This window comes from Salvelinus fontinalis, chromosome 1 (assembly GCF_029448725.1).
Source record: "Salvelinus fontinalis isolate EN_2023a chromosome 1, ASM2944872v1, whole genome shotgun sequence".
NCBI lineage: Eukaryota > Metazoa > Chordata > Actinopteri > Salmoniformes > Salmonidae > Salvelinus > Salvelinus fontinalis.
In genome coordinates, this window is record NC_074665.1 from 75,459,987 (window position 1) to 75,748,344 (window position 288,358).

General features: G+C 43.4%; 8 protein-coding genes, 1 long non-coding RNA gene and 3 pseudogenes across 19 annotated transcripts in view; 2 read left to right on the forward strand and 10 right to left on the reverse strand.

Annotated features, from left to right (window-relative positions):
• Positions 1-16,505: 16,505 nt before the first annotated feature.
• On the forward strand, positions 16,506-17,345 carry LOC129855165 (hemoglobin subunit beta-C-like). Its single transcript, XM_055922587.1, has 3 exons — positions 16,506-16,661; positions 16,778-17,000; positions 17,142-17,345. The coding sequence occupies exons 1-3, from the start codon at positions 16,570-16,572 to the stop codon at positions 17,268-17,270; spliced, it is 444 nt and encodes a 147-aa protein (XP_055778562.1). The 5' UTR covers positions 16,506-16,569; the 3' UTR covers positions 17,271-17,345.
• A 13,334-nt stretch (positions 17,346-30,679) lies between these two features.
• On the reverse strand, positions 30,680-42,816 carry LOC129859706 (aquaporin-8-like; annotated as a pseudogene).
• Positions 42,817-42,916: 100 nt separating this feature from the next.
• LOC129862003 (aquaporin-8-like) lies at positions 42,917-56,098 on the reverse strand. 2 transcript variants are annotated; one of them, XM_055933273.1, is made up of 6 exons: positions 55,715-56,098; positions 55,008-55,134; positions 49,925-49,996; positions 43,950-44,164; positions 43,525-43,659; positions 42,917-43,302 (listed from the first exon to the last, which is right to left on the reverse strand). In XM_055933273.1, the coding sequence occupies exons 1-6, from the start codon at positions 55,990-55,992 to the stop codon at positions 43,260-43,262; spliced, it is 870 nt and encodes a 289-aa protein (XP_055789248.1). In that variant the 5' UTR covers positions 55,993-56,098; the 3' UTR covers positions 42,917-43,259. The 2 variants fall into 2 exon arrangements, with proteins under 2 accessions (XP_055789248.1, XP_055789258.1); XM_055933283.1 differs by lacking the exon at positions 49,925-49,996 and having other exon boundaries at positions 55,715-56,094.
• Positions 56,099-60,975: 4,877 nt separating this feature from the next.
• On the reverse strand, positions 60,976-66,282 carry LOC129859786 (leucine carboxyl methyltransferase 1-like; annotated as a pseudogene).
• A 2,131-nt stretch (positions 66,283-68,413) lies between these two features.
• LOC129862012 (rho GTPase-activating protein 17-like) lies at positions 68,414-130,052 on the forward strand. 8 transcript variants are annotated; one of them, XM_055933326.1, is made up of 21 exons: positions 68,414-68,905; positions 96,797-96,836; positions 104,403-104,507; positions 105,094-105,170; positions 107,056-107,167; positions 107,335-107,411; positions 107,517-107,634; positions 108,326-108,394; positions 108,943-109,024; positions 116,207-116,334; positions 121,046-121,157; positions 121,279-121,360; positions 121,532-121,612; positions 121,748-121,861; positions 122,183-122,274; positions 122,459-122,609; positions 123,053-123,319; positions 124,167-124,339; positions 124,863-125,417; positions 126,817-126,839; positions 128,422-128,486. In XM_055933326.1, the coding sequence occupies exons 1-20, from the start codon at positions 68,841-68,843 to the stop codon at positions 126,819-126,821; spliced, it is 2,505 nt and encodes an 834-aa protein (XP_055789301.1). In that variant the 5' UTR covers positions 68,414-68,840; the 3' UTR covers positions 126,822-126,839; positions 128,422-128,486. The 8 variants fall into 8 exon arrangements, with proteins under 8 accessions (XP_055789301.1, XP_055789270.1, XP_055789312.1 ...); XM_055933295.1 differs by lacking the exon at positions 126,817-126,839 and having other exon boundaries at positions 68,437-68,905; positions 128,422-130,052; XM_055933305.1 differs by lacking the exons at positions 68,414-68,905; positions 126,817-126,839 and adding an exon at positions 75,242-76,055 and having other exon boundaries at positions 128,422-130,052.
• On the reverse strand, positions 71,708-75,111 carry LOC129862042 (uncharacterized). The gene is made up of 8 exons (XR_008760713.1): positions 73,815-75,111; positions 73,551-73,727; positions 73,399-73,460; positions 73,230-73,316; positions 72,861-73,142; positions 72,746-72,781; positions 72,093-72,647; positions 71,708-71,813 (listed from the first exon to the last, which is right to left on the reverse strand). It is a non-coding gene; the product is annotated as an uncharacterized LOC129862042 (long non-coding RNA).
• Positions 130,053-130,123: 71 nt separating the features above from the next.
• Positions 130,124-133,834, reverse strand: LOC129855232 (testis-expressed protein 47-like). The gene is made up of 6 exons (XM_055922698.1): positions 133,578-133,834; positions 133,392-133,495; positions 133,227-133,288; positions 132,945-133,143; positions 130,439-130,586; positions 130,124-130,215 (listed from the first exon to the last, which is right to left on the reverse strand). The coding sequence occupies exons 2-6, from the start codon at positions 133,395-133,397 to the stop codon at positions 130,178-130,180; spliced, it is 453 nt and encodes a 150-aa protein (XP_055778673.1). The 5' UTR covers positions 133,398-133,495; positions 133,578-133,834; the 3' UTR covers positions 130,124-130,177.
• A 204-nt stretch (positions 133,835-134,038) lies between these two features.
• Positions 134,039-204,440, reverse strand: LOC129862048 (delphilin-like). 2 transcript variants are annotated; one of them, XM_055933377.1, is made up of 24 exons: positions 203,837-204,440; positions 203,003-203,139; positions 202,674-202,790; positions 201,633-201,968; positions 201,214-201,368; positions 185,587-185,868; positions 171,532-171,635; positions 148,364-148,433; positions 147,349-147,672; positions 146,366-146,517; positions 145,797-145,931; positions 144,713-144,810; positions 144,193-144,370; positions 143,602-143,921; positions 141,317-142,195; positions 141,124-141,211; positions 140,507-140,596; positions 138,972-139,168; positions 138,102-138,257; positions 137,755-137,841; positions 137,495-137,624; positions 136,708-136,826; positions 136,266-136,430; positions 134,039-136,158 (listed from the first exon to the last, which is right to left on the reverse strand). In XM_055933377.1, exons 1-24 carry the CDS (start codon positions 203,925-203,927, stop codon positions 136,087-136,089), a joined length of 4,482 nt encoding a protein of 1,493 aa, XP_055789352.1. In that variant the 5' UTR covers positions 203,928-204,440; the 3' UTR covers positions 134,039-136,086. The 2 variants fall into 2 exon arrangements, with proteins under 2 accessions (XP_055789352.1, XP_055789360.1); XM_055933385.1 differs by lacking the exon at positions 185,587-185,868 and having other exon boundaries at positions 203,837-204,439.
• Positions 204,441-215,593: 11,153 nt separating this feature from the next.
• On the reverse strand, positions 215,594-226,523 carry LOC129862061 (uncharacterized; annotated as a pseudogene).
• A 4,400-nt stretch (positions 226,524-230,923) lies between these two features.
• LOC129862067 (membrane-associated progesterone receptor component 1-like) lies at positions 230,924-236,418 on the reverse strand. The gene is made up of 3 exons (XM_055933408.1): positions 236,023-236,418; positions 234,592-234,747; positions 230,924-234,108 (listed from the first exon to the last, which is right to left on the reverse strand). Exons 1-3 carry the CDS (start codon positions 236,315-236,317, stop codon positions 234,014-234,016), a joined length of 546 nt encoding a protein of 181 aa, XP_055789383.1. The 5' UTR covers positions 236,318-236,418; the 3' UTR covers positions 230,924-234,013.
• A 2,257-nt stretch (positions 236,419-238,675) lies between these two features.
• LOC129862073 (meiosis-specific with OB domain-containing protein-like) lies at positions 238,676-248,378 on the reverse strand. 2 transcript variants are annotated; one of them, XM_055933421.1, is made up of 14 exons: positions 246,419-248,378; positions 245,117-245,221; positions 244,849-244,906; positions 244,440-244,571; positions 244,251-244,323; positions 243,962-244,157; positions 243,654-243,754; positions 243,518-243,570; positions 243,318-243,413; positions 243,063-243,155; positions 241,691-241,835; positions 241,337-241,523; positions 241,149-241,235; positions 238,676-241,006 (listed from the first exon to the last, which is right to left on the reverse strand). In XM_055933421.1, exons 2-14 carry the CDS (start codon positions 245,183-245,185, stop codon positions 240,902-240,904), a joined length of 1,395 nt encoding a protein of 464 aa, XP_055789396.1. In that variant the 5' UTR covers positions 245,186-245,221; positions 246,419-248,378; the 3' UTR covers positions 238,676-240,901. The 2 variants fall into 2 exon arrangements, with proteins under 2 accessions (XP_055789396.1, XP_055789404.1); XM_055933429.1 differs by lacking the exon at positions 246,419-248,378 and having other exon boundaries at positions 245,117-246,402.
• Positions 248,379-277,105: 28,727 nt separating this feature from the next.
• LOC129862089 (heparan sulfate glucosamine 3-O-sulfotransferase 6-like) overlaps positions 277,106-288,358 on the reverse strand; it is a 26,225-nt gene continuing 14,972 nt past the window's right edge. The window contains exon 2 of the mRNA XM_055933440.1: positions 277,106-278,423. Within this exon, the coding sequence (XP_055789415.1) occupies positions 277,805-278,423 (619 nt within the window). The 3' untranslated portion in view covers positions 277,106-277,804. The remainder of the gene's footprint in view (positions 278,424-288,358) is intronic.

Genomic DNA, 288,358 nt, shown 5'->3' on the forward strand with positions numbered 1-288,358 from the left:
AAACTTTTATCACACATGTCTTCCAACATATGTCAGATAGACATAACTACTACTCACACGTCTTCCAACATATGTCAGATAGACATAACTACTACTCACACGTCTTCCAAACATATGTCAGATAGACATAACTACTACTCACACGTCTTCCAACATATGTCAGATAGACATAACTACTACTCACACGTCCTCCAGTATATGTCAGATAGACATAACTACTACTCACACGTCTTCCAACATATATCACATAGACATAACTACTACTCACACGTCTTCCAACATATGTCAGATAGACATAACTACTGCTCACACGTCCTACAGTATATGTCAGATAGACATAACTACTACTCACACGTCTTCCAGCATATGTCAGATAGACATAACTACTACTCACACGTCCTCCAGTATATGTCAGATAGACATAACTACTACTCACACGTCTTCCAACATATGTCAGATAGACATAACTACTACTCACACGTCTTCCAACATATGTCAGATAGACATAACTACTACTCACACGTCTTCCAACATATGTTAGAAAGACATAACTACTACTCACACGTCTTCCAACATATGTCAGATAGACATAACTACTACTCACACGTCTTCCAGCATATGTCAGATAGACATAACTACTACTCACACGTCTTCCAACATATGTCAGATAGACATAACTACTACTCACACGTCTTTCAGCATATGTCAGATAGACATAACTACTACTCACACGTCTTCCAACATATGTCAGATAGACATAACTACTACTCACACGTCTTCCAACATATGTCAGATAGACATAACTACTACTCACACGTCTTCCAACATATGTCAGATAGACATAACTACTACTCACACACTTTGTTTATATTGCATATTTGAAATATTGTCCTGAATTCCTGACCACTCCCACTAAAATTGTCACTACTGAAATATAGTGGAAAAGTTGCAGTAATGGGAGAACCAGGCACAGTAATGCTAATTTTGATTAACCTTCTATTAAAGATACATTTTACAAAACAATATGAAACATTTACAAATATAATCTCTATTTATCTTTGTAAAATTTTCTATTTGGTTTTATGAATCTGACACGTATTGATTGATTGAAGTACTTATGCATCTAATTAATTATGTTGTTATATGTTTAAATAGTCACTTTCCCTATTTTTTGTGGCAAAATATCAGTTGTTTCAGTAGTGACGTCATTGTTTTGGATGTTACCTGGAGTATACAGTGGGTATAGAAAGTCACCACCCCCTTTCAAAATGTTCACCTTTTGTTGCTTTACAGCCTGAAATGAAAACACATAAAATCAGACTTTTTCCGGCTTTATTTATACACAGTTGTCACACCCTAATCTGTTTCACCTGTCCTCGTTATTGTCTCCACCCCCTCCAGGTGTCGCTTGCTTTCCCCAGTGTATTTATCTCTGTGTTTCCTGTCTCTGTACCAGCTTGTCTTGTATGTTCCAAGTTAACCAGGATTGTTTTCCTGTTCTCCTGTTTTTTGCTATTCTCCTTTTTCTAGTCCTCCCGGTTTTGACCCTTGCCTGTTTCTGGACTCTGTACCCGCCTGCCTGACCATTCTGCCTGCCTTGACCACGAGCCTGTCTGTCACTGTACCTTGTGGACTCTGATCTGGTTTTGACCTTTTGCCTGTCCATGACCATTCTGTTGCCTACTCCTTTTGGATTATTACACATCTAAGACTCCAACCATCTGCCTCCTGTGTCTGCATCTGTGTCTCACCTTGTGCCTTGATACACAGTAACCCACAATATCCAAGTACATTTTTTTCTCTAAAAACCTCTGAAAATGTATTAACTTTAAGCAGTAAAATATCCTATTTGGATAAGTAATCACCCTCCTGAGTGAATACTTTGGTGGAAACACCTTTTGCTTGAATTACAGCCATGAGTCTCTTTGAATACTTCTCTACTAACTTTGCACACCTAGGCTGTGCAATATTTGCCCATTGCTCCTTGCAAAATTGTTCGAGCTCAGTCAAATTGCATGGTGACTGCACTCTTCAAGTCATTTTCCAGATTCTCGATGGGATTTAGGTTGTGGCTCTGACTAGGCCACTCAAGGACATTCACCTTGTCCTTCATCCACTGTATGATTGCTTTGGCGGTGTGCTTTGGGTCATTGTCATGTTGAAACGTGAACCATCTTCGCATTTTCAACTTCCTGGCAGAGGGCTGCAGGTTCTCCTCAAGAATCTGTCTCTATTTTACACTGTCCATGTTCCCTTCTATCCTGACAGGTGCTCCAGTCCCTGCTTAAGAGAAACACCCTCTCAAAAGGATACTGCCACCGCCGTGCTTTACTGTAGGCATGGTGTTCTTTACTGTAGGCATGGTGTTCTTTACTGTAGGCATGGTGTTCTTTACTGTAGCCATGGTGTTCTTTACTGTAGCCATGGTGTTCTTTACTGTAGCCATGGTGTTCTTTACTGTAGCCGTGGTGTTCTTTACTGTAGACATGGTGTTCTTTACTGTAGACATGGTGTTCTTTACTGTAGCCATGGTGTTCTTTACTGTAGCCATGGTGTTCTTTACTGTAGCCATGGTGTTCTTTTGGGTGGAAAGATGTATTGGGTTTTCGCCAGACATATCTTTTTGCGTTCAGGCCAAAAAGTTATATTTTGGTCTCATCTGAACACTGCACCTTTTGCCATTTTCAACTTCCTGGCAGAGGGCTGCAGGTTCTCCTCAAGAATCTGTCTCTATTTTACACTGTCCATGTTCCCTTCTATCCTGACAGGTGCTCCAGTCCCTGCTTAAGAGAAACACTCTCTCAAAAGGATACTGCCACCGCCGTGCTTTACTGTAGGCATGGTGTTCTTTACTGTAGGCATGGTGTTCTTTACTGTAGGCATGGTGTTCTTTACTTTTCTTTTCTTTGCAGTGGATTAACAATTGTGCCAATCATAGAGATATAACCCGTTTTACTTTGGACATTGCAATTGATGGATTCCATTTTAAAGGGGTATAGTTCAGTACAGTCAAGTAGAGTAGGTTATAGTTCAGTACAGTAGAGTAGGGTGCAGTACAGTACAGTGTCGTGTCTTTGCTATCGTTAAATTGAAGACTTATAGTTTTTATCATAGATTCCTGTAATTAGGGATTACGCTATCACTTGAGTAATAACGTAACTAATTAACTATGAATTCGAGGGCACCAGGGAAAGTTATTAGATTACAAAGTTATAATTTCCCAATATAACCTTTCAGATATTTTCATATCTGATCAATAGTCTTCTAATTAATGATTTATTTACTCTACCTCGTCAGTCTCATTCCAAACGTCGTAAATCGTTGATTATCTGCACGAACCCAGTCTTCACTATGAGTCATCCATACATCAATTGTCTTAAATCATTTATTTATTACTAACTAATTAATTCACAGAAATGCATAAACAAACACAACAAACTTAAAATAGTTACATGAAATGATGGGAGCAATATGCCCTAGTGGGCTGAACCGGCATGGCGGCTTGTTAGACAAAAGGGATGGATGGGGGGTCGATTCAGAAGTCACTACAGAGTATACTCTTTATAACAATTGACATGCTAATCCTTACACATGAACGCTCACTCATTCGGGAACAATTGCAATCAATATATATATATTTACGCTTATTGTTTGTGTCGTCTTGATCGTCGGAGAGAAGTTAGTTTTGTTGGAGCTCCTTCTGTCGTAGTTATTGTGGATTGTTCAGAGTGACATTCGTTATAGAACACTTGTTTCGGCGGTTGTCTTTCTTCGCGTTCAATGATACCGAATTCCTAGCTGCAGACTAGTAGTCAATATCAAAGACTTGTTCTCATTCGTATAAGAGTTTTAACAACGTGGTATGGTTAAAACTTCAGCAATGTTACATTCAACCTTCGTTCTCCCCATTGAGGATAAACATGGTCTAAATGGTAATTTCTTAAAGTGGGCTTTTATTCAGATAGCAGAGAGGGGTGGTTCCATGGTCTCTGACCCAACTGACTCAGGGGCGGTCCTTGGATTTAGTTCAAGTACAACAGGGAGTTGTATTTTTCTTCATTAAACAGTTCAAAATCACATTACACAATTATACAAACAGTATCATACTCACTCATTCATTTTATACAACACACAGATGTAAACCTCATATCTGAGGTTATTATATAAACAGCGGTATGGTAATGTAGTCCCACAGTCTCACATGAGTTTCCCACATGGGGACAAATGGACATGTCAATAGCTAGGATCTTCACCGATCTTTCCTACTTTGGCAGGAACATGAAATATGTTCGTACCTCAAGTTTTGTGAGGTGGAAGAGAATTCCTTTGTTCTGAAAGTTTACCCTCTCTCTTAATACTATTGGCCATGAGGAGATTCTCAGGAATTTACGACATCTCTCTGTGATCACCGCATGGGTTGTGGTAGGAAAGGGAGAGGCAGAGAGAGGGGGATGGGGTTTGAAGTACCCAAGCAGGCAACATCATGACAACAGTACAATGATTGATAGACCTCTATGTTTGGGCTCTTGGAGGGTTGAAGCCCCCTGCTGGCTATGCATCTCAATACACTTTTTAATTGAAGTGTGCACTTGTCAACTACCTACATGGTGGTCCTCTGTAGCTCAGTTGTTAGAGCATGGTGCTTGCGACTTTCAAATGGAGATAGCTCCATGCCATCACAGGCACTATAATGGCACAGATTCAAAGATGATACCTCTATATGTCTATGGTGTACATTTTTTCTGTTGTGGCTGTTTTAGACTTTCATGTATTCTCATAGCATTCTCATTCTCATATGGCTCACTAGCTTTCATTTGGACAGATGAACATCCCAGCAAACATATATTTTAGTCCCAAAACCATACTTTACATATAATTCTTGCAATATTAGATGTTCGGTAATGACACTTCTTAAACATACATGATTAACCAACTTGCTCACTCATCTTCTGCAAAATGTTTGCAGACAGACATGCAGCCATGCTGGAAAGGGGTGATATATGTAGGGGTGTGGCTTAAGGCAAAATCATTCTACAGTCTTTTAAATTGTGTGTTAGCGAGGTCGGGCACTGATGTTGGGAGATAAGGCATGGCTCGTAATCGGCGTTCAAATTCATCCCAAAGTTGTTTGATGGGGTTGACATCAGGGCTCTGTGCAGGCCACTCAAGTTCTTCCACACTGATCTCGACAAACCATTTCTGTATGGACCTTGCCTTGTGCACAGGGGCATTGTCATGCTGAAACAGGAAAGGGCCTTCCCCAAACTGTTGCCACAACGTTGGGAGCACAGAATCGTCTACAATATAATTGTATGCTGTAGCGTTAAGATTTCCCTTCACTGGAACTAAAGGGCCTTTCCCGAATCATGAAAAACAGCCGCAGACAGGTTCTACGGTTCTAGAAACATAAATCCCTCTACTTTCAAATCACATTCAAATAATTTCATAAATGCAAAATAAATACTTATTGTACACTGTTTTAACAGGTTTTAAGAGAGTTGCAGCTGACAGTATTTTTCACTGACGACATGTTTGTGGCATCTGTCTTCCTTTTACACACAGGTGTTAAGAGATGCCGATAGCTAATAAGCCCGGATAGTTGACTTTTTCCCCTTCTGTTTTCCTAAACATGCTGTGAGAGCCAGAAATCTTGCTTGTTTGTTATTGACCAAATACTTATTTTCCACCATAATTTGCAAATAAATTCATTAAAAATCCTACAATGTGATTTTCTGGATTTTTTTTCTCATTTTGTCTGTCATAGTTGAAGTGTACCTATGATGAAAATTACAGGCCTCTCTCATCTTTTTAAGTGGGAGAACTTGCACAATTGTTGGCTGACTAAATACTTTTTTGCCCCACTGTACTTTTGTACCCGTTTCCTCCAGCATCTTCACAAGGTCCTTTGCTGTTGTTCTGGGATTGATTTGCACTTTTCGCACCAAAGTCTGTTCATCTCCAGGAGACAGAACGCGTCTCCTTTCTGAGCGGTATGGTGGCTGCGTGGTCCCATGGCGATATACTTGCGTACTATTATTTGTACAGATAAACGTGGTACCTTCAGGCATTTGGAAATTGCTCCCACGGATGAACCAGACTTGTGGAGGTCTACAATTTTTTTTCTGAGGTCTTGGCTGATTTATTTTGATTTTCCCATGATGTCAAGCAAAGAGGCACTGGGTTTGAAGGTAGGCCTTGAAATACATCCACAGGTACACCTCCAATTGACTCAAATGATGTCAATTAGCCTATCACAACCTTATAAAGCCATCACTTAATTTTCTGGAATTTTCCAATCTGTTTAAAGGCACAGTCAACTTAGTGTATGTAAACTTCTGACCCACTGGAATTATATATAGTGATTTATAAGTGAAATAATCTGTCTGTAAACAATTGTTGGAAAAATTACTTGTGTCATGCACAAAGTAGATGTCCTAACTGACTTGCCAAAATTATAGATTGTTAACAAGAAATTTGTGGAGTGGTTGAAAAACAAGTTTTAATGACTCCAACCTAAGTGTATGTAACCTTCCGACTTCAACTGTTTGGTTAACCTGTTCCAATAATTTTGCAATTCAAATGGTTTCATGATCTATTTACCCAAACTTGGTGGGAATGAAGCTGACATCAGAGGTCTCTCTTGGACCTGCTGCACAATTCATAGATTTTTTATCGAAATTGCAATTATGACATGTGAAATATATCCATAGGCTATATCTCAATATGCTGCAATTTTTTTAAACGCCATATACACTGCTCAAAAAAATAAAGGGAACACTTAAACAACACAATGTAACTCCAAGTCAATCACACTTCTGTGAAATCAAACTGTCCACTTAGGAAGCAACACTGATTGACAATAGATTTCACATGCTGTTGTGCAAATGGAATAGACAAAAGGTGGAAATTATAGGCAATTAGTAAGACACCCCCAATAAAGGAATGGTTCTGCAGGTGGTGACCACAGACCACTTCTCAGTTCCTATGCTTCCTGGCTGATGTTTTGGTCACTTTTGAATGCTGGTGGTGCTCTCACTCTAGTGGTAGCATGAGACGGAGTCTACAACCCACACAAGTGGCTCAGGTAGTGCAGTTCATCCAGGATGGCACATCAATGCGAGCTGTGGCAAAAAGGTTTGCTGTGTCTGTCAGCGTAGTGTCCAGAGCATGGAGGCGCTACCAGGAGACAGGCCAGTACATCAGGAGACGTGGAGGAGGCCGTAGGAGGGCAACAACCCAGCAGCAGGACCGCTACCTCCGCCTTTGTGCAAGGAGGTGCACTGCCAGAGCCCTGCAAAATGACCTCCAGCAGAGTTTGTGAGTTCAAATTCCAGTACGGGTCATATTGAAAACTTCAGGACTAATTGATCATGTCAAATGTAATCATATTGTTATTGATTCAACATTTGTACACTATTTGAGCTGAACAGCATACCACTTACCTTAAAACCAACATACATACAATTTCAGTACTTCCCTTACAAAAAAATAACTGTTTTCACATGTTGAGCCAAAATGTTAATACGCAGCCCATAGCTCCTCCTCCTTCTTATAGCTCAATCACAGGCCTACATCATGCCGTTGGTTATTTGTTCCTTTGTGTTTTGTTATTTTTCGCACAGCTTCTTTGTCACTGTATTTTCGTGACTTTGGCGGCTCACATGGGTGATGAGTTCAGTCCTGTCGCGCACGTGTAACAGTATAACTTTAGTACGTCCCCTCGCCCCGACACGGGCGCGAACCAGGGACCCTCTGCACACATCAACAACTGACACCCACGAAGCGTCGTTACCCATCGCTCCACAAAAGCCGCGGCCCTTGCAGAGCAAGGGGCAACACTACATCTAGGTTTCAGAGCAAGTGACGTAACTGATTGAAACGCTACTAGCGCGTACCCGCTAACTAGCTAGCCATTTCACATCCGTTACACTCACCCCCCTTTCAACCTCCTCCTTTTTCCGCAGCAACCAGGAACCCTCTGCACACATCAACAACGGTCGCCCACGAAGCATCTTTACCCATCGCTCCACAAAGGCCACGGCCCTTGCAGAGCAAGGGGCAACACTACATCTAGGTTTCAGAGCAAGTGACGTAACTGATTGAAACGCTACTAGCGCGTACCCGCTAACTAGCTAGCCATTTCACATCCGTTACACATGCAGCCATGGACAAGTACCTCTTGGCCTTTGCAGCCGTCCTAGCAGAGAAATACAGATAAGGAGATTAATAGAAACCAAATGTTGCTGTTTCATTCATTTAGTATACATATTTTATTTGTGTGTTTTTAACTTGTAATAAAACATGACAAAAACCCTCATGATTTCTCTTGTGTGATTAACACTATAATGTGGAGGAAATCGTTACTTGTTCAGCTGTATTATGTTCTGTCGTTCAGTAGTGACAGAGTTGCCAACAATACTGATTTGATATAAACCAAACCGTCTGCTGGACCATACATTTCTAATTGACAACAGATGGATATCATTTTTTGTTGGCAAAATTAAGTATAAAGTGTATTAAAATGTATTTTAATTTGTTTTTTACTAAACAAGTCATTATTGACATCATTGTGGCACATGGGCACTCAATGCCCCAGGTAGAAAGTCAAATGGCACAGTGCGTAATGGCGACGTTTCAAAGTGGACTATCATTGCGTAATGTTTTGATTATCCTGCAGCTGCATACATTTGCTCTTTAATATATTTTAGCACCCTTGCACTTTACAATGTAGTGCAATGGACCATAATGTTCTGGGTGAATGGCTATTTTTACCCTATATGCCCCTGCAATTTACCACAGTGGAGAATTTATACAGTAAAGGAGAATCACCTAGTCCAGGCCATTTTTTTACTTGAAGTGAAAATCTCAATGGCAACTATTTTTTGTTGTTGTCCTGTGCTGTTGGAAATCAAACAAATACATACGTGAACACCAAAGTTTTTTCAACGTCAACTTATTTGAAAATAAATAGTGAATCGTGCAAGGGTGCCAATATATTATAGCGCAACTAGGCCTACGTGAGGCACATCGGGCCTATGTGAGGCCCATTACGTATGTAAACATATACCATCTGAAGCTGTAAATAACTATGTTATCATTTGTGTCTCCTTTTGGCAAATGTTTTATTCATCACTGATTTAAATTTAGATTATTGCCACATTTATTAAATTAATTTCCTTTCAGTTTAAAAAATGAACACGTAGGCATGTTTATCATGGCAAGAATGAAGTTCGAGAGTTCTTCTTTTTGAGCTTCATTTGGAGTCAATAATGGGTGGAGGTCTTACTGTTGGAGATAACACATATGCGTGTTTTTTTGCAGATAAAGGGATCTACAAAGAATACGCAAACGGAGCGAGAGAGCATATAGCGCAGTGTCACAATGTCATTTTTTTTCACAAAATGTTCTGCTCCTGTAGTGCGCTTCGAAATTCGACTTTTCCCGTGTCACATGAAAATTGTAAACTGTATCTTACCTTCCGTAGCGGTGGGGGCAGTGTTGTGCAGGCAATGAAGCTTGCTTTGTTCCTTGATCTGATCTATACGCTGTGCATCAAAGTCGCCTATTTTGCATTGATAAGCAAATATAATCTCAGCGAATGTTCAAACAATAAACCAAACAGCATTGTAGCCTTATTAGAATCCCTTCCGCAATGTAATTTGTTTATAAGTAATAATTAGTGATTCCAGGCTACTGGTAAAAACAGCTGCGAAATACAGTGCCTTGCAGAGGTATTCAGACCGCTTGGATTTTTTCACATTTTATTGTGTTACAAAGTGGGGTTAAACTTGATTTAATTTATACATTTTTGTCAACAATCTACACAAAATAATGTCAAAGTGTAATAAAAAAAACTATATGAAAAAATTATTCAAATGACATAACGAAAATATAGTCATTGCATAAATTCTCAGCTCCCTGAGTCAATACATGTTAGAAACACTTTTTGAATCGATTACAGCAGTGAGTTATCTTGGGTAAGTCTATAAGAGCTTTCCATACCTGGATTGTGCAATATTTACCCATTATTCGTTTCAACTCTGTCAAGATGTTGGGGATCATGACTAGACAGCGATTTTCAAGTCTTGCCATAGATTTTCAAGCAGATTTAAATCAAAGCCATAGATTTTCAAGCAGATTCAAATCAAAACTGTAACTTGGCCACTCGGGAAAATTAACTGTCTTAGTAAACAACTCCAGTGTAAATTTGGCCTTGTGTTTTAGGTTATTGTCCTTCTGAAATACCTTTCCCAGTCTCTGGTGGAAAACAGACAGAAGCAGGTTTTCCTCTGGGCTTTTGCCTGTGCAAATCCCATATATTTTTATACTGATAAACTCCCCAGTATTTGCCGGTGTCAAGCATAGCATACATACCATGATGCAGCCACCACCATGTTTAAAAATAAGGAAGCAGTTACTCAGTGGTGTTTTGTTGGATTTGCCCCAAACATAAGGCTTTGCATTAAGCCCAAAAAGTGTATTCCTTTGCTTTTTTTTGTTGCAGTATTACTTTACTGTCTTGTTGCATACAAGATGCAAGTTTTGGAGTATTTGTATTCTGTAAATGTGTATTCTTCTTTTCACTCTGTCGTTTAGGTCATTATTGTGTAGTCACTACAATGTTGTTGATCCATCCTTAGTGTTCTACCATCACAGACATTGAACTCTGTAGCTGTTTGAAAATCACCAATGGCCTCATGGTATGAGAAGTTTTATTCCTGTCCTGCACCTCAGTTCAGAAGGACAACTATATCTTTGATGTGTCTGGGTGGTTTAATATATAATCAACAGCATAATTATTAACTTGACCATGCTTAGTGAGATATTCAATGTCTGATTTGTTATTGTTACCCATCTCTGCCATTCTTTTTTATAAATTAAAAATGTAACTAAGCAAGTCAATTAAGAACAAACTCTTATTTACAGTGACGGCCTACCGGGGAACAGTGGGTTGTCAGCTCGGGGATTCAATCCATCAACCTCTAGGCCACCTGCCGCCCCACTAGGCTACCTGAAGCTTTCGAAAAAATCCCTGGTCTTTGTAGTTGAATCTGTGCTTGAAATTCAATACTTGACTGGGGGACCTTACAAATGTTATGTATGGGTGACAGAGGAAGGGTTAGTCATTCAAAAATCATGTCAATCCCTATATTTCACACTGAGTGAGTCCATGTAATTTATTATTGTCACGCCCTGGCCTTAGTATTCTTTGTTTTCTTTATGTTTTTTCGTTAGGTCAGGGTGTGACATGGGGAAGGTATGTGTGTTGTAATGTCTAGGGGTGTTGTATGTGGGCAGAGTTAGAGTAGTGATGTCTAGTTATGTCTATGGCTGCCTGGATTGGTTCTCAATCAGAGACAGCTGTCATTCATTGTCTCTGATTGGGAGCCATATTTAAGGCAGTCATAGGCAGTAGGCTTTTGTGGGGTGTTGTCTATGTTGAACGTTTGTTGCTTGTCTGTGCACTTACGTTATTTAGCTTCACGGTCGTTTGTTGTTTTGTTAGTTTGTGTATAGTGTTAGTTTTTGTGTTTTTCTCTCTTCCAAAATAAAGAGATGTATTTTGCACACGCTGCGCCTTGGTCCTCTCTCTCTCACGAAGACGATCGTGACAATTATGAGATTTGTTAAGCCAAATTGTACTCCTGAAATAATTTGGGCTTGCCTAAACAAAGGAGCTGAATACTTACGCAACGACTATATTTTAGTTATAAATAATTAAAAAATATATACTATTAAATAAATGTTAATCCCACTTTGTAACACAATAAAATGTGAAGAAATGTAAGTGGTCTGAATACTTTTGCAAGTTACTGTATATGCTTTCTCTCCATGACCAAAACAAAGATGACATTCTATTTTTAGCGAATATGGGAGCAATACATTGACGCAACATAACAAACTGGGATAGGTTGTTGTAGGTTACACCGGTAAGTATAAGAATATTTGCCAGGGCATATTATTTAATTATACATCTGATTATTTCACATGGTATGTGGGAAGCTAATCAACTTCACAAAATCAATTCAACATCCAAATTGCTGTCTTGGTTTAGCATGGCATTAAATAAGCAGCCTATATTGCATTAATAAACAAATCTAATCTCGGGGGCTGTTCTAACAATAAACCAAGCAACATTGTAGCCTTATAGAATCCCCCCCAAAATAATTTTGTTTAGAAGTGATAATGTTGTTATAGGCTAAAACAGATAGCCATGTGCTTTTTTTTCTCCCTGACTAAAATTATGACATTCTATTTTTAGCTGATATGGGAGCATTACATTGAAGCAGCATTTCAAATTATGATAATGTTGTAGGTTACACTAGGATAATGTTGTAGGATACACTAGGATAATGTTGTAGGTTATATTAGGATAATGTTGTAGGTTACACTGGCAAATATAAGAATATTTGCCAGGGCATATTATTTAAAAAAATAAATCTGATTATTTAATGTGAAAATGTCAGAAGCTAAAAGGCTAGCTTGCAGTGTTTAGCCAACTTGTTAGCAAGCGAAGACAAGACACCACTCTTCTTTTGCTTTCACAACAAATGAGAAGGCAACAACAAAACCCAAGAATCCACCCAAAAAGCTATTTTTTTTTTAGAGGTAATAACTAGTGATTGTAGGCTATAGTGAAATGGTAGCTGTAGCCAACTAGCTAGACATGTGCTTTCTTCTCCATGACGTTCTATTTTGAGCTGATATGGAAATGAATACACAAGCAGCATATCAAACTGGGATAATGTTTTAGGTTACGCCGGCAAGGAGAAGAATATTTGCCGGCTGATTATTTCACATGGAGGTTTGGGAAGCTAAAAAGGCTAGCTATAGCTTGCTATGTTTTTAGTCAGGCTACCAGCTAGCTACTACTACCAAGGGAAGGCGACTCTTCCTTGTTAACACAAAATGAAAATACAAAAATAAAAAAACTTTTGTTTAAGCTCCCTGTGAATGGGAGTGGGGCTGCCAGGATATTGTGTTACCAAAAGATGTCTGCTACTCCAAAAATCCCACTCCGCCTATGTGCACGCACGCACATAGATCAACGGAGTGGCGGTTGTAGTAACACTGTTCCATTAATTTATTATACATACAGTATTTTATTAATGTGCTTTTATTTTGTAATAAAACATGACAAAACCCTTAATGAGTTATCTTGTGTCATTAACACTATAATGTGGAGGAAATCGTTACTTGTTCAGCTGTATTAGCTGTAGTTCAGCTGTATTAGCTGTTGTTCTGTCGGACAGTAGTGACAGAACTGATAGAAACTAAACCGTCTGCCGTGGACCATACATTTCTAATTGGCAACTGATGGATATCATTTGTTGAAGCCACAATTAAGTATAAAGTGTATTAAAAATGTTTTTCAATTAGGTTTTTACTAAACAAGTCTGTCACTACTGACACGTCAGAGGATGGGAAACTTGGTCCCAATTTGAGGATTGTAACTAAAGGTTTGTTTGTAAATCTTTCAATAAATCTCAAACGATGGCATCAAATTGATCTGAAAGTACAGCCCATGCCCTTGACTAGATCAGTATACCAGATTAGCAACGCAAAATCATTCAAATGCAATTAAACATATTACATTATTCACAACCCCAAAATGATGGCGAAAGGAATGAAAAGTACATGAATAAATAGGCTATTGCGTATGGATATTTCGGAAAGAGGTGAAAATGTAGGCTTTAACCTCAGGGTTAACTCCTGGCAGAGAGCAATTGGCACTGTGCCTAAAGTAGGCGTTTTCAAGTTAACTATCATTGGTGGAGTGACGTTTTGATTTTCCTGCAATAGTAAGTCTATTTTTATGGGCTACTAAAGTATAAATAAACTTGTTATAATTTTGTGTCTCCAGCAAATATTTTCATTAACCAATGATTTAATATTGATGTAAATTTCATTTAAATTTGGATAAGACATTAATTGATTTAATGTCATCAATTTGGGGGGTAAATTAACACGCACGCATGTTTATCATGGCACGAATGACGATTGTTAATTATTTAACCACATACAGTGTATTTATGAAGAGGTCATCATTTCATGGAGTCTGAGTGTGTTGTGGTTCCAGGAGAACAAGCTCTCCCTCAAGGTGAGCAAGACAAAGGAGCTGATCGTGGACTACATGTAAAGGACGGCCGAACAAGCCCCCATTCACATCGAGTTTCAAGTTCCTTGGTGTACACATCACCAACAAACTATCATTGTCCAAACACACCAAGACAGTCGTGGATGGCACGACAATACTTTTTCCCCCTCAGGAGACTGAAAATATTTGGCATGGGTCCCCAGATCCTCAGAAGGTTCTACAGCTGCACCATCGAGAGCACCCTGACCGGTTGCATCAACGCCTGGTATGGCAACTGCTTGGCATCCGACAGTAAGGCGCTACAGAGTGTAATGCGTCCGGCCCAGTTCATCACTGGGGCCAAGCTTCATGCCATCCAGGAACTATATACTAGGCGGTGTCAGAGGAAGGCCCAAAAAATGGTCAAAGACTCCAGTCACCCAAATCATAGACTGGCAAGCGGTACCGAAGTGCCAAGTCTAGGTCCACAAGACTCTTTAACAGCTTCTACCCCCAAGCCATAAGATTGCTGAACAATGAATCAAATGGTCACCCGGACTATTTACATTGACAACCTGCTGCTACTCGCTGTTTATTGTCTAAGCACAGTCACTTTACCCCTACCTACATGTACCCCACACATTGACTCGGACCCGTTAGCTTGCCATTGGCTCAATCTTTGGCTCAACTTACCCCATGGCCATTGACTCAATTTACCCCAAGGCAAACATTTCAACTATATAGGGTCCCCTGTGGCTCAATTGGTAGAGCATGGTGCTTGCAACACCAGGGTTGTGAGTTTTATTCCAATGGGGGACCAGTACAGATAGAAAGTATGGAAATAGATATACTGACTTCTGTAACTCTCTCTGGATAACAGTGTCTATTAAAATGTTTCGTAGCCCACACAGCTACAAGGATGCACTATCATGCTAGGTTTAAGACCTCATGTTGAAGTTTATAGAGACCCCAATTGATATATAGAAAAATATTTACATTATCTAATTTGGTTTCGATACAAGCATCATGAAACCTCTAACACAATAAATGAATTGGACTTGTGCGAAAATAATTTTTTGGGACCTAACTTGCTTACCACTTTTTCGATGTGGTTTCTTCCTTCAAATCCAATTCAATTTCATTTGTCACATGCGCCGAATGCAACATCTGTAGACTTTACCGTGAAATGCTTACTTACAAGCCCTTATAGTTAATAAAACGTTTGCTAAATATACTGAAGTAAAACATGTAAATAAAAGTAAGACAATAAAAGAACAATAACGAGGCTATATATACAAGCTAAGCAAATGTAAGTGTTTTCTTCCAAGGCATAATGCAATACATGTTAAAAGCGGTTACAAAGTGTTTGTTAGGTGTTAAGCCTGTGTTAAAATATGCTTTAAATGATTCAAAGACAACAAAAAAGCTATTTTGATTGTCTTTGGAAAATAAAGATTTTTTAAAAGTTATTGGTAACATTTCATTCAGTACAGAAATTTGAAGGTGGCTTTATTAATCCTGTCCTATACCCGGGGTAAATTATGCCAATAAACCACTTTTTTGGACAAGCTATGTTTTAAAAACTGTAATGTTTACATGAATGCTGATTATTTCTAGGGATACACAACATGCTGAAAAATACGTAGATGTCTTTGTTAGTAATAAAACTATATTTCCCTTGATGGAGTGACGCTGATTGTGAAAAATGTCCCAATTTACCCCACTCCACCCTAAAGGAGCTTAATGCGGAGTCACTAATGGGTGGAGGGTCTTGCTGTAGGAGATTACACAGACGCGTGTTTGTTGCAGATAACATGTCAGAAGACGGGAAAACTTGGTTCCGATTTTTGGATTGTCACAAACATTTTATTTGTAACTCTTTTCATTTCATTAAAATGTTTACATTGTAGTAATTTAGTAGACGCTTTATCCAGAGCGACTTACGTTTTTATCCAGAGCGACTTAATTATAGCCCATGTCCTTGCTATTTATCAACTATGGAACAAGTGCACTATCAGGAGGCAGGGTTGCAATGAAACCAATGCCATGCCAATGTCATACATAATTTATTTTGCAATCATGAGAGACATCGTGACTTATTAATGATTATCAATGCGAACTCAATCAAATCCAATGACAATTATTCAAAATCCCCAAATTATGGCGAAATAGACTAATGGAGAGTAGTCCTGAATTACTAAATACGCTACTGCATATGTAAACCTTCAAAATTTTGATCTATTTTTGGTTTCCGAAATGTTTCGTTTTTTTGCAGTTTCACGGAAAACCACTTGATAGTAGGCCTATAGTCCTAAAGGAGAGCCCAGTGTTCAACGATGTCTAATCTAAAACATGGGTTATCTCCAACCAATCACATTCACTTCTTCGTCTTGGGGGCGGAGCGCAAAAATTCCATAAAAATAATGATTTTTCCAAATTTGTTCGCAATTCTGATTCTCACTAGAACCTAAGCTAAATCATCACGTGCAAACATGGTTGTGTGGACAGATGAAGAGCGCGCAGCCATCTCCGACATATTCTCCAAGCTAGACTATGACGTCGTTGGCCCAAAGTGCCTGTCAAGGTAAGACAATAAACTTAACTTGACTTTAATTTGGAGTGTTAGTCCCCTAAATCTTCATCTTCTTCGTCATGTTATGTTGTTGTTCAGCCTCACACTGTTCTCTCCGCTCCCCTCAGGTGTCTGATCGTTTACCCCTGGACCCAGAGGTACTTCGGGGCCTTCGGCAACCTATACAACGCAGAGGCCATCATGAACAACCCTCTGATCGCTAAGCACGGCACCACCGTGCTGCGCGGTCTGGAAAGAGCTCTGAAGAACATGGACGACATAAAGAACACCTACGCCGAGCTGAGCATTCTGCACTCCGAGAAACTGCGCGTGGATCCCGACAACTTCAAGGTAATATACAAAAGAACATTGAAGTGCACTTTTTATGTGCGTGCAAGGTATAGCATATTATGTCATTACACCACTCGATCAAGCTACCCCCAAAGACATTCAAAACGTGTCACTTCTGCTTTGGTTTGTTCTCTTTTACAGCTGTTGTCTGACTGTCTGACCATCGTCATCGCTGCGAAGATGGGTACCGCCTTCACCCCCGAGTATCAGGCCTCCTTCCAGAAGTTCTTGTCCGTGGTGGTGTCCGCTCTGGGCAGGCAGTACCACTAGAGTCAGTCCTCCATACCTGACAGAGGAGACATGTGTTTCACTCCTCAATTAAAAAATAAAAGAAGCATAGAAGCATCTGTTTGTTGATTTTGTATGTGTATTTTACTCGTGCGTGATTGTATCCATATGGGCCTAGACAAATTGCACTTTAATTAAGCATGGATAATAGACAACTTTAAAAGTGTCAATGTTTTCAATGGTTATTTCATATATAGATGTTAGATCTGCACATTATAAATAATACATTAGCCAAGATGAACAAGTTGGCGAATGGATGGATGCACATTGCCTACAAGTTTACAGATTTGGCCCGGCTGAATTGTATACTGTTGCTGGCTGTAAAACACGTGACAAACATGAATGTGTTTATTAACATATAAAAGGTACAAAAACAAAACTATGAAGTGACCACTGTATTTTTTTGAACTAATAAGAAAACGTGGACCATAAAACGAACACCAACGCATCATGGATGGAATGCGCAATTTCATTTTTTTTTTCACAATACTTTTTTTTCTTCATTATTGACTGTGCTGTAGCTGCTGTCATATTGATATCCGTCATGTAAAGCATAATTCCATAAATGCTTAATCCCCTTTTAAGATTGTTTCCCGTTTTGTTTGATACAATTGACCTACACTTGTACATAGAGAAAAAGCGAGTTTGTTTGGTGCAGCAAACTGCCCCATATTCATAAAAAAAGTTGGACATATTGGTCCCATTGTTTTATTATAAAGGGATGAGATTCAAGTTTCCTGTACCAGATCCCTACATGAGCTATATGATTGCGGTAGCCTACATGACACACAGCAACCTAGTCCATGCAGGCCCCTGCAGCAGCTGCCTTCAGCATAATACATCATTCAAGTCCTAGTCGGTACTAGGAAAATTACATTTCTGACTTGCTAACTGATTGAACGCGTTAAAGTAGCCTAAGTATATAACATGATTGACATGACCGTAATAATCATAACGGAAAGGCATTGGAAGTGCCATAAGTGTAAGCCAACATAATTCATTCTTTTACAATAACCTGTTTAACGTAATACATCCGTTATGAAGAAAATCGTGCACTGTTGCCTACACGAAAAAAAGAGCCTTTCTGATTACAAGTGCACCAGTATCCCAAAGTATTAAGCGAAATCAAGCATAGAAAACAGCATTGACATTAATAAAACAATTGTTCCCACGAATTAAGTCGCACGTAAATGTGTTTTTTTTTCTCACAAATTATGTTCAGCAAGTTTAAAACACGATATATTAGCATACAACTACACATTTTAAAACAGGGTTGAATAAAGACACAATTTCTGTATATTCATAACGTTGAATTAGCCATAAAGAAGAACAAAAATGAAATATAGGCTATCGTGTCTATGGTTGTTGCAAAGGCTTGTGTGTAGCCTACTGGTTAAATTTGTGTATTTCGCACGAATTAAGTAGCACATAAATTCGTGTCTTTTCTCACGAATGAAGCCGCACAAAAACGCACGAAATTTGCTGAAATGCATTATGTACATAATGCACGAATTGAATGTGAGATTGTGTTGGCAACACATAATCCAAAACACAACCAAAACAAACTGCAAATGTATCCAACACGTTTGTTTGTCACATTGGAATGTGGGAATATAGGAATATGGGACCAAACACTAAACTTTTGACTACTCTAAAATGTATGGCATTGGCATGGCATTAGTTTCATTCCAAAACTGTGCCGTAGTTGATGGGCTGTCATTTCAGATCAATTTGATGCCATCGTTTGAGATTTCCTTAGGCTTAATTCAAAGCGTGAGAAATAAACCTTTAGTTACAATCATAAAAATCGGGACCATGTTTTCCCACCCTCTGACGTGTTATCTGCAACAAACACGCATCTTTGTAATCTCCTACAAGACCCTCCACCCATTACTGACTCCACATGAAGCTCCTTTATATCTGGAAACTTCGTCATTCGTCATTCGTGTGGTGATAAACATGCCTGCGTGTTAATTTCTTTAATTGATACGACATTAATTCATTGAATGTGCCAAGAATCAACATTTAAATCAGTGGTGAATAAAAAATGAAATAAAACAAGGTGACACGAAAGGATTATAGGGTTATTGTCACGTTCTGACCATAGTTATTTTGTGTTTTCTTTGTTTTAGTGTTGGTCAGGACGTGAGCTGAGTGGGCATTCTATGTTGTGTGTCTAGTTTTCCTATTTCTATGTTTGGCCTGATATGGTTCTCAATCAGAGGCAGGTGTTAGTATTTGTCTCTGATTGGGAACCATATTTAGGTAGCCTGTTTTGTGTTGGGTTTTGTGGGTGGTTGTCTTCTGTCTTTGTGTCTATCCACCAGATAGGACTGTTTCGGTTTTTCACATTTTGCTGTTTTTGTATTTTGTAGTGTTTACGTTTTTTGTCATTATTAAACATAATGAACACTAATCACGCTGCGCTTTGGTCCGATCCCTGCTACACCTCCTCTTCAGCGGAAGAGGAAGAAAGCTGCCGTTACAGTTATTTATACATTTGTAGCCTGTATTACATGCCTGTCCAAAACAGTAATAATAATAATTTAGATTTTTCACTTCGAGGTAAAAAAATTATTCAAATTATTCAGAATTTGGTTGAAGGCTGTCACGATCGTCTTGTTGAGAGAGAGTGGACCAAGGCGCAGCGTGTGCAAAACACATTCTCTTTTATTTTAGAGAAAGGAAAAAACACGCAACGAACACTTTAACAAACTGAAACAAAACAACTGTGAAGCTATAGACGTAAGTGCACACACAAGCTACAAACGTATAACATAGACAATTACCCACATTAACCTAGTGCCTATGGCTGTCTTAAATTTGGCTCCCAATCAGAGACAATTAATGACATCTGTCTCTGATTGAGAACCATTCAGGCAACCATAGACACAGCTAGACACCAACACTAAACACAAACCCATCTACTCTACTTAACCCCCTAAACCATACAACCACCCTAGACAATACAAAAACACATACCTTCCCCATGTCACACCCTGACCTAACTAAAATAATAAAGGAAACAAAGAATACTAAGGCCAGGGCGTGACAAAGGCAGGTGATTCTTTTTTACTGTGTAATTTGGCTGTCACGGCCTGGCCATAGAGAGGATTTTATTCTCTATTTTGGTTAGGCCAGGGTGTGACTAGGGTGGGCATTCTAGTTTCTTTATTTCTATGTTTTCTGTTTCTATGTTTTGTCGGGTATGGTTCTCACTCAGGGACAGCTGTCTATCGTTGTCTCTGATTGGGGATCATACTTAGGCAGGCTGTTTTTCCACCTTAGTTGTGGGTAGTTGTCTGTGTTAGTGGCCTGTATAGCCCTAGTCAGCGTCACGTTCTTTTTTGTTGTTTGTTGATTTTGTTGGCGACATTGAAAATAAAAAGAAATGTACGCTTACGACGCTGCACCTTGGTGCGGTCATTTCCACCCTGATGACGATCGTGACATTGGCTCACGTGGGTAATTCTTGAATTGTGGTGGTAATGCTGTCCCTGGACTTTGGCACCATGTAAAACACTTAAAGTACAAAATAATATAGTGGCGAGAATGGGTTCATAGGATGACAGAAAGGACACAAGATCAGTTAGATAACAAAGCAAGCGTTCTATCATGTAGGAACTACACTATATATACAAAAGTATGTGGACTCCCCTTCAAATATGTGGATTTGTCTATTTCAGCCGCACCCGTTGTAGTCAATGAACAGCATTCTAACATACTGTAGGTGTTCCTTTTGTCAATGTGGGAAAGGGCAGAGGAGTGCGATTGAGATTGTGTCATCTGTGGATCTGTTAGGGCGGTAATGCGAATTGGAGTGGGCCTAGGGTTTCCGGGATGATGGTGTTGATGTGAGCCATGACCAGCCTTTTAAAGCACTTCATGGCTACCGATGTGAGTACTACGGGGCAGTGGACATTTAGGCAGGTTACCTTTGCTTTCTTGGGCACAGGGATTATGGTGGTCTGCTTGAAACATGTAGGTATTACAGACCCGGTCAGGGAAAGTTTGTAAATGTCAATGAAGACACTTGCCAGTGGGTCCGCGCATGTTCTTGGTACACGTCAATCCGTCTGGCCCCGCAGCCTTGTGAATGTTGACCTGTTTTAACCTCTTTGGGCTGCAGGGGCAGTATTGAGTAGCCTGGATAAAAGGTGCCCATTTCAAACGGCCTCGTACTCAATTCTTGCTCGTACAATATGCATATTATTATTACTATTGGATAGAAAACACTCTCTAGTTTCTAAAACCGTTTGAATTATATCTGTGAGTAAAACAGAACTCATTTTGCAGCAAACTTCCTGACAGGAAGTGGAAAATCTGAAATCGATGCTCTGTTCTAGGGCCTGCCTATAAATGTGCTTGATATGTATTAGTATACATGCACTTCATACGCCTTCCACTAGATGTCAACAGGCAGTGAGAGAAGAAATTGAGTGTATAACATGATCTGAGGTCGAATAAAAGCTCTTGGCATGACGTGACCCCAATTTCCTGTTTTCTGGAACGCGCGAGAAGGGAGAAGGGACCTGGTATTGCCTTCTGTAAAGCTGTCGTTATAGACGACTAATATCTCCGGCTTTGATTTTATTTGATAAATGTGACAATATCATCGTAAAGTATGTTTTTTCAATATAGTTTTATTAGATTATTGAACATTTTTCGGGACGTTAGGCGTGTTGCTTTGTCTGCGTTTGTTCACGAAGGAGAGCTTCGCGTCACTTTGCTAGCTTTCCGTGCTAATTGACTGGAGAAGAGGACATTCTAAAACCAAACAACGATTGTTCCCGACAAAGGACCCCTTGTACAACATTCTGATGGAAGATCATCAAAAGTAGGACCCATTTTATGATGCTATTTCATATATCTGTCGAACATGTGTACTAGTAGTTTGCGCCCAGATTTTGGGCACTCTCTCGCTATAACTAAGCTGGATGTCGTAATGAAGTAATTTTTTAGAATTCTAACACGGCGATTGCATTAAGAACTAGTGTATCTATCATTTCCTATACAACATGTATTTTTTAGTAACGTTTATGAATAGTTATTTGGTCAGAATAGTTGAGTGCCATAAAAATATCCGCACATTCTGGGAAAAAGATGCTACGTTAGCACAATGTATAACCACTGATTTCAGCTCTAAATATGCAAATTTTCGAACAAAACATAAGTGTATGTATAACCTGATGTTATAGGACTGTCATCTGATGAAGCTTATCAAGGTTAGTCAAAAATTATATATCTTTTGCTGGTTTGTTACGATCGCTAACTTTTGCTGCTGGTAAATGGCTTGTGTTTCTGTCTATTGTGGTAAGATAATATAATGCTATATTGTGTTTTTGCTGTAAAACACTTAAGAAATCGGAAATATTGGCTGGAATCACAAGATGCTTGTCTTTCATTTGCTGTACACCATGTATTTTTCAGAAATGTTTTATGATAGCCTCCCGGGTGGCGCAGTGGTCTAGGGCACTGCATCGCAGTGCTAACTGCGCCACCAGAGTCTCTGGGTTCGCGCCCAGGCTCTGTCGCAGCCGGCCGCGACCGGGAGGTCCGTGGGGCGACGCACTATTGGCATAGCGTCGTCCGGGGTAGGGAGGGTTTGGCCGGTAGGGATATCCTTGTCTCATCGCGCTCCAGCGACTCCTGTGGCGGGCCGGGCGCAGTGCGCGCCAGCCAAGGGGGGCCAGGTACACGGTGTTTCCTCCGACACATTGGTGCGGCTGGCTTCCGGGTTGGAGGCGCGCTGTGTTAAAGAAGCAGTACGGCTGGTTGGGTTGTGCTTCGGAGGACGCATGGCTTTCAACCTTCGTCTCTCCCGAGCCCGTACGGGAGTTGTAGCGATGAGACAAGGTAGTAATTACTAGCGATTGGATACCACGAAGATGGGATAAAATTTTAAAAAAAAAATGTTTTATGATGAGTATTTAGGTATTTCACGTTGGTTTCTAAAAAATATCTTTTGAATTTCGCGCCCTGCACTTGAAGTGGCTGTTGTCATATTGTGCCCGGCTTCGGGCTTGCAGCCCAAAGAAGTTAACACAGTGTCCAAAGAAGGGCCAGAAGTATACAGAATGGTGTCTTCTGCGTAGAGGTGGATCAGAGAATCACCAGCAGCAAGAACGACATCATTGATGTATACAGAGAAAAGAGTCGGCCCGAGGATTGAACCCTCTGGCACCCCCATGGAGACTGTCAGAGGTCCGGACAACAGGCCCTCCGATTTGACACACTGAACTCCATCAGAGAAGTAGTTGGTGAACCAGGCGAGGCAGTCATTTGAGAAACCAAGGCTGTTGAGTCTGCCCGATAAAAATGTGGTGATTAACCTGTTGGGGATGGGGGCGCTGTTTAGACTATTTATGCTAATGTGGCTAATTTTTTAAACGGCTTCCCACAAAATCCTTGATCGTACAATATGCATATTATTATTATTATTGGATAGAAAACAGTCTATAGTTTCTATAGGAGTTGAAATTTTGTCTCTAAGTGGAACAGAGCCCATTCTACAGCAATTTCCCTGACATGGAGTCAGATTTGAGAAACGTTGGCCACTTTTCTGAAGTCATTTAAACGGGCACTGTCGTTGCTATGACTATACGGACACTTCTTACGTCTTCCCCTGGATGCCTTTACGTGATGACGATTCCAACGGGCTCGATTGCTCGTTCACAGGCCCTACAAATGAAAAAAACCTTTAGCTAGCAAGTCTTTTCTTGCTGCGTAACGCGCGTGGAAGACACCGACCCTCTCCTGTTCCAAGCGTTAGTTTAGCCTGTTATATTTCTCCGGTCATCTTTTCACTCGTTATAGGAGTTACAAACATCACAAAGTAGTTAATTTAAAGCGTTTTATAGCAATTTATATCCGTTTAGTGCGATTTTGGGACATTTATTTTTGCAACGATGTGAAAAGTTGGTCACGCTTTTCAGTTCATCCCGAACGTAGTTGACATTTCCACATGGCAAGAGGACAGCTTTCCACCAAAAGACGATTTCTCCCAAGAAAGGATCCTTTGCCCAAGATACTGATGGAAGAACAGCTCAAGGTAGGACATTTTTATTATGATAAATCGTGTTTCTGTCGAAACATTTTAGTGGCTTAGGACGCCATGTTTTTTGACGTAGCTTCGCTTGGCGCAAACTGTATTGAAAAGTAAGGATAAATTAAAAAATGTAATAACGCAATTGTATTAAGAATTAAATTGTCTATCAATCCCTGTCCACCCTATATTTTTTAGTCACGTTTATGAGTATTTATGTATAAGAGTAGATCACTGTCTAAGTGGCGCAAGGACGTTTTCTTTACCAGCTTGTCTACATTTCACATTGTCTAACCATGATTTTGGTGGCTAAATATAAACATTTTCGATCAAACTGTATATGCATGTTGTAATGTGATGTTACAGGAGTGTCATCGGAAGAATTCTGAGAAGGTTAGTGAAAAAATTAATATCTTTTGGCGATGTTGACTTTTATCGCTCACTTTGGCTAGAATCAATGCTGGGCTGCTAATTGCTATGTGCTAAGCTAATATAACGATTTATTGTGTTTTCGCTGTAAGACACTTAGAAAATCTGAAATATTGTCTGTATTCACAGGATCTGTGTCTTTCGATTCGTGTATGCTGTGTATTTTTACGAAATGTTTGATGATTAGTAGTTAGGTAAACACGTTGCTCATTGTAATTATTCTAGTCCATTTGTGATGGTGGGTGCAATTGTAAACTATGCCATATACCTGAAATATGCACTTTTTTCTAACAAAACCTATCCCATACCATAAATATGTTATCAGACTGTCATCTAATGAGTTTTTTTGTTGGTTAGGGGCTATAAATATCTTAGTTTAGCCGAATTGGTGATGGCTACTGGTGTTGGTGGACAAATAAAAGATGGTGGAATATGCTAATGTGTTTTTTAGGTAATAGATGTACATCTTTACATATTGTGTCTTCCCTGTAAAACATTTTAAAAATCGGAAATGTTGACTGGATTCATAAGATCTGTGTCTTTCATTAGCTGTATTGGACTTTAATGTGTGAAAGTTAAATATTTTAAAAAAATATTTTTTTTGAATTTCGCGGCACTGGTTTTTCAGTGGGGGGGGGGGGGGAGTGCCGCTAGCGCCACGCTGATCCTAGACAGGTTAACAGAGTCGAAAGCCTTGGCCAGGTCGATGAATACAGTTGCACAGTATTGTCTTTTATCAATGGCGGTTATGATGTCGTTTAGGATCTTGAGCGTGGCTGAGGTGCACCCATGACCAGCTCGGAAACCAGATTGCATAGCGAATAAGGTACGGTGGGTGTCACGCTCGTCGTGGGTGGAAGAAGAGGAGGACCAATGCGCAGCGTGGTAAGTGTCCATATTGTTTTAAGTTTGAAATGGAGGAAAACTCGCCTCCCTGCGGACCTGGCATCCTTTCACTCCCTCCTCTCTACATTTTCCTCTTCTGTCTCTGCTGCTAAAGCCACTTTCTACCACTCTAAATTCCAAGCATCTGCCTCTAACCCTAGGAAGCTCTTTGCCACCTTCTCCTCCCTCCTGAATCCTCCTCCCCCTCCCCCCCCCTCCTCCCTCTCTGCAGACGACTTCGTCAACCATTTTGAAAAGAAGGTCGACGACATCCGATCCTCGTTTGCTAAGTCAAACGACACCGCTGGTTCTGCTCACACTGCCCTACCCTGTGCTTTGACCTCTTTCTCTCCCCTCTCTCCAGATGAAATCTCGCGTCTTGTGACGGCCGGCCGCCCAACAACCTGCCCGCTTGACCCTATCCCCTCCTCTCTTCTCCAGACCATTTCCGGAGACCTTCTCCCTTACCTCACCTCGCTCATCAACTCATCCCTGACCGCTGGCTACGTCCCTTCCGTCTTCAAGAGAGCGAGAGTTGCACCCCTTCTGAAAAAACCTACACTCGATCCCTCCGATGTCAACAACTACAGACCAGTATCCCTTCTTTCTTTTCTCTCCAAAACTCTTGAACGTGCCGTCCTTGGCCAGCTCTCCTGCTATCTCTCTCAGAATGACCTTCTTGATCCAAATCAGTCAGGTTTCAAGACTAGTCACTCAACTGAGACTGCTCTTCTCTGTATCACGGAGGCGCTCCGCACTGCTAAAGCTAACTCTCTTTCCTCTGCTCTCATCCTTCTAGACCTATCGGCTGCCTTCGATACTGTGAACCATCAGATCCTCCTCTCCACCCTCTCCGAGTTGGGCATCTCCGGCGCGGCCCACGCTTGGATTGCGTCCTACCTGACAGGTCGCTCCTACCAGGTGGCGTGGCGAGAATCTGTCTCCTCACCACGCGCTCTCACCACTGGTGTCCCCCAGGGCTCTGTTCTAGGCCCTCTCCTATTCTCGCTATACACCAAGTCACTTGGCTCTGTCATAACCTCACATGGTCTCTCCTATCATTGCTATGCAGACGACACACAACTAATCTTCTCCTTTCCCCCTTCTGATGACCAGGTGGCGAATCGCATCTCTGCATGTCTGGCAGACATATCAGTGTGGATGACGGATCACCACCTCAAGCTGAACCTCGGCAAGACGGAGCTGCTCTTCCTCCCGGGGAAGGACTGCCCGTTCCATGATCTCGCCATCACGGTTGACAACTCCATTGTGTCCTCCTCCCAGAGCGCTAAGAACCTTGGCGTGATCCTGGACAACACCCTGTCGTTCTCAACTAACATCAAGGCGGTGGCCCGTTCCTGTAGGTTCATGCTCTACAACATCCGCAGAGTACGACCCTGCCTCACACAGGAAGCGGCGCAGGTCCTAATCCAGGCACTTGTCATCTCCCGTCTGGATTACTGCAACTCGCTGTTGGCTGGGCTCCCTGCCTGTGCCATCAAACCCCTACAACTCATCCAGAACGCCGCAGCCCGTCTGGTGTTCAACCTTCCCAAGTTCTCTCACGTCACCCCGCTCCTCCGCTCCCTCCACTGGCTTCCAGTTGAAGCTCGCATCCGCTACAAGACCATGGTGCTTGCCTACGGAGCTGTGAGGGGAACGGCACCTCAGTACCTTCAGGCTCTGATCAGGCCCTACACCCAAACAAGGGCACTGCGTTCATCCACCTCTGGCCTGCTCGCCTCCCTACCACTGAGGAAGTACAGTTCCCGCTCAGCCCAATCAAAACTGTTCGCTGCTCTGGCACCCCAATGGTGGAACAAACTCCCTCACGACGCCAGGACAGCGGAGTCAATCACCACCTTCCGGAGACACCTGAAACCCCACCTCTTCAAGGAATACCTAGGATAGGATAAAGCAATCCTTCTGCCCCCCCCCCCCCCCCCTTAAAAGATGTAGATGCACTATTGTAAAGTGGCTGTTCCACTGGATGTCATTAGGTGAATGCACCAATTTGTAAGTCGCTCTGGATAAGAGCGTCTGCTAAATGACTTAAATGTAAATGTAAATGTAAAGTTTGGGTTGCAAGCTGAATATTGACAAAACTGGAAAATGTGTGCACATTTTCAAACAGCCTCCTAAGAAACTTTTTATTTTCCAATATGCATATATTTACTACTGTTGGATAGATAACAGTCTATAGTTTCTAAAAAGGTTTGAATTGTTTCTCTAAGTCGAACAGAAATATTTTTACAGCCATTTTCCCAGCCGAATTGAGATTTCCAAAATGCGATGTGTCTCTTTAAGACCTTCTCTATAAAAGGCCCTTTGACTTGGGACCATAGGAACACGTCACACGCCTTCGTCAGGCTGTAATGCGGAAGTGAGAATTGAAAGGAGTCGAATATCTCGTCCATGGACTGAATAACACACCTTCTTGTGAGACCTGCGCAGTTAAAAAAAAATTCCGGGCGCGAAGCATAATTTGGTCTCGGCTTCTGGAACAAGGTAAATAACGGTGAATATGATGTCTGACTACGATATTATTTGATACATGTCACAAAATCATCCTAAAGTATGTTTTTTCAATATACTTTAATTATATTATTGCAATTTATTCTGGACTTTAGATGTGATACGACGGAAGAATTTTTTGAAGAAACGCTGTGTAGCGCCGCAATGCTATTGTGCATGCTAACCAAAGAGGGAAATAATTCGTTCTGGAACCCAACTAAAGACTCTACTGGACATTGGACCCCGTTACAACATTCTGATGGAATATCAACAAAGATAAGACCCAATTTGGGATGCTTTTTCATATATCTGTTGAGCTGTGCTGTGCTAAGTGGGCTAACTGTGCTAGGCTAGCGCTTGACCAATGCTAGTGCTGACTTATGCTAGCTTATGTTGTTAGCTAATATAACGATATATTGTGTTTTCGCTGTAAAACACTTCAAAAATCGGAAATGTTGGCTTTATTCACACGATATCTGTCTTTCATTAGCTATCCACCATATGTTTTTCTGAAATGTTTTATGAGGTGTAATTAGTAGCCGACGTTGGTGTATGTATTTTCTCTGGCTACTCCCGTCTGGATTCAGACTCTAGCTATGTGTTAGCATTTTTGGGTAGCATCAATGTAAAACTGATTTATAGCTAAAATATGCACTTTTTATGAACAAAACATAGATTTATTGTGTAACATGTTAAATGACTGTCATCTGAGGTAGTTTTTTCTGGGCTCTTTAGGTTGGTTTTAGTTTATTTCGGTTGGCTTGTGCATGCTACTTGAACAATAATTCATACTTCATAATCATATCCATACGTGTCTGTCCACTTTTGTATTTGGTGGTGAGCTAACATAAATATATGTGGTGTTTTCTCTGTAAAACATTTAAAAAATCGGACATGTTGGCTGGATTGACAAGATGTTTATCTTTCAAATGCTGTATTGGACTTGTTAATGTGTAAAAGTTAAATATTTTTAAAAAATAGATTTTGAATTTCGCGCCCTGCAGCTGTTGTCATTGTCGTACCGAATTCGGGCTTGCAGCCCAAACAGGTTATTAATAAGAAACTGAACACTGAACAAAAACAATAAAACGACAAAACGAACAGTCCTGTACGGTGAAGCAAAACACAGAACAGAAAATAATCACCCACAAAACACAATGAAAAACAGGCTGCCTAAATATGGCTCCCAATAAGAGACAACGACTGACACCTGCGTCTGATTGAGAACCATACTAGGCCAAACACATAGAAATCTAACAACAGAACAAAACATAGAAAAACAACATAAAATGCCCACCCCAACTCACGCCCTGACCAAAATAAAATAAAGACATAAAAAAGGAACTAAGGTCAGGATTCGAAATGGTCGGTGATCTGTTTGTTAACGTGGCTTTCGAAGACCTTACAAAGGCAGGGTAGGATAGATATAGTTCTGTAGCAGTTTGGGGCTAGAGCGTCTTCCCCTTTGAAGAGGGGGATGACCACGGCAGCTTTCCAATCTTTAGGGATCTCAGACGATACGAAAGAGAGGTTGAACAAGCTAGAAATAATTTTGGCAGATAATTCTAGGAAGAGAGAGTCCAGATTGTCTAGCCCTGCTGATTTGCAGGGGTCCAGATTTTGCAGCTCTTTCAGAACATCAGCTATCTGAATTTGGGCGAAGGAGAAATCGGGGAGGCTTGGGCAAGTTGCAATGAGGGGTGCAGGGCTGTTGACCTGGGTAGGGGTAGCCAGGTGGAAAGCATGGCCAGCCGTAGAAAAATGCTTATTGAAATTCTCAATTATCGCGGATTTATCGGTGGTGACAATGTTTCCTAGACTCAGTGCAGCGGGCAGCTGGGAGGAGGTGCTCTTATTCTCCATGGACTTTACAGTGTCCCAGAACTTTTTGGAGTTAGTGCTGCAGGATTCAAATTTCTGTTTGTATAAGCTAGCCTTTGCTTTCCTATCTGCCTGTGTATATTGGTTCCTAACTTCCCTGAAAAGTTTCATATTGCGGGGGCTATTCAATGCTAATGCAGAACGCCACAGGATGTTTTTGTGCTGGTCAAGGGCAGTCAGGTTTGGAGTGAACCAAGGGCTATATCTGTTTCTGGTTCAATATTTTTTGAATGGGGCATGCTTATTTAAGATGGTGAGGAAAGCAATTTTAAAGAATAACCAGGCATCCTCTACTGACAAAATGAAGTCATTATCATTCCAGGATTCCCGGGCCAGGTCGATTAGAAAGGCCTGCTCGCTGAAGTGTTTTAGGGAGCGTTTGACAGTGATGAGGGGTGGTTGTTTGACCGCAGACCCATTATGGACGCAGGCAATGAGGCAGTGATCGCTGAGATCCTGGTTGAAGACAGCAGAGGTGTATTTGGAGGGCAGGTTGGTTAGGATGATATCTATGAGGGTGCCCGTGTTAACGGATTTGGGGTTGTACCTGGTGGGTTCATTGATCATTTGTGTGAGATTGAGAGCATCAAGCTTAGATTGTAGGATGTTCAGGGTGTTAAGCGTGTCCCAGTTTAGGTCACCTAAGCATGAGTTCTGAATGAGTTCTGAAGATAGATGGGGGGCAATCAATTTGCATATGGTGTCTAGGGCACAGCATAATTGCCCTTTTTGGACATTTGCCTTTTAGCAATGCTCTTTAGCCACCAGGCTACTGGCCTTGGCCTTGGCCTTTTAGCCTTTGGTGCTATTGGCTGCTGCATTTTTACATGACCACCTGTATCCAGAAAGCTCTGTATTAAACCTTTTACGTCTCCTCATTTACCTTAACACTGTCAACTTGCTAAATTCGGTCTTCAGTATACAGTATATCAACTACACTGTAGAGGGATCTATAGATGTTTGTAATACATTTGAACTTGTTACCTTCAAAATGGAATTTGATTAAAGAAAAAAAACACTTCAGTAGACCTCCTGCAATAGGACCAGCCCAGCAAACCCAATGGTAGGTCCAGTAGTTGGCCATCACTGCTGGCCCCAGAGCCCTGGCTGGCTTCAGACAGGTCCCAGACACATCCCTTCTGCACCAGCACACAGACTGGTTAACTGCTGCACACACTAATATCTAGGATAACAGTCTACACAGAGATGCTGTTTGGTAAAGGGGACATTATCAGGCACATGATACAAACTTGACAATGGTAATGAAACGGACTATTGGTAATTTCTGAGCATGTGGTTATTGTAATAGTCTAGCTAGGGCCAGTTTCAGAGACAGGGCTTAGATTAAGCCAAGAGTAGGCCTTAATGTGTACTAGTTAAACTAGGACATTTAAGTATCTTTCATGAACGTGGCTTAAATTTGGCTTAGTTAGTTGGAGACTATGGAGTCATGGAGTAATAAGGTAAGTAAGCCTAAATGAGAACACCTAGGTTAAGCATGATTAGGTTAAGTATGAGCACATACTGTTGGTCTAATGGTGCTCATAAAAACCCGGAATGGAATAGAAAACACCATTACTGGTGTGAATCTTGAGACAACACAATGGCAGAGGCAAAAATAATTAGTTAAAAAAACTTTAGTGAGTATGAAAAAACGATACTAAAACTAATTTTGTCAATCCATCCAGTTACTGAAGGTAAAAACCATACTGCTGCTACTGAGCAGAGGAAAAGGAGTGGTTGGGCTGCAATTTGCAGTGAATTCAATGCAAATGAAAATGTAACCATCAGAAGAGTACAACAACTTCAGGTGAGATATCTTCATTATTATCAGTATTTCACATTTCTCATATTCATATTTTTGTGACATCACTTATATTGAATGATATCTGCCTTTAAATACTCTGTGGAATGACATTAAACTGGCTTTAAAAAGAGAGAATGCAGAAATCAGAAGAGAGTGATTTACTACTGGTGGTGGACCACCAAAAAAAGACAAGACTGATGAATTGAGTGACTTTCTGTCTGGAATAATAGAGCACCAGCAACCTCCATGGTATACCAGACGATGACCATTTGGACAGTTCAGATGAAGAACTGAGCACAAATGGTACATATACCAAAGAAAGTAAATTGGTTACTTCCTTTGGTAAATATATTTCACTGTCTGTGTCAATCTTTATTCTTCGTTCATTCTAAGGACCATATGGGTTTATTTGTGCTTCTAACAGTGTTCTTTCTCCAGAGGAAAGCAATGTGAACAGGTTGGAAGAGCCAGTGCACAGTGAGTGTGTACCCTCCATCTGCTATAGCATCCCTGAGAGAAGATGCTGCACCCACCTTTCAGCAGAGAACAAAAAAGATGACCATACATGAAAAGTTAGCCAGAGAATTTCATGAGCATAAAATGACATATCTGAAGGAAGAACATGAAAGGAAAATTAGGAATCTACAGGTTGAATTGGATATGAAGTTGGAAGAGAGAGGTACGATCCAAAAAAGATACAGTAATGAGACAATTGTGGTACCAGCCATGGTGAACAATATGATATGTAAAAAAAAAAAAAAAGTTTTGTCATTTGAATATTCATGAGCGAGAGTATTTTAATCACCACAAACTACATTTTAAACCAGCCTGCACACTGTTTTAATTTGGTACAGAACAAACATTATCAAAGCAAAAATAAGCCATAATGAATACATTCCATATTTAAATGCATCAGCATACCACCCTGCATACCACTGCTGGCTTGCTTCTGAAGCTAAGCAGGGTTGGTCCTGGTCAGTCCCTGGATGGGAGACCAGATGCTGCTGGAAGTGGTGTTGGAGGGCCAGTAGGAGGCACTCCTTCCTCTGGTCTAAAAAATATCCCAATGCCCCAGGGCAGTGATTGGGGACACTGCCCTGTGTAGGGTGCCGTCTTTCGGATGGGACGTTAAACGGGTGTCCTGACTCTCTGAGGTCATTAAAGATCCCATGGCACTTATCGTAGGGGTGTTAACCCCGGTGTCCTGGCTAAATTCCCAATCTGGCCCTCAAACCATCATGGTCACCTAATAATCCCCAGTTTACAATTGGCTCATTCATCCCCCTCCTCTCCCCTGTAACTACTCCCCAGATCGTTGCTGCTAATGAGAACGTGTTCTCAGTCAACTTACCTGGTAAAATAACGGTAAAATAAAAAAATAAAAAATAAAAAATCTAGTTGACATGCTGCAATGTGAAAGCAACTCTGTGTGCAAGTCCTCGTTGGTCATTGCCTGCCTCAGCTATGGGCACATCTGCTTGATCCTGATCTTCCATTGGAGGACTTCAGGTAGTTGTGCCGCACAGCTGTAGCAATGATCACCTTGCAGCATCTTCTTGGCTTGAAACAAAGTGTATTGCGTAAACACTGGAATCGATTTTTCCATACTCCAAACATATGCTTGACCATCGCTCTCGTGCAGATATGAGCTCTGTTGTATCTTTGCTGCTCAGCCTTTGTGTGATTTATTTGTGGAGTGAATAAAAGTTACTCTGACCATATCCACTGTCACCAAGGAGTGGTCCACTACGTTGTCCTCTCTGAAACTGGGCAACAATGTTTGAAACTCTAAATTAGGAGTGCATTCACCCTGAACATTGATGGAAAACCAGTTCTTACGGTTCCTGTACTCTTCCGCATCAGGAGTTGATGGACACTTGATGGGAACATGACATCCATCTATACAGCCAATCACTCCTGGGAAGTGAACATATTCATAGAATTGCACTTTATAGTTGGCTTGGCCAGCAGCATCAGGAAACTTGATGTAAAGACTCCTCAGTTCAGGAGTCTTTACCATTCTACAAACAGTTGCTTCACTGGCACCACACAAATAACCAGATTCCAGATGCCAAAAACCTCAAAGCGATCAGAACTTGGGTGAAGACCTTCCTCTTTGAGACAGAGAGGAAGGTCTAGGGTCAAGCAAAGATACAGTTGAAGTCGGAAGCTTACATACACCTTAGCCAAATACATTTAAACTCCGTTTTCACAATTCCTGACATTTAATCCATGTACAAATTCCCTTTCTTAGGTCAGTTAGGATCACCACTTAATTTTAAGAATGTGAAATGTCAGAATAATAGTGAGAAAAATATTTCTTTCAGCTTTTATTTCTTTCATCACATTCTCAGTGGGCCAGAACTTTTCATACTGTAACGTTCGTCTTGTGGTGATTGAACGGACCAAGACGCAGCGGGTGATGAAGACCTACTGAATTTATTAAACAGACGAAACACTGACAAAACACTAGAACAAACTACAAAACAAGAAACGAAGGCAACAGACCTGGACTACGAACTTACACGTAACAAAGAACGAACGAACAAGTACTGACTACAAACAAAACGAACTCACGATACAGTCCTGTATGGTGCAACAAACACTGACACAGGAAACAACCACCCACAAACAAACAGTGTGAAAACACCTACCTTAATATGACTCTCAATCAGAGGAAACGCCAAACACCTGCCTCTAATTGAGAGCCATACCAGGCAACCCATTAACCCAACATAGAAAACACATAACATAGACTACCCACCCAAACTCACGCCCTGACCAATTAAACACATACCAAACAGAAAACAGGTCAGGAACGTGACACATACACTCAATTAGTATTTGGTAGCATTGCCTTTAAACTGTTCAACTTGAGTCAAACGTTTCGGGTAGCGTTCCACAAGCTTCCCACAATAAGTTGGGTGAATTTTGGCCCATTCCTCCTGACAGAGCTGGTGTAACTGAGTCAGGTTTGTAGGCCTCCTTGCTCACACATGCTTTTTCAGTTCTGCCCACACATTCTCTATAGGATTAAGGTCAGGGATTTGTGATGGCCACTCCAATACCTTGACTTTGTTATCCTTAAGCAATTTTGCCACAACTTTGGAAGTATGCTTTGGGTCATTGTCCATTTGGAAGATCCATTTACGACCAAGCTTTAACATTCTGACTGATGACTTGAGACGTTGCTTCAATATATCCACATCAATTTGCTACCTCATGATGCTATCTATTTTGTGAAGTGCACCAAGTCCCTCCTGCAGCAAAGCACCCCCACAACATGATGCTGCCACCCCCGTGCTTCAAGGTTGCGATGGTGTTCTTCGGCTTGCAAGCCTCCCCCTTTTTCCTCCAAACATAACGATGGTCATTATGGCCAAACAGTTCTATTTTTGTTTCATCAGACAAGAGGACATTTCTCAAAAAAGTATGATCTTTGTTCCCATGTGCAGTTGCAAACTGTAGACTGGCTTTTTTATGGCGGTTTTGGAGCAGTGGTTTCTTCCTTGCTGAGCGGCCTTTCAGGTTATGTCGATATAGGACTCGTTTTACTGTGGATACAGATACTTTTGTACCTGTTTCCTCCAGCATCTTCACAAGGTCCTTTGCTGTTGTTCTGGGATTGATTTGCACTTTTTGCACCAAAGTATGTTCATCTCTAGGAGACAGAACCCGTCTCCTTCCTGAGCGGTATGACGGCTGCGTGGTCCCATGGTGTTTATACTTGCGTACTATTGTTTGTACAGATGAACGTGGTACCTTCATTTGGCATTTGGAAATTGCTCCCAAGGATGAACCGGACTTGTGGAGGTCTACAGTTTTTTTTCTGAGGTCTTGGCTGATTTATTTTGATTTCCCCATGATGTCAAGCAAAGAGGCACTGAGTTAGAAGGTAGGCCTTGAAATACATCCATAGGTACACCTCCAATTGACTCAAACACCTCACTTGCTCATATTGTATATAGACTTATTTTTCACTGTATTATTGACTGTATGTTTGTTTTACTCCATGTGTAACTATGTGTTGTTGTATGTGTCGAACTGCTTTGCTTTATCTTGGCCAGGTCGCAATTGTAAATGAGAACGTGTTCTCAATTTGCCTACCTGGTTAAATAAAGGTGAAATAAAAAATAAAATAAAAAATGATGTCAATTAGCCTATCAGAAGCTTATAAAGCCATCACATCATTTTCTGGAATTTTCCAAGCTGTTTAAAGGCACAGTCAATTTAGTATAAACTTCTGACCCACTTGAATTGTGATACAGTGAATTATAAGTGAAATAATCTGTCTGTAAACAATTGTTGGAAAAATTACTTGTGTCATGCACAAAGTAGATGTCCTAACCGACTTGCCAAAACTATAGTTTGTTAACAAGAAATTTGTGGAGTGGTTGAAAAACGAGTTTTAATGACTCCCACCTAAGTGTATGTAAACTTAGGACTTCAACTGTATTATCTCCAATGCATTTTCTTTGTACATACGAAAGCGGTCTCGAAAAGCTATTCCATCAAAGTCATTTAATGGATTACTCCTATGCTCCCTCACAAACAAATCTAAGCAGAAGTTAAACCTGCCTCTTTGAAGGATTCATTTCCTCTTCAATTTAGTCCTGGAGTAGCTCTAATCCTCCCTCTTGCAATCGGCTTTGTTTAAGCCAGAACAGGCTAAATCTACAACTACTTTACGATAAGACTGTGCAAGTCGCTTTGAGTTAAGACAGCTCAAACAAGCATTTTAGTCTGGGACTAGGCTTAAGCCTTGTCTGTGATACCAGCCCTAGATTTAATAGGGCAGATGTAAAATGTAATGTTATATTCTTAAATATTGTAAAATTAAAATATTCTCTCAGCCCACCCTGCTAGAATGTTGATGATGACAGTACAGCCTACCAGGAAAGGCACCATGGGACTTTTGCTCTTTGAGTTAACTGCCTCTAGCAACACTACCATGGAAACCAGGCACGTAATGGCAATCTCTCCAAAGATTTGCCCCCGCCAGCTGGTCCTCTGATTGGAGGATGGTAAACGCTGCTCCAGTGGCGTTGGTGTAGTTCTCCTTTGATATCATCTGAAGGACAGTATACAATGTCAACTGCTGACCTACATGTTGCAGGTGCTAAGCACAGCAGGACACCACTTCACATTAGTGACAAATCTATTCATAAAAATTGCTAGGCCTACACATATAATGAATTGATTGATTTTCTTAACTTTATAAGCATGCCTTTCCTTAACCTTGTATCCAGGCTCAAAGAGAGCCGGCTGGTGGTAGAGAATGTCCTTTCCGCTATAGAATTATAATTTGTTCTCCATTTGTACCACTGTAACTGCTCATTAGAGGTTACCGCAGGTGAACATTAATAACTCAACTGACCTTTGACATGGCAGCTCCCCGCACCCCTCCTATTAACTGGCTGATAAGGAATGGGATGACCATGAACAGTTGCATGCCGCCACACAGTTGGATGGTGAAGGGAGGGTTGAAATGGGATCCATTTCATGGAAATGTTAGGTTCTAATTCTCAGAGTAAAAAACTAAACAGACCTTATAAAAGCTTAACCTGTCACACCCTGGCCTTTGTTATATTGATTTTCTTTATTAGTTTAGTTAGGTCAGGGTGTGACATGGGGGAGGTTTGTGTGTTTTGTCTAGTTTAGGGTGTGTGTATTGTTTAGGGGGTTTTGTAGTATGTATGGGGTTGTGTTCAGTGTAGGTGTTTAGGAAAGTCTATGGTTGCCTGATTTGGTTCTCAATCAGAGACAGCTGTTTATTGTTGTCTCTGATTGGGAGCCATATTTAAGGCAGCCATAGGCTTTAGGTGTTTGTGGGTAATTATCTATGTTTAACGTTTGTAGCTTGTGTATGCACTAACATTTGTAGCTTCACGGTCGTTTGTTTTGTTTTGTAAAAGTGTTCGTTTTCGTGTTTCGTCATCTCTATTAAAAGAAGATGTACTCATATCCCGCTGCGCCTTGGTCCGCTTATTATGACGATCATGACATAACCAAGTTTGTTCTGCCCAAAGGATCAATACAGCTGCATTCAGACAAAAAGTCAACACATTCCAAGCTTCCAAGGTACACACTATATACCTTCCTCCTATAACCCTTAACTTCTAGTGTAGACCCTCTAAACCTCAGCACTCCATTGTAACGACTGTCGTCGGTGGAAGAAGGTGAGGACCAAGGTGCAGCGTGGTAAGTGTTCATGATATTTAATGATAATCAAATAACTGAACACTGAATGACAAAACAACAAAGAAAAACCGAAACAGTTCTGTCTGGTGCAGACACACAAAGACTGAAAATAACCACCCACAAAACCCAACAGAAAACAGGCTACCTAAATATGGTTCCCAATCAGGGACAACGATTGACAGCTGCCTCTGATTGAGAACCATATCAGGCCAAACACAGAAATAGAAAATCATAGAAAAACTAACATAGACAACCCACCCAGCTCACGCCCTGACCATACTAAAACAAAAGACAAAACAAAGGAACTAAGGTCAGAACGTGACATCCATCAGTGACATGAATAAGTATATTTCATACTCTCAGAACCCAACAAAAATAAAAGCCTGAGCACTGATTTAGTTATTCAAATTAAATTATATTGAATTATTTCTGTCTATAACAAACAATTATTCATACATACATTTTATCTGAAAATTTAAATTCCAAAATATATTCCAATTTATATTTTGAGTGAACCAAAAATGGTTAACTGCACACATACTGCACACATATCTGCAACAAAAGCTTCAAGTTGCAAGAAAAAGCCAGGTGAGTTAAGATCACACAGGAAAGATCAACCAGGTCAGTACAGATGAGTCCTACCTGATCTGATCCATGCATGCCACCATGACGGCAACTGCCAGGCCATGGACCAGCGCCGGCTGTACCATGCCTGCAGACTCAACGTTCTCGATTACTGACACACACACGAAGAAGACGAAGAACATGGTGCCCACCACCTCTGACAGGCAAGGCTGGATAATGCGCTCAAACATGTTGGGAGGCCGAGCCTTGGGAGACTTGGTGCTACTCATCAGTCGAGTCTCCCTCATCCAGCTCCATTTTCTCTACTCCCATCGCGTCTGTCTGGTCTGACTGGACCTCAAGAGTCTGACTGAGTGTCTGGGATACAAGTGAACAACTTATGATAGTGTCTTGAAATTTATAATCACTGGTGATTTTGTCTTATTGCCCCACTGACAATAAACCTTGGATATTTTTGCCATATTCTAGTCAGCACTTTGATGTCTTTCTGACAGAGGCTGTTCATACTAGTTCAACAAAGGACCTCTTAGCCTGAAGTCAACTTCAATTGCTAAATTGGCAAAGCTAAGGCGAACAGAGTTTAGAAGTGTATTGATCAAGGTCATTTTAGCACTATCTCACAGTTAAATGGGAGGACATTGGCAAGGTTGTCTACTCACAATGTTTTCTATTTTGACATGCACTATATCTCATTACAAAATCATGGGCATTAATGTGGAGTTGGTCCCCCATTTGCTGCTAGGCTTTCCACTAGATGTTGAAATATTTGCTGCGGGGACTTGCTTCCATTAAGCCACAAAAGCATTCGGGAGGTTGGGCACAGATGTTGGGTGATTAGGCCTGGCTCGCAGTCGGCGTTCCAATTCATCCCAAAGGTATTCGATGGGGTTGACGTCAGGGCTCTGTGAAGTTCTTCCACACCATTCTCGACAAACCATTTCTGTAAGGACCTCGCTTTGTGTACGTTGGCATTGCCATGCTGAAACAGGAAAGTGCCTTCCCCAAACTGTTGCCACAAAGCTGGAAGCACAGAATTGTCTAGAATGTCATTGTATGCTATAGCGTTATCATTTCCCTTCACTGGAACTAAGGGGCCTAGCCCAAACCATGAAAATCCCCCTTAGACCATTATTCCTCCACCAAACTTTTCCGTTGGCACTATTCATTCGCTCAGGTAGCGTTCTACTGGCATCCGCCAAACCCAGATGGTGAAGCGTGATTCATCACTCCAGAGAATGGTCCAATGGTGGCGAGCTTTACACCACTCCAGCCAACGCTTGGCATTACACATGGTGATCTTAGGCTTGTGTACGGCTGCTCGACCATGGAAACACATTTTAATGAAGCTCCCGACAAACAGTTCTTGAGGCATGCGCAATGCTTCTTCAGATGCAGTTTGGAACTTGGTAGTAAATGCTGCAACCAACAACAGACTATTTTTACACGCTACGCACTTCAGCACTCAGTGGTCCAGTTCTGTGAGCTTGTGTGGCCTACCACTTCACGGCTGAGCCAATGCTGCTCCTAGACGTTTCCACTTCACAATAACAGCACTTACAGTTGAGCAGGGCAGCTCTAGCATGGCAGAAATTTGACAAACTGACTTGTTGGAAAGGTGGCATCCAATGACATTGCCACGTTGAAAGTCACTGACCTCTTCAGTAAGGCCATTCTACTGCCAATGTTTAGTCTATGGAGATTGCATGGCTGTGTGTGTCACGACTTCCACCAAAGGTGGCTCCTCTCCATGTTCGGGCGGCGCTCGGCGGTCGTCGTCGCCGGTCTACTAGCTGCCACCGATCCCTTGTCTGTTTCGTTTGGTTTTGTCTGTCGTGTTGTTTACCTGTGTCTAGTTTAGGTTAATCAGTGGGGTATTTCATTTCGCCCTACCCTCTAGGTTTTGTGAGGGATTGTTTTTGTATCTGTCATTGGTTTGGGTTGCGTTTTGTTTGTTCTGTTGAACAGGTGTTTTCACGGGACTGTTTTCCACACGTTAGTTTAGTCAGAGGAGCGTGTTCCTCCGTGTTCGACTGGACTGCGTTCCTGTTTTTTAGTGGCTGCTGTTGTGGTCCTGTGCCTGTTCTGTTGATGGACTTGTAATAAAAAGCCCTTCTTGCAATTCTTACTCTCCTGCGCCTGACTCCACACCCACCTCTCCTAGGGAGAATATGACGGTGTGCTCGATTTTATACACCTGTCAGCAACGGGTGTGACTGACATAGCTGAATCCACTAATTTAAAAGGGTGTCCACATATACAGTACCAGTCAATTTAGACACACCTACTCATTCAACTTTTTAAAAGTAAAAAAAAAAACTATTTTCTACATTGTATAATAATAGTGAAGACATCAACACTATGAAATAACACACATGGATTCATGTAGTAACCAAAAAAGTGTTAAACAAATGTTATATTTGACATTCTTCAAAGTAGCCACCCTTTGCCTTGATGATAGCTTTGCACACTCTTGGCATTCTCTCAACCAGTTTCATTTCAATTAACAGGTGTGCCTTGTTAAAAGTGAATTTATGGAATTTCTTTCCTTCTTAATGCGTTTGAGTCAATCAGTTGAGTTGTGATAAGGTAGGGTTGGTATACAGAAGATAGCCCTATTTGGTAAAAGACCAAGTCCATATTATGTCAAGAACAGCTCAAATAAGCAAAGAGAAACAACAGTCCATCATTACTTTAAGACACGAAGGTCAGTCATCCGGAAAATGTCAAGATCCATCAAGCACTATGATGAAACTGGCTCTAATGAGGACTGCCACAGGAAAGGAAGACCCAGAGTTACCTCTGCTGCAGAGGATAAGTTCATTAGTTACCAGCATCAGAAATGGGCAATTAACTGCACCTCAGATTGCATCCTAAATAAATGGTTCACAGAGTTCAAGTAACAAACACATCTCAACATCAACTGTTCAGAGGAGACTGCTTGAATCAGGTCTTCATGGTTGAATTGCTGCAAAGAAACCACTACTATTGGACACCAATAAGAAGAAGATACTTGCTTGGGCCAAAAAACACGAGCAATGGACATTAGACCGGTGTAAATCTGTTCTTTACTCTGATTATTCCAAATTTGAGATTTTTGGTTCCAACTGCAGTGTCTTTGTGAGACGCAGAGTAGGTGGACGGATGATCTCTACATGTGTGGTTCCCACCGTGAAGCATGGAGGAGGAGGTGTGATGGTGTGGGGGTGGGGGTGGCTTTGCTGGTGACACTGTCAGTGATTTATTTAGAATTCAAGACACACTTAACCAGCATGACAATCACAGCATTCTGCAGTGATACGCCATCCCATCTGGTTTGCGCTTAGTGGGGACCATAATTTGTTTATTAACAGGACAATGACTCAAAACACACCTCCATGCTGTGTAAGGGCTATTTGACCAGAAAGAAGAGTAACAGAGTGCTGCATCAGATGACCTGGCCTCCACAATCCCCCGACCTCAACCCAATTGAGATGGTATTGGATTAGTTGGACAGCAGAGTGAAGGAAAAGCAACCAACAAGTGCTCAGCATATGTAGGAACTCCTTCAAGACGGTTGGGAAAGCATTTCAGGTGACTACCTCATGAAGCTGGTTGAGAGAATGCCAAGAGTGTGCAAAGCTGTCATCAAGGCAAAGGGTGGCTACTTTGAAGAATCTCAAATATAAAATATATTTTGATTTGTTTAACACTTTTTTGGTTAGTACATGATTCAACATGTGTTATTTTATAGTGTATGTCTTCACCATTCTTCTACAATGTATAAAATAGTCAAAATAAAGAAAAACCCTTGAATGAATAGATGTGTCCAAACTTTTGACTGGTCCTGTGTATATAGTGTATTTTATGTTTGAGACAATGTTAATGTCAGAGATGCATGGCAAATGTGAAAACATTAAAAACATTTTTAGATATTGTCAATAAATCTTGTCAATTTCTGCTCTTTTGCACACCAGTATCACAACTTGCACATCATCATCTGCACATCTATCACTCCAGTGTTAATCTGCTAAATTGTAATAACTTTGCTACTGTGGCCTATTTATTGCCTTACCTCCTCACGCCATTTGCACACACTGTATATATACTTTTTTCCCCTATTGTGTTATTGACTGTACGCTTGTTTATTTCATGTGTAACTCTGTGTTGTTGTTTGTGTCACACTGCTTTGCTTTATCTTGGCCAGGTCGCAGTTGTAAATGAGAACTTGTTCTCAACTAGCTCACCTGGTTAAAGGTGAAATATATATATATATTTTAATAGAAAATCATATATGCATGCCAGTTGAAGTATGATTTTGAATTTATTTTATCAGTCAGTGAGTTCAATGCGTCTGTTGAGTTCAAAAAGTTATTACACCACCTATAGTGTAATAAAATAGTAAAAACGATTCATGTTTTCCATTAAAGAACTTTGAACCAAACATAAACAATGATTGACGGATTGAATGGCCAGACGTGACCATAGGTTTGAATGTACTGTACTTATGCAGATTGTTTTTGTTATACAGTACAGTTCAAAACAATATGACGTGTACGACAAGATGTGAAATACAAAAGTTCTGCAAGCTATAAAGGGAAGTACAATATTTTGGAAGACAATGCCCCATGTCTCCAAGATAACACTTTTACTTCAGAACAAGCCGTGTCTTCTGGTCTCCAAACAACAACCTGTGTACAAAAATAAGAATTCAATGATAGTAAACAATATATGAATTACAATGCGATGAAGAAATACTCTCCTACTGACTGTATAGAGTATGATGTATGACAGGCTGAAACAGTATGGAAATGCAGTGCCATTTTATTGCCTCTAAAGTCACAATCTATGGTAGAAGGGTAATACTATCTATAAATAGGTGAGTAATGAAGGCTGGGTGTGCTGTATCCTACCTGACCAAGCTGCCAGTGATAAGGGCCCCTGCAACCGGTCCCACCCAGTAGATCCAGTGGTACTCCCAGTAGTTAGCCATCACTGCAGGGCCAAACGCCCGCGCTGGGTTCATACACCCTCCAGATACTGACCCGCTAAAAGACCAATGGGACAAACACATCTGGTTTCTATATTGATCGAACAATGCATTACATCAGATCAATATACGTAGTTAGTAGAATTAATCGTTATCAGACAGGCAGTGATGTCATCAGGCAGGCAGTGATGTCAATGGCAATGTTCTCTTTATTCCTGCTGTGTCATTTCTTGTTATTGTCAATAATGGCAAAGCAGGAATAGTATTGAACTTGTTCTGCCATGAACCCTTGTCATTTCAATACACCATCTACCATGACAGGTCTCCATAGATTTGCTCAGCCCTTACCCAGCCAGTATGTTAGCAGTCACAGTGAGCCCAATGCAAAGTGGGGCCAGTGGGGTACGGGTCCTGCCGTTGACGGCCCCCATACAGACCACAAGGGACAGGAAGAGGGTCATGACCATCTCTGCTACAGCGGCACTGCCGATGTTGCCGCTGGTTTTAACCACGTTGAACGCTCCCCCTGCTGCACTGTCATAGTTGATGATGGAGTAAACTGCCTGTGGAATATCACAACATCTGTACGATTAGATTGGTATTAGATTGGGTTTTTATTGTTTTTTTTATTAGGATTAGATTGTGGTTTTATTGAGATTAGATTGGGAACAGATTGGGATTCTATTGGGATTAGACTGGGGTTTAATTGAGATTATATTGGGGTTTTATTGGAATTAAATGTGGGTTTTATTGGGATTAGATTGGGATTCTATTGGGATTAGATTGGGATTCTATTGGGATTAGACTGGGGTTTAATTGAGATTATTTGGGGGTTTTATTGGAATTAAATTAGGGTTTTATTGGGATTATATTGGGGTTTTATTGGTGTTTAATTGGGATTCTATTGGTATTCTATTGGGATTCAACTGGAGTTTTATTGAGATTATATTGCGGTTTTATTGGGGTTTTATTGGGGGTTTATTGGGATTATGTTGGGATTACATTGGGATTATATTGCCATTTATTAATGTTTTTTGGGGGGATCCAAATGCTTGTGAATGTTTTTTAGACCTATTTTAATATCCAAGCTATTGACATTTTGATATTAAGAAAACGGCATATGGAGACTGGCTCTCACACAAGTTTGTTTGCTATCATTCGAATCAGTTAGATTGTTTGTTACATTGCGTTATGGTAACTTGGTCCGGTTGGTTTCATATTGCCAAACGTCAAATTAACTCAAATGCGTAGACTACGCAAAACTATGTGTGATGCAAGTGATTTGTTTAATGAACAAACATTCTCACGTTAAATACATCTATGATAATATGAAGCATCACTTGTGTGTACCTATCGTCATATTGCACTTGCTTTGCAACATGCGGTAGGAAATAGCACAATAGCCGCTCTGTAATAACTGCAAGGTGCTGTTAAAAGGGGAGACTGGGGCTGGTTCTCTCATCATGGGTTGGTTGAAGTGGGGAGACTGGGGCTGGTTCTCTCATCATGGATTGGTTGAATACGGGAGACGGGCCTGGTTCTCTCATCATGGGTTGGTTGAAATGGGGAGACTGGGGCTGGTTCTCTCATCATGGGTTGTTTGAAGTAGGGAGACTGGGGCTGCTTCTCTCATCATGGGTTGGTTGAAGTAGGGAGAATGGGGCTGGTTCTCTCATCATGGGTTGGTTGAATAGAGGAGATTGGGCCTGGTTCTCTCATCATGGGTTGGTTGAAATGGGGAGACTGGGGCTGGTTCTCTCATCATGAGTTGGTTGAATTGTGGAGACTGGGCCTGGTTCTCTCATCATGAGTTGGTTGAATTGTGGAGACTGGGGCTGGTTCTCTCATCATGGGTTGGTTGAAATGGGGAGACTGGGGCTGGTTCTCTCATCATGGGTTGGTTGAAGTAGGGAGAATGGGGCTGGTTCTCTTATCATGGGTTGGTTGAATTGTGGAGACTGGGGCTGGTTCTCTCATCATGGGTTGTTTGAAGTAGGGAGACTGGGTCTGCTTCTCTCATCATGGGTTGGTTGAAGTAGGGAGAATGGGGCTGGTTCTCTCATCATGGGTTGGTTGAAGTAGGGAGAATGGGGCTGGTTCTCTTATCATGGGTTGGTTGAATAGGGGAGATTGGGCCTGGTTCTCTCATCATGAGTTGGTTGAATTGTGGAGACTGGGCCTGGTTCTCTCATCATGAGTTGGTTGAATTGTGGAGACTGGGGCTGGTTCTCTCATCATGGGTTGTTTGAAGTAGGGAGAGTGGGGCTGCTTCTCTCATCATGGGTTGTTTGAAGTGGGGAGACTGGGGCTGCTTCTCTCATCATGGGTTGGTTGAATAGGGGAGACTGGGGCTGGTTCTCTCATCATGAGTTGGTTGAATTGTGGAGACTGGGGCTGGTTCTCTCATCATGGGTTGTTTGAAGTAGGGAGACTGGGTCTGCTTCTCTCATCATGGGTTGTTTGAAGTAGGGAGACTGGGGCTGGTTCTCTCATCATGGGTTGTTTGAAGTGGGGAGACTGGGGCTGGTTCTCTCTTCACTGTTTGGTTGAAGTTAGGAGACTGGAGCTGGTTCTTTCATCATGGGTTGGTTGTCACAGTACTTAGCCTATTTCTCCCAATCTGGAGTGTGCTGTGTAGCCTAGTAATTTTAAGGTTAATATGTGCAACTTCTTTGCAAGAGGTCATCCATCTTGCCAATTTCTAGCAACATCTCTAAACATTGATCAGCAGGGGTTGTGTGTTTTGACATTGTAAAACCACGAGGATATGAACACATAACTAAACACTTTCCTGTAGGTAAAGTCCCCCCTTATCTCAGCTCCCTGGTCACCATGGCAGCACCCACCTGTAGCACGCATTCCAGCAGGAATATCTCTCTGGTCACCCTCAAAACCAATTCTTCCTTTGGCCGCCTCTCCTTTCAGTTCTCTGCTGCCAATGATTGGAATGAACTAAAAAAATCTCTGAAACTGGAAACACTTATCTCCCTCACTAGCTTTAGGCACCAGCTGTCAGAGCAGCTCACAGGTTACTGCACCTGTACATAGCCCATCTATAATTTAGCCCAAACAACTACCTCCCCCCTACTGTATTTATTTATTTATTTTGCTCCTTTGCACCATTATTTCTATTTCTATTTTGCACATTCTTCCACTGCAAATCTACCATTCCAGTGTTTTACTTGCTATATTGTATTTACTTCGCCACCATGGCCTTTTTTCTTTTGCCTTTACCTCCCTTATCTCACCTCATTTGCTCACATTGTATATAGACTTGTTTTTCTACTGTATTATTGACTGTATGTTTGTTTTACTCCATGTGTAACTCAGTGTTGTTGTATGTGTCGAACTGCCTCACTTTATCTTGGCCAGGTCGCAATTGTAAATGAGAACCTGTTCTCAACTTGCCTACCTGGTTAAATAAAGGTAAAATAAAACACCTTGTTATTGGATTTTCAACAATGCAGAACTTTTAAAAAAAAGTTTACAATTTTAATTGACAAAATAAAGACAAATGTACCTGGTTGCACAGCCGTTGGCCAAGATAACTACGGACAAACACTTTGTGTAGCCATCAATGAACTTACTGCACCATTCTACTGGCAATTTGTCCCACTCTTCAGCAGCAAAACGCTCTAATTCTTCAATGTTTAATGGGTGCCCTCCACCAATGTCTGTTTTCAGATCTCAACATAAGTTTTGGATGTGATTCAGATCTGGAATCTTCACTGGACACTCCAGAAGAATCCAGCATTTCTTCTTGAACCATTCCTTGGGGCTCCCGCGTGGTGCAGCAGTCTAAGGCACTGCATCTCAGTGCTAGAGGTGTCACTACAGACACCCTGGTTTGAATCCAGGCTGTATCACTGGCTGTAATTGGGAGTCCCATAGGGCGGCGCACAATTGGCCCAGCGTCGTCTGGGTATTTCTGGTGTAGGCCGCCATTGTAAATAAGAATTTGTTCTTAACTGATTTGCCTAGTTAAATAAAATATTATAATAATACTTATGATATGTGTTTGGGGCCTTGTCCTGCTGGAAGACCCACAACCTTCAATGGAGACCCAGTTTTTGGACACTGGGTTGAACATTGGACTACAAAAAACCTTCATAATCTGCTGATTTCATGATGCCTTGTGCACGTTTAAGGGAATATTTTTATTCTGTATAGGCTTCCTTCTTTTCACTCTGTCATTTAGGTTAGCCACAGTTGGACTCCAAGTTGTAGTGACGTCTCAAGGATGATCAAAGGAAATTGAAAGCACCTGAGCTTAATTTGGTGTGTCATAGCAAAGGGGTGTGAATACTTATGTAAATGGTTATTTCTGAATTTCATTTTCAATAAAATTGCCAAAATGTCTAAAACATGTTTTCACTTTGTCATAATAGGATATTGTGTGAGATGGGTGAGAAAACATATATATTTAATTGATTTTGAATTCAGGCTGTAACACAACCAAATGTGGAATCAGTCAAAGGCGTATGAATACTTTCTGAAGGCACTGTAGCCATTCTCCTGGTTTGAAACTGACTGGGAAATGCTGATTATCATGTTTATTCTTGCATTATAAACATCTGTGTTTAAGATGAGAACACTTCTTGGCAAATCTAAATGCCTAATGTTTAATTTTTGAACACTGATGTTTAGGTTATAAACACGTCATGTTTCATGGTTTTACAAGGTATATGAGGTGAAGATAAAACAAGTCTGGTATTTTCATTGTTTCAATTTTAGGAGTAGGCTATCTGTGAACAATGAATTGATATTGTTGAAAAGAGGAAAGGGAGAGCTGTAGTCTATTTCAAACTGATTTCTAAATTGTTTCTTGGACAAGACATGGAAATTAGGATCATAGGTAGGGGCACAACTATGGTTAAGGGGGGCATAACCTCGTGGGGGTTCTGTGTAGGACTTTTTTTGGCCATCTAAAGCTCATTTCCTGCATTTCTACGCAATCCAAAATGTTGTGTCTATTTAGAACAAAAAGTAAGCAACAATGCCCACAGTCATCAAGCTAGGTGAGAGATCATTATTAAACATGTTTGAGTGATTGATTGTCCATACTAAGACATCCTCTGATGAGGTGTATGTATGTCTGTAATAAAGCCCTACTGTAGGGAAAACCTCATTCTGATTGGCTGTGCTTGCGTCCCCAGTGAGTGGGCCTATGCCCTCCCAGGCCCACCTATGGCTGCGCCCCTGCCCAGTCATGTGAAATCCATAGATTACGGCCTAATGTATTTATTTCAATTAACGTATTTCCCTTCATGAACTGTAACTCAGCAAAATCTTTGAAATTGTTGAGTTTCTATTTTTGTTCAGTATAATTCATGTCATAGGCCTCATAGTACTGTAGAGCTTTTTTTACTTGGACACAGTATAGCTGGATAGCTCCGTCCTGTCCCTAAGGGTCCACCGCCCTGCAGCGCCCCAACCCAACACACCCCACTCAGCTTTAGGATCTTAGTGAAACATTCATTATTGGTTTTCGGGTGTGTTAGGCCAAGGCCAGAGTGACAACCCACAGGACGGCAGACCGCAAGTGCCAGGACTGAGCAGCCCAGCAGCTAGGGATTGCTTTAATAGATATCTCCTCTGACGTGGGCATGTTATCAAAACAGATTCCTTTTGTCGTACTGTATTCCATATAAGGCCACCAGACCTTATGAAAGTTGCCCAGTATACCATTAATCTAGTAATACATCAAATCTAGTGATACATAACTTGACATTTCTGCCATCCATTGTGACATTGTGGGAGGATAACCAACCTTCCAAATAATGGCAATGCATTTCTTAGCTGCTATAAATGCTTGATTACACTGTTTCTTCTGATAACAGTCTCATGTATCAACATTTCCAAGCAAACAAAAACAGGGAGAAGGGAGAATCTGTAGACATGCTGACATAAAATAACATATTCTTTGCCAGAATTCAGCCAGCCTTCACAAGACCATAACATATACAAATATGTCCCCTTTTGTGTTTTACCCCTCCAGTAGAGAAATTACATTTCTGAGTCCATGATATTCAGTTTCACTGGCATATAGTATGTTCTATAGATGGTCTTAAACCGCAGTAATTAATGTCTGAGATTATATGAACATGACATGGCATTCAAACATATCTGTATCCATTCATCATCAATTACTTATATCAGGTCTTTCTCACATTTTTGTTTTACATGTTTTGTGTCAAACAGTTTGGAAATCAACTTTTGGACGTTTGTCAGACTGCCTTAAAATAGTTTCAATCTTTGAAGCATCTGGCTTGTCCACAATTTCTGCACAAAGAGAATAAAGTGTTGCATCTGCAAAAATTCACCTCAGCTCCGTCACAGACTGGTCTTCCCTGGCTGCCTGACCCTGCTGAGACCCCCTTCACCACTTGATACTCCTAAGATGAGTCATGACAAAGAATTACCTTAGTGTAAATGTATACGTTATATTATCCAAGAATAGAATCAATGGTTCAATAATTGAAATTACTATTATTCCCAGATCCCAGACTGTAGCTTTAAGCTTAAACTGCTGTCCTGTAGCTACTGTAGGTATACCCATCAATTCAAGATGGAACTTTGATCATTCACTGAATATACTGCAAAATTCATCTGAGCTCTGTAGACTGGTCTTACTTGGCTGTCTGACACCTGCTCGGACATCTGTCACCATCTAATCCTGCCAAGACATGATGAGAATAGTGTTGTGTACTGACTGTTCACCATGACAGTGAAGCATGTAGAGCGGTTTATTACTGTGTTTATGTGAAAAGTAGGGGATTAGCTAGGGAAACTGACAGCTCAATAACGTTACATTGCTATACTGACTAATAAAAACTCACATTGCACTGAAAAAACATCAGAATATCGGTCTTCAATCGTTTAGCTGCTGGTTTCATCATTTGATTCAGGTCTAGTGTGATTGAGGCAAAAATAATAGCTAATGTTAGCCAATATTTGGCCAGCTCTCTCTCTAACGATACATCAACTGGTGAAAGCTAGCCAAGTTAATATACTTCTGTTGAAACAGGACAAAACAAAGGCTACAAAACATTTCCATACAAACAACATCTGTTAGATAATAATAGTAACCATCTCATATCGCTATCTGCAAGATAACTAGAGTCTAGAGCTGACCTGGTTGTGGTTAGTTAGCTACTAGCTAGCTAATTAATTCACCTCAGTCGAGAGGGGATGAAACATTATCTAACGTTACATGTCAGTTACACTAGTTAATAGCTCAGCACTGGGAATAACCACTAGTTAACTTTTTTTTCTATTAGGTTAAACAGCAGTTACATCAGTCAACTAAAGAGTAGACAGTTTCTGCTCTGCTTGCTTGCACAACTTGGAGAAAAAGCGCAACACACTGACAGCAGCTGCCTCTGTTCAACTCTCCTGTGCTGGTCTAGCCAGCCTTCCAGAGGCTTTGCCTTTCACAGATCCTGTCTGCCCGCTTTATGGTGTCTGCATGGTCCTAAATCCAACTGACTGAACTCCAAACAGCCTACCTGACCGCTCTGAGGTGTCCGCATAGGTCCTAAAGAATTGCCTTATTTGGTATCACATTGCAATGACAACTGGAGGGGGGCACAAAAGTGCAATTTCAGAATGTAGGGGGGACATGACCCCCCTGTCCAAAGTGAAAGTAGCCTTTATGCTAAATTGGGAAGGATTATATAACAAATTCTACCTACAAGGTTTAAGCTGTTGAATTGTGTTATGAATATTGTTCTATCAAAATCAATATGACTATTTCTAAGACTGTAGGCTAAATGTCTTCATTTCCAACAGACAGTGTGTTTAATGGATAATAACTCCAAAAGGGTGCACATTTTAACCCCAAGACCTAGCTGACCAATCTCCACTCCATGGTGAAGGAAGTTTCTGATGGACTCCACCTTTCTTAGTTAGCTGAAATCTATACTTTTTCCAAAAATGTTAAGGAAATACCACCGACTTGTTGACATTCAATTGGCACATGCTCATTTACGCTGAGTTGCCATTGTAGAGCAACAGCAATGAGCAAACAGTCGGTGGTTGTATTTGATTATTGTTTTTAGAAAAAGTATTAATTTCAGCAAACAAAGAAACACAACTACAGAGGACAAACAGAGGTACAAGGTAAACATTTCATAAGTAATTTTAAAAAAAAGTATTGACCTAGGGCGAAACGATGTAGTAGGAGCTGAATTCCACAAAGCCTGGTCTCTGCTCCATTCCATTGGTGGAGTTCATCATAAACTTCCTTCACCATGGAGTGGAGTTTAGTCAGCTACCCAAGACCCTGCTTTCTTGTTTAATAAGGCTAGGTGGCCCTATTTTTACGTCCGGATGAAAAGTGTGCCCAAAGTAAACTGCCTGCTACTCAGGCCCAGAAGCTAGGATATGCATATAATTGGTGGATTTGGATAGAAAACACTCTAAAGTTTCTAAAACTGTTAGAATTATATATGTGAGTATAACATAACTTATTTGGCAGGCAAAACCCCGAGGACCAACCTTCCAGGAATATTTTTCTTTGAGGTCACTCTCTTTTCAATGAGTTTTCTATGTGGATCTAGATTTCTAAGGCACTTTCTTGCAGTTCCTATCGCTTCCACTAGATGTCAACAGTCTTTAGAAATTGGTTGATGTATTTCCTTTGAGAAATGAAGAAGTAGGGCTGTTCAGAACAAGGGTTGAGTCTAATGTAAAGTCGTGGCCAAAAGTTTTGAGAATGACACAAATATTAATTTTCACAAAGTCTGCTGCCTCAGATTGGATGATGGTAATTTGCATATACTCCAGAATGTTATGAAGAGTGATCAGATGAATTGCAAATAATTGCAAAGTCCCTCTTTGCCATGCACATGAACTGAATCCACAAAAAAAAATTCCACTGCATTTCTGCAGAATGCTTCAGGGTGCCCAAGAAAGTCCAGCAAGCGCCAGGACCATCTCCTAAAGTTGATTCAGCTGCGGGATTGGGTCACCACCAGTACAGAGCTTGCTCAGGAATGGCAGCAGGCAGGTGTGAGTGCATCTGCAAGCACAGTGATACGAAGACTTTTGGAGGATGGCCTGGTGTCAAGAAGGGCAGCAAAGAAGCCACTTCTCTCCAGGAAAGACATCAGGGACAGACTGATAATCTGCAAAAGGTTCAGGGATTGGACTGCTGAGGACTGGGGTAAAGTCATTTTCTCTGATGAAACCCCTTTCCGATTGTTTGGGGCGTCCGGAAAAAAGATTGTCCCGAGAAGACAAGGTGAGCGCTGCCATCAGTCCTGTGTCATGCCAACAGTAATCATCCTGAGACCATTCATGTGTGGGGTTGCTTCTCAGCCAAGGGAGTGGGCTCACTCACAATTTTTTCTGAGTACACAACCATGAATAAAGAATGGTACCAACACATCCTCCAATAACAACTTCTCCCAACCATCCAGGAACAGTTTGGTGACGAACAATGCCTTTTCCAGCATGATTGAGCACCTTGCCATAAGGCAAAAGTGATAACTAAGTGGCTCGGGGAACAAAACATCGATATTTTGGGTCCATGGCCAGGAATCTCCCCAGACCTTAATCCCATTGAGAACTTGTGGTCAATCCTCAAGAGGCGGGTGGACAAACAAAAACCCACAAATTCTGACAAACTCCAAGCATTGATTATGCAAGAATGGGCTGCCATCAGTCAGGATGTGGCCCAGAAGTTAATTGACAGCATGCCAGGGCGGATTGCAGAGGTCTTGAAAAAGAAGGGTCAACACTGCAAATATTGACTCTGTCTCAACTTCATGTAATTGTCAATAAAATCCTTTGACGTTTATGAAATGCTTGTAATTATACTTCAGTATTCCATAGTAACATCTGACAAAAATATCTAAAGACACTGAAGCAGCAAACTTTGTGGAAATTAATATTTGTGTCATTCTCAAAACTTTTGGCCACGACTGTACTGTTGTGGTTGGGGCGCACGACCTGAAAGCTCGCTCCACTTTGTTTTCGTCTGGTATTGAACACAGTTTATCCCGTCGTAAAATTGTATCGATTATTTACGTTTAAAAATACCTAAAGTTGGATTAGGAAAGTTGTTTGAAATGTTTGGATCAAGTTTACAGGTAACTATATTAGATACTTTGTAGTCATGTTGCGCGAGTTGGAACCGGTGTTTTTCTGGATCAAACGCGCCAAATAAATTGACCTTTTGGAGATAGAAGGACAGAATTTATCGAACAAAAGAACCATTTGTGATGTTTAATGGACATATTGGAGTGCCAACAGAAGAAGATCTTCAAAGGTAAGGCATGAATTATATCGTTATTTCTGACTTTTGTGTCGCGCCTGGCTGTCACGTTCATCTTCCTCCTCTTCTGAGGAGGAGTAGTTGGAAGGATCGGAGGACCAATATGCAGCGTGGTAAGTGTTCATCTTGATATTTATTTCAAAAGAGAACACTGAACGATCTATACAAAAATGACAAACAACGAACGTGAAGCTATCAAATAATAGTGCTGACACAAAACACTACACATAGACAATCACCCACAACCCATAATGACAAAACAGGCTACCTAAATTTGGCTCCCAATCAGAAACAATGACAAAAACCTGCCTCTGATTGAGAACCATATCAGGCCAAACACATAGAAATAGACAAACTAGACATACAACATAGAATGCCCACTCAGATCACACCCTGACCAAACAAAATATAGAAACATACCAAGCAAACTATGGTCAGGGCGTGACACTGGCGGGTTGAAATGTGATTTTCATGTGTTTGTTTGATGGGGTGCAGTCCTCAGATAAAAGCATGGTTTGCTTTCGCTGTAAAGCCTTTCTGAAATCTGACACTGTGGCTGGATTAACAAGAAGTTCATCTTTAAACCGATGTATAACACTTGTATGATTCATGAAATATTATTATGAGTATTTCTGTTTTTGAATTTGGCTCGCTGCTATTTCACTGGGTGTTGTCAAATCAATCCCGTTAATTGGCGCGCGAAGGGATCACTAAGAAGTTTTAAAAGAGTCTCTTATGATATAGATCTACCGTTGTTGAGAAATATACACATTAAGAAATGTGACAACCAGTCCCAGTCTTCCCTGCAGCTCCACTGGATGTGCTCATAAATGCACTGCTACTCACAAAATGTTTCAGAGCTATCAAGTTTTGACATTGCGTCAAACAAACAACACTGCGGGCCTCTGGTTATTTTCCTCTGTTTGGTCCATACTGCATTCTCACCTGCAGTGAAGCATACAAATGGAATCAGACAGACTGTACTTTTGAGCGAACCATGTTGTTTGGTGTGCACTGAGTGCATTCATATTTACACCTGTCCACATTTTTTTTTTTTTAAGGGGTAATCACTCCTGAGTAAAAAAAATCCCCTGCTCTAAACAAACTTGATGTGAAAGCCCCCTTACCTTTGCCAAGCCAGCCCCAGTCACCCCCCCCACTATCTGTGAGAGTATATACGGCCCCAGTAGGATGACGTCCAGTCCTCCACTGACGCACACACTCACAGACACAGCTGGGTTGAAGTGGCCACCACTGGATTCAGACAGAATAACATGTTTAGTACTTGCTACTGAAACTCATGCATTAGGAAAGTCACACTGATAAGAGATTAATATACTTGTTATAACTAGAGCCCTACCGCTATGATTTTTGGGGTCCGATACTGATTCCGATTTTGTGGGGGGGACAAAACTTACTAATGCCGACATACTGTTTTACAGCAAGGAAATTAAAAAGTTTAATTTTCCACACTGAATTAGCATAAATTGGCATCCAAAAGAGTAATTGTCCAATAAATATGCTTCAAATGTTGATTTCATACATTGTAACAATAATGACACATCATAAGAATGGCACATGTTCAGATCAGCATGAGATTCCCTTTTCATCCTATTTATTGAATATCGGTTGTTGGTTGAGTTATTGCTGATACTGATATTGATAAAGCAGTAAAAGGGCCAATATCAGCCGATAATACCGATATATTGGTCAGACTCTAGTCATAGTAAATCTCAAGTCATGAGAACAAAATTATATTTAAATAATTAACAAAAACATAGTAAAACTTTCTGACCTCAGAGTGAGATGTTACCAGGTGCCAGCATGTCCTTACCTGATCTCTCCCAGTACAGCGATAACAATCGCCAGCGCCAGCCCATGAGCCAGAGCAGGCTGGATGCTCCCCGGAACGCCGGCATTCTCAATAACAGACCCGCATCCCACGAAGATGAAGAGAGTGCATCCTAACACCTCAGCTAAGCACGGCTGGATATATCTCTCAAAGGTGGTGACTATTTTCCTGGAGTTGACTACCCCTGAACCTGCCCCTGAGTCCCCAGTGTCAGTCCCAGCCACGGTGAAGAGCTCCGTCTTTGACTCTATCACAGACATATTGCTGACTACTGTTGCTCTCTGTGTCACTTACACCTGCTCTGTCAACTGTTCAGCCAGAGTGTGACACATGCACTGATAAGAGTGCAGACAGGACCGTCACATTACGGTGGTCTCAGGATATGCGTGGGAGTATCACCACAACGCCACCTCTCTTTGCTATGATAGCATGTTTTGGCACACATCCCCATATGTTCATAGTATTTAGCTGTAGCGGAAGTGGCTATTGTAGTGCATGACAGACTGATGATGGAATGCCTTACCAGTCGTACGTGCTATACAATGTGTGAAATACATTTTTTGGAGCTCCCTTGTCCCTATACTCCATAGTAGTTGCCACACCAGATTACCTTGTGATCCCAGATGGCAGGGCACCTTTAGGGAGATATGGTGTGAACTCAGGAAAAGTTGGATATAAATCTTTATTTTACACATTGTATAGCACGTACCAACTGGTAAGTAGGGTTGGATGGTATCCATATTTTTAAATCGTCATACCGTATTTACTCATACCGGGATTAATAGTATTATCATCTTAGTACACAAGGGGGACGCTAAAAACGCAAAAAGCCCATCGGGCGTCTATTACCAGAATACTAACAAAATGAGCACAAGTCATAGCGAATTGCCATAGAGGCTGCTAGCTAAATATGCTAATGAGCGCAAATGAAAATAAATGAATTGCAAGGTCAGGCAATCCAGCTGTGACAATGTGACAGGTGAAATGAAGAACACAATCTGCTTTATCTCCTAAGGTATTGCACAAGTTGACTGCAGGTATTTACTTAAAAAGTATCTACAAATATTAATATTTATTGAAAAACGTTTCCAAATACCCCTGTATACGGTATACTGCCCGAGCCTAATGATAAGGCCATTCCGGATTATAGATTTGCTTTCAGTGATGGGAAGATTTTAATCGGAAATAGATAAACCAGTGGGCTGGTATAAATTATTTTCAGGGTAAAGGATTTCACCAATAGCGTCATTGCGCAAAAGAGTACGCTACATCATCTGGATATGTATGCAACAAAAGTTCAACGTTCACCTTCTGCTGCCATTTCTGTCAGGCCATCTACGCATACAGTTTGACACATACAGTTTGACCCATTCGTTTGATAAATCCAACATACGCACCACACAGAACGCACTTTAAGACGACTGTACAACCATCAAGATGAATTGCCAGATCAAAAAGCAGATCCCTTTGTTTCTTGGTACCTAGAACTAGCAACTATGTTTTGTCCAGGTTTAAACGTAAACATTTGCCATCATCCACTTCCTTATGTCTGAAACACAGGCTTCCAGGGTAGGCAATTTTGGGCCTTCACCATGTTTCATCGAAATGTACAGATGTGTGTCGTCCACATAGCATTGAAAGTAGACATTGTGTTTCCGAATGACATCACCAAGAGGTAGAATATACAGTGTATAGTGAAAACAATAGTGGCCCTAAAACAGAACCTTGAGGAACAGATGTTAATACATGTTGCGAAACCTATCCTCCTAATGTTGATGCACATTATGTCTAGGGGTCTTATGTTTAGTTAACTGGTCTGTAACCTGATTTAAGGTGTGCATCAATGTGAAATATCAGCGTATGAGGACTGTGTTGAATGTACATGTGCCCAGGAAACAGCCAATTTACCAGGGTCCAGGGCCAGCTCCTTCTTGACCTCTTGGTCGGCCAGCCAAGCGGATTATTATTTGTTCAGATGGTGACTAAAATAAATATACAAAAAATAAAACTAGAAACAGGCATGCCCAAACTAAAGACTCAAAACGTAACGAAAGGCCTCATGTCCACCAAACAAAACCAGCAGCCTCACAGCTCTGCAAGCTGGGACACTGACTGATGATCACCTAATTTCCTGCACCTGATGTGCCTATAAAATGTTTGTCTGCGCTACAGATGGCTATATTGGTCCGCTAATACAGGACTAGTAAAGGCCCAGTGCACTACTTTTGGGAAATCGTGTAAAAAAAAAAGTATTATCTTTTTAATTAATATACAGTACCAGTCAAAAGTTTGGACACACCTAGCAATTCAAGGGTTTTTCTTTATTTTTACTATTTTCTACATTGTAGAATAATAGTGAAGACATCACAAGTATGAAATAACACATATGGAATCAGGTAGAAACCAAAAAAGTGTTAAACAAATCAAAATATATTTTACATAATTCAAAGTAGCCTTGATAACAGCTTTGCACACTCTTGCCATTCTCTCAACCAGCTTCATTAAGTCACCTGGAATTCTATTATCAGGTGTGCCTTGGTAAAATTTCATTGGTGGAATTTCTTTCCTTCTTAATGCGTTTGAGCCAATCAGTTGTGACAAGGAAGGGGTGGTATACAGAAGATAGCTTTATTTGGTAAAAGACCAAGTCCATATTATGGCAAGAACAGCTAAAATAAGCTAAATAATGCAAAGACTGCAAGTGGTGTGGATTTTTACTAGGCACTGTAATTCAGTGTTATAAACATCTCTCTAGCCTTACCATGTCTTCAGTGCTCTAGTGCTGCTATCTCTACCTCAGTGTACACAAGGTCATATTTGGTTAATGTTTCTCTGTAAAAACACAGGTCTGACCATCAGGACACAGTTCACAGAGGGCGACAGGCGAAAGTCAAACATTTCCTTTCTGTGCCCTGTAACTACAATGTGTCATCCATGTGGAAATGACATTGGACTTTCATGGTATCAAATGTACAGTTTGTTGACCACATGATGGTGGTCAGGTTTTCATAAACAAATATTAAACAGCTTTATTCAACCGCCATAGACATGCATTGTCATGTCATTGGTACTGTTGGACCACTTGCGAGGACTTGAAATTGCTCTGCTGAGTGAAAATGCCCTGTTTATTTCTTTCAGACAAGATTCCTAGTTACATGCAATTGTATCTATTGCTACTGCAAATCCAGCAATTGAATCAAACAGATCCGTTAAAGTGCATCCAAAGTATTAATTCCTAATTTCTATACATAAGAAAATATCTGTCTTAGCAATACATTTCTAAATAAACAAAACATTTCAGTTCACAACACAATGGCACATTAAAAACTTGACAAATAAAAATAAATATTCCTTTTACTTTTCTCCAACATCCAGAAAACCTTCTTTATGTTGTCTGAATGAACATTAGAAACAGACAGTGCAGAGCAGACCGATGGATAAAATGAAATGAAGGCTAGGGCTTATGTCCTTAAGCTACCAGTGTCTTGTCATTCACACAGTGCATTCGGAAAGAATTCACACCCCTTGGACTTTTTTCACATTTTGTTACATTACATCCTTATTCTAAAATCTATTAATCCCCCCCCCCCCCCAGACCCTTTACTCAGTACTTTATTAAAGCACCTTTGGCAGCGATTACATCCTTGAGTCTTCTTGGGTATGACGCTACAAGCTTGGCACACCTGTATTTGGGGAGTTTCTCCCATTCTTCTCTGCAGATCCTCTCAAGCCCTGTTAGGTTAGGCACAGCTATTTTCAGGTCTCTCCAGAGATGTTCGAACGGGTTCAAGTTTGGGCCACTCAAGGATATTCAGAGACTTGTCCCGAAGCCACTATTGCATTGTCTTGTTGGAAGATGAACATTCGCCCCAGTCTGAGGTCTTGAGCAGGTTTTCATCAATGATCTCTCTGTACTTTGCTATGTTTATCTTTCCCTCGATCCTGACTAGTCTCCCAGTCCCTGCTGCTGAAAAACATCCCCACAGCATGATGCTGCCACCACCATGCTTCACCATAGGGATGGTGCCCGGTTTCCTCCAGACGTGACGATTGGCATTCTGGCCAGAGTTCAATCTTGGTTTCATCAGATGAGAGAATCTTGTTTCTCATGGTCAGAGTCCTTTAGGTGCCTTTTGACACACTCCAAGCGGGCTGTCATGTGCTTTTTACTGAGGAGTGGCTTCAGTCTGGCCACTCTACCATAAAGGCCTGATTGGTGGAGTGCTGCAGAAATGGTTGTCCTTCTGGAAGGTTCTCCAATCTCCACAAAGGAACTCTGGAGCTCTGTCAGTGACCATCATGTTCTTGGTCACCTCCCTGTCCTTCTCCCCCGATTGCTCAGTTTAGCTCTAGGAAGAGTCTTGGCGGTTCCAAACGTACATTTAAGAATGACAGAGGCCACTGTTCTTGGAAACTTTCAATGCAGTATAATTTTATTGGTACCCTTCCCCAGATCTGTGCCTCGACACAATCCTGTGTCAGAGCCCTACAGACAATTCCTTCGACCTCATGACTTGGTTTTTGCTCTGACATGCAGTGTCAACTGTGGGACCTTATATAGACAGGTGTGCGCCTTTCCAAATCATGTCCAATCAATTGAATTTACCACAGGTGTACTCCCAAGTTGTAAAACATCTCAAGGATGATCAATGGGATGCACCTGAGCTCAATTTCAAGTCCATAACAAAGAGTCTGAATACTTATGTAAATAAGGTATTTCTGTTTTTGTATTAATGTGAAAACATTTCTAAAAACCTGTTTTTGCTTTGTCATTATGGGGTATTGTGCGTAGATTGATGAGGAAAAAAATATATGTAATCAATTTTAGAATAAGGCTGTAACGCAACAAAATGTGGAAAAAGTCAAGGGGTCTGAATACTTTCCGAATGCACTGTATCACACTTCCAGCGGAAACATCCCTTCTCTTCACAAAAGCATGTTGGAGACAGTGGTTGCTCTTATGGGATGCAACGGAAACACATTCAGTAGAATTCTGCTGATGCCATGCATTTCCCACAGAGCAGACAAGACTTGAGTCTGATATGAAGGTGTTGATGGGTTTTTTCATGGCACAGATAAACAGGCTTAAGACAAGACAGTCCAGGTTCAGAAAGCAACTTGTGAGAGTCCTGAAACAAGCAGACAATAGTGTCATTGGTCATCTTGTCATGAATAGCGATAGAAATAAAACAATGTTCTGTATCCAAATGTACAGACTTACAAATAATGTGTATGTGACTAATCTAACCCATATGTACCTGCTTGAACTTGTCCTTGGTGGCCCAGCAGATACTGAGTGTTGGAGGAGCTGCTGCAGAAGTTCCTTTTCATCCAGAAACTCCAGATGCTCTATTCTGTAGAAACAAAGGTGGAGAAACTTATTAAATCTAAACAATGTGAAAACGGAGGAATAACATGAGATGTACCATTGGCCTACTGTATGTAACAGTGTGTTTTACCTTGCCACGTCATCCTGAGGTATAACACTGTACACAGTCATCGTATCCAGAGCATCTACATTCTCCCAGCCCGTCTTTAGGAAGTGCTCTTTCTACTAATGCAAACATGTTCCACTTCAGGGAATGTCTTGCACAAAATCAACACTTGGGATTTGTCGTTTAATTGTCATGATTTAGTACTCATACCGGCAGTAAATGACGATAGTTGCTAATCAAAACTCCATATTTGGTGAGTAATGAACATGTTTTGACATTATTTAGCTTGAAAAGCTGGTGAATGGCAGGTTCAATGGCTGCTTCCTGGGCTTAAAGGAGATTCACCATATCAACGTCTCCTGTAAGGCCCAGATTCTGGTTCAGTGTTTGGGGTGACATTTGATCAAGTTTCAATACTTAATATTTCCAAGCAACATATCATAATGAGTGAAAAAATAGAGAGGCAGCTAGCCTAGCGGTTAAGAGCATTGGGCCAGTAACCGAAAGGTCGCTGGTTCGAAACGCCGAGCCGACAAGGTGTCGATGTGCCCTTGAGCAAGGCACTTAACCCGAAATGCTCCTGTAAGTTGTTCTGGATAAGAGCGTCTGCTAAATGACTAAAATGTAAACTTTCTAAAGCAAGCAAAACTCTTGACTAAGTGACTTCATAAGTCTTCGGCCCTGAGACCGTGGTTTGGTTTCAGACTGTGAGAAATCAGGAGACTGACGCAGCTGTTGTAAACACAGATTTGGGATCTCCTAATCACAAAAGTGTCCCTCTATACAGGCCTGGAAGGCACCCACTCAGCAACATATAGACAGCATTTGCGTCACAATTTGTACCTTATCTATCCATGCCCCATTATCAGCGCTTCCTTTATATTTATCTGTAACGTCCCTTCAGATCTAACAAAAAGGTGTTTTGATATGTTGTTGTAAGGTTGTTGTATAGTTGCTAGAGGATTGAGGGTACTGTACCTGGGATTCCAGTGACTGACACACCCCCACTCCTGCCAGGTTACACTGACAACGCTGCAGATTCTCAATCATCACCTGGCCAAAACAATCCATCATGTTGGAGGTGTACCTGTGGATGTATTTCAAGGCCTACCTTCAAACTCAGTGCCTCTTTGCTTGACATCATGGGAAAATCAAAATAAATCCGCCAAGACCCCAGAATTTTTTTTTGTCGACTTCCACAAGTCTGGTTCATCCTTGGGAGCAATTTCTAAACGCCTGAAGGTACCACGCTCATCTGTACAAACAATAGTATGCAAGTATAAACACCATGGGACTACGCAGCCGTCATACCGCTCAGGAAGGAGGCGCGTTCTGTCTCCTAGAGATGAACGTACTTTGGTGCGAAAAGTGCAAATCAATCCCAGAACAACAGCAAAGGACCTTGTGAAGATGCTGGAGTAAACAGGTACAAAAGTATCTATATCCACAGTAAAACAAGTCCTATATCAACATAACCTGAAAGGCCGCTCAGCAAGGAAGAAACCACTGCTCCAAAACCGCCATAAAAAAGCCAGTCTACAGTTTGCAACTGCACATGGGAACAAAGATCATACTTTTTTGAGAAATGTCCTCTTGTCTGATGAAACAAAAATAGAACTGTTTGGCCATAATGACCATCGTTATGTTTGGAGGAAAAAGGGGGAGGCTTGCAAGCCGAAGAACACCATCGCAACCTTGAAGCACGGGGGTGGCAGCATCATGTTGTGGGGGTGCTTTGCTGCAGGAGGGACTTGGTGCACTTCACAAAACAGATGACATCATGAGTTAGGAAAATTATGTGGACATATTGAAGCAACACCTCAAGACATCAGTCAGGAAGTTTAAGCTTGGTCGCAAATGGGTCTTCCAAATGGACAATGACCCAAAGCATACTTCCAAAGTTGTGGCAAAATGGCTTAAGGACAACAAAGTCAAGGTATTGGAGTGGCCATCACAAACCCTGACATCAATCCTATTGAAAATCTGTGGGCAGAACTTAAAAAGTGTGTGCGAGCAAGGAGGCCTACAAACCTGACTCAGTTACACCAGCACTGTCAGGATGAATGGGCCAAAATTCACCCAACTAATTGTGGGAAGCTTGTGGAAGGCTACCCAAAACGTTTGACCCAAGTTGAACAATTTAAAGGCAAATACTAATTGAGTGTATGTAAAATTCTGACCCACTGGAAATGTACTGAAAGAAATAAAAGCTGAAATAAATAATTCTCTCTACTATTATTCTGACATTTCATATTCTTAACATAAAGTGGTGATCCTAACTGACCTAAAACAGGGAATCTTTACTTGGATTAAATGTCAGGAATTGTGAAAAACTGAGTTTAAATGTATTTGGCTAAGGTGTATGTAAACTTCTGACTAGAGGTCGACCGATTAATCGGAATGGCCGATTAATTAGGGACGATTTCAAGTTTTCATAACAATCGGTAATCGGCATTTTTGGACACCGATTGTGGCCGATTACATTGCACTCCACGAGGAGACTGCGTGGCAGGCTGACTACCTGTTACGCGAGTGCAGCAAGAAGCCAAGGTAAGTTTAATGCTAGCTAGCAACTTATCTTATAAAAAACAATCAACCTTAACATAATCACTAGTTAGCTACACATGGTTGATGATATTACTAGTTTATCTAGCTTGTCCTGTATTGCATATAATCGATGCGGTGCCTGTTAATTTCTCATCGAATCACAGCCTACTTTGCCAAATGGGTGATGATTTAACAAGCACATTCGCAAAAAAAGCACTGTCGTTGCACCAATGTGTACCTAACCATAAACATTAATGCTTTTGTTTAAAATCAATACACAAGTATATATTTTTTTAAAGTTTAGTTAATTTAGTTATTTAGTTAATATTGCCTGCTAAAAATGAATTTCTTTTAACTAGGGAAATTGTGTCACTTCTCTTGCGTTCCGTGCAAGCAGAGTCAGGGTATATGCAGCAGTTTGGGCCGCCTGGCTCGTTGCGAACTGTGTGAAGACCATTTCTTCCTAACAAAGACCGTAATTAATTTGCCAGAATTTAACATAATTTTGACATAACATTGAAGGTTGTGCAATGTCACAGCAATATTTAGACTTAGGGATGCCACCCGTTAGATAAAATACGGAACAAGTTCCGTATTTCACTGAAAGAATAAACGTTTTGTTTTTGAAATGATAGTTTCCAGATTTGACCATATTAATGACCTAAGGCTCGTATTTCTGTGTCTTATGTTATAATTAAGTCTATGATTTGATATTTGATAGAGCAGTCTGACTGAGCGGTGGTAGGCAGCAGCAGGCTCGTAAGCATTCATTCAAACAGCACTTTTTTGCATTTGCCAGCAGCTCTTCGCTGTGCTTCAAGCATTGAGCTGTTTATGACTTCAAGCCTATCAACTCCCGAGATTAGGCTGGTGTAACCGATGTGAAATGGCTAGCTAGTTAGCGGGGTGCGCGCTAATAGCATTTCAATCGGTGGCGTCACTCGCTCTGAGACCTTGAAGTAGTTGTGCCCCTTGCTCAGCAAGCAGGCTTTTGTGGAGCGATGGGTAACGATGCTTCGAGGGTGGCTGTTGTCGATGTGTCCCTAGTTCGAGCCCAGGTAGGGGCGAGGAGAGGGACGGAAGCTATACTGTTACACTGACAATACTATAGTGACTATAAGAACATCCAATATTCAAAGGTATTTGAAATACAAATGGTATAGAGAGAAATATTCCTAAAATAACTAGAACCTGAAACTTCTTACCTGGGAATATTGAAGACTCATGTTAAAAGTAACCACCAGCTTTCATATGTTCTCATGTTCTGAGCAAGGAACTTAAACGTTAGCTTTTTTACATGGCACATATTGCACTTTTACTTTTTTCTCCTACACTTTGTTTTTGCATTATTTAAAACAAATTGAACATGTTTCATTATTTATTTGAGGCTAAATTGATTTTATTAATGTAATATATTAAGTTAAAATAAAAGTGTTCATTCAGTATTGTTGTAATTATCATTATTACAAATAAATAAATTGGCCGATTAATCGGTATCGTCTTTTTTTTTGGTCCTCCAAAAATCGGTATTGGCGTTGAAAAATCATAATCGGTCAACCTCTACTTCTGACTGAACTGTATATGATTGTCGTGATCAGGAACTGACTGCGGAACACTCGGCCGCGTTGGCCAAAACCATGAATACGAGTTAGGTACAGTGAAAGAACACTGCCAGCCCAAGACATCAATCCCATACCAAACCTACTACTGTACTTCTACAGCACAACTGCTGATCCACTGATACAGCCGTATACTGCTACTTCAATTGGCTAGACTCTTACAAAGCAGTCTAACAAAACATATTCAATATGTTATTTTCACTGACTCTGGGTTGAGGTGGAACTTCTTCAGTTTGTCATCTAGGCCTGGGATGTCCCTGAGGTCAGCACCGATGATGCAGTGCATGTCTGAGTCTAGGCTGTGGCCATCTGAAACACACACAGACAATACAAATGAAAACTAAGTGAAAATCAATTGTCACCATAAGAGACAATCCCATTCATTTATCATGTTGATTTGTATCAGTCAATGTCTTTAATGTCAATACTTAGTAATAATGAATCTGTGGAATAGGTCTCAATAAGAAGTATTGACAGCAGTGGTTTTGTCCTGAAGAGGTGCACAACATTATAACTACACATTAAGGTGTGTTTCTATTAAGAGATGATCTCTCTACAAGTTTAGCTGGACAGGCTCTGCCTCCCTCTTACAGTTCAATTTCTGACATTACTGAGACCACAATTATGTAAATACAAATAAAACCTAAAACTGTGATGTATATGAAGTTTTCCAGAGGAAAAATAAAACGGCTTACTTTTTGTTGTGTATTTTCCTGCCAGCAATTTGGTTGAGGTTTTCATCCTAAAAACACAAATATGACAAACGAAAGACAATGAAAGTACAAACCAAGGACAAGCATGGATTGTACAGTAAAATAAATGCATTTGTTTAATGGGATTATTAGACCTGTACCTTTAACCTCCAGAAAGTGGTGTCCAGCCCTGCCCCCAGGTTCACTATCTGACAGTTACACACTGTTTTCCTGAGGAAGGCATCCAGGTGGTTCATTCCCCACAAACAGGCATAGTAACCTAACAGAAGACAACAGAGATTTAGTAACATAGTATGAAGCAGACCTTCTTCAAGCTAGTTTTTTTTCTTCTTCTTTTTTTTTTTTTTTTTACAAATGTGTTTTTGGGTCTGGCAGATATATACATTGACTTGCCTCTGTTGATTTCTGGAGCCTTTCATTCTCATACCGGCCTCACAAAATACTGGACATAGGGGTCTGTCCAGTAGCCTTTAGTGGTTGTATATCTGAAAATCAAACAAATGGCAAGTATAACATGCCCAAATGCAGTATAAAAAAAATAATACGCTCCCATTTATGACAGGATAAGAGAAAAGTAATATTGCATGATTAAATATGGGCGTGTCATTTACTGTGTACAATCTGAATAAATACTAAAGGCAGGCTGGTTGCTTCTTCCACCACTATGTGGCTCAATAGATAAACGTTTCATGTTGCTGGTAAGCAGGTAGCTACAAGTGCACCCAAGGGAGGCAATTTACTTGTTGCGCATACAATGTTGCAATTCGGATCACCTAGCTAAGCAGCAGCTTGTACATTTGAAAAACAACTGTCTTCTGCAACACCACATGCATCAGCTGTTCCAATGTGGCTAACATTGGTTAGCTTTGACCGTTGCTTCGCAGCCGAGCAAAAACACTTTGCCGGGCAGGTGGTCAAACTCAAGTATATGGGCGAAGTTGATATTATTAACAACAGTTAAATAATGTACTGTCACAACTTATGCAAGAAATTCTGAGCTAAGCTGAAATAGTCTGTCTTCAACTTCCGGCACCTACAGTATATTTACCCATAATGCAACGCTCAATTTATTTTCCTACGTTTTCATTGGCCTTGTCTCTATCTGCCACAACCAATACATGAAATGCATTAGAACGATATTAGATATCTATTTTACGTCTGCTACGTTAGGTTACATCTCAACAGATCTGGGATTGTTACAATGTGTAATACTAGAGACGCATCAAATTTACTTGGGATTGTTATAATGTATTGTAATGACCTGGCTAGCTCATAAAGGAACAATTGTCCAGACAGAGGATTGAGTTTACGAATTTACGGTTTAGTAACCAAACTCCACACAGGCTACAGTTTGGCCGTAGCCCACGCCAAATAAATGAAAGATACCCTAGAAAACAACCGTGACCTTCTCTTGCGAAGACCAGACGTAAGAGAGAGAACAATGGCTAAACATGGTCTTAACTTGCAATGCTCCATCCCCCTGCCAAGCCCCCACGCCACTCCACCAACCACCAGGATGCCCAAAATCAGAACATTCCAGGCATTCTCATGATTGGCAGATAGCAGGTTGATTGGCATGTCGGACCCCGCGAACACTAGGTACTGGTAAGTACAACACAACCAACTAATAGCATAACACATAACACACAGCTGTCTGTGCGGGTCGCTACACTATCAAGCATACTATCAAGCATCAAGCATCTATGTCCAGCGGCAACCGTCATACGTTTTTTTTTTTTTTTTTTAGGCCTGTCTGTTTTGCATGTTATTTTGGCATATTACTTATCACATATTATTTTGGCATGTCACATCAGTTTTCAAACAATGTAAAAAAATAATTTAAAAAATCATTAAGTTAATAAAGCTGCATACAAACATGGTCTCTTTTTTGTTTTCTTGAGTAAGGGAGATCCAAAATGCAGGTGTTTCAGCCTAGCACAGTGCTTTCTGTGGTGTTGAGGCAAGCCAGCAGAAAATACGGAGCTTTGCGCCGTGATTGGCTCAGTGTTCTGTCACTCATAACGACACTACGTCACTGCCAAGTCTAAGGGTAGAGCTTGAAAAAAATTCAAGCTCCTTGGGTGCTGCCATAGAGTTACATTAGAAGTGCCCATCCAAGTAGGCTCAAGGTCATTGGCCACAGATAAAATGACATCAAATCACGTTATATCTACAGTAGCTTTGATTGGACTGATCATGTCAACATCAGACTTTCAAAATCTTAGCTAGCAGTCATCATCATGAATGAAGTTGACAATCTACTGGCAAATCCTTTTTAATCCTTGTCATATGAAGAGAAATAATGAAGAGAAATTATAGATGAAACGTATCGGTGCTCATTGGACATAAATATTACACAACAAGTTTGAAATCGCAAATTCAACAATGAGTGGTTTGGAAGGAATCAGTGGCTAACTGCAAGCTTTGCAAATCAATCATTAGCCTGCTATTCAGTGGAGTGGCGGTGTGGTCCCAAGTCTAAGATTTAGGTTCTCTTTTATTAGTTTCAAGTTATAAACATTTAACATTGGCCATGCTGTCAATGAAGCATGATTTGTACCGCGCTCATAACAACTGTAAACGCAAAGTGAGTTCAAGATAACTGGGACTGGGAAAATACGTTTTGAACTTTCATCCAACTCGGAATTGTAAATCGGGAACTCTGGCCTCTTTCTAGAGCAACGACCTGAAGATCACTGATGTCATCATGATTTTATATATTTTACCCCCAGTTCCCGGTTGTTATGAAAGCACAATAAATCAAGAAAATGCCAGACTTTGATGAAAAAGTTTTATGACAAAATTTGCCCACGAAGGACCGCCGCGCCACCTTCCTGTTCAACTGAGCACAGCACAACGGTGAGTCCAAACATGTCTTGTATGCTGCTGCATAAATGATGTAATATGCCAGGAAGATATGTATACTGTAGCTAAGAAAGTAATACTAAGTGCAGTAGTGTAAAGTACTTAAGTAAAAATACTTTAAAGTATTACCTAAGTAGTTTTTTAGAGTATCTGTACTTTACTTTACTATTTATATTTTTGACAACTTTTACTTTTACTTCACTACATTCTTAAAGAAAAATGTACTTTTTACTCCATACATTTTCCCTGACACCCAAAAGTACTCGTTTCATTTTGAATGATTAGCAGGACAGGAAAATTGTCTAATTCACTCGCTTATCAAGAGAACATCCCTGGCCATCCCTACTGCCTCTGATCTGGTGGACTCACTAAACACATGCTTTGTCTGTAAATTATGTCTGAGTGTTGAAGTGTGCCTCTGGCTATCCGTAAATAAAAATCAAGAAAATGATGCCGTCTGGTTTGTGTAATATAAGACATTTTAAATGATTTATACTTTTAATTTTTATACTTAAGTATATTTTAGCGATTACATTTACTTTTGATACTTAAGTATATTTTAAACCAAATACTTAACTTTTACTCAAGTAGTATTTTACTGGGTGACTTTTACTTGAGTCATTTTCTATTAAGGTATCTTTACTTTTACTCAAGTATGGCAATTGGGTACTTTTTCTACCACTGACTAAGTGTATGTGGTGTAGCAAGCTGTTAGTAGCCCATGTGCCTCACCCAAATAATTTGTTATATTTTAATCTCTTAATTTCACCTACTGTTCTGACTTGGTGGTGCACATGTAGCCTATAACCTGTTTTTGAGAAATGTAATCATTGAATATTGTAAGAGTTTTCATTGTCTGCTTATATGCTCCCTTTATTTATCCTTTATTTATGGTTCTTTATGTATGGTTTATATGCCCCCTTTATTTATATTTATGGTTCTGACATGGTTTACAGGGAGAACGCTGTAAGAACTGCCCATGTTTTGAATTCTGTTGCTGTTTATTTCAAAAGTGCCGTCCTAGCTCGCTCAAATTACGAATAGCCTCTTATCTGCTCATCGTTTCCTTATGCCATAGATTGTGCATCTCAATTGTCAGTAGAAACCACATTTGTTTTAGCAAGTCAGCTATATCAGCTATGTTTTTTTTAAAGACAGTAAATGAGGCTGAATGAACTGTTTTGCAAACAGACAAGCCTCCGCTGATAGCCAGGGGCCTGTTGCACAAAACTAGGATAAGGGATTAAGCCAGGATATCTTGGTGATCCTGGCTCAATTGATCCGTAATCCGGTTGCACTAAAGATGGATAGGGGGCAGGAGGATATGTTATGGTATAAATTACCATGGAGATTTATTCTGTGGAGCTAGCCTGCTCCAGACCAGGCTAAATTCCAGGATCTATTTAATCTCATCCCTAATGTCAGTCAGCAGTCACCACAAATGGAAACCAATAGTTATTTCACTGCTCACTATACATTGTTATCACATATAACTAGACCCACTGTCATTAAACGTTTGTGATCATTAATTTCGGATAAAAAATAATTTTTAGATGATGTTGCTATCATTAGATAATTTACAGTTTCCCATAGACTATAAGGCTATATATAAAATGATAGAATATTAGGGCCACAGAGGGGGAAAAAAACAAGTAATAATATTGTAACCAGTTGTTTTAAAGGAGGACAGTTGTTAAAATGACAGATGTGGGGCATTTCGTGAAATTGTACTTCAGTATGGTTTCATAAACAAAGACATGCTGATGTGCAGAATATTAAGTATCACATTGTCATAAGTATCAAAACTGTAAAAACAATATGTAGCTTTTCTGCAGAAAGAACCAGCCTCATAAATTTATGACTTTATCCTTTTTCTTCAGTGTGGCCCTAGTACTCTGTCATATAAACAAATACACATTCCATATGAATATAAAAACACAATGTGTAACATTATGTTCCTTTATTGAATAAGGACAACACAAAGCAGGTAAACCATCAGCTCCTTTCAAAACTGAAGTCACAGTGACTCTACAATATGGAAAGCACAGAATCCAAGCATATTATACAAAATGATACATATACAGACCTTTGAATGTGTATAACACACCCTGCATGTCTGCACACTAAAATAAATGCAGGACAAATCCATACACATCAACTGAACAGACAAATGAATGGATGCAGTAGCCTCCCTGCAGCCTTGTATTACACACAGTATACCGCACAAACATCATAAGAGGCCAAATTCGTAAAAAAACGAACCCAAAAAAAGACAAATTCCTCTGCCACCGCAGGACATATTTAACCAAAATTGAAAGCACACATACTAACTAAAATAATTCAACACATATTGGTCCCTCAGCAGCCGACCACTGTCGTCATCAGGGAAGATTGCCGAATGTCCCAGTCCATGGCTGGTGGCACTCTGGGGGCCCTCTCCTTCCTCAGGCAGGCCACATTGTGGAGGACAGCACAAGCCACAGTAATATCACATGCCCTAACAGGGCTGACCCTTAATTTGTGAAGGCAGTGAAAGCGTGCCTTCAGGAGGCCAAAGGTCATTTCAACTCTGGCCCTGGTCCTGGCATGGGCATGGTTGTAGGCCTGCTGTGCTTCCTGGGGGTCTGTGAAAGGTGTCAGGAGAAAAGGCTGGCAGCCATACCCCCTGTCTCCCAGCAACACACCAGAGAATTCACCTGTCAACACAAAATCTCATCATTACTACCTCATAAACACAGTGATATTCTTGACACAGCCATGATGGTTATAAATAGGGGTTGTGTGGCTTACCTTGTGATAGGCACTGATAGATTTCAGAGGCCCGAAAGATTCTGGAGTCATGGACTGAGCCAGGCCATTTTGCCACAACATTGCTGATCACACAGTCAGCATTGCAGACCATCTGAAATCATAAGATGAGGAATATTACACCAATCAATGCACATCACTGGCAATGCAGAGTGTTCGTCAATGGACAATATCAAAAAGTTATGTTCACCTGAACATTAATGCTGTGAAAGGATTTCCTATTCACAAAATCGGCCTCATGGGCACCTGAGGGGGCTTTTATCCATGTGTGTGCAGTCCACTGCACCAATGACATTGGGGAAACCTGTCACACAAAGTAATGAGTATCCTACTATGTGTTAACAGTTGTCCTGTAATTTGTAGATCCTCTTACCTGCAATCCTATAGAACTCCTCTTTGATGTCACAGAGTCTTCTGTGGCCAGGGAAGGAGATGAAGACATCTGCTAATGCTTTGATAGCCAGACACACACTCCTTATTGTGCGGCAAATTGTGGCCTTGTTCAGCTGTTCTGCATCCCCCACTGAGTACAGGAAGGCTCCACTAGCAAAAAAGCGCAAGGCCACACAAACCATTTGCTCCACACTCAGTGCATGGCTCCGTGCAGTGCGGTGCTTAATCCTGGGACCCAGTAGTCTGCATAGATACCTGATGCCATCTGCAGAAAACCTGTATCTTTCATATAGATGGTCATCAGGGAAGGCCAGTGGGTCCAACCGGTCCCTGAAGACCCTTTCTCACCTGAAGGCTCTCCTCAGCACAAGTGCTTCTTCATCCACCACATCTCGCACGAATGGGCATGCCATTGTCAGAGCAGAAAGGAACACACAATTTTGGGCCTTCATATAGGCTAGTGGCCACACCTGGTGCTGGGGGGGTGGGCAAAAGAGGGCGATGCCTTATAACGATGACTTGGTTGTACTGATTGCTGGGGAAAAAAAAAAAACCTTAGAAAGATGCCACCGTCCTGTGTGCTCACAATAAGAGCTCATATGTCATGGCTCACTTGACTTTACGAGAATATACCTAATTTTTATTTTGAGCTGTGTCATCTTCTTGGAGCTGGGGGAGGAAAGAAAAATAATGATTAATACATTTGTGTTACAGTTAGCATACAATGTACATTGAAGGCATATCTCACCTCCCTCTCAAGTTTTTTTATTTCAAGGTCCAGTTTCCTAATTGTCCCCTTTTATTTCGGACTCCAGTGCAAGATTTTCCATCTTTTTCTTCTTGTACTGAATGTCTATGTCTGCCAGTTCTATTTGGCGCCGGAGGTGGTTGCCATACAACTTTCTGATAGCTTGTGAGCTCTGTGAACACAATACAATTAGCGCAGCTGGAATTTGGCAGGATGTGGTGTCCTTTTATTAATACGCACTATGTTGCCAGGCTGGTTTTCCCACTGTATAGCATCTGGGTCCTGTAAAAGAAATTAGATTTTTTGATTTTGATGAGGACTCCTCACCATTGTAGAGTAAATAGTACTTTCACAGTCTTAACATGATACCTCATGCCTTCTGGAATCCAGAGAGATGGTCTCCTCCTCATCATCATCTCCATCATGTGCTGTTGCTGCTGCACTGGGGCCTTCACCCTATCACATTTAATCGGATTCATATTGAAGCTAGTAGACAAGACATGCCAGGCCTACAGTATGCCTTTGATGGAGTACTCACTGGATCAGCATCGTCTGGTGCTTGTGCTGGTGGCTCTAACAGGAACACAGTGCTGCCAGACACTGCAAGGCAATAGGTAAACCAAAGTCAGACAGTCCAAATTGATTCAATATGAATGTGGTTGTATCCCATGTAGAGATGGAAGGACATACCTTGAATGAAGCGGGTGGCATCTTGGGAGGAACCTATGCTCGTCTCTTTCCCCCCAGGGATCCCCTCTAAGACGGGCCTGCCTTTATTTAACTCCAAGGCCATGTCCTCTGCTGGGGTAAGGTCAGCCTTTGGTGACCCACCACCCGTGCCTTGTCTGTGGGTATTCTTTTTCACTGCTAAAACAGTACAGACAATGTGTGAGCAGGCACCTTCTGGGTACAATATATGCTTGTGCTTTGTTAAATATTAGTCAGGGACCATACCATTCTGCAGAATGTTCTTGTATTTGATTTTGACCTGCTGCCATGTCCGTTTTGGCCCGTTCATGTTTAATCCACACACACACACACACACACACATTTAATGGAGTCACACTGCAAAAAATTACTTGGTATTTTTGTCTTGTTTTCAGTAAAAATATCAAAAAATTTATCATAGCTTTATACAGTGTGATGGAGTTACTTTACACAATTTCACTCATATCTGCAGTGCATTTCAATTAAAAATTTAACCGTTTCATAATTACAGTACAACTGCATTTTTGGAGATGTGAATTAAATATTTGAATTGTAATTGTGATGTTTCAGCGGAGCGGTGACTGTGTAATTGTGCACTACTTACGCATTCAGGCGGTCTGCAATACTTTGCCACGCTTTTTCTCTTTGCTTTATCACTGTGGCGGTGTTGCCTTTCTTCTTAATTATATCTTTTACCTCCTCGTATGCCTCCATGAGGATTTGTGCTTCCGACGGGGAAAAGTACTCGGCTCTAGTTGCCATGGTAAATCAATTAATCTGTGATCTGTGGCGGGGTCTATTTGAGTGAGCCGTGAGCGCGCACCTATCCAGGATTGGTTTCACCTGGCTTAATGAATCCGTGTCTGCTCATCCTGGCTTGGTCTTTGTGTAACCAATTAAGCCTGGACGCACATGTTTTGGCTTCATTGAGCTCAGCTGAGTCATTTATCCCGGATGTCTTAATTCTACTTTTGTGCAACAGGCCCCAGGTGTAGCAGTGGTAAGGTGTTGGGACAGCTGTATGTAGGCCGTAACAGATTGTGGGCACCGTTTGGCACCGTTATAGCGCAATTCGTGTATTGTTTAGTGTTGTGTTCTGTTGTGTAGTGGCTTTGCTGGCATGCATCCCACTTTCTACCCCCCCACCAAGGTTTACATACTAAAATCGCTACTGTCTATGGTATCAAGTATGGGGGAGTTACAGAAATTCAATTTGACAGTGATTTTGATTATGTAGACTTCAATTGAGACATCTAGTTTAGTGTATGAAATAATTACATTTATTTTAATGCCAGACTTGGTGGGCTCAGGAATGCAAATGTTAGTCTGGTTGACTCCTAACTCGTGAGTCGCGTCAGCCAGGCTAGGCTAGTGTAGCCAATCCAAGTGGATTTGGAGCAATAAAATATGGTAGCCATAATAATTCATTATCCATACTCCACCTGGCCATGGCAACTTTATCAGTAAAATCTTCTACCTTCTGTTTTTCTTATCTACTTTAAGATTATTTAAATTAATGAAATTGTTGTACATTAATCATGAGGAATCAGATGACAACACATGTCCATCTATCTGCAATACAGTCCATTTTATAAGGTTCAACGTAAGTAGACGTGTATTGAGACGTCACTGGTTGGCGCGCGTGCGGCTATGCGCTCCATGGGCGATTAGGGAGTGAAATTTGATGATAAATTGTTGTTGAAGACGAGGCCTGCTGTCAACAACTGATTATGTATGTCATTGAACAACAGTTTGATATTTCAACTGAACTGATTGTTTTAATAGCTATGTGTACATTTTGCTGCTTAATGTTGGTATATTCAACATCTTCATGATAAAAACTCATCCAGAGGTCAGTGCAAATTCTGCAGTACTGAATTGTGTCACTGGAGCGAGCAAGATGACTTTCGTAAACTATCCCAAGCCCCACAGTCAGCAGCACATTTAACAGTGCTGGGGATGGCGGTAGATGGATGCTTTTGCTACGTATTCTTCTGACACCCATTCAACGCCATCGTCAGCTTGTGCTGGCAAAGAGAGCGATGTGCTGCTAGCTAGCTGATTGGGAAAAGCGGTCGACGTTAGTTAGCCAGATAGATATTCAGCATAAAGGCTGCAAGCAGTCAGCGGAACTCTGGATAGCTTGCTAGCTTTTTGATAAAATACATGGCTTTAACGATGTCGTCAGCACACGACGGAATAACTTTTTTCTGAAACAACTACTTGAAGACTAACCTAAACTAGCTAGCTATTTTAATTGGTTCATAGCTTTAGCTAGCTGCAAGCTAATCTTCGACACAAAGCTACTGACTGTTAGTTGGCTATATTGTGAACTTCATGGCCAACAAAATGACTCTTGTCTGATGAAGCACATCACAGGATTTACTTTTCCAGCTCTAAAAAGTAGCACGACTCCACTGGAGAAGGACGCAAAATGAAGAAACAGTTCAATCGGATGAAACAACTCGCCAACCAAACAGTTGGCAGGCAAGTAACGTTAGCTGTTGCTAAATTGTTAACTAGCTAGCAAGTTCTGTCTTTTATTGTTAAGTGCGGCGTTGGGGGTAGGGAGTTTTCGCTGATTTTTCTATATCGTTGTAATGCCATATTGTCAGTTCATTTGGCTGAATAAAAAAATGTTTTGTACCAACAGCTGGTAACGCCAAGGCTTTTATCATAGATCTAATATTATTGTCCCATTTTATCTGGAGTATTATGCATCAAGGAAAGAGTGCTGAGGTTTCTGTATAACGGTTTTGTTACATGACTGTAAGTCTAAAAGTTTCCAGTTAGTTTCATGATGAATTTAGCTCACATCTATTCGCCAGAATGCATTCCGCACATTTACATCGGTAACAGGCAGATTTGCACCTCCTACTGCTGAGCAAGCTAAAGATATTTGACAGCTCTTATCCAAGGACTGTGGCGTTGCACTACTTCACATGACCTAGCAACAAATGGCAGATGCTGGAGATGCATGGACAGGAAAGTGCATGCCCTGCAACAACTGTTATTCAACTTGTCCCCAATCTAACTGACATTAAAGAAGAGATTCAAATAATGGAGTCATGCCATGTTCTTCCATTCCACTTTCACTCAGGCTAAACACACAACTGCCAATTCAAACCCTCTGGAGTTGCATTTGGTACACACTTACAGTCAGCTAGATTTAATGCATAACGCATTAAACAAGCTACATAATGCTTGAGGTAAGTATGGCACGATATAGTCGGATGAATCAGTCTGTAATACACAATTCATTGGTATATACCATCTGCAATTAATGCCTGTAAATCGTGTAAATGTATTGTACAACCCAGAATTTTGAAGGCCTACTCTACCGGTTGTCTGTGTGGTTTGTCCTTCAGCTGCTCGAAATTTGAGGCAAAATATCCACAGGAAAGTATTGTTTACCTGATTTAGAGAGCCGGTAGCATTTGGTTCGGTTTGTCACGAGGTAAAGTTAGTTTTATGTATTCCGTATTTTCTCGTAAATAGCTATTGAACTAAGCATGCCATGACAATAAAACATTTATATTCTCAATCAGGGGAGGATGGAGAAGAATCCATACCTTTTTGTTGTTTTGAATTGTAGATATGTATTTAAGATAAAAAAAAAAAAAACAAGAACAATATTTTGTCTCATTTCGAGCAGCTGAAGGACAGACCACACAGACAACTGGTAGAGTAAGTTTAATATTTTTTTTTCTACATTCTGGCTCGTAAGGAACAATTACAAAATTTAGCAGGCAGTAGTTGCAGGTTGTATATACCAATTAATTGGGTATTAGAGCCTGATTAATCAGACCAGGCACGATTGCCTCACTCAACCATAGCCTAGGCACCCTGGCCAAATTGCCAGTAGTGGAACCACCCTTCAGAGAACAGCCCTTTGAAGAAGTGCAATCTTTGGGAATATCTTGGCATCGGATCTCTAATTCCATAGGTTTTTTCCCATGGCGATAGATATAGAACCTCCCTGTAACAGTACCCTTGAAAAGGAGAGGCCTGCCCTGCGTTGCCCTGCCCCACCTGGGTGATGGAGGAAAGGTGACTAGGAAAGAAAGCAATTGAAGAGTTTTGAAAAACAGCCAAGATAACATCTCAGACTGGGACATTTTGCTCTGCTCTCGTTAAAGTATAAAAAAGTCACCTAGAAATCATCTGTGGGAATGCCACAAATATGTGGATTGTGGAATGGAACATAGATTTGAATCAATGTCCATTCTACAATTTTATAATTCTATGGGGAGAAACAATGTTCAAAGGATCTAGCTCTAATTCTATAAAAGATCTGCATGGCTAAGCTACTCTGTACTTTTTGTCCCACTGGCATCATTTGATTGGCAATTTAGCACTGAGAAACATCCATGTTGCCACCCTCAATTAGGACTAATCCTGGCATGTTTATTTGTGTGTAACCGTATCCCGAGAGTGCTCAGACTATTCCCTTAATGTTCCTTCAGCGCTGTGCCGCTGGCTCAGGGTCAACATACTCAACATTTCTTCACTGTATTTGACTAACAGTAAATCAGGAGAGTGTGTGTGTGATGCGGAAAGCAGACTTGTGTGTGTGAGGATCTGTTTGTGTGCAAGCTACAAGCGTGCATGTGAATGTGTGTGCTAGACGAGGGCCCTTAGCCTGTTCCTGTGATTGTGCCGGAGCAGAACACTGTGTTCAGCAGTCAGCCACTCTGAGGAAATCTCTCATTCTTCACCAAACAGGAAATGGCCTCCCAGAGAAGTGCTGTTTCTAAGAAGAGAGAATGGGTGGAAAAACACTGGCGTGACCAACGCCAGGGAGGTAACTGTGTCAAAGACGATGTGAATCCTTACCTGCTCTCGTTTCTTGATTTGAGCTCCCAAGTTCTTGAACGCCTCAGACAGATAGAAACTGGTGAGGTACCTCTGTGGTGATGGTGGGATTAGATCTGTACATTGGTGAAGATAGATGTGGCCTTTTCAAGCAGAGTGGTGAGATGATTGAGGAAGGAGTCTAGCCACAGCTTGTCACAGACAGGTTGCACATCTCAGCAGAGTTGTTTAAAACCACAAGACATTCTTGAGTTCCTTAATTTCCCAAAGGGTTGGGTGTAAGTGAAGTATGCGTTTGTCTGTTCTTGTAATAATTTGCTTTGTTGAACTCTGTGGTAGATCCATTTGACACTGAAATTAACGGATCAAATGTGGGCTCAGCTCATCTTTGCACAACATCTCCTTGTAAAACCAGACAGCAACAGTAGGCTACTTCACACCAATGGGCATTATAGCTATTCACTTGTGCACAAGTCCTATCTTTTCATCTCTATTCAATATCCATTATCTTGTGAGCCCTGAGCGGCCAACTGTTGCTAACATAACTAACTCAACCTCCTGTCCAAGCTGATTGAGTGTTGAAAAGGCCAGCAACACCCCCTATAAAGTATTAATTTACCCTCTCGATAGCAGGTTGCCATGGGGATCATTCTCTAGCTGGTAGCAGGGTGTAGCCTAACTTATGTTGTTCAGTGATCCAAGTAACCCTGTTCTGTTGTAGCCAGCTAGCTAGGTCACAAAGCTACCTCGTGGTTAGTCAGTGACACAGTTCTACAGAGCCTAGTGTTGTCAGTCAGCTCCATTCACTCTGCTAGCACAGGTCAGCTGACAAAGGCTAAACAATTGTTGTCTGGTTGCTCCTGGGCTGGGACATCATAGTAGGTCTATTTTTAGTGATGCAGTTTATTTTGAAATAAACAAAATTGAGAAAAAACATGAATTAACATTACATTTTTAAAAGGATACAAATATTTCAAATGTTATCAGCAATTTACAGTGTTAACAATGTGCAAATAGTTGTAGTATGAATAGTAGGGGAAGATAAGGAAACATATACATATTGGTGGTATTTACAATGTTTGTGCTCCACTGGTTGCCCTGTTTTCATGGCAATGGGTCACAAATCCTGCTGTTGTGCACATTGTGATATTTCGCCTAACAGATATGGGAGTTTATCAATATTTGATTTGTTTTCAATTTTTTTGTGGGTCTGTGTGACCTGTGTGAAAAATGTTTCTAATATGGTCATACCTTTTGGCTGGAGGTAAGGAAGGGCAGCTCAGTTTCCACCTCATTTTGTGGGCAGTGGGAACAGTCTTCTCTCTCGCCAGGTCTGCCTATGGCGGCCTCTCTTAATAGCAAGGCTATGCTCACTCGGTCTGTACATATTCAAGGATTTTCTTCATTTTGGGTCAAATGGTGGTCATAGTGGTCAGTTATTCTGCTACTGTGTATTCTCTGTTTAGGGCTAAATAACATTCTAGTTTGCTCTGTTTTTTTTAGTTGATTATTTCCAGTGTCAAATAGTTGTTTGATTCTAATTGTGTTGCTGTCAGGGGCTTGGTGGAGTGTGGCTGTGAACAGAGTCCCAGAACCAGCTGGTGGGGGGACTCTTCTCTAGGTAGTGTTGTCAAGATATCAGTATCGCGACACTAGGAAATAAGGAAGCAAAGGAAACAAAATATGAAGCGAACTCAATGTCTTGAGGAAAACAGTCCTAATGATGATTAACAGCCTTGTGTTTTGACCCAGACTCATTTCTTTGTTGCATGCTATAGCACACACTATTTTACCAAACTAGGTTTTAAAGGACCATAGAGTTTAGTCTGCTTCGTGTTTTTCTTTTTTTGCAAAGGAAAAGCTGGTGTCGTAGTATCGCGATATTGGTATCATGACGACACTATCTCTAGGTTTATCTATTTGTAGGTGAGGGATTTTATGGTGGAATGTGTGAGCATCACTGCCTTTTAGGTGGTTGTAGAAAATAACAGCTCTTTTCTGGATTTGGATAATTAGCAGGTATTTCCTAATTTTGCTCTGCATGCATTGTTTAGAATTTTGCATTGTACCTGAAGGATATTTTTGCAGTCTCAATCGGGTGTTTGTCCCATTTTGTGAATTCTTGGTTGGTGAGTGGACCCCAGACCTCACAACCATGGAGAGCAATGGGTTCTATTTAAGCAATAAGGCCCAAGGGGGTGTGGTAAGTGCTATTAAGTATTAAGCACAACACAATGCAGAGTGCCTGGATACAGCCATATACCACCGAACCCTGGGGTGCCTTATTGCTATTATAAATGGGTTTCAAATGTAATTAGAGCAGTAAAAATAAATGTTTTGTCATACTCATGGTAGATGGTGTGATTTGCCACAGCTGGAGTTTGTCAAAAGCACCTGAAGACTCTATGAGAAACCAAGATTCTCTGGTCTGATGAATCCAAGATTGAACTATTTGGCCTGAATGCCAAGCCTCACCTCACATCTGGAGGAAACCTGGCACCATCCTACAGTGAAGCATAGTAGTGGCAGCATCATGTGGGGATGTTTTATCAGCGGCAGCGACTGGGAGACAAGACAGGATCGAAGGAAAGATGAACGGAGCAGTACAGAGATCCTTGCTGACAACCTCCTCCAGAGTGCTCAGGACCTCAGACTGGGTTGACGGTTCACCTTCAAACAGGACAACAACCCTAAGCACACAGCCAAGACAACGCAGGAGTGGCTTCAGAACAAGTCTCTGAATGTCCTTGAGTGGCTCAGGCAGAGCCTGGACTTGAACCCGATCTAACATCTCTGGAAAGACCTGAAAATAGCTGTCCAGCAGCGCTCCCCATCCAACCTGACAGAGCTTGAGAGGATTTGCGGAGATGAATGGGAGAAACTCCCCAAATACAGGTGTGTTAAACTTGAAGACTCGAGCCTGTAATCGCTGCCAAAGGTGCTTCCACAAAGTACTGAGTAAAGGGTCTGAATAGTTATGTAAATGTACTATTTCAGTTTTTGATTTTGTATAAATTAGCAAACATTTCTAAAAATCTGTTTTTGCTTTGTCATTATGGGGTATTGTGTGTAGATTGAGGGGGAAAAAACGATCAAATACATTTTAGAATAAGGCTGTAATGTAACAATGTGGGAAAAATGAAGGGTTCAGAATACTTTCCGAAGGCACTGTATAGCATTTCTTAATAGCATGCAGTTGGTTCGGCTTCGATACCTCATGGTTGAGTATTGCTCTGTTCAAGTAGATTGGGATTTTTCTGCGGTGTATTGGTGTATTGGGTGGCTGATGTGTGAATATTCTGAGAGACTCTGGGTCGAGGTAGGTGACAAAGTAGTCTACAGTACTACTGCCAAGGGATGAGCTGTAGGTGTACCTAGAGAAGGAGTCCTCTTGAAGCCTACCATTGGCTATGTACTGACCCAGCGTGTGACTGCACTGAAAGTTGTGACCCATTTTTGTGGTTGTTTTGTCATAGTTGTCAAGGGGTGCATATTTAGGAGGGAATGCTGTCACCTCAATGTAGGTGCTTGTCCTCTTGTGAGATGATGGTGTCAGGTTCTTGTCCAGTTCTGGCATTTAGATTCTAGTGGGGGGATATAGGTAGCACACAGGATGACATTTTTCTGAGATTATTTCCTTTTTAATTTCTAGACAAATGTAAAATGTTCCTGTTTTGATTTCACTCACTCATTCACCATTCTCTCTGGGTTGTAATTGGAAGCAGCCTGCACCATGGTCACAAGGTTACTATAGTGCAGAGAGCCCTGTTTTTGAAAGAGAAGAGGGACTTTGCTGAGTTTAACTTCTCTAGGGTAGGGGGCAGCATTCGGAATTTTGGATGAAATGCATGCCCAAATTAAACTGCCAGCTTCTCGGGCCCAGAAGATATGATATGCATATAACTGGTAGATTTGGATAGAAAACACTCAAAAATTTCCAAAACTGTTAAAATAGTGTCTGTGAGTATAACAGAACTGATTTGGCAGGCGAAAACCTGAGAAAAATCCATTCAGGAAGTAGTTTTCTTTTTTGGTTTTCTATTCAATGCCATTACAGTGTCCATTGACTTAGGACTCAAATTGCAGTTTCTATGCCTTCCACTAGATGTCAACAGTCTTTAGAAATTGTTTCAGGCTTGTATTCTGAAAAATGAAGAAGTAAGAGCAGTCTGAATGAGTGGACCCTAAAGTGTCACAGAGCTTTTTCATGCTCGTGACCGAGAGAGTGCGTTTCTTGTTTACCTTTTAAATTGACAACGTTATTGTCCGGTTGAAATGTTTTCGATTATTTAGGCTAAAAACAACCTGAGGTTTGAATATGAACATCGTTTGACATGTTTCTATGAACTTTACGGATACAATTTGGATTTTTTTGTCTTCCTGTTTTGACTGCGTTTGAGCCTGTGGATTACTGAAGAAAACGCGCGAACAAAACTGTGATTTTTGTGTATAAAGAGACTATCGAACAAAAGGAACATTTATTGAGTAAATAATGTCTGCTGAGTGCAGCCATATGAAGATCATCAAAGGTAAGGGATTAATTTTATCTCTATTTCTAAATTGTGTAACTGTTCTACTTGGCTGGTTACTGTTTGTAATGATTTGTCTGCTGGGCTATGTTCTCAAATAATCGTAAGGTATGCTTTCGCCGTAAAGCATTTAAAAAATCTGACACCGTGGTTGGAATCACAAGAAGTTAATCTTTAAACCTATGTAAAATATGTTTTGTTTTCTGAATTTTTATAATGAGTATTTCTGTATTTGAATTTGGCGCCCAGCAGTTTCACTGGCTGTTGAAGAGGTGGGACGCTAACGTCTCACGTGCCCAAGAGAGGTTAAGGCTCTAGTTACTGACTGCAGTTTAACATCTGACTTGAGAACAGTTCTCTGTACATCAGCCCTAACCTAAGAAGGATGATCTTAACAGTAAAACTGTACCAGGACCAGTTGGCAAGGGCAAAAGTTACAAGCTACAAAACGGAGGTTATGTTACTTGTAGTTGGAATGGTCACAATTCTGTTTGTACACTTGTTTACATGGATATGCTTCTCAATAAAAACTTATTTGAAACAAGCCATTACACTTCATTATTATCATGGCCTGTCTTTATTATTATTGTTAATACTTATTAATTAATCAACAAATGACAAAATTCCAGGTTTGAGAGGATCTGTTGCGTTTTTGTATTAACACAACATTATTAACGGAGACAAAATGGTAGGCCGTCATTGTAAATAAGAATTTGTTGTATGCCTACCTTGTGCTTGTCTGTTGGCTTTTCTGCATATTTTTTTAAATACACATCCTATTTCGATGTACAAACCCATCGGTCTCCGTTTGAATGGTTTTCTCCCACTTTCCCCCAAATATTTGCATTATGTCATTCGATGGCATTGGCAAATGTTCTTCGAAGAGAGAATGCCGTAATGAGAGAATGTAGCGTAAGCTACTGACAATAGGCCTTTTACAAGATTACATTATGACAGGAGCTTTTGATTCTTATTAAAGAGATGGAGTCCAGACAGGTTACTTTAGGAAACTTTCTGAATGGACATATACAGTGTCTCGCCTAGGGCATCATATTGGCCAGGACCGGCCCTGATCATCGTTGGTTAGTCTAGAAATTAAGAAAATATTCTGTATCAAATTAAACCATGCCAGGTTGGAGAGGATTTGCGCATTGTCCATTTGACACAACGTTAGTGCATTATAGGCCTCAGAGCCAGAGCAACCTTGTTGACTGCTGTTCAATGATTAATGAAGTCAGACACAATCAACTTTTTTTTTTAAAGAAGACCGGTTAATTTTTTTACAAATAAGTAATGAAAATGTGCATTGTATAAAAGAATGTCCACCCATCAAAACATTTTTTTTAAATAAAGTGCCATGGCCTGTAACACTCTACACTCAGGCCTTTCTAGAGGATCAGCTGCTCCAGCATCAAAGGACAGTTGGAAAGAGGAGATGTAGAACGTTTAATAGACTGTTAGCAAAATCTACATGGGGGAAAAAAGTAGTAGTAATAATAATATTAATGTATATAATTTAAACAGTTTTGATTGTTATTTTATTTTCATTATGGTCTTCATCCATAATAGTCAGTTATTCAACTACCGTCACAGCCCTAATGGCTCCCTGATATCTACTACACATAAATGCATAATTATGAATGTCATTCTCCTGATGTTTCACAAGTTTGGACATCACAGTGCTGCGTAGTAGAGTTCAGTGCTTTACAATACAGCAGAGTAGAGTTCAGTTAAGTAGAGTACAGTACAATATACTCTACTTTTCTTTACTGTACTGTACTCTACTGGGCCATACGCACTGTGCTATCCAAACTTGGTCCATTCCGGTCCATCTAGTAGATACCATAGACTTCCAGTCATTGTGCTAATGCTAGTAGCAGGTGACCCAACTGTGGTTTTTGACTACTATAAATTCCCATTGTAGCCAATTCAGTTGCAATAATTCCTTTTTTACAGATTTGTTTGGTAATTCCGTTACCAATTTGGTAGCAGTTATGTGTTTTAATCACTTAATTAAAATTATATCAGTAAAAGCACTAACTAATTGGTTGGTCTACCATTACTTGCTACTTTTGAACTTTTATTCTCCCTCATTAGGGGAGGGAAATTAGAAAATATCTTAATGATTTTTTGGTAACGGAATTACAAGGCAATATTTCTTAAACTTAAGCTAAACATTTTCTCCAACAAAATGTGTTAATATTAGTTGACAGGGGTCTTTAATTCAACATTGTGTTTTGTTACATTTCTGATAACTTTTAAGACTGGTGGTAGTTTTCTAAGACCCCTTTTCTATCTGTTTATCCAGAAATTAAAGCCTTTACTTATGACAAATTTTTAAGATGGACAATGGTTGAAAAATGTATCTTTGCCTTAATTTCCCCATTTGACACCCAATTTGATATCCTGGTGCTCATAGGCCCATTTGATGGAAATGCCCAATGGAACAAAGGATGTGGATAAACTAAGATCTTAAAGTTTTCCCTACTCTAGGTGTTCCACAGTCAATGTAACATAATGCTATTTGGAGTTGACAACTTGGCACAAACACACACATCTAAAAAATGTATCATAGTTTATCTACTCTAAGTATCCCACACACGCTAACACATTGCTATTTAGAGTTTTCTGGGAGTTGAATGTAAATTGACAGTTGAACATTTTCAACTAGGCCTAACTCCACACAGTAGGCTGTGTCAGGCTGTCAGTGACTGATCCTACAGTAGTATCAGGGTCCCCATTGGCAACGGTAACTATCAGCTCCTCTCCTGTATACTGTGCTCGAGCTCCATGCTGAGGGTATTGATAAACTATTTTCTCCTCTCCCTTTAAGTCAATCTAATCTCTCTGACCCTCAGAGCCACACTATTAGTCAACTATTAATAGCCCTGGGCCCATGGGTAAAGACATGCTAAGGCTATCCAAGATGGCGTCTTTTGTCCTTGTCGTGTCCCGTGTATAAATAAATAAAAATCTTTGCATATTTAAAAAAAAAAAAAAAAAGGTTTTCTCAACCCCAACTTCAACATGCTATCCTGCAACCCGCCTCACCCAATGTGGTAGGGATTTTCTTTACTTTAGAACCGGAACCCCCAACAGAAGCTAGCCAGCTAACTAGCTAATAGTCAGCTAGCCACTGCTACCTTTAGCCCGGACAACTCCAGCCAGTCTGCACAACGCGATTCAACCCAGATCATATCGGACTTCTTTTTCTCCATATCCCCGGATTCCTACCGCATGCTCTGAACCTCTTCACCTGGATCATCACAGCTAGCTAGCTGCTATGCGATTGGCTTCTCCTGGCTAATGTCTCTGTCCCGAAGCAAGCACCAATTAACCTGGAGCTAGCCTATGCTAGGCCCATCTCCCGGCTAGCTGAAGAGGTCCATCAGCCACTCCTTGGGGTACAACACCTATTTTGCCAATTGGCCTGGACCCCTTTTATTGCCGATACAGAGCCCCGCCGATCCATCACGACTGGACTACCGACGTAATCCGCCCGAGGGTTTTTGTCAACAGGCTCCTCCGTCGCAACGTCCCCTGAATGCCCATCTGCTACCTGGGGCCCGCTAGCTGGCTAGAGCATACCAGACTGTTAGCTGAATAGGTCCATCAGCCAATTTTTTTGGGCTACTATACCTGTTTTGCCAATTGGCCTGGACCCTTTTACTACACAAACCCCATCACGACTGGTCTGCCAACGTAACTGCACAAAGGGGCTACAACAGACTTCTTCCGTCGCGATGTCCCTCTAAGGCCCTTTTGCTAGGCCCGGCCCACTAGCTGTCTGAATCGACGTGTCTCCAGCCCGCCCAGCTACTCACTGGACCCAATGATCACTCGGCTACGCATGCCTCTCCCTAATGTCAATATGCCTTGTCCATTGCTGTTTTGCTTAGTGACTGTCTTATTTCACTGTAGAGCCTCCAGCCCTGCTCAATATGCCTCAGCTAACCCTCTTGTCCCACCTCCCACACATGCGGTGACCTCACCTGGTTTAATTATTATCTCTAGAGACAATACCTCTTATCGTCACTCAATGCCTAGGTTTACCTCCACTGTACTCACATCCTACCATACCTTTGTCTGTACGTTATGCATTGAATCTATTCTACGGCGCCCAGAAATCTGCTCCTTTTACTCTGTTCCGAACGCACTAGACGACCAATTCTTATAGCCTTTAGCTGTACCCTTATCCTACTCCTCCTCTGATGTAGAGGTTAATCCAGGCCCTGCAGTGCCTAGCTCCACTCCCATTCACCAGGCACTCTCATTTGTTAACTTCTGTAACCATAAACGCCTTGGTTTCATGCATGTCAACAGTAGAAGCCTTCTCCCTAAGTTTGTTTTATTCACTGCTTTAGCACACTCTGCCAAACCGGATGTCCTTTTTCGTGCCTGAATGCTGGCTTAGGAAGGCCAGCAAAAACCCTGAAACTTCCATCCCCAACTATAACATTTTCCGCAAGATAGAAATTCCAAAGGGGGCGGAGTTGCAATCTACTGCAGAGTTCTGTCTTACTATCTAGGTTTGTGCCCAACTTTTTAAAACCCTTTTCTACTTTTAAAAATACACCTTTCCAGAAACAAGTCTCTCACCATTGCCGCTTGCTATAGACCATCTTCTGCCCCCAGCTGTGCCCTGGACAACATATGGGAATTGATTGCCGCCCCCGCCCCCCCCCCCCCCCATCTATCTTCAGAGCTCGTGCTTTCAGGTGACCTAAACTGGGATATGCTTAACACCCCAGACATCCTACAATCTAAGCTTGATGCACTCAATCTCACACAAATTATCAATCAATCTACCAGGTACAACCCCAACCCCAAATCCAAAAACACAGGCACCCTCATAGATATCATCCTAACCAACCTGCCCTCCAAATACACCTCTGCTGTCTTCAACCAGGATCTCAGCGATCACTGCCTAATTGCTTGCGTCCGTAACGACCAGCCCTCATCACCGTCAAATGCTCCCTAAAACACTTCAGCGAGCAGGCCTTCCTAATTGACCTGGCCCGGGTATCCTGGAAGGATATTGACCTCATTCTGTTAGTAGAAGATGCCTGGTTATTCTTTAAAAGTGCTTTCCTCACAATCTTAAATAAGCATGCCCCATTAAAAAAAATTTGAACCAGGAACAGATGTAGCCCGTGGTTCACTCCAGACCTGACTGCCCTTGACCAGCGCAAAAACATCCTGTGGCATACTGCATTAGAATCAAATAGCCCCCGTGATATGCAACTTTTCAGGGAAGTTAGGAACCAATATACACAGGCAGTTAGGAAAGCAAAGCCTAGCTTTTTCAAACAGAAATGTGCATCCTGTAGCACAAACAACGAAAAGTTCTGAGACACTAAAGTCCATGGAGAATGAGAGCACATCCTCCCAGCTGCCCACTGCACTGAGGCTAGGAAACACTGTCACCACCGATAAATCCACGATAATTGAGAATTTCAATAAGCGTTTTTCTACTGCTGGCAATGCTTTCAACCTGGCCACCCCTACCCCGGTCACAGCCCTGCACCCCCCCCACTGCAACTCGCCCAAGCCTTCCCCATTTCTCCTTCAGCCAAATCCATATAGCTGATGTTCTGAAAGAACTGCAAAATCTGGACCACTACAAATCAGCCGTACTAGACAATCTGGACCCTCTCTTTCTAAAATTGTCAGCCAAAATTGTTGCAACCCCTATTACTAGCTTGTTCAACCTCTCTTTCGTATCGTCTGAGATTCCCAAAGATTGGAAAGCTGCTGCGGTCATCCCCCTCTTCAAAGGGGGCGATACTCTAGACCCAAACTGCTACAGACCTATATCTATCCTACCTTGCTTTTCGAAAGCCAAGTTAACAAACAGATCAATGACCATTTCGAATCCCACCGTACCTTCTCCGCTATGCAAACTGGTTTCCGAGCTGGTCATGGGTGCACCTCAGCCACGCTCAAGGTCCTAAATGATATCATAACCTCCATCGATAAGAGACAATACTGTGCAGCTGTATTCATCGACCTGGCCAAAGCTTTCGACTCTGTCAATCACCACATTCTTATCGGCAGACTCAACAGCCTTGGTTTCTCAAACGACTGCCTGGCCTGGTTCACCAACTACTTCTCAGAGTTCAGTGTGTCAAATCGGAGGGCCTGTTGTCCAAACCTCTGGCAGTCTCTGTGGGGGTGCCACAGGGTTCAATTCTCAGGCTGACTCTTTTCTCTGTATACATCAATGATGTCGCTCTTGCTGCTGGTGACTCTGATCCACCTCTACGTAGACGATACCTTTCTGTATACTTCTGGCCCTTCTTTGGACACTGTGTTAACTAACCTCCAGACGACCTTCAATGCCATACAACTCTCCTTCCGTGGCCTCCAACTGCTCTTAAATGCAAGTAAATCTAAATGCATGCTCTTCGACTGATCGCTACAAGCACTTGCCCGGCCGTCCAGCATCACTACTCTGGACGGTTCTGACTTAGGTATTTGTAGTTGTCCACATATTCTAAGTGTCTGGTTGGACTGTAAACTCTCCTTCCAGACTCACATTAAGCATCTCCAATCCAAAATTCTATCTAGAATCGGCTTCCTATTTCGCATCAAAGCATACTTCACTCATGCTGCCAAACACACCCTTGTAAAACTGACTATACTACCGATCCTTGACTTCGGCGATCTAATTTACAAAATAGCCACCAACACTCCTCAGCAAATTGGATGCCGTCTATCACAGTGCCATCCGTTTTGTCACCAAAGCCCCATATACTACCCATCACTGCGACCTGTATGCTCTCGTTGGCTGGCCCTCGCTTCATATTCGTTGCCAAACCCACTGGCTCCAGGTCATCTGTAAGTCTTTGCTAGGTAATGCCCCGCCTTATCTCAGCTCACTGGTCACCATAGCAGCACCCACCCGTAGCACGCTCTCCAGCAGGTATATTTCACTGGTCACTCCCAAAGCCAATTCTTCCTTTGGCTGCCTTTCCTTCCAGTTCTCTGCTGCCAATGACTGGAACTAATTGCAAAAATCCCTGAAGCTGGAGAATCCTATTTCCCTCATTAACTTTAAGCACCAGCTGTCAGAGAAGCTCACAGATCAGTGCACCTGTACATAGCCCACCTGTAATTTGCCCATCCAACTACCTCATCCCCATAATGTTATTTATTTATTTTTGCTCCTTTGCACCCCAGTATCTCTACTTGCACATTCATCTTCTACACATCTGTCACTCCAGTCTATCACTCCAGTGTTTAATTGCTCAATTCTAATTATTTCGCCACTATGGCCTATTTTATTGCCTTAACTCCCTTTTCTTACCTCATTTGCACACAATGTATATAGACTTTTTTTCCTACTGTATTATTGACTATGTTTGTTTGTTCCATTTGTAACTCTGTGTTTGTGTCGCACTGCTTTGTTTTATCTTGGCCAGGTCGCAGTTGTAAATGAGAACTTGTTCTCAACTAGCCTACCTGGTGAAATAATAAAAAATGTAAAAAAATAAGACCTGATGGTGGTATGTAGGACTGGTCTGGCCTTGAGAAAGTGGACCTGAAGACACTTACGCCTGTCTGTCTTAACCACCTGCTACTGAAGGCTAGACTCAGACAAGGCTTGGGGGGGGGGCGGCAGCTGTTGGTCTCTGTGTGACTGAAACATGTTTGGTATGTTCTAGTGTTTGGGTTAGGCTAGCCGGCCTCTGCCCAGTACCCTGCCCTGAACGTTAGTCACTAGCCGGCTACCACCCGGTTACTCTACCATGCACCTTAGAGGTGGCTGCCCTATGTATACTGAACAGAAACATGAAACAATTTCTACGATTTTACTGAGTTACAGTTCATGTAAGGAAATCAGTCAATTAATTAATTAATTGGGCCCTAACCTATGGATTTCACATGAATGGGTAGGGGCGCAGCCATGGCTGGACCTGGGAGGGCACAGGCCCACACACTGGGGAGCCAGGGAAACCCATTTGGGAGCCAGGCCCAGCTAGTCAGAGTTTTTCCCCACAAAAGGGCTTTATTACAGACGGAAATACTCCCCAGTTTCATCAGCTGTCCGGGTGCCTGGTCTCAGACGATCCCGATGGTGAAGAAGCTGGATGTACAGGTCCTGGGTGGGCGTGGTTACACGTGGTCTGCTGTTGTGAGGCCGGTTGGACGTACTACCATATTCTCTAAAACCACATTATAGGTGGCGTAGAGGTCGACTGATCAATGGGCATGGCCGATTTCAAGTTTTAATAACAATCGGTAACGGCCTTTTTGGACTCCGATTATGCCCGATTACATTTCAATCCACGAGGAAACTGCGTGGCAGGCTGATCACCTGTTACGCGAGTGCCGCGTCAAAAGGACCTTGTGGCTGCAAGGAGCCAAGGTAAGTTGCTAGCTAGCATTAAACTTATCTTGTTTTTATAATCGATCTTCACATAATCACAAGTTAATTACACATGTTTGATGATATTACTAGGTTAACTAGCATGTCCTGCGTTGAATATAATCAATGGGGTGCCTGTTAATTTGTCATCGAATCACAGCCTACTTCAACTTCGCCAAACAGGTGGTGATTTAACAAAAGCACATTCGTTGCACATATGTACCTAACCATAAACATCAATGCCTTTCTTAAAATCAATACATATTGATATTATATATTTTTAAACCTCCATATTTAGTTAAAATAAATGCATATTAGCAGGCAATATTAACTAGGGAAATTGCTTGCACTGAACGCAAGAGAAGTTACACAGTCAGGGCATATGCAACAGTTTGGGCCGCCTGGCTCGTTGCGAACTCTGTTTCTTCCAAACAAAGACCGTAATTAATTTGCCAGAATTTTACATATATATGACATAACATTGAAGGTTTTGCAATGTAACAGCAATATTTAGACTTATGGATGCCACCCGTTCGCCAAAATACGTAATGGTTCGGTATTTCACTGAAAGAATAAACGTATTGTTTTCGAAATGATAGTTTCTTAATTTGACCATATTAATGACCAAAGGCTCGTATTTCTGTGTGTTTATTATAATTAAGTCTATGATTTGATAGAGCAGTCTGAGTGGTGGTAGGCAGCAGCAGGCTCGTAAGCATTCATTCAAACAGCACTTTACTGCGTTTGCGAGCAGCTCTTAGCAATGCTTGAAGCACAGCGCTGTTTATGACTTCAAGCCTATCAACTCCCGAGATTAGGCTGGCAATACTATAGTGTCTATAAGAACATCCAATAGTCATAGGTATATGAAATACAAATGTTATAGAGAGATAGTCGATACGTCACAATTCCTATAATAACTACAACCTTTAACTTCTTAACTGGTGGTTCAATACTCCCAGATTTCATATGTTCTCATGTTCTGAGCAAGGAACTTAAACGTTAGCTTTTTTACAAGGCACATATTGCACTTTTACTCTCTACTCCAACACTGTATTTGTTTTATTTAAACCAAATTGAACATGTTTCATTATTTATTTGAGACTAAATGGATTTTATTAATGTATTATATTAAGTTAAAATAAAAGGGTTCATTGTTCATTCAGTATTGTTGTAATTGTCATTATTACAAATATATAAAAATCAGCCGATTTTTAATCGGTATCTGCTTTTTTTGGCCCTCCAATAATCAGTATCGGCGTTAAATCATATTCGGTGGATCTCCAGCGTAGAGAAAAATAAACATTAAATTCTCTGGCAACAGCTCTGGTGGATATTCCTGCAGGCAGCATTTAAATTGCAAGGTCCCTTGAGACATCTTAGCGTTGTGACACAACTGCACATTTTAGAGTGGTCTTTTATTGTTCCCAGCACAAGGTGCACCTGTGTAATGATCTTGTTTAATCAGCTTCTTGATATGCCACACCTGTCAGGTGGATGGATTATCTTGGCAAAGGAGAAATGCTCACTAGCAGGGATGTAAACAAATGTGTGCACAGAATGTGAGAGAATAAGCTTTTTGTGTGTATGGAACAATTCTGGGATCTTTTATTTCAGCTCATGAAACATGGGACCAACACTTTACATGTTGGGTTTATATGTTTGTTCAGTGTGTGTGTGTGTGTGTGTATATATATATATATATATATATATATATATATATATATATAATCATGGAACACTGGTCACTTTAATAATGTTTACATACTGTTTTACCCACTTCATATGTACAGTGCATTCGGGAAGTATACAAACCCCTTGACTTTTTCCACATTTTGTTACGTGACAACATTATTTGAAAATGGATTGAGTAGTTTTTCCCCCTCATCAATCTACACACAATACCCCATAATGACAAAGCGACAGGTTTTTAGAATTTTTTGCAAATGTATAAAATAAAATACTTATATTTACACAAGTATTCAGACTCTTTACTCAGTACTTTGTCGAAGCACCTTTGGCAGCGATTACAACCTCGAGTCTTCTTGGGTATGACGCTACAAACTTGGCACACCTGTATTTTGGGAGTTTCTCCCATTCTTCTCTGCAGATCCTCTCAAGCTTTGTCAGGTTGGATGGGGGGCGTTGCTGCACAGCTATTTTAAGGTCTCCAGAGATGTTCGATCGGGTTTAAGTCCGGGCTCTGGCTAGGCCACTCAAGGACATGCCGAGACTTGTTTTCTGAAGCCACTCCTGCGTAGGGTTGTTGTCCTGTTGGAAGATGAACCTTCGCCCCAGTCTGAGGTCCTGAGCGCTCTGGAGCAGGTTTTCATCATGAATCTCTCTACTTGCTATGTTTATCTTCCCTTCAAACCTGACTAGTCTCCCAGTCCCTCCTGCTGAAAAACATCCCCACCGCATGATGCTGCCACCACCATGCTTCACTGTAGGGATAGTGCAAAGTTTCCTCCAGATGTGACGCTTGCCATTCAGGCCAAAGAGTTGAATCTTGTTTTTGTCAGACCAGGGAATCTTTTTTTTCTTATGGTTTGAGAGTCTTTAGGTGTCTTTTGGCAAACTCCAAGGGGGCTGTCATGTCCCTTTTACTGAGGAGTGTCTTCTGTCTGGCCACTCTACCATAAAGGCCTGATTGTTGGAGTGCTGCATAGATGGTTGTCTTTCTGGAAGGTTCTCCCATCTCCATAGAGGAGCTCTGTCAGTGACTATTGGGTTCTTGGTCACCTCCCTGACCAAGGCCCTTCTCCCTCAATTGCTCAGTTTGGCCAGGTGGCCAGCTCTAGGAAGAGTCTTGGTGGTTCCAAACTTCTTCCGTTTAAGAATGATGGAGACCACTGTGTTCCTGGGGACTTCTACATCTTCTAAATATGTGAATGCGACCAATAAAAGGTGATTTAGTACAGTGTGCTGTATTTTTCCAATTTTAACCTTTTCTTTTTGATTTCAGAACTGAGGTTAGGCCTACCCAGCTGAGATTATATGCAAGCTGCAAAAAGCAGCAATGCACATTTTACAATGTGTCTTGTAAAAGACAGATTGATGAAATCAGAGTTGAATAATGATCAATATTGATTTTAAGCATACCTGGCTGAGAAAGCTATCAGCAGAATATCAATAGTTCTGCCCGGCGGTTGCCTCATTTCAATCTATGGGTCTCTTATCAAGGTGATCATATCAGTTACGTGATTTGTTTTTGTGGTTTCCCCATAGCACCCACACCAAAACAAATGTTATTTGTCACATGTGCCGAATACAACAGGTGTACACTTTACCTTGAAATGCTTGCTCACAAGCTCTTCCCAATGATGCAGATTAAAAAATAAAAAAGTAACACGAGAAATCAAATAAAATACACAATGGCGCTATATACAAGGAGTACCAGTACCAGATCAATTTGCAGAGATGTGAGGTATTTGAGTTAGATATGTACATGAAGGCAGTGTAAAGTGACTAGGCAGCAGTATAGTTGAGGTATTTGAGGTAGATACAGTTGAAGTCAGAAGTTTACATACACTTAGGTTGGAGTCATTAAAACTTGTTTTTCAACCACTCCACAAATTTCTTATTAGCAAACTATAGTTTTGGCAAGTCGGTTAGGACATCTCCTTTGTGCATGACACAAGTAATTTTTCCAACAATTATTTACAGACAGATTATTTCACTTATAATTCACTGTATCACAATTCCAGTGGATCAGTTGTTTACATAGATGAAGTTGACTGCATTTAAACAGTTTGGAAAATGCCAGATGATGATGTCATGGCTTCAGAAGCTTATTGACTTCATTTGAGTCAATTGGAGGTGTATCTGTGGATGTATTTCAAGACCTACCTTCAAACTCCGTGCCTGTTTGCTTGACATGGGAAAATCAAAAGAAATCAGCCAAGACCTCAAAAAAATGGTATACCTCCACAAGTCTGGTTCAACCTTGGGAGCAATTTCCAAACACTTGAAGGTACCACGTTCAACTATACAAACAATAGTACACAAGTATAAACACCATGGGACCACACAGCCATCATACCGCTCAGGAAGGAGACACGTTCTGTCTCATAGAGACGAACGAACTTTGGTGCGAAAAGTGCAAATCAATCCCAGAACAACAGCAAAGCACCTTGTGAAGATGCTGGAGGAAACAGGTACAAAAGTATCTATATCCACAGTAAAATAAGCCATATATCTACAAAACCTGAAAGGCCGCTCAGCAAGGAAGAAGCCACTGCTCCAAAACCGCCATTAAAAAGCCAGACTACGGTTTGCAACTGCACATGGGAACAAATATTGTACTTTTTGGAGAAATGTCCTTTGGTTTGATGAAACAAAAATACAACTGTTTAGCCATAATGACCATTATGTTTGGAGGAAAAAGGGGGATGCTTGCAAGCCAAAGAACACCATCCCAACCGTGAAGCACGGGGGTGGCAGCATCATGTTGTGGGGGTGCTTTGATGCAGGAGGGACTGGTGCACTTCACAAAATCGAAGGCATCATGAGGGACAATTATGTGGATATATTGAAGCATCATCTCAAGACATCAGTCAGGAAGTTAAAACTTGGTCGCAAATGGGTTTTCCAAATAGACAATGACCGCAAGCATACTTCCAAAGTTGTGGCAAAATGGCTTAAAGACAACAAAGTCAAGGTACTGGAGTGGCCATCACAAAGCCCTAACCTCAAACCATAGAACATTTGTGGGCAGAACTGAAAAAGCGTGTGCGAGCAAGGAGTTCTACAAACCTGACCCAGTTACACCAGCTCTGTCAGGAGGAATGGGCCAAAATTCACCCAACTAATTGTGGGAAGCTTGTGGAAGGCTACCCAAAACGTTTGACCCAAGTTAAACAATTTAAAGGCAATGCTACACTCAATTAGTATTTGGTATTTAAACTTCTGACCCACTGGGAATGTGATGAAATAAATAAAAGCTGAAATAAATAATGTCTCTACTATTATTCTGACATTTCACATTCTTAAAATAAAGTGGTGATCCTAATTGACCTAAGACAGAGAATTTTTACTATGATTAAATGTCAGGAATTGTGAAAAACCGAGTTTGTATGTAAACTTCCGACTTCAACTGTATACATTAAAGCAGTGTAAAGTGACTAGGCATCAGGATAGATGAGGTATTTGAGGTAGATATGTACATGAAGACAAGGTAAAGTGACATCAGGATAGGTGGTGCTCAGGCTTTCACTCATGTGGTTTATAGTTTCCTGAACTGGGTGACATTCTGTTTGTGCTCCAACCAACTCCTTGTTGTCTCACCAAGGCAACAATGTACCTTAGTGATGGTGTTGAATGCTGTTCAAGCCATGTGGTTGGTACCCAGGCTAGTGCAGTGGAGACCCTGGCCCTGTTGTACTGCACTGTGGAATCTAGTATGTCTGGAATGGCCTCATTGTATTGACAGTATTTACACATTCATGCTATCCATCACTATCACAGGAGCTGTCAAACCTAATCTATCTCCTGTTGTGTTTTCTCATCCACAGAGCAGAGAAAACAGAAGTTCTCAGCGATGACCTTCTACAGGTAAATAAATCATTACCTAGGCTACATTTTCTCATTTACTTTACCACAGGGTTCCCCAACTGGCGGCCTGTGGGGGATTTATTTGGCGCCCCCAAGTTTTCTGGAAATCTGTTCCAAAGTATTCCCATGCGTAATAAAGGGAAATCTAGTTGTTTATCCCTGCTCTACATACTCATTACATACTGTACCACAATCAATGGAACTGCAGACTCAGTATTGTGAATACAACAGGCTAAGCAGAGCCACAGATATTGTCAGCTTCTTATATATATTGGTAACAAAACAAATTGTAACCACATTCTGCCAGGAATTCTGATAATCCTTGGTACTAGTGGTAAAAATATGATGACTGTGTGAGTGTATATTCTATTCAATTCAGTTTGATACTCTGGGTTCCTCCAGTGCTATTCTCAGTCTGGTTCCCAGAGAAATAGGCTACCAATTGAGTTCAGAGAGTTCCTCAGAATTCCTGTTGCTCAGGGAAGACATTCTATACACTCAAAACACATCATTTCTGTCATTCCGGAATGTTTTTTTGTTTTCCTTCGCCCCACTTGAAGTCAGAGAGAGCATGTGTGTACACAAACGACACTACTGAAGAGACAGTCTCCTGCTGTTGCTTCAAGACCATTTTCTCTTAGTCACATTAGATAAATAGCATGTGGTTGACTGAAGAGAAAAGTATACTGGAAGGAAACAGTCATGAGACCCACACACAGCACTTTGCATGACCATGTTCTATTTAGATGCATTATGAGGTGTTGTCATGAAAGGAGGGAGTGTCTGTCCAACACAGCTTAGGAATAGCTGCTGCTGAGGTGAGGACACTTTACAGTAGCTGACAGTTGACTCTGTTTTGCGTGAGTCTTTCCTTTATCAACCTTCCATGGCCCACTGTGATTTAGACTCCTCTGTCTTCCAAATATCCCATCGCTCATGCTACCATGTCAGTCTGAGAACCCACTGTTGGATCACTCTCCTGTCCATGGAAGCACTGGAGGCTGGTGCTTTATCACCACGGATCAGTTTTCTGCTTCAGCCAACTCCTGTCTCTGTAGTGCTTGTTGTCATCCATGTTTGCCTGCTGTGAATGAATGGCATGCATAAGAGGCCTTTTTAAAGTGGTCAACAGTGCAAACAGATGAGGCATCCAGGCCAGTGTCTTATTCTTAGTCCCATCTGCCTGCCATCACAACACCTGGTCCTCCATGGTGGATCCATGGCATCCCAGAATTCCTCTGCTAGCCCAGCTATCCATATAGCCACATAGCTCAGCTTCCACAGGGGCACCAATTATATCCCTGATGCCACACAACCCTGCATACACTACATGACCAAAAGTATGTGGACACCTTCTTGTCATACATCTCATTCCAAAATCATGGGCATTAATATGGAGTTGGTCCCCCCTTTGCTGCTATAACAGCATCCACTCTTCTGGAAAGGCTTTCCACTAGATGTTGGAGCATTGCTGTGGAGACTTGCTCCATTCAATCACAAACATTAGTGAGTACGGGCAATTAGGCCTGGCTCACAGTCTGCGTTCCAATTCATCCCAAAGGTGTTCGATGGGGTTGAGGTCAGGGCTCTGTGCAGGCCAGTCAAGTTCTTCCACACCCATTTCGACAAACCATTTCTATATGGACCTCGCTTTGTGCACAGGGGCATTGTCATGATGAAACAGGAAATGGCCTTCCTTAAACTGTTGCCACAGTTGGAAGCACAAAATCTTCTAGAATGTCATTGTATGCTGTAGCGTTAACATTTCCCTTCACTGGAACTAAGGAGCCTTCCCCAAACCATGAAAAACAGCCCGAGACCATTATTCCTCCTCCACCAAACTTTACAGTTGGTGCTATGCATTGGGCCAGGTAGTGTTCTCCTGGTGTCCCCCAAACTCAGATTTGTCCGTTGGACTGCCAGATGATGAAGCGCGATTCATCACTCCAGAGAACGCGTTTCCACTGCTCCAGAGTCCAATGGCAGCGAGCTTTACACCCCTCCAGCCAACGCTTGGCATTGCGCATGGTGATCTTAGGCTTGTGTGCGGCTGCTCGGTCACGGAAACCCATTTCATGAAGCTCCTGGCAAACAGTTATTGTGTTAACGTTGCTTCCAGAGGCAGTTTGGAACTCGGTAGTGGGCGGTCCCGTTCTGTCAGCTTGTGTGACCTACCACTGTGCTGTTGATGCTCCTAGACGTTTCCACGTAACAGTAACAGCACTTACAGTTGACCGGGACAGATCTAACAGGGCAGAAATTTGACTTGTTGGAGAGATGGTATCCTTTGGCGGTACCACGTTGAAAGCCACTGAGCTCTTCAGTACGGCCCATTCTAATGCCAATGTTTGTCTATGGAGATTGCATGGCGGTGTGCTCGATTTTATACATGTGGCTGAAATAGCCAAATCCACTAATTTGAAAGGATGTCCACATACTTTTGGATATAAAGTAGAGGTCGACCGATTATGATTTTTCAATACCGATACCGATTATTGGAGGGCAAAAAAGCCAATACCGATTAATCATTTTTATTTTTTTTATTATTATTATATATTTTTTATATATATATATATATATATATATATATCATACACACACACACACACATTTTTGTAATAATGACAATTGCAACAATACTGAATGAACAAGGAACACTTATTTTTTATTATTATTTTTTTATTTTTTTATATATATATTTTTTCCCCTTTTCTCCCCAATTTTCGTGGTATCCAATCACTAGTAATTACTATCTTGTCTCATCGCTACAACTCCCGTACGGGCTCGGGAGAGACGAAGGTCGAAAGCCATGCGTCCTCCGAAGCACAACCCAACCAAGCCGCACTGCTTCTTTAACACAGCGCGCCTCCAACCCGGAAGCCAGCCACACCAATGTGTCGGAGGAAACACCGTGCACCTGGCCCCCTTGGTTAGCACGCACTGCGCCCGGCCCGCCACAGGACTCGCTGGAGCGCGATGAGACAAGGATATCCCTAGCGGCCAAACCCTCCCTAACCCGGACGACGCTAGCCCAATTGTGCGTTGCCCCACGGACCTCCCGGTCGCGGCCGGCTGCTACAGAGCCTGGGCGCGAACCCAGAGACTGGTGGCGCAGCTAGCACTGCGATGCAGTGCCCTAGACCAATGCGCCACCCGGGAGGCCCCGAACACTTTTATTTTAACTTAATATAATACATAAATACACACACGCACACAGCTCTGAAGTGACAATGATACTGAAGAGTCTGCTTAGGAGACAAATACTCTCAACTGTTTGAATAAAAATACAGTTTAAGTTACCTGTGATGAATGTTGAAAACAAAAACTTTAATTTCTATATGCAGGAAATCCTATTTTAATAATGGACATGGTAAGAATTGACAACCAAAGTGCGAGTCATAATTCCCATGACACCTTTTAGCAAAATCTGAAATAATCGTCCGATTAATCGGTCGACCTCTAATATATAGTGTAGTTCTCACACACTCCAGAGAAAGCTACTGTCATTTGCTCAATGGCTCTGTGTGATGATGGCTCTGGCATTTTGTATTCTATAATGGGGAGGCTTCCTGAACTCTTGCCAGTCTGGATTTTGCTTCAGCCAATAATAGCTGTCTCCTTTACTCTGTCAGGAACGAGAAGCCAACCGGGTTACCAAGCAAGCAAGACTGACTTAAAAAAAACTATAAATGATATTCACAACAGCGGAATTATGGGTACTATGAGTGTTGTTTAGGAATCCAACCCTCTTCTATGTTGTTTACTGCTGTTTGTGTTTAGACACAGACACGCTCTCACACCCTTTCTCTGGCTAGCCGTGCCATGTGCTTGTCTGGACATCTTATCAGTCCTGGCACAAACACACTGGTCAGTCACATTACAGTGGGGATTCCCTGCTCAGTGGATGCGTCATAGACCAAACTAGGCTCTGAGCTGATCAGTTAGCCAGACATAAGTTGTTGTACTCTTTCAGATCCTTCTGGTCTGTTTGTTTGTCTGTTTAGTCCTTTGTCTTCAGTCTCTTTTGATGTCTCTGTCTGGGAAGTCTGTCTCTGTCTGGGAGGTCAGTCCCTGTGTATGATGTTGGGGTGAGTGTGTTATGTCTGCGTGTAAGAATGTGATGGAAAAGAGAAAGCGACAGTGTCACCCCTGGCGCCATGTAATCAAAAACACACACACACACATACACATCCCCAGGATCTCCCCCTGTAGAGAAGAATGAGGTGGAACTCCAGTCAGAGGAATCCCCTGTTCCTGTGCCATGTGCTAACAGGGCCCAGCCCGAACACACAGTGTTCCCCGTTCCTGAGGAGGAGGCAGGAGACCCCCTCCATACTGTCTGACCCAAGAGAGAGTGGGAGAGTGGTGGAGAGAGGGAGAGAGAGGTGTGGAGGAATCAGCCGTTGGAATTCCTGAGTTCGAGTTCTGTTTTTGTAACACAATTGTCATGGTTTCTGTTGATCTGTTCCCACAGTCTCTCCGTCTATCCCCTGGCTGCTCTGTACATCTGTCTGTCTGCCCTATTCCCAAAGGCATTGTTCTGAGCTGTCAATTTCTTCTTCCTCCCTCCCTCCCCCTCTAGTTTTCTGTGCAGGTGCATTTAGTATTACATCCTTGCTTATTTTTAAAACAGGCACTCCATGTTCCAGACTGGGCATGTTCTGTACAACAGACACTCCATGTTCCAGACTGGGCATGTTCTGTACAACAGACACTCCATGTTCCAGACTGGGCATGTTCTGTACAACAGACACTCCATGTTCCAGACTGGGCATGTTCTGTACAACAGACACTCCATGTTCCAGACTGGGCATGTTCTGTACAACAGACACTCCATGTTCCAGACTGGGCATGTTCTGTACAACAGACACTCCATGTTCCAGACTGGGCATGTTCTGTACAACAGACACTCCATGTTCCAGACTGGGCATGTTCTGTACAACAGACACTCCATGTTCCAGACTGGGCATGTTCTGTACAACAGGCACTCCATGTTCCAGACTGGGCATGTTCTGTACAACAGACACTCCATGTTCCAGACTGGGCATGTTCTGTACAACAGACACTCCATGTTCCAGACTGGGCATGTTCTGTACAACAGACACTCCATGTTCCAGACTGGGCATGTTCTGTACAACAGACACTCCATGTTCCAGACTAGCAACAAATAGCATAACAATGCTCTAAAGAAGAGTTTGAAAAATAAATGTCTATGTAGTTCGTTAGACAGATTGCAGACAACACTGTGGAAGTTGCCATACAGTTTCACCATCTGACAGCTGGACAAGGCTGGCCTAGTTCCTCTGCAGTATGAAGTAGTTTTCTGCCCTGGCTTCAGAGTGCTGTGAAATCACAATTTCAGAGCATTCATCTGCCCTTTTAACGCTCCAAACAGCAGTAACAGCCCAGCAACAGTCTCCATGAAGACACTTCCGATGAGTCATCTGTTTTTATAGAAAACGTTCCTGTGTTGTCCAGCTGGGAGCGGCCGGTATCATTCATGCCTGACCTTTGACCTCCATGTAGCTGACTGGACTTCAATGAAGCGGCCGTCAACAGGCAGGGATGAGGGAGATTAGAGGAATATACACTGCTCAAAAAAATAAAGGGAACACTTAAACAACACAATGTAACTCCAAGTCAATCACACTTCTATGAAATCAAACTGTCCACTTAGGAAGCAACACTGATTGACTATAAATTTCACATGCTGTTGTGCAAATGGAATAGACAAAAGGTGGAAATTATTGGCAATTAGCAAGACACCCCCAAAAAAGGAGTGATTCTGCAGGTGGTGACCACAGACCACTTCTCAGTTCCTATGCTTCCTGGCTGATGTTTTGGTCACTTTTGAATGCTGGCGGTGCTCTCACTCTAGTGGTAGCATGAGACGGAGTCTACAACCCACACAAGTGGCTCAGGTAGTGCAGTTCATCCAGGATGGCACATCAATGCGAGCTGTGGCAAAAAGGTCGCTGTGTCTGTCAGCGTAGTGTCCAGAGCATGGAGGCGCTACCAGGAGACAGGCCAGTACATCAGGAGACGTGGAGGAGGCCGTAGGAGGGCAACAACCCAGCAGCAGGACCGCTACCTCCTCCCTTGTGCAAGGAGGTGCACTGCCAGAGCCCTGCAAAATGACCTCCAGCAGGCCACAAATGTGCATGTGTCAGCATATGGTCTCACAAGGGGTCTGAGGATCTCATCTCGGTACCTAATGGCAGTCAGGCTACCTCTGGCGAGCACATGGAGGGCTGTGCGGCCCCACAAAGAAATGCCACCCCACACCATGACTGACCCACCGCCAAACCGGTCATGCTGGAGGATGTTGCAGGCAGCAGAACGTTCTCCACGGCGTCTCCAGACTCTGTCACGTCTGTCACATGTGCTCATGTGCTCAGTGTGAACCTGCTTTCATCTGTGAAGAGCACAGGGCGCCAGTGGCGAATTTGTCAATCTTGGTGTTCTCTGGCAAATGCCAAACGTCCTGCACGGTGCTGGGCTGTAAGCACAACCCCCACCTGTGGACGTCGGACCCTCATACCACCCTCATGGAGTCTGTTTCTGACCGTTTGAGCAGACACATGCACATTTGTGGCCTGCTGGAGGTCATTTTGCAGGGCTCTGGCAGTGCACCTCCTTGCACAAAGGCGGAGGTAGCGGTCCTGCTGAGTTGTTGCCCTCCTACGGCCTCCTCCACGTCTCCTGATGTACTGGCCTGTCTCCTGGTAGCGCCTCCATGCTCTGGAAACTACGCTGACAGACACAGCAAACCTTTTTGCCACAGCTCGCATTGATGTGCCATCCTGGATGAACTGCACTACCTGAGCCACTTGTGTGGGTTGTAGACTCCGTCTCATGATACCACTAGAGTGAGAGCACCTCCAGCATTCAAAAGTGACCAAAACATCAGCCAGGAAGCATAGGAACTGAGAAGTGGTCTGTGGTCACCACCTGCAGAATCACTCCTTTTTGGGGGGTGTCTTGCTAATTGCCTATAATTTCCACCTTTTGTCTATTCCATTTGTACAACAGCATGTGAAATTTATTGTCAATCAGTGTTGCTTCCTAAGTGGACAGTTTGATTTCACAGAAGTGTGATTGACTTGGAGTTACATTGTGTTGTTTAAGTGTTCCCTTTTATTTTTTTGAGCAGTGTAGTTACATGTCAACACCATTCATTCTACTGGACAGAGTTGTCAGAGGATCAAAAGGGCTGAGAAAGATAGTTCCGTGCAGTTTTAAACTACATGCATGACCTTTCAACTCAGTGTCCCTGTCCCTAGGAACTGTCTACATCTTCTGCACCACAAAGTTCCTCCACCAACATTTGTTTTTATAAACAGAGTTGAGTTCCCTTTCTTACTGTGACAAAGCAGTGCGGAACATATTGGATTCCTAACCTTGTTACACTATGAAACACAAGACGATGCATTTAATCATTCATCATACTGTTTTTTATGAAAATCATTTCCCATGTCTATAGCCTGTAGCTGCTTTACCACCGAGTTGTGTACTACATCACAGTAAAGATCTGTCTGTATGTAAGTGGTTGTTTGTCGTGCACAGATTGAGCGGCGCATGGAGATGGTACGTGTGGTCTCCCACAACACACACAAGAGGATGGTCACCTGTCTGCAGGGCCACATTGGCACCGACGCAGAGAAGAGACATGTAAGTACAGGTATCATTCATATTATTCCTGACCAAATTGTCTGAATCACTAGATCAAAGATAAGCATATATTTATGATTTATTTCCCATGAACTCTTCACCTACCTGATTTAACACTAGATTACACTACCCCCTTGAAAATAATGTTCTATATCAGCAATTCGTTTTTTTTTTGTTTACCTCATGATCCAACATGTACAATTGTGTCAATGCCAGTCTGTACCACACCTTTACACAGGAAATGGTCAGGTAAAAAGACGTTTACTTTCTCATAGCTACATCTGTAGCTCTGCTCAACCCTCCTTCCATGTATTTCATTACAGCTTTATGGGAATAGAAAGGAATGACGAGACATCATACGGTGTCTAGTTGTTACAGTATGTCAAATTAGCTCTTAACATCACAATAACCGTAACGTTCTCATTCTTTCTATCGTTCCATATTGTCCAAATTAATGAAAATGGACTTTCCATTGATAAGCCCTCAAAAGGAAAGCACTAGAAACGTCTTGTTGGTGCCTCAGTTGGTATCTAATAAATGTATACATATCTCTTTCCCTTTCTCTCTCTACAAACACACCTCACAGAAAAAGCTTCCTCTGACAGGGCTGTCTCAAGCCATGGTGGACGGAGGCAGTCAGCTGGGAGAGGAATCTCTGATTGGGTGAGTGAGGGTGAATTGACAGGTTAGACAACCAATCGTCTGTCTGACACTGGTTATATGGAACAGATGAACCCTAGAGAGATGGAGAATATGTGGCTAACATACTGACCCAATTATTATCAGCGGTCTTTTCAGTCATTTCTTGTTTTTGTGGAGGATCAGAAAGTGTCTAGTGTGGATGTCTATCCACATAATGAGGATGTTTGCCAGACTGATTCTCCATTTAACAGAACGAGCTACATTGTTGCCTTGTTCGCATAGTAAGACAGTGACAGAAACAGACAGGCACTCAGACTAGAGGATGTAGAAACTACCCAGAGATTTACTGTTACTGTCTGCTTTTAGGAGGAAGTGACTCTATCTCATTTGACAACTTGCCAATGTTTAATATGATGTATTTGTGGATGTGGAATGATGGATTTGGAAGGTATTGTCAAAGGCGACTGGTGATGAATGCGGCATGTACAGTACCAGTCAAAAGTTTGGACAGACACTCTTTTGACTATTTTCTACATTGTAGAATAATAGTAGTAACCAAAAAAGTGTTCAACAAATCCAAATATATTTTATATTTGAGATTCTTCAAAATAGCCACACCTTGATGACAGCTTTGCACACTCTTGGCATTCTCTCAACCAGCTTCATGAGGTAGTCACCTGGAATGCATTTCGATTAACTGGTGTGCCTTGTTTGAAAGTTAATTTGTGGAATTTCTTTCCTTAATGCGTTTGAGCCAATCAGTTGTGTTGTGACAAGGTAGGGGTGGTATACACAAGCGCTACGATAAAACTGGGTCTCATGAGGACCGCCACAGGAAAGGAAGACCCAGAGCTGCAGAGGATAAGTTCATTAGTTACCAGCCTCAGAAAATGCAGCACAAATAATTGCTTCACAGAGTTCAAGTAACAGATACATCTCAACATCAAATGTTCAGAGGAGACTGAGTGAATCAGGCCTTCATGGTCGAATTGCTGCAAAGAAACTACTACTAAAGGACACCAATAAGAAGAAGAGACTTGCTTGGGCCAAGAAACACGAGCAATGGACATTAGACTGGTGGACATCTGTCCTTTGGTCTGATGAGTCAATGTGATATTTTTGGTTCCAACCGCTGTGTCTTTGTGAGACGCATAGTAGGTGAACGGATGATCTCCATATGTGTAGTTCCCACCGTGAAGCATGGAGGAGGAGTTGTGATGGTGTTGGGGTGCTTTGCTGGTGATGCTGTCTGTGATTTATTTAGAATTCAAGACACACTTTCTGCAGTGATACGCTTTCCCATCTGGTTTGCAATTAGTGGGACTATCATTTGTTTTTCAACAGGACAATGACCCAACACACCTCCAGGCTGTGTAAAGGCTATTTGACCAAGACTGAGAGTGATTGAGTGCTGCACCAGATGTCCTGAACTCCAATCACCTGACGTCAACCCAATTGAGATGGTTTGGGATGAATTGGACCGCAGAGTGAAGGAAAGGCAGCCAACAAGTATTCAGCATACGTGGGAATTCCTTCAAGACTGTTGAAAAGCATTACAGGTGAAGCTGGTTGAGAGAATGCCAAGAGTGTGCAGAGCTGTCATTAATGCAAAAGGCGGCTACTTTGAAGAATCAAAAATGTATTTTGATTTAACACTTATTTTGGTTACTACATGATTCCATATGTGTTATTTCATAGTGTTGATGTCTTCACTATTATTTTACAATATAGAAAAGAGTAAAAATAAAGAAAAAGTAGGTGTATCCAAACTTTTGACTGGTACTGTAGATGACCCTCTGCAGTTTTTCGTCATTATTTTGAAGGACAGTAATGGTGACTTCTGACCCCAATGACTCTTCCTGTGGCATCTGAAAAACCTTTGTGTGTGTGTGTCTCCTCCTGACAGGAAGATGATGGAGGTGTGTGGGGAGGCAGAGAACAGGCTGGCGTCAGAGCTGCTGCAGCATGAGGTTCAGATAGAGAAAGACGTGCTAGACCCCCTCAACCAGCTAGCAGAGGTGAGGAGGAGATATTGAGTGCCTTATTTCATCCAAACCTGTATAAAGAGTATCCAATATTTAGTCAAAACCATTCTAACTCCATCATAAATAATTGAGTCAATATTCAATGTGTATTTGGAAAAGTGCCATACGTTCTTAACAGACGTGAACATCTATATTCTCAGGTGGACATTCCCAACATCCTGAAACAGAGGAAGCAGCTAGCCAGGCTAGTTCTTGACTATGATTCTGCCAGAGCGAGGTGAGCCTGTGTAAATGTATCACCTTTATTAACATTTAGACTGTGCTAGAACATGTTTTAAAGTTGAACAACTTTCTAACCTGTTCTGCGGTCTACCCCTTCCAGGTGGTTGCAGGCAACCAAGTCGATAATCTCAGGAACAAACACTCAAGCACAGACGGCCAAGGCAGACCTGCTCAAAGAGGAGGTGGATGAAGCTATGAATAAAATGGAACTGTGCAAGGTAAGGCCTTAAATGGATAAATCACCCCACAGTTAAGTTTGTCTGACGTTCTGCTATAAGAATTAGGATAAATCACAGGCCTCAATCCCAGATGAATGGTAGTTGCTCACATGAGGAGAAGAGGAAGTGACACTATGGAAAGTTTTGACAGAAGAAGGTAAGGACAGAAATGGACATTCCATGCCCAGTACCGTTATGGCTGTTTGATTTAGGAAGAAGGAATGCCCAGTCAGCTGTGTGTGCGTGCATCTCTCTCTCTGCGAAGTGCTGCGGACTGAGAGTATTGTGTGTTTTGAGTTAGTTTGAGTTAGTGGTGTGTGTCAGGTCTTCTGTCCAGGAAGCTACATGATTCAGTGTTTTCCTTCCTCTGCGCTCCAGGCCTGTTCAGCCCTGCTCTACACTGCTACTATACCCAGGCCCTGTCAACAGCAGGCAGATTTATGAGTCACTGTGGAAGGCCTAATGACCCTACCCAGCGCTAACACTAACAGAGCTGCCACCTGAAATACATTGATTGGATTTTGATATAAAGGAGACCAGAGAGGTGGATGGGTTTAGGTCGATATAAAACAGGCAGGAATTTGCCTTTTATAGTGAAATTACTGTTGATGGATCACATGTTTACGTCCTGAGAGTTGGTCCTTCTCTGTCATCTGCCTCTAATGATCTCTTGTCTGCTCCTTTCTCTCAGGATCAACTGGCTGCAGACATGTACAATTTCTTCTCAAAGGAAGGGGACTATGCCTGCTACTACGTAATGGTGAATCAGAGTGTGTGTGGGAATGTTCATAGCTTTTTGGTGACTGGTGAACAGTTTGTTTGGTTTGTTGTTCCTCATTGTTGACTGACTCTTTCTTTTTCTCTCTTTTTCTCTCCTCTCGCTCGCTCTCCTTTTCTCTCGCTCGCTCGCTCTCCTTTTCTCTCGCTCGCTCGCTCTCCTTTTCTCTCGCTCGCTCGCTCTCCTTTTCTCTCGCTCGCTCGCTCTCCTTTTCTCTCGCTCGCTCGCTCTCCTTTTCTCTCGCTCGCTCGCTCTCCTTTTCTCTCCGCTCGCTCGCTCTCATTTTCTCTCCGCTCGCTCGCTCTCATTTTCTCTCGCTCGCTCGCTCTCCTTTTCTCTCTCTCGCTTGCTCGCTCTCGTTTTTTCTCTCGCTCGCTCTCCTTTTCGCTCGCTCGCTCTCCTTTTCGCTCGCTCGCTCTCCTCTCGCTCGCACGCTCTCCTTTTCGCTTGCTTGCTCTCCTTTTCTCTCGCTCGAACACTCTCCTTTTCTCTCTCTCTCCCTCCTCCACACTGTTCTGTTGTGTTCCCAGCTCTTAGAGGCCCAAGCTGATTACCATAGAAAGTCTCTGATTGTCCTCGAGAGTGTCCTGCCAACCATACAAGCACAGCAAGGTACACTATACTCCTGCTCCCCCCCAAAACCCCTCTCGTAGCCAGGTGCAGTACAGCCCAGTTCCCCTCTCGTAGCCAGGTGCAGAAACAGCGCAGTTCCCCTCTCGTAGCCAGGTGCAGAAACAGCCCAGTTCCCCTCTCGTAGCCAGGTGCAGAAACAGCCCAGTTCCCCTCTCGTAGCCAGGTGCAGTACAGCCCAGTTCCCCTCTCGTAGCCAGGTGCAGTACAGCCCAGTTCCCCTCTCGTAGCCAGGTGCAGAAACAGCCCAGTTCCCCTCTCGTAGCCAGGTGCAGTACAGCCCAGTTCCCCTCTCGTAGCCAGGTGCAGAAACAGCCCAGTTCCCCTCTCGTAGCCAGGTGCAGAAACAGCCCAGTTCCCCTCTCGTAGCCAGGTGCAGTACAGCCCAGTTCCCCTCTCGTAGCCAGGTGCAGTACAGCCCAGTTCCCCTCTCGTAGCCAGGTGCAGTACAGCCCAGTTCCCCTCTCGTAGCCAGGTGCAGTACAGCCCAGTTCCCCTCTCGTAGCCAGGTGCAGTACAGCCCAGTTCCCCTCTCGTAGCCAGGTGCAGTACAGCCCAGTTCCCCTCTCGTAGCCAGGTGCAGTACAGCCCAGTTCCCCTCTCGTAGCCAGGTGCAGTACAGCCCAGTTCCCCTCTCGTAGCCAGGTGCAGTACAGCCCAGTTCCCCTCTCGTAGCCAGGTGCAGTACAGCCCAGTTCCCCTCTCGTAGCCAGGTGCAGTGCAGCCCAGTTCCCCTCTCGTAGCCAGGTGCAGTGCAGCCCAGTTCCCCTCTCGTAGCCAGGTGCAGTGCAGCCCAGTTCCCCTCTCGTAGCCAGGTGCAGTGCAGCCCAGTTCCCCTCTCGTAGCCAGGTGCAGTGCAGCCCAGTTCCCCTCTCGTAGCCAGGTGCAGTGCAGCCCAGTTCCCCTCTCGTAGCCAGGTGCAGTGCAGCCCAGTTCCCCTCTCGTAGCCAGGTGCAGTGCAGCCCAGTTCCCCTCTCGTAGCCAGGTGCAGTGCAGCCCAGTTCCCCTCTCGTAGCCAGGTGCAGTGCAGCCCAGTTCCCCTCTCGTAGCCAGGTGCAGTGCAGCCCAGTTCCCCTCTCGTAGCCAGGTGCAGTGCAGCCCAGTTCCCCTCTCGTAGCCAGGTGCAGTGCAGCCCAGTTCCCCTCTCGTAGCCAGGTGCAGTGCAGCCCAGTTCCCCTCTCGTAGCCAGGTGCAGTGCAGCCCAGTTCCCCTCTCGTAGCCAGGTGCAGTGCAGCCCAGTTCCCCTCTCGTAGCCAGGTGCAGTGCAGCCCAGTTCCCCTCTCGTAGCCAGGTGCAGTGCAGCCCAGTTCCCCTCTCGTAGCCAGGTGCAGTGCAGCCCAGTTCCCCTCTCGTAGCCAGGTGCAGTGCAGCCCAGTTCCCCTCTCGTAGCCAGGTGCAGTGCAGCCCAGTTCCCCTCTCGTAGCCAGGTGCAGTGCAGCCCAGTTCCCCTCTCGTAGCCAGGTGCAGTGCAGCCCAGTTCCCCTCTCGTAGCCAGGTGCAGTGCAGCCCAGTTCCCCTCTCGTAGCCAGGTGCAGTGCAGCCCAGTTCCCCTCTCGTAGCCAGGTGCAGTGCAGCCCAGTTCCCCTCTCGTAGCCAGGTGCAGTGCAGCCCAGTTCCCCTCTCGTAGCCAGGTGCAGTGCAGCCCAGTTCCCCTCTCGTAGCCAGGTGCAGTGCAGCCCAGTTCCCCTCTCGTAGCCAGGTGCAGTGCAGCCCAGTTCCCCTCTCGTAGCCAGGTGCAGTGCAGCCCAGTTCCCCTCTCGTAGCCAGGTGCAGTGCAGCCCAGTTCCCCTCTCGTAGCCAGGTGCAGTGCAGCCCAGTTCCCCTCTCGTAGCCAGGTGCAGTGCAGCCCAGTTCCCCTCTCGTAGCCAGGTGCAGTGCAGCCCAGTTCCCCTCTCGTAGCCAGGTGCAGTGCAGCCCAGTTCCCCTCTCGTAGCCAGGTGCAGTGCAGCCCAGTTCCCCTCTCGTAGCCAGGTGCAGTGCAGCCCAGTTCCCCTCTCGTAGCCAGGTGCAGTGCAGCCCAGTTCCCCTCTCGTAGCCAGGTGCAGTGCAGCCCAGTTCCCCTCTCGTAGCCAGGTGCAGTGCAGCCCAGTTCCCCTCTCGTAGCCAGGTGCAGTGCAGCCCAGTTCCCCTCTCGTAGCCAGGTGCAGTGCAGCCCAGTTCCCCTCTCGTAGCCAGGTGCAGTGCAGCCCAGTTCCCCTCTCGTAGCCAGGTGCAGTGCAGCCCAGTTCCCCTCTCGTAGCCAGGTGCAGTGCAGCCCAGTTCCCCTCTCGTAGCCAGGTGCAGTGCAGCCCAGTTCCCCTCTCGTAGCCAGGTGCAGTGCAGCCCAGTTCCCCTCTCGTAGCCAGGTGCAGTGCAGCCCAGTTCCCCTCTCGTAGCCAGGTGCAGTGCAGCCCAGTTCCCCTCTCGTAGCCAGGTGCAGTGCAGCCCAGTTCCCCTCTCGTAGCCAGGTGCAGTGCAGCCCAGTTCCCCTCTCGTAGCCAGGTGCAGTGCAGCCCAGTTCCCCTCTCGTAGCCAGGTGCAGTGCAGCCCAGTTCCCCTCTCGTAGCCAGGTGCAGTGCAGCCCAGTTCCCCTCTCGTAGCCAGGTGCAGTGCAGCCCAGTTCCCCTCTCGTAGCCAGGTGCAGTGCAGCCCAGTTCCCCTCTCGTAGCCAGGTGCAGTGCAGCCCAGTTCCCCTCTCGTAGCCAGGTGCAGTGCAGCCCAGTTCCCCTCTCGTAGCCAGGTGCAGTGCAGCCCAGTTCCCCTCTCGTAGCCAGGTGCAGTGCAGCCCAGTTCCCCTCTCGTAGCCAGGTGCAGTGCAGCCCAGTTCCCCTCTCGTAGCCAGGTGCAGTGCAGCCCAGTTCCCCTCTCGTAGCCAGGTGCAGTGCAGCCCAGTTCCCCTCTCGTAGCCAGGTGCAGTGCAGCCCAGTTCCCCTCTCGTAGCCAGGTGCAGTGCAGCCCAGTTCCCCTCTCGTAGCCAGGTGCAGTGCAGCCCAGTTCCCCTCTCGTAGCCAGGTGCAGTGCAGCCCAGTTCCCCTCTCGTAGCCAGGTGCAGTGCAGCCCAGTTCCCCTCTCGTAGCCAGGTGCAGTGCAGCCCAGTTCCCCTCTCGTAGCCAGGTGCAGTGCAGCCCAGTTCCCCTCTCGTAGCCAGGTGCAGTGCAGCCCAGTTCCCCTCTCGTAGCCAGGTGCAGTGCAGCCCAGTTCCCCTCTCGTAGCCAGGTGCAGTGCAGCCCAGTTCCCCTCTCGTAGCCAGGTGCAGTGCAGCCCAGTTCCCCTCTCGTAGCCAGGTGCAGTGCAGCCCAGTTCCCCTCTCGTAGCCAGGTGCAGTGCAGCCCAGTTCCCCTCTCGTAGCCAGGTGCAGTGCAGCCCAGTTCCCCTCTCGTAGCCAGGTGCAGTGCAGCCCAGTTCCCCTCTCGTAGCCAGGTGCAGTGCAGCCCAGTTCCCCTCTCGTAGCCAGGTGCAGTGCAGCCCAGTTCCCCTCTCGTAGCCAGGTGCAGTGCAGCCCAGTTCCCCTCTCGTAGCCAGGTGCAGTGCAGCCCAGTTCCCCTCTCGTAGCCAGGTGCAGTGCAGCCCAGTTCCCCTCTCGTAGCCAGGTGCAGTGCAGCCCAGTTCCCCTCTCGTAGCCAGGTGCAGTGCAGCCCAGTTCCCCTCTCGTAGCCAGGTGCAGTGCAGCCCAGTTCCCCTCTCGTAGCCAGGTGCAGTGCAGCCCAGTTCCCCTCTCGTAGCCAGGTGCAGTGCAGCCCAGTTCCCCTCTCGTAGCCAGGTGCAGTGCAGCCCAGTTCCCCTCTCGTAGCCAGGTGCAGTGCAGCCCAGTTCCCCTCTCGTAGCCAGGTGCAGTGCAGCCCAGTTCCCCTCTCGTAGCCAGGTGCAGTGCAGCCCAGTTCCCCTCTCGTAGCCAGGTGCAGTGCAGCCCAGTTCCCCTCTCGTAGCCAGGTGCAGTGCAGCCCAGTTCCCCTCTCGTAGCCAGGTGCAGTGCAGCCCAGTTCCCCTCTCGTAGCCAGGTGCAGTGCAGCCCAGTTCCCCTCTCGTAGCCAGGTGCAGTGCAGCCCAGTTCCCCTCTCCCTGTGCTGGTCCCTGTGCTGGTTGAAGTTGCCCAGAAGTTATCCTCCTCCATCCTGTCCTACTCCCCTCTAAAATCCCTCTCAGCGAGATACAGACCAGTCCTCACCTCCTCCTTCTAAAAACCTCTTTCTATTTCTCGTCACAGGCTCTTTTTTCCTTCAGACCCATAAAGGTTTAACTGAGCGTGACACAGGAACTCTGTCCATTAGTACCGTGATGATATTGTTGGGTCAGGCTAAAGTCTTAAGTTGCCATCTAGGTCTAGGCCAGGTATCCCAAGCTGGGGCACGCGCAAATGCCATCGGTTGTACGCCAAATAAAAATGTGATTCACATTTATTTTATTTTTTGTACTTTATTTTCAAACAGTCCATTTATATTTTCCAACGGGGCTATACATTTGGGCGAGTTTTTTTCTCGCCTGAGTAGCCTCGTTTCACTGCCAAAAATAAAATTAAACCATCTAGTGTTCAGTGAAATAACAACACAATGTCAAATACAGGTAGCCTAGTCAAATCATTCACATCCAATCACATTAACCATTACTCTCTCGTGGGAATTCCGCTAATGGTCTGTATGTAGCCAAACGTAGCTGCTGCTCATGTTGGTATCTGTACTGATGGCGTAAAAGACATGACAGGTAGACATAGTGGAGTGGTAATGCGCGTGCAAGCAGTTCTCCCGGTGCAGCATCCACCGGGAGGCTCTTGCTGTCAAGGGAATGCCCGACAGCTTGAAAGACGTTTTGGACAGTACAGTGAAACTGGTTAACTTTGTTAAAGCAAGGCCCCTGAACTCTCATGTATTTTCTGCGTTATGCAATGATATGGGCAGCGACCATGTAACGCTTTTACAACATACAGAAGTGCGCTGGTTATCAAGGGGCAAAGTATTGACACGTTTTCTTTTTAAATTGAGAGACGAGTTTAATGTTTTCTTTACTCACCATAATTTTCACTTTCAGCTTCTCACACGACTGGCCTATCTGGGTGATGTTTTTTCTCGCCTGAATGATCTGAATCTAGGATTCAGGTACTCTCCGCAACTATATTCAATGTGCGGGACATATTGAGGCTATAATTAAGAAGTTGGAGCTCTTCTCTGTATGCATTAACAAGGACAACACACAGGTCTTTCCATCATTGTATGATTTTTTGTGTGCAAATGAACTCAAGCTTACGGACAATGTCAAATGTGATATAGTGAGTTGGGTGCGTAATTACGCAGGTACTTTCCCAAAACAGATAAGACAAACTGGATTCGTTATCCCTCTCATGCCCTGCCTCCAGTCCACTTATCGATATCTGAACAAGAGAGCCACATCGAAATTGCAACAAGTGGTTCTGTGAAAATGTTATTTAATCAGAAGCCACTGGCAGATTTCTGGATTGGGCTGCGCTCAGAGTATCCTGCCTTGGCAAATCGCGCTATTAAGACACTGATGCACATTGCAACCACGTACCTACACTACCGTTCAAAAGTTTGGGGTCACTTAAAAATGTCCTTGTTTTTGAAAGAAAAGCATTTTTTTGGGTCAATTTTAAAATAACGTCAAATTGATCAGAAATACAGTGTAGACATTGTTAATGTAAATGATTATTGTATCTGGGAACGGCAGATTTTTTTATGGAATATCTATATAGGCGTACAGAGGCCCATTATCAGCAACCATCACTCCTGTGTTCCAATTGCACGTTGTGTTAGCTAATCCAAGTTTATAATTTTAAAAGGCTAATTGATCATTAGAAAACCATTTTGCAATTATGTTAGCACAGCTGAAAACTTTTGTCCTGATTAAAGAAGCAATACAACTGGCCTTCTTTAGACTAGTTGAGTATCTGGAGCATCAGCATTTGTGGGTTCGATTATAGGCTCAAAATGTCCAGAAAAGATACCTTTCTTCTGAAACTTGTCAGTCTATTCTTGCTCTGAGAAATGAAGGCTATTCCATGCGAGAAATTGCCAAGAAACTGAAGATCTCGTACAACGCTGTGCACTACTCCCTTCACAGAACAGCGCAAACTGGCTCTAACCGGAATAGAAAGAGGAGTGGGAGGCCCCAGTGCACAACTGAGCAAGAGGACAAGTAGACCAGCCTCAACATCAACAGTGAAGAGGCGACTCCGGCATGCTGGCCTTCTAGGCAGAAGTTGTATACAAGCAACTCGATCCAGACCATTCCGCACGTTCTGAAGTTGGAACGGCATTTCTAGCGTAAAGGCTGTAGGAGGAGTAGGCGGCGGAATAATAAGAAGTATGTTGAATATCTAAGCTGGGGCTGCTGCCACTATCCCCACCAGTAAATGTAGTGTGTAGTGTGTCAGGCTTACAATGATGGCAAAAAACAACATTTGAGAGTACGCTGACCCTGGTGCTAGAGGGGGTACGCAGCTGGAGGTTGAATGTTTGAAAGGGTACAGGCCTATAAAAAGTTTAGGAACCACTGGTCTAGGCTATTGTCACCCTGCCTGCATAGGCTATAGCTGCTTGCATCTTGTTTATTTGTTAGACCACTTCAATCACTTATAACTAACTATATTAAAGTGGCACATCAACCATCTCTCGGTTGAAGTATTTGCTTATTTTTACTAAATGATGTCTGAAGGCATCTGGCAGGCTGTGTCATGTAGGTTATTGCTTATTGTTCCTGTAGGACTGAAAATGATTGCAGGGAAGGCATTAATTTAGCTGTTTCCACTCTTTTTAGTATGGGCTCTCTCTCCCGCTTTCTCTCCCTTTCCCTCTGTGTTCTGCAAGCTGGTTTTTCTCCAGTAAACAAGAGTGTGGTCTAAATCAACCCTTCTCTCCCAGCATGTGGTTTATGATGACTCAAACATTCCACACATCAGATCTACCTGGGCTTTCCTTTCCACTGATTGCACAGAAACTCCCCAACACAGCCATGGATGGAGACAATGTGGTTATTATTTACAGATATATCTATTGGAGGAGTGAGTGACTGATGGTGGCCAGAGGGGACGTTGTTGACCTAGAAATCTACCATTCCCAGCCTCCTAACCCCTCATCCAAAGTCATCCTACCGCCCTCTCTTTCTGCAGACTCGTAACAACTTTAGTTGTGTTATCCCCATGCTAACAGTGCTACCACTCTCTCACTCCCCCGTCAGACTCGTGGACAGAGAAGCCAGCGTTTGGGACGGGGCTGGAGGAGCATCTGAAGAGGAGCAGCAGAGAGATCGCTCTGCCCTTAGAGGCCTGCATCATGATGCTGCTGGAGACTGGCATGAAGGAGGAGGTAGGGAGAAAGGGATGGATGGATTGAAGCATTGTGGGAGCGAGGTAGAGGGGGAGAAAGTGAAGGGGGATCATAGTTTAGGACAAAGCAATTGAAATATGGATGCGTGAATTAAATAATACAAGGATGAATGAAATGGAATGAATCCATGCGGAAACGTTTTGTGGAAAGGGCCCAAACATGAAACGTAAAATGCACTTAAAACCTCTTAAATGTAATCTACATAATGTGGTAGACTGCATTCAGTTTGCTGAGTAGAGTGTTGGAGGCTATTTTGTAAATGACATCTCCGAAGTCAAGGATCGGTAGGATAGGCAGTTTTTCGAGGGTATGTTTGGCGGCGTGAGTGAAGGAGGCTTTGTTGCGAAATATGAATACCGATTCTAGATTAAACTTTGGATTGGAGATGTTTAATGAGTCTGGAAGTAGAGTTCACAGTCTAGCCAGACACCTAGGTATTTGTAGTTGTCCACATATTCTAAGTCAGAACCGTCCAGAGTAGTGATGCTAGTCGGGCGGGCGGGTGCGGGCAGCGATCGGTTGAAAAGCATGCATTTGGTTTTACTAGCGTTTTAAGAGCAGAGGAGTGTTGTATGGCGTTGAAGCTCGTTTGGAGGTTTGTTAACACAGTGTCCAAAGAAGGGCCAGATGTATACAGAATGGTGTCGTCTGCGTAGAGGTGGATCAGGGAATCACCAGCAGCAAGAGCGACATCGTTGATATATACAGAGAAAAATTTAGAAAGAGAGGGTCCAGAGGTCGACCGATTATGATTTTTCAACGCCGATACCGATTATTGGAGGACCAAAAAAAAAGCCGATACCGATTAATCGGCCAATTTTTAAAATGTATTTGTAATAATGACAATTACAACAATACTAAATTAACACTTATTTTAACTTAATATAATACATCAATAAAATCAATTTAGCCTCAAATAAATAATGAAACATGTTCAATTTGGTTTAAATAATGCAAAAACAAAGTGTTGGAGAAGAAAGTAAAAGTGCAATATGTGCCATGTAAGAAAGCTAACATTTAAGTTCCTTGCTCAGAACATGAGAACATATGAAAGCTGGTGGTTCCTTTTAACATGAGTCTTCAATATTCCCAGGTAAGAAGCTTTAGGTTGTAGTTATTATAGGAATTATAGGACTATTTCTCTCTATACGATTTGTATTTCATATACCTTTGACTATTGGATGTTCTTATAGGCACTTTAGTATTGCCAGTGTAAGAGTATAGCTTCCATCCCTCTCCTCGCCGCTACCTGGGCTCGAACCAGGAACACATAGACAACAGCCACCCTCGACGCAGCGTTACCCATGCAGAGCAAGGGGAACAACTACTCCAAGTCTCAGAGCGAGTGACGTTTGAAACGCTATTAGCGCGCACCCCGCTAACTAGCTAGCCATTTCACATCGTTTACACCAGCCTAATCTCGGGAGTTGATAGGCTTGAAGTCATAAACAGCGCAATGCTTGAAGCATTGCGAAGAGCTGCTGACAAAACGCACGAAAGTGCTGTTTGAATGAATGCTTACGAGCCTGCTGGTGCCTACCATTGCTCAGTCAGACTGCTCTATCAAATCATAGACTTAATTATAACATAATAACACACAGAAATACGAGCCTTAGGTCATTAATATGGTCGAATCCGGAAACGATCATCTCGAAAACAAAACGCTTATTCTTTCAGTGAAATACGGAACCATTCCGTATTTTATCTAACGGGTGGCATCCATAAGTCTAAATATTCCTGTTACATTGCACAACCTTCAATGTTATGTCATAATTACGTAAAATTCTGGCAAATTAGTTTGCAATGAGCCAGGCGGCCCAAACTGTTGCATATACCCTGACTCTGCGTGCAATGAACGCAAGAGAAGTGACACAATTTCACCTGGTTAATATTGCCTGCTAACCTGGATTTCTTTTAGCTAAATATGCAGGTTTAAAAATATATACTTCTGTGTATTGATTTTAAGAAAGGCATTGATGTTCATGGTTAGGTACACGTTGGAGCGACAACAGTCCTTTTTCGCGAATGCGCACTGCATTGATTATATGCAACGCAGGACGCTAGATAAACTAGTAATATCATCAACCATGTGTAGTTATAACTTGTGATTATGATTGATTGTTTTTTATAAGATAAGTTTAATGCTAGCTAGCAACTTACCTTGGATTCTTACTGCATTCGCGTAACAGGCGGGCTCCTCGTGAGGCAGGTGGTTAGAGCGTTAAACTAGTTAACCGTAAGGTTGCAAGATTGAATCCCTGAGCTGACAAGGTAAAAATCTGTCGTTCTGCCCCTGAACAAGGCAGTTAACCCACCGTTCTTAGGCCGTCATTGAAAATAAGAATGTGTTCTTAACTGACTTGCCTAGTTAAATAAAGGTGTAAATTTAAAAAATAATAATAAATCGGCAAAATCGGCGTCCAAAATTACCGATTTTCGATTGTTATGAAAACTTGAAATCGGCCCTAATTAATCGGCCATTCCGATTTAATCGGTCAACCTCTAGTCCAGATTGTCTAGCCCAGCTGATTTGTATGGGTTCAGGTTTTGCAGCTCTTTCAGAACATCTGCTATCTGGATTTGGGTGAAGGAGAAGCTGGGGAGGCTTGGGCAAGTAGCTACGGAGCTGTTGGCTGGGGTTGGGGTAGCCAGGAGGAAAGCATCGCCAGCCGTAGAGAAATGTTTAGTGAAATTCTTGATTATCATGGATTTATTGGTGGTGACATTGTTTCCTAGCCTCAGAGCAGTGGGCAGCTGGGAGGTGGTGCTCTTATTCTCCACGGACTTTACAGTGTCTCAGAACTTTTTGGAGTTTGTGCTACAGGATTCAAATTTCTGTTTGAAAAAGCTAGCCTTTGCTTTCCTAACTGACTGCGTGTATTGGTTCCTGACTTCCCTGAAAAGTTGCATATCGCGGGGACTATTTGATGCTAGTGCAGTCCGCCACAGGAAGTTTTGTGCTGATCGAGGGCAGTCAGGTCTGGAGTGAACCACGGGCTACATCTGTTCCTGGTTCTCCATTTTTTGAAAGGGGCATGCTTATTTAAGATGGTGAGGAAATTACTTTTAAAGAACGACCAGGCATCCTCTACTGACGGGATGAGGTCAATATCCTTCCAGGATACCCGGGCCAGGTCGATTAGAAAGGCCTGCTCGCTGAAGTGTTTTAGGGAGCGTTTGACAATGATGAGGGGTGGTCGTTTGACCGCGGACCCATAGTGGATGCAGGCAATGAGGCAGTGATTGAAAACAGCAGAGGTGTATTTGGTGGGGAAGTTGGTCAGGATAATATCTGAGGGTGCCCATGTTTACGGATTTAGGGTTGTTCCATGATGATTTGTGTGAGATTGAGGGCATCTAGCTTAGATTGTTAGATCTAAAAGGTTTAAGAACTGGCCATAAACATATTTGATCCCATACATTTTGAAATGTTAACAAACATGAAGAGACACGGGCCGAAAACATTCACATATGCTGCGACCTTCTCTGAGTTCTTTCCACTTGTAAGAAATGCTTTAAAGTCCAGAAGTTGTGGGTGGAGCTGTAAAGTTCCCTGTCAGAAGTATTACAATGTAAATGTACTTTTAATCCGTCTGTCTGCATATTTCAAGACATGGCATGTGGGGATGAAGTGAGTTACCCAATGGGCTGGATGATTCTCTTCTCATCACTCATCTTGAAAAAACGTATACTAAAAACTTGGAAATCAATCAATCCGCCCTCATTAACCCAATGGGAAAATCTAATGATTTATTATTGAATTAGCATGGGCGACTGAGAAACACATTGGTACAATGTAAGGCCAAGTGGCCAACAATAATGCAGGCACTAGGGATGGGGGTGTGAGCATGCTGGTCTGGGCAGAGGAGATGTAGTCATTGTTTGTCTGTAAGTTGTTAGTCTAAATTTGTACAGTGCATTCGGAAAGTATCCAGACCCCTAGACTTTTTCCACAATTTGTTACGTTACAGCCTCATTCTAAAATTGATGAAATTATTTTTTTACTCATCAATCTACGCACAATACCCCATAATGACAGTGAAAACAGGTTTTTAGACATTTCTGCAAATAATTTTAAAAATACCTTATTTACATAAGTATTCAGACCCTTTGCCATGAGACTCAAAATTGAGCTCAGGTGCATCATGTTTCCATTGATCGTCGGTGAGATTTTTCTACAACTTGATTGGAGTCGACCTGTGGTAAAAATTCAATTGATTGGACATGATTTGGAAAGGCACACACCTGTCTATACAAGGTTCCACAGTTGACACTGCATGTCAGAGCTCCGAGACAGGATTGTGTGCAAAAAAAGAAAGCTATATATTATTACAAAAAGAAATGTCAGCAATTATACTGTAATTCCGAATTATCATGCTATGCGTGTTGTTTGCTGGCACGGTTCTAAATCAACTGTGTTTAGTTCTCACCATATTGTGTTCCCATAGTTCTCACCATATTGTGTTCCCATTCATTCTATGTGTGAACACAGAACACAGCCTGTGGTGAGAGGAGGGACTGTTTGGGTGGGAGAGAGTAGAGGTTTTGTTTGAGTGTGAATTTATGTTTATGTTTTGTATGTGTGTGTGAGGAGAAGCTTTATGTGTGTGATTGCATGAGAGTGAGTACAGAGTGTCTGTACTGATTAAGCCCTGTCTGTCTCATCCATCCTGTCTGTGTGTTGTACCAGGGCCTCTTCAGGATCGCAGCAGGGACCTCAAAACTGAAGAAGCTCAAGGCTGCTCTGGACTGTTCCACCTCACAGCTGGAGGAGTTCTACTCGGACCCCCACGCTGTCGCTGGTACGATCCTAACCCCCACTCACATATTATACATGTTTTATACATGTTTCAGGAAGTGTTTTCAAGTAATGTAACTGAAATGATTGTCAGACCATTGCTCACATAAGTCCTTTCATTCCAGGAGCCCTGAAGTCTTACCTGAGAGAACTACCTGAACCTCTGATGAGCTTCCAGCTTTACGACGAGTGGATTCAGGCGTCTAGGTAAGCCACCACCACACACTGCATTCAATAGCAGACATCAATTCAATAGCAGACATACTGTAGCTGTAAAAGGAACCAAGGAAAGTAAAGGAGAAGTAGTAGAAATGAAAAGTCAAAAAGGAGTGAAATGATGGCAACCATGAAACAGATTGTCCCTCTGTCTCTCCCCAGTGTTCCAGAGCCAGACAAGCGACTGCAGGCCCTCTGGGTTGTGTGTGATCAATTACCAAAGAACAACAAAGCCAACCTAAGGTGGGTAACAGATAAAATTGGATTTGATTTGATTTAGATGGACTGGTTCGCACAACTTGTGTGTAATATGTTACCCTTTTTCTTAACAGCTAACATTTGCCTTACCTGTGCCTGTCTCTGTGTCCTGTGTTGTAGGTATCTGGTGAAGTTCCTGTCCAAGCTGGCTCAGGACAGTGAGGTCAACAAGATGACCCCTAGCAACATCGCTATTGTACTGGGACCAAACCTGCTGTGGGCCAAAACAGAGGGGTGAGAAAGAAGGAGAGGAAAGGGGAGAGAGGGGAGGAGAGATGGGGAGTACTCACTATTCAAACTGAAAAACTAAAGTTTGTGTTCACAAATTGGTGTCATAATCCCGGTGTCAAAATCATATAGTGTTTGTCTGTAATAGGGGTGTCAAACTGATTCCCTGGTGGGCCTAGTGTCTGCTGGTTTTTCCTTTCAATTAAGACCTAGACAACCAGGTGTGGGGAGTTCCTTACTAATTAGTGAGGAACGACAACCTGCAGACACTCGGCCGTCCGTGGAATGAGTTTGACACCATGTCTGCTCTCCTGTGTGTGCCTGCAGCACTCTAGCTGAGATGGCTGCTGCTACCTCTGTTCACGTGGTGACCATCATAGAACCCATCATACAACACGCTGACTGGTTCTTCCCTGAGGGTATGTACATATGACCTTTGACCCTTCCACTTTGACTGGGTCCTCAAAAGGGAGGTCATTGGTCTCCTTTCTATGTCAGTGGTATAAATCTGATTCCTAGGCTACTGAAAAAAATGGATCTGTTTTTTTTTTTCAAATGGCCCCTGAAAGGAATTCTGCTTGCCTATTGTCCCCGTGTGCACAGATGTGGAGTTTAATGTATCAGGGATGTTTGCCATGCCCACCCCTCCTTCCAACCACATCAACCACTCTATGGAGTACGACTGTTCCACCATCGAGAGGAAGAGGCCTGGTAGCATGGTGGGGCCAGAGAACGATACCCTTCGCAAGGACAGGTAACCACAGCACCCCATCACTAGTAGCTCATTCCCTCTACTTTGGACTGCTTTGGGGTGAAAGGTCAAAGACTGGTCCTGTACCTGCCAGTGCTCTGAGCTGAGGATATCATGCTACTTAAATCGAAAGGATTTTCACTTTTAGAACTCAATAATAATTAATTTACACTTTGAATGTTTGGTTTGATTGGTAGCTCTGCTGATTATCACTACTTACATTTTTGAAGCTTATTTCTGGATGTTTAGTACTATAGGCGTCTTTGTAACTTTAGACAACACATTTACTTAACATGCCTTTTTCTCTGTTTGGTGTGGACTACCTCTCACTCTCTTTTTCTCTCTTATTTTCACTCTCTCTCTCTCTACCTACTCTGGGACTTGGTGATTCTGTCCTGTGGGTGTCTTTCTCAACATGGCTCTGCTGTCCTCTCCCCTCTCTCTAGTTCTGCTAACAAACTGTCGGACCATAACACCATCCCCCGTAGAGGCAGCAACACGTTAGGTAGAAAGCAGCATGTTTCACCCGCCTTCCTGCCCCCCTTACCCCCGGTGGAGTCCCCAGGGCCTGGGCAGGTCATGGGGTGTGTGGCCGAGCTCCAGGCCCCGCCGGAGGGCATGGCGTTGGAGGGCTGCCAGCCTAGCCTGGCATTGGGTATGGCTGCCCTGGTGGCAGCGCAGCAGCTTCTAGCTACTACCACGGAGGGTCTCAGGTAAGGGCGTGGGTGTGTAGTGCACTGGGGAGCACAGACACGCATGCCACTCCACGATAAGAAAACACACTTTTGACTGCAATCTTTGATGATGATTTGTTGATAAGGCATGTGTGCGCTGTTTATGGTGATGTCACTGCTCTTGTACAAATATATACGTTTTATGTTCATTCTAATTCAGAAAATCTATTTCAAACATATTTTATTTGAGTGGAAAATGACTGGTATGGGTACCAGTCTGTTTAGCTAACATTCCACTTCTTGTACTGTGTCATATGCCAAAGTTTAGCATGACAGGAGTGGAATACTAGCTAAACAGACTGGTACCCATACTAGAAAATCTCACTCACGCCTTTCTGACTCAACTTTTCCTTTCACTGTCTAACTGAATTTTCCTCAAACTACTAACAAATAATCATTATAATAACACTGTGGGTACATTTCAGTTCAGACCACTGGCTCTGTACAACAATGGCTGCTGTGAGCCAGCCATCCTCAGAGGTCCCTCACGCCTCTGCTCTCACACTAGAACACATGAATCAGCAGAAAACTGTTGAACAAAGCTCTGTCCTCGGAAATGTTGTTTGGCCATTACTTCTGTCCTCTCAGTGAGCTTATGTAACTTTTTGAAGGATGTTTTTGAATCAATTTGTGAAAGGATTCTATTCAATGTCAGTTCCAGACTGTTCTATTGGTTAGAATATAGAAGGTAAACCAAAGAAACAGCCCAGTGCAGTTAAGGAGAAAAAGCTCACTCAACATTTTTTACATTTCATGGTGGATATCTTCAGAGCTCCACACTAATATCTGGGTGCTGTACTTACAATGGTGACCTCTGTCTGTTAAGCAACCCAAAGCGTGACCCCACCTCCACCCAGACCCTCCATCAGAGGAACGGTTCAGGAGGGGGCAACCCGGGCACAGCCAGCCCAGCAGGAGGAGGTGGAGCAGGGGGACAGCTGGGAGTGGTAGGCCCTGGGGCCGGATCCATGGGGCCCAGTCCACACATGATGCGCAGAGGTTACTCACTCCTTAAAGCAATTCCGCTCACCTTTATTAGGTTGTTAGACATTTATTTGTAGCTATATGCATATGGTATCATGAGGAAATTTGAATAAAGAACCTATTCTGTTCTTTTTCATTAGTAAGTCTTATTACAAGGTAATTTGCACTGGTAGTTATATTGTTACATTTTGACAGATGTAAAAGCATGCTACACTGGATGCCTCACCTTTGCAGAGTGTGAGATGCACCTATTCACTTGAAAGAAACCTGGGTGTAAGCAACACGGTTCCGGGAGAGGCCCGCTCTGGTTCTATTTTTTAAGAATTTAACGCGTGCCTCATGCCCAAGAACACTACATAAAGTGTCTTGGGCTCTGCTCAGGCCGACTATAGTTACGTTAGTGTAGCAGCTAGAAACCAACGTTTTTGTGACACCCCAGTGTAGCTCACCTGTTAGACATAGACATGCAATTTCAGGTAGCCTCAAATATATGTAGACACAAGATATTTTCTGAAGTCAACCTCTCTCTACTATCCAGGTACAAAGAAGCCAGCCCCTGCCCCTCCCAAGCTGCCCAACCCCCCTTCAGGCCAGCCCAGTAACCTCACCAACCACAACCCCTTCTCGGGCCAGTTCCTCAGCACCTCCCCCAGACCCCTCTCTTCCTCAAGCCACTCCCCTACCTCCCCCACCCTGCCCACATCCCAGCCCTCCTCCACCCCCCGCCGCCACTCCAACAACCAGCCCTCCATCCAGGCCCCCAACCACCCACCCCCACAGCCCCCCACACCCTCACAGGTCAGCCCCCCGTCCCAACCCAGGGCCCTCAGCCATCCCACAGGAGACAACCCGGGGGCGGAATATTCTCCAACAGACACCCCCAGCCCGCCTGACACACCTCCACCCTCCACCGTCCCCCAGGACATACCCAGTGCCCATCCTGCCTCCACCTTGCCCTTCCAGTCAGGCTCCCTCCCCCGACCACGCCCCGTCCCCAAACCCAGAAACAGGCCCAACATTCCTCCGCCACCTCAGCCCCCCACACAGGGAAATGATACCAACGGGATCTGCAGCACAGCCTACAAAATCATGGGTGAGTCCGGTCAAGTGATGCTTTATTTTCCCATGAAAGAAGATTAATTTAATTGTTGGTAACACGCCACAGTAGGACATTAACAACAAATTCTAAAAACCGACACAGAACTGACACACTATATATAGAAAGTATGTGGACACCCCTTCAAATTATTGGATTCGGCTATTTCAACCACACCCGTTGCTGACAGGTGTGTAAAATCGAGCTCACAGCCATGCAGAATGGCCTGCTCTGAAGAGCTCAGTGACTTTCAACGTGGCACCGTCATAGGATGCCACCTTTCCAACAAGTCAAAGTTCTGCCCTGCTAGAGCTACCCCGGACAACTGTAAGTGCTGTTATTCTGAAGTGGAAACATCTAGGACCAACAACGGCTCAGCCGCGAAGTGGTAGGCCACACAAGCTCACAGAAGGGGACCGTAGCACTTAAAAATCGTCTGTCCTTGGTTGCAACACTCACTAAGAAGTTCCAAACTGCCTCTGGAAGCAACGTCAGCACAGTAACTGTTAGTTGGAAAATTCATGAAATGGTTTTCCATGGCCGAGCAGCTGTACACAAGCCTAAGTTCACCATATGCAATGCTAAGCGTCGGCTGGAGTGGCGTAAAGCTTTCCGCCTTTGGACTCTGGAGCAGTGGAAGCGTGTTCTCTGGAGTGATGAATCACGCTTCACCATCTGGTAGTCTGACGGACGAATCTGAGTTTGGCCGTTGACAGGAGAACGCTACTTGCCCCAATGCATAGTGCCAACTGTAAAGTTTGGTGGATGAGGAATAATGGTCTGGGGCTGTTTTTCATGGTTTGGGCAAGGCTCCTTAGTTCCAGTGAAGGGAAATGTTAACGCTACAGCATACAATGACATGTTAGACAATTCTGTGCTTCCAACTTTGTGGCAACAGTTTGGGGAAGGCCCTTTCTTGTTTCAGCATGACAATGCCCCCGTGCACCAAGCAAGGTCCTTACAGAAATGGTTTGTGGAAGAACTTGACTGGCCTGCACAGAGCCCTGACCTCAACTCCTTCGAATACCTTTGGGATGAATTGGAAGGCAGACTGCGAGCCAGGCCTAATCTCCCAACATCAGTGCCCGACCTCACTAATGCTCTTGTGGCTGAATGGAAGTAAGTCCCCGCAGCAATGTCCTAACATCTAGTGGATATCCTTTCCAGAAGAGTGGAGGCTGTTATAGCAGCAAAGGGGGGACCAACTCCATATTAATGCCCATGATTTTGGAATGAGATGTTCGACGAGCAGTTGTCTATGTACTTTTGGTCATATCACAACAATCTCTTCTTTCAGTTTATAGTATTGGTTCAGTACTTCCCTCTCACTTGTATATTTTACTCCAGTGTTGACAGTACATTGACAATGTTTTATCTAAAAGTCCTGTGTCCACAGGTTAAGGAGCATTTATGAAAGAGGTTTGTCAGGACTTGTATTTTGCAGCTGCTGCACGCCATCCGTTTCTGCATTACTCCATTACCACAACATACTTTTAGACACCTACGACTTGTGCCTGCTTTTCTAATAGATGTTTTATCATCGATCCCATTGGCCATGAACCATCATGACATTCAACCTTCATTATTAAATCATTTAAATGTCAGTAACATTTTGATGTGGGGTTTTCAAAGGACATCTCTAATGGTTTGTCTCTAAATGATGAGAGCATACCAGAAACTGAAAACCGATTTGATTCATGGAATTGGCAGAATATTACCTTTTTGTTTTTAAATTTGATTGATTCTCAGTATGTCTTTTGCAAACCCTTCAATTGCATTTGTTCTCCCTCTGGAAATGTATTTTCTTTTTTAAAATTAATATAAGTCATTGTCATCTTGATTAGAAGACTGAAGTTGAAGCTGTACTATTGTACATAAATAAACATCAACATCAGAATATTATTCTAGCATGATCAGACCATTTAGGGTGAAAGTTCTATGGACAAAAATACATATCGCCATATATTGCCGGAAATTGATGCGATAGCGATAAATAGAACGCTACTTCTGTAACTATTGTGCACCAGCGTTTTTGTATTATTATCCTTTTTAACTACTAATATTAGTTTGATGGTTGTAACCATCAATTGGCCCATTAACAGTCACCCAGATAAGCAAACTTATTTAATTTCAAACTGAATTTCTCTTTTATAGGCAACTTATCGCAATGAATGATATCAGTAAAACAAAAGCCTGTGAAAACTGATCGGTACGGTCGGTGTCGATTTAGTTTTCGGTTTATCTTCCCAGCTCTACTATAACCTGTCTTGTCTTGGTGTTTTAGTGTGGCAACCCGACCGCATCAGGTTATAGTGTTCCGGTATGCATGGGACAGGATTGTGTTTAGAAGTTGCATGCCTTGGATGCATTTGAAGCATGAGGCTCTCTTAAACTCAACAGTTCTGAGCAGAATAGTGATGACAGCAGCAGTGTGGTTTTCAATAGAGAAATGTCTGCTTTCTATTCCTTTATGATGGAATGTGGATAGCATTCATGTGACTGTTTCAAAAGAAATCTGTGGTTCGGCATCCTCTCTGATATGCTGCCACTTAACGATACTTGATGATTTACTGCTATTTTCCTTATTTGATCTTGACGCCATTGGAAAATTGTAAACAATGGTAGTAGATTTCAAAGGTTGACGTCACTGTTTGGATGTCAGGTCCTTCAGATTGAGGATGTGACAGTCTGTACTGGAGGTTGAATTAGCATTTTGCTTGTCTCTCGTTATGCACGTCAACCATGCTTGCCAAAACGTACTAACATTGAACACATATTTTCAAGTGACTTTTTGATGATTTTAATATCAGCTATTTAGTTTTCCCCTTCAGGAATTTCTATTCATTGACTTCTTAGTACTTTGACTTTGTTAATCCACAATATTTAGCTGAAGTCAGATTCAGTGTCTCATTTTCTACAATCACTCAACTACTACAGCTTAACAGACTTTACTCCTCAGTCAGCTGGAGCAGTAACATTTCACTCTCTCTGTCCTGTCCAGACCCAGCGCTGTCTCTCAAAGGGTTGACCCGAGCCTTCGTCCCTGAGTTTGCTGTGGACCAGCAGCCAGTGACCGCCCCCTCCATGGCCCCCATGACATCCGTGCCTCAGCCCAAAGACTCAGACCTGGACACAGAGAGTACCATCCTATAATGAAGAGGTCTTGGCTCTCTCTCCCCTCCATCTCCTCTCCAGGCGTGGGTAGAAGTTGACCCTAACCACAGATCCAGGGTCAGATAGTAGTTTCATCCCCTAATGGATAACTATACGACTAGGTGTAGGGAGATTTGGTCCTAGATCTGTGGTTAGTGGTAACTTCTACCGCAGGCTCCCCTCAGCCCACCACAACTCTGCTGCTCTCTGCCAACTCCACCTCCGTGTCCACCACACACTAACTTACCCACCATCATTACCACCTTGGTCCGCTCCACCTCAGCCTTGTTACAGCTACTACTATATACAATCAACTCAACAGCCTTGATTAAAGCTGAATAAATAACGTTTTTGCAATAAACGGTATGTTTTTGCATGGGCTGGTTACACCTGAAGGGACTGGTAGTAGTAAGTGGGTTGTTAACAGTGGACTGACAGACTTTGATTTTGGTGTGAGGTGTGTTGTTGATTATGATGGCCTTAGAACTGAAGAATACTAATGTGGGTAAAAGTAGAACCCCCCCCCCAAAAAAAAGAACTGTTGCTGAAAGTGTAGCTTGTGACTGCAGGTTTCCAGTCGTCTAAAACACTTTGACCTTTTTATCCCTGTTTTGTATGAAAACTATCCTTTGCTCTGTATTTATTTCCAAAAACGCATTCCCTGTGGCTTAAGTTAAAAATCATGCAGTTTTCTGAATCGTGCCTTACTGGTTACATAACTTGTTGTAGCAGTGTTAGGTCAATAGACTGTATATGCTGAGCCTCTTGGATTGTAGGGGCCTTCCTAACCTTCTGTGTTTACTCTGATGTTGTTGGGGCATTAAAGTGACAGTTCCAGTATAAGTGAATGGTGGAAAGGACGGTTTTAAGCGCTTCTACTATAGCTACTTTGTCATCTGTCTAGTGAATCACTTCAACAGTTGATATTGAACCAAGTCTAAACCCCACAAGTGCTTGCTTTCCAGTGAACAGGTTTCTATATGGAAGATCATTCTGCTATCTTTCCCACGGAGCTGGGTTTTACACACAAACTGATGTAACAACCTAGTAGTGAGGTGGTGTTGGATTTACTAGACTTTTTTTTCTGTGTTGCTTTTCCTTTAATATAATGCAGGGTTGTGCTCCTAGAGAACCTGAATGGTACCAACTAAAGGGCACATTTCTGGATGCTTCAGTTGCCCTGAACACATGTTCAGTAATTGTACTGCTTTTCAGAAACGATCATCATCCATATAGTCTTACTGAGATTCCCCCCTTCTCTCTTTTTCATTTAACTTGCTGCCTTATCCTTCTGCAGAAAGAGCACCTTGTTTGGAGGCTCTGAAAGACTAACAAGCCATTAAACTAGAAATGTTAAAGCTGCATTTTAACCTCAGTTTTGTATGCAGACTGTTGAGCTAAAACAAGAAATACATCAAATGAATGCTTGGTTATACTCCCTGTCTGAATAAAATAAAGTATATGAAGAAAAAGTTGAAATGGTTGTTAGTCATGGCTTGATCACACACACATGCTCATACATGCAGATACACAGTAAGAAAATGCTTTATTTGGTGTTACTGATGGGAGGACGAATGTCTAGTAGTCATTTCTTCATTCTCCTGCTACCAGTAAAGTCTGCGGTGTGTCGGCCACACGATTTCTAAAATAATACAACATTTATTTTGATGATTTTGATTCCAGACAGGTCTACATTCAATCCGGATCGCGGAAGATCTGCGCTATAGTGTGATTTACATTTAAAGGCAATGTTACTGCATCACGGTAAATACTGCATATGTCAGCTCAATCGGCAATTACCTTTAAATTTCAATCGCGCTATAATGCGGATCTAGCCCTAGATAAAACGCACACAAAGCAATTACCGGAATCCATGAGGATGTTGGTAGCCTTGGTGTAGGTTTGTAGGAAGGTGGATGGGGAGTGCAGCACTGTACTCTGACAGAGGTAGATGACTGTATCCTCCTCTAACCGAAGAGCCTGCTCCTGATCATCCTGGCCTGAACCGCTACCCTGTAACACACACACACTGAACAGCTACCCTGTAACACACACACACACACTGAACAGCTACCCTATAGATTTGAACACACACACACTGAACAGCTACCCTATAGAACAGCACACACACGTTGAACAGCTACCCTATAACACACACACACACACACACACTGAACAGCTACCATGTAACACACACACACACACACTGAACAGCTACCCTATAGATTTGAACACAAACACACTGAACAGCTACCCTATAGAACAGCACACACACGCTGAACAGCTACCCTATAACACACACACACACACACTGAACAGCTACCATGTAACACACACACACACACACAGAACAGCTACCCTATAGATTTGAACACACACACACTGAACAGCTACCCTATAGAACAGCACACACACACACGCTGAACAGCTACCCTATAGAACAGCACACAGACACTGAACAGCTACCCTATAACACACACACACACACACACACTGAACAGCTACCCTATAACACACACACACACACATAGAACAGCTACCCTATAGATTTGAACAACACACACACAACGAACAGCTACCCTATAGAACAGCACACAGACACACTGAACAGCTACTCTATAGAACAGCACACACACACTGAACAGCTACCCTATAGAACAGCGCACACACACTGAACAGCTGGAACCCTCAAACAACTTGGGACATCGAAGTCAGTTCCACTACATTTTTTCATTGTTTGATTGACTGATTTAGACCTGGGACACCAGCCTCCCGAGTGGCGCAGCGTTCTAAGTCGTCACTACAGACCTGGGTTTAATCCCAGGCTGTGTCACAACCGTCCATGACCGGGAGTCCCATAGAGTGGCGCACAATTGGCCCAGCGTCGTCCAGGTAAGGGGAGGGTTTGGCCGAGGGGCCTTTACTTGGCATATCGCGCTCTAGCGACTCCTTGTGGTGGGCCAGGCACCTGCAGGCTGACAACGGTAGTCAGTTGAACGGTGTTTCCTCCAACACATTGGTGCAGCTGGCTTCCAGGTAAAGCTGGCGAGTGTTAAGAAAGGTGGCTTGGCGGGTTATGTTTCGGAGGACGCATGACTCGGCCTTCGCCTCTCTCGACCCCATTGGGGAGTTGCAGTGATGAGACAAGATCGAAATTGGGGAGAAAAAGGGAGTCAAATACAACAACAAAAAAATCATATGGTAAGAGTTGAGTGGAGCTGAAGGGTGGGACTAATAACAAGATAAACAATGTAGGGCATACGGGATCTGTGAAATGTGTATAGGTGCGGAGCTATTGTGAAATAGCACAGTTACAAGTGGAAATCAAACTGGATGGACAACAGAAATAGAGGAAGGACTAAGAACAAACAAGAGAGAACTATTATAAAGTAGACTGTGTCTGTAAAATGTGTATAAGATGTATAAATTGAAGGTAAAAACAGAAATGTTTATCAGTTTACTCCAATTGGGGGATCGGTGGTAGGGTTTGCGGGGAATAATAATAAAGGTATACTCCTTAAAAAAAGTATGTATGTGTATGTATATATGTGTATATGTATGCATGCGTGAATGGATATATATATTTACCCCAAAAAATATGGGGGATTGGAAATGATGCAGACAATTACATTGGAAGCAACATTCTTTCCGCAATATTAAGCTGATCCACCCCCCCCAAAAAAAAAAAAAAAAAAAAAAAAAAAAAAAGAGTTGAATACCCCTGCTACAGAGCAACATAACACACACTGATCAGCTACCCTATAGAGCAGGGGTGTGCAATTCCAGTCCTCGAGAGCCTGATTGGTGTCACAACAACACACCTGACTCCAATAATCACCTAATCATGATCTTCAGTTTAGAATGCAATTTGATTATCCAGCTGTGTTTGCTAGGGATGGAGAAAAAGTGTGACACCAATCAGGCCCCGAGGACTGGAGTAGCCCACCCCTGCTATAGAGCAACATAACACGCACTGAACAGCTACCCTATAGAACAACACGCACTGAACAGCTACCCTATAGAACAACACACACTGAACAGCTACCCTATAGAACAACACACACACTGAACAGCTACCCTATAGAACAACACGCACTGAACAGCTACCCTATAGAACAACACACACTGAACAGCTACCCTATAGAACAACACACACTGAACAGCTACCCTATAGAACAACACACACTGAACAAATACTCTATAGAACCACATAAACACCAACAGGCTTGACACTCCTCTCATGTGGAGGGCTTTGTATCATATCAAAATACCTTACAAAGGAAAGGATGGATTTGTCTTAAAATTGGCATGGACAGACATGTAACAAAGATGTGGACATTCACCACCAACAGTGTTAAGCATCTCCTTTACCCTGCGTTTGAGTAGACACACACACATCTTGTAGATCATGGCCAGGCTGTCTGGGACTAGGGTCTCCACGGGCTGGGTCTGTGGGTTGGGGTCCTGGAGGCTGAGGGGCAGCGTCACGAAGCGGTAGCCCCACAACGGGAACATACGTCTCAGCACACAATGAGACACCACCAGGATACGCACCTCCTTCAGTGGGCAGCTGGGCAAAAAAAATCCAGTCAGATATCAGAGCAAAGCAAGGACCATATGTCTCCAATGGGCAGGAGTCAGACGAAATCTTACTTTGGGCTTTTCTCCATGTCATTCAGATCTTCCAGAATCATGTGGAGAACTTCTGAAGAGGACTAAAACCAAATAAATTATTTTAATAATACAAATAGCAATAGGCTATTATAGATGATACACCAACACTTGTAAGCAAGGTAAAATTGTTAATTCTCCACATACCTCCATCAAATGAATGATACTTTTGGGATATAATAGCAGTATGCCAGTGACTTTCTCAGTCTGTGTGTTTTTCTGGAATTTCGACAAAAATTGCTCATAGTATTCTGGAATGAAGACAATCACGACAGTGAGTAACTCATTCTCCCGAAATACATTCTGGCTAAGATTTAACATTTTTTTTTTTACCTGCAATTGCACTCTGTTTATCGTCAGCGTTTAGCTTTCTCGTCGCTACATACACCAGCCTGTGGATAAAACGTTTCTACAAACGCAAGACAGAAACAAGCTGATTTTAGACGCACTCACTGCTAAAAACCTTCATTCATTGAAGGGATGCTGATCGTGAACCCAAATTTGTACGTTAGCGCGCCATCGCGCGTCCTGTTTGGAAACTTCTATCACATAATAATTTCTTCAAGTCTTCAGCCTTACTTTGCAGGTTGTTTTCTGTTTTTCGACATCGGCAAAAAGCGAGTTTTTGTAGGCGTTGAAATACGGATTGACGCTGCCAGGTAGAGATGACGGCAAAGGATGTACTGCCATTTTCCGTTACTATGGCAATTGCACCACCACGCGACAAACTTCACTTAATTTGGTCCAGTCCATGATCGTCTTTGGCTCAAAAGAAGCTCGTGGGTATCAGGCAGTTTATTTGTCAAGCATTTATGTATTTTTATAGATCCAAAACAAGTACAACTGATCCAGAAGGAACCACATGGCCAACATAAAAAGTAAATACATTTTGAACTATACAAAGTACTCCATTAATATCAATGAAAACATAGACAAAACACACTTAAGCTATACAAAATGAACATTTAAATACATTAACAAACTTAAATTGATCTAGAGTTATAATAGGTCTACATTTTAGACCCAACTTGTGAGAATACAATAAAAGTAAACAAATCCAGATGTACAATCAATTTAACACCTATAGATAGCAACATGCAAATGCTTGTCATAAAACGGTACTGCACTTGTGGCAAGATTTAAATATGTAGCCGTGTCTTTTTTAACATGATGACAAATTGCAAGCCTGGTACAACAGGTCTGTAAATAAATATGTTTGTATTTTCATGATGGCAGCTCTGACGAAATGTATATGTGAAAAGGAATTATGGAGGGAAAGTAGAAACACATTAAATACATTAAAAACAGCTTTAAATACACACTAGCAAACAGTGAATATTTGTTCTAAAACAAGACTGTTGATACAGGTGAAAGTTATGGCAGTGGAATGGACGGTTCATCAGTAACAACCACAGTGACCGCAAGAGCCGCCTGGACCACTCAATGCTAAAATGGATTGATGTCTTTCAGTTAGCAGCTATTCATATATTAGCCCCAGTGGGTTAACCCTTGTATTTCATGTATGCTCTTCATACTGTAAAACACTTTTAAAACACTTAGGAGAGTGGTATTATTTTTGTTTCCCCTGCCCAGAGCAAGTTTTGAAATGCCAAATGTTAGGATGACTGCAATTACATTGGCACCAGAAAGCTTCTAAATGTTGTAATAACAATTCACAGTACGTTTGTCATGCCAATGTAATGCTTCTAGGTAAGTTTATACAGCATTCTATCATCACAATCTACGAGGCAGTGATTATGTGTTTCTGTTGTAGGACACTTTGCAGATCAAGTCCATCTGTAAAAATAGCGCTCAGCTCTAGATAAAATTCATATATGTCTTGACTATCGGCCATCTAAAATGTCATGGTCATTTACATATACAGGCAACTACCAAAAATAAAGGAAACACTTGAGGAAATGAAGGATACAAAGTATACTGATAACAGGTGCTTCCACACAGGTGTGGTTCCTGAGTTAATTAAGCAATTAACATCCCATGATGCTTAGGGTCATGTATAAAAATGCCCAGTTGCCCATTATTACGGCTACCATGGCTAAAGTGTGTGTGTGTGTGTGTGGCTGTGTGTGTATGTGTCACTGTCAGTCACCAGATCTCAACCCAATTGAACACTTATGGGAGATTCTGGAGCAGCACATGAGACAGTGTTTTCCACAACCGTCAACAAAACACCAAAAGACGGAATATCTCATGGAAGAATGGTGTAGCATCCCTCAAATATAGTTATAACAACTTGTAGAATTTAAGCCAAGGTGCATTGAAGCTGTTCTGGCTCGTGGTTGCCCAACGCCCTATTAAAACACTTTATGTTGGTGTTTCATTTATTTTGGCAGTTACCTGTACATCTATGCTTTATCTTTACAATTCCATTATCATTTCAATTTAATACAATCCAATATAAAAGATATACTCATGTTATCTGAACATATAGAGCTACTTGACCTTCCCAGGAAAAACTCTGGACCCTTTGGCTGAGAGTTCTTTTGGTCAGATCACATGGTCAGGAAAAACTCCTGGCCCTACGGCATTCCGCAGTGTTGAAGATCATGTTGTTTGTGTCCCAGTAGCTGTGACTGTTTCTTTGTGTTGTCTTGGCACTTTGGTTCAGGAGAGCAGAGGAGCTATCCAGTCTCTACCAGGCCAGGGGAGAGGGCACTCTGGGGCTGCAGGGGTTCTCAGTGGCCTGGGTCTTATTCTACCAGGCCAGGGGAGAGGGCACTCTGGGGCTGCAGGGGTTCTCAGTGGCCTGGGTCTTATTCTACCAGGCCAGGGGAGAGGGCACTCTGGGGCTGCAGGGGTTCTCAGTGGCCTGGGTCTTATTCTACCAGGCCAGGGGAGAGGGCACTCTGGGGCTGCAGGGGTTCTCAGTGGCCTGGGTCTCATTCAGTGCTCTCTGGAAAACAGAACCAATCATCGTACTTGAGTCACAGACGCATTTGAATGCTGTCAAATTGTTCGGTCAGAGACCTGTCAAGGGCATCACTATGGCTACTGGCTCACCTCAAACTTGGAAGTAAACTCAGCAAAAATGGCGAAGAAGGCCTCAGTGGAGGTGGCCTTGCTGTCCTCTCCGAAGTACGAGGCCACCTTAGTGAACTCGTCCATGGCTCTCAGCTGCAGAGAGTCCAGAGACTGAACCACTGGGTGACTGTTCTCCAGGAAGCCCTTTATCTTCAGGGTCAAGGGTCAAACTGTCAACTGTCAGACCATTCGAAGCACAGTGACACATTCTGACTAGTAACATACTGACCAATGGTGTAATTAAATTAAATCACATTTTATTTGCCCATTACACTGAATACAACAGGTGTAGACTTTACTGTGAAACGCTTACTTACTATCACTTTCCCAACATGCAGACTATTACAGTGTAATTACTACTACAGTGTGTTACTGTTCGCGTGAAATCATGTGAAGGGCTTTGTTGTTGATAGAAGGATACAGTCATGACGGCAGCGAAGTGATCCTCGGCCGTGGCAGGGATCTTCTGACAAGCTGTCCTGATGTCCTGGATGGTGGAGTGAAGGTCAGCCAGCTCAGCTGTCAGGATACGCTGATTCACTGCAGAGAAAGTTCAATAGAAAACCATGCAGTATGACTTGTACAATCTGTACACAGCTACACCGAACAGTTTACATTGACCCTCCCCCCCTTGTACACTGCTGCTACTCGCTGTTTGTTTGTTACCTATGCATAGTCACTTCGTCCCCACCTACATGTACAGATTACCTAAACTAGCCTGTACCCCTGCACACAGACTCGGTACCGGTGCCACCTGTATATAGCCTCGTTATTGTTATTCTTATTGTGTTACTTTTTATTATAGCCTACTTGGTCAATATTTTCTTCTTCTTGAACTGCACTGTTGGTTAAGGGCTTGTAAGTAAGCATTTCACGGTAAAGTCTACACTTGTTGTATTCGGCGCATGTGATAAATAAAGTTTGATTTGATTTGTATGAGACGAATCCAATGCATAGTGTCAAATGCCAATGCCATTCATTATAAATGTTGTAGTATTTCAGTCTTATGAGATAACTGCTGTAAGGCATAGCTGAATATTGAAAAGTAACTATCAGGAAACTGATTATCAGGAAACTGATAAGGACATGACTTGTAGTACATATTGTAATGTACTAAATGGAACTAATGCATTCTGCTAGTGAACCTCAGAGTCCTGCTGACGGACAGAGCCATGTAAAGAGCATTGTCTGGTGTTGTCTTACTGTACCTTTGGCTGCGAGTGGCACGGTTGTGAGGTCCCTGGCAAAGTTCAACAGTTCTGGGAAGTGTTGGCATAGCGATTTGGCAAGAATGTGGAGGAAGGTGGATTTACCATCCACCGTTTTAGTGGTGCTGAGCTGTAAGAAGGAAGGTGAGATAGAATTTGGCATTAGAAAGAGGTCAACTCCAAGGCAAAGACAACACAAATCCCAAAAAGACAAATGGGGCTAAAGCATAATCAGTTAGAGAATGAACATCCATTCATACCTCGGTGAGAAAGTTGATCTTAAAGCCAGTGGTTTTGTTTGTCTTGGGTTGACCATTGTTCAGGTAATTCCCCATTGCCAGCACAAACTGCAGACAGAAACAGAGGTTCAGAAACAGTTTACCGGTAACACAACGCTATCACCACATTATGCATACCTCTGAGTCTGTATCTTATTACCTTATCCTATACGATTTTACACACAATGCATCTTCTTTAATAACCTTAGATTATGACAGCAGAGACACATAAATAATATGAAATAAACAAGAGAGCTGTTTCCCTGTTCTCAACCATTAAGCTACTGTATTCCACTCTCAGGGAGTGCGAGTTACAGTAGTTGTATTACCTCGAGGATCTTGGCCAGTTTCTTGCTGCTCCTGAGTTCTACCGAGGCCCTGTAGATCCATTCGTATCCAGCCTTCATCTCCTCTGTCTTCTCCTGCAGGGTTGTCTTAAAATAGAGGCTCCGCAGACGAGTCTTATACTCAGGGACCATCAGCATCTGGGCACACACAGATTATGAACTTGAAAAATACTGTTACTATTGGTAGTAAAGTAACATGTTACTGTAGTAAACTAGTACTACACTCTTAGAAAAAAAGGTGCTATCTAGAACCTAAAAGGGTTCGGCTGTCCCCATAGGAGAACCCTTTGAAGAACCCTTTTTGGTTCCAGGTATAACCCTTTTGGGTTCTATGTAGAATTCTTTCCACAGAGGGTTCTACATGGAACCTAAAAGGATTCTACCTGGAACGGAAAATGGTTCCATATGGAACCAAAATGGTTCTCCTATGGGGATAGCCGAAGAACCCGTTTGGAAACTTTTTTTTCTAAGAGTGTATAGTATTCAGTAAAATACTGAAATGTATTTTTTTAAACATTCTAGCGTCAGTCTAGACCAGGATCCCCAACTGGTTTTATTTGGTTTTCTGGAACTCTTTTCCCAAAGTATTCCCACCCATAATAGAGGGACACGTGATCGTATATAAATGTAAGCAAGGTTTGAAATTATCATGTTTTAGACAAATATATCTGTTTGGGCTTCTTGCAGTTAATTTGCAGTCTACAAATTATTTGTAATTATGTTCCGGCCCCCCAACCAAATCGGTCTGCGGCTGAATCTAGTTGATGATCCCTGGCCTAGAGGGACTGGCGGGCCAATATGTGGTTTCGACCAACCATTTGGGAAACATTGACACAACAGTGTCTCAGTTACCTGCAGGACAAACTGGTCAGGGTTGCTGAGTTTGGCGGAGTTCTGGTCGAAGCATTGGTACTGTTTGACTTCCTGGTCATCGGGGGCGTAGAGCAGCAGCTGCTTGATGTGGGCCGGCTCCAGTCTGTCGGTGCTCATAGTCATCAGCACCTGGCGCAGCTCACCTGGAGACAGCTTCAGGTGGGCGATCAGGATGGCTGGGGAGAGGAGGCGTGGAATAAATGGATGGAGGAGAGGAGGTTTATTTAAGAAATAAGGCCTGAGGGGGTGTTGTATATGGCCAATATACCACGGCTAAGAGCTGTTCTTAGACACAACGCAACGTGGAGGTCTATTGGTCAATTGGTCATATACAACAAACCCCAGAGGTGACTAATCTCTATTATAAACTGGTTACCAACGTAATTAGAGCAGTAAAATAAATGTTTTGTCATACCGTGGTGTCAGACAATCAGCATTCAGGGCTTGAACCACCCAGTTTATAACTGTTTATTTGGACCCCATTAGCTGTTACATTAGCAACTGATACTCTTTCTGGGGTTCACACAAAACAGTCATATACAATAAAAACAGACCTTCATTGATAAACAACAACAACAACATGTTTCTGTTGAAATCAGAGAACCTGTGTTTGAATCTGAGAGCCACCTGGCCCTAGAGGGTCTGTTCAGATCATTGAGATAAAGGTTCCTGGGGGCCAAGGCCAGGGTCATGGTTCAGATCCCTGGGGACCAAGGCCAGGGTCATAGTTCAGATCCCTAGGGACCAAGGCCAGGGTCATAGTTCAGATCCCTAGGGACCAAGGCCAGGGTCATAGTTCAGATCCCTAGGGACCAAGGCCAGGGTCATAGTTCAGATCCCTAGGGACCAAGGCCAGGGTCATAGTTCAGATCCCTAGGGACCAAGGCCAGGGTCATAGTTCAGATCCCTGGGGACCAAGGCCAGGGTCATAGTTCAGATCCCTAGGGACCAAGGCCAGGGTCATAGTTCAGATCCCTGGGGACCAAGGCCACGGTCAGGGTTCAGATCCCTTGGGACCAAGGCCAGGGTCATAGTTCAGATCCTTAGGGACCAAGGCCAGGGTCATAGTTCAGATCCCTGGGGACCAAGGCCACGGTCAGGGTTCAGATCCCTTGGGACCAAGGCCAGGGTCATAGTTCAGATCCATAGGGACCAAGGCCAGGGTCATAGTTCAGATCCCTTGGGACCAAGGCCAGGGTCAGGGTTCAGATCCCTTGGGACCAAGGCCAGGGTCAGGGTTCAGATCCCTTGGGACCAAGGCCACGGTCAGGGTTCAGATCCCTTGGGACCAAGGCCAGGGTCAGGGTTCAGATCCCTTGGGACCAAGGCCACGGTCATAGTTCAGATCCCTGGGGACCAAGGCCACGGTCAGGGTTCAGATCCTTAGGGACCAAGGCCACGGTCAGGGTTCAGATCCTTAGGGACCAAGGCCACGGTCATAGTTCAGATCCCTGGGGACCAAGGCCACGGTCAGGGTTCAGATCCCTGGGGACCAAGGCCAGGGTCATACTCACAGGCGTTGTAGGCTTTCTTATGAGACAGAATCTCCACCACGTCTTTCTTTTTAAAGCTCTCGGGCAGGAAGGCTGGCTCTGGAAGAGAGACTGACACATTTAATCACAGTGTAAGGACGCTGCTCTCCAGGCACCAGGGTTGGAAACACTAACAGGCACTAAAGGTGGATGGGTAATGAGAGAAGAGAGGGGATGGTACGGGGTGCTTTATGGAGAATTAATTTGATGAGCAGGTGAATAGACGCGCTTAGTAGACTCCATGGGACAACTTGGTGAGCTGTGAAGGCATAAGAACAACATGGAAAATCAGCAATACACTGACACCATGAAACACAAAACAAGTCATGTTGAATTAATGAAAGCAATGTACTCTTCCACAGCTATGAAACCAAATCATTATATTGCATTATACAGTATATGCAGTGTTCCCTGGCAAAAGAGACCTTGGTCTCAATGGGACTCCCTGTTAAATAAAGATCAAATAAATACACAATCTGACTATGAGGGTATAAGGACAATATTTAAAAGTGTTATCAACAGAACCAGTGATATGAATACATGATATGATATGACTATGAAGTGAGATGTTTGATGAAGAGATCAGAATAAAAACTTACTGGAACTCCGTTGGGTACCAAAGTGCATCTCTAGATCGAGATATTTCACCATGTCACTCAGTTTGTCATAGTCGGGGTCCTCTCCAAGCTAAAGCAGACAAAGTATCTCACCTGTCAATACATTTCTTAACACAACAACAACAAACAGTACTGATTCCAGGTTCAGGGTTAGTACAATAGACTCGACACATGCCTGTCCCCAGATGGTTCCCTCAGAGTTCTCCACCTGCTCCCAGCGCAGTCTCTTCACACTCATGTAGTTGGTGTCCCCAGCACAGGGACTGGAATTGGGCAGCGGAGGCGGGTCGCAGGGGGGAGGCAGTGGTGGAGGGGGTGGTGGGGGGACCTTGTGTTTCTGGAGTTCTGACACTGAGATAGGGGTCTCATAGGTCTGTGAGTGAGGGGGCTGGGGAGGGTGACTCTGGGGCTGGGACAGGTGAGGGGCTTGAGGGGGCAGGCTGTGGCTCAGCTGGGGCTGGTAGGGCTGGTGGTGAAGCTGTTGGTGCCTCTGGAGGGTGAGCTGGCTTTGCCTGTTGGGCTGAGGGGAGGGCTGGGGACATAGGATGGGCTGGGTCAGGGGCTGAGGCTGGCTGGCCTGGCGGGGCAGGTTCCTGGGGCGAGAAGGCTGGGGAGAGTAGCGAGGGCCCAGGGGGAGAGTCATCTGAGTAGCCTGGTGGTGGACACAGCCCTGTAGCTCATCTCTGGTCGGCAGCACCTTGTGTAGGGACGGCCTGTTGTACGTGAAGGCCCGTGGAGGAGGCGGGGGAGGGGGGATGATGGGGTGCTGCGGCTGGAAGGACATGCGCGCCCGGGGGATGTGTTCTGGGGAGAAGTGGGAGAGGACAGGGGTAATGGGGAGGGGGTCGGAGAAGCCGAAGGGTGGCGGGGGTAAGGGGGTGGGTAAGGGCGGGGGTGGCGGGGCGCTCTGCGGGGGTGGGGGGATGGGGATGTGTTCTGACCCGGAGGAGTATGTGGGGGAGGTGGCCTCATCGTTGCTGCTGATGTCCTCACTGCTGGCACTGCTCAGCTGACGGGGGAGGTAGCTCACCTCCTGCTCATCCTGGAAACTCATCTGGACACAGCAGATAATCATCAGTCTCACACCTTCTAATCAGACACACCATGTCATCTGATTTACATCTTGTAACCATTCTTCAGACACACCTTATAATCAACCTTCATTGTACAACGATAATGCATGTAATCATTTCCTATTCATATGCACTGCTTTTCTTCAGAAACCATGGAAACCATTCCCATAAATATCTGTTCACGCAATAACTACATTTACTGTATCATCTGTATCATGTTAGTAAACATCAGATTTCTTATACTGTACTGTAGATAATTGAATAACTTGTTGGACATGACTGTTTCTGCACTCAATGAATTTGATCTGGTACACTTAAAAAAATGCTGTGTTAAAAACAACCCAGTGCTGGGTAAATAGTGGACAGAACACATGTTGGGTCATATTTGGGTGATCCTGTTATTTTCAGGAGGTGTGGCCTATTGGTGGCGTGGCTTGCAGATAGGTATTCTTAGCCACCCGTGATAGTAAATGTTGTTCCTGTTCATCATGTTAAGTTTGTACACTGCAAATTAAAATGTTCCTTCAATAACTTTGCTAATTAGATATTTTTATATAATGTAAAAACATTATTATTTAAATATTATAACAAAGTGGTAACTCTCCCTAGATTTGGATATGTTTATAGGCATATCATTCTCTTGAGTAAGCCTCATAAAAGCTACAAAAGTCTCAGTGCTCAACCTCAACATGTGATGACAATACTGTACAACACAACATGAACCGGAATAAGTATTTGAAATAACTATTTGAAAGCCTCGCCCCTACTAAGCCACACCTCTAGTCTTCAGATCTGACCTATGGCTCAATAACCCAGCATCAACAACCCAACTAAGTGACCCAACTGACTGTGTCACAATAGCCTAACGTGTGTTCTGTCCAATATATATATTTTTCCAGCTTTTTTTGTGTGTTTGGGTCCACAGTGGCTCTCTCACCTCCTTATAGGGCCTATCTCTTCATATACTGTCTCCGTCTCTCACCTCCTCATAGTGACTATCTCTTCATATACTGTCTCCGTCTTTCACCTCCTCATAGTGACTATCTCTTCATATACTGTCTCCGTATCTCACCTCCTCATAGTGACTATCTCTTCATATACTGTCTCCGTCTCTCACCTCCTCATAGTGACTATCTCTTCATATACTGTCTCCGTCTCTCACCTCCTCATAGTGACTATCTCTTCATATACTGTCTCCGTCTCTCACCTCCTCATAGTGACTATCTCTTCATATACTGTCTCCGTCTCTCACCTCCTCATAGTGACTATCTCTTCATATACTGTCTCCGTCTCTCACCTCCTCGTAGTGACTATCTCTTCATATACTGTCTCCGTCTCTCACCTCCTCATAGTGACTATCTCTTCATGTACTGTCTCTGTCTCTCACCTCCTCATAGTCATTCTCTCCAGGGAGGAAGTCTTCCACCAGAGTGACACGGTGTCCCAGCTGTTCGCTCAGAGCGTCCAGGAACTTGTCAGTGTCCCTGCTCCGGGGGGGTCTGGAGAAGGTGAAAAGCTTCCTGCGTCTGGACAGGGGGCTGGTGGGGTCGTCAGAGTTCTGGGGGGATGGAGGCGGGCTCTCCAGGCTCACATAGGGATTGGAGTCAGCGCTGCCCGGAGAGGGGATGTTTCCCCCGTGGTAGAACTCATACAGAGGGTCGGGTAGAGGTTCCTTCCATGTCAGAGACAGACCTGATTTACGGTTCCCTGGGGAGGGGAAAAGAAACACTCCATTATTTCAAAGATGTCTAGCAGAGGACTTTGTGACTAAATAAGTCTCTTTAAACTTTGTGACTAAATAAGTCTCTTTAAACAAAATGGGTTCCATCTTAAATTATCTTATTTGTCATCCTTGAAGTGAGTATGAATGACAACATTTATGACAATGTTTTTGTAACCTTTACAATTGACTGACCATTGGATTCAAGTGGTTGCCGTGTCAACAGTTTGTGTGTGTGTGTGTGTATGTCTGTGTTACCTGTGCTACCTTGACTGAGAGAGGAGCGAGCTGGAGACTGGCCATAGGCGTCAGTCTGTCCCAGCTCCTCTCGGTCAGGCTGGGTCAGTGGAGAGCAGCGACTGTGATTCTGCTGCATGGCCTTCACAGCACTCTTCCCTGTGTACACACTCTCCAGTTCCGTGTACACTCCTGACATCTAGGGGTCGTAGGTGTGAGCAGGCCATTAGCACAAAGCACTAGGAACTCTTTATCACAAGGTCTGCTTATAAACACTTTATGAATCATAACTAGATAGTTTGTTAAGCATTATTTACCTTGAGTAAAAATCCTAAACAACATGCCTCACATGTGTCTTGCTTAAAACGTTAACATAACTATATACTAATGTTTTCAGACTGTTCATGAGCAGACGTCCAGATAAAGTGTTTCCAAAAGCACTGGTAAAAGCATCTTTATAAAAAGCCGGCTCTGGCGAACACACATAACTAGCACTGCTGGCTCTATATGGCTGAGCATTGTGTTGCAGTTTTATACCCACATGATTCAGGTCAGGGGACTCTGGGAAGGAGGTGCCATCTCCACACTGTCTCTCTCCGGGTGTCCCACTCCCACTCCCTGCTGCAGCCACATGAATCCCTGCGTCCACATGAAGGACAGGGACAAGCATTCATGATCATCCTCCTCCTCTCAGGCCCAGAGAGGAGGGGAGACAGCAGGAGACAGCAGGAAGCATCAGAATGTAGTTAACAGCATGGAGAAGCAACAGAGACTGTAGTCCAGTCTGATAACTGTGGTCTGGATCCTAACTTGAGATCTACTGTACGCTACACCCCGTAACTTGAATTTCTGCACAAATCTCCCATAGGCGTCAATGTGTAGTTTGTGCTAAATTCCAAGTTACTGTATACATTTCTCAAGTTAAGATTTGGCCCTATGAGAGTATAGATGGGCTTAATGCAATACTAGGCTTGGATATACACTGGGTATACCAAACATTAGGGACACCTTCCTAATATTGAGTTGCCCCCCCCCCCCCCCCCTTTGCCCTCAGAGCAGCCTCAATTCATTTGGGTATGGACTATACAAGGTGTTGAAAGCGTTCCACAGGAATGCTGGCCCATGTTGACTCCAATGCTTCCCACAGTCGTGTCAAGTTGACTGGATGTCCTTTGGGTGGTGGGCCATTCTTGATACACACGGGAAACTGTTGAACGTGAAAACCCCAGCAGCGTTGCAGTTCTTGACACAAACCGGTGCACCCGGCACCTACTACCATACCTCATTCAGAGGCACTTAAATATGTTGTCTTGCCCATTCACCTCTGAATGGCACACATACACAATCCATGTCTCAATTGTCTCAAGGCTTAAAAATCCTTCTTTAACCTGTCTCCTCCCCTTCATCTACACTGATTGCGACATCAATAAGGGATCATAGCTTTCACCTAGATTCACCTGGCATATTTAATAGAAAAAGCAGGTGTTCCTAATGTTCTGTATAGTCAGTGTATGCTCTCTGTTAACAGCAGCAGGCGAACCCTCAGTCCAGGAGTGACTGGTTGAGAGGAACCCCTTCCAATCAAGGATAAGGACAAATTGTTTTTTAGCTGATCACTTTAGTACCCATTCCCAGGTGTGTTCTGATGATGCAGTCATCAGAGCTCCTCTCCTGTACGGTGCCTCTGTGGGAGGTGCCTGACACACGCACTGAGCTGCTCCTCCTGTGGTGCTCCTGTCCTGCACCTGGCTCTGTTGCCGCTGCGCACGCACACACATACACACACACACACACACACACACACACACACACACACACACACACACACACACACACACACACACACACACACACACACACACACACACACACACACACACACAGAGAAAGGGAGAGCAGAATTATAATGAATTAGAATAACAAAAGGAAACATCTCAGAATATCCCAAACACCCACTGAACAATAAACATATCCTCTAGTCGTCAGTTTTTGTCATGGTAATATGTAGCTGTCTTAGCCTTGTTTCTCAAGATGAACAGCAATCACCCACTTTGGAAGAGAAGATAAACAATTATGCAAATCTAAACCATTGAGCATAACCAGACCAAGACCCCACCTCTAACTCAACTCACTCACCCACAACAGACCCATTCCAAGCAGGCAGAGAGATGTGGCTAATGGCTAGCTGACCCACCTGCGGTTTTAAAGCCAAGGAAGCGTGAAATCTTGCTCTGACAGTGTTCCTGCTCCTCGTAGGTCAACAGCTGGTAGATGAACTGCCAGATCACCTGCTTGGCCGGAGTGTCCAACACCGGGAACACATCAACAATCAGGGTGTCCACGTTCCTGAACATATATATAAAAGGGCAGAGCTGCCATTTTAGACACTTCTGAACATCTCATATCTTCTGAACATCTCAAAATCGGTCTTTTTTGTTGCTAAAATAAAAGTATTTTAAAACATGCTAAAATAAAAAGAAGAAAAACTGAAGCACACCGGTAATCTTGATGCTTCCAATAACTGAATGGATCTTTTAACCAACGTTTCATAAGGGTATTTTACAGGGAGGTGCAAGTCATTCTATGAGGTACAACTCAACTCCTACCAGTGTGCTGGAGTTGTTTTTCTTATTAAGAAAACGTTTTTTCTCCATGCACCTGGTAGCACATTAAGGTGTGCGAGTTTACTTTCTCAAACATGCTAAAATAAAAGTATGAAAAGAAAATCATACTTTCGAAAAGGTTTATTGCTATTCAGTAATGTTGATAGGGAATTTGTCTTGGTGACTCTTTGATTCTGTACTCTGTAAAATAACATGTATTGCTTGAGATTAGACAAGTTTACCATTATATAATGTATCGAATTATATCATTTACATGTAGTGCATGTATTGAGATGTAATGAACCATATTAGGATTAAAGCGTATTATTGAAGGGTAGGTGTGTTATTTGTTAGGGAAATGTCAGATTATGTAAAGAAATGTCTGTAATTCCCCTCTAGGGTAGGTAAACATCAAATTAATGTAATATTTACCCTTGATGTTTGACGCATTTCAAACAAATATATCATCCTTCCTGTCATTTGGAGAGATAAAAGGCCTCTCTCTCTCCCTCTCTCTCTCTCTTTCTCTCTCTCACTCCTTTTCCATCCTCCAAAACATACCCCCCCCCCCCACCTCTGTTGGAAGAAGGTCTCCAGGGCCTTGCAGATGGTGTATCTCTCCTGCACCGTCAGGAGATGATCCAGCTGCTGGCTAAAGGTGCGACCATGGACCCTGATGCTGGGGGGCAGGATCTCAGCCACCCACTGCAGGGAGCTGAGGGGGACCGGGGAGCGGGAGCGGGACCTGGGGGCCACGACAGGGGCCAAGCCTGTGGGAGAGTCTTCCTGGTCACTCTGGTCAGAGTGGGAGTAACCAGAGGGTCCGTCTTCCACCACCAGGGTGGGCATGGCCCCACTGCCCTGCAGCATGGACACCACCTTCTCATGGGAACAGTTTCTGAAGACACACACAGTCACTTTCACTACTACAATCGGCAATGATGTTGTCATAGGACCAGCTCCTACAGAAAGGTATAGAGAGTTACTAACTACAGAATTCAGTAGTGCGCTCTACTACTCACCATGTAAACCCTAGTTTACGTGGTTACTAGGGTGGTATAATGAAGTATTTGCGGGTTGATACTGTGGGTGATATTGTGCTATGGGAGATGATTCCACCCAGGCTGTGTTCACTCATAGACTTCATGTTCAGAATAAAATGGAATAATACGTGCATTAAAGGGAGTGAAAGGACTTCCTACAGTCATGCATATGTGTGAGCACAGACACACACCAGTCCACTTACCATATATCCTGATTCCTAGTCACCTTACCCCTATACATATCTACCTCTATCACTGCAGTATCCCTGCACATTGTACATATGGTACTGGAACTGACCCTTTATATAGTATACTTACTTCCTTACTTTATTGTGTTCTTCTTATTTCTTATTTTTATATATTGGTTATTTTTGTTCTACTTTGTTATTTTTAGTATTACATTGTTATTGATTACTGCATTGTTAGGGTTAATGCAAGGAAGGCATTTCACCGTACTTGTGCATGTGACATTAATATCTGAAACTCATTATGTTGACTCACTGTCCTGTGTGCATCTTAAGGTAAAGTTATAACAGGTTTATGTACCTCATGTCCAGTCCATTGAGGAAAAGGATGCGGTCGCCTGGTTTGAGACCACAGTCTTCAGCGGGGCTGTCTAAAGAGACACAGGGGAATGAGAGTCAGAGATACAGGGGAATGAGAGTCAGAGAGACACAGGGGAATGAGAGTCAGAGAGACACAGGGGAATGAGAGTCAGAGAGACACAGGGGAATGAGAGTCAGAGAGACACAGGGGAATGAGAGTCAGAGAGACACAGGGGAATGAGAGTCAGAGAAACAGGGGAATGAGAGTCAGAGAAACAGGGGAATGAGAGTCAGAGAGACACAGGGGAATGAGAGTCAGAGAGACACAGGGGAATGAGAGTCAGAGAGACACAGGGGAATGAGAGTCAGAGAGACACAGGGGAATGAGAGTCAGAGAGACACAGGGGAATGAGAGTCAGAGAGACACAGGGGAATGAGAGTCAGAGAGACACAGGAGAATGAGAGTCAGAGAGACACAGGGGAATGAGAGTCAGAGAGACACAGGGGAATGAGAGTCAGAGAGACACAGGGGAATGAGAGTCAGAGAGACACAGGGGAATGAGAGTCAGAGAAACACAGGGGAATGAGAGTCAGAGAAAGAGGGGAATGAGAGTCAGAGAGACAGGGGAATGAGAGTCAGAGAGACAGGGGAATGAGAGTCAGAGAGACAGGGGAATGAGAGTCAGAGAGACAGGGGAATGAGAGTCAGAGAGACAGGGGAATGAGAGTCAGAGAGACAGGGGAATGAGAGTCAGAGAGACAGGGGAATGAGAGTCAGAGACACAGGGGAATGAGAGTCAGAGAGACACAGGGGAATGAGAGTCAGAGAGACACAGGGGAATGAGAGTCAGAGAGACACAGGGGAATGAGAGTCAGAGAGACACAGGGGAATGAGAGTCAGAGAGACACAGGGGAATGAGAGTCAGAGAGACACAGGGGAATGAGAGTCAGAGAGACACAGGGGAATGAGAGTCAGAGAGACACATGGGAATGAGAGTCAGAGAGACACATGGGAATGAGAGTCAGAGAGACACAGGGGAATGAGAGTCAGAGAGACACAGGGGAATGAGAGTCAGGGAGACACAGGGGAATGAGAGTCAGAGAGACACAGGGGAATGAGAGTCAGAGAGACACAGGGGAATGAGAGTCAGAGAGACACAGGGGAATGAGAGTCAGAGAGACACGGGGGAATGAGAGTCAGAGAGACAGGGGAATGAGAGTCAGAGAGACAGGGGAATGAGAGTCAGAGAGACAGGGGAATGAGAGTCAGAGAGACACAGGGGAATGAGAGTCAGAGAGACACAGGGGAATGAGAGTCAGAGAGACACAGGGGAATGAGAGTCAGAGAGACACAGGGGAATGAGAGTCAGAGAGACAGGGGAATGAGAGTCAGAGAGACACAGGGGAATGAGAGTCAGAGAGACAGGGGAATGAGAGTCAGAGAGACAGGGGAATGAGAGTCAGAGAGACAGGGGAATGAGAGTCAGAGAGACACCGGGGAATGAGAGTCAGAGAGACACCGGGGAATGAGAGTCAGAGAGACACAGGGGAATGAGAGTCAGAGAGACACAGGGGAATGAGAGTCAGAGAGACACATGGGAATGAGAGTCAGAGAGACACAGGGGAATGAGAGTCAGAGAGACACAGGGGAATGAGAGTCAGAGAGACACAGGGGAATGAGAGTCAGAGAGACACAGGGGAATGAGAGTCAGAGAGACACAGGGGAATGAGAGTCAGAGAGACACAGGGGAATGAGAGTCAGAGAGACAGGGGAATGAGAGTCAGAGAGACAGGGGAATGAGAGTCAGAGAGACAGGGGAATGAGAGTCAGAGAGACAGGGGAATGAGAGTCAGAGACACAGGGGAATGAGAGTCAGAGACACAGGGGAATGAGAGTCAGAAACACAGGGGAATGAGAGTCAGAGAGACACAGGGGAATGAGAGTCAGAGAGACACAGGGGAATGAGAGTCAGAGAGACAGGGGAATGAGAGTCAGAGAGACACAGGGGAATGAGAGTCAGAGAGACAGGGGAATGAGAGTCAGAGAGACAGGGGAATGAGAGTCAGAGAGACAGGGGAATGAGAGTCAGAGAGACACCGGGGAATGAGAGTCAGAGAGACACCGGGGAATGAGAGTCAGAGAGACACAGGGGAATGAGAGTCAGAGAGACACAGGGGAATGAGAGTCAGAGAGACACAGGGGAATGAGAGTCAGAGAGACAGGGGAATGAGAGTCAGAGAGACACAGGGGAATGAGAGTCAGAGAGACAGGGGAATGAGAGTCAGAGAGACAGGGGAATGAGAGTCAGAGAGACAGGGGAATGAGAGTCAGAGAGACACCGGGGAATGAGAGTCAGAGAGACACCGGGGAATGAGAGTCAGAGAGACACAGGGGAATGAGAGTCAGAGAGACACAGGGGAATGAGAGTCAGAGAGACACATGGGAATGAGAGTCAGAGAGACACAGGGGAATGAGAGTCAGAGAGACACAGGGGAATGAGAGTCAGAGAGACACAGGGGAATGAGAGTCAGAGAGACACAGGGGAATGAGAGTCAGAGAGACACAGGGGAATGAGAGTCAGAGAGACACAGGGGAATGAGAGTCAGAGAGACAGGGGAATGAGAGTCAGAGAGACAGGGGAATGAGAGTCAGAGAGACAGGGGAATGAGAGTCAGAGAGACACAGGGGAATGAGAGTCAGAGAGACACAGGGGAATGAGAGTCAGAGAGACACAGGGGAATGAGAGTCAGAGAGACACAGGGGAATGAGAGTCAGAGAGACACAGGGGAATGAGAGTCAGAGAGACAGGGGAATGAGAGTCAGAGAGACAGGGGAATGAGAGTCAGAGAGACAGGGGAATGAGAGTCAGAGAGACACATGGGAATGAGAGTCAGAGAGACACAGGGGAATGAGAGTCAGAGAGACACAGGGGAATGAGAGTCAGGGAGACACAGGGGAATGAGAGTCAGAGAGACACAGGGGAATGAGAGTCAGAGAGACACAGGGGAATGAGAGTCAGAGAGACACAGTAGAATGAGAGTCAGAGAGACACAGGGGAATGAGAGTCAGAGAGACAGGGGAATGAGAGTCAGAGAGACAGGGGAATAAGAGTCAGAGAGACAGGGGAATGAGAGTCAGAGAGACACAGGGGAATGAGAGTCAGAGAGACACAGGGGAATGAGAGTCAGAGAGACACAGGGGAATGAGAGTCAGAGAGACACAGGGGAATGAGAGTCAGAGAGACACAGGGGAATGAGAGTCAGAGAGACAGGGGAATGAGAGTCAGAGAGACAGGGGAATGAGAGTCAGAGAGACAGGGGAATGAGAGTCAGAGACACAGGGGAATGAGAGTCTGAGAGACACAGGGGAATGAGAGTCAGAGAGACAGGGGAATGAGAGTCAGAGAGACAGGGGAATGAGAGTCAGAGAGACAGGGGAATGAGAGTCAGAGAGACAGGGGAATGAGAGTCAGAGACACAGGGGAATGAGAGTCAGAGACACAGGGGAATGAGAGTCGGAGAGACACAGGGGAATGAGAGTCAGAGAGACACAGGGGAATGAGAGTCAGAGAAACAGGGGAATGAGAGTCAGAGAGACACAGGGGAATGAGAGTCAGAGAGACAGGGGAATGAGAGTCAGAGAGACAGGGGAATGAGAGTCAGAGAGACAGGGGAATGAGAGTCAGAGAGACACCGGGGAATGAGAGTCAGAGAGACACCGGGGAATGAGAGTCAGAGAGACACAGGGGAATGAGAGTCAGAGAGACACAGGGGAATGAGAGTCAGAGAGATACATGGGAATGAGAGTCAGAGAGACACAGGGGAATGAGAGTCAGAGAGACACAGGGGAATGAGAGTCAGAGAGACACAGGGGAATGAGAGTCAGAGAGACACAGGGGAATGAGAGTCAGAGAGACACAGGGGAATGAGAGTCAGAGAGACAGGGGAATGAGAGTCAGAGAGACAGGGGAATGAGAGTCAGAGAGACACAGGGGAATGAGAGTCATAGAGACACAGGGGAATGAGAGTCAGAGAGACACAGGGGAATGAGAGTCAGAGAGACACAGGGGAATGAGAGTCAGAGAGACACAGGGGAATGAGAGTCAGAGAGGCACAGGGGAATGAGAGTCAGAGAGACAGGGGAATGAGAGTCAGAGAGACAGGGGAATGAGAGTCAGAGAGACAGGGGAATGAGAGTCAGAGACACAGGGGAATGAGAGTCAGAGAGACACAGGGGAATGAGAGTCAGAGAGACACAGGGGAATGAGAGTCAGAGAGACACAGGGGAATGAGAGTCAGAGAGACACAGGGGAATGAGAGTCAGAGAGACACAGGGGAATGAGAGTCAGAGAGACACAGGGGAATGAGAGTCAGAGACACAGGGGAATGAGAGTCAGAGAGACACAGGGGAATGAGAGTCAGAGAGACACAGGGGAATGAGAGTCAGAGAGACACAGGGGAATGAGAGTCAGAGAGACAGGGGAATGAGAGTCAGAGAGACACAGGGGAATGAGAGTCAGAGAGACAGGGGAATGAGAGTCAGAGAGACACAGGGGAATGAGAGTCAGAGAGACAGGGGAATGAGAGTCAGAGAGAAAGGGGAATGAGAGTCAGAGAGACAGGGGAATGAGAGTCAGAGAGACACAGGGGAATGAGAGTCAGAGAGACTCAGGGGAATGAGAGTCAGAGAGACACATGGGAATGAGAGTCAGAGAGACACATGGGAATGAGAGTCAGAGAGACACATGGGAATGAGAGTCAGAGCGACACAGGGGAATGAGAGTCAGAGAGACACAGGGGAATGAGAGTCAGAGACACAGGGGAATGAGAGTCAGAGAGACAGGGGAATGAGAGTCAGAGAGACAGGGGAATGAGAGTCAGAGAGACAGGGAAATGAGAGTCAGAGACACAGGGGAATGAGAGTCAGAGAGACAGGGGAATGAGAGTCAGAGAGACAGGGGAATGAGAGTCAGAGAGACACAGGGGAATGAGATTCAGAGAGACACAGGGGAATGAGAGTCAGAGACACAGGGGAATGAGAGTCAGAGAGACACCGGGGAATGAGAGTCAGAGAGACACCGGGGAATGAGAGTCAGAGAGACACAGGGGAATGAGAGTCAGAGAGACACAGGGGAATGAGAGTCAGAGAGACAGGGGGATGAGAGCCAGAGAGGCAGGGGGATGAGAGCCAGAGAGACAGGGGGATGAGAGCCAGAGAGACAGGGGGATGAGAGTCAGAGAAACAGGGGAATGAGAGTCAGAGAAACAGGGGAATGAGAGTCAGAGAGACAGGGGGATGAGAGCCAGAGAGACACAGGGGATGAGAGTCAGAGAAACAGGGGAATGATAGTCAGAGATACAGGGGAATGAGAGTCAGAGAGACAGCGGGATGAGAGTCAGAGAGACAGGGGGATGAGAGCCAGAAAGACAGGGGGATGAGAGTCAGAGAAACAGGGGAATGAGAGTCAGAGATACAGGGGGATGAGAGTCAGAGAGACAGGGTGATGAGAGTCAGAGAGACAGGGTGATGAGAGTCAGAGATACAGGGGAATGAGAGTTAGAGAGACAGGGGGATGAGTCAGAGAGACAGGGGGATGAGAGTCAGAGAGACAGGGGAATGAGAGTCAGAGAGACAGGGGAATAAGAGTCAGCTAGAAGACACATAACCCATAATGATATGCAAAACATAACATTTATATTAGCACCATTAATCAAATCAGTGTGTGGTATTTGACTGCTGTTGTTTTTATGTACCATCTTTTGTCTGATGTATTGGGTTATGCTGGTAGCCCTTTGGAAACCAATGAAGCATTATATTATCCATGTTTGGTAGGTGTACTGTACCACAGGGCCACGCAGGCTCTCTGACATGAGACAGTGGGTTCTTATGGATGCCTGTGTGGACGCCTGCCTGTACATCCCGATCTCATCTCACCCACCCACAGCAGCAGTCCTCATAAGGCCTAGCCCACTGAGTCAGTGAGTAACTTACTTCTGTCCTCTGCTCAGATCTGGAGTGGGTGAACGGCGTCATCCCCACACACACACACTCACTCCTCCCCCCTCTTCAGCTCCGACAAAGAGGAGCATCCGGTAAACCCCCTATTATAACACTCTGGTACAACCTCACCTCGGCATGTAAAATTACGGCAGAACATCTCTCTATCACAGCAGCATCCACATCAATCCATGTATTCATCCTCATCTCAATCTCTTTAAAAATCCCTTAAACTCCCCTTATCGCCTCAGACGGCCCCTTCAAAAAACAATCACAAAAGAATAACCTAACATAGCAGGCGTAAAAAAAATGCCTGAAACTAGATCCCCTACATACTGGTCTGAAACTAGATCCCCTACAAACTGCTCTGAAACTAGATCCCCTACATACTGGTCTGAAACTAGATCCCCTACACACTGGTCTGAAACTAAATCCCCTACATACTGGTCTGAAACTAGATCCCCTACATACTGGTCTGAGACTAGATCCCCATACATACTGGTCTGAAACTAGATCCCCTAGATACTGGCCTGAAACTAGATCCCCTACATACTGGTCTGAATCTAGATCCCCTATAAACTGGTTTAAAACTAGATCCCCTAGAAACTGGTCTGAAACTAGATCCAATACAAACTGGTCTGAAACTAGATCCAATACAAACTGGTCTGAAACTAGATCCCCTATAAACTGGTTTAAACTAGATCCCCTACAAACTGGTCTGAAACTAGATCCAATACAAACTGGTCTGAAACTAGATCCCCTACATATTGGTCTGAAACTAGATCCCCTACATACTGGTCTGAAACTAGATCCCCTACATGCTGGTCTGAAATTAGATCCCCTACATACTGTTCTGAAACTAGATCCCCTACATATTGGTCTGAAACTAGATCCCCTACATACTGGTCTGAAACTAGATCCCCTACATACTGGTCTGAAATTAGATCGCCTACATACTGGGCTGAAACTAGATCCCCTACATACTGATCAGAAACTAGATCCCCTACATACTGGCCTGAAACTAGATCCCCTACACACTGGTCTGAAACTAGATCCCCCTACATACTGGTCTGAAACTAGATCCCCTACACACTGGTCTGAAACTAGATCCCCTACACACTGGCCTGAAACTAGATCCTCAACATACTGGTCTGAAACTAGAACCCCTACATACTGTTCTGAAACTAGATCCCCTACATACTGGTCTGAAACTAGATCCCCTACATACTGGTCTGAAACGAGATCCCCTACATACTGTTCTGAAACTAGATCCCCCACATACTGTTCTGAAACTAGATACCCCTACATACTGGTCTGAAACTAGATCCCTTACATACTGGTCGGAAACTAGATACCCCTACATTCTGGTCTGAAACTAGATGCCCTACATACTGTTCTGAAACTAGATGCTCTACACACTGGCCTGAAACTAGATGCTCTACACACTGGCCTGAAACTAGATCCCCTACACACTAGTCTGAAACTAGATCCCCTACACACTAGTCTGAAACTAGATCCCCTACATATTGGTCTGAAACTAGATCCCCTACATACTGTTCTGAAACTAGATCCCCTACATACTGGTCTGAAATTAGATCGCCTACATACTGGCCTGAAACTAGATCCCCTACATACTGATCAGAAACTAGATCCCCTACATACTGGCCTGAAACTAGATCCCCTACACACTGGTCTGAAACTAGATCCCCCTACATACTGGCCTGAAACTAGATCCCCTACATACTGTTCTGAAACTAGATCCCCCTACATACTGGTCTGAAACTAGATCCCCTACACACTGGCCTGAAACTAGATCCCCTACATACTGATCAGAAACTAGATCCCCTAAATACTGGCCTGAAACTAGATCCCCTACACACTGGTCTGAAACTAGATCCCCCTACATACTGATCAGAAACTAGATCCCCTACAAACTGGCCTGAAACTAGATCCCCTACAAACTGGTCTGAAACTAGATACCCATACATTCTGGTCTGAAACTAGATCCCCTACAAACGGTCCTGAAACTAGATCCCCTACAAACTGGCCTGAAACTAGATACCCATACATATTGGTCTGAAACTAGATACCCCTACATACTGGTCTGAAACTAGATCCCCTACATACTGGTCTGAAACTAGATCCCTTACATACTGGTCAGAAACTAGAACCCCTACATACTGGTCTGAAATTAGATCCCCTACATACTGTTCTGAAACTAGATCCCCTACACACTGGCCTGAAACTAGATCCCCTACACACTAGTCTGAAATTAGATCCCCTACATACTGTTCTGAAACTAGATCCCCTACATACTAGTCTGAAACTAGATCCCCTACAAACTGGTCTGAAACTAGATCCCCTACACACTAGTCTGAAACGAGATCCCCTACATACTAGTCTGAAACTAGATCCCCTACATACTGTTCTGAAACTACATCCCCCACATACTGTTCTGAAACTAGATCCCCCAAATACTGGTCTGAAACTAGATCCCCTACACACTGTTCTGAAACTAGATACCCCTACATACTGGCCTGAAACTAGATCCCCTACATACTGGTCTGAAATTAGATCGCCTACATACTGGCCTGAAACTAGATCCCCTACATACTGATCAGAAACTAGATCCCCTACATACTGGCCTGAAACTAGATCCCCTACACACTGGTCTGAAACTAGATCAACCTACATACTGGTCTGAAACTAGATCCCCTACACACTGTTCTGAAACTAGATCCCCTACACACTGGCCTGGAACTAGATCCCCTACATACTGGTCTGAAACTAGAACCCCTACATACTGTTCTGAAACTAGATCCCCTACATACTGGTCTGAAACTAGATCCCCTACATACTGGTCTGAAACGAGATCCCCTACATACTGGCCTGAAACGAGATCCCCTACATACTGGCCTGAAACTAGATCCCCTACACACTGTTCTGAAACTAGATCCCCTACATATTGGTCTGAAACTAGATCCCCTACATACTGGTCTGAAACTATATCCCCTACATATTGGTCTGAAACTAGATCCCTTACATACTGGACTGAAACTAGATCCCCTACATACTGGTCTGAAACTAGATCCCCTACATACTGGTCTGCAACTAGATCCCTTACATACTGGTCTGAAACGAGATCCCCTACATACTGGCCTGAAACGAGATCCCCTACATACTGGCCTGAAACGAGATCCCCTACATACTGGCCTGAAACTAGATCCCCTACACACTGTTCTGAAACTAGATCCCCCTACATACTGGTCTGAAACTAGAACCCCTACACACTGTTCTGAAACTAGATCCCCTACACACTGGCCTGAAACTAGATCCCCTACATACTGGTCTGAAACTAGAACCCCTACATACTGTTCTGAAACTAGATCCCCTACATACTGGTCCGAAACTAGATACCCTACATACTGTTCTGAAACTAGATCCCCTACATACTGGCCTGAAACTAGATCCCCCTACATACTGGTCGGAAACTAGATCCCCTACATACTGGTCTGAAACTAGATCCCCTACATACTGGACTGAAACTAGATCCCTTACATACTGGTCAGAAACTAGTACCCCTACATACTGGCCTGAAACTAGATCGCCTACATACTGGCCTGAAACTAGTTCCCCTACATACGGGTCTGAAATTAGATCGCCTACATACTGGCCTGAAACTAGTTCCCCTACATACTGGTCTGAAATTAGATCGCCTACATACTGATCAGAAACTAGATCCCCTACATACTGATCAGAAACTAGATCCCCTACATACTGGCCTGAAACTAGATCCCCTACACACTGGTCTGAAACTAGATCCCCCTACATACTGGTCTGAAACTAGATCCCCTACACACTGGTCTGAAACTAGATCCCCTACACACTGGCCTGAAACTAGATCCTCAACATACTGGTCTGAAACTAGAACCCCTACATACTGTTCTGAAACTAGATCCCCTACATACTGGTCTGAAACTAGATCCCCTACATACTGGTCTGAAACGAGATCCCCTACATACTGTTCTGAAACTAGATCCCCCACATACTGTTCTGGAACTAGATACCCCTACATACTGGTCTGAAACTAGATCCCTTACATACTGGTCGGAAACTAGATACCCCTACATTCTGGTCTGAAACTAGATGCCCTACATACTGTTCTGAAACTAGATGCTCTACACACTGGCCTGAAACTAGATGCTCTACACACTGGCCTGAAACTAGATCCCCTACACACTAGTCTGAAACTAGATCCCCTACACACTAGTCTGAAACTAGATCCCCTACATATTGGTCTGAAACTAGATCCCCTACATACTGGTCTGAAATTAGATCGCCTACATACTGGCCTGAAACTAGATCCCCTACATACTGATCAGAAACTAGATCCCCTACATACTGGCCTGAAACTAGATCCCCTACAGACTGGTCTGAAACTAGATCCCCCTACATACTGGCCTGAAATTAGATCCCCTACATACTGTTCTGAAACTAGATCCCCCTACATACTGGTCTGAAACTAGATCCCCTACACACTGGCCTGAAACTAGATCCCCTACATACTGATCAGAAACTAGATCCCCTAAATACTGGCCTGAAACTAGATCCCCTACACACTGGTCTGAAACTAGATACCCATACATTCTGGTCTGAAACTAGATCCCCTACAAACGGTCCTGAAACTAGATCCCCTACAAACTGGCCTGAAACTAGATACCCATACATATTGGTCTGAAACTAGATACCCCTACATACTGGTCTGAAACTAGATCCCCTACATACTGGTCTGAAACTAGATCCCTTACATACTGGTCAGAAACTAGAACCCCTACATACTGGTCTGAAATTAGATCCCCTACATACTGTTCTGAAACTAGATCCCCTACACACTGGCCTGAAACTAGATCCCCTACACACTAGTCTGAAATTAGATCCCCTACATACTGTTCTGAAACTAGATCCCCTACATACTAGTCTGAAACTAGATCCCCTACAAACTGGTCTGAAACTAGATCCCCTACACACTAGTCTGAAACTAGATCCCCTACACACTAGTCTGAAACTAGATCCCCTACATATTGGTCTGAAACTAGATCCCCTACATACTGGTCTGAAATTAGATCGCCTACATACTGGCCTGAAACTAGATCCCCTACATACTGATCAGAAACTAGATCCCCTACATACTGGCCTGAAACTAGATCCCCTACACACTGGTCTGAAACTAGATCCCCCTACATACTGGCCTGAAACTAGATCCCCTACATACTGTTCTGAAACTAGATCCCCCTACATACTGGTCTGAAACTAGATCCCCTACACACTGGCCTGAAACTAGATCCCCTACATACTGATCAGAAACTAGATCCCCTAAATACTGGCCTGAAACTAGATCCCCTACACACTGGTCTGAAACTAGATACCCATACATTCTGGTCTGAAACTAGATCCCCTACAAACGGTCCTGAAACTAGATCCCCTACAAACTGGCCTGAAACTAGATACCCATACATATTGGTCTGAAACTAGATACCCCTACATACTGGTCTGAAACTAGATCCCCTACATACTGGTCTGAAACTAGATCCCTTACATACTGGTCAGAAACTAGAACCCCTACATACTGGTCTGAAATTAGATCCCCTACATACTGTTCTGAAACTAGATCCCCTACACACTGGCCTGAAACTAGATCCCCTACACACTAGTCTGAAATTAGATCCCCTACATACTGTTCTGAAACTAGATCCCCTACATACTAGTCTGAAACTAGATCCCCTACAAACTGGTCTGAAACTAGATCCCCTACACACTAGTCTGAAACGAGATCCCCTACATACTAGTCTGAAACTAGATCCCCTACATACTGTTCTGAAACTACATCCCCCACATACTGTTCTGAAACTAGATCCCCCAAATACTGGTCTGAAACTAGATCCCCTACACACTGTTCTGAAACTAGATACCCCTACATACTGGCCTGAAACTAGATCCCCTACATACTGGTCTGAAATTAGATCGCCTACATACTGGCCTGAAACTAGATCCCCTACATACTGATCAGAAACTAGATCCCCTACATACTGGCCTGAAACTAGATCCCCTACACACTGGTCTGAAACTAGATCAACCTACATACTGGTCTGAAACTAGATCCCCTACACACTGTTCTGAAACTAGATCCCCTACACACTGGCCTGGAACTAGATCCCCTACATACTGGTCTGAAACTAGAACCCCTACATACTGTTCTGAAACTAGATCCCCTACATACTGGTCTGAAACTAGATCCCCTACATACTGGTCTGAAACGAGATCCCCTACATACTGGCCTGAAACGAGATCCCCTACATACTGGCCTGAAACGAGATCTCCTACATACTGGCCTGAAACTAGATCCCCTACACACTGTTCTGAAACTAGATCCCCTACATATTGGTCTGAAACTAGATCCCCTACATACTGGTCTGAAACTATATCCCCTACATATTGGTCTGAAACTAGATCCCTTACATACTGGACTGAAACTAGATCCCCTACATACTGGTCTGAAACTAGATCCCCTACATACTGGTCTGCAACTAGATCCCTTACATACTGGTCTGAAACGAGATCCCCTACATACTGGCCTGAAACGAGATCCCCTACATACTGGCCTGAAACGAGATCCCCTACATACTGGCCTGAAACTAGATCCCCTACACACTGTTCTGAAACTAGATCCCCCTACATACTGGTCTGAAACTAGAACCCCTACACACTGTTCTGAAACTAGATCCCCTACACACTGGCCTGAAACTAGATCCCCTACATACTGGTCTGAAACTAGAACCCCTACATACTGTTCTGAAACTAGATCCCCTACATACTGGTCCGAAACTAGATACCCTACATACTGTTCTGAAACTAGATCCCCTACATACTGGCCTGAAACTAGATCCCCCTACATACTGGTCGGAAACTAGATCCCCTACATACTGGTCTGAAACTAGATCCCCTACATACTGGACTGAAACTAGATCCCTTACATACTGGTCAGAAACTAGTACCCCTACATACTGGCCTGAAACTAGATCGCCTACATACTGGCCTGAAACTAGTTCCCCTACATACGGGTCTGAAATTAGATCGCCTACATACTGGCCTGAAACTAGTTCCCCTACATACTGGTCTGAAATTAGATCGCCTACATACTGATCAGAAACTAGATCCCCTACATACTGATCAGAAACTAGATCCCCTACATACTGGCCTGAAACTAGATCCCCTACACACTGGTCTGAAACTAGATCCCCCTACATACTGGTCTGAAACTAGATCACCTACATACTGGTCTGAAACTAGAACCCCTACATACTGTTCTGAAACTAGATCCCCTACATACTGGTCTTAAACTAGATCCCCTACATACTGGTCTGAAACGAGATCCCCTACATACTGGCCTGAAACGAGATCCCCTACATACTGGCCTGAAACGAGATCCCCTACATACTGGCCTGAAACTAGATCCCCTACACACTGTTCTGAAACTAGATCCCCTACATATTGGTCTGAAACTAGATCCCCTACATACTGGTCTGAAACTATATCCCCTACATATTGGTCTGAAACTAGATCCCTTACATACTGGACTGAAACTAGATCCCCTACATACTGGTCTGAAATTAGATCCCCTACATACTGTTCTGAAACTAGATCCAATACATACTGGACTGAAACTAGATCCCCTACATACTGGTCTGAAACTAGATCCCCTACATACTGGTCTGCAACTAGATCCCTTACATACTGGTCTGAAACGAGATCCCCTACATACTGGCCTGAAACGAGATCCCCTACATACTGGCCTGAAACGAGATCCCCTACATACTGGCCTGAAACTAGATCCCCTACACACTGTTCTGAAACTAGATCCCCCTACATACTGGTCTGAAACTAGAACCCCTACATACTGTTCTGAAACTAGATCCCCTACATACTGGTCCGAAACTAGATACCCTACATACTGTTCTGAAACTAGATCCCCTACATACTGGCCTGAAACTAGATCCCCCTACATACTGGTCGGAAACTAGATCCCCTACATACTGGTCTGAAACTAGATCCCCTACATACTGGACTGAAACTAGATCCCTTACATACTGGTCAGAAACTAGTACCCCTACATACTGGCCTGAAACTAGATCGCCTACATACTGGCCTGAAACTAGTTCCCCTACATACGGGTCTGAAATTAGATCGCCTACATACTGGCCTGAAACTAGTTCCCCTACATACTGGTCTGAAATTAGATCGCCTACATACTGATCAGAAACTAGATCCCCTACATACTGATCAGAAACTAGATCCCCTACATACTGGCCTGAAACTAGATCCCCTACACACTGGTCTGAAACTAGATCCCCCTACATACTGGTCTGAAACTAGATCACCTACATACTGGTCTGAAACTAGAACCCCTACATACTGTTCTGAAACTAGATCCCCTACATACTGGTCTTAAACTAGATCCCCTACATACTGGTCTGAAACGAGATCCCCTACATACTGGCCTGAAACGAGATCCCCTACATACTGGCCTGAAACGAGATCCCCTACATACTGGCCTGAAACTAGATCCCCTACACACTGTTCTGAAACTAGATCCCCTACATATTGGTCTGAAACTAGATCCCCTACATACTGGTCTGAAACTATATCCCCTACATATTGGTCTGAAACTAGATCCCTTACATACTGGACTGAAACTAGATCCCCTACATACTGGTCTGAAATTAGATCCCCTACATACTGTTCTGAAACTAGATCCAATACATACTGGCCTGAAACTAGATCCCCTACACACTAGTCTGAAACTAGATCCCCTACAAACTGGCCTGAAACTAGATCCCCTACAAACTGGCCTGAAACTAGAACCCCTACATACTGTTCTGAAATTAAATCCCCTACATACTGTTCTGAAACTAGATCCACTACATATTGGTCTGAAATTAGATACCCCTACATACTGGTCTGAAACTAGATCCCCTACATACTGGTCAGAAACTAGAACCCCTACATACTGTTCTGAAATTAAATCCCCTACATACTGTTCTGAAACTAGATTCCCTACATATTGGTCTGAAACTAGATCCCCTACAAACTGGTCTGAAACTAGATCCCCTACACACTAGTCTGAAACGAGATCCCCTAAATACTGGTCTGAAACTAGATCCCCTAAATACTGTTCTGAAACTAGAACCCCTACATACTGGTCTGAAACTAGATCCCCTACATACTGTTCTGAAACTAGATCCCCCACATACTGTTCTGAAACTAGATATTCTCCATACTGGTCTGAAACTAGATCCCCTACATACTGGTCGGAAACTAGATACCCCTACATACTGGTCAGAAACTAGAACTCCTACATACTGGTCTGAAACTAGATCCCCTACATACTGTTCTGAAACTAGATCCTCTACACACTGGCCTGAAACTAGATCCCCTACACAATAGTCTGAAACTAGATCCCCTACATACTGGTCTGAAACTAGATCCCCTACATATTGGTCTGAAACAAGATCCCCTACATACTGGTCTGAAACTAGATCCCCTACATACTGTTCTGAAATTAGATCGCCTACATACTGGCCTGAAACTAGATCCCCTACATACTGATCAGAATCTAGATCCCCTACATACTGGCCTGAAACTATAACCCCTACATACTGGTCAGAAACTAGATCCCCCTACATACTGATCTGAAGCTAGATCCCCTACATACTGGTCTGAAACTAGATCGCCTACATACTGGCCTGAAACTAGTTCCCCTACATACTGGTCTGAAATTAGATCGCCTACATACTGATCAGAAACTAGATCCCCTACATACTGATCAGAAACTAGATCCCCTACATACTGGCCTGAAACTAGATCCCCTACACACTGGTCTGAAACTAGATCCCCCTACATACTGGTCTGAAACTAGATCACCTACATACTGGTCTGAAACTAGAACCCCTACATACTGTTCTGAAACTAGATCCCCTACATACTGGTCTTAAACTAGATCCCCTACATACTGGTCTGAAACGAGATCCCCTACATACTGGCCTGAAACGAGATCCCCTACATACTGGCCTGAAACGAGATCCCCTACATACTGGCCTGAAACTAGATCCCCTACACACTGTTCTGAAACTAGATCCCCTACATATTGGTCTGAAACTAGATCCCCTACATACTGGTCTGAAACTATATCCCCTACATATTGGTCTGAAACTAGATCCCTTACATACTGGACTGAAACTAGATCCCCTACATACTGGTCTGAAATTAGATCCCCTACATACTGTTCTGAAACTAGATCCAATACATACTGGCCTGAAACTAGATCCCCTACACACTAGTCTGAAACTAGATCCCCTACAAACTGGCCTGAAACTAGATCCCCTACAAACTGGCCTGAAACTAGAACCCCTACATACTGTTCTGAAATTAAATCCCCTACATACTGTTCTGAAACTAGATCCCCTACATATTGGTCTGAAATTAGATACCCCTACATACTGGTCTGAAACTAGATCCCCTACATACTGGTCAGAAACTAGAACCCCTACATACTGTTCTGAAATTAAATCGCCTACATACTGTTCTGAAACTAGATCCCCTACATATTGGTCTGAAACTAGATCCCCTACAAACTGGTCTGAAACTAGATCCCCTACACACTAGTCTGAAACGAGATCCCCTAAATACTGGTCTGAAACTAGATCCCCTAAATACTGTTCTGAAACTAGATCCCCCTACATACTGGTCTGAAACTAGATCCCCTACATACTGTTCTGAAACTAGATCCCCCACATACTGTTCTGAAACTAGATATTCTCCATACTGGTCTGAAACTAGATCCCCTACATACTGGTCGGAAACTAGATACCCCTACATACTGGTCAGAAACTAGAACTCCTACATACTGGTCTGAAACTAGATCCCCTACATACTGTTCTGAAACTAGATCCTCTACACACTGGCCTGAAACTAGATCCCCTACACAATAGTCTGAAACTAGATCCCCTACATACTGGTCTGAAACTAGATCCCCTACATATTGGTCTGAAACTAGATCCCCTACATACTGGACTGAAACTAGATCCCCTACATACTGGTCTGAAATTAGATCCCCTACATACTGTTCTGAAACTAGATCCAATACATACTGGCCTGAAACTAGATCCCCTACACACTAGTCTGAAACTAGATCCCCCTACAAACTGGCCTGAAACTAGATCCCCTACAAACTGGCCTGAAACTAGATACCCCTACATATTGGTCTGAAACTAGATACCCCTACATACTGGTCTGAAACTAGATCCCCTACATACTGGTCAGAAACTAGAACCCCTACATACTGGTCTGAAATTAGATCCCCTACATACTGTTCTGAAACTAGATCCCCTACATATTGGTCTGAAACTAGATCCCCTACAAACTGGTCTGAAACTAGATCCCCTACACACTAGTCTGAAACGAGATCCCCTAAATACTGGTCTGAAACTAGATCCCCTACATACTGTTCTTAAACTAGATACCCCTACATACTGGTCTGAAACTAGATCCCCCTACATACTGGTCTGAAACTAGATCCCCTACATACTGTTCTGAAACTAGATCCCCCACATACTGATCTGAAACTAGATATTCTCCATACTGTTCTGAAACTAGATCCCCTACATACTGGTCGGAAACTAGAACTCCTACATACTGGTCTGAAACTAGATCCCCTACATACTGTTCTGAAACTAGATCCTCTACACACTGGCCTGAAACTAGATCCCCTACACAATAGTCTGAAACTAGATCCCCTACATACTGGTCTGAAACTAGATCCCCTACATATTGGTCTGAAACTAGATCCCCTACATACTGATCAGAATCTAGATCCCCTACATACTGGCCTGAAACTATAACCCCTACATACTGGTCAGAAACTAGATCCCCCTACATACTGATCTGAAACTAGATCCCCTACATACTGGTCTGAAACTAGATCGCCTACATACTGGCCTGAAACTAGTTCCCCTACATACTGGTCTGAAATTAGATCGCCTACATACTGATCAGAAACTAGATCCCCTACATACTGATCAGAAACTAGATCCCCTACATACTGGCCTGAAACTAGATCCCCTACACACTGGTCTGAAACTAGATCCCCCTACATACTGGTCTGAAACTAGATCACCTACATACTGGTCTGAAACTAGAACCCCTACATACTGTTCTGAAACTAGATCCCCTACATACTGGTCTTAAACTAGATCCCCTACATACTGGTCTGAAACGAGATCCCCTACATACTGGCCTGAAACGAGATCCCCTACATACTGGCCTGAAACGAGATCCCCTACATACTGGCCTGAAACTAGATCCCCTACACACTGTTCTGAAACTAGATCCCCTACATATTGGTCTGAAACTAGATCCCCTACATACTGGTCTGAAACTATATCCCCTACATATTGGTCTGAAACTAGATCCCTTACATACTGGACTGAAACTAGATCCCCTACATACTGGTCTGAAATTAGATCCCCTACATACTGTTCTGAAACTAGATCCAATACATACTGGCCTGAAACTAGATCCCCTACACACTAGTCTGAAACTAGATCCCCTACAAACTGGCCTGAAACTAGATCCCCTACAAACTGGCCTGAAACTAGAACCCCTACATACTGTTCTGAAATTAAATCCCCTACATACTGTTCTGAAACTAGATCCCCTACATATTGGTCTGAAACTAGATCCCCTACAAACTGGTCTGAAACTAGATCCCCTACACACTAGTCTGAAACGAGATCCCCTAAATACTGGTCTGAAACTAGATCCCCTAAATACTGTTCTGAAACTAGATCCCCCTACATACTGGTCTGAAACTAGATCCCCTACATACTGTTCTGAAACTAGATCCCCCACATACTGTTCTGAAACTAGATATTCTCCATACTGGTCTGAAACTAGATCCCCTACATACTGGTCGGAAACTAGATACCCCTACATACTGGTCAGAAACTAGAACTCCTACATACTGGTCTGAAACTAGATCCCCTACATACTGTTCTGAAACTAGATCCTCTACACACTGGCCTGAAACTAGATCCCCTACACAATAGTCTGAAACTAGATCCCCTACATACTGGTCTGAAACTAGATCCCCTACATATTGGTCTGAAACTAGATCCCCTACATACTGGACTGAAACTAGATCCCCTACATACTGGTCTGAAATTAGATCCCCTACACACTGTTCTGAAACTAGATCCAATACATACTGGCCTGAAACTAGATCCCCTACACACTAGTCTGAAACTAGATCCCCCTACAAACTGGCCTGAAACTAGATCCCCTACAAACTGGCCTGAAACTAGATACCCCTACATATTGGTCTGAAACTAGATACCCCTACATACTGGTCTGAAACTAGATCCCCTACATACTGGTCAGAAACTAGAACCCCTACATACTGGTCTGAAATTAGATCCCCTACATACTGTTCTGAAACTAGATCCCCTACATATTGGTCTGAAACTAGATCCCCTACAAACTGGTCTGAAACTAGATCCCCTACACACTAGTCTGAAACGAGATCCCCTAAATACTGGTCTGAAACTAGATCCCCTACATACTGTTCTTAAACTAGATACCCCTACATACTGGTCTGAAACTAGATCCCCCTACATACTGGTCTGAAACTAGATCCCCTACATACTGTTCTGAAACTAGATCCCCCACATACTGATCTGAAACTAGATATTCTCCATACTGTTCTGAAACTAGATCCCCTACATACTGGTCTGAAACTAGAGCCCCTACATATTGGTCTGAAACTAGATCCCCTACATACTGGTCTGAAACTAGATCCCCTACATACTGGTCTGAAATTAGATCGCCTACATACTGGCCTGAAACTAGATCCCCTACATACTGATCAGAAACTAGATCCCCTACATACTGGCCTGAAACTAGATCCCCTACACACTGGTCTGAAACTAGATCCCCTACATACTGGTCAGAAACTAGATCCCCTACACACTGTTCTGAAACTAGATCCCCCTACATACTAGTCTGAAACTAGATCCCCTACACACTGTTCTGAAACTAGATCCCCTACATACTGGCCTGAAACTAGATCCCCTACATACTGATCAGAAACTAGATCCCCTACATACTGGCCTGAAACTAGATCCCCTACACACTGGTCTGAAACTAGATCCCCCTACATACTGATCAGAAACTAGATCCACTACAAACTGGCCTGAAACTAGATCCCCTACAAACTGGCCTGAAACTAGATACCCATACATACTGGTCTGAAACTAGATCCCTTACAAACTGGCCTGAAACTAGATCCCCTACAAACTGGCCTGAAACTAGATACCCCTACATATTGGTCTGAAACTAGATCCCCTACATACTGGTCTGAAACTAGATCCCTTACATACTGGTCAGAAACTAGAACTTCTACATACTGGTCTGAAATTAGATCCCCTACATACTGTTCTGAAACTAGATCCCCTACACACTGGCCTGAAACTAGATCCCCTACACACTAGTCTGAAATTAGATCCCCTACATACTGTTCTGAAACTAGATCCCCTACATATTGGTCTGAAACTAGATCCCCTACAAACTGGTCTGAAACTAGATCCCCTACACACTAGTCTGAAACGAGATCCCCTACATACTGGTCTGAAACTAGATCCCCTACATACTGGTCTGAAACTAGATCCCCTCCATACTGGCCTGAAACTAGATCCCCTACATACTTGTCTGAAACTAGATCCCCTACACACTGTTCTGAAACTAGATCCCCTACATACTGGTCTGAAACTAGATCTCCTACACACTGTTCTGAAACTAGATCCCCTACATACTGGTCTGAAACTAGATCCCCATACATACTGGTCTGAAACTATAACCCCTACATACTGGTCTGAAACTAGATCCCCTACATACGGGTCTGAAACTAGATCCCCTACGTACTGGCCTGAAACTAGATCCCCCACATACTGTTCTGAAACTAGATATTCTCCATACTGTTCTGAAACTAGATCCCCTACATACTGGTCGGAAACTAGATACCCCTACATACTGGTCAGAAACTAGAACTCCTACATACTGGTCTGAAACTAGATCCCCTACATACTGTTCTGAAACTAGATCCTCTACACACTGGCCTGAAACTAGATCCCCTACACAATAGTCTGAAACTAGATCCCCTACATACTGGTCTGAAACTAGATCCCCTACATATTGGTCTGAAACTAGATCCCCTACATACTGGTCTGAAACTAGATCCCCTACATACTGGTCTGAAATTAGATCGCCTACATACTGGCCTGAAACTAGATCCCCTACATACTGATCAGAAACTAGATCCCCTACATACTGGCCTGAAACTAGATCCCCTACACACTGGTCTGAAACTAGATCCCCTACATACTGGTCTGAAACTAGATCCCCTACACACTGTTCTGAAACTAGATCCCCCTACACACTAGTCTGAAACTAGATCCCCTACACACTGTTCTGAAACTAGATCCCCTACATACTGGCCTGAAACTAGATCCCCTACATACTGATCAGAAACTAGATCCCCTACATACTGGCCTGAAACTAGATCCCCTACACACTGGTCTGAAACTAGATCCCCCTACATACTGATCAGAAACTAGATCCACTACAAACTGGCCTGAAACTAGATCCCCTACAAACTGGCCTGAAACTAGATACCCATACATACTGGTCTGAAACTAGATCCCTTACAAACTGGCCTGAAACTAGATCCCCTACAAACTGGCCTGAAACTAGATACCCCTACATATTGGTCTGAAACTAGATCCCCTACATACTGGTCTGAAACTAGATCCCTTACATACTGGTCAGAAACTAGAACTTCTACATACTGGTCTGAAATTAGATCCCCTACATACTGTTCTGAAACTAGATCCCCTACACACTGGCCTGAAACTAGATCCCCTACACACTAGTCTGAAATTAGATCCCCTACATACTGTTCTGAAACTAGATCCCCTACATATTGGTCTGAAACTAGATCCCCTACAAACTGGTCTGAAACTAGATCCCCTACACACTAGTCTGAAACGAGATCCCCTACATACTGGTCTGAAACTAGATCCCCTACATACTGGCCTGAAACTAGATCCCCTACATACTTGTCTGAAACTAGATCCCCTACACACTGTTCTGAAACTAGATCCCCTACATACTGGTCTGAAACTAGATCTCCTACACACTGTTCTGAAACTAGATCCCCTACATACTGGTCTGAAACTAGATCCCCATACATACTGGTCTGAAACTATAATCCCTACATACTGGTCTGAAACTAGATCCCCTACATACGGGTCTGAAACTAGATCCCCTACGTACTGGCCTGAAACTAGATCCCCTACATACGGGTCAGAAACTAGATCCCCTACATACTGGTCTGAAACGAGATCCCCTACATACTGGTCTGAAACTAGATCCCCTACATACTGGCCTGAACCTAGAACCCCTACATACTGGTCTGAAACTAGATCCCCTACATACTGATCTGAAACTAGATCCCCTACATACTGGTCTGAAACTAGATCCCCTACATACTGGTCTGAAATTAGATCCCCTACATACTGGTCTGAAACTAGATCCCCTACATACTGGTCTGAAACTAGATCCCCTACATACTGGTCTGAAACTAGATCACCTACAAACTGGTCTGAAACTAGATCCCCTACATACTGGTCTGAAACTAGATCCCCTACATACTGGTCTGAAACTAGATTCCCTACATACTGGTCTGAAACTAGATCCCCTACATACTGGTCTGAAACTAGATCCCCTATAAACTGGTCTGAAACTAGATCCCCTACATATTGGTCTGAAACTAGATTCCATACATACTGGTCTTGACAAGAAGAAAAAAAGTGTTGAGAAGTTCTCTTCTGCACTGTTCAACCAATCCAGTAAATGTGGAGGAGGAGTTAAGATGGCGTGTCGCCTTGTTAACGTCCAAAAGAGGAAGTCGCGTCACAGGCTCTCTTCCCATTTCCTCCAGGACAATACAGTGTTATACAACACAGTACACAGAGAAGTGTAATCAGCAATGCGTCATCACTTACCTGGGATGACAGAGTCAATGCAGACAGGGGCATGGCCTCTCAGGGTGAACCCAAAACTCTTCTTCCCTCTGTAAACCCTCACTGTCCTTGGGGGAGCACGGAGGCTGAGGAAACAAAGTCTTTATTCCTTTCTGACAGATATTTGTATCAATAGTTGTAGTGGTAGAAGATATGGTTGTAGCAATGTAGTTGTAATATTCAGGAACTACATTACTACCACTGTTGTGTAATGATGTTTAATCAATGGGCTTTCATAAATACAGCTTTCAACTGTATTTATGAAGTACCACTGGACGTTTTGAATAGTGTTCTCCACAGTAACTAGCAATCAATTCATATTATTATGCCCACATCATTCTGTGTCTTTTGTAACGTGAATGCAACCAAATATAAAACAATAAAAGAATGTAAAGGAGTAAATAGAAAAGTAGCTAGTGTGTCCAGTTGGAATACCACATAACAGGTATAATTTCTAGCTCAGACAGAGATGTCTCTGTTTTCTGGCTCCCAGAAAGAACCATCAACGACTGGGATGGAGATATCACAGTTGCCATGGAAACTACTCAAGGCAACATGGTAAGATATAAACAGAGGTCCATAAAGCAGAACAAGAAGCAGAGAGGAATCCGGTAAAATCCATTATTTGATCATCTTTATGCTTGTTATGTGATATGGGGACAGATGAGAAAAATTCTAATGCGGTTTAAGAGTAATAATAATGGTAATAAGAGGCACAGAGTAAGAGGGTAGGCTCAGCACTGCAAAGCACTGGATATAAGAGACTGGAGAGTTAGAAAAGGTGAAGAAAACAGATATCTAACCTCTCTCCCCATCTAGCATTAGTACTTTCTATACATCAATACCATAACCCAAGAAACAGCACAGAAGAGGAGCTGAATACTGAAAACGTGATGTGGATGATCCAATGAACAATCAATCAAATAACCTATCATCACTAGAGAATTCAATATTGAATATCACTTTTCCATACTGACGTGAAACCTTATACCTCGAAAGGCAGTTTACCATAAACAATAGTGTATCAATTAGTTCCACATAACACCAAAGGTGCCCATTGATAGAGCCTGGCAGCAGGTCAGTGAGAGATCTTGACTGTACAAGCAGGTTCCTGTCTGTCCTACATGTGATGGAGGCTATGGTAATCAGAGTCGCAGCTAATCTCCTATCTAATACCATGGGCTGTCTCTTACTGTTACTGTATATGAGCTGTCAAGGTGATTACACAGGACATATCCTAATGAGCAGCATTTTGGAATAACACTGGCCATGGGCAGCGGGAAGGAGTAGGGAGGGCTGTTGGTAAAACATGGACTGGAGTCTACCATAAAGTCTATCTGTAAAACTGGCATGGAGTGGTGTGACGATGTTAACCCTACATCCAACCTGGTCTCATTTAAAAAAATATATGTTTTAACCTTTATTTAACTAGGCAAGTCAGTTAACCTGTTGAGGCTAGGGGGTGCTGTTGTCACTATTTATGTAAATCGTGTAATTTTTGAAACGGCTTCCTACTAAATTCTTGATCGTACAATATGCATTTTATTATTATTATTGGATAGAAAACAGTCTCTGGTTTCTATAGCCGTTGAAATTTTGTCTCTGAGTGGAACAGAACTCATTCTACAGCAATTTCCCTGACATGGAGTCAGATTTCACACATTTTGGCCCCTGATCTGGAGTCAGTTTAAAGGCCACTGTTATTGCTATGAGCATACAGACACTGCTTACGTCTTCCCCTGGATGCCTTTACGTGATGACGATTTGAATGGTATCGATTGCGCAATCACAGCCCCTATAAAACAAAAACACGTGTAGGTAGGAACTCTTTTCCAGATGCGTCATGCGCGCGGTGGACACCGACCTGCACTTTTTCCAAGCACTAGTGAAGCCAGTTATATTTCTCCGGTCATGTTTCTACTCGTTATAGGAGTTAAAAACATCATAAGGTAGTTAATTTAAACCGTTTTATAGCAATTTATTTCCGTTTAGTGCGATTTTGGGACATTTATTTCTGAGACACTGTGAATCTCTGGGCACGGTTCCAGTTCATGCCAAACGCAATGGGCATTTCGACATGGCAAGAGGACAGCTTTCGACCAAAAGACGATTAGACCCAAGAAAGGATTCTTTGCCCAAGATTCTGATGGAAGAACAGCTCAAAGTAGGAACAATTTATTATGATAAATCGTGTTTCTGTCGAGAAATGTTAATCGCTTAGGACGCCATATTGTTTGACGTAGCTTTGCTTGGCGCAAACTGTATTGAAAAGTAAGGATAATTTAAAAAATGTAAATCAGCGATTGTATTAAGAATTAAATTGTCTATCAATCGCTGTCCACCCTATATTTTTTAGTCACGTTTATGAGTATTTATGTATACGGCTAGATCCCTGTCTAATATGGCGCACGACATTGTCTGACCAGCTGGGCTACTTTTCTCATTGTCTAACCATGATTTTGGTGGCTAAATATGCACATTTTCGAACAAACTGTATATGGATTGTGAAATATGATGTTACAGGATTGTCATCGGAAGAATTCTGAGAAGGTTAGTGAAAAAATTAATATATTTTGGCGATGTTTACGTTATCGCTCTCTTTGGCTAGAATCAATGCTCTGGTAACGTTTGCATATGTGGTATGCTAATATAACGATTTATTGTGTTTTCGCTGTAAGACACTTAGAAAATCTGAAATATTGTCTGTATTCACAGGATCTGTGTCTTTCGATTAGTGTATGCTGTGTATTTTTACGAAATGTTTGATGATTAGTAATTAGGTAAACAGGTTGCTCTATATATTTATTCTAGTCCATTTGTGACGGTGGGTGCAATTGTAAACTATGACATCTACCTGAAATATGCACATTTTTCTAACAAAACCTATCCTATACCATAAATATGTTATCAGACTGTCATCTGATGAGTTTTTTTCTTGGTTAGTGGCTATCAATATCTTAGTTTAGCCGAATTGGTGATAGCTACTGGTGTTGGTGGACAAATAAAAGATGGTGTCTTATGCTAATGAGTTTAGCTAATAGATTTATATCTTTACATATTGTGTCTTCCCTGTAAAACATTTTAAAAATCGGACATGTTGGCTGGATCCACACGATCTGTGTCTTTCATTAGCTGTATTGGACTTTAATGTGTGAAAGTTAAATATTTAAAAAATATATATTTTTTGAATTTCGCGCTCTGCCTTTTCAGTGGAATGTGGGGGGGTGTGCCGCTAGCGGCACCCCAGTCCTAGACAGGTTTTAAGAACAAATTCTTATTTACAATGACGGCCTAGGAACAGTGGATTAACTGCCTTGTTCAGGGGCAGAACAACAGATTTTTACCTTGTCATAGCATTTTGTATAATTCTGTATGTAAATCCAAGACACTCCATTTAGTATGATATGTTACGTTTCGTATGGTATGTATTCATTTGTGGATGTCCATCACCCATTTCATATGATATGTTATGAATTACAATTCATATTATATGTTACGAATTTGCAAAATGTACAATATGTTACTAATTTGCAAACTGTAACAAAACATTAGCTAGCTGGCTAACGTTAGCTAGGCTAGAGGTTAGGGTTAGGGTTAAGGTTAGTGTTAAGTTTAGGAGTTAGGTTAAGGTTAGGGGAAGGGTTAGCTAAAAGGGTTAAGGTTAGGGTTAGAGTTAGGGGAGTGTTAGCTAAAAGGGCTAGCGATAGGAGAAGGGTTAGCTAACATGCTTAGTTGCAAAGTACCTAAAAAGTAGTACGAAGTTGAGCAATTGCTAATTAGCTAAAATGCTAAAGTTGTCTGTGATGAGAATTGAACTTGCGCTAGACGTTTGTGTTATACATCAACTCATCCACCCTAACCAACCACCGTACTTTGTTTTTTGCTTGTCTTATGTAACAATACCAAACGTAACATATCATACTAATTTGAGTTTCAAAGATTTACATATACTATGTTACGTCTAGTCAATGAGACCAGGCTGCTACAGCAGATAAACTGAGCTACTGTATGGCTTAGAGCTGAGCATACTGTATGTACTTGTATTTGTATTTATTATGGATCCCCATTAGCAATTCTTCCTGGGGTCTGGCAAAATTAAGGCAGTTATACAATTTTAAAAACATTACAAGATATGCATAACAGATTTCACAACACAGTAAGTGTGTGCCCTCAGGTCCCTACTCCACTACCACATATCTACAACACAAAATCCATATGTACGTGTGTGTATAGTGTGTATGTAATCATGTGTGTGTATGCATGCGTCTGTGCCTATGTTTGTGTTGCTTCACAGTCCCCGCTGTTCCATGCGGTGTTTTTCTATCTGTTTCTTGAATCACATTTTACTGATTGCATCACCTGATGTGGAATAGAGTTACATATAGTCATTGCTCTATGTAGTACTGTGAAGAGACCTCTGGTGGCATGTCTTGTGGGGTATGCATGGGTGTCCGAGCTGTGTGCTAGTCGTTTTTAACAGACAGCTCGTGCTTTCAACATATCAATACCTCTCACAAATGCAAGTAGTGATGAAGTTAATCCCTCCACTTTGAACCAGGAGAGATTGACATGCATATTATTAATGTTATCTCTCTATGTACATCCAAGAGTCAGCCGTGCTGCCCTGTTCTGAGCCAATTTCAATTTTCCTAAATCCCGCTTTGTGGGACCTGACCACACAACTGAACAGATGTCCAGGTGCAACAAAACTATGGCCTGTAGGACCTGCCTTGTTGATAGTGCTGTTAAGAAGGTAGAGTAGTGCTTTATTATGGACAGACTGCTCCCCATCTTAGCTACTGTTGTAGCAATATGTTTTGACCATGACAGTTTACAATCCAGTGTTACTCCAAGCAGTTTAATCACCTCAACTTGCTCAATTTCCACATTATTTATTACAAGATTTAGTTGAGGTTTAGGGTTTAGTGAACGATTTGTACCGAAAACAATGCTTGTAGTTTTAGAAATATTTAGGACTAACTAATTCCTTACCACCCATTCTGAAACTAACTGCAGCTCTTTGTTAAGTGTTTCAGTCATTTCAGTCTGTAGTAGCTGACGTGTATAGTGTTGAGTCATCCACATACATAGACACACTGGCTTTACTCAAAGCTTTACGCAGTGGCATGTCGTTAGTAAAGATTGAAAAAAGTATGGGGCCTAGACAGCTGCCCTGGGAAATTCCGGATTCTACCTAGATTATGTTGGAGAGGCTTTCATTAAAGAACACCCTCTGTGTTCTGTTAGACAGGTAACTCTTTATCCACAATATAGCAGGGGATGTAAAGCAATAACACACACACTACCGGTCAAAAGTTTTAGAACACCTACATTTAAAAAAAAAAATCTTTATTTAGCTATTCAAATTCTTATTTACAATGATGGCCTACCCCGGCCAAACCCGGACGACGCTGGGCCAATTGTGCGATCATGGCCAGATGTGATACAGCCTAGATTTGAACCAGGTTACTGTAGTGACGGCTCTTGCACTGAGATGCAGTGCCTTAGAATGCTGTGCCACTCGGGAGCCCCATTTAAGGGTTTTTGTTTATTTTTTACTATTTTCTACATTGTAGAATAATAGTGAAGACATCAAAACTGAAATAACATATGGAATCATGTAGTAACCAAAAAAGTGTTGAACAAATCAACATTTACTTTATATTTGAGATTCGTCAAATAGCCACCCTTTGCCTTGATGACAGCTTTGCACAATCTTGGCATTCTCAACCAGCTTCACCTGGAATGCTTTTCCAACAGTCTTGAAGGAGTTCCCACATATGCTGAGCACTTGTTGGCTGCTTTTCCTTTACTCTGCGGTCTGCATTATCCCAAACCATCTCAATTTGGTTGAGGTCGGTTATTGTGGAGGTCAGATCATCTGATGCAGCACTCCATCACTCAGCTTCTTGGTAAAATATCCCTTACACAGCCTGGAGGTGTGTTGGGTCATTGTCCTGTTGAAAAACAAATGATAGTCCCACTAAGCCAAAACCAGATGGGATGGCGTATCGCTGCAGAATGCTGTGGTAGCCATGCTAGGTAAGTGTGCCTTGAATTCTAAATAAATCACTGACAGTGTCACCAGCAAAGCACCCCCTCACCATAACACCTCCTCCTCCATGCTTTACGATGGAAAATACACATGCAGAGGTCATCCGTTCAACCACACCACGTCTCACAAAGACACAGCGATGGAACAACAAATCTCCAATTTGGACTCCAGACCAAAGGTGTAACGATGTGCGCTGAGAGACGGGAAGCAAATTCAGGGAGTGAGTGTTTTACTAAATAAACGCAACATAATACAAAACAAGAAACACGAACAACGCACAGACATGAAACTGAAACAGAAACAATAACGCCTGGGGAAGGAAACAAAGGGAGTGACATATATAGGGAAGGTAATCAGGGAAGTGATGCTGTCCAGGTGAGTCTGATGATGCGCAGGTGCGCGTAACAATGGTGACAGGTGTGCCATAATGAGCAGCCTGGTGACCTAGAAGCCAGAGAGGGAGAACATGTGACAAAAGGACACATTTCCACTGGTCTAATGTCCATTGCTCATGTTTCTTGGCCTAAGCAAGTCTCTTCTTGTTATTGGTGTCCTTTAGTCGTGGTTTCTTTGCAGCAATCGACCATGAAGGCTTGATTCATAAAGTCTCCTCTGAACAGTTGATGTAGAGATGTGTCTGTTACTTGAACTCTGTGAAGCATTTATTTGCGCTTACATTTCTGAGGCTGGTGACTACAATGCACTTCTCCTCTGCAGCAGAGGTAACTCTGGGTCTCCCTTTCCTGTGGCGGTCCTCATGAGAGCCAGTTTCATCATAGTGCTTGATGGTTTTTGTGACTGCACTTGAAGAAACTTTCAAAGTTCTTGAAATGTTCCGTATTGACTGACCTTCATGTCTTAAAGTAATGATGGACTGTCATTTCTTTTTGCTTATTTGAGCTGTTCTTGCCATAATATGGACTTGATCTTTTACCAAATAGGGCTATCTTCTGTATACCCCCCTACCTTGTCACAACACAACTGATTGGCTCAACGCATTAAGAAGGAAAGAAATTCCACAAATTAACTTTTAAGAAGGCACACCTGTTAATTGAAATGCATTTCAGGTGACTACCTCATAAAGCTGGTTGAGAGAATGCCAAGAGTGTGCAAAGCTGTCATCAAGGCAAAGGGTGGCTACTTTGAAGAATCTGAAGAAGAATATATTTTTATTTGTTTAACACTTTTTTGGTTACTACATGATTCCATACGTGTTATTTCATAGTTTTGGTGTCTTCACTATTATTCTACAACGTATAAAATAGTAAAAATATAGAAAAACCCTTGAATGAGTAGGTGTTCTAAAACTTTTGACCGGTAGTGTACATTTTTCCAGCCGCAGACTATGATCGATAATGTCAAAAGCTGCACTGAAGTCTACCAAAACAGCCCCCACTATCTTTTTATTATCGATTTCTCTTAGCCAATAATCAGTCATTTGTGTAAGTGTTATGCTTGTTGAATGTCCTTCCCTATAAGCGTGCCGAAAGTCTGTTTTTTTACTGTAAAATAGCATTGTATCTGGTCAAACACCATTTTTCAAATACTTTACTAGGGGTTGTTAACAGGCTGATTGGTTGGCTATTTGAGCCAGTAAAGGGGGCTTTACTATTCTTAGGTAGTGGAATGACTTTTGCGCACCCCCAGGCCTGAGGGCAAATACTTTCTAGTAGGCTTAAATCGAAGATATGGCAAATAGGAGTGGCAATATATTCCACTATTATCCTCAGTAATTTTCCATTCAAGTTGTCAGACCCCAGTGGCTTGACATTGTTGACAGACAACAACAATTCTTTCACCTCTTCCACACTCACTTTATGGAACTCTAAATTACAATGCTTGTCTTTCATAATTTGGTCAGATATACTTGGATCTGTAGTGTCAGCGTTTGTTGCTGGTATGTCATGCCTAAGTTTGCTAATCTTGCCAATGAAAAAAAAACATTAAAGTAGTTGGCAATATCAGTCGGTTTTGTGTTGAATGAGCTATCTGATTCAATGAATGATTAAGCTGAGTTTGCCAATTTTCCCAAAATGTAATTTAAGATGCTCCAAATCTTTTTACTATCATTCTTTATGTCATTTATCTTTGTTTCATAGTGTAGATTCTTCTTTTTATTCAGATTAGTCACATGATTTCTCAATTTGCAATATGTTTGCCAATCGGTTGTGCAGCCAGATGTATTTGCCATTCCTTTTACCTCATCCCTCTCAACCATCCAATTTTTCAATTCCTCATGAATCTACAGGGATTTAACAGTGTTTACAGTCATTTTCTAATGGGTGCATGCTTATTAGTAACTGGGATAAGCAATTTCAGTGCAGCGTCAGTTTGCTCCTCATTACACACCACTAGCCAACAAACATTCTTTACATCAACAACATAGGAATCATTAGAAAACTTATTGTATGACCTCTTATACTCTATATTAGGTCCAGCCTTTGGGACTTTAGTTTTCCTAGTAATGGCTACTATATTGTGATCACTACATCCGGTGGAGCTGGATACTGCTTTCAAGCACATTTCTGCAGCATTAGTAACTACCCTGGTAGTAGGTGTAGTTACTAAATAGTTACTATTTGTAACTACCTTGGTAGGTTGACTGATAACCTGAACCAGGTTGCAGGCACTGGTTACAGTTTTAAGCCTCAGCTTGATGAAAGCCAGTCAATGTTTAAATCACCCAGAAAATATGCCTCTCTGTTGAAATCACATACACCATCAAACATTTCACACGTTATCCAGATACTGACTGTTAGCACTTGGTGGGCTATAGCAGCTTCCCACAAGAATGGGCTTCAGGTGAGGCAGATGAACCTGTAGCCATATTAGTTCAACAGTATTTAACATGAGAAGCTTTACAGGAATGTGGTTCTGAATATAGACCGCAACACCGCCCCATTGACATTTCTGTCTTTTCGGTAGATGTTATAACCATGTATTGCTATCGCTGTATCATCAAAGGTATTATCTAAGTAAGTTTCAGAGATAGTCAGAATATCAATGTCATCTGTTACTAGCAAGTTATTCATGTCATGAACCTTGTTTCTAAAACAACATGTGTTAACGTGGGCTATGTTGAACACTTTTCTGGGATGCTTGCTTGTTTTCATTGCTTTACTGGGAAGCTCAGCCAAAGTAGATATTCTCATGTTATTTATGTTAGTGCAGGGTGAGCTGCACACAGTGGACTTCCTACCAGGGCACACTGCCTCAGGAATAACAGCATGAATCTGGTTCATAGGTACATGATTGCTGCATACAATAGCTGTAGGATCAGCAGAGGCATTCAGGGCAGTTAGAGGGACATAAATTAGGTAATTACGTTATGTCTACCAACGCCCCTGGTATAAAGTACATTTGCTAAAGCCTTATGACAACTCAGCGACACAATGGTAGGGATTAACTGAGCTGGGCTTGGGTCGTTGATAAGTCATTGTCTCAACACAGCCTTATAATGTTGTGAGAGGATCCAGGAACCCAAATGATTTGGGTGGATCCCATCCTCCTTATAAAATGTGTTTTGTTTCCAAAAGTTATCGAAACTGGCAACAAAAGTTACACCCATTGAACTGCAATAATCATGTAGCCAGTTGTGAAGAGAAAGAATCCTGCTAAAGTGTTCAATGCCACGATTCAGAGAGGGCACAGGGCCAGATGTGATGTGTCTTTAATTAGTGTCTAGCAAAGAGTCAATCAGTTCTTTAAAATTCAGTTTCAACTGTTCAGAGCTGCCCTTCATAATGTCAGTAAAACCCACATGGACTACGATAGAATTGATTTCCATGCCCTGACATAGCACATTCAAGAGCGGCTTAGTAATGTAATTTACTCGAGCTCAGGGATAGGACATTGTTTTTGCACCAGGAACAGTCACATTTCTTACCATGGAGCTGCCTAAAATCACGGCTGGCGAGAACGACAAGGAAATCCGCCCCCTCCCACGCGTCACAAGATTCGGGGAACCCTTTAAGGACAAGCGAGAGCTAGGATAACTTCAGCACGTAACTCCCGGCGCCTGGTGCAGGCCTCCGACAGATGGAGAATCCCCACTAGATCCAGGGCAGAAATGGAAGGTTGCGTAGGACACAGGAACCCCCAGCGACGAAGGTGCAGGAAGATCAGGCTCCAGGATGGTGAAACTATTCGCTGTTTGTATCCGCACCGGGCCTCTCGTTGGGAAAGTCGACTGCTTTGTGGGAGGTCGCTGCCTTTAGCTTCCACGGCTCGTGACATGCTACCATCTTTGATTGCCATGTTCCTTTTGCTGTGCTCCTTCGACTCCTCTATCATATGGGGGAGGAGAGGTAGGAGATGGCTTCCCTGGCGAATGAACTCTGTGCAACCCCAGCCAGTCAGATAACAACAAACAACAAGGCGGACATGCATCCAATAAGTGCGAACGCCATCCAGCCACTGGCGGAGAAAAGGTAAACATTTCATGACTTACGCGATCAAGGAAGCCACCTCAAGCCTATAATCCTTGGCAAGCAAACAATTGCCGCATTGGAACTCTGAGTGATCCAGTTTGTCCCGAAACAAAGCGTAGTAGATACAGCTCATACAGCGCTGGAACCATTCATTTACTTCTCCAGACAAGAGGGCTTCATTGCAAAACTCATCTGGGACAAACTTTGTTAGCTTGATGGCTAGCCGCTTAGCTAGGTTAGCGGATCTGCCAAGCAAGAAATAGCGGTCCTAGCTGTTAAAAGCTAACCTCGTTGCGGAATTAATGCAAAAACAAGATTGGTATTTATATTTAACAAAAATGACAAACCAAGTGTTTCCAGCATGGCTACTGTATATCTTACCGCTAAGCTACTATATGTCTTAGAGCTGAGCCTACTGTATGTCTTAGAGCTGAACCTACTGTATGTCTTAGAGCTGAGCCTACTGTTAGTCTTAGAGCTGAGCCTACTGTATGTCTTAGAGCTGAGCTACTGCATGTCTTAGAGCTGAGCCTACTGTATGTCTTAAAGCTGAGCTACTGCATGTCTTAGAGCTGAGCTACTGCATGTCTTAGAGCTGAGCTACTGTATGTTTTAGAGCTGAGCTACTGTTAGTCTTAGAGCTGAGCCTACTGTATGTCTTAAAGCTGAGCTACTGCATGTCTTAGAGCTGAGCCTACTGTATGTCTTAAAGCTGAGCTACTGCATGTCTTAGAGCTGAGCTACTGCATGTCTTAGAGCTGAGCTACTGCATGTCTTAGAGCTGAGCTACTGCATGTCTTAGAGCTGAGCTACTGCATGTCTTAGAGCTGAGCTACTGCATGTCTTAGAGCTGAACCTACTGTATGTCTTAAAGCTGAGCTACTGCATGTCTTAGAGCTGAGCTACTGCATGTCTTAGAGCTGAGCTACTGCATGTCTTAGAGCTGAGCTACTGCATGTCTTAGAGCTGAGCTACTGCATGTCTTAGAGCTGAGCTACTGCATGTCTTAGAGCTGAACCTACTGTATGTCTTAGAGCTGAGCTACTGCATGTCTTAGAGCTGAGCCTACTGTATGTCTTAAAGCTGAGCTACTGTATGTCTTAGAGCTGAGCCTACTGCATGTCTTAGAGCTGAGCTACTGCATGTCTTAGAGCTGAACCTACTGTATGTCTTAAAGCTGAGCTACTGCATGTCTTAGAGCTGAGCTACTGCATGTTTTAGAGCTGAACCTACTGTATGTTTTAGAGCTGAGCTACTGCATGTCTTAGAGCTGAACCTACTGTATGTCTTAGAGCTGAGCTACTGCATGTCTTAGAGCTGAGCTACTGCATGTCTTAGAGCTGAACCTACTGTATGTTTTAGAGCTGAGCCTACTGTATGTTTTAGAGCTGAGCTACTGTATGTCTTAGAGCTGAACCTACTGTATGTCTTAGAGCTGAGCTACTGTATGTCTTAGAGCTGAACCTACTGTATGTCTTAGAGCTGAACCTACTGTATGTCTTAGAGCTGAACCTACTGTATGTTTTAGAGCTGAGCTACTGTATGTCTTAGAGCTGAACCTACTGTATGTCTTAGAGCTGAACCTACTGTATGTCTTAAAGCTTAGATACTGCATGTCTTAGAGCTGAGCTACTGCATGTTTTAGAGCTGAACCTACTGTATATCTTAGAGCTGAGCTACTATATATCTTAGAGCTGAGCTACTATATATCTTAGAGCTGAGCATACTGTTTGGTGTGACTGTTTACCTAACTTCTGAGTCATAATCAGGATTCCTCTGTCGCATAATGTTGGACAGTGATAGCTATAGTCGTTGGGTGGTGTTATAATATTAGATGAGTAGCAGAAACCGTTCCCTAATCAACAGTGTCAGATGTTTCCAAATTATCGATCAACAAACAAGATATGTTTAAATATCTGGAAAATTACCTAGATATTACCCAGCGGTTTGGAACACTTCATACACAGTTGAAGTCGGAAGTTTACATACATTTAGGTTGGAGTCATTACAACTCATTTTTTAACCACTTCACACATTTCTTGTTAACAAACTATAGTTTTGGCATGTCGGTTAGGACATCTACTTGTGCATGACAAGTCATTTTTCCAGCAATTGTTTACAGACAGATGATTTCACATATAATTCACTGTATCACAATTCCAGTGGGTCAGAAGTCTACATACACTGAGTTGACTGTGCCTTTAAACAGCTTGGAAAATTCCAGAAAATGACGTGATGGCTTCTGATCGGCTAATTGACATAATTTGAGTCAATTGGAGGTGTATCTGTGGATGTATTTCAAGGCCTACCTTCAAACTCAGTCCCTCTTTGCTTGACATCATGGGAAAATCAAAGGAAATCAGCCAAGACCTCAGAAAACAATCGTAGACCTCCACAGGTCTGGTCCATCCTTGGTAGCAATTTCCAAACGCCTGAAAGTACCACGTTCATCTGTACAAACAATAATACGCAAGTATAAACACCATGGGACCACGCAGCCGTCATACCGCCCAGGAAGGAGACACGTTCTGTCTCCTATAGATGAACGTACTTTGGTGCGAAAAGTGAAAATCAATCCCAGAACAATAGCAAAGGACCTTGTGAAGATGCTGGAAGAAACAGGTAGAAAAGTATCTATATCCACAGTAAAACAAGTCCTATATCGACATAACCTGAAAGACTGCTCAGCAAGGAAGAAGCCACTGCTCCAAAACCACTCCGAAGCCACTGCTAAAAAAGCCAGACTACGGTTTGCAACAGCACATGAGGACAAAGATCGTACTTTTGGGGGAAATGTCCTCTTGTCTGATGAAACAAAAATAGAACAGTTTGGCCATAATTGGCCATAATGCACTTCACAAAATAGATGGCATCACGGGGAAAGACAATTATGTGGATATATTGAAGCAACATCTCAAGACATCAGTCAGGAAGTTAAAGCTTGGTCGCAAATCAGTCTTCCAAATGGACAATGACACCATGCATACTTCCACAGTTGTGGCAAAATGGCTTAAGGACAACAAAGTCAAGGTATTGGAGTGGCCTTCACAAAGCCCTGACCTCAATCCTATAGAAAATTTGTGGGCAGAACTGAAAAATCTTGTGCGAGCAAGGAGGCATACAAACCTGAAGGCTACCCAAAACATTTGACCCAAGTTAAACAATTTAAAGGCAATGCTACCAAATACTAATTGAGTGTATGTAAACTTCTGACCCACTGGGAATGTGATGAAAGGAATAAAAGCTGAAATAAATCATTCTCTCTAATATTATTCCGACATTTCACATTCTGAAAATAAAGTGGTGATCCTAACTAGGATTAAATGTCAGGAATTGTGAAAAACTGAGTATATAAATGTATTTGGCTAACGTGTATGTAGAATTCCGACTTCAACTGTATATATATATGTATATATATAATCATTCAGTGGTATTTTAAACCCAATGCATCTCCTTTATCTCCAGCTCCAACCACACAAACAGTATCTCCTAAATCTTCTCTCTCTTAGCTGAGTGGGAGTCATAGCTAACTACGCCATACAGTATACTAACCTCTGATTGGCTTCTGATTGATGCCCAGGTTTGCCCGACGTGGACTTCCTGTACCCCCTCCCTCCTCTCTCCTGTCCCCCTCCGTCCTCCCCAGGATCCCGAGGTACTGAGCTGGCCCGTTTGGAGCTGTGCTGGCGGTCAGGGTGGTCCTCGCTGCGGCTACGTCTCAGACGGCCCTGCCGGCCCGGCTCGCTAATGCTCTTACTGCGACAGATCTTCTGGATCAGGCTCTGGGACACGGCCTCGTCGAACCGCTGTCGGTGCTTCTTGGGGATGAAGATCCTGGTGAACATGGTGAGAGAGGGACCAGCATGTGAGATGAAGAGAAAGTAGGGGGAAAGGTGGAGGGGTGGAGGTCCCTCTGGATCTAAGGGAGGGTACCACCAGGTAGACTTTAGCAGTCACCCCTCAACAGTCTGTGTCACCTCTGCCCGGAACAAGAGGTAAGAGAGGAATCAGAGAAAAACAAGGATGGTGTAGATCTACGGAGATCCCCGGGAACCAGAAGATGTTACTAGAAACCTCAGAGAACACCCTCAGCAGTCTGCATCAACTCTGGTGCCAAAAACCACACCACTCATACCAAAGCTCTGGTCTGAGATTCAGAGGAAAAAGTCAGAGCTGGAACTGAGAATCAGGCATCCAGGATGGAGAAGAAAATCCATGCAGCTGAATACAAATCACTGTTGACTCGGTGAAGTAGATTCATCATAAAATCATACTTAGAAATCCATAGATTGACAAAAACTAAACAAACACACTTCTTCTTAAAAAGTCTTTATCTTTCCATTTAGCCACTGTAGTCCATGGATACAGAGGAGAGGTTAGATGGATAGAGAGAGAGAGATTTCTATAGAGCCAGTCAGTGAGGCAGCCCTCTGTGCAGTGGCGTCATTTGCTACAGTGTGGATTCTCACTGCTGCAGCATGAGATACCAATACAGCAACAGCAAAGGTGTGGGAGTAAGCAATATATAACTCTACCACCTCTCTCTCCCTCTCTTTCTCCCACTCTCTCTATCATCCCGCTCTCTCTCCCTCATTTGTCTATCTATCTATCTATCTATCTATCTATCTATCTATCTGTCTGTCTGTAGAGCAGAGGGAGAATGAGGGAGAATGATACGAGGTGAAGGACTATCATCTTCTCATCGTGTAGACAACAACACTGATAAAAGCCATCATGTCTGGTCTGTTTGTCTTTAGTAACATAACCAAGATAATAGTTGTGTCATATTCATCCTAGAACTGATGATGTGCTAATTGAAGATGTAAAACATAGGGCTCATCACAGCCACACTGAGATGGAAAAGCAACAGCTGACGATGAAAACAACTCATTCAGTGATCAGGAACAGCCAAGAGGGCAGCACAGCACCCCCCCCCCCCCCCCCCCCCCCCACACACCACCCCCACACACACACACACACACCCCACACACACACACACACACCACACACACACCACCCCCACACACACACACACACACACCACACACACACCACCCCCACACACACACACACACACACCACACACACACCACCCCCACACACACACACACACACACACACCACACACACACACACACACCACACACACACCACCCCCACACACACACACACACACACCACACACACACAGACACACCACAGGCACACACACAGAAGACAGCTGACAGCTGGTTAAAACAGGAACTTGTGTGAACAACATCGCATCAATACAGATGGATTGTTAATGGGATTTCAAGCAAATTACAGTTTTTCTCAGTTGCTTTGGTGCATTTTTCACATCATCCCTAACATGTGCAAAATAATAAGTGCATTTCTCAGAACAATTTGTACAAACTGCAATATACAATAGATATGTTTCTAAAGCTAGTCAGTCACTAAAAATCCTTAGTACATCTCTCAAAAGTAAATATTCATGCCAATGATCATGTCAGTGTCATCAGAATGATAAGTCATTGAGTCATTGTTCACAAACAAGGTCGTCAAAATGTTGAGGCATGTTGTCAATGTAACTGTGTACTTTGACAGTATTACCTGATGTAAACTTAGGCTACAGTTTGGATGACAGTTACTGTATTGAAAATGCACAAGGCTGCACTTCTATGGCATATATCAATTTCAACAGTACTATTTACATATTACTGTATGTGGGTTATTGATTGAAAGAGACTGGACAACCCAAGGGGCACAAAGGAAAAAAACTAAATTAGAAAGAAACACAGGAAACCACCCCTAAGGCACAACTTTGCCCGCAGCACTGTCTCTACACATCTAGACGTTCCTGTCTGTCGGCCCACATATTCTCATCCACATCACACCGGATATTTTCCCTTCCAATGCAACTTGGAAAGAATCTTTTGGAATGCCTTATCCATCCTCTGCAGGCGTCTACTGTGATGTCCTCACATGCTGCATCCATTGCAGCCAGCAGGGTCATCTGTGTGTGTGGCTGACGATCGTACACCTTCCACCTCCATGCTGAAAAGAACTCCTCAATTGGGTTAAGGAATGGTGAATAAGGTGGGAGGAATTCTATGAGCATCCTCAGGTGGGTCACAAACCATTGCCTTATGATGTTTGATCGATGGAAACTCACATTATCACAAATGACCACATACTTTGGCAAATCCTCTCTAAACAGACCCCTCTCATCATCAGGGATGACTCTATGCAGCACCCTGTCGATGGTTGAGATGCTAACCGTATGGATGTTTTCAAAGACATCGTTGTCTTCTATAATGGTCCTTTGTATTTCCCTGAGTCTCATGGCATTGTTTGCTCGGACCATGGTGCAAATAGCCTCCTCCTGTTGAGGTGTGAAAAGGCGTCCTCTGCCACCGGTATGAGGTAATCTTGCAGTCCTATGTGGGGAAAAATGCAGTGATGCATCGCACACTTTCACATGGACAAAAACTATGCAAACACACATTTTACTGTAAAACATACAGGTGGGTGCAAGTAAGGTGCAGTATGTATCTGTATAGAGTATATTTCTGTATGCTGTGAAATACAAGTGGACTACTGTAATATAAAGCATTGTAGGAAGTATACAGTATACTGCTTATATATAGTAACAGTGCACTGTACATTGGTGGACATAGCTGTTCTCTCTTCGAAACGTTTGAACTATTGAGGACACGGTTGATCTCCCAACATTCGGCTGCACCCTTCGACCCGCCTCAGCCATTGTAAGCCATGATTGACAACATGGTCTACAATAGTGGCCCTTATGTCATCAGATATGCGCCTATGTCCTCTTCTGCCTCTTCCTCTGTTTTGCCTTTCACCACGCATCCTTGCTCCTCTTCTTCCTCCTCTTGGCTGTTGACCCTGTTCGTTTCCTGGTCCATCCATTACTGGAAAATTGCAACTCTGTGTTGTGGTCTGTCTATATATACTTGCCAATTGATTCTTCATGAGATGCACCTTTGAGCAATTTAGACAACTGGTTGGTTGAACTAACACTTTACATTCCTTCATGAGTGAGGGTCAATTTCACCTGCACGATTCATCAATTCACGTTTTTGTGCAAAAGGTCTAATAGAAATGTGTAAAACTATGCTTGACAGTTTATGACAAATAGTTCAACAATTTTGCATGTAATGGCTTATGCAAGGAACTAATGCCTAGATGTTTTGAGGGGTAAGACTATTCAACAGAGAACCATCTACTATATTTTGATCAACATGACATGAGCAATTGATAATGTGGAAAAAAGCTGACACTTGTACATTATCAATTGCAATTTGTTCAAAGGAATAAGAAATTGCTTTAATGATGTGCACAAGTGACTAGATGATTTGGAATTTATACAAGTAGTATCAAGAATTGCACTTTTGATCTAAGAAATGCACCAAAGCGACTGAGAAAAACTGTAACATAATCCAACACAGATCATGTGCGTACATATAAATATAATTAATTAATATGATTAAACGATTGAATATAATGATAATAATAATTATAACTGTAATCAGATTGAGCTGATAAACACAGAGAAAATGTATCATGCAGGTGATTCAATGTGTCACCCCTGGCCCTGGTATTGTTGACCCCTCTGAGTATCTCCTAGTTTTTGTTCCTATGATTAGATGAATCAGATGACGAGTGGCCAGACATAATTTATAATGAAGTGGAGACTTACGGGAACCAAACTAACTGGCCACGTAGTTATTATATATATATATATATATATATATACATATAGAGAGAGAGAGAGAGAGAGAGAGAGAGAGAGAGAGAGAGAGAGAGAGAGAGAGAGAGAGAGAGAGAGAGAGAGAGAGAGAGAGAGAGAGAGAGAGAGAGAGAGAGAGAGAGAGAGAGAGAGAGAGAGAGAGAGAGAGAGAGAGAGAGAGGGAACTTGCAGAAACACATGTAAAAAATGAACTCGCTAATTATGCAGATAAAAACAAGCTGGGCAGCTAAATCCAGCAAATACGACACAGAGAAGTTCTTCAGAGACAATAAGGATTCTAGCCACCACAGGGGAATGCTCTGCTAATTAACCATGATTATTCCACAGTGCTACTGAGTTATCCAGACACGTGGAGATATATTTAGAACTCTTGCTGGTCTATGGAAAGTTATTTGTGGACACTTATCAGAACTGTGGTTCATTATTGTTGCGCTGTACTTAGGCAGCAACATTTAGCTTGGTCTCTCACCAAACCACACAGTTGCTCTCTCTCTACTAACTTTCTATGTTTCTAGCCATACCATCTGCCATCCTTGTGTCATTCAGTGATATTTCTGAGAAAACCTCCTCCGCCACCACTACAACTGAATTTCACTGTGAAATGCAAGGTTCTCTTTCCAAACAGCCGCCTCATCATAAAAGTTGTGGAAACTGTCTTACCTTTGGAACTAATTGAGATTTCAACTAATATGACATTTGCAGCAGAGTAGAGTGGTGCTCTATAATAATCTAAGACGGGTGGAGGGATCTCTCCAAAGGGAGGAATGACGAGCAGAAATCTAACTGGGAGACCTCAATTTATATCTATTCCAGATGTGAGAGACTGTCGCCATTTCTTGCTTTGCTTTGCCACACGCCTGCCTGACTCTGCCTGACTGCCTGACTCTGCCTGACTGCCTGACTCTGCCTTACTCTGCCTGACTGCCTGACTCTGCCTGACACTAAACGACCGGTGAACATTAAAGGTTGAGCGGAGAGATTTAGGATATCATTATGTGGTTAAAACCAGTGACTAGGGTCACTGTGTCGCTGGTCAATGGCCATCACAGAGGTTGGACAGAAAGTCAATAAACAAGGTCAGTTTCTCTGATATCACATTATGGAACGTCAACATCTACACTCTAAAAAGAAAAGGTACCTGGAGTGTCCTTTAGGGGTTCTTCAAATTGAAACTGTAGGGGGAACCCCTATAAATTCTACAAAGAACCCCTTGTAATGGATCCTCAAAGAACCTTTTGAAGAACCTTTTGGGGTACATTTTTTAACTACCCCCCCCTCCCCCCCTGTTATTATTATTTTTAATAATACGCATAACAATAACACAATATTTTAGTTATCAGTGTTTATTATGATTTTAGTGGCAAAGCAGAACACAAAAATCAAAATCTGAGTTAAACTCCCAGCATGTGGATGTTAATGTGTTGATGTTCTCCGTATCATAATCAGAATGATTTTTCAGTGCATGGTGATTGAACAGGTTTCCTGTTATATTCATCAGAGGTGTAGGGAGGGGGAAGTCTTTGAATCCAAAAAATAGTAATTATACAGATTTAACAAAACATGCACACCACCGTATTCATACCTTGGTTTTTGTGGTAAATTTGAATGAAAAAAAACCTGTTTTGACAATGGTTTTCATACACATACCTTGTATATGGTATATTCATTGAAGAGGTAAGGGAGGAGGATGCTAAATGTGATCTGCATAACATACCAATACCAATTGACATACCTTTGTATGCCTCCTCGTCTGTATACCTGCAGACACAGACACAAAAGTGAGCAGTTCAGTCATCTGCACCCAATACAGCTAGCCTTCAACATATTCTTCTAGCCTATAGTACATATTCTTACCTCTTTATTGATTGATATACGTTGAATGGTTTCCATTTTCTATTTTAGAAAGATTTGCACAAATATGAAAAGATTGATGGTATCATCATAAAACAACATCAATTTAGATCATACAAGGGACCAACCTTACCTTAAATTGAGGAGATCTTTACATTTTTCAGTTAAGTGACTGCACCTGCTGTCCTTTGAAATTCAAATCAAAATGTTTCAATTGGACAGTTAGGTTCCTGCAAGAACCCCCACCAACTAAGGAGGTTCCTCGGTGAACCCCACTTCCTATGGGGTTCTTAGAAGAACCTTTTGGGGGCAGTTTTCTTTGCCAAGAACCCTAAGGTTCTTCAAAGAACTTTGAGGATCTTAGAAGAACCCTTGTTGAACCCCTCATTTTAGAGTGTATAATATCTCTATATTAGATCTCTACAGTAACATCATAGGCAACCAACAGTACACAAGAATATTGGATTCTATTGCCAATTTTCCAGTCAGCTACCAACACTAAGATCCTACAGCCTTGGTTTGTCATAACACCTGTGACCAGTCTTTTACCCACGGCATGCAAACAATCAGAAAGGAAAGGAGAGCTCTAGAAACAGATGTTTGTCACTCTTTGCATTGCTGCCTGTATCTCCTACCTAGATAGATATACACTGAGTGTACAAAACATTAGGAACACTTTTCCATGACATAGACTGACCAGGTGAGTACAGGTGAAAGCTATGATCCCTTATTGATGTCACCTGTTAAATCCACTTCAATCATTGTAGATGAAGGGGAGGAGACAGGTTAAAGAAGGATTTTTAAGCCTTGAGACAATTTAGACTTTGTGTATGTTGGCCATTTGGAGGGTGAATGGGCAACACAAGATATTTAACTTCTCTAGGGTAGGGGGCAGCATTCTGAATTTTGGATGAAAAGCATGCCGAAATTAAACTGCCTGCTTCTCGGGCCCAGAAGATATGATATGCATATAACTGGTAGATTTGGATAGAAAACACTCTAAAGTTTCCAAAACAGTTAAAATAGTGTCTGTGAGTATAACAGAACTGATTTGGCAGGCGAAAACCTGAGAAAATCCATTCGGGAAGATTTTTTTGTTTTTGTTTTGTAGTTTTCTATTCAATGCCATTACAGTATCCATTGACTTAGGACTGAAATTGCAGTTCCTATGCCTTCACTAGATGTCAACAGTCTTTAGAAATTGTTTCAGGCTTGTATTCTGAAAAATTAGGAAGTAAGAGCAGTCTGAATGTGTGGACCCTAAAGTGTCACAGAACTTTTTCATGCGCACAACCGAGAGAGTGCCTTTCTTGTTTACCTTTTATATTGACGACGTTATTGTCTGGTTGAAATATTATCGATTATTTAGGCTAAAAACAACCTGAGGATTGAATATAAACCTCGTTTGACATGTTTCTAAGAACTTTACGGATACAATTTGGATTTTTTGTCTGCCTGTTTTGACTGCGTTTGAACCTGTGGATTACTGAAGAAAACGCGTGAACAAAACAGAGGTTTTTGGATAAAAAGAGACTTTATCGAACAAAAGGAACATTTATTGAGTAAATGAATGTCTGTTGAGTGCAACCATATGAAGATCATCAAAGGTAAGGGATTAATTTTATCTCTATTTCTGACTTGTGTAACTCTTCTACTTGGCTGGTTACTGTTTGTAATGATTTGTCTGCTGGGCTATGTTCTCAAATAATCGTAAGGTATGCTTTCGCCGTAAAGCATTTTTTAAATCTGACACCGTGGTTGGATTCACAAGAAGTTCATCTTTAAGCCTAAGTAAAATATGTTTTGTTTTCTGAATTTTTATAATGAGTATTTCTGTATTTTAATTTGGCGCCCAGCAGTTTCACTGGCTGTTGAAGAGGTGGGACGCTAACGTCTCACGTACCCAAGAGGGGTTAAGTGCCTTTGAATGGGGTATGGTAGTAGGCGCCAGGCGCACCGGTTTGTGTAAAAAACATCAACGCTGATGGGTTTTTCACTCTCAACAGTTTCTGATAGAAGAATGTGTATGTTTAAGATAATGACTAAAGTATTCCACCCTGAAACTGTATAACTGTGTGAAATGTGTTAGAATCATAAGAATATAATCTGATGATGTGTGTAGCTTGGTTAGAATTATAACTATGGCATTGTATAATTTTGTAGCTATGCAAGCAGGGTGCAACTGTGAGACGAGATAACTATGTATGGGGGTAGTGGGAGAAATATTGCCTGCCTAAGCAGGGACTAGCCTATGATAAGAAATGTGTGCGTGTGCGTGTATGTGTGTATGTGTGTGTGTGTGTGTGTGTGTGTGTGTGTGTGTGTGTGTGTGTGTGTGTGTGTGTGTGTGTGTGTGTGTGTGTGTGTGTGTGTGTGTGTGTGTGTGTGTGTGTGTGTGTGTGTGTGTGTGTGTGTGTGTGTGTGTAAAAAGACTGGCTCTGCATTTGAGGGTCAGAGCGCTCTCTGAATAAAGGATTGATCTATTGCAGACTGGGACTTTGTCTAATTCTTCATTAACCAGAGCCTTACATCCTCTGGGAATTGGTCAAAACTATAAAATAGTTCAGTTAGAACATTGGGATAGAAATTCTTGTGACAGTTTCCCGGATATATCCATAATGGCCCACCACTCAAAGGACATCCAGCCAACTTGACACAACTGTGGGAAGCATTGGAGTCAACATGAGTAGTATTTTACTTGCTGACGTTCACTTTTACCTGAGACATTTTCTATTAAGGTATCTGTGCTTTTACTCAAGTATGACAATTGGGTACTTTTTCCACCACTGCTTGTAATGGATGTGATCAGGCAACTGAAACCTTTACTTCTCTAATACACTCTTAAACTGACTGGAAATGGAGCCTTGGAATGAGAGAGCAATATGATAATGACCTATGAGGGAAGATCAGTGGTGTACAGTGGATGTAAATTGTGAGTGATTTGCTAGATAGAGTAATGCGATAATTAAGTAATAAGGCCCGAGGGGGTGTGGTATGCCAATTTACCATGGCTAAGGCTGTTCTTAGGCTCGACGCAACCCTGTCAGCTGGTCAAACCTCCGAGGTGCCTTATTGCTATTATAACTGGTTACCAACATAATTAGAGCAGTTATAAGAAATGTTTAGTCATACCCGTGATATACGGTCTAATATACGACGGCTGTCAGACAATCAGCATCCAGGACTCGTATCACCCAGTTTAAAATTTACTGTAAACGTGTGAGGAGGCTGTTGGCCCAGGATTGTTGCTAGATAGAGTAATGCTACAATTGACTGTGTGAGGAGGCAGTTGGATTGATCCCTGCACTCACAGTACTTCTACACCACCACATTAAAGAAGACAGTTTAGATTCCCTTCCTCTGCTTCCTCAAAACACAATCAATATGGTGACAATTAGTCATATACTGTACCAAAACATCCAACAGTAATCTATTAACTTCTTTGATATAGGGGGCAGCATTTCACTTTTTGGATGAATTGTGTGCCCATAGTGAACTACCTCCTACTCTGTCCCAGATGCTAATATATGCATATTATTATTATTATTACTATTGGATAGAAAACACTCTGAAGTTTCTAAAACTGTTTGAATGATGTTTGTGAGTATAACGGAACTCATATGGCAGGCAAAAACTTGAGAAAAAATCCAAACAGGAAGTGAGAATTCTGAGACTGGTCGATGTTAAAGTCATCGCCTATTCAATTCCCTGTAATATTTGGATCTGTTTGCACTTCCTACACCTTCCACTAGATATCAACAGTCTGTAGAACGCTGAATGAAGCCGAAACTGTGATGTGGGACCGGATGGGGGGTGTTTGAGTCAGTGGTCTGGCAGATTGTCAGTTCTTGGTCACGCGCATTCCTCATGATATCGCCATGCGTTCCATTACTTATAGAGAGTGAAAAGAATTCTCCGGTTGGAACCTTATTGGATATAAATGATAACAACATCCTGAAGTTTGATTCTCTACTAAGAGAATCAGTTTATTCGACATTTAATACAAATTTCTGAAGTTTTCGTCCGACGTTTGCCTGCATCTGCGAGAGCGTTTGGACACGTGTACTACACATGCTAGCAAAAGTAGATAATTGGACTGTCACGAATACCGTTTCCTGAGTCTGGTTTTTGTCTGTGTTCTGTTCTGGAGTGTTTTTCCGGTGTCCTAGAACGCACCCTGGCTGGTTGCCGGGCGTTTTAGCTAGTTGGGAGATCTCAGATTACCCGCACCTGTATCCCATCAGCTATCTGTGCACCTGGTCCTGATCATCATCTCTCCTCTTCATAAGGAGAGAATATGAAGGTGTAGAAATATCCAGGTGGCCTGCTGGAGGTCATTTTGCAGGGCGCTGGCAGTGCACCTCCTTGCACAAAGGCGGAGGTAGCGGTCCTGCTGCTGGGTTGTTGCCCTCCTACGGCCTCCTCCACGTCTCCTGATGTACTGGCCTGTTTCCTGGTAGCGCCTCCATGCTCTGGACACTACGCTGACAGATACAGCAAACCTTTTTGCCACAGCTCGCATTGATGTGCCATCCTGGATGAACTGCACTACCTGAGCCACTTGTGTGGGTTGTAGACTCCGTCTCATGCTACCACTAGAGTGAGAGCACCGCCAGCATTCAAAAGTGACCAAAACATCAGCCAGGAAGCATAGGAACTGAGAAGTGGTCTGTGGTCACCACCTGCAGAATCACTCCTTTTTTGGGGGTGTCTTGCTAATTGCCTATAATTTCCACCTTTTGTCTATTCCATTTGCACAACAGCATGTGAAATTTATTGTCAATCAGTGTTGCTTCCTAAGTGGACAGTTTGATTTCACAGAAGTGTGATTGACTTGGCGTTACATTGTGTTGTTTAAGTGTTCCCTTTATTTTTTTGAGCAGTGTATTTCACAGGATGAACAAATGTGAAGCATCCGGTTGGCGTTTCCAATCACTGCCAAATATGGTGATGAGAGGAAGCCCAGTGGCCGTCAGTGGGAGAAGATGGAGCGAGATGGATTTTGTCCGCCATTCTGCTAATTTGTCATCAATGAAACATTTGATCTCAATACAGTTTTCGGTTTGCAAAACTGGAATCTGTTATGAAGAGAGTGGACTAAGTTTTGTAGACTTTACCCTTTGACAAAGTTTCCAAAGATTGTGTTGTTTAATGGAGTGTGAGGGCGAATTGAGTTATTGCACACTTCACAGAATAGGCGTTCCCTGGAGAGCTACCTACCTGTAGGTTTTCACTCCAACCCCAGTTGTAACTTACCTGATTCAGCTTATCAACCAGCTAATTATTCAAATCAGGTGTGCTAGATTAAGGTTGGAGTGAAAACCTACAGGAGGGTTCTCTCCAGGAACAGGGTTGGAGTGAAAACCTTCAGGACGATAGCTCTCCAGGAACAGGGTTGGAGTGAAAACCTACAAGACGGTAGCTCTCCAGGAACAGGGTTGGAGTGAACACCTACAGGACGGTAGCTCTCCAGGAACAGGGTTGGAGTGTAAACCTTCAGGACGGTAGCTCTCCAGGAGCAGGGTTGGAGTGAAAACCTACAGAACGGTAGCTCTCCAGAAACAGGGTTAGAGTGAAAACCTACAGGACAGTAGCTCTCCAGGAACAGGGTTAGAGTGAAAACCTACAGGACGGTAGCTCTCTATGGACAGGGTTAGAGTGAAAACCTACAGGACGGTAGCTCTCCAGGAACAGGGTTGGAGTGAAAACCTACAGGACGGTAGCTCTCCAGGAACAGGGTTGGAGTGAACACCTACAGGACGGTAGCTTTCCAGGAACAGGGTTAGAGTGAAAACCTACAAGACAGTAGCTCTCCAGGAACAGGGTTAGAGTGAAAACCTACAGGACAGTAGCTGTCCAGGAACAGGGTTAGAGTGAACACCTACAGGACGGTAGCTCTCCAGGAACAGGGTTGGAGTGAAAACCTACAAGACGGTAGCTCTCCAGGAACAGGGTTGGAGTGAACACCTACAGGACGGTAGCTCTCCAGGAACAGGGTTGGAGTGTAAACCTTCAGGACAGTAGCTCTCCAGGAGCAGGGTTGGAGTGAAACCTACAGGACGGTAGCTCTCCAGAAACAGGGTTAGAGTGAAAATCTACAGGACAGTAGCTCTCCAGGAACAGGGTTAGAGTGAAAACCTACAGGACAGTAGCTCTCTAGGAACAGGGTTAGAGTGAAAACCTACAGGACGGTAGCTCTCCAGGAACAGGGTTGGAGTGAAAACCTACAGGACGGTAGCTCTCCAGGAACAGGGTTGGAGTGAACACCTACAGGACGGTAGCTTTCCAGGAACAGGGTTAGAATGAAAACCTACAGGACAGTAGCTCTCCAGGAACAGGGTTAGAGTGAAAACCTACAGGACAGTAGCTGTCCAGGAACAGGGTTAGAGTGAACACCTACAGGACGGTAGCTCTCTAGGAACAGGGTTAGAGTGAACATCTACAGGATGGTAGTTCTCCAGGAAGAAGGCCCTTCAGTAGATAATAAACAAGCCCCATCACTTATTAGGAGTTGTAGTTTATCGCTTCTTCTAGGAATCGCAAGAGACAAAAAGTATCGTATAATCTGGTACAAAATCCTAGAATATTTAATGTTGATCTATTCAAGTACTGAGAGTCAACAATACATGCAAAAATAATACAGCCAACACTGATTCAGACCTCTCCATTAAAACATTGCTGTAACGATATTCGTCTTTGGATGAAGAGTAGTCATCGGACCAAAGCGCAGCGTGGTAAGTGTTCATGTTATTTTTATTTGAAAAACAGAACACTAAACAAAATAACAAAGGGAAGGAACGAAAACGAAACAGTCCTGTCTGGTACAGACACAAAGACAGAAAACAACTACCCACAAAACCAACATGGAAAATGGCAACCTAAATAGTCTCCCCAATCAAAGACAACGAGAAACAGCTGTCTCTGATTGGGAACCAATTCAGGCCACCCTAAACCTACATACCCCTAGACCATACAAAATCCCCATAGATAAACAAAAACCCTAGACAAGACAAAACCATAGACAATACAAAAACTAAACAAACCACCTTTGTCACACACTGACCTAACCAAAAAATAAAGAAAACAAATATAACTAAAGTCAGGGCGTGACAATTGCACAACAATAAATAGTTGAAACATTAAAACAAGTCTCTGAAAAGGAGCTGCCATCCAACACACCTCGGGAAAAAAGTGCACAGGGACAGTACCGTACCAGGGTAATTATCTGCCCACATATGACAGGTATGACATTGACTGAGGTGCCCCTACCTGTACTGTAACAGCAAGACAGCACTACAAGACAACTGCAAGTACCACAGTTCAAAACAACCAATAAAAAAAAAACAGTACTTACCCAAAACAGCTTATTAGAGTTAGTACTCTGTCATAATTCAGAATCAGGATTATAAAACAATAAATGTGAGTAAGTGTATAGGTTCACAAACTGAATTTTGAAATAATAATGCATTGTAACGGTATGAGGTAGAATCTGCATCCAGGAACCATCGCCAGCAGTAAACTCTCACCAACCACAGATGAGCAAGAGCTTAAAGCAGAATAATGAGGATAAAATCCATCACAGAAATCCCTCAGAGCGAGTGAGAGAAAGAGGGAGGGAGAGAGCAAGAGAGAGAGTAAGAGAGTAAGAGAGAGAGATGGAGGTGGAAGAGAGAGATGGAAAGAGAGAGGGAGGAGGAGGAGAGCGAGGGACGCAAGAGAGAGGAAGAGTCAGTGGACTAAAATAAACATCTCCATGGTCTGTTAAATGCCACTCAGTCTATATTTAGAACGATGCCAAAGGAAAGTCTCGCTGTCCTCTGGTGATCTGGAATCACTGCCTTATGTTCTTACTGGACAAAATAGCTTTGCATTTAAATATTAAATTATTCACACATAACCTTAAATAGTACTGTATCTTACAGTATAACAATCTCTATAACTAGGTATCTAATCACATCACTAGGACACAGAGTTTTTTCTGGTCTGGTCACGTGGTCAAGAAAAACTCAAGGCCCCAGTCATAAGGTATCACTGCCTACCTGATATACCAGTAAGTGATGCTGAGATGATTCAACTGCGTTACGTGGAACTACAATCCACACAATCCACCACGTCCACCTTAATTACCTCTGTGTAGTTGACTCCCTCGAGTAAAGAGAGGTTATGGTCAGATAATCAAAGCTGTGGTCTGGCTATAGCTCATTGGTAAAGTTTCCCCACTGTGGTCAGACCCTAGCCAGATGAACACATGGTCAACGTTCCCTCAGATGGATTCCACATACCAACCAATCCCTCAGATGGATTCCTCATACCAACCAATCCCTCAGATGGATTCCACATACCAACCAATCCCTCAGATGGATTCCTCATACCAACCAATCCCTCAGATGGATTCCTCATACCAACCAATCCCTCAGATGGATTCCACATACCAACCAATCCCTCAGATGGATTCCACATACCAACCAATCCCTCAGATGGATTCCACATACCAACCAATCCCTCAGATGGATTCCTCATACCAACCAATCCCTCAGATGGATTCCTCATACCAACCAATCCCTCAGATGGATTCCTCATACCAACCAATCAGATTAAAGACTTTTAATTTCACATGACAGATGCCCATCTCCATCTCTAACTAACTCCCTTCGTAGGGTATGGAAGTAACAGTAATCTCCACACATCTAAAGGAAAAAGTGTACTTGGATTAAGGGTTTAGTGTACTTGGATTAAGGGTTTAGTGAGAGTCTTGTTACTCATTTTCACACACTGACATAAGATAAATTATTATGCAAGTATTTCTTCATTGAAATGTCTGACAATATGAGTCTTCAGCCATAGTTGCCAGCATTCATTCTGAGTTCAGATGAGGTCACAAAGAAACAAATCTCATGCAAAAAGGTAGAGACAGTAATGATTACAATACTGGCAGATCCTTGAGCTGATCTCAGACAAAAACAGTGCTAGCAAAATTTGAATAGATCAGGTCGAATTTCAAACAGCCACACTAAAACTGGCTTTGCCTTGGTTGAGTTTAACTTGTGATTATTGCGAACACCGGCAAATCTTATCTGGCAGGTCTGTCACTAACCCATTTGATTTGGCTCAAGACTAGTCTCCATTTTGGCTCTGAGGCTATGCAGTTTCACTCAAACCCCTACCAGTTTGACCTAACAGGAGGGTCACTGTGGGTTTACCCTGAGCCCTGTCTGCAGCAGATGGCATCCACCTAAAGCACAGTGTGATAATGGTTGACACTAATTAAGACCCCCGTAATCCCTCCACCAGCAAAATGAGCAAAAGGAAAAGCCTGTTTAAACACTCATCACCCATCGCACAATAATCCCCACAGACTATTACTTTTCACTGGGACTCCGAAATGGGGATATTAGAAGGCTGCATCCCACCTGGGTTGTACTAGGATGTCTAAATGGGAACAAGGATTTAATGTACATCTCCGTGGGCCTGAGTGATGTTCAGAAGGGAGTACAGATGGTAGGCTGCCTCCTCTATCTCAAGAACCTACACTGAACACAGTCTGGATGATACCCAGAGAGCAGAGACTCCGGTACCTGATGTTGCCGATGAGCGTCTGCTGCTCGTCAGTGGTGAGGATGTCTGGGAGGACAGAGGCCAGCCAATCAACCTTCTTCTCCGCAGCATACTGCTTCAGCACCGCAAACAGCCTCTCCTTCACCTCAGGCTCCTCCCCCAAAATCTGGTCAATCTGAAAGATATCAATAACAATTGTTGTTGAAGGGCGCATAGTTACACAGCCTCCCTAAAGAAGCATTGTATGCATTTACAAAGAAGCTTCCAATTATCTGACTGAGGAAGTAAGCTCAGTAGGCTTGCATAATGCTTTTTAAACAGCAAAGTGTCTCTTTCAAACTGTTGTTTTCTCTGGACATCAATGTTCCCATGTATAATCAACAACATCAATGTTCCCCTGTATAACTCATACAACAGTTAGTTTAAAAGAAAGCCTCACCTTCCTGTTGAACTCCAGGGCCTTATGTTTGCGGTCCTTCCTCATCCCGTCTCCTCCAGGCTGTATCCCATCCATACTCCCACTGCTGCGTACTTTCTGTCTAGGCCCCAGACACAGCACTCCCAGCCTCAGCGTACGCCCCTGGGACGCCTTGACCAGTGCCGCCGCCATCTCGTGCTGCCTCACCGGGATCCCGTTGACCTCCATGACGTAGTCACCGGCCCGCAGGCCACCCCGTCCCGCCGGAGAGCAGGGGGAACAGTCCTCCACCAGGAGGGGGCAGTCTCCCACGATGGTGAAGCCAAAATGACCGTCAGGACCCGGGGTGATGTCCATCTGAGAGGCAGAGATTGAATTCTTTTTTTTATTTTTTTTTATCCCATTTTCTCCCCAATTTTTCGTGGTATCCAATCGCTAGTAATTACTACCTTGTCTCATCGCTACAACTCCCGGACGGGCACGGGAGAGACGAAGGTCGAAAGCCATGCGTCCTCCGAAGCACAACCCAACCAGCCGTACTGCTTCTTAACACAGCGCGCCTCCAACCCGGAAGCCAGCCGCACCAATGTGTCGGAGGAAACACCGTGTACCTGGCCCCCTTGGCTGGCGCGCACTGCGCCCGGCCCGCCACAGGAGTCGCTGGAGCGCGATGAGACAAGGATATCCCTACCGGCCAAACCCTCCCTACCCCGGACGACGCTATGCCAATTGTGCGTCGCCCCACGGACCTCCCGGTCGCTGCCGGCTGCGACAAAGCCTGGGCGCGAACCCAGAGACTCTGGTGGCGCAGTTAGCACTGCGATGCAGTGCCCTAGACCACTGCGCCACCCGGGAGGCCCCGAGATTGAATTCTTATTTCACTTTCACTGTATTATGTCAAGATAGAGAGAAATCATTTTGACTAATGACTTGAAAAGTATGGCCTTGCCAATGAAATTAGCACGGCAAATTCAGCATTGCCACTACAGTTTCTGGGGTTACACGAGGTATCAGAAATACAGCGAGTCAGATTTTCAGTTGGCACAAGCAGCGAGTTCAGACCTGCTGGATGCGAGACACCACTCCGACGCTGGGAGGGATGTTCCTCTGGGTCTGAGCGATGGAGATGACAGCCTGGACGCCCAGAGTGGACACATTCTGGCCCTCGATCTCCAGCACCTGGTCCGAGAAAGACCGTTTAATGAAGACACCCAGAAACAGCTTTTCCAGTATAAATCCCTGATCATACTATTACACCATCATAATATTATCGAAGTCTTAACATAATACTATTAACTGCATATTTGTTAATTAACTTGCCTTGTTAAATAATGGTTAAACAAAGGATAAAAATAATTTCGGTTTAGTTTAGGACCTAGAATCTCTCTGACCTGGTCACCTGGCTGCAGCCCCGCCAGGTAGGCACTGCTCCCCTCCTCCACTGACAGGATGTAGCTAGGACCACTTCCTCGTAGCTGGAAGCCAAACTCCTCTGGCCAGCCCTGATTGGATGTCGGCATCGCGATGACTACATGAGAGAAGAAGAAGAATGACGAAGAGGAGAGGAAGATGAAGAAACCCACAGGGAGTATAATGAGAAAGATGTTCTGGACTGAGATGCGAATGAGAGAAGCAGTATGGTGCTCTCAGCGGGGGGTTGAACCCCTGTCGAACCCTTGGGGTCACTGACCTTGTTCACAACTCCAAAGGCTTCTGAGAGTATTTGACCTTGAGGAGCATGAAGTGCTCTCTTCCAAAGTTAATCCATCTTACTGTACATCAAAATTCCCTGACTATCTGACGAAGGGCTCTGACGGAGGGCTCTGATGGAGGGCACTCTATTGCCTGCATGAGAGCGACTCAAGCATAAAATATCTGCCATAACCAAACACAGAAAACACATTTAAATCTAGGAGTGCAGGTTATCCTGCTTTTTGTGGTAATACACTCCAATCCCTAACGCTTAATTTGTGAACCTTTATAACATTCTATAAACTATTACATTTATAGAGCATTAAAACAGGATCAGCATGTATTAACCTCACGAGTTTGCTTCCAAAAACGTCCCTGAAACGACAGGTCACACATAGAATGATACAAATATCTTTTGTCTGAATATTTTACATGAACCTTAAAACAGAGCCAGTGTCTGCTGTTCAACCTCCAAAGCCTTGAAACAGTAATGTGTTTCAATAAGTGAATGACATTCAAACAGACAGACTTACAGTCATCTTTAGATGGATAGCGAGGAACAGCAGGCTTGTTCTGGTTCCTGAAAGAGTATCTGCCTTTCTCGTTGTGTAGAAATTTCTTCATCTTGTATCAAACTGCAGGTGGCCTATCTGTGAGCTAGTATCCAACAAGGCTGTACAGTAAAAAAGCCCCCCTTGGACCATACCAACAGCCCCCATTCAAACAAGAGGGGTTGTCAATTCAAAATACCCCATCTTTAGAGTCCTCCACAGAGTCATCCACAGAGTCCTCTACAGAGTCATCCACACTGCCACCGCAACACAAGAAAAGGGTGACAGTACATGAAGACTTGTCACAGAGTTACTCCAGAATGTCCTCCCAGAGTGTGTCCTTGCAGTCCTGCAGCCCGTTTGCACAGTGTTAATGATAAAACTGGGACGCCCTCGCTCTACTCCGCTTCTTAATAAAACCTCTCTCCAAAAAGGGCCCCCATTTTCTTCTATAAATACTCCTCTGTCTTTTTTCCTGCTCTCTCTCACGGCTAGGTGACGTCCTCCAAGGGACGGAGACTGGCCCAGAATCACTGTGTGTGTCACACAGAAAGCGGTTGATGAACACTAATTGGAGCGTGTGCCTGGGCACTCTTATGAGTGTGGTAGTCTATGTGTGCTGGTCTATAAGTGTGTGTGTGTGTGTGTGTGTGTGTGTGTGTGTGTGTGTGTGTGTGTGTGTGTGTGTGTGTGTGTGTGTGTGTGTGTGTGTGTGTGTGTGTGTGTGTGTGTGTGTGTGTGTGTGTGTGTGTGTGTTCCTCAATGCTCAGCCCCATTGAGAAGGAGCAGGGGCAATTTAAGACTTTGCTCTGGATTAGTGGGATTATGGGCTGAATTTTTTAATCCCACTCCACCCCCTATCAGGACAGGGACAGAGGCACAGGGACACATGCCCCTCTTTATTAGGTTTAGGGTTGTGGAGATGTCCACACAGACTTGCGTATGAATGCCTCTGATCTGGGTTACTTTAAAACAGTGCTGCAGCAACTTGTCCCTGAGGCAATTTACAGTAAAATAGAGTATTGGGCAACACAGAAGCAATCAGCAGGCTAGTTACTAGTCACATGGCCATCAGTCAATGGTAATTGAGAACTGCCAGTGAGTTGTGGTATATTTGTCAGTGTATGTGCAGAAAAAGGTTAATCACAGGTTAATCACACACACACTATGGATAATGGAATTACAGATCACAGGAGGACATAAAAATAAACCTACTAACAAAAGCAGGTGGTTAATGAGAAGGATTTATTGTAGAGAGAGACTTTTATCGGAGATTATTGGAATTTATGGAGCATGGAACAGGACTACTGTGACAGTAGTTTAGCATTTTTCTTCTAAAGGAAATCAGTAATAATATTGTAATAACATAGTCATATCAAATGGATATAGTAACAGTAATAACATATGTTTTATAATGGCCTAAATACTGCTAAGACTGCTAAGACATCTAAGACTGCTAAGACATCTAAGACTGCTAAGACATCTAAGACTGCTAAGACAGCTAAGACAGCTAAGACTGCTAAGACATCTAAGACTGCTAAGACATCTAAGACTGCTAAGACATCTAAGACTGCTAAGACAGCTAAGACATCTAAGACTGCTAAGACATCTAAGACTGCTAAGACAGCTAAGACATCTAAGACATCTAAGACTGCTAAGACAGCTAAGACATCTAAGACATCTAAGACTGCTAAGACAGCTAAGACATCTAAGACTGCCAAGATAGCTATGTAAATTACTTATTTTCCAACACAGAAAACAGCAAAGGTGAAAAAAGTACCTCATAGTTGAGTAAAAGTAACAGCTCAGTCCTAGTTATACATACTGGGCCAGGTGAATTATTCAACAGCCATGCTTGTATCTCCAAACAAACACTGTTCCCTTCAATCAAACTCTCATCTTACACCTTGCCCAACCCAAGATGGCCACTTGACTTGTATATGGGAATATGGGAGAGCAAGAGAGACCGAGTGACATTATACAGGTCATTGAGCCTGAGGTAAAATGACTGAGCCTGGTCGCTGGGTACCTGACTGTTTTGGCAAGACATCAACCTGTTTAAAGCAGAGACAGACTAGAACAACGTCTGAAATGAAAGCAATATTTATTGCCAGAGCCAAAAACAATCAAGTAATTTAGATACTGAAACAAATGACTAGAACTGCTAAAGCTGATAGGACCCATCATCATGTAACTACCGCCTGAAATGAAGCATGTGACTCAATGTGAAAGTGAATATAATGTGGAGTTTCCCAACAGTAAACAAACTGTGGTGTTTACATCTACAGCCAACAAATTCATGAATATTCAGTCTGCTGATGCTGGAAAAACTTCAATGCCATCCTATTGAATGAAGATACTTATTGTAACTGCCCAGAACGGTTTCAAAACGCATTCATTTGAGCTCCCATTATGATTTTATAAATAAGGTGCAGTCTTACCTTTCAACACCCTGAGAAGATGAAGAAATACATAGCCTACAGAGCCAGTGCCTCTGAAGAACACCCCTCTCACTAACTGTATGTGTAACATGAGAGCAGGGCCTGTTTGAAAATGCAGGCAAAACTCAGCAACCAGATCCAACATTCTGTGTCATGATGCCTTTGGGTTGTGTGCAACTGAGGAGCAGGTGCACAATATAGAAATGGTGTAAAACTGTGAACATTTCTACTTATCCATTAATTTTCAATTGTTGCAAAAAGTTCATGTTAAGTCAAACAAATCTATAGCAATTTAGTCTGACTGACCGAAATTAATTTAGCTTGACTGTGAATGATTAACAACAAACCTTGTCATGCATGAGATAAAACATCAATAATCAATTACTTATAATGTATCCATTTATTCATGTTTACAATTTGTCCGGTAACAGTCCATCATGATGTCGCCAAAGGAGCAGGGAAGTGATACTATATTTTTTTGACGTCACACCAGCAACATCAGTGTTACAAAAACAAACAAAAAACATTTAGCAACAGGCTACGGATTTGTCAATGTGTTTTTTTTTTTATTGTTTTATTTTGGGTGGATTAAGTTAGTTTTCTCTATCACCTATGGGTTTTATTTTTACCTTGTTTGTTTCAACCCCGTCCACTTGGTGGCGGCAATACACCTTTTTAGGTTGTAGTCTGCCATAAAACACAGAAGAAGAACAACAACAAAAAAGAACAACAAGAACAACAAGAACAAAAAGAAGAACAAGAACATGCTAACATCCACAGAAGAAGAACCAAAAAAAAGAACAACAACAAGAACAAGAAGAACAAAAACAAGAACAAAAACAAAAACAACAAAAAGAAGAACAAGAAGAAGATGAACATGCAACAGAAGTGAAGCCACCCACACCATTATATACAGTGGGGCAAAAAAGTATTTAGTCAGCCACCAATTGTGCAAGTTCTCCCACTTAAAAAGATGAGAGAGGCCTGTAATTTTCATTATAGGTACACTTCAACTATGACAGACAAAATTAGAAAAAAAAATCCAGAAAATCACATTGTAGGATTTTTAATGCATTTATTTGCAAATTATGGTGGAAAATAAGTATTTGGTCAATAACAAAAGTTTATCTCAATACTTTGTTATATACCCTTTGTTGGCAATGACAGAGGTCAAACGATTTCTGTAAGTCTTCACAAGGTTTTCACACACTGTTTCTGGTATTTTGGCCCATTCCTCCATGTAGATCTCCTCTAGAGCAGTGATGTTTTGGGGCTGTTTCTGGGCAACACGGACTTTCAACTCCCTCCAAAGATTTTCTATGGGGTTGAGATCTGGAGACTGGCTAGGCCACTCCAGGACCTTGAAATGCTTCTTACGAAGCCACTCCTTCATTGCCCGGGCGGTGTGTTTGTGATCATTGTCATGCTGAAAGACCCAGCCACGTTTCATCTTCAATGCCCTTGCTGATTGAAGGAGGTTTTCACTCAAAATCTCACGATACATGGCCCCATTCATTCTTTCCTTTACACGGATCAGTCGTCCTGGTCCCTTTGCAGAAAAACAGCCCCAAAGCATGATGTTTCCACCCCCATGCTTCACAGTAGGTATGGTGTTCTTTGGATGCAACTCAGCATTCTTTGTCCTCCAAACACGACGAGTTGAGTTTTTACCAAAAAGTTATATTTTGGTTTTATCTGACCATATGACATTCTCCCAATCTTCTTCTGGATCATCCAAATGCTCTCTAGCAAACTTCAGAAGGGCCTGGACATGTACTGGCTTAAGCAGGGGGACATGTCTGGCACTGCAGGATTTGAGTCCCTGGCGGCATAGTGTGTTACTGATGGTAGGCTTTGTTACTTTGGTCCCAGCTCTCTGCAGGTCATTCACTACGTCCCCCCGTGTGGTTCTGGGATTTTTGCTCACCGTTCTTGTGATCATTTTGACCCCACGGGGTGAGATCTTGCGTGGAGCCCCAGATCGAGGGAGATTATCAGTGGTCTTGTATGTCTTCCATTTCCTAATAATTGCTCCCACAGTTGATTTCTTCAAACCAAGCTGCTTACCTATTGCAGATTCAGTCTTCCCAGCCTGGTGCAGGTCTACAATTTTGTTTCTGGTGTTCTTTGACAGCTCTTTGGTCTTGGCCATAGTGGAGTTTGGAGTTTGACTGTTTGAGGTTGTGGACAGGTGTCTTTTATACTGATAACAAGTTCAAACAGGTGCTATTAATACAGGTAACGAGTGGAGGACAGAGGAGCCTCTTAAAGAAGAATTTACAGGTCTGTGAGAGCCAGAAATCTTCCTTGTTTGTAGGTGACCAAATACTTATTTTCCACCATAATTTGCAAATAAATTCATTAAAAATCCTACAATGTGATTTTCTGGATTTTTTTTCTCATTTTGTCTGTCATAGTTGAAGTGTACCTATGATGAAAATTACAGGCCTCTCTCATCTTTTTAAGTGGGAGAACTTGCACAATTGGTGGCTGACTAGATACTTTTTTGCCCCACTGTATATTTTTTTATTTAACATTTATTTAACCAGGTAGGCAAGTTGAGAACAAGTTCTCATTTACAATTGCGACCTGACCAAGATAAAGCAAAGCAGTTCGACACATACAACAACACAGAGTTACACATGGAGTAAAACAAACATACAGTCAATAATACAGTAGAAAAATAAGTCTATATACAATGTGAGCAAATGAGGTGAGATACGGGAGGTAAAGGCAAAAAAAAAGGCCATGGTGGTGAAGTAAATACAATATAGCAAGTAAAACACTGGAATGGTAGATTTGCAGTGGAAGAATGTGCAGAGTAGAGATAGAAATAATGGGGTGCAAAGGAGCAAAATAAGTAAATAAATACAGTAGGAGGAGAGGTAGTTGTTTGGGCTAAATTATAGATGGGCTATGTACAGGTGCAGTAATCTGTGAGCTGCTCTGACAGCTGATGCTTAAAGCTAGTGAGGGAGATAAGTGTTTCCAGTTTCAGAGATTTATGTAGTTCGTTCCAGTCATTGGCAGCAGAGAACTGGAAGGAGAGGCAGCCAAAGGAAGAATTGGTTTTCGGGGTGACCAGAGAGATATACCTGCTGGAGAGCGTGCTACAGTTGGGTGCTGCTATGGTGACCAGCGAGCTGAGATAAGGGGGGACTTTACTACTGGCTCCAGGGTCTTGTAGATGACCTGGAGCCAGTGGGTTTGGCGATGAGTATGAAGCGAGGGCCAGCCAACGAGAGCGTACAGGTCGCAGTGGTGGGTAGTATATGGGGCTTTGGTGACAAAACGGATGGCACTGTGATAGACTGCATCCAATTTATTGAGTAGGGTATTGGAGGCTATTTTGTAAATGACATCGCCGAAGTCGAGCATCAAGTCGAGGATCGGTAGGATGGTCAGTTTTACAAGGGTATGTTTGGCAGCATGAGTGAAGGATGCTTTGTTGCAAAATAGGAAGCCAATTCTAGATTTAACTTTGGATGGGAGAGGTTTGATGTGAGTCTGGAAGGATAGTTTACAGTCTAACCAGACACATAGGTATTTGTAGTTGTCCACATATTCTAAGTCAGAACCGTCCAGAGTAGTGATGTTGGACGGGCGGGCAGGTACAGGCAGCGATCGGTTGAAAAGCATGCATTTAGTTTTACTTGTATTTAAGAGCAATTGGAGGCCACGGAAGGAGAGTTGTATGGCATTGAAGGTCGTCTGGAAGGTTGTTAACACAGTGTCCAAAGAAGGGCCAGAAGTATACAGAATGGTGTCGTCTGCATAGAGGTGGATCAGAGACTCACCAGCGGCAAGAGCGACATCATTGATGTATACAGAGAAGAGAGTCGGTCCAAGAATTGAACCCTGTGGCACCCCCATAGAGACTGCCAGAGGCCCAGACAACAGGTCCTCCGATTTGACACACTGAACTCTATCAGAGAAGTAGTTGGTGAACCAGGCGAGGCAATCATTTGAGAAACCAAGACTATCGAGTCTGCCGATGAGGATGTGGTGATTGACAGAGTCGAAAGCCTTGTCCAGGTCAATGAATACGGCTGCACAGTATTGTTTCTTATCGATGGCGGTTAAGATATCGTTTAGGACCTTGAGGTGCACCCATGACCAGCTCTGAAATCAGATTGCATGGTGGAGAAGGTATGGTGGGATTCGAAATGGTCTGTAATCTGTTTGTTGACTTGGCTTTCGAAGACCTTAGAAAGGCAGGGTAGGATAGATATAGGTGCATGAGAATGGTCCACAGAAGTGAATGGCGTTTACTGCAACACTAGTTAAGGCACACATTGAAATTATGAATTGTACATCCCACAAATAGGGTAAGTAACAACATGGCTCAATTAAGTCATGTTACGATAAGTAGCTAACTTACGCTCAGCTAGGCTAGCTAGCTATGTCAGTGAAATGTGGAAGGAAGCATCCTGATGTTGCTAAACTTTTACAATTACATTAGCCTAGGTTTATTGTAATGATTATTGTTATACTATTCATCATCATCATCTAGCTAAGCTATTATCTCGTAATGTAAGGAGACTAAATTATAAGTTAGCATAGCTAGCTAGTTATTTGTAGTCAGTCAGTGCTTGACAGCCAGGTAGCTACGCTAAGTTTCCTACATGATGTCCCTGACATCTTTCCTACTCAGACAGGTTAACAAATAGATTTCCTCACACTATTTGCTATCTATGTGGTGGTCGTGCTGATGTGCACATTGTAATGTGCAATACAATCCCACCATGAATTAAATGAAGTACTCTCTTTCTCTGTAGCTACAGTAACAAAGAAGCGACATGCAGGCCAGCTCCAGGCATACCCATGTGACAAGAGGATGTTCCACCCTGGAGTCTGCTGTCCAGCCTGTCAGCTGGTCAAACTTTCTCAAAACACTGTAGTAAATAGTACAGGTTGGCCCTTCTGCTTTTAGTCACAGGCATTAGATCTAAGGCTGAGTACTGTACCTCTGAATGTCTACTATAGGCATAGTACAGTCTAAACTACACTTCTCAGAACAGCATAAAACATATTAAGATTGTTACAAGATAATGTATAACTGCCACTATTATTGTCTTCAAACTGTATTGAATATCCAATGTTTTCCCTTTGTGTTGTCCAAGAGTCTGCAACAGGTGTGTGACCATCACTGTGTCTGGGTCAACAACTGCATCAGAGCTCAGAACACCTGGTACTTCCTTCTCTACCTGTTGAGTGTGTGTGTCATGACAGCAGACATGGTACTACTGACATGGGACATGTTACTGCACGCTGTGGCACGATAAAGGAATCCTAAGAGGCCGTTAGGTAGATGATGATGGGCAGCAACGGTAGGCAGGGATGCTCTTTGTCATACAGGTAAAAGACTGGATATACAGATACACATGCACACAATGATGTTGGTGCCTGATGTTTCCATGGAGTTAGTCTTTCCTGCTCTCAGTTTTTCTACAGCAAGTCTGATTTTAAAATGTCATGAATGAAATCCTTTCTAGTTCCATTAACGTGCCACAGAAACCCCCACACAATTTGGCACAGCTTACAGATGGAATACTATTTATTTTTATTCAGTTTTATATCCTAAGTTAAATGCACTTCAAACATATATACAGTGCATTCGGAACAGTATTCATATACAGTATTCAGACCCCTTGACTTTTTCCACGTTATATTACGTTACAGCCTTATTCTAAAATTGATTAAATACTTTTCCCCCCTCATCAATCTACACACAATACCCCTTAATGACGAAGTGAAAAAAGGTTTTTAGAAATGTTTGCAAATGTATTAAAAATAAAAAACAGAAATACCTTATTTACATAAGTATACAGACCCTTTGCTATGAGACTCGAAATTGAGCTCAGGTGCATCCTGTTTCCATCGATGTTTCTACAACTTGATTGGAGACCTCCTGTGGAAAATGTAATTGTTTGGACATGATTTGGAAAAGCATACACCTGTCTATATAAGGTCTCTCAGTTGACAGTGTAAATAAGAGCAAAAACCTAGCCATGAGGTTGAGGGAATTGTCTGGAGAGCTCCGAGACAGGATTGTGTCGAAGGCACAGATCTGGGGAAGGGTACCAAAACATGTCTGTAGCATAGAAGGTCCCCAAGAACACAGTGGCTTCCATCATTCTTAATGAAGTTTTGAACCACCAAGACTCTTCATAGAGCTGGCTGCACGGCCAAACTGAGCAATCGGGGGAGAAGGGCCTTGGTCAGGGGGGTGACCAAGAATCCGATGGTCACTCTGACAGAGCTCCAGAGTTCCTCTGTGGAGATGGGAGAACGTTCCAGAAGAACAACCATCTCTGCAGCACTTCATCAATCAGGCCTTTATGGAAAAGTTGCCAGACGGAAGCAACTCCTCAGTAAAAGGCACATGGCAGCCCACTTGGTGTTTGCCAAAAAACACCTGAAGGACTCTCAGACCATGAGACCATGCGTGGTAGGAGTAGGATTCATCTGTACCTCTCTCAGTGGTGCTTTAAATGATCTGTGGCAAAATTTAGATTTTTTTATTAGCCTCAACAAGTTTGTTTTTATTACATATTGCTCTTGGAAAGGTCATTTTCATAGAAACACAAAGATGTGATATTATTTGTGCTGTACTCAGAGTATAGGTGAGTCATTTCAACTGTAGAAAATGTGTTGTTGAAGTCAACAATATTGTTAAATCCATAAACAGACGCCCACCCAGACAATAATGACTATGTAGATTGTGATAAGCTGTCGTTGTGAATGGTCTCATCCTCAGGACAACGGGCCAGCAGTGTCCTATCGGTTCCCACACAAGACATTCTGGGTGACCCTCAGTGCCACTCTCCTCCTTGTCATCATCGCCCTCAGCATCACGGGGCATCTATGGCTCAGACAGTCGGACGAAGAGGTAGGAGAGACAACTCACATCTGATTCACCTGTCGGAACGCAGTGCTTTGTTATCTGGCATTTAAACTATGAGTTGCTGTAGCCCAATCAAGCATAGAAGCACACATGACTGTAGTTGATGGACAAAATATTTGCTCACACTTGTACAATCACAATGTTGATAGTGAGTTTACACTGAGTAAACCTATCCCTCTACTGTAGTCTTTACAGGTTGTTAGAATCACAGTTCCGGGATCAGACTGGAACCCTGATCAATCGATCAGCATTGGTGGACAAGCACAACCTGGTGACCTATTCTGTGACCTCACAGGCCAACCACACGTCCACCGTGCTCTTTGATGTCAAACATGTAGAAAGACTTTTCTGAGTTGAAAGTATATTGAACTGAGACAAGCTCCGACCTTTCTATTGGTGTGGCTGTTTCTCAGTATTCAACAACACTTCACTGAACTGACTCATGTTTGTGCAGGGTTTGATATGTTACAAGCCTGAGAACCGGGATACTTGCTTCCTGCGTAAGATGGAGAGATCTGATTATGAAAATGTGCACTCCCTCCTCCAGCAATCAACGCAACAGGTAAAGATGGTCACTCTTTCAATTTATAACAGCGTATGAAACATACTACTTTGGATTTCACATCATATGAGTCTCAGAGGAACTATGCCGTTTTGGGACTTAAATTGGCATGGCAACAACTAAAGGGTATGCAGAAACAGCTTACTGTGTCAGCCACTCTCCAAACCAACCGTTGTTTTATTGGAGCTGAGGTGAGTCACACTGTTGCTGCTAATGTGTAAAGTGGCAGTAGGGGTGGATCATAGGAAGGGACTCATAGCTTAGTGCCACTTCTGCCTCCCTCTCCATACCCAGCCAGACCCTATTGGATTTAGGGGTGTTGATTTTGGAATCCCTCTCCTCTCCCAGTCCAGAGAGAAAGGGAGGGGGGGGGGGGGGGGGGGGGGGTAATAGACCAAACAAGGCCTTACATGCTTATAGTGTAGTGAGTCTCTCCAGGACTGAATTCCTCAGGGCATCTGATCCTCCTAGCCCCCTCTCTCCCCTGGATCCCCTTACAGGTTGGGACAGCAGTGAGGCTCAGACCTGCACAATGGCCACTCTGTTTGGGGAGTACTGGGTTTGTTAAGGCTTCGCTGTACTGGAGAAAGAGGAGAAACTATGGTTGGTTAGCGAGGGAAGGGCCAGTCTGGCAGAGGACAACTTTTAATGAGGTATGCTTTTTGGTTATGTGTGGTCAATGTCAATGGTCATTACAGAATGGATGGGTTGCTTTTCTGCTGTGGAACTGGGAATCTACAGGGCCATGATGACATCCAGCTCTGTCCTTGCTGCCCATTCATTAGTTATTTTACTTCATCAAATTGAATAATGGTTCTCTCATTTAGGCCTAGGCTAATTCATCTATTCACAAGAGCTCGAGTATGATGAAGCTACTCATGTCATTACCTCATAGTGAAGGGCCACTGTGCAGCTGGACTAAATCATTCATTGGTTGTATAGACTTTAGTTACTTACATAGAATAGCTCTCTCAAAAGGTAAATATGCCAAAATCCTAAGTGTTTCATGCTTTTCTCATGCTATCTGAGTCGTTTGAGATGTGACTCGCATGGTATCAAGTATCTCATAAAACTAGACTTTAGCACAGACCCACCGATTGTGGTCATTGTGTCTGATTTACTGGATAGACTTAATCTTTATAGAAATGCTGGGCCTTTCTGGGGTCGATCTCTCCGTTCTGCAGCACAATGCTCTTCAGAGTGGAGGGAAACAGGTTGTTAGAAGGTTTGCTCAGGCGTAACAGCATGTTAAGTGGTCCCTATCGGACTCATCAATAGTGTACATGGTGCAATTACTAAATGGTCTTTGTGCCAAATGAGACAATAACAATAACCTGGCAGACCACTGAAGTGATCTAATAAAGACACTGCACTATAACTACAACTTGAGTTTGTCTGCAACAGCTATTTTGAACCATTCTGTTATACGTTAATTTACACCATTTTTATTTGTCGTTTGAAAAACCACTGAGTGCAATCATAACTCCTCTGGTGTACATGTTGCTTATTCTCATCATTCCTAATAATCCTGAAATAATGTGCTCCAACAATTACAAATGTGCTCATCTCCTGCCAGGAGAGCCAGTTGGTGTTGTTGGGGAATGAGACCCAGAGACAGACAGAGTTTCTGGGGGTGATGGGGGGCAGTCAGGTGGACGTGCCAACCCTGGAGGAGCCTCTACAGGCTGTGTCAAAAAAACTCCATCCACTGGACCAGGAGACACAACAGTGAGACCAAGGAGTGGGACTACCCTTCTTCACGTCATTAGCTACATGCTAAATACACATTCACTTGCCTTGACATTTACAATAACATAAGCATTAAAAGATGAAACTGTGAAGCATTTTATTTTAAAGCGTGTCAAATGTTATATTCAATTCTGAGAAGTCAAGTCATACAAAGCAAAGACCTGAGCCCTTTTGTTAAACAAGTTCCTTGCTCCTCGTCTGTGTGCTGGCAGATGTTTCCAGAATAGAGCAGCTCCCTGTCTGTGTGCTGGCAGATGTTTCCAGAATAGAGCAGCTCCCTGTCTGTGTGCTGGCAGATGTTTCCAGAATAGAGCAGCTCCCTGTCTGTGTGCTGGCAGATGTTTCCAGAATAGAGCAGCTCCCGGTCTGTGTGCTGGCAGATGTTTCCAGAATAGAGCAGCTCCCTGTCTGTGTGCTGGCAGATGTTTCCAGAATAGAGCAGCTCCCTGTCTGTGTGCTGGCAGATGTTTCCAGAATAGAGCAGCTCCCTGTCTGTGTGCTGGCAGATGTTTCCAGAATAGAGCAGCTCCCTGTCTGTGTGCTGGCAGATGTTTCCAGAATAGAGCAGCTCCCTGTCTGTGTGCTGGCAGATGTTTCCAGAATAGAGCAGCTCCCTGTCTGTGTGCTGGCAGATGTTTCCAGAATAGAGCAGCTCCCTGTCTGTGTGCTGGCAGATGTTTCCAGAACAGCGTGAGAAACATAATCCTGAAAAACAGTGCTGTGTGACCTTTACAAAGTCACAGCAGTAAATAAGAAAAACAACCTTTAGGCTAAACTCACTGCTACCTAACTACAGCAGGTAGATGACCAATACAGTATCTAACTCTCTCTGTAGCAGAGAGCACTGATAGCCAACTATTTGAGAGGATGAATTTGCTACTCTGAATCACCAAGTGAGTAAAACTCAATGGAGATACGATTCCATTAGCAGGCAGCAGTTATGACTTGCATACTTTGAGGTTTTGTTGGTATTTTCTACCAAACTGCCTGTTAAGTAACAGACCTTCTCTCTCTCGCTCTGTGAAGGTCCAGGTAAACAGCGTTTAGTCTACTTCTGCATAGACATCTGCTTCCCTAGTAACATCTGTGTCTGTCTGCTTCTACTCCCTGCCGGAGTGACCTGCCATCATCCAGTCTCAGGCAGCACATACCAGCGCTTATCAGGGAAACAAAGTGCTACTTCTCATCCCCGCTAAGAAACCGGAGTGTCGCCGGCTCCAAAAAAACACTGAATACAACCGGGGAACAGGAGCTGGCTTTCACTCTCAATACTGCAGCCCCTGCCACCTTAGTCCCTCCTATGCCTCCGCTCCAGTCCTTTCCCTTCTGAGAGATAAGCGACGGTAACAGCTGTGAAGTTTATCTGCAGACTACACTCGTCACCTTTCCTTAATGTTTAATACGTTCCCAGTTGTCCGTTATTTTTGTTCTTGTTATTTCCTGTACTGTAACCCACAGCAGATGAGTCATCATGTGTGTAACCATTCCTGTTTGCAGGAATGTCTTAAAATGACTTGATCCCCTAAATAAACCAAGTTGTGTATAGATTCTCTTTTTTAGGGTACTAAAAAGAAAGAAAATGGAAAGATGCTAACACTTCACACTAAAAAGTGTGTGTCAAGTGTGAGTGTCAAGACAAAAGCACCACAGAGTAAATGTTGCACACCAGTTAGTCTTGTTACTGGAATTCATCATATCCCATACGATCACACATGGGATGCAGCCCTGTTATATCCTGGACAGTCACTGGTGGGATGCAGCCCTGTTATATCCTGTACAGTCACTGGTGGGATGCAGCCCTGTTATATCCTGGACAGTCACTGGTGGGATGCAGCCCTGTTATATCCTGTACAGTCACTGGTGGGATGCAGCCCTGTTATATCCTGTAGTCACTGGTGGGATGCAGCCCTTTTATACCCTGTACAGTCACTGGTGGGATGCAGCCCTGTTATATCCTGTAGTCACTGGTGGGATGCAGCCCTGTTATATCCTGTAGTCACTGGTGGGATGCAGCCCTTTTATACCCTGTAGTCACTGGTGGGATGCAGCCCTGTTATATCCTGTACAGTCACTGGTGGGATGCAGCCCTTTTATACCCTGTACAGTCACTGGTGGGATGCAGCCCTGTTATATCCTGTACAGTCACTGGTGGGATGCAGCCCTGTTATATCCTGTACAGTCACTGGTGGGATGCAGCCCTGTTATATCCTGTAGTCACTGGTGGGATGCAGCCCTGTTATATCCTGTACAGTCACTGGTGGGATGCAGCCCTGTTATATCCTGGACAGTCACTGGTGGGATGCAGCCCTGTTATATCCTGTACAGTCACTGGTGGGATGCAGCCCTGTTATATCCTGTACAGTCACTGGTGGGATGCAGCCCTGTTATATCCTGTAGTCACTGGTGGGATGCAGCCCTGTTATACCCTGTACAGTCACTGGTGGGATGCAGCCCTGTTATATCCTGTACAGTCACTGGTGGGATGCAGCCCTGTTATATCCTGTACAGTCACTGATGGGATGCAGCCCTGTTATACCCTGTACAGTCACTGGTGGGATGCAGCCCTGTTATATCCTGTACAGTCACTGGTGGGATGCAGCCCTGTTATATCCTGGACAGTCACTGGTGGGATGCAGCCCTGTTATATCCTGTAGTCACTGGTGGGATGCAGCCCTGTTATATCCTGGACAGTCACTGGTGGGACGCAGCCCTGTTATATCCTGGACAGTCACTGGTGGGACGCAGCCCTGTTATATCCTGTAGTCACTGGTGGGATGCAGCCCTGTTATATCCTGGACAGTCACTGGTGGGATGCAGCCCTGTTATATCCTGGACAGTCACTGGTGGGATGCAGCCCTGTTATATCCTGTACAGTCACTGATGGGATGCAGCCCTGTTATACCCTGTACAGTCACTGGTGGGATGCAGCCCTGTTATATCCTGGACAGTCACGTATGGGATGCAGCCCTGTTATATCCTGTACAGTCACTGGTGGGATGCAGCCCTGTTATATCCTGGACAGTCACTGGTGGGATGCAGCCCTGTTATATCCTGGACAGTCACTGGTGGGATGCAGCCCTGTTATATCCTGGGCAGTCACTGGTGGGATGCAGCCCTGTTATATCCTGTAGTCACTGGTGGGATGCAGCCCTTTTATACCCTGTACAGTCACTGGTGGGATGCAGCCCTGTTATATCCTGTAGTCACTGGTGGGATGCAGCCCTGTTATATCCTGTAGTCACTGGTGGGATGCAGCCCTTTTATACCCTGTAGTCACTGGTGGGATGCAGCCCTGTTATATCCTGTACAGTCACTGGTGGGATGCAGCCCTTTTATACCCTGTACAGTCACTGGTGGGATGCAGCCCTGTTATATCCTGTACAGTCACTGGTGGGATGCAGCCCTGTTATATCCTGTACAGTCACTGGTGGGATGCAGCCCTGTTATATCCTGTAGTCACTGGTGGGATGCAGCCCTGTTATATCCTGTACAGTCACTGGTGGGATGCAGCCCTGTTATATCCTGGACAGTCACTGGTGGGATGCAGCCCTGTTATATCCTGTACAGTCACTGGTGGGATGCAGCCCTGTTATATCCTGTACAGTCACTGGTGGGATGCAGCCCTGTTATATCCTGTAGTCCCTGGTGGGATGCAGCCCTGTTATACCCTGTACAGTCACTGGTGGGATGCAGCCCTGTTATATCCTGTACAGTCACTGGTGGGATGCAGCCCTGTTATATCCTGTACAGTCACTGATGGGATGCAGCCCTGTTATACCCTGTACAGTCACTGGTGGGATGCAGCCCTGTTATATCCTGTACAGTCACTGGTGGGATGCAGCCCTGTTATATCCTGGACAGTCACTGGTGGGATGCAGCCCTGTTATATCCTGTAGTCACTGGTGGGATGCAGCCCTGTTATATCCTGGACAGTCACTGGTGGGACGCAGCCCTGTTATATCCTGGACAGTCACTGGTGGGACGCAGCCCTGTTATATCCTGTAGTCACTGGTGGGATGCAGCCCTGTTATATCCTGGACAGTCACTGGTGGGATGCAGCCCTGTTATATCCTGGACAGTCACTGGTGGGATGCAGCCCTGTTATATCCTGTACAGTCACTGATGGGATGCAGCCCTGTTATACCCTGTACAGTCACTGGTGGGATGCAGCCCTGTTATATCCTGGACAGTCACGTATGGGATGCAGCCCTGTTATATCCTGTACAGTCACTGGTGGGATGCAGCCCTGTTATATCCTGGACAGTCACTGGTGGGATGCAGCCCTGTTATATCCTGGACAGTCACTGGTGGGATGCAGCCCTGTTATATCCTGGGCAGTCACTGGTGGGATGCAGCCCTGTTATATCCTGTAGTCACTGGTGGGATGCAGCCCTGTTATATCCTGTAGTCACTGGTGGGATGCAGCCCTGTTATATCCTGGACAGTCACTGGTGGGATGCAGCCCTGTTATATCCTGTACAGTCACTGGTGGGATGCAGCCCTGTTATATCCTGGACTGTCACTGGTGGGATGCAGCCCTGTTATATCCTGGACAGTCACTGCTGGGATGCAGCCCTGTTATATCCTGTACAGTCACTGGTGGGATGCAGCCCTGTTATATCCTGGACTGTCACTGGTGGGATGCAGCCCTGTTATATCCTGGACAGTCACGTATGGGATGCAGCCCTGTTATATCCTGTACAGTCACTGGTGGGATGCAGCCCTGTTATATCCTGGACAGTCACTGGTGGGATGCAGCCCTGTTATATCCTGGACAGTCACTGGTGGGATGCAGCCCTGTTATATCCTGGACTGTCACTGGTGGGATGCAGCCCTGTTATATCCTGTACAGTCACGTGTGGGATGCAGCCCTGTTATATCCTGTACAGTCACGTGTGGGATGCAGCCCTGTTATATCCTGTACAGTCACGTGTGGGATGCAGCCCTGTTATATCCTGTACAGTCACGTGTGGGATGCAGTCCTCTTTCCAGATATCCATCAGATTTTTTAAAGACTTAACTTTTGATTAAGTTAGTGAATTTAAATACATTCATCTAGCTGTGGCCCATCACAAAACTCCTTGCCCAAGCTATAAGACAAACAAGGCCATGACACACTCTCCCTGTATCCCCAGGCTGTTTCAATGTAGTCCTTTGACAAATATAAAAAGAGCCTCTCCCCTCATAAATAAACTATTGTGCAAGCAGAAGCTGTGAGAGACATAGACAGGTGGATATTTATCTACAGTCAAAGAGCTTCGCTGTGAGACAAACAGCTGTGTGGATATTTATCTACAGTCACAGAGGTTCACTATAGAGTAGCTCCTCATCAGCCCAGACACACCCCAGCCTTCTGATGGCCGCTGTACTCCCTCTTAATTTCCCCGGTCTCCACACACCACTGCTGTGCCAGGTTGTCAGAAGAGGCTGTAACACATACATCACACATTTATTGATCGTTACGTCAGAACTGCCCAAAGTCAGTTAAGTCAATCTAGCCACACTAGGATGGAAGTCAGTCACTTTCAACCACAAAACAATCATTTACTCTAGTTCAGGTCTCTCCAACCCTGTAGGTTTTCACTTCAACCCTGTCCCTAGAGAGCTACCCTGTAGGTTTTCACTTCAACCCTGTCCCTAGTGAGCTACCCTGTAGGTTTTCACTTCAAACCTATCCCTAGAGAGCTACCCTGTAGGTTTTCACTTCAACCCTGTCCCTAGTGAGCTACCCTGTAGGTTTTCACTTCAAACCTGTCCCTAGTGAGTTACCCTGTAGGTTTTCACTTCAACCCTGTCCCTGGAGAGCTACCCTCCTGTACATTTTCACTTCAACCCTGTCCCTGGAGAGCTACCCTCCTGTACATTTTCACTTCAACCCTGTCCCTGGAGAACTACCCTCCTGCACGTTTTCACTTCAACCCTGTCCCTGAAGAGCTACCCTCCTGTACGTTTTCACTTCAACCCTGTCCCTGGAGAGCTACCCTCCTGTACATTTTCACTTCAACCCTGTCCCTGGAGAGCTACCCTCCTGTACATTTTCACTTCAACACTGTCCCGGGAGAGCTACCCTCCTGTACATTTTCACTTCAACCCTGTCCCTGGAGAGCTACCCTCCTGCACGTTTTCACTTCAACCCTGTCCCTAGAGCTACCCTCCTGTACGTTTTCCCTTAAACCCTGTCCATGAAGAGCTACCCTCCTGTACGTTTTCAGTTCAAACCTGTCCCTAGAGAGCTACCCTCCTGTACGTTTTCACTTCAACCCTGTCCCTGAAGAGCTACCCTCCTGTACATTTTTCACTTCAACCCTGTCCCTAGAGAGCTACCCTCCTGTACATTTTTACTTCAACCCTGTCCCTGGAGAGCTACCCTCCTGTACGTTTTCACTTCAACCCTGTCCCTAGAGAGCTACCCTCCTGTACGTTTTCACTTCAACCCTTTCCCTAGAGCTACCCTCCTGTACGTTTTCACTTCAACCCTTTCCCTAGAGCTACCCTCCTGTACGTTTTCACTTCAACACTGTCCCTAAAGAGCTACCTTCCTGTACGTTTTTGCTCAAACCCCAGTTGTAACTAATGTGATTAAGTTTATCAACTAGCTAATAATTAGAATCAGATGCGCTAGATTAGGGTTGGAGTGAAAACCTCCAGGATGGTAGATTTCCAGGAACAGAGCTAGATAAAGTGTCAATACACAACTCATTTAGTAATGATCGTTAGACATCTTCCTCTTACACGTCTGGTCTGCCGAGCAGGTTGCCAGCAGCCTGTTGGGAAAAACACAGTTAAGTCACATAAAAACTTACTATACAAGACGTGCAATCAAATCTGACTACTACAGATTCGTATAGGCTGCATTATGCACACATTCCTTAAAAGATGTGTGTGTGTGTGTTGTACTCACGTAGAATCAGGGCTGAATTTGCAGCGGACGGAGTAGTGCTTATTAGCGGGGATCTTGGTTTTTGGGATGAGCTGTGTCACCTTGTCACCCATCCCTCCTGCCAGGTTCCACACGTAACAGTTTACCTGTGAGGTGGAGCGAGATCACAATTACTACACTGAACAAAAATAGAAACATGGAACAATTTCAAAGATTTTACTGACTTACAGTTCATAAGGAAATCAGTCAATTTAAATAAATTCATAAGGCCCTAATCTATGGATTTCACATGATTGGGAATATAGACATGCATCTGTTGGTCAGATATACCTTTAGAAAAACAGTAGGGGTGTGGATCAGAAAACCAGTCAGTATCTGGTGTGACCACCATTTGCCTCATGCAGCGTGACACATCTCCTTCACATAGAGTTGATCAGGCTGTTGATTGTGGCCTGTGGAATGTTGTTCCACTCATCTTCAATGGCTGTGTGAAGTTGCTGGATATTGTCAGGAACTGGAACACGCTGTCGTACACGTCGATCCAGAGCATCCCAAACATGTTCATTGGGTGACATGTCTGGTGAGTATGCAGACCATGGAAGAACTGGGACATTTTCAGCTTCCAGGAATTGTGTACAGATCCTTGCAACATGGGGCCGTGCATTATCATGCTGAAACATGAGGTGATGGAGGCAGACGAATGTCATGAATATGGGCCTCAGGATCTCGTCACGGTATCTCTGAATTTAAATTGCCTGTGATAAAATTCAATTGTGTTCTTGTCCGTAGTTTATGCCTGCCCATACTGTAACCCCACTGCAAAAAATGGTGCACTCTTTTCACAACATTGACATCAGCAAACCGCTTTCCCACACAACGCCATACACGCTTTCTGCCATCTGCCCGATACCGTTGAAACCGGGATTCATCCATGAAGAGCACACTTCTCTAGCATGCCAGTGGCCATTGAAGGTGAGCATTTTCTCACCGAAGTTGGTTAAGACGCCAAACTGCAGTCAGGTCAAGACACTGGTAAGGACGATGAGCATGCAGATGAGACGGTTTCTGACAGTTTGTGCAAACCCATAGTTTCATCAACTGTCTGGGTGGCTGGTCTCAGATGATCCATCAGGTAAAGAAGCCGGATGTGGAGGTCCTGGGCTGGTGTGGTTACACGTGGTCTGCGGTTGTGAGGCTGGTTGGATGTACTGCCAAATTCTCTACAACGATGTTGGAGGCGGCTTATGGTAGAGGAATGAAAATTAAATTCTCTGGCAACAGCTCTGGTGGATATTCCTGCAGTCAGAATGCCAATTGCATGCTCCCTCAACTTGAGACATTTGTAGCATTGTGTTGTGTGACAAAACTGCACATTTTAGAGTGGCCTTTTATTGTTCCCAGCACAGGGTGCACCTGTGTAATGATCAGGCTGTTTAATCAGCTTCTTGATATGCCACAACAGGGATATAAACAAAATTGGGCACAACATTTGAGAGAAATAAGCTTTTTGTGCATATGGAACATTTCTGGGATATTTTATTTCAGCTCATGAAACCAACACCTTGCACATATATTTCTGTTCAGTGTAAATTATGTATTAGAGTGTACAGTCCAGTATAACATAATTCATTTGTTAAGCATACTGACCGAGCCATTGACTGCTGCCATGTAGGTGGCATCAGGGTTGATGTGGACTGAGTTGATGGACACTTCTGGTTCAGGAATAAGCTGCCCATTGTGATCGGTCTTCAGATCCCAGATATGGATCACACCGCTCTGGTCCCCCACGATCAAGTCAGCCTGGAAAATGCACAAGCCCAATTGAGAATCAATTAGATACAATAGACAGAGTTTAAAGAAAGTTAGGATTAGCCTAGGTGTTTATCAACAGTTAACAGTACAATGCTGACAGTCCAGTAACAGTGTTCCCTCTAGTGGTGGCATATATCAAATCACTTTTGAGACACTGGTTGCAGTCTAAAAGACAAACCCAGGCTAATGTTAGTTAGCTAATTAATTTGCTAGCTATCATACAGTAGGCATATATATTAAATATATAATTATTAATAAGTAGACATGCACTAATAATTGAATGTAGTGCATATAAAGCACCCACAAGCCACCGGTGGCTGAAAACACAATCATCGCAGGCTGAACGAGTGACGTGATAGGGTGTGTCTTTTAAGCGTTTGGACCGCAGCCACTGACTTACCTGGTTGGGATGAAGACACACGCACAGTTTATGGGAGCATTGACCTGAAAGATCCTCTGGCATTGCAGGTTCCTTGACCTTGGACCAGAGCAATGTTCAGCTTGGTGAGAATGCCATAACATGCTCCACAGGCAGGCAGACAGTATTATCAACAGTACCCCAGGTCCCAGATGCGAGCCATGCAGTCCACTGACACCGTCATAGTTTATGACCAGGGTTGGGTTATTGGAGTTTAGATCACACATACGGATGTGTTGATAACCTTTGGAACAGAACAAAAGACACACAGTCAAGCCCACATTAATTATGATGATAATTATATGTATGGTTTTGCCTATTTTATTTCTCAACAAACCTGCAGCTGCAATCATACTTCTGTCGGGAGTAACTTCGAGGGAGTTCACTTGGTGAAAGTACTGGTTAAGAATATAATTAAAGGTTGCTAGCTATAATCATTGTGCAACAACATACTGTAACGACCCTGGGTTTATAAGCGCTGAAATCGACTCTGCCGCTCGAGCATGCTTTTGCGGCACAGTCGATAGCGCGCCGGACCTCGGGCTAGGAGGTCGAGGGTTCGAGACCTGCTCCCTGCATGTTTCATTACATTGGTGTCAGAAGTGATCGGACCTAGCATCCACGACAGTGCGTGTGCTTGGCCGGTGAGCGCGTTCCTGTAAGACGTAAAGTCGCAAGCTAGCGCGAGGACGCGCTCTTTGAAAGGAGGGAGTAGTGTAACGACCCTGGGTTTATAAGCGCGGAAATCGACTCTGCCGCTGGAGCATGCTTTTGCGGCACAGTCGATAGCGCGCCGGACCTCGGGCTAGGAGGTCGAGGGTTCGAGACCTGCTCCCTGCATGTTTCATTACAATACATATTAAAAGGTAGCTAGCTATAGTCATTGTGAAACAACATCCGTATGAGTAAAATACATATTTTAAAAGGATTGTGCTCACTGGGATGTTCACAAAAATATCTCCAATTGAAGGAGTTAGAGACTTGGAGCACTTTCTAAGTTGTTACAACAAACAACAACTGGTGGTCTAGAAACGAAATGAAAGCTAAATCTGCAAGAAAGGTCTTGATGAATTCGTGTGAAGCAAGTGAAGGTAAGGATACAGAGTCTTGGTGCTGGACTGTCCTGGTGCAGATGCTGCTGTGGGCCTGCCAGAACCGCACTGTGTGGTCATATCCAGCGGTAGCCAGAATCAACGGGTCGCTACCCACTGTCCCTGGTTCACATTCATGCTTGAGTACAGGTATGTTGCCACTGTAAAACGAGCGGTAAACAGCATAACATATTAGAGGCATTCAAGAGCAATAATGCTAGCAAACAACTTTTTATCACTGTTACTTAACGTTAGCTAACAGGTATTTATAACGTCAACAACTCGCCAGACGTTAGCCTAGCTAGCTTTTTTAGCTCTGGTCCATGCGCACGCGTTGGATATTGCACGTCAACGAGAGCTACATTTTGTTTTTCTACAACACAGTAGTAAAATCTTTACCTTGATGAGTTTCTAAAGTATATTAAAGCAAATAATTTACAATTTAACGTACAAGAGCGCAGAGACAACTCGTAATGCTGTCGCGCGATGGACCACAGAAAAGTTAGCTATGCTAGCTAGTCGCCTTGTCTATTTAGTTTGTTAACCCATTTGGTGGCATGGTCCAGATGACAGTCACATAAATCGTGTACAAATAGCACCAATAAAAATATATTATCTTACCTCCAATATGTGTAGAATTTTAATGACAAAGGTTATGTAAAGATTACCCTTGCATGTGTTATTTCCGGAAATTTAAGAGCGTCAAATAGCTCCCCACTACAACAAGTACTGTACAATAAGTTCCGGATTCAAATCTTTTTTTGGTACCGGCTAGGTTCTGCAGTCACTTGGTGGTGGCAAATATGTTCTACTGGGGTGGCGGTAGTTTTTTTTGTTTTAGTTTCTTCTTCTTCTACTACTTCTATGGTATTATGGCAGTCCGCAAACATACGTTATAGGTGCATGCAGCCACCTTCCATGTGGGGTGAAAACTGAGGAACTTTAAGGCAGAAAAACAGGAAAAAAAACAAAAACATTTGCACGCAGTGGTTGAAAAAGTACCCAATTGTCATAATTGAGTAAAAGTAAAGATACCTTTATAGAAAATGACTCAAGTAAAAGTGAAAATCACCCAGTAAAATACTACTTGAGTAACTGTGTAAAAGTATTTGGTTTGAAATATACTTCAGTATCAAAAGTATAAATAATTTCACATGCCTTCTTGATTTTTTATTTATTTACATTTTACGAATAGCCAGGGCACACTCCAACACTCAGACATAATTTACAAACGAAACATTTGTATTTAGTGAGTCCAGCAGATCAGAAGCAGTAGGGATGTTCTCTCGATAAGTGTGTGAATTGGCCAATTGCCCTGTTCTACTAAGCATTTGAAGTACTTTTGGGTGTCAGGGAAAATGTATGGAGTAAAAAGTACATTATTTTCTTTAGGAATGTAGTGGACTAAAACTAAAAGTTGTCAAAATTATAAATAGTAAAGTACAGACACCTGAAAAAACTACTTAAGCAGTATTTTAAAGTATTTTTACTTAAATACTTTACACCACTGTTTGCACTTGCTTCCACAATTTACACTGCCTATGTATAGGAGACCTGGTGGACAGCCCGGATTCTTGCTACTTCGACTACCTTCACCCTTACAGGGCACTCCTGGAACTCGGGAACGTGGTTCCCACCACAATTGCAGCACAGTGTATCCACTGACTTTTCCACAACATATTTATTCCATCTGCACACTTGCCACTTTTTACATTTAAGAGACTGCAACGGTCTGTTCACATAAACTCTTACCACGTATCCCATATACCCCAGCTTTACATGTTTAGGAATAGAATCTTCATAAATTACTAATAGCACCAATAGGCTTTCATCTTTCCTTCCCAGTGGCGATTTTAGCATGTAAATTTTGGTGGGGCAACTCCCAAAATATTTTTGGGGATGCATGCCAGCAAAGCTACTACACAACACAACAGAATACATTAATTGCACTATAACGGTGACAAACGGAGCCTACATAAAGCTGTCCCAACAGCAGAGCTTTCTTTTCAGCACCATGGAGTGAATCCTTACCACCGCTACACCTGGCTATCAGGGGTGCTTTGTCTGACAGCGAAACAGTTTATTCAGCCTCATTTACTGCTTTAAAAAAAAACATAGCTAATATGGCTGACTTGCTTAAACAAATGTGGTTTCTACTGACAATTGAGATGTACAAATTATGGCATAAGGGAACGATGAGCACATTAGAGGCAATCCGTAATTTTGAATAAGACACTAATGAGCGAGCTAAGACGGACGTAGTCAATATAACTATTTGTTCAGCACTTTTAAAATGTACAGCGACATAATTCAGAACATGAACCGTTCTTACAGTATTCTCCCTGTACACCAAGTCAGAACTGTAGGATAAATAAAGGGGGCAGATAAGCAGACAATGAAAGCTCTTACAATATTCGATGATGACATTTCTCTAAAAAAAAGGCTATAGGCTACATGTGCACCACCAAGTCAGAACAGTAGGCTAAGTTATGAGGGGGAAAGGGACCAAATTATTAGGGTGAGACACATGTGCTACTAAAAGCTTACTACACAATATACACTTAGTATTACTTTCTTAGCTACAGTATAAATATCTCCTTTGCACATTACATCATTTATGCAGCAGCATACAATACATTTTTGGACTCACCATTGTGCTGTGCTCACTTGAACAGGAAGTTGGCGCAGCATTCCTTCTTATGGGAAAATGTTGTCATGAAACTTTGTCAAAGTTTGTCATTCTCTGGATTTATGGTGCTTTCAAGACAACTGTGAACTCTGAAAAAAAACAGGTCAAATCATGACGTCAGTGATCTTCAGGTCGGAGTTCTAGAAAGAGGCCCGTGTTCCCGACTTGGAATTCCGAGTTGGATGACTGTTGAAAATGTATTTTCCCAGTCAGAGCTAGTTTCTTTATGAGTTGCCAGTTGTCTTGTACTCACTGAAGTCTGAGATTTCCCAGTTCTGAATTTCCAGTTGTTTTGAACGCGGCAAAAGTCATGCTGGCCAATGTATTCAACCTTTTCTGGCCCATGGTGTTGCATGTGAATGTTTATCCTTTTAAACTTGGAAAAGAGACCCTTAAACCCAGACTTGGACTACACACCCTCTCCACCAAATAACAGGGGAAGCAAAATAGTGATTGCTTTGCCACGCTTGCCGTTAGCCACTGATTCCTTTCAAACCACTCATTGTTGAATTTGCGATTTCCAACTTGTTGTGTAATGTTTAGATCCAATGGCCAATGAGCACCGATTCGTTTGGTCTATCATTTCTCTTTATATGACAAGGATTAAAAAGAATTTGCTAGTAGATTGTCAACGTGATTCATGATGATGACTGCTTGTCTAGCTTGCTAGCTAAGATTTTGAAAGTATAATGTTCATATGATCAGTCCAATCAAAGCTACGGTAGATATAATGTGATTTGAAGTAATTTTTATCTGTGGCCAATGACCTTGAGCCTTCTTGGATGGGCACTTTAATGTAAATAAAATCAGCAAAAGAAAAAAAACATCCTCAAACTGTCAAATGTGTTTATTTTCAGCAAACTTGACATGTAAATATTTGTATGAACATAACAAGATTCAACTGAGACATAAACTGAACAAGTTCCACAGACATGTGACTAACAGAAATGGAATACTGTGTCCCTGAACAAAAGGGGGGTCAAAATCAAAAGTAACAGTCAGTATCTGGTGTAACCACCAGCTGCATTAAATACTGCAGTGCATCTCCTCCTCATGGACTGCACCAGATTTGCCAGTTCTTGCTGTAAGATGTTACCCCACTCTTCTACCAAGGCACCTGCAAGTTCCCGGACATTTCTGGGGTGTATGGCCCTAGCCCTCACCCTCCGATCCAACAGGTCCCAGACGTGCTCAATGGAAGATCCGGGCTCTTCGCTGGCCATGGCAGACCACTGACATTCCTGTCTTGCAGGAAATCACGCACAGAACGAGCAATATGGCTGGTGGCATTGTCATGCTGGAGGGTCATGTCAGGGTGAGCCTGCAGGAAGGGTACCACATGACGGAGGAGGATGTCTTCCCTGTAACGCACATTGTTGAGATTGCCTGCAATGACAACAAGCTCAGTCCGATGATGCTGTAACACACCGCCCCAGACCATGACGGACCCTCCACCTCCAAATCGATCCCGCTCCAGAGTACAGGCCTCGGTGTAACGCTCATTCCTTCGACGATAAACGTGAATTCGACTATCACCTCTGGTGAGACAAAACCGCGACTCTTCAGTGAAGAGCACTTTTTGCCAGTCCTGTCTGGTCCAGCAACGGTGGGTTTGTGCCCATAGACGACGTTGTTGCCGGTGATGTCTGGTGAGGACCTGCCTTACAACAGGCCTACAAGCCCTCAGTCCAGCCTCTCTCAGCATATTGCGGAAAGTCTGAGTACTGATGGAAGGATTGTGCGTTCCTGGTGTAACTCAGGCTGTTGTTGTTGACATCCTGTACCTGTCCCGCAAATGAGATGTTCGGATGTACCGATCCTGTGCAGGTGTTGTTACGCGTGGTCTGCCACTGCGAGGACAATCAGCTGTCCGTCCTATCTCCCTGTAGCGCTGTCTTAGGCGTCTCACAGTATGGACATTGCAATTTATTGCACTGGCCACATCTGCAGTCCTCATGCCTCCTTGCAGCATGCCTAAGGCACGTTCACACAGATGAGCAGGAACTCTGGGCATCTTTCTTTTGGTGTTTTTCAGAGTCAGTAGAAAGGCCTCTTTAGTGTCCTAAATGTTCATAACTGTGACCTTAATTGCCTACCGTCTGTAAGCTGTTAGTATCTTAACAACCATTCCACAGGTGCATGTTCATTAATTGTTTATGGTTCATTGAACAAGCATGGGAAACAGTGTTTAAACCCTTTACAATGAAGATCTGTGAAGTTATTTGGATTTTTACAAATTATCTTTGAAAGACAGGGTCCTGAAAAAGGGATGTTTCTTTTTTGCTGAGTTTATATGGCAGCACCCAAGGGGGCTTGAACTTTCTAGCTCTCCCTGTAGATGTTGCGGTGACATAGTGTCCCCATGAGTGACAGAACACTAAGCCAATCACGGCACAACTAGAGAAGATTACCAACACCTACACTCTGTATTTTCCGCTGGCTGCCTCTCGACCACAGAAAGCACTGAGCTAGGCTGAAACATCTGTATTTTGGAGCTGCCTTAAGAAAGCAAAAAAGAGACCATGCTTGTATGCGGCTTTATTAACTCAATATATGTATTTTACATTGTTTGCAAAATTATATGTGACACGTATTAATGGCAAAATAACATGCAAAACAGGCCAAAAATTACAGGTCGCCACTGTTTCTCCCATTCACCATAAGGTTCAATGGACTTGCATCTACTACTCCTGGTACGTGAAACGTGGTGCTTTAGATTTCCAGCCTTAAATTCCACAACGACGCCAGAGATGACACCTTTTACCGGTGCCCTGTTCAGAAAATCAAAGCTTTCTACATCATACTCTGATAACTCCCAGAGACACAGTTTATTTTTGTTCTTGTGATATACAATACATCAACACCATACCACTCCTGGTCACTTTGACTCCACCTTTCCCAGTACACCCTCCACCCTCTCCTTGACCGCAAATGGATGTCTCAAAATTACATTTTTATCTATGAAAAATTACTCCAAAAAGAACGAGGCATTATCAAACCGAGTCCTATCTTCATTAACAACTTTAACCCGTTTTGCGCCATTCTTCAATGCTACAGTTTTACACTAATTTCCATAAACTTTACTCAACGCGCCATCCGACCTCTGCCTCCTTCTTCTTTGGTATTATGGTGGTCCACAAACAAATGTTATAGATGCATTCAGCCACCTATTGTATTGGCTGTGCATCAGCCTACTATTCTTTAGTATGAATTCAATACACTTTGTGAAAAAAATTGTCCTACCAACTAACCCTACACCACTACTTTGGCTGATCCGACACAAGGCCAGCAGCCTGGAAGGATGGGACACTATCGTTCAAAACACCTTGTAAGTCTTCTTCAGTAAAATCTCATACACCCAAGTACATCTCTGCAGCTGCCACCACAACATCTATCCTCTGTGATCTATGATCCATTCCTGCGGTAAAGTTGACAGCAATGGCAATGAAAGCTAAAAAAACAACCTTACAGAAGCACGTTATTCCTATCACTCTCTATTGGCCTACTCCCTCACCTTGGACCCATCTTTCTTTACTACTCTCTTCACTGCCTCAGCATGTGACACCTTCTACACTACTCTGATCCTGGCAACCTCAACCTGCCTTTCTCTCACCAGACACCTCTGATCTCCAGCACCATGGTTACCCCTACAGTTTATACACAACTTTTTCCACAGAAACTACACATTCCTGTCTCATGTCCTCCTGCACACTTCTCACATCTAGGAATCTCCCTCCTACAACATGACTATAAGCTTGACACCTTAAACACTGTAATGGGTTTGGGACAAAAGCTCTCATGGGATAACGGACATCATTACTTCACTTTATTTGGTAAAAACTCTGCATAAAAACTCAGTAGTGCAGACAGTGTCTTCTCAGTTTCACCATTCTCCACCGGGTCTGCGTCACACCAAACGGCGGGCGTCACAGACACTGAGAATCTTTAACTTCATTTGATCCTCCTCAACACATCCTCCTCGACGACCTCCCGGGTGGTGCAGTGGTCTAGGGCACTGCATCGCAGTGCTAGCTGCGCCACCAGAGTCTCTGGGTTCGCGCCCAGGCTCTGTCGCAGCCGGCCGCAACCGGGAGGTCCGTGGGGCGACGCACAATTGGCATAGCGTTGTCCGGGTTAGGGAGGGTTTGGCCGGTAGGGATATCCTTGTCTCAGTATGTAAAAATGTAATAAGAATGTATGCACTCTACTGTAAGTCGCTCTGGATAAGAGCGTCTGCTAAATGACTAAAATGTAAAATGTAAATGTAACACTTAACGGCACTCCAGTTATCACTCCTTTCAGCGGCACCTTGCTCCAGAGAGGAAAGCAAGTCACAGTTCTTGTCCTCAGTCGTGTGATGCGGAGTGCATACTCCCTCTGGATGACAGAAACACAAAAAATAAAAATGATTCTACTTCGAGTCACCTTCACCGACCTAACATTCCCAAACCTCTTCTCCACCCAACCTGACATCACATACGGATCTGCCAGAAGGCAAGGATACATTCTCTACAAAAATCTAATTCCCACTGGGCTAGAACCATCTTGATCATCATGATGAGGCTCCAACACTGCGGTCTTCACCGCATTTGCCACCACAATTTTTTTTTTTTTTTTTTTTTTTTTTTTTTTTTTGGGGTGCCACCACAATTAATTTTGTGGTTTTGCCACCACAATTAATTTATCGCCACTCTGGTCACGTTCTATTTGCTTCTGTAGCTCTTCCAAAAGTTCTGTGTGATCCACCACTCCATATTCACTCAAAACATGTTCCAATTTTCTCATTTTTTTCCAGTCCACCATCTTACACACTGGCACACATCATTAGGTCATGGTGGTTCCCCTCCGTGGTATTACAGTCATCTACTGGTTTTATACACAAAAGATTGTTTGATAGGTAGCTCAAGATGTTTGTTTTTTAAATGAACAATAAAATATAGAATCCGGCAAGATCACATACAAAACATCACCATATACAAACAATAAACATGTAGAGAAATACAAGAAAGGTGTATACTACCTGTATACTGCTTTTACAAAGACACTACGGTATTCAAAATGTATTGTAACCTGAACATAAAAATCTGGTGCATTTTGGTAAATTAAAAGGGGCAATCTGCAGTTGCTACATCCACTTTTGGACTTATAATTGAATGATATTAACCCCTTGATTTTTGACGAATATAACTTATAAATGCCTCAAGAGTTTAGTTCAATAGTTAAAATGTCGTACCCCATTAGAACCCAACATATAAGCTTGTTTTACTCCAATGTGTGTAAACAAAGTAAATGTAAACAAACACTATTTAGCCTAAAAAACATAGTTAAAACTATAATTTAATATCATGGATGGTCAGTCGCTGCATCCAGATTTTTTTTTTACCCAAACAGGGGCTTGATAATGCTTTGTTATTGTTTCAACTGCTGATTGCGGCTTTAAGGTCTGTGGCATATGAACATAGCATAAGAGGTGATGGTCCATGACAATAATATAATGCAAAAGCCATCCAGGAGAAAGCATTTCGCTCAATGGCCGCACCACAAGCCAATATGCATCACATGATCCAAATTAATTAAAGCATCTGATTTTCCTGTGTGCACTTGTGAGTTCTAGTCTTTATTTTTGTCCTTGACCTCCTCGTCATCAGTGTACTCAGAGGGTTCCTCTCCAGGTTTCAGAAGTTTGCCAACATAGTCATACTTTTCTGTGAAAGGCAGGAAGAAGTAGAAAAGAACATTGAGTTCCTGAGAGACATTCGCTACACACGACACCACAGCTGAGCTCTAGGACATTGTAATCACTAGCTTTAGCCTACAAAGACTGCCTCCCATGTCTGGGTTTCAATTCACAGCGCTACCCAATGTAATTGATTGAAAGTGTTCATTTGATGCGAAGTAGTGTTTACGACATTATGCCCAGGTATGGTGCCATACTGAATGTGCTGTAGCTAACTCTTCTATCGTAGTCAAGTAAAACAACAGACCAAAGAGGTGTTGGCTGAAGCAGAAACGGACTGCAGAAACAGACACCCCACGAGGTGCATCAACAGTTTGCACTACATTCTGTTGAGTGGAGTGTGTGCATGTGATGTTGACTGCAAGAGGTACATTTCGCTTCAGGTAGAAGTTGAAAATACTGTATCTAAAGTGTTTTGTACCAACTTCTACCAACTCGTCCATTAACTCACGGGTGAACTGGGTCTCCCATTCGTTGAGGCTCTCCTGTTGCATGGCATTGAGGTCCGAGAGATCATCGTGTGCGTCTTTCAGGGCCTCCTTCTCCAGACAGAAAGTGGCCAGGCCCCTGGAGGCATCTTTACCAGCCAACAATCCATATGGACCCACTGGAGAACAACACACACAGACAAAGAGATTCATTTAAAATGTGATTGTGAATACACAAACTATTTGTCAAGGTTTATACATTTGCTGATGACTACCATTTAAAGCGGCAATCAGCCGTTGAAAACAAAAGCATACGCCCGCCCAGCCCGTTTTGGTAAAAATTAGAAGAATGAGGCTGGAGAAATGTAAACCCACTCAAATTCATAGACAGAGCTATGGATGCAAATACTGACCATCCATATTAAAACTATATAAAACTGTTTTAACCAGGTTTCCTTACTTTGTCTACAAACATTGGAGTAAAACAAGTTTCTATTTGGGGTTCTGATGGGTACAACGAAGCACATGAGGCATTTATCAGTTATATTCTTCAAGAACCAAACTTGTATCTCAATCAATGGATTTATATAATGCATTTAAAAGTCCAAAAATTGAGGTAGCAATTGCAAATTGCCGATTAAATGAAACAAGTATGCACTGTTTCTTAAATTTGGTGAAAATAAAGTTAAACTTCCACCCTCCAGACATACCTTGCTCTATTCTAAGATCAGATGGCTTCAAAGATAGCCCAACAAGCCCTCTATTCTCCAAGTTGAGACTGAAGATAAGATAGCCTGAATTCTTGGAATGAGAATCAGCCAGTAGGCCTATTATTGCTCTTCAATAGGCCTCAACAAGCCTTACTTTGTGCAACTATCTGGTCTGGCTGAATTGAACATTAAACCTCAAGCTATTTGTTCTGAATTGACATGAAAAGAACTGAGGCACAACTCAAAAGCGAGGAACATCAATAAGATAAATAGTTTACCATATTATACAGACTGAGAATATATGCAACTTCTACATATTTTCAGCGAGGGTGTTCCTCAGAAGGGCTTGCGTAATAGCGTAGGACATGATTGATCATCTCCGTGAGAGTTTACAACATGCCAACTCCGTTGAACACTCCAGTTGCAGCTTGTGTAGCCGCATCTCCGCCAGAGGGCTCTGTTCCGTTTCTGATTACCCGGAATAACGACGTCAGGAAGAACTACGCCCGTCAGCGGTCTCTCGAGGCTACAGCTCGCGTGTTGTGAAATTCGATCGCGGGCAATGATTTATGAAGAAGGGGGTGTGGCGTTTTAGAATGGTCGTACTAGTTATACACATACTCAATAGACACAAAGTAAGACACGTATGTATTAAGTTTACTGGGCAAGCCACTTGGCTACAGTTGCGCCAACCATTCCTTTGATCGGAAATAACAAATGTAAATAGCCTACAACTTCTTTTACCTGGCCCGTATAATTTCTTTCCTGTGGTTACATCAAACACCTTTGAATTGACAGCCATGAGAATTCTTCGATTTTGAAGCCCATCGTACGGTTGCAGCTCCGCTAAAGTGAAATCTCTGTTCTTGAGTTTAGGCAGAGGTTCCTCAACCTCGCCCATGTCTGCAGGCTTGTCTCCGCAGAAGATTCTGAGTAAAATAAATATGCAGAGGCCAAGCAGACTCAAATTCAACGGGGACGTGAACATTTCTTGCAAAATTCCTGAAGAAGATTCCTCGGCTGTCTCTGTATCAGCCATGTTTGTTTCTCTATGCTTGGGTGGGACTGTAGGCTACGTACCAACGATGATTTATTATAAGGTTTCCCCTTTCATCTGTGGCTGACTGGTGACTGTACTGGGACATGAGGCTTATCGAGGGTGTGTGTCAATACACCAATCACAGAGGCCAAAAATGAACTCTTATGCAGTTTTGACCAATGGGCTTTATGTTTAAAAAAAAATGTATAACATCAATTTGATGCCTTTAACAATCATATCTATTTTATCAATATAAAATGTTCTGCGCATACATTAATTCAGATCAGAATTTTGGTAGCAAATATGACCTTATAATTCATTGAATACTGACAATCTTGTCTTGCATGGTGGGTAGGGCATGCATTTTATTTTTTATTAACAAACAATTAAACTGTTATTAAATTATTTGAATCAAAAGACGAAAAAAAATGGGACCTTGATAACGACGTCGTCGTCATTCTGAATAATGACATCACATCCTGTAGCTAGCTTCTCCTTTAATATCCTTATCCAATACAGTACAGTACAGGATCAAGATAGGCAGAAACTGCTTCTCCAGTAGAAATCCCCAATCACACGTGTAGGCACTTTCACGGGGTTGGAGTAATAACATATTCAAATACACAAGATATTGGCTCGAATTTAGGTTGTGCCTTTAGAATTTGAGAAAATGAACTATAGAATATTTTTTCACCTCAGACTTACTTCTCAAACCCCGGCCAGGTCTGGTCTGCTTGGTCTGTTTTTGCAAGCGTTCATGGAAGTCTCACGATGTTGTGCCTCTGGGTTTAGAAACTCTGTCCTTTTGTTGGTTGAGTTCATGCCGACTAGAAGGGCAGGCGTTGCATTGCATCAACCAATGGTTTAGTGTCACGTCATTGACTGTGCAGTCGGGCATCAGATTGCTTTGGCATATGATTTGGTTAGCTGATATGTTAAATACCTATCCAGGCGTTCTAAATGGCATGCATCTGCAATGTAGTTGGCAGGAACCCAACCCCTATGTTCAGAGGTAATCTCAGACACCCACAATTAAAAAGTCACATCATATACTCGATTAAATTCTGGGGGAATATGTAGTTATAAAATGAACTAAGGACACTAGGAGGTCTCCACCCCTCTAACGGAAACTTAACCAGTTTCGGACAAGTCTATGGGCGAAATGTACCCACCCCTTCCGAAATTCGAAAGACGCGAGCGCCTGCGAAATCGTGATTTGACCATATGATCAGTGATGAAAAATAAGCATACAAGTTCCTCGTTAGTCGTAGCATCCCACAGTCTTTCGTCAGATGCTACTGTAACAGTTGTAACTTTACGTCGTCCCCTCGCCCCGACACGGGCGCGAACCAGGGACCCTCTGCACACATCAACAACAGTCAACCACGAAGCGCCGTTACCCATCGCTCCACAAAAGCCGCGGCCCTTGCAGAACAAGGGGCAACCCTACTTAAAGTCTCAGAGCAAGTGACGTAACTGATTGAAATGCTACTAGCGCGTACCCGCTAACTAGCTAGCCATTTCACATCCGTTACACTCACCCCCCTTTCAACCTCCTCCTTTTCCGCAGCAACCAGTGATCCGGGTCAACAGCATCAATGTAACAGTATAACTTTAAACCGTCCCCTCGCCCCGACACAGGCGCGAACTAGGGACCCTATGCACACATCAACAACGGTCGCCCACGAAGCATCGTTACCCATCGCTCCACAAAGGCCACGGCACCAATGTAACAGTTGTAACTTTACGTCGTCCCCTCGCCCCGACACGGGCGCGAACCAGGGACCCTCTGCACACATCAACAACAGTCAACCACGAAGCGTCGTTACCCATCGCTCCACAAAAGCCGCGGCCCTTGCAGAGCAAGGGGCAACCCTACTTAAAGTCTCAGAGCAAGTGACGTAACTGATTGAAATGCTACTAGCGCGTACCCGCTAACTAGCTAGCCATTTCACATCCGTTACACTACTACCATGTGTTTGTGCATCTGTCCACAAGAGATTGTTCAGAGAGAGGTAAACCGTCTCTGGCAGCCAAAACAGCCGGATACTCCATCTAAACGTGATTTGATTCTCAATCGCGGTTCTAGAAACATAAGGCCCGCTACTTACATATCACATCAAAATAATTTCACAAATGCAAAATATCCACTTACTGTACACTGTTTTACCACAGTTGCAGCCAATAGTATTTTTCAGTTACAACACTTTTCTGGCGTCCTTCTTCCGTTACACACAGGTGTTCGGGGACGCTAGATATCTAATTAGAACAGGTGATCTCTCCCATAAACAAGAAGAGCAATGCCTTGTCACCCCAAAAAATATTTATTTTTGTTTTGAAAGTAATGTTCCAAACAAAACGTTTGTAAACCGTATCGCAAGCAACATGTTTTTATGTGTGGGGAGAGCGTCAGGACTTTCGTAAGCTGGTCTCACCGTTGTCAACGCTTGGTGTGGGAACCCAAGGCCAGAATGGCCCCTTGGATTCGCAAGAGCTAGTCTGATAAGTAACTGACTGTAATGTATTAATCTTGGACACGCAGAACTAATATCTTGCATAATTGCGTTAGATCCTCGGTTAATGCTACTACATGTGTGTTTTGTGCATCTGTCCAAGAGAGATTAGTAGTGTATAATCATCTTCATATCAACATATTCACATCAAACATGACTGTTCCAGAATCTTGTCTCATCGTTATTTCGTATATATAGTTGAAGTCGGAAGTTTACATACACCACATTTAATCCTAGTAAAAATTCCCTGTTTTAGGTCAGTTAGGATCACCACTTTATTTTTAGAATGTGAAATGTCAAAATAATAGTAGAGTATGATTTATTTCACCTTTTATTTATTTTATCACATTCCCCGTGGGTCAAGTTTACATGCACTCAATTAGTATTTGTTAGCATTGCCTTTAAATTGTTTAACTTGGGTCAAACGTTTCGGGTAGCCTTCCACAAGTTTCCGACAACAAGTTGGGTGAATTATGGCCCATTCGTCCTGACATAGCTGGTGTAGTTGAGTCAGGTTTGTAGGCCTCCTTGCTCCCACGCGCTTTTTCAATTCTGCCCACAAATTTTCTATAGGACTGAGGTCAGGGCTTTGTGATGCCCACTCCAATACCTTGACTTTGTTGTCCTTAACCCATTTTGCCATAACTTTGGAAGTATGCTTGGGGTCATTGTCCATTTGGAAGACCCATTTGTGGCCAAGCTTTAACTTCCTGACTGATGTCTTTAAATGTTTCTTCAATATATCCACATTTTCCTCCCTCATGATGCCATCTATTTTGTGAAGTGCACCAGTCACGCCTGCAGCAAAGCACCCCCACAACATGATGTTGCCACTCCTGTGCTTCACGGATGAAGCAAGCCTCCCCCTTTTTCCACCAAACATAATGGTCATTATGGCCAAATAGTTCTATTTTTGTTTCATCAGACCAGAGGACATTTCTCCAAAAAGGACAAACTTTGTCCCCATGTGAAGTTGCAAACCGTAGTCTGGCTTTTTTATGGCGGTTTTGGAGCAGTGGCTTCTTCCTTGCTGAGCGGCCTTTCAGGTTTTGTGATATAGGACTCGTTTTACTGTGGATATTGATACTTTTGTACCCGTTTCCTCCAGCATCTTCACAAGGTCCTTTGCTGTTGTTCTGGGATTGAATGGCACTTTTCGCACCAAAATACGTTCATCTCTTGGAGACAGAACGTGTCTCCTTCCTGAGCGGTATGACGGCTGCGTGGTCCCATGGTGTTTATACTTGCGTACTATTGTTTGTACAGATGAACGTGGTACCTTCAGGCATTTGGAAATTGCTCCCAAGGATAAACCAGACTCGTGGAGGTCTACATTTATTTTTCTGAAGTCTTGGCTGATTTCTTTAGATTTTCCCATGATGTCAAGCAAACAAGCATGAGTTTGAAGGTAGGCCTTGAAATACATCCACAGGTACACCTCCAATTGACTCAAATTATGTCAATTAGCCTATCAGAAGCTTCTAAAGCCATGACATCATTTTGTGGAATTTTCCAAGCTGTTTAAAGGCACAGTCAACTTAGTGTATGTAAACTTCTGACCCACTGGAATTGTGATACAGTGAATTATAAGTGAAATAATCTGTCTGTAAACAATTGTGGGAAAAATGACTTGTGTCATGCACAAAGTAGATGTCCTAACCGACTTGCCAAAACTATAGTTTGTTAACAAGAACATTGTGGAGTGGTTGAAAAACAAGTTTTAATGACTCCAACCAAAGTGTATGTAAACTTCTGACCCCAACGGTATCTGCACAGTAAACTGGATAGGCCTCCAAGCTCATTAGAGAATAATGCAATGGTTTCAAAAATATTTTTATACTATATATATATATATATCACTATACACATAAATACAGTACATTACAGCACATATACAATACCAAATAAATAAAGGGAAATAAATATGAAAAATGTGTACATTCTATCTAGGCCTAGCTACAGAACCCACAATCCATGTCAAAAGTGCATCTCAACCATTATTCACCTAATATGAGAAAGCTACTGAAGGACTCGCCACACTTGGACCCAACCACACAACTGGTGAACGAGATTACTGCAGGGCAGACATGTTCTGCTTCACTTCTCCTGGATCAGCGAGGGAACACTGCAGGACATTGCCTCTCATTCCACTTCTGCTTTTGGGAGAGGGAGTGATCTGAAGATACAGTAGAATTAAAAAAAATTATGTTACTCAGCTCAAAATTCTGAGAAAAATACTTGACAAGGCTGCCACTGACAGGTTCATTCAAAACCTTTTCAAAGCTAATCAGTACCAATGACATATGGATTTGACACACCTTGATATATACTTTGCATCTTTCTAAGAGAATCTTCCATTTCATCGCCGTTCGCTCATCCTCTGTTAAACTCACAAACTCCTCGGGCTGCAACAAAAGAGGGCAGAGCTGTCAACCATGGTTGCACATTAGGGCAGTTGCACAAATCCAGGATAAGCCCACTTATTATATATTGTATTTCCACTCACATTGCATCCCAGAGTCTTCTCTGCGACAGTGCCATTCAGGGAGCAGGACTGCAGGGTTCCTGTGTGGTCTGTCACATCCACCAGAAGATCAAACCCTGTGGTCACAGTCAGAGGCTGGTCTCCCCCAGGGCAGGCTGTGTTGGAGCAGCTCTGAATCTCCTCATTCACCTGGTACCTGCACTTGGAACTGAGCAGGGAGGAGACCAGCACCAATATGTAAATCAGGAAAAAGAAAGGGTGCTAATGTAGTTAAGTTTCAATGAGATGAAATGTGTAGTCAGAAAATGTGGGATTTGCTGAGAAATTATGAATTCAATAATCATGTGTCAAAGTGTATCCACTGTTTAAACTTACCACCTGCTTCTGATGACTTTGGAGACAGAGGTGTCTAGATCTAGTTTGGAGATGAAGCTGTAGGTGATTCCACAGAATACCTCCGGGTTCTCCTGGGCTTTGAGTTTGAGCTGGCTCACTGTGTACACATCACTGATAGAATCCACTGGAGAGAGAACAGTGGCGTCAATAACAGAGAATCATACATGTAGGCCTAACCAAAGATGATCTAGAATTGAGACTCTTGTCCCTTGCCCATTTTAAATATTTATTGAAGGATTTTTATTTTTGTATTGCTTGTAACTGCAATACAATGGTAATGCAAGTTCTTGTGCTGTTAGGGGAATAACCTATGTGTAAATGAAATCTGTTGCTGTATTTTTTTGTGTTATCTGTGATCGATTTGTTTGTCTTGTGTAGTTTCTTAATCATCTTACCTAAACTGTATGTGTAAACATGTATACGCAGGGCCCAGCTGTGAAAGAGACCTTGGTCTCAGTCTGTGTTAGTGTTGAAATAAAGGTATAATAATAATAATAATAATTATATTGACATGATAGTCGAGTGACTACTCTATATGCAAAATTCGGGGAACTTTCAATAAATTCCATGGTTTTCCAGAAATCCTGGTTGGAGGATACCGGCCCTCCTGCTTTTTCCCTCCTGATATCTGTGATTGATCCAACCGGGATTTTGGGAAAACCAGGGAATTTATTGGATGTTCCTGGAATTTTGCAACCCTACCGCTCTAACAATGGAAACACATGTCCTCAAAGATGGAAGGCAGGTGGTAGGAAGTGAGATCAGGTGGGGCCATTCTAACCAATGAGAGGGCAGATACGTGTGTGAACAACAGGCAACACTCCGATTTAAAGTCGTTTTTTTCAGAAGTTGCCGAAATTCCACGTGCGTCCACCTATATCAGTGTGCATTCGTACCGACCTAACCATTACCAAACTTCTATTTGATCAAATAAACCTTACGTAGCAAATTAGCAATTTCATTTTTGTTGACCAAACTTGACATTCTTTTATTGAAAATTCCTCACTTCACGGTCTTATTTTCATTAACAGATTTTGGGTGGAGTAAACCTTCTTGCTTTGCCTCTTCCTCTCTGGCCTAACTCATTAGGGCTCCTGAGTGGCGCAGCAGTCTAAGGCACTGCATCTCAGTGCTAGAGGAATCTCTACAGTCCCTGGTTCAATTCCAGGCTGTATCACATCTGGACGTGATTGGGAGTCCCATAGGGCAGTGCACAATTGGTCCAGGTTTGGTTGGGGTAGGCCGTCATTGTAAATAAGAATTTGTTCTTAACTGACTTGCCTAGTTAAATAAATAAAAATGTGCAAAGTCTCAATTGTATAATAATACTACAGTCATGGTTGTTACCTACCAGACACATCTCCAGGCCTGTCATCCTCATCCAACACACCAGACTCAGAGACCTCTTTGGCATAGCTGAACAGAAGGCTGGCTTCCTTTGTATCTTATGTATCTCAAAACAGAATCACGTTAATTACAGCATAAGGTACTGTATTAATAATGTGAAAATTAAAATATTCTATTTAAAAAACAATTGTCTACTGTGTCTCAATGGAGAATGTGTTGTAAACAGATGTGATCAATCCAAATGAAGTGATATCCTTACCCGGGTTGACAGTGATTATGGTTTTAGAATTGACTGTAGCTGTCATGCAGTTCCGGAAGCTGTCAAAACCAATCCTGGCATCCGAGATAAAGAGCACTTAAAGTACACAGAAAAGTCTTATTCAGTCAATGACATTTTAAAACAAACACAAAATCTCACATTTCCATTTCACAAAGAATTAGAGCCCACTGTATACCAACCTGTTTCTCTTGGTATCAGAGTCTGAACTAGCTGAATGGCCTCTCTGTCCCAGCTGTGTGATACAGAAGTTATGTTAACTCAGGGGAGAGGATGGGGATATTGAAGACATGTGGGGTACAGTGGTACAATTCCTACCATACTAAGGGAAAAGATGTGACAGAATCATCAAAGAGCTTCACTTCTAGCCTCTGCCCTTTGCGTCCGTCCGCCGTGGTGAAAAACTTTGGCTCTGCAATCTGGAGGGCAGAAATAGTGGTTTGGAAACGCTTTTAGCTTTTCCAATACATATGGTACTTATGCCACTGGACATGTGAAAATAGGGCCTAGTTTGTGGCTCCTATATTAATAGATACAACTATATAATGATAGTCCAAAGTCACACTAGTGTACCGGATACTATCCTCCTCAAGACCTACTTTACTCTATGCACTCTCAGATCTTACCGACCGAACGGCGGCGAGTATGTTAATGACGGTCCTGTCCAGGCTCTGTCCGTTGGCCACAATGTCTCCCAAAGAGTAGAAGTCCCTGGAGTCCTTCACAGGCAGGTGGAGCAGAGGCAGCAGCCTGTTCATCGTCTCTATGTCAGAGCCTATTGATAGCTGGGAGTGAGCTTCACTCACCAGCAACCTGTATAAGCTGAAACAGAGAAATTGGTTTTGTTACTTGTATTACTAGAGTATAGTCATGTTTAAAAAGAGAACTAACCACTCAGTACTCAGTACACCGTACCTGGGAGTTGAGGGGCAGAATCTATCCTCTTTCTCAGGATCTTTGGTAGCAACTAAAGGATTTTCTATAATAACTGAAGGAGGGAAAATACAGATCAATTAGTGTAATTATCAAAAAGACGGACACATTGTTTCTACATGATGTATTATTTTACATCTTCATAGAATTTAAATGAATGCATAATCTTACCACAGTCTCCTATGCGGAAGCTGTTAGAGAGCCCATTGATGTATCCATCGTTGCCCCACGAGGATACATTAATGAAATAGTCTGGCGAGTCCTTGATTGTGAAGCCGAAAGTGAATCTGTCAAAACCAATACCTGAAATGCCAGAGATCAGTTCAGAAAACTGCCAGTAGAGCGTTCTAGTGAGCAAGCCATAAACTTGAGCACAGTAGGCTACAGCGTAGGCATGCCTTGGGGATAAGTCTATGTTTTGGGAGGACAGAGGCAGGAGGCCTCAGTGGACAGCAGGCTATCACTGAATTTGATACCAGTGATACTACATGAATACTTGGAAGTTGTATTTAGACTATTTGATGCCAGTATGCACCAATATTAAATGATGGGGGAAATATAATGAAATTGAATCCTCAACTTTTCCTGTCTGGAAAGCTTTTGACATCAGTTTTTCCAATGATGACTCCAGCCACTCTCTGAAAAAAAGAATAGATATTTCAACATTTTGTTTGCTTCAAACCAATTTAGCCTAATCAATACAACAGTCACGATTCAAAATGATTGTTGTAGTCTTGACAGTTTATTTCACTTCAAGATATCAAATTGGTTGAATATATTTTTTCATGACGGTGTATCCAGCCACAAGTTAGGTTACTGTAACAATTGTATCATATCACATGACTCACCGGATGTGTTGTATTTGGGTGTAAATCAGAAATGGCAACAAAGTCCTTAGCTTGCCTGCTGTATGCCATTTTCCAAGTGTTTATCCAGTTCTGAGGTCTAAGTTGCTGAAATAAAGTGAATAGAAAACACACGTGTCAGATATTCTACCTGTGTGAGTTAGTAAATGGATCGTTCCAGCAATTCACTGCCTTTTGAGAAGTGTAACTTGGGTAAAACAAACTTTTGGTTTTACCTCATTTTAACATTGTCATAAAGAGAAAATGTTCTTCATAAAAAACATGTTTTCCCATCTCAAGAGGATAAATACAAAAATAGTAAAACTACAGTAAGTGCCAAATAAAGTAACACGGTTGACAATAACACAGTTGACCATAACAGGGTTGACCGTAACAGGTTTGATCATAACAGGGTTGATGATAACAGGGTTGATCATAACAGGATTGTCAATTGAATGCAAGCTTAAAAAAATGATAATTGTTAAAACATTTCTAGCCTGTCTATGGGTAACAGGGTTGACTTCTATGCTCAACCCGCTCAGTTTTCCACCACAAACCACCCAACATTTGACATAGAATAGAACCAGCACACCTGCTTTTACTCTATGATTTAACTATTCGATGTTCAATGTTTCTTTAAAAAAATACTTTAAAAGTACTAGTTTCATGAGAGTTCAGTTCATGAAACAGAGTTGACCTTAAAATGAGGGACTGACATAAATTAATCACTAATCACATTAAATAAATAATAATCTTCAGAAATGACTTTGTCAAAGCAACAAAATAACTAGGGCTTTACAATGATGGTGTACTTTGGGAGAAATGTTGGGATTAAATGGGTTAAAATCTTTCTAGAAGAGACAGTGTTGACAGAGGGCATGTCAAAATACAGAATTTGGGCATTTTAACAAGCCCTTATTCATATAAAAAATCTAATTGATTGAATTGTACATGTGGTCTATTTTAAATGGCACTTCAATTCATATAACAGACTTTTAAAATTCAATATTGGTGCACAATTTCGAATGAAAATATCACCAGACGCAAGAGGTACTCTTTTAGTGGAACAATAAACATTGGCAACTTTACATTTTTGAGCTAGCTAGCTAACTAACTTACTCTGGCGACCCTCTGCTTCCTGCCAGACTATCTGCCACGACCCACCTTGCAAGCTAAAAGCCAGGTAAGGCAAACCTATTTTCTCTAAGGTCAGAATAACAAACGATGTCAAATAAAATGCCGGTAATATATACAAAGCAAGTGGGGCCTACTGTTAGTATTTGTTAGAAAAACCATTGAGATTACCTGGTTCCGTTTGCCTCAGGAGTTAGTTCAGTGAATTTCGCGGGGGAGAAGCCCGCGATGCTGTGGTTCACCCGTCCACCGCACGCGGCCCTTGTGGATGGATGATAGACTAGAAGCAGTTTGAAATGATACAGTAGCCTTGTTGTTTTTGCAGCGCTGTTTACGGTTAAAGTGTCCATTTTGGTGGTGGGGGGTGAATAATACTGTATGGTCTAAGAGGCTAATATTCATGTCTCATCTGCATTGAGAGAGCCTCGTTTTTGATTTACACTTGTTTGTTAAGACAGGCAGCCTAACGGTAAGAGCGTTGGGCCAGTAACCGAAAGGGCACTGGTTCGAATACCGAGCCGACACGTAAAAAATATGTTGATGTACCCTTGAGGAAGGCTCTTAACCCAAATTTGCTCCAGGCACCTTATTACAATGGCTGACCCCGTAAAAAACCTATCCGGTGTGTATGTGACAATAAAACATATGTATATTTTTTGGGGGGGCCTCTAGTGCATAATTCTTGTCGGGTGCGTAATTCTGTATGGTCTATGCTGATATTCTTGTCCCATCTGCATTGAGAGAGCCTCGTTTTGCAAAGTTTTTTCAATTCTACATCATCTGCTTTTTCTTTTATTGCAAGGCTAATATGATGACTGTTCCTGGCACACACCTTCCTGTATTGTTCTTCTCCACCTCCCTGCTTTCTTGGCAATAATTAAAAAAATAGATAAATATTTATCAACAGCGCCTGAGGATTTCTCACCTGTCATTGGGAGGTTTTATGACGTGTGGTTGAGGATGATTAAATTCCCTCTGCTATTGACGATTTACAGACCTAGTCCTAGACATGGGTAATAGGTCTACGGCAGTAGTCTGTTACTTCCAGACCCTCTTGAGTCATGACCTTTAATGAACTGTCATGATGTAAACCAGCCCCTTTCCACATGTAGACTTTAGGCTACCTCAGTAGTAAATACACTAGTACAGTGTACTCAGTAATAGCAAAACATTACACAACACTATCATAGAGGAGGCCAATGAAGACTTATCCAAAGCATATTTTTTACAAGGTAAATATACTGTATCTTAATCACTGACCTGTCTTTTGCATGTAAAGACAAAGAGGTGTGATTTACAAGCAGGCAAATCCGTATGCACTATGGGCAAACAAAATATGTAAAGGCTATGCCTCTCCACCTCTGAGTCACTCAGTTTGAGATTTTACTCTAACTTTTATACTGTAGATCTATCCACCCTAATATTTTGGCTAGACTTAACCTTTACCTTTCAGATACAACAACGTTCAATACACCTTCCAAAGAACAGTCAAGTCAGGCAGCTGTGCAAACACATAAAACCGGCAGGAACAATAACGAACTGCCAATGATGCACAGGTGCATTCTACAAGTAGAATATCAAAGCCTTCTTTGGCATGGCCTGTCTGTTCTGTTCCGTAGCGTTGACGTTCTAGATGTTTCCATTACAAAGAGGGCATTGCCGCAGTGCCTCAGGCTACGTATTGTCCCTATTCTGAGGACTAAAATGATCCAACCTGCCTGTCAGTCGTTGGTGTGTGTATTTGATGAGACAGCTATGACAGCTCCACCCTTCACCAGATGCTGGGAGCTGCTTTGATACACTAAGCCGGAGCTGGAACACGATACAGTGTGTTACACACCTGAATGGTTATCAAAAGGTGGAACTGGAAAGCGCATTCAGATTATCGTCAGTCAAGTTCCTTACTGTAATCCTTTTCGCTGTGTGTTGAGTTTTTGGATCAGATCCTGACTGGTGTTGGTTTTCATAGGTTGGACTATGTTTTCTGTTTTTAGCTTAGCCTTACACTGAATGTTATAAATGGTAAATATAGTTATTCTTTGACAACTTTAAAGTAATGATCAACATTAAAATTCCATACAAAGGTGGGTAGGCTGACATTCGAGAGTAAAGTACGGATTTGTCATTTAGGTAGGCCTATTCAATTATCACATTACAAATTCAAATTTCATCAGGCATTTCCTAACAGGGTTTGTGATTCCATTGATCGCACCGAAAATGTATCATGTGAAATCTACTTTTTTTTATTGCATGGTTTATTCATAATGAATACAGTATGCTAATTTACTTGGATTTTATATTCAACATAATGGAAAATCAATGTTTACTCGACCCATGTATACTAGCCCCTACAATTGATCATTTGTGTTAATTTAGAAATCGCATTTTTCACCTATTGGATGTTTTGGAATGCCACTTGTGACATTTGCTTTCATTACTCATTCTGAGTGGAGCAGGAAAGGCACAAGTTTCCAAACAGAGTCACTGATGGACTGCTCTGTGATTGGCCGGCCCTTCGTCCGAGTGTCGGCTTCCATGAGTCCACACCAGGGAGGGCCGGAGGGGTCTGCTGACCCTTTACCCTCCTGAACTATTAATCAAACCAGTTTACTATTTCAGTTGTCTAGAGGGCAGCCATGTTACACCTGACTCTGACTCGCCCAAAGCCAGGTCCATGTTGTAACTGGGACTGTAACACTCTATGGTAACACTATTATCAGAGTTGTTCTCACCCGACCCTCCAGTGAAAGGATTTTACGGTAAGTATAATCTGATACTGTATTATATCACTTGATTTTTGAACAATTGTTTAAGGCAGTTTGTATCTTGGTTATATGAGTAATACCGTTATCTGTCACTCCATATTCCCAAACAGAGGAGAGCGAAGCAAAGTTGTTTTACAGTTATGTGCCATTTGGAAACTGGAGGGAGAGCAGGACTTCTTAACATTCTCAGGTGTTGGGTTACAGGTGGAACAAAGAGTTAGAATCCACATACCAACAATGGAACTATTGTCACGAGTCAAATCAGTTGTGCAAAATGGTAATACAGTGATGCTGAAGAGATCAAATCGAAGCAATCACGATAGTTTTTTTTATATGAGAAAAACATACATTTGCCGAATGCATAGCCTAATGAACGAATGATGACAAAATGTAACAACCAGAAAATATAGCATTTTACAAGCATTGGCCAAGGAGCATGGTGTTGCATGAATGGGTGTGTGTTTCCAAAGTGGAACAAGTTTAAAGTACTGTAGAGGTAGGCTACTATGTGTGCACTTCTCTCGAATATCCCTACCACCTGTCCAACTGCTGTTCTTTAGGCCTAGTCCAGCTGGGAGCTTTAGTAGAACAATGCTCTCTGTCTGTTGTCCATCAGGTCCAATAGACCTGGTATTACTCTGGCTGAGGTCTGAAATAGTCTTAATAAGGTGCTGATGAAAACCAGTGCGGAGGGAGAGAGCAGTTACATTACACTGCATGATGTCAGCAGTCAGCACATCAATGCTGAGACTTTAGCTGGTGTAATTATAGGTTTCAGTGTGTGTGTGTGTGTGTGTGTGTGCGTGTGCGTGTGCGTGCGAGCAGATGAGCGTGTGTGCTTGTGACCATGTGAGCGTGTGTGTTAGCGAGCATGCCTGTGTGTGCTTGCTTGCATGATGCATTGTTTTATATCTGTATAAACGGCCTCAACTTTACTAAATTCTCACTTTTTATCCACTAAAAATAAAATTCCATCTTACATTTACATTTACATTTAAGTCATTTAGCAGACGCTCTTATCCAGAGCGACTTACAAATTGGAAAGTTCATACATATTTATCCTGGTCCCCCCGTGGGAATTGAACCCTGGTCCCCCTGTGGGAATTGAACCCACAACCCTGGCGTTGCAAGCGCCATGCTCTACCAACTGAGCCACACGGGACCTCTTGAAATGCAGTGACTGTCTGTTAGTATGACATTGCCCAGAGAGCTTTCTTTCCATTTGTCATCTTTACTGTGGAAAGACCAGTGCAGTATTTCAGGAACATCAAAGGACCAGCCTGTTTCTATCTGAGATGCATTCAGAATCCGAACAAAGAATGTGTAGGTTTGTTCTCCACAGATCGGCCTTGACAGACAGAAACATCTCTCTCCGAGTTTGACCCCACAGTTTTTCATTTTCTCAAAAAAACAAGCCATTGAAGTTCCAAATAAGAAGGAACACACATTTGTTCAATTATATTTGGGAGAACATATGAAACAGAAGCTGTCATTTCTCTTTGCTGCTTGTGTTCTGCTGAACAATGAGTCCATTTAGTTCTGGAACACAAGAAGGAGGGAATGAAATGGGACAAGGTGAGTTAGTGTACTTACAATAATGTCATTCAATAACAGGATGTGGAATTATACACTGTTTATGAGCAGATTTGATATGGTAGCTTAAGTATGTAACATGTTTGAAAATATTATTTTTAACATTAATCACCAATTATATTTGTGTTTTCAGTGCATTAAGTTGCATATGAAAAATTGTGCTTAGCTATAAAGCCACTAAGCTGAGGCAAGCATAGACGCAAGTGAGGTGGTGCCTGGACCAAAACACAGTGTTGATGCTGACAAAGGGTTAAATACATAATGCTCTGACGATCCCTTAACCTATCGATATTCAGTATTTCTAGCATAATCGTCATTCACTTGAGCAACGCTATGGAGGGTTTTTCTCAGTATTTATTGTAGATATCCTCTGCCTGTCACCCCCAGTAGCTCCTCAGAGAGTTGGTTAGGGGAGTCATTAAGTTTCACTGTAGCTCATGTTGACGTATCACACCAGCCAAAACATCATTCATCTCCTGCCCTGAGGACATCACCTCAGGTTATCCATCCAGGTGGCTCATTAAAGGTGGACCGTATAAGTGTCTGTGTTAAAATTGAAATAATATTGAGAGGGCATCTGTGAGTCTCTTATTGGTGAGGTTGAGAAAATGATGTTAAAATATGGAAACCTGTAGTAGCATCGACATGTCAGTCCTCCAAGAACTAAATGTCTTAATAATTTCCCCTTTTCAATGACACATTGGCTTCTTTCAAATCAAACTCTGCTATTAGAAGGAAAGGGTCGGTCTCAGCTGTCTCTTCCAGTTCCTCTCCTGCTGGATGGTATGCTGGGACTGGTCGTTATGCCCCATATGGTAGTGATCACATTCTGTTATAGGCAACCCTTCATAGGCAACCCTTCATGAAGCATTAATACCAATGTGGCTTGGGTTTTAATAAAAAAGCATGGAACAAATTATGGACTTATCCCAGTCATGTAAAGCAGAAGTGTGGCCAAAAGCCATTCCAGGGATTGGAGAGATGACAGAGTGCAGGAATTTGACTGGTGAGGCTTCCCAGTAATTACCGACCAGGCCCTTGGGATTGATACAGTGGTTACGGAGGAGAACACACAGCAAGCCTACAGACATCACAGACACAGAGCCTTGGCAGGCTCATCAGAATATAGATAGTGTAAGTGAAAGCAGTGCCAGTGAAACCGTCTTAGTGGGTGGGCAGAGAAGCCTTACCTCTGCCCCTAGAGGGAGTGACATCTCTGTCTTTCATTCAGCCCCTACCCATACACAAACCCTACTCACTGTGCCAGTGAAAATGTTGCTCTTAGTGGGTGGGCAGAGAAGCCCTCACCCCTGCCCCTACAGGGAGTGACATCTCTGTCGTTAAATCAGCATCCATTCTGTGAGGTGACAGGTTAGACCTACAGCATAGTCGGGAGGGGCCCTTGCTCCACTCTCCCTCATAGATTGTCTGTGTCACGTTATAATAAGTTCCTAAATGTAGTCTATGTCTTGCTGAGTGTCACATTATATTTGGTCTCCAAATTGGGCTTAATGCCACCCTGGCTGAATGGCCAGTCTCTTTCTTCTTTAGACAACTTCTAGTTTCCTTTCCAAATAAGGCAAACATATGTTGCTCATGTTATTGTCATGTTATTAGATGTCATGTTATGAAATGTAGTAACTCATCACCAGGCTTGTAATTACATTAAATCTATTGTAGTAAAGGTCCACGGTAGAGAATCTATTGTGAGTCATGTCCTGTGATTGTTGACTTCCATCATATGCATTGTAATGACTGTATTCAGCAATCCTGATGAGCTATTCCATTAATCAGATGGGGGTGTGGCTACTATTCAGTCTGGTTTAGCTTGAGTAAGTAGAAATGCAATGCTCTTATTAACAGCACGCTCTCTGTCTCATTGATTTCCATTAGTCTGAACACACCAATACGTCAGCTTGATCAACTCAGGCAAGATGGAACTGAGCAAGTAGCAGTAAGAAATGCATTGGAATGTCATCCTGTGTGAAGATACATTTATATTGTTAAAAGACACATTAAGTTAAACACACACACACACACACACACACACACACACACACACACACACACACACACACACACACACACACACACACAAACACACATCAACCCTTCTCCTTATCCCTTTATCATCGGGAGTGTCACGTTCCTGACCTGTTTTCTCTTGTTTTTGTATGTGTTTAGTTGGTCAGGGCGTGAGTTGGGGTGGGCATTCTATGTTATGTGTTTCTATGTTTAGGTCGTTTGTAATTAGCCTTATATGGTTCTCAATCAGGGACAGGTGTTTGACGTTTACTCTGATTGAGAACCATATAAAGGTAGGCTGTTCACACTGTTTGTTTGTGGGTGGTTGTCTTCCGTGTCTGTGTATGTGCACCACACGGGACTGTTTCGTTTTGTCGTTCGTTAATGTAGTCTGTTCCTGTTCGTGAGTTCTTCGTGTATTTATGTAAGTTCCATGTTCAGGTAGGAGACCTGCGCCTACTCCCTGTACTTACCGTGGAGAGCGAGAGTACGGGCAGACACCGTGTTACGCAGTAGAGCGCAGGGTGTCTCCTGTACGTGTGCATAGCCCGGTGCGGTACATACCAGCTCCTCGTATCGGCCGGGCCAGATTGAGCATTGAGCCAAGTGCCATGAAGCCGGCTCTACACATCTGGCCACCAGTGCGTCTCCAGATGCCTGTTCCTCCTCCACGCACTCTCCCTGTGGTGCGTGTCTCCAGCCCAGTGCCTCCAGTTCCGGCACCACGCATCAAGCCTCCTGTGCGTCTCCAGAGCCCTGTACGCACTGTTCCTTCTCCCCGTACTCGCCCTGATGTGCGTGCCCTCAGCCCGGTACCACCAGTGCCGGTACCACGCACCAGGCCTATAGTACGCCTTGAGAGTCCAGTGTGCCCTGTTGCTGCTCCCCGCACTAGCCTGAAGGTGCGTGTCTTTAGCCCGGTACCTCCAGTTCCGGTACCACGCACCAGGCCTACAGTGCGTCTCAGCCGGCCGGAATCTGCCGTCTGCCCAGCGGCGCCTGAACGGCCCGTCTGCCCAACGGCGCTTGAACTGCCCGTCTGCCAAGCGGCGCCTGAACTGCCCGTCTGCCAAGCGGCGCCTGAACTGCCCGTCTGCCAAGCGGCGCCTGAACTGCCCGTCTGCCCAACGCCGTCTGAACTGTCCGTCTGCCTAGCGCCGCATGAACTGCCCGTCGATACTGAGCCTTCAAAGCCGCCCATCTGCCATGAGCCTGCAAAGCCGCCCATCTGCCATGAGCCTTCAGAGCCGTCCGCCAGACAGGAGCCGCTAGAGCCTTCCGCCAGACAGGAGCAGCCAAAGCCTTCCGCCAGACAGGATCAGCCAGAGCCTTCCGCCAGACAGGATCAGCCAGAGCCGCCATCCAGCCATGACCAGCCAGAGCCGTCATCCAGCCATGACCAGCCAGAGCCGTCATCCAGCCATGACCAGCCAGAGCCGTCATCCAGCCATGACCAGCCAGAGCCGTCATCCAGCCATGACCAGCCAGAGCCGTCATCCAGCCAGGATCCGCCAGAGCCAGCCAGCCAGGATCCGCCAGAGCCAGCCAGCCAGGATCCGCCAGAGCCAGCCAGTCAGGATCCGCCATCCAGTCCGGTGCTGCCGTCCCTCAGTCCGGAGCTGCCGTCCCTCAGTCCGGAGCTGCCGTCCCTCAGTCCGGAGCTGCCCCTTATCCCGGTGCTGCTCCTTATCCCGGTGATTCGTTTTATCGTTCGTGTATGTAGTCTGTTCCTGTTCGTGAGTTCTTCGTGTATTTATGTAAGTTCCATGTTCAGGTCTGTCTACATCGTTTTGTTATTTTGTAGTTTGTTGAAGTGTTTTCGTTTTTCGTCTTTACTTTAATAAACTTCGTGATGTCAAAATATCACGCTGCACTTTGGTCCAATCCCTACTCCTCCTCTTCATCCGAAGAGGAGGAGGACGACCGTTACAGGGAGCCCATCAATATCATATTACCTGTTCTTTTAGTTGTGTATTGATCACAGCAGGCCTGGTTATGTGTGGAACGACGTGCGCTAATACCGAAGCCTGACTGTCACTATGTCAGATAATGGCCTGGACACTGCACAGCATTATGGTCATCAGGCCGTCCTGACTAGCTGCTGATCGATCCCTCGGAGTGTGAAAGGTCTCTGATTACAGTGTGTCTTGTCTCCATGGTATAGATGGTTACCTATTGTCTCTGGAGGAGTTATTTCTGTTTAACCCGTTGGTACTAGGGTCATTTCCATGTAAAAGGACCCATGAGCACCAACATGTGAAGGTCATAGGAGCATGTCAAATTGGGCGTCAAATGAAATTCAAATGAATTAAGGGCATATCCTTTTTTTTTTTTTTTACATTTTCCATCCTACAAATTAGGCATGAGCAAAGGCTTTGATTTCTGGTCAAGCAGATGGAAAAGGGGTCTTAGACAACATCTAGCAGAAAAAGTCTTACAAGGTATTAGAAATACATCAAAACACATTAATGTTGAAGTAAAGACCCCTGCCAACTGATATCAACACTTAGATGTAGTTTTGAAGCCTTCTGTAAGTTTAAGAAACATTGCCTTGTGCTTTGAAATGACCAAATCGGTAACAGAATTTCTGAAAAATATAATTGGCTACAATGGGAAATCATAGTAGTCACACACCACAGTTGGGTTCACAAGTTTGGACAGTACAGTTCAAAATAATTCAGTACAATAGTGTTCAGTACAGTACACAGTAGAGCACACTAGAGTTGAGTACACTATAATGTATTGTATTGTAATGATCTGTGCTCTACTATACTCTACTGTACTGAACTATACTCTACTATGTTTTACTGTACTGTACTGAACTATACTCTACTGTACTCTACTGAACTCTACTGTACTATACAAAATTATAGCATACTTTACTCTACTGGTATGTGTTGTGCTGTACTGTACTCTGTTGTACTCTACTGTACTCTACTGTACTGTACTGTACTCTACTGAACTGAACTGTACTAAATTATAATGTACTGTACTCTACTGTTATGTGTTGTACTGTACCTTACTGAACTCTACTGTACTCTACTGTGCTGCACTGTACTGTACTCTATTGTGCTGTACTGTACTATATTCTACTGTGCTGCACTGTACTGTACTCTATTGTACTGTACTGTACTATACTCTGCTGTACTGTACTGTACTATACTCTATTGTGCTGTACTGTACTATACTCTACTGTACTATACTGAGCTCTACTGTGCTGTACTTTGATGTCCAAACTTGTGAAACATAGACATCTATGATTGGTTCAGATTTGGTCTGGTCCTGACCAACCAAATTTGGTCTTGTTTGGGGGCAGAGCTTATTAAAATAATAGCCAGTGTGTAGAATAATAACCAAATATGCAAAGGAGGATATTCCCTATTTAGGATACATCCCCATGAAGAGAATGACATTTACAGTATATCTATAATTATGTATTTATGTATAGTACAGATCAGGAACCTATGATAATAAAGTCGCTCTGGATAAGAGCGTCTGCTAAATGACTTAAATGTAAATGTAAATAATATTCTGTTACCGTAATACCGTTACCGGTTGTAAATCCACTTCACTTACTGTAGTTCAATAATCCCCCCGAAAATGTCAAAGTCAATGTGTCATGTCATGACATCTTTGAATCTCGGAGCAGATATATAGCAGAGTTTGGGAAAATGTGGCCGCATAAAACACAGTGACATTTAACCGAAATTCTGTTAACAAACTTTGCGTCTGTACAGTTCTTCCAGTAAATGTGTTTTAGTAAAATGTTCAGTGTAATTTGTTAAAAGTAGTCCTTGTGAATAGAGTTGTCGCTCATCCATATTTATATGTACATATTCTCATTCACCCCTTTAGATTTGTGTGTATTAGGTAGTTGTTGTGGATTTGTTAGATTACTTGTTAGATATTGCTGCACTGTCAGAACTAGAAGCACAAGCATTTCGCTACACTCGAATTAACATCTGCTAACCATGTGTATGTGACCAATAACATTTGATCTGATTTGATGTATGGTTTGTTAAGCTTTGTAAACTGGTTTTGTTTGGCATACATTTTAAGTGAACAATCTCAGTATCCGTGAAATTCCATTACTGTGGAATTACCCATAGTCAGAGTGTTACAGTGGACTGATGTAGTTTTAAGATACTTCATAAGGGGCCTAGGTTCACTATATATACAAAAGTATGTGGACACCCCTTCAAATGAGTGGATTCGGCTATTTCAGCCACACCCGTTGCGATGCAATATCCATTGACAAACATTGGCAGTAGAATGTCCTTATTGAAGAGCTCAGTGACTTTCAACATGGCACCATTATAGTTAGTTCATCAAATTTTTGCCCTGCTAGAGCTGCACTGGTCAACTGTAAGTGCTGTTATTGTGAAGTGGAAATGTCTAGGAGCAACTATCACTTAGCCACGAAGCGATAGGCCACACAAGCTCACCGAACGGGACCGCAGAGTGCTGAAGCAGGTAGCGCATAAAAATCGTCTGTCCTCGGTTGCAACACTCACTACCGAGTTCCAAACTGCCTCTGGAAGCAACGTCAGCACAATACTTGTTCGTCGGGAGCTTCATGAAATGGGTTTCCATGGCCGAGCAGCTGCACACAAGCCTAAGATCACCATGTGCAATGCCAAGCGTCGGCTGGAGGGGTGTAAAGCTAACCGCCATTGGACTCTGGAGCAGTGGAAACGCTCTCTGAAAAATCTGGGTTTGGCGGATGCCAGGAGAACGCTACCTGCCCCAATGCATAGTGCCAACTGTAAAGTTTGGTGGATGAGGTATAATGGTCTGGGGCTGTTTTTCATGGTTCGGGCTAGGCCCCTTAGTTCCATTGAATGGAAATCTTAATGCTACAGCATACAATGACATTCTAGACAATTCTGTGCTTCCAACTTTGTGGCAACAGTTTGGGGAAGGCCATTTCCTGTTTCAGCATGACAATGTCCCAGTGCACAAAGTGAGGTCCATACAGAAAAGACTGGCTTGCACAGAGCCCTGAGCTCAACTCCACCGAACACTTTTGGGTTGAATTGGAACACCGACTGCGAGCCAGGCCTAATTGCCCAACATCAGTGCCCAACCTCACTAATGCTCTTGTGGCTGAATGGAAGCAAGTCCCCGCAGTAATGTTCCAACATCTAGTGGAAAGCCTTCCCAGAAGAGTGAAGGATGTTATAGCAGCAAAGGGGGCCCCAACTCCATGATAATGCCCAATCTTTTCGAATGAGATGTTTGACGATCAGGTGTCCACATACTTATGGTCATATAGTGTAGCTAGCCGAAATATGCATGTTGCAAATGCGACCATTGATCAATGCCTGAGCTTAATGTCAGTTTACAGTCTGTTTACTATTTTGTGTGGTGAAAGAATGTCATTGTCATTGCAATTGTCTGTCTTTGGATATCTGGAGTGACAGTTAAAGTCGTGGGCAATAGTAGTATTCATATATTTAGTTTTTTGTCTTTATCAATGTCAGATTTTTATCAACCCTCAAATCACAGAATGTCAGAGTGATGTATTGTCTTTAGGGGGACATTTGCCCTCGGGATGACTTATTTTCCAAAGTAGGACCACCGTGTGTGTGTGTGTGTGTGTGTGTGTGTGTGTGTGTGTGTGTGTGTGTGTGTGTGTGTGTGTGTGTGTGTGTGTGTGTGTGTGTGTGTGTGTGTGTGTGTGTGTGTGTGTGTGTGTGTGTGTGTGTGTGTGTGTGTGTGTGTGTGTGTGTGTAGAGCACACTAGAGAGAGAGAGAGAGAGAGAGAAAGACTTTGATAGAGAGAATATGAATAAGATTCAGTGTGTGTGGGACAAATCCATTTCGTCTATTTTTCTCAATCCAGTGTTCCCCTCTCTAGAGATGATGATCTCCACACACACTCCACACGCACGCACGCACACACACACACACACACACACACACACACACACACACACACACACACACACACACACACACACACACACACACACACACACACACACACACACACACACACACACGCACACACACAGCAAATTCACCCTGAAAATCCAGTGCTCCAAGGCTGTATGTGACACGGGTCTTATTGAATATCATCATAAATCTCTGAACCCCAAACAGCCTCTCAGAGAATATTAAATAATGAGAGTTGGGGAGGTGATCTCTGCTATATTTCAGGCCCTGGGGGCTAGATGTGAGATATTTTGCCTCTTTTTCTTGACCTAGAGATGTGGGAATAAACCGAAGTCTAGTCTCCCACCAGTTCACAGGAAGTGGACATTGTCTCAGATTTGGTCACTAATCACTGGATAAAATACTTATTCAATGTAAGCAGTGTCAGCATTTTGAATGGGTCGCTGGTGATGTGAGGATGAATCTTTAATACCTTAAAATACATGATCAAATAAACACACAAAGAAAGTCGTTTTGAATGAATAATCTAGTCAATTGAAATTGCTCATGTTTATATAACCGGCACTAGAAGTGACTGTGTTTTGAATTACTTGAAACAAGCCCCTGTGTCAGGTCCCCTGTGTCAGTCCCCTGTGTCAGTCCCCTATGCCATGTCACCTGTGTCAGTCCCCTGTGTCAGTCCCCTGTGCCATGTCCCCTGTGTCAGTCCCCTCTGTCAGTCCCCTGTGTCAGTCCCCGGTGTCAGGTCCCCTGTGCCAGTCACCTGTGTCAGTCTCCTGTGTCAGGTCCACAGTGTCAGGTCCACAGTGTCAGGTCCACAGTGTCAGGTCCTCTGTGTTCGGCTTCATCCACTGGCTGACATAGGTTCCCTCTCTCCTTTCCTCCTTTCTCCTTTCCTCCTCTCTCTTCTCTCCTTTCCTCCTTTCTCCACTCCTCCTCTCTCCTTTGTCCTCTCTCCTCTCTTAGATGGAAATTAATAGGCTGGAAGCTGATCAGGCACCATGTCTCCTCCTCAGAGAGAAATAGTCCCCATCTCATCTAGACCATAGAACATCAGTCTGAGACATCCATCCACCAGACCAGAGGAGACATGGCCTTCCATCCACCAGACCAGAGGAGACATGGCCTTCCATCCACCAGACTAGAGGAGACATGGCCTTCCATCCACCAGACCAGAGGAGACATGGCCTTCCATCCACCAGACCAGAGGAGACATGGCCTTCCATCCACCAGACCAGAGGAGACATGGCCTTCCATCCACCAGACCAGAGGAGACATGGCCTTCCATCCACCAGACCAGAGGAGACATGGCCTTCTATCCACCAGACCAGAGGAGACATGGCCTTCCATCCACCAGACCAGAGGAGACATGGCCTTCCATCCACCAGACCAGAGGAGACATGGCCTTCCATCCACCAGACCAGAGGAGACATGGCCTTCCATCCACCAGACCAGAGGAGACATGGCCTTCCATCCACCAGACCAGAGGAGACATGGCCTTCTATCCACCAGACCAGAGGAGACATGGCCTTCCATCCACCAGACTAGAGGAGACATGGCCTTCCATCCACCAGACCAGAGGAGACATGGCCTTCCATCCACCAGACTAGAGGAGACATGGCCTTCCATCCACCAGACCAGAGGAGACATGGCCTTCCATCCACCAGACCAGAGGAGACATGGCCTTCCATCCACCAGACCAGAGGAGACATGGCCTTCTATCCACCAGACCAGAGGAGACATGGCCTTCTATCCACCAGACCAGAGGAGACATGGCCTTCTATCCACCAGACCAGAGGAGACATGGCCTTCCATCCACCAGACCAGAGGAGACATGGCCTTCCATCCACCAGACCAGAGGAGACATGGCCTTCCATCCACCAGACCAGAGGAGACATGGCCTTCTATCCACCAGACCAGAGGAGACATGGCCTTCCATCCACCAGACCAGAGGAGACATGGACTTCCATCCACCAGACCAGAGGAGACATGGCCTTCCATCCACCAGACCAGAGGAGACATGGCCTTCCATCCACCAGACCAGAGGAGACATGGCCTTCCATCCACCAGACCAGAGGAGACATGGCCTTCTATCCACCAGACCAGAGGAGACATGGCCTTCCATCCACCAGACCAGAGGAGACATGGCCTTCCATCCACCAGACCAGAGGAGACATGGCCTTCCATCCACCAGACCAGAGGAGACATGGACTTCCATCCACCAGACCAGAGGAGACATGGCCTTCCATCCACCAGACCAGAGGAGACATGGCCTTCTATCCACCAGACCAGAGGAGACATGGCCTTCCATCCACCAGACCAGAGGAGACATGGCCTTCCATCCACCAGACCAGAGGAGACATGGCCTTCCATCCACCAGACCAGAGGAGACATGGCCTTCCATCCACCAGACCAGAGGAGACATGGCCTTCCATCCACCAGACCAGAGGAGACATGGCCTTCCATCCACCAGACCAGAGGAGACATGGCCTTCCATCCACCAGACCAGAGGAGACATGGCCTTCCATCCACCAGAACAGAGGAGACATGGCCTTCCATCCACCAGACCAGAGGAGACATGGCCTTCCATCCACCAGACCAGAGGATATCTGACTCCCTCTCCAATACACACTGGGCATCTGTTAAGTGGCATGGCATCTAATTGACCTTTTGGATGGTGACCGGTTTTGAAAGGGGTGAGGGCTAGGGGGGTGAGGGTGTTGCTTGTCCCCTCTTGAGGATTGTGGGGGATTTGCAGTGAGTAAGTGATCAGAATACAGCACAGGTGGTGAACGTAGGCTTTGGAAACAGCTGTATAATCACAGGCTGAACACAGAGACAGAGGATAGTAATAATAGGTACTATAAGGAAGTGAAGCCACTCAACTGTGCTGTTGAACAGGTCTTGTCCTTCTACCTTACACACACACACACACACACACACACACACACACACACACACACACACACACACACACACACACACACACACACACACACACACACACACACACACACACACACACACACACACACACACACACAAAGTGGCCATTCACCACTCCCATGAATACAGCTACTTGACCTCCACTTAAAGGGTCAACAATTGCTTTGATCTGAGGGGTGACTTCCAGGCTTATTCCCTGGCCGCATGAGCCTTATTCATTGATATTTTCCACTGACTATGGCTACACAGCGGTCAGGCCTTCACAGGAACCTCCAGGGAGATGTATGGGGTGAGATGTCTGAGAAGAGGTTTCAGGACCCGCTCTACAGACCCCGTTTTGAGCCCGCCTGGGTGTTTACAAATCATTATGGTCGAGCCTCAATGCAATGCATCCAGTCAGCTGGTGAAAAGATAGCTATCTACTTTGAGGGCTCTAGTTCTGAAACCTAAAGGATCTAGTACTGAAATATAAAGGCTCTAGTACTGAAACATAAAGGATCTAGTACTGAAATATAAAGGCTCTAGTACTGAAACATAAAGGATCTAGTACTGAAATATATAGGCTCTACTACTGAAATATAACGGATCTAGTACTGAAATATAAAGGCTCTACTACTGAAATATAAACGCTCTAGTACTGAAATATAAAGGCTCTAGTACTGAAATATAAAGGCTCTACTACTGAAATATAAAGGCTCTAGTACTGAAATATAAAGGCTCTAGTACTGAAATATAAAGGCTCTACTACTGAAATATAAAGGCTCTAGTACTGAAATATAAAGGATCTCGTACTGAAATATAAACGCTCTAGTACTGAAACATAAAGGATCTAGTACTGAAATATAAAGGATCTAATACTGAAATATAAAGGATCTAGTACTGAAATATAAAGGCTCTACTACTGAAATATAAAGGATCTAATACTGAAATATAAAGGATCTAGTACTGAAATATAAAGGCTCTACTACTGAAACATAAAGGATCTAATACTGAAATATAAAGGCTCTACTACTGAAATATAAAGGATCTAATACTGAAATATAAAGGATCTAGTACTGAAACATAAAGGATCTAATACTGAAATATAAAGGATCTAGTACTGAAATATAAAGGATCTAGTACTGAAATATAAAGGATCTAATACTGAAATATAAAGGCTCTACTACTGAAATATAAAGGCTCTACTACTGAAATATAAAGGATCTAATACTGAAATATAAAGGATCTAGTACTGAAATATAAAGGCTCTACTACTGAAATATAAAGGATCTAGTACTGAAATATAAAGGCTCTACTACTGAAATATAAAGGATCTAGTACTGAAATATAAAGGATCTAGTACTGAAATATAAAGGCTCTAGTACTGAAATATAAAGGCCCTGCTACTGAAATATAAAGGCTCTAGTACTGAAACTTAAAGGCTCTACTACTGAAATATAAAGGCTCTAGTACTGAAACATAAAGGCTCTAGTACTGAAATATAATGGTTCTAGTATTGAAATATAAAGGATCTAGTACTGAAACACAAAGGATCTAGTACCGAAACATAAAGGGAACGTTTAGCTCGGGGAACTCTCAAAGACATTCCCTTCCCTCTCTCTCTCCTCTTCAATGAATGGAATCCTCTGACTTTCAACATGCTATACCCAAAGAGCAACAAGACACTATTGTTGCTGTTCTCTGTGGGGGTTTTCTTGTTCTCCACTTGTATAGTCCCCCTCTTCTTCCCCCAGTTCTACATTGTTGAACCTTGGCCTGTCCATTATAATCACCAGTCTCTCTTCTTTAGTACAACCAATGCTTAGATCTTAAAACACACCTTTTTAGGTTTGCTTTTCCTTAGGGTGCTTTTTAGTCTTACAATTTTTATTGTTATACTTTTGTTTTTAATCCTCTTATGTTTGTTGTGTAGTACATATACATGTTTTTATTTGTTTTTTTCCCTGTAAAGAACATTGCGTTGCATTCCATGTCTGAAATTTGCTGCATAAATATAGCTTGATTTGTTTTGATTTGATGATTGAAAATGTGATTATCAGGGCAATATTATTATGTATCAGCTTCCTTAAATCCAGTATATCCATATTGTTACGAGACACCTAGATAATAGAAATGGAGGGACAAATGGCAATAAAATGAACAAATAGTGTAGTCAGTAGTTTCTCGCCTGGTGTTCATATAGTGTAGTCAGTAGTTTCTAGCCTGATTCTAGCATGGTGTTCATATAGTGTAGTCAGTAGTTTCTAGTCTAGTGTTCATATAGTGTAGTCAGTAGTTTCTAGCCTGATTCTAGCATGGTGTTCATATAATGTAGTCAGTAGTTTATAGTCTAGTGTTCATATAGTGTAGTCAGTAGTTTCTAGCCTGGTTCTAGCATGGTGTTCATATAATGTAGTCAGTAGTTTCTAGCCTAGTGTTCATATAGTGTAGTCAGTAGTTTATAGTCTAGTGTTCATATAGTGTAGTCAGTAGTTTCTAGCCTGGTTCTAGCATGGTGTTCATATAATGTAGTCAGTAGTTTCTAGCCTAGTGTTCATATAGTGTAGTCAGTAGTTTCTAGCCTGGTTCTAGCCTGGTGTTCATATAGTGTAGTCAGTAGTTTCTAGCCTAGTGTTCATATAGTGTAGTCAGTAGTTTCTAGCCTGGTGTTCATATAGTGTAGTCAGTAGTTTCTAGCCTGGTGTTCATATAGTGTAGTCAGTCGTTTCTAGCCTAGTGTTCATATAGTGTAGTCAGTAGTTTATAGTCTGATTCTAGCATGGTGTTCATATAGTGTAGTCAGTAGTTTCTAGCCTGGTTCTAGCATGGTGTTCATATAGTGTAGTCAGTAGTTTCTAGCCTGGTTCTAGCCTAGTGTTCATATAGTGTAGTCAGTAGTTTCTAGCCTGGTTCTAGCATGGTGTTCATATAGTGTAGTCAGTAGTTTATAGTCTGATTCTAGCATGGTGTTCATATAATGTAGTCAGTAGTTTCTAGCCTAGTGTTCATATAGTGTAGTCAGTAGTTTCTAGCCTGGTTCTAGCCTGGTGTTCATATAGAGTAGTCAGTAGTTTCTAGCCTAGTGTTCATATAGTGTAGTCAGTAGTTTCTAGCCTGGTGTTCATATAGTGTAGTCAGTAGTTTCTAGCCTGGTGTTCATATAGTGTAGTCAGTCGTTTCTAGCCTAGTGTTCATATAGTGTAGTCAGTAGTTTATAGTCTGATTCTAGCATGGTGTTCATATAGTGTAGTCAGTAGTTTCTAGCCTGGTGTTCATATAGTGTAGTCAGTCGTTTCTAGCCTAGTGTTCATATAGTGTAGTCAGTAGTTTATAGTCTGATTCTAGCATGGTGTTCATATAGTGTAGTCAGTAGTTTCTAGCATGGTGTTCATATAGTGTAGTCAGTAGTTTCTAGCCTGGTTCTAGCATGGTGTTCATATAGTGTAGTCAGTAGTTTCTAGCCTGGTTCTAGCCTAGTGTTCATATAGTGTAGTCAGTAGTTTCTAGCCTGGTTCTAGCATGGTGTTCATATAGTGTAGTCAGTAGTTTATAGTCTGATTCTAGCATGGTGTTCATATAGTGTAGTCAGTAGTTTCTAGTCTAGTGTTCATATAGTGTAGTCAGTAGTTTATAGTCTGATTCTAGCATGGTGTTCATATAGTGTAGTCAGTAGTTTATAGTCTGATTCTAGCATGGTGTTCATATAGTGTAGTCAGTAGTTTCTAGCCTAGTGTTCATATAGTGTAGTCAGTAGTTTATAGTCTGATTCTAGCATGGTGTTCATATAGTGTAGTCAGTAGTTTCTAGCCTGGTTCTAGCATGGTGTTCATATAGTGTAGTCAGTAGTTTATAGTTGTAACGGTCCTGACCTGTTTTATGTTGTTTTTGTATGTGTTTAGGTCAGGGCATGTGTTTTGGGTGGGCAGTCTATGTTATCTGTTTCTATGTTGGTTGTGGTTGCCTGGTATGGCTCTTAATTAGAGGCAGGTGTTTTGCGTTCTCCTCTAATTAAGAGTCATATTTAGGTAGGGTGTTCTCACTGTTTGTTTGTGGGTGATTGTCTCCTGTGTCGTCGAATGTATGTACCATACGGGACTGTTTGGCTGTTCGTTTATTTTGATGTCGTCTGTTTCCTGTCCGTGAGTTTACGTTTAGTTATGTAAGTTTATGTCCAGGTTTCGTCAACGTCGTTTTCTTTTTTTGTATATTTGAAAGTGTTTTGTTTCGTGTTGCCATCGTCGTGTTAAATAAAAAGATGGCTTATTTCCCGAAAGCTGCATTTTGGTCTGATGATCCTTCTCTCCTCTCCTCGTCCGAGGATGAGGAGAGAGACAGCCCTTACAGAATCACCCACCAAACGAAGACCAAGCGGCAAGGGAATGCTCAACAGAGCAACAAGGACTCCTGGACTTGGGAGGAGATCCTGGATGGTAGAGGACCTTGGGCTCAGCCAGGGGAATATCGCCGTCCCAAGGAGGAGTTGGAAGCAGCGAAGGCTGAGAGGCGCTGGTATGAGGAGGCAGCGCGGCGACGCGGTTGGGAGCCCGTGAGTCAGACCCAAAAATTTCTTGGGGGGGGCACACGAGGAGTGTGGCAAAGCCGGGTAGGATACCCGAGCCAACTCCCCGTGCTTAACGTGGAGGTAGAAGGCGTCGTACTGGTAAGACACCGTGTTATGCGGTAAAGCGCACGGTGTCCCCAGTACGCGTGCTTAGCCCAGTGCGGGCTATTCCACCTTGCCGCACTGGGAGGGCTAAGTTGGGCATCGAGCCGGATGTCATGAAGCCGGCCCAACGTATCTGGCCTCCAGTACGTCTCCTCGGGCCGGCGTACATGGCACCAGCCTTACAGGTGGTGTCCCCGGTTCGCTTGCATAGCCCAGTGCGGGCTATTCCACCTCGCCGCACTGGCAGGGCTACGGGGACCATTCAACCTGGTAGGGTTGGGGAGGCTCGGTGCTCAAGAGCACGTGTCCTCCTTCACGGTCCGGTAGACCCGGTGCCACCTCCATGTACCAGTCCTCCGGTGGCAGCCCCCCGTACCAGGCTGTCTCTCCGGGTTCTCTCTCCTGCTGTTTCCTCCTCTCCAGCGCAGCCAGTGCCTAGACCACGCACCAGGCTGTCTCTCCTTCTCCTCCCTACAGAGCCGTCCTGCCATGACCTGCCAGAGCCGTCCTGCTATGACCTGCCAGAGCCGTCCAGCCAGGACCTGCCAGAGCCGTCCAGCCAGGACCTGCCAGAGCCGTCCAGCCAGGACCTGCCAGAGCCGTCCAGCCAGGACCTGCCAGAGCCGTCCAGCCAGGACCTGCCAGAGCCGTCCAGCCAGGACCTGCCAGAGTCCCTCAGCCAGGACCTGCCAGAGTCCCTCAGCCAGGACCTGCCAGAGTCCCTCAGCCAGGACCTGCCAGAGTCCCTCAGCCAGGACCTGCCAGAGTCCCTCAGCCGGGACCTGCCAGAGTCCCTCAGCCGGGACCTGCCAGAGTCCCTCAGCCGGGATCTGCCAGAGTCCCTCAGCCGGGATCTGCCAGAGTCCCTCAGCCGGGACCTGCCCCTTGTCCCGGTGCTGCCCCTTATCCCGGTGCTGCCCCTTGTCCCGGTGCTGCCCCTTGTCCCGGTGCTGCCCCTTATCCCGGTGCTGCCCCTTATCCCGGTGCTGGTCCTTATCCCGGTGCTGCTCCTTATCCCGGTGCTGCCCCTTATCCCGGTGCTGCCCCTTGTCCCGGTGCTGCCCCTTGTCCCGGTGCTGCCCCTTGTCCCGGTGCTGCCCCTTGTCCCGGTGCTGCCCCTTGTCCCGGTGCTGCCCCTTCTCCCGGTGCTGGCCGTTCATTTAGGGGATGTTAGTTTTAGGGTGGTCATTGGGAGGGGAAGACAGAAGCGGGGAGTGACTATGGTGGTGTGGGGACAGCGTCCAGAGCCGGAGCCACCACCGTGGTCAACTGCCCACCCAGACCCTCCCCTGGACTTTGTGCTGGTGCACCCGGCGTTCGCACCTTGAGGGGGGGGGGGGTTCTGTAACGGTCCTGACCTGTTTTATGTTGTTTTTGTATGTGTTTAGGTCAGGGCATGTGTTTTGGGTGGGCAGTCTATGTTATCTGTTTCTATGTTGGTTGTGGTTGCCTGGTATGGCTCTTAATTAGAGGCAGGTGTTTTGCGTTCTCCTCTAATTAAGAGTCATATTTAGGTAGGGTGTTCTCACTGTTTGTTTGTGGGTGATTGTCTCCTGTGTCGTCGAATGTATGTACCATACGGGACTGTTTGGCTGTTCGTTTATTTTGATGTCGTCTGTTTCCTGTCCGTGAGTTTACGTTTAGTTATGTAAGTTTATGTCCAGGTTTCGTCAACGTCGTTTTCTTTTTTTGTATATTTGAAAGTGTTTTGTTTCGTGTTGCCATCGTCGTGTTAAATAAAAAGATGGCTTATTTCCCGAAAGCTGCATTTTGGTCTGATGATCCTTCTCTCCTCTCCTCGTCCGAGGATGAGGAGAGAGACAGCCCTTACAATAGTCTAGTGTTCATATAGTGTAGTCAATAGTTTCTAGCCTGGTTCTAGCATGGTGTTCATATAATGTAGTCAGTAGTTTCTAGCCTAGTGTTCATATAGTGTAGTCAGTGGTTTCTAGTCTGGTTCTAGCATGGTGTTCATATAATGTAGTCAGTAGTTTCTAGCCTAGTGTTCATATAATGTAGTCAGTAGTTTCTAGCCTAGTGTTCATATAATGTAGTCAGTAGTTTCTAGCCTAGTGTTCATATAGTGTAGTCAGTAGTTTCTAGCCTAGTGTTCATATAGTGTAGTCAGTGGTTTCTAGCCTGGTGTTCATATAGTGTAGTCAGTGGTTTCTAGCCTGGTTCTAGCATGGTGTTCATATAATGTAGTCAGTAGTTTCTAGCCTAGTGTTCATATAGTGTAGTCAGTAGTTTCTAGCATGGTGTTCATATAGTGTAGTCAGTGGTTTCTAGCATGGTGTTCATATAGTGGTAGTCAGTAGTTTCTAACCTGGTTCTAGCCTGGTGTTCATATTGTGTAGTCAGTAGTTTCTAGCCTGGTTCTAGCATGGTGTTCATATAGTGTAGTCAGTGGTTTCTAGCCTGGTGTTCATATAGTGGTAGTCAGTAGTTTCTAACCTGGTTCTAGCCTGGTGTTCATATAGTGTAGTCAGTAGTTTCTAGCCTGGCGCCGGAGAAGAAGACAGATGTTTTACATGGCCCCAACCGATTGTGTTTTTTTGTTCATTTATTTGCGTTGTTTGTAACTTATTTTTTGTGGTGCCGCTACCATCTCTTATGACAGAAAATAGCTTCTGGACATCAGGACTGCAATTACTCACCACAGACTGGCAGAATCCTTTTTTCCCTTTAACGAGTCTGTCACGTTCCTGACCTGTTTTCTGTTGTTTTGTATGTGTGTGATGGTCAGGGCGTGAGTTTTGGGTGGGCAGTCTATGTTTTCTGTTTCTATGTTGGTTTTGGGTTGCCTGGTATGGCTCTTAATTAGAGGCAGGTGTTTTGCGTTTTCCTCTAATTGAGAGTCATATTAAGGTAGGTTGTTCTCACCGTTTGTTTGTGAGTGATTGTCGCTGTGTCTGTGTATTTTGCACCACACGGTACTGTCTCGTCTCGTTCGTTCGGTCGTTCCTGTTTATGTGTTCCTCGTTTCATGTAAGTTCATAGTTTAGGTCTGTCTAGTTCGTTTTGTTATTTTGTAAATCATTCAAGTGTATTTCGTTTCGTGTTTTTCCGTCTTGTCATTAAAACATTATGTATTCATCACCCGCTGCGCCTTGGTCAACTCACTCACCGAAAGAGAGCCGTTACAGAATCACCCACCAAACCCAGATCAAGCAGCGGGTTAACGGACAGCAACGACAGCAGCAGTGGGAAAAGGAGGATTGGACATGGGAAGAGACGGTAAAGGACCTTGGACGGTAAAGGACCCTGGGCAGAGCCAGAGGAGTGTCGCCGTTCCAAGGCGGAGCTGGAGGCATCGAAAGCGGAGAGGCGACGTTATGAGGAGGCAGCACGGAAGCAAGGCTGGAAGCCCGCAAGTACTACCCTAAAATTTCTTGGGGGGGCTAAGAGGTAGTGGGCCGAGGGCAGGTAGGAGACCTGCGCCCACTTCCCAGGCTAACCGTGGAGAGCGGGAGTACGGGCAGACGCCGTGTTACGCAGTAGAGCGCACGGTGTCTCCTGTACGGGTGCATAGCCCAGTGCGGGTTATTCCACCTCCCCGCACTGGTAGGGCTAGATTGGGCATTGAGCCAAATGTCATGAGGCCGGCCCTACATATCTGGCCACCAGTACGTCTCCTTGGGCCGGCTTACATGGCACCAGCCTTACGCATGGTGTCCCCGGTTCGCCAACACAGCCCAGTGCGGGTTATTCCACCTCCCCGCACTGGACGGGCTACGGGGAGCATGCAACCAGGTAAGGTTGGGCAGGCTCAGTGCTCAAGGGAGCCAATACGCCTGCACGGTCCGGTTTACAATTGGCTCATTCATCCCCCTCCTCTCCCCTGTAACTATTCCCCAGGTCGTTGCTGCAAATGAGAACGTGTTCTCAGTCAACTTACCTGGTAAAATAACGGTAAAATAAAATAAAATAAAAAAAAATCCGGCGCTACCTCCTCGCCCCAGCCCAGTACCACCAGTGCCTACACCACGCACCAGGCTTCCAGTGCGTTTTAAGAGCCCTGTTCCTCCTCCACGCACTCTCCCTATGGTGCGTGTCTCCAGCCCAGTGCCTCCAGTTCCGGCACCACGCACTAAGCCATCTGTGCGTCTCCAGAGTCCTGTACGCACTGTTCGCACTGTTCCTTCTCCCCGCACTCGCCCTGAGGTGCGTGCCTTCAGCCCGGTACCTCCAGTTCCGGTACCACGCACCAGGCCTATAGTGCGCTTCGAGAGGTCAGTGTGCCCTGTTCCTGCTCCCCGCACTAGCCTTGAAGTGCGTGCTGTCATCCCGGTACCTCCAGTTCCGGCACCACGCACCAGGCCTACTGTGCGCCTCAGCAGGGCAGAGTCGGCCGTCTGCCCATCGCCGTCTGAGCCATCTGTCTGCCCAGCGCCGTCTGAGCCATCTGTCTGTCCAGCGCCGTCTGAGCCATCTGTCTGCCCAGCGCCGTCTGAGCCATCTGTCTGCCCAGCGCCGTCTGAGCCATCTGTCTGCCCAGCGCCGTCTGAGCCATCTGTCTGCCCAGCGCCTTCTGAGCCATCCGTCTGCCACGAGCCATTAGAGCCGCCCGTCTGTCCCGAGCCATTAGAGCCGTCCGTCAGTCAGGAGCCGCTAGAGCCGTCCGTCAGTCAGGAGCTGCCAGAGACGCCAGCCAGTCAGGAGCTGCCAGAGCCGCCAGCCAGTCAGGAGCTGCCAGAGCCGCCAGCCAGTCAGGAGCTGCCCTACAGTCAGGAGCTGCCCTACAGTCAGGAGCTGTCCTACAGTCATGAGCTGCCCTACAGTCATGAGCTGCCTTACAGTCATGAGCTGCCCTACAGTCATGAGCTGCCCTACAGTCATGAGCTGCCCTACAGTCATGAGCTGCCCTACAGTCATGAGCTGCCCTACAGTCATGAGCTGCCCTACAGTCATGAGCTGCCCCACAGTCAGGAGCTGCCCCTCAGTCAGGAGCTGTCCCTCAGCCCGGACCTGCCAGAGTCCCTCAGCCCGGACCTGCCAGAGTCCCTCAGCCCGGACCTGCCAGAGTCCCTCAGCCCGGACCTGCCAGAGTCCCTCAGCCCGGACCTGCCAGAGTCCCTCAGCCAGGACCTTCCAGAGTCCCTCGGCCAGGACCTGCCAGAGTCCCTCAGCCAGGACCTGCCAGAGTCCCTCAGCCAGGACCGGCCAGAGTCCCTCAGCCAGGACCTGCCGCCCCTTATCCCGGTGCTGCCCCTTATCCCGGTGCTGGCCCTTATCCAGGTGCTGCCCCTTCATTTAGGTGGTTTTAGTTGGAGGGTGGTCATTGGGAGGGGAATACAGAAGCGGGGAGTGACTATGGTAGTGTGGGGACAGCAACCGGAGCCTGAGCCACCACCGTGGTCAGATACCCACCCAGACCCTCCCCTGGACTTTGTGCTGGTGCGCCCGGCGTTCGCACCTTGAGGGGGGGGTTCTGTCACGTTCCTGACCTGTTTTCTGTTGTTTTGTATGTGTGTGATGGTCAGGGCGTGAGTTTTGGGTTGCCTGGTATGGCTCTTAATTAGAGGCAGGTGTTTTGCGTTTTCCTCTAATTGAGAGTCATATTAAGGTAGGTTGTTCTCACTGTTTGTTTGTGGGTGATTGTCGCTGTGTCTGTGTATTTTGCACCACACGGTACTGTCTCGTCTCGTTCGTTCGGTCGTTCCTGTTTATGTGTTCCTCGTTTCATGTAAGTTCATAGTTTAGGTCTGTCTAGTTCGTTTTGTTATTTTGTAAATCATTCAAGTGTATTTCGTTTCGTGTTTTTCCGACTTGTCATTAAAACATTATGTATTCATCACCCGCTGCGCCTTGGTCAACTCACTCACCGAAAGAGAGCCGTTACAGAGTCTGTCCAGCCCGATGCGAACAATATACTGCTTTCTCAGGAACAGGCCCAGATCCCTGTGATTGCGTGATGAGGAGGTGGAGAAAAGGGGCCAGAGGGCAGGCTGCCTTCTGAGAATTCGTTGGCGATCGAATAAACCCCCACTTCCTTCCATTCTGCTGGCAAACGTGCAATCTTTGGAGAATAAAATCGATGACATACGCGGAGATTAAACTACCAATGGGACATTCAAACTGTAACATCTTATTCTTCACGGAGTCGTGGCTGAACGACGACACTATCAACATGGTTATATGCTGCACCGGCAGGATAGAACAGCGGCGTCTGGTAAGACAAGGGACGGCGGACTATGTATTTTTGTAAATAACAGCTGGTGCACGATATCTTAAGAAGTCTCGAGCTATTGCTCGCCTGAGGTATAGTATCTCATGATACGCTGTAGACCACACTATACCTAGAAAGTTTTCATCTGTATTTTTCGTAGCTGTTTACATACCACCACAGTCAGAGGCTGGCACAAAGACAGCATTGAATGAGCTGTATTCCGCCATAAGCAAACAAGAAAACCCTCACCCAGGGCAGCGCTCCTAGTTAATGCAGGGAAACTTAAATCCGTTTTACCAAATTTTTATCAGCATGTTAAATGTGCAACCAGAGGGAAAAAAACTCTGGACCACCTTTACTCCACACACAGAGATGCATACAAAGCTCATACAAAGCTCTCCATCACTGTTCTCCTGATTCCAGCTTACAAGTAAAAATGAAAGCAGGAAGCACCAGTGACTAGATCAATAAAAAAGTGGTCTCCGGTGCTCATCGGATGTGGCAGGGCTTGCAAACCATTACAGACTACAAAGGGAAGCACAGCCGAGAGCTGCCCAGTGACACGAGCCTACCAGACGAGCTAAACTACTTCGATGCTCGCTTCGAGGCAAATTACACTGAAACATGCATGAGAGCACCAGCTGTTCCAGGAAGACTGTGTGATCACGCTCTCCACAGCCGATGTGAGTAAGATCTTTAAACAGGTCAACATTCACAAGGCCGCAGGGACAGACGGATTACCAGGACGTGTACTGTGAGCATGCGCTGACCAACTGGCAAGTGTCTTCACTGACATTTTCAACCTTTCTCTGTCCAAGTCTGTAATACTAACATGTTTTAAGCAGACCACCATAGTGCCTGTGCCCAAGAACACTAAGGTAACCTGCCTAAATGACTACCGACCCGTAGCACTCACATCTGTAGTCATGAAGTGATTTGAAAGGCTGGTCCTGGCTCACATCAACACCATTATCCCAGAACCCTAGACCCACTCCAATTTGCATACCGTCCCAACAGATCCACAGAGGATGCAATCTCTATTGCACTCCACACTGCCTTTTCCCACCTGGGAAAAAGGAACACCTATTTGAGAATGCTATTCATTGACTACAGCTCAGCGTTCAACACCATAGTGCCCTCAAAGCTCATCAATAAGCTAAGGGCCCTGGGACTAAACACCTCCCTCTGCATCTGGATCCTGATCTTCCTGACGGGCCGCCCCCAGGTGGTGAGGGTAGGTAACAACACATCCTCCACGCTGATCCTCAACACAGGGACCCCTCAGGGGTGCGTGCTCAGTTCCCTCCTGTGCTCCCTGTTCACTCATGACTGCACGGCCAAGCACGACTCCAACATCATCATTACGTTTGCCGATGACACAACAGTGGTAGGACTGATCACCGGCAACAACGAGACAGCCTATAGGGAGGAGGTCAGAGACCTGGCTGTGTGGTGCCAGGACAACAACCTCTCCTTCATCATGAACAAGACAAAAGTGATGATTGTGGACTACAGGAAAAAGAGGACAGAGTACGCCACCCTTCTCATCAACGGGGCTGCAGTGGAGCAGGTTGAGAGCTTGAAGTTCCTTGGTGTCCACATCACTAACAAAATAACATGGTCCAATCACACCAAGACAGTCGTGAAGAGGGCACAACAACACCTATTCCCCCTCAGGAGACTGAAAAGATTTGGCATGGGTCCGCAGATCCTAAAAAAGTTCTACAGCTGCACCATCGAGAGTATCCTGACTGGTTACATCACTGCCTGGTATGGCAACTGTTTGGCCTCCGACCGCAAGGCACTACAGAGGGTAGTGTGAACGGCCCAGTATATCCCTGGGGCCATGCTTTCTGCCATCCAGGACCTCTATACCAGGTGGTGTCATAGGAAGGCCCTATAAATTGTCAAAGACTCCAGCCACCCTAGTCATAGACTGTACTGGAGAGCCAAGTACTGCTGCTCTTTAATTACTTGTTACTTTAATTTCTTATTCTTATCCGTATTTGTAAGTTAATATTTCACTGTAAGGTCTACCTGTTGTATTCGGCGCATGTGACTAATAACATTTGATTTGATTTGATATAGTGTAGTCAGTAGTTTCTAGCCTGGTTCTAGCCTGGTGTTCATATAGTGTAGTCAGTAGTTTCTAACCTGGTGTTCATTGTGGACATACTGGGTGTGAGTTGTGTAAATTCCACATCTATATATCTATTCTGGTTATTGTGGTAGCACCATTTCACTGTGTCAAATTCCTGTACATGAAAATGTATTTGACAAAGGAAGGGGATTCTGATTCTGATTAAATAAGAACTTTGACGTCTACATACTGTAAATGAGACACCAAATGAATGAGGTACAAACCAAAAACAGTAAGTACAGTGCCAGTCAAAAGTTTGGACACATCTACTCATTCAAGAGTTTTTCTTTATTTTAACTTTTTTCTACATTGTAGAATAATAGTGAATACATCAAAACTATGAAATAACACATATGGAATCATGTAGTAACCAAAAAAGTGTTAAACAAATCAAAATGTATTTTATATTTGAGATTCTTCAAAATAACCACTCTTTTCCTTGATAACAGCTTTGCACACTCATGACATTCTCTGAACCATCTTCACCTGGAATGCTTTTCCAACAGTCTTAAAGGAGTTCACACAAATGCTGAGCACTGGTTGACTGCTTTTCCTTCACTCTGCGGTCCAACTCATCCCAAACCATCTCAATTGGGTTGAGGTCAGGGGATTGTGGAGGCCAGGTTATTTGATGCAGCACTCCATCACTCTCCTTCTTGGTCAAATAGCCCTTACACAGGCTGGAAGTGTGTTGGGTCATTGTCCTGTTGGTGTATCGCTGCAGAATGCTGTGGTAGTCATGCTGGTTAAGTGTGCCTTGAATTCTAAATAAATCACTGACTGTGTCACCAGGAAAGCACCCCCACACCATCACACCTCCATGCTTCACAGCGGGAACCACACATGTGGATATCATCCGTTCATCTACTCTGCGTCTCACAAAGACTGTTGGAACCAAAAATCTCAAATTGGGACTCATCAGACCAAAGGACAGATTTCCACCGGTCTAATGTCCATTGCTCATGTTTCTTGGCACAAGCAATATTTTCTTCTTATTGGTGTCCTTTGGTAGTGGTTTCATTGCAGCAATTCAACCATGAAGGCTTGATTCACGCAGTCTCCTCTGAACAGTTGATGTTGAGATGTGTCTGTTACTTTAACTCTGTAAAGCATTTATTTGGGCTGAAATTTCTGAGACTGATAACTGTAATGAACTTATGCTCTGCAGCAGAGGTAACTTTGGGTCTTCCTTTCCTGTTGGGGTCCTCATGAGAGCCAGTTTCATCATAGCACTTGATGGTTTTTGTGACTGCACTTGAAGAAACTTTAAAAGTTCTTGAAATTTTCCGTATTGACTGACCTTCATGTCTTAACCGTTAAAGTAATGATGGACTGTCGTTTCCCTTTGTTTATTTGAGCTGTTCTTGCCATAATATGGACTTGGTATTTTACCAAATAGGTATATCTTCTGTATACCACCCCTTCCTTGTCACAACACAACTGATCAAACTGGCTCAAACGCATTAAGAAGGGAAGAAATTCCACAAATTAACTTTTAACAAGGCACACCTGTTAATTGAAATGCATTCCAGGTGACTACCTGGTGAAGCTGGTTGAGAGAATGCCAATGGTGTGCAAAGTGGTCATCAAGGCAAAGGGTGGCTATTTTGAAAATCTCAATTTTAAAATATATGTTGATTTGTTTAACAGTTTTTTGGTTACTACATGATACCATATGTGTTATTTCAGAGTTTTGATGTCTTCACTATTATTCTACAATGTAGATAATAGTAAAAATAAAGAAAAACACTTGAATGAGTAGGTGTGTCCAAACCTTTGACTGGTACTATATATTAGTCTGAAGGCCAGAAAGGTAAGGGCCCACGGACCAATATCATGGACCAATATGAATATCGTCATGCATATATATGATAAATCACACATTAAGTAATATTTTACAAATGTGTGTTAGCGACCTGGGGCCGACCCTGGTCTAAATCACCGTGACACGGGGACATGGTAGGTATAAGCACATATCCCAGAGCCTATAAACTAAACAGGCAGTTATTGATTCTGCTCAGCCATCTTCCTTCACCCCGAGTCCCGGAGGTTAAGTTTGCAATATTAATGGATCCTCTAGAATAGGGAGTATATTTGTGTCCCAAATTGCACTCTATCCCCTATATAGTGCACTACTTTTGACAATGGCTCTGATCAAAAGTAGTGCACTATATAGGAAATAGGGTGCCATTTGGGAAGCACTCAGGGAGTGTGTCTGGGCCTGGCCGGCTCCACTGGCCAACGCCGCAGCACTGGAGTGGTCAGCAGTTTATGATGGTGAGGCCAACAGGTCAATGGGGAATCAGGGGTCAAAAATGGCCATCCCAAAGGTCTCCAATGACCCCGGTCAATTGATTGCTTACACACCAGAAAGCTTCCTCTCTGCATTAACTTCAAATTTAGCCCTGGACACTACAGGGCCATATGACCCACACCACCCTCTCTACCTCCCCTCTCTCTACACATCCGCTGGAAGACTGTGGTCTGACGTGACTGAACAGTAGATCATATGGTGTGGATATTTCAAAGAAAGGTATTTTATACTGAAATGTTGACTTATTTGATGAAAACAAGACAATTGTTTTGTAATAATAGCTTTAGTAAAATATCAGCATTTTGAAATACAGAAGTAGAAGATAAAACATTGTAATTTGATAAATGATGCTTTCCAGAAATGTACAGTCAGAGAGGTACAGTTTATTAGTTTGGTTTGAAACAAAAACAACGCAGAGAACCACAGATACACATGTAGGATATATCACAATTCTCAATAGCATAACTCTTGCAACATAAATAATAGCAAATTTACAGCACATAGAGTAAACCAACCAATATATATTTTCCTCCCCAAAAAGAGCATTGTCCAGCATTTATCCCAGCAATAGTCTTCTGTTAAAAAAAATGTCACATAAACATCGTTGGGATTGCATTTTAAAACCGGAAAATGGGACAACAGTAAATAATTTGTGATTACTAAAATTATTCAAGAAATGCACTTGGCTTATTGTAGCCTAGCTTATTTAAATAGTATTAGCATATTCAGGATTCATTTCTCAGATAAAAAGATTTGTCAGGCTCATGGAGCAGTTTTGTCAGAATATAAAAATGGTATTACATTGTAGTGACACAACAATCATACAAGAAAAATCACATCTGTTATTCAAGGAGTTTTAATCCCTCTCTTTAAAACCAAAAGATACTATCAGTCTCTCCCATGGGTTGGTTACATTGGTAGCACAACTCTAGCCTGTTCCCGCCAGTCCCAGCCAAAGTCACGAAGACCTGTCATCTGATAAAACATCAGGTTGAGTGGCCAGTACAGGGCCTGTCGATCCTCTGGAGACCCATGTCTATTCCCTATCCCATCCCATTTCCATCAGTCCCAGCCAAAGTCATGGCCTGTCATTTGGTAAAACTTCATATTAAATGGCCTATAGAACTCCCTGAGCCTGAGCAGCACCTCTGGAGAGATCTCTGGATGAGGCCTTCCCTTAGACTTCCCCAGACAGCGTGGCCTGCTGCTCCCCTCAGGCTTCTTCAGGCAGGGGAAACCCTTGGTCTGGTTGAAGTAGAAGTGTTTGTCTGTGACTAACCTCTTCAGCCCCAGGAAGTCCTGCACCCTGCCCATCTCCCCGGCCGGGTCCGTCACCAGCCGCTCCCCGCTGACGAAGAGGAACTTTGAGAGGGGGAAGTAGCGCAGCCAGTTCTCCAGGTGCTTGGCGTAGATCCCGATGCGCACGGCGCTCCAGGAGGTGTCGATGAGGCCCATGGTTGAGTTCCGGAAGGTCAGGCTCTGGAAGGACGGAAGGCCGGGTTGTTTCGACAGTGTCTGGGTGTAGTCGGACACAGCCCGGGTCACAGGATCTCGGACCACCACAATCAGCTTGGTGTGACGACTCAGGGCGAAGAGACGGCGAGGAGCCTCCTTGGTGACGAAGTAGCTAGGTGTCTTCTCCATAGTGATCTGGCTTTCCAACGTCCGAGGCATCAGGTTTCTGAGAGGAGAGGAGAGGAGAGGAGAGATTTGATTAGTGGTTCCCAAATATTTGGCAAACGGACCCACCAAAAGCTTCTTGGAATTTCTTGTGACCCATGAAGTAAACATAAATCTTGTTTCTATGTACCCAGTCTCAATCCTATCCTCCTGCATGTGATGCAACAGACTTTCAGACCATTGGAACCTGGCTTGTGTGTCATAAACATGAACAGATCTGCGTCCCAATCTATATTACAAATTGTGACAACATATTTATATTCCTTGTGTTATTGGAGTGTTCTGATCATCTCTTTGATGCTCTGCAGCCTTGAGAGCTTCTGATTTAGCTTTGTAAGGAGTTGGTTAGGTCTGTGATTACATCAATACAAACACCTACATTAGACGCTGGCCTCGCTGAAATGCATGTCAGATGGAAAGTAAGTCAATGAGTGGTTGCTTAAGGTAAACCACAAGGCCATAATGACCAGTGAAAAGTAATTTCCTCAGGACTTCCTCCTCCTTCACAAGGCTGTTGGTGGCTGGGCTGAGAGCTGGGCTGAGTGCGCTCTCCCCCAGGCTGCCTGGACAAATATACTACGCCATGTACTGTGCATTGTATACTACTGAAGCTGCAAGAAACTCCCCAACAGACTAGCAACAGTCTGATTCTGCTTTAGCCAACAAAGGAAAACAAGACTGACACCCAGGTTAGCAGTAAAGGCTCTGATTGTGAGATGAAGGACAGCTATTAGTCTCCAAAAATGTGTCCTTTCACAGCTGGAACCATATGCTGGAACACTATCTAAAGTGGATTACCAGAAGTTTCATTTTAAAATACAAAACAGGAATCCTTCCAACTTTCCTCAAAAAAGGATCCCTTCATTTAATTTAAAATGAGAGGATTCAAATCTCACGGCGGGTTTATGTTTTAAGCATGGAGGAATGTTCTAAGTCTTCAGAAAATCCCTCATTTAATTTCCACGGATGGTTCCCTCCTGTAGTGTAGCCATGTGGTAGAGACTGAGGGTGGGTCTCAAATGGCACCCTATTTGCTATGCAGTGCATTTGGGCTATGTTCAAAATGAATGCACTATATAGGGAATAGGGTGCCATTTGAGATACATCCTGAAGGCTGTCATTGACGTGGTTGTTCTCTGGTCTCTAACTGCAGGGCTCTGGCCTGAGCTGTGTGAGGAACAAACTCCTCTCTGATCCAAATCTGATGTCCCCCACCACAAATGTGCCATGGGGCTAATACTGAAAACATGACATATGTTTTTACAACAGATCACCTCTTTTTTCCCTACTACAGCCTCGATATGAGGGGATACGAGGATCAGGCATATAGAGAACACTCATACTACAGTAATACACCATGCAAAAAGAAGATTATGAATGTATTAGGCTTTTGGTATTCATCTCAATGTGATCTTCTGGTTCCATAAAGACATTTAAAAAAATAAAATAAACAATAATGTAGAAAACATTTATTTGGCTCACCCCAACTAGGCCTGTAGCATGTTGATATTAATATTACAACATCAGAGGTCAACTAGTGACACAGAAAACATCAAAGAACAACATCTCCACTGGGATCCAGCTTTTCTACACATTCATCTCCACGGGCCTTTCTCTCCTGTCTTCCTCTTTGTTCTGAACGACTCCCACAGTGACCGATCAGTTACATAGGACAGTATTGTGCCACGTTTCTATACTTTATATAAAGGATATAAAGGAAGTGCAACTTTTCTTTACAACTACTACTACAACCCACTACAACTAAATAATTATATTTATTTCATTTGATGATTTTGCTCTTTGTTTTTTTACAGCGATCCTTTTGGCCTGCCATACAGACGTGCCAGTCTGTTTGTGTAGTGTGTATTCAGCAGTAAGTGGATGTTTAATTCTGGCCAATCAGGCTAATGGGATCCATGCTGGACCTGTCCCAGCTTCCATTGATATCATATTTACATTCTCGAACACTGGCCTGTAATCACAGAACTCTGTAGGACTCTCTGGCTATAACACAAACCCTAAAAGGAGGCCACACACTAGAGCGATAGAGAGGGAGGGAGAGAGAGAGAGAGAGAGAGAGAGAGAGAGAGAGGGGGGGGGGGGAAACACATTAACCTGGTCAGCCTTATCTCGCAAGATTAAAGCGAGACTATGTACTAGAGTGTATACCACTTCAACTGTTGTGTTTGTTCTTTATCAGATGCTGTTGGTCTTTGTATGGTTTCCAAGGGCAGCCAGGTTAGCGGAGGCTAGCTAAGCGACTTGCTGTTTCTTTTGATCACACCTTAGCCTAGCGGTAGCGCTGTTAGCATCTGGAGCAGGAATGCCGTTGTGTGTTTATCTCCATAGACCTGCTGCTATCAGCAGCCTGCACTACTCACCGTCTGGGTGGCCCTCAGCTCTATTAGGCCCTATTTTAAAAGACCTCAGGTTAATTTGCTACTGTTTACGACCGTATTGTAGTGACTGAACTGTTACCAACCTGAGTGTCAAAGTCATCTCAAAAACAAGGTGAAAAGATGATGAGCTACACACTAATTCTGGAAATATAATATTTACTTAATTGTTTTTTGTTCTAAGTAGGTGACCCCTCAAGAAAAAAAGACTACTGAATTACTACACAAAACCTATTTGTGCAGTAGTGATTATGTGGAGACTTGTAGGGATTGTGTGGTGAATGTGTCGTATATGCACTACTCAAGTAGAGTTTTGTAGTGTTCAGTAGGAAACACAGTAGTGTTTCCAGTAGTAATCAGGTAGAGATTTTTACAACAAGATGTTGGTAGTAAATAAGTAGTCACAACACTACTGCCAGACTACACCGTCTTTTCACGACCACAGAAGAAGACAAAACGGGAAGTAGTTGGTTGTTCTTAGCTATCTACTGTTTTTGACAATCCAATGTAATCATCTTCCATCCTTTGTCATCCTGTCTTTCATGGCCTTTATGCTGACACCATCTGTAAGTTTAACTTTCCTTTATGTTTATGAATACTTTCATGTCATTGTTTAGCCATTTATATAACCACATCAAAAAGATTGCTAGTCAAAATGGTCTTGTGTTTACTAGCCGTATTGAAATGTAGCTATGTACCCTCTGTTTTCATCATGCGAGCTAATAAGTATGTGTGTTTGTATCAGTGGAGGCTCCTCAGGGGAGGACCATCTCCTCAGTGAATTTCAGAAACATGTAAATAGTGAAACGTTTAAAACGTTTTTAGATAAAACTCTACTAAATATATTCAAGTCACCAAATAGTTGATTTCATACACAATGTTTTTTAATGAAGGTCTACAGTAGCCTCAACATCACTCTGTAGGGTAGCACCATGGTGTAGCCGGATGACGGCTAGTTTCCGTCCTCTGGGTACAATGACTTCAATACAAAACGTATGAGGCTTATGGTTCTCATCCCCTTCCATAGACTTACACAGTAATTATGACAACTTCCGGAGGACATCCTCCAACCTATCAGAGCTCTTGCAGCATGAACTGACATGTTGTCCACCCAATCAGAGGATCAGAGAATGAATATAGTACTGAAAGCATAAGCTACAGCAAGCTAGCACTGCAATGCAGTGAAAGACAATAGTTGAACAGTTTTTAACAAATTACTTTTCTTCAAAAATTAAGGAGAAGCGACAGAGAGAGAGAGATTTAGTATTTTTTTCACTTTCTTAGCAAATGCACATAGCTAGTTTAGCCTACTCAAACAACCAGCTCAAACAGAGAGGGATACTGTGTTAGCTAACTGGCTATGGCTATCCAACACTGGAACTTTTGGTTTTATAAATGTATTGCCACCGGGACCCGCCAGTGTAACTGTTAAACTCCTTGGTGACTATACACTATACTGCATGATTGTAGCGGGTTTACTCATGAGTTAGTTCTAGTAGCTATGTTGACCGATGTTATACAGTGGTGGAAAAAGTACCCAATTGTCATGCTTGAGTAAAAGTAAAGATACATTAATAGAAAATGACTGAAGTAAAAGTGAAAGTCACCCAGTAAAAAATACTACCTGAGTAAAAGTCTAAAAGTATTTGGCTTTAAATATACTTAAGTATCAAAAGTAAAAGTAAAAGTATAAATTATTTCAAATTCCTTATATTAAGCAAATCAGACGGCACCATTTTCTTGTTTTTTAAATGTATGTATAGCCAAGGGCACACTCCAACACTCAGACATCATTTACAAATTAAGCATTTGTGTTTAGTGAGTCCGCCAGATCAGAGGCAATAGCAATGACAAGGGATGTTCTCTTGATAAGTGCATGAATTAAATATTTTTCATGTTCTGCTAAGCATTCAAAATGTGACATGTACTTTTGGGTGTCAGTGAAAATGTATGGACTAAAAAGTACATGATTTTCTTCAGGAATGTAGTGAAGTAAAAGTAAAAGTTGTCAAAAATATAAATAGTTATGTAAAGTACAGATACCCCAAAAAACTACTTAAGTAGTACTTTCAAGTATGTTTTACTTAAGCCTGGTCACAGACAGCTGACATGTTGTGCACTGAAGTCCACAAGCGAAGAGATAAGGTGAGAGGAGGACAGCACGTAGATGCGAGAAGAAATTATACAACGATCAAAGGGATGCTGTATGTTCAGTTGAAGTCGGAAGTTTACACACACTTAGGTTGGAGTCATTAAAACTCGTTGCACATGGGGACAAAGATCGAACTTTTTGGAGAAATGTCAAATGGTCTGATGAAACAAAAATAGAACTGTTTGGCCATAACAACCATCGTTATTTTTGGAGGAAAAAGGGGGATGCTTGCAAGCCGTATAACACCATCCCAACCGTGAAGCACGGGCGTGGCAGCATCATGTTGTGGGGGTGCTTTGCTGCAGGAGGGACTGGTGCACTTCATAAAATAGATAGCATAATGAGGAAGCCTCCAGTGGGCAGCTGGATGGAGGTGCTCTTATTCTCCATGGACTTTACAGTGTCCCAGAACATTTTGGAGTTTGTGCTACAGGATGAAAATTTCTGTTTGAAAAAGCTAGCCTTTGCTTTCCTGACTGTATATTGGTTTCTAACTTCCCTGAAAAGTTGCATATTGCGGGGGCTATTCGATGCTAATGCAGTACGCCACAGGATGTTTTTGTGCTGGTCAAGGGCAGTCAGGTCTGGATGAACAAAGGGCTATATCTGTTCTTTGTTCTACATTTTTTTGGAGTGGGGCATGCTCATTTAAGATGGCGAGGAAAACACTTTTAAAGAACAACCAGGCATCCTCTACTGCCGGAATGAGGTCAATATCCTTCCAGTGATGAGGGGTGGTCGTTGGACCGCGGACCCATTACGGACGCAGGCAATGAGGCAGTGATCACTGAGATCCTGGTTGAAGACAGCAGAGGTGTATTTAGAGGGCAGGTTGGTCAGGATGATATCTATGAGGGTGCTCATGTTTACAGATTTGGGGTTGTACCTGGTAGGTTCCATGATAATTTGTGTGAGATTGAGGGCATCTAGCTTAGATTGTAGGACGGCCGGGGTGTTAAGCATATCCCAGTTTAGGTCACCTAACTGTACAAACTCTGAGGATAAATGGGGGGCAATTAATTCACATATGGTGTTCAGGGCACAGCTGGGGGCTCAGGGGGGTCTATAACACGTGGCAACAGTGAGAGATTTCTGGAAAGGTGGATTTTTAAAAGTAGAAGCTCGAACTGTTTGGGCACAGACCTGGATAGCATGACAGAACTCTGCAGGCTATCTCTACAGTAGATTGCAACTCCATCCCCTTTGGCAGTTCTATCTTGGTGGAAAATGTTGTAGTTGGGGATGGAAATTTCAGAATTTTTGGTGGCCTTCCTAAGCCAAGATTCATACACGGCTAGGACATCAGGGTTGATGGAGTGTGCTAAAAGCAGTGAAAAAACAAACTTAGGGAGGAGGCTTCTGATGCTAACATGCATGAAACCAAGGCTTTTACGGTTACAGAAGTAAACAAATGATAGCGCCTGGGGAATAGTAGTGGAACTGAGGGCTACAGGGATTCAAGGCATAATGTACAGACAAGGTAGGGTAGGATGTGAGTACAGTGGAGGTAAACCTAGGCGTTGAGTGACGATGAGAGAGGTTTCATCTCTGGAGGCATCAGTTAACCTAGGTGAGGTCTCTGCATGTGTGTGGGGTGGGACGAAAGAGCTATCTAAGGCATTTTGAGTGGGACTGAGGGCTCTACAGTGAAATAAAACAATAAAATCTATCCAAGACAGCAGTAGACAAGGCATATTGACATTAAAGAGAGGCATACAGCAATCACAGGTGTTGATCAGGAGAGCTAAGACAACAACGGGTAAATGGCGATGAATGGGCAGAGCGGGTCAGTTAGGTACATATAGGACCTGAGTTCGAGGCTGGGGCCGACAGGTAAACAAAATGAAGTACTGTGTTATTGAAACAGTACAGGGGGCATCAGCTGTGTAACCGAGTGTTCATAGGGTCCAAAGAACAGCAGTAGGTGAGTCAGGGTGCTGTTCGGTAGTCACTACTACGCTAGGCGAGCAGGGGACACAGCGTTCAGAAAAGCTAGCGGGTTTGTCATTATGGGGTATTGTGTGTAGATTGATGAGGAACATTTTTAATTTAATCCATTTTAGAATAAGGTTGTAAATTAACAAAATGTGGAAAAAGTCAAGGGGCCTGAATACATTCCGAATGCACTGTAACTACAGTTAGAAACTTGAGGAAATATCATGTGCAATAGTATAGTAGTGACACAGTAGTGAGACAAGAAGATGTCAGTAGTGATTTTGAATATGCAAACAGTAGTAAATGTTTTCAATAGTAATCCAAAAGGTTTTATGTGGGGAATGAAAAAGGATCAGGAGCAATTCAGTAGTGATCAGTAGTGACACAACACTACACACACAGATGGCAGTAGTTATTCAATAAGGGTTGAGTAGGCATACAGCACTAATCTGTATAGGGGAATACTTTCTTACAATATATCGTGTTGTATCGTTTTGACCATATCACAATATTATTTTTGTGCTCGTTGGCTTTTGTGCTAGTTGGCTGAGCACCAAAACTCCAGTATTTTTCATTCATAGTTCTCCATCTTCTTTTTAAATAGGTAGCCAATTTGTTTTCAGCACTTTAATGACTGATCAAAACCCTCTGAGCAATAAATAATGAAAAAGGTTGGAAACAAGGTTCGAGTCCCAAGTGGAACGGGTCAAGTCCAAGTTGTGCTTTCTAAGAGCAAGTTGAGTCACACGTTTTTTCAAGTAAAAAAAATCTATACATGCAATGACTTGTTCAACTACTGTCACGCCCTGATCTGTTTCACTTGTCCTTGTGATTGTCTCCACCCCCTCCATCCCATCTTCCCCATTATCCCCTGTGTGTTTATACCTGTGTATATATGTGTTTGTCTATATATATATATCTTGTTTGTCAAGTCAACCAGCATTTTTCTCAGCTCCTGCTTTTCCCCAGTCACTCTTTTTCTCTCCCTCCTGGTTTATACCCTCGCCTGTCCAGACTTTGAGCCTGCCTACCTGACCACTCTGCTTGCCCATGACCCTGAGCCTGCCTGCTGACTTGTACCTTTGCCCCACTATTCTGTATTATCGACCACTGCCTGCCTTGACCTGTCGTTTGCCTGCCCCTGTTGCGGTAATAAACAATGTTACTTCAACACAGTCTGCACTTGGGTCTTACCTGAAACGGTATAACTACAAATCTTTGTCTATTTATTGAGGCAACCAGACAGCCCTTTTCATTATTTTGTCTTCAACATATGTTGATTAGCCTATGACATTGTAAAATAGGGACCTTGTAGCAGTGTTAAGAGCATGAAAACAGCAGGTGTGTACATTTATTTACAGGTCTTGGTGATCCAATGGTGAAAGTGCCATATCATACAAAATAAACAAATACATTTACCAAATATACACTGGCAATAGCCCAAAATAAATTGCCTCTGCATCAGGCTTAACCTGTTCTATCTGAACAGATACAGGTAGAGGGCAAGACTGCACAGCCTATGTGATGTTCACCAATAGTGAAATATGTAGTGTTCACCAGTAGTAAAATATGTAGTGTTCACCAGTAGTGAAATATGTAGTATTCACCGGTAGTGAAATATGTAGTGTTCACCAGTAGTAAAATATGTAGTGTTCACCAGTAGTGAAATATGTAGTGTTCACCAGTAGTGAAATATGTAGTATTCACCAGTAGTGAAATATGTAGTATTCTCCTGTAGTGAAATATGTAGTATTCACAGTAGTAAAATATGTAGTGTTCACACATAGTGAAATATGTAGTGTTTACCAGTAGTGAAATATGTAGTATTCACTTGTAATGAAATATGTAGTGTTAACCAGTAGTGAAACGTACCAATATATCACTCATTACTACATAAATCACTGCTGTTTTACTACACATCTCAATAGCAATCAAGTAGTAAAACCAGTAGTGTACATAAATCACTGATGTTTTACTACACATCTCAATAGCAATCAAGTAGTAAAACCAGTAGTAATTCAGTACTACTTTTTCATGAGTGAAGCTCACTCGTAAAACACAACATCTGGGCATTAACGTGTGTGTGTGTGTCAGTGTTGTACAGTATAAAGCTGGCCCCCTCAGGTACAGTAAACGCAGTGGCCATTATAACTGGTCCAATGGAGGGTTGATTTCACACACTGAGTGCTCCAGTCTTTTAACTCTTTATTTGTCGTCCCAACGTTATCTCTCCTCTCCTCACTGGGTCATACAGTAAGAGCCCATGTGTGTAAACACAGGACAGGAGTGTTGATTTAAAAGGTGGCCTCACTCTCAGAGGAACACACATAGACACACCCACCAAACACACACACACGCGCATACACACATGAATGCACACACAGCCTCACTCTCTGATGCAGGAGCAGCAAACACTTTACACTGCTACCAGCGGCACAGGATACTCCCACATCTGGTAGCAATGGTCCTGTGTGTGTGTGTGTGTGTGTGTGTGTGTGTGTGTGTGTGTGTGTGTGTGTGTGTGTGTGTGTGTGTGTGTGTGTGTGTGTGTGTGTGTGTGTGTGTGTGTGTGTGTGTGTGTGTGTGTGTGTGTGTGTGTGTGTGTGTAAATGTTGGTACCAGAGTGTGTGTGAAACAGAGCTGCAGAGAATATGAGAGAAGTGCTGCTGGTCCCTGGGTAGGGAATGTTTTCCCTGCTGGTCCCTGGATAGGGAATGTTTTCCCTGCTGGTCCCTGGGTAGGGAATGTTTTCCCTCCTGGTCCCTGGTTAGGGAATATTTTCCCTGCTGGTCCCTGGGTAGGACGTATTTTCTCTGCTGGTCCCTGGGTAGGGAATGTTTTCCCTGCTGGTCCCTGGGTAGGGAATGTTTTTCCTGCTGGTCCCTGGGTAGGGAATGTGTTCCCTGCTGGTCCCTGGGTAGGGAATGTTTTCCCTGCTGGTCCCTGGGTAGGACGTATTTTCTCTGCTGGTCCCTGGGTAGGACGTATTTTCCCTGCTGGTCCCTGGGTAGGGAATGTTTTCCCTGCTGGTCCCTGGTTAGGGAATGTTTTCCCTGCTGGTCCCTGGGTAGGGAATGTTTTCCCTGCTGGTCCCTGGATAAGGAATGTTTTCCCTGCTGGTCCCTGGGTAGGACGTATTTTCCCTGCTGGTCCCTGGGTAGGGAATGTTTTCCCTGCTGGTCCTTGGTTAGGGAATGTTTTCCCTACTGGAAACCTGGTTAGGGAATGTTTTTCCTGCTGGTCCCTGGGTAGGGAATGTGTTCCCTGCTGGTCCCTGGGTAGGAAATGTTTTCCCTGCTGGTCCCTGGGTAGGACGTATTTTCTCTGCTGGTCCCTGGGTAGGACGTATTTTCCCTGCTGGTCCCTGGGTAGGGAATGTTTTCCCTGCTGGTCCCTGGTTAGGGAATGTTTTCCCTGCTGGTCCCTGGGTAGGGAATGTTTTCCCTGCTGGTC

What these genes read in the sequence shown, in the direction of transcription:
- LOC129855165 (XM_055922587.1), top strand. Translation starts at nt 16,570, where the DNA reads ATGGTTGTGTGGACAGATGAAGAGCGCGCAGCCATCTCCGACATATTC. An exon ending in GGCCCAAAGTGCCTGTCAAG is followed by an intron (nt 16,662 to 16,777) that starts GTAAGACAATAA and finishes CGCTCCCCTCAG; the next exon opens with GTGTCTGATCGTTTACCCCT. An exon ending in TGGATCCCGACAACTTCAAG is followed by an intron (nt 17,001 to 17,141) that starts GTAATATACAAA and finishes TCTCTTTTACAG; the next exon opens with CTGTTGTCTGACTGTCTGAC.
- LOC129862003 (XM_055933273.1), bottom strand. Translation starts at nt 55,992, where the DNA reads ATGTCTGTGATAGAGTCAAAGACGGAGCTCTTCACCGTGGCTGGGACT. An exon ending in CAGTCTGTGACGGAGCTGAG is followed by an intron (nt 44,165 to 49,924) that starts GTGAATTTTTGC and finishes GATATTCCACAG; the next exon opens with GCAGTTTACTCCATCATCAA. An exon ending in ATCACTGGCAGCTTGGTCAG is followed by an intron (nt 43,303 to 43,524) that starts GTAGGATACAGC and finishes TTTTGTACACAG; the next exon opens with GTTGTTGTTTGGAGACCAGA.
- LOC129862012 (XM_055933295.1), top strand. Translation starts at nt 68,841, where the DNA reads ATGACAAAATTTGCCCACGAAGGACCGCCGCGCCACCTTCCTGTTCAA. An exon ending in ATAAAATGGAACTGTGCAAG is followed by an intron (nt 107,635 to 108,325) that starts GTAAGGCCTTAA and finishes CCTTTCTCTCAG; the next exon opens with GATCAACTGGCTGCAGACAT. An exon ending in ACTACCACGGAGGGTCTCAG is followed by an intron (nt 123,320 to 124,166) that starts GTAAGGGCGTGG and finishes CTGTCTGTTAAG; the next exon opens with CAACCCAAAGCGTGACCCCA.
- LOC129862073 (XM_055933421.1), bottom strand. Translation starts at nt 245,185, where the DNA reads ATGGCATACAGCAGGCAAGCTAAGGACTTTGTTGCCATTTCTGATTTA. An exon ending in CATAATCACTGTCAACCCGG is followed by an intron (nt 243,156 to 243,317) that starts GTAAGGATATCA and finishes GAGATACATAAG; the next exon opens with ATACAAAGGAAGCCAGCCTT. An exon ending in AGAAGACTCTGGGATGCAAT is followed by an intron (nt 241,236 to 241,336) that starts GTGAGTGGAAAT and finishes CTTTTGTTGCAG; the next exon opens with CCCGAGGAGTTTGTGAGTTT.
- LOC129855232 (XM_055922698.1), bottom strand. An exon ending in GACATGGAGAAAAGCCCAAA is followed by an intron (nt 133,144 to 133,226) that starts GTAAGATTTCGT and finishes TTTTTTGCCCAG; the next exon opens with CTGCCCACTGAAGGAGGTGC. An exon ending in CAACATCCTCATGGATTCCG is followed by an intron (nt 130,216 to 130,438) that starts GTAATTGCTTTG and finishes GTATTATTTTAG; the next exon opens with AAATCGTGTGGCCGACACAC.
- LOC129862048 (XM_055933377.1), bottom strand. Translation starts at nt 203,927, where the DNA reads ATGAAGAAATTTCTACACAACGAGAAAGGCAGATACTCTTTCAGGAAC. An exon ending in CATTGACTCTGTCATCCCAG is followed by an intron (nt 148,434 to 171,531) that starts GTAAGTGATGAC and finishes GTGTCTCTTTAG; the next exon opens with ACAGCCCCGCTGAAGACTGT. An exon ending in CCTTGGCTTTAAAACCGCAG is followed by an intron (nt 145,932 to 146,365) that starts GTGGGTCAGCTA and finishes GTGCGTGCGCAG; the next exon opens with CGGCAACAGAGCCAGGTGCA.
- LOC129862067 (XM_055933408.1), bottom strand. Translation starts at nt 236,317, where the DNA reads ATGGCTGATACAGAGACAGCCGAGGAATCTTCTTCAGGAATTTTGCAA. An exon ending in AAAGAAATTATACGGGCCAG is followed by an intron (nt 234,748 to 236,022) that starts GTAAAAGAAGTT and finishes GTTGTTCTCCAG; the next exon opens with TGGGTCCATATGGATTGTTG. An exon ending in ATGGGAGACCCAGTTCACCC is followed by an intron (nt 234,109 to 234,591) that starts GTGAGTTAATGG and finishes TGCCTTTCACAG; the next exon opens with AAAAGTATGACTATGTTGGC.